At 38.1% G+C, this 288,358-nt stretch overlaps 11 protein-coding genes and 1 long non-coding RNA gene across 17 annotated transcripts; 5 read left to right on the forward strand and 7 right to left on the reverse strand.

Moving 5' to 3' along the window:
• Window positions 1–485: 485 nt before the first annotated feature.
• On the reverse strand, window positions 486–22,477 carry LOC115629287. The gene is made up of 5 exons (XM_030525728.1): window positions 22,379–22,477; window positions 18,907–19,299; window positions 2,228–2,376; window positions 2,082–2,162; window positions 486–2,016 (listed from the first exon to the last, which is right to left on the reverse strand). Exons 2-5 carry the CDS (start codon window positions 19,208–19,210, stop codon window positions 1,891–1,893), a joined length of 660 nt encoding a protein of 219 aa, XP_030381588.1. The 5' UTR covers window positions 19,211–19,299; window positions 22,379–22,477; the 3' UTR covers window positions 486–1,890.
• Window positions 22,478–36,687: 14,210 nt separating this feature from the next.
• On the reverse strand, window positions 36,688–108,367 carry LOC115629308 (high affinity cGMP-specific 3',5'-cyclic phosphodiesterase 9A). Its single transcript, XM_030525754.1, has 9 exons — window positions 108,340–108,367; window positions 105,943–108,171; window positions 64,208–64,533; window positions 56,564–56,715; window positions 55,925–56,032; window positions 39,876–40,002; window positions 39,526–39,821; window positions 39,074–39,467; window positions 36,688–38,510 (listed from the first exon to the last, which is right to left on the reverse strand). The coding sequence occupies exons 1-9, from the start codon at window positions 108,365–108,367 to the stop codon at window positions 37,251–37,253; spliced, it is 4,920 nt and encodes a 1,639-aa protein (XP_030381614.1). The 3' UTR covers window positions 36,688–37,250.
• On the forward strand, window positions 48,814–50,918 carry LOC115629266 (neprilysin-4). The gene has a single exon (XM_030525690.1). It carries the CDS (start codon window positions 48,823–48,825, stop codon window positions 50,878–50,880), a length of 2,058 nt encoding a protein of 685 aa, XP_030381550.1. The 5' UTR covers window positions 48,814–48,822; the 3' UTR covers window positions 50,881–50,918.
• A 462-nt stretch (window positions 108,368–108,829) lies between the features above and the next one.
• Window positions 108,830–221,360, reverse strand: LOC115629228. The gene is made up of 5 exons (XR_003995871.1): window positions 221,235–221,360; window positions 215,604–215,647; window positions 200,615–200,669; window positions 134,127–134,161; window positions 108,830–109,140 (listed from the first exon to the last, which is right to left on the reverse strand). It is a non-coding gene; the product is annotated as an uncharacterized LOC115629228 (long non-coding RNA).
• Window positions 134,582–138,508, forward strand: LOC115629225. 2 transcript variants are annotated; one of them, XM_030525636.1, is made up of 5 exons: window positions 134,582–135,035; window positions 135,090–135,260; window positions 137,107–137,232; window positions 137,297–138,004; window positions 138,076–138,508. In XM_030525636.1, exons 1-5 carry the CDS (start codon window positions 134,676–134,678, stop codon window positions 138,229–138,231), a joined length of 1,521 nt encoding a protein of 506 aa, XP_030381496.1. In that variant the 5' UTR covers window positions 134,582–134,675; the 3' UTR covers window positions 138,232–138,508. The 2 variants fall into 2 exon arrangements, with proteins under 2 accessions (XP_030381496.1, XP_030381497.1); XM_030525637.1 differs by having other exon boundaries at window positions 135,099–135,260.
• On the forward strand, window positions 177,351–179,140 carry LOC115629226 (protein krasavietz-like). Its single transcript, XM_030525638.1, has 2 exons — window positions 177,351–178,847; window positions 178,930–179,140. Exon 1 carries the CDS (start codon window positions 177,490–177,492, stop codon window positions 178,795–178,797), a length of 1,308 nt encoding a protein of 435 aa, XP_030381498.1. The 5' UTR covers window positions 177,351–177,489; the 3' UTR covers window positions 178,798–178,847; window positions 178,930–179,140.
• A 9,856-nt stretch (window positions 221,361–231,216) lies between the features above and the next one.
• On the reverse strand, window positions 231,217–233,985 carry LOC115629220 (atypical kinase COQ8B, mitochondrial). The gene is made up of 3 exons (XM_030525629.1): window positions 232,221–233,985; window positions 231,966–232,158; window positions 231,217–231,901 (listed from the first exon to the last, which is right to left on the reverse strand). The coding sequence occupies exons 1-3, from the start codon at window positions 233,738–233,740 to the stop codon at window positions 231,542–231,544; spliced, it is 2,073 nt and encodes a 690-aa protein (XP_030381489.1). The 5' UTR covers window positions 233,741–233,985; the 3' UTR covers window positions 231,217–231,541.
• Window positions 233,986–234,271: 286 nt separating this feature from the next.
• Window positions 234,272–235,749, reverse strand: LOC115629280 (FAD synthase). Of its 3 annotated transcripts, none has more exons than XM_030525712.1 (3): window positions 235,608–235,749; window positions 234,688–235,310; window positions 234,272–234,629 (listed from the first exon to the last, which is right to left on the reverse strand). In XM_030525712.1, the coding sequence occupies exons 2-3, from the start codon at window positions 235,306–235,308 to the stop codon at window positions 234,342–234,344; spliced, it is 909 nt and encodes a 302-aa protein (XP_030381572.1). In that variant the 5' UTR covers window positions 235,309–235,310; window positions 235,608–235,749; the 3' UTR covers window positions 234,272–234,341. The 3 variants fall into 3 exon arrangements, with proteins under 3 accessions (XP_030381572.1, XP_030381573.1, XP_030381574.1); XM_030525713.1 differs by having other exon boundaries at window positions 235,631–235,740; XM_030525714.1 differs by having other exon boundaries at window positions 234,688–235,291; window positions 235,608–235,737.
• A 2,316-nt stretch (window positions 235,750–238,065) lies between these two features.
• On the reverse strand, window positions 238,066–242,945 carry LOC115629259. Of its 2 annotated transcripts, none has more exons than XM_030525680.1 (2): window positions 242,582–242,945; window positions 238,066–240,737 (listed from the first exon to the last, which is right to left on the reverse strand). In XM_030525680.1, exons 1-2 carry the CDS (start codon window positions 242,733–242,735, stop codon window positions 239,731–239,733), a joined length of 1,161 nt encoding a protein of 386 aa, XP_030381540.1. In that variant the 5' UTR covers window positions 242,736–242,945; the 3' UTR covers window positions 238,066–239,730. The 2 variants fall into 2 exon arrangements, with proteins under 2 accessions (XP_030381540.1, XP_030381541.1); XM_030525681.1 differs by lacking the exon at window positions 242,582–242,945 and adding an exon at window positions 240,793–240,810.
• A 685-nt stretch (window positions 242,946–243,630) lies between these two features.
• On the forward strand, window positions 243,631–244,379 carry LOC115629262 (probable 39S ribosomal protein L49, mitochondrial). 2 transcript variants are annotated; one of them, XM_030525685.1, is made up of 2 exons: window positions 243,631–243,757; window positions 243,821–244,379. In XM_030525685.1, the coding sequence occupies exons 1-2, from the start codon at window positions 243,713–243,715 to the stop codon at window positions 244,301–244,303; spliced, it is 528 nt and encodes a 175-aa protein (XP_030381545.1). In that variant the 5' UTR covers window positions 243,631–243,712; the 3' UTR covers window positions 244,304–244,379. The 2 variants fall into 2 exon arrangements, with proteins under 2 accessions (XP_030381545.1, XP_030381544.1); XM_030525684.1 differs by having other exon boundaries at window positions 243,632–243,757; window positions 243,818–244,379.
• Window positions 244,380–244,793: 414 nt separating this feature from the next.
• On the reverse strand, window positions 244,794–245,853 carry LOC115629309 (breast cancer metastasis-suppressor 1-like protein-A). Its single transcript, XM_030525755.1, has 3 exons — window positions 245,512–245,853; window positions 245,209–245,453; window positions 244,794–245,150 (listed from the first exon to the last, which is right to left on the reverse strand). The coding sequence occupies exons 1-3, from the start codon at window positions 245,699–245,701 to the stop codon at window positions 244,794–244,796; spliced, it is 792 nt and encodes a 263-aa protein (XP_030381615.1). The 5' UTR covers window positions 245,702–245,853.
• A 459-nt stretch (window positions 245,854–246,312) lies between these two features.
• On the forward strand, window positions 246,313–247,782 carry LOC115629265 (protein YIPF1). The gene is made up of 4 exons (XM_030525689.1): window positions 246,313–246,879; window positions 246,940–247,146; window positions 247,238–247,330; window positions 247,399–247,782. The coding sequence occupies exons 1-4, from the start codon at window positions 246,412–246,414 to the stop codon at window positions 247,669–247,671; spliced, it is 1,041 nt and encodes a 346-aa protein (XP_030381549.1). The 5' UTR covers window positions 246,313–246,411; the 3' UTR covers window positions 247,672–247,782.
• Window positions 247,783–288,358: the final 40,576 nt, after the last annotated feature.

Genomic DNA, 288,358 nt, shown 5'->3' on the forward strand with positions numbered 1-288,358 from the left:
TTCATTTTTTTAATAAACCATGCTGTACAAGTGTTTTTATGATCTTGCTTGAGAAAATTAAATATGCAGGTACTGTGAAAAAACTGTAGACTTCCAATTAAGTATTTTTTAAGCTTTTACTTGTATGTACGAGTATTCGAAAGTTCGGTGAAATCATTCGAAGAATGCCGGTGATAACTCAGGGCAATATATATGAAATATTTTCTTGGATTTGGCAAATGATTTTCTGCAGTTTCTATTACAAAAATGTGGAATATGCAGTACCTTTTAGATTTTATTTTTTATGAGAATACCCTAATGTTAACACATTTGATACATGTGTATTGATTTGAATTCTTGTCTCATATGTATCGTATAAAATGTTCAACTACAAGTATATTTGATGTTCATAGCTGATGAGCAGAGATGTACATACATATATGATTCACATGTATATTTCCTCTGATTAATTTAGCACCAATGCCAACATAAATTATTCATCGATCTTTATCATTATTCGGATGCCAGGTATGCACGTTTATTTATATAATATGTATGATTGCCAATACATATGAAAATATTAAAATACATATATATTATAAGCTATAAGTAACAATATTAAAATGTTGTCAAGATATGTATGTATGTATAATTTTCTACAGTTTATGATATCAAAATTATGTCGAACGCAGATTCTAATCATAATCATACTTGTTGATAATAACAAAGACAATGTACATAGGCCAATTTAAAAACATATTGATTCGAAAGACAATCGGTTCTGCATGAGATGGCAAGCTTCGAATGCGGCGTGGTTTCGAAAATCAATATTGAAATGGCAAGGGGGGCTGCTGCTAAGTCCTACAATCGTTCGCTATCACATTTACGCATTTAAGCAGGATTTCCAAATAAAAACAATTGATCAAGCTCTCTGTGTTTTGTTTTTTTAGATCGCTTTCCAAATTAACAGAACCTAATATACTATATGCTGTTCAAGTGTGGGCATTCAAAATCAACCTCACCTAAGACTAGCAACATGTTTACACAAAGAAATAATCTTATATAGTCATGCCTGACTGTAAACCCATGGACTAATGTGGACTTGGTGCACATTCGCGAATGTTCAATCCGTTTATTTACGAGTAACTAATCACTAATCAACAAGTTTTTGATTTTATATGTATGGTATATATATAGTATATATTTATATATATACTATATACCATATATACATGTACATATACATACATATATACATACTCGTTTATGTTTCTAATTGGACTTAAATGTAAGAGACTGTCCCTTGCGTTCGCTTCATAATTTTGGTTTACTTATGTGGTAAGTGTATACACAGTATTATGTATGTATGTACAAGTATGTACTTACATATAAGTACTTAGTATATGCCTTTTCTGATTTCGATCACATTAAAATGTTAAAAAATTTTGCAGTTTGATTTGTTATTCTAAATAACTGAACGGGATAGTGTAAGTAAAAGGTTTACAATTGCTGCTTTTTGAATTATTTTTTAATTATACCTACACAAGTCTAGGGGTAAAATTTGAAAACCTACGTATTGTTCAGTAGTACGCATTTTTATGTAGCTTTTTATGCTCTTACCTAAATATATGTATTTGTTAATTATAATTATTACATTGTAATAAGTTAAGACAGATTTCGGTTAGAAAGAAACACAAACAAAACGGGGCAAGAAAATATGTAATTGATTGGTTTAGTTTTTGTTTTTTTTCTTTAAATTTTCTTTGAAAATTTTTAACTTCCATATAGGAATTCTCTATTGGCATGCTGAAAAAGTTTTCAAAGTGCGCTCTTAGAGTAAGACTATGTATTATGAATTGTTCTTCTTGCTGCTGCAGCTTCTCGTCCTCTTCGCTACTATGTGTCTTTAAGTTATAAAGTGAAAATGCTGTTACCAAGAAAAGTAAGCATTATTGTGGACATGGCCAGCGGGGTCAGTTTCACATAAGAGGCCGTGCTATTTCCAGCCAAAATTTCAGCGCGTTTCCGCATACGCTCCTGAAAGCAATGAGAAGAGTTATTTTTACAATCACAATCCCATAAACTACAAGTATGCAACGCACTTGATAAAGTTTATCCTCGCCAGGTGGATCGAGACACTCAAACTCGCAGCAGCGTTCGCCAACCCTGAAATTTTTGCAGAACTAAAGGACAAAAGAAGTGGGATTGTTAGTACTATGCCGTTCTTTATCAAACTGCCTTCACTTACATATGGCGGATCACAGTATATTGCCTTGCACCAGAGTGGCTCGGAATGATAGCAAACGCATAAGCTACAAACGCCTGGTCCGGGCACATAGAGCATTCCATGGTTCACTTTATTTCCCTGAAAGTCAACGCAGTCCTCTTCCAAGGCAGCTATAAGCGTATCCAAAAAAAGGTAACGAGATCACGAGAAGAAGAGAGAGGGGAAAAATAAATTAGTATGGCATGGTTGGCAGCTGTTGTCGTATTTTATTATAACAATATTGCAAAATATCACAAAAAGGTGATTTGATTTGCTTTGATTTTTTACAGAATCTGAATTAATATTATTTCTACCCACGCCTCAAATAGTTTAATGAATTATTTATACCTCCTCAGACATATGTATGTATGTGTTACTACGTAAGAGTAGTATATTTGTTGCTTAATAGCATAACGGTAATTTTTTTATTCTTACAAATCAGCTGCGTGCGACATTTTATTATTCCGTTCTTTTTTATTCTAGTGAAGTTAGGTAAAACAAGTAGAGAAGCTAAAGTCCGGTGTCCCGACTTTGAAATACTCTGTATAGGCGATTATACGAAAATCGGGAAAACCCCATAGGGGGGAAGTGGGGGAAATTCAAAAAAATAAAACAAACTTGTACAGCGTACACACAAAAGCCATCTTTGTGCAAAATTTGGTGTCTCTAGCTCTTACAGTCTCTGAGATCCAGGTGTTCATACGGCCGGACAGAGAGACAGACGGACAGACAGGCAGACAGGGCTAGATCGACTCGTTCCGTCACGCTGATTCAGAATATATACACTTTGTGGGGTCTGTGACGCCTCCTTCTGCCTGTTACATTTTTCAGGTCGCGCAAATCCAATATACTCTTGTACTTTTCATGTACAGAGTATAAAAATGTGTACGATAGTCTTAAGCAATATCCATATCACTTAAATAGTTTATAAACGAATAATTAATATATAATATTATTTTGTTATTATTGTAAGTCGGTTTATAATGCTGATTTGAAGATTTTTAGATCGGTTTTAGACGAAAAAGAGTCATATTCTAGATATGCGCTCATTATATATTCTCTTTTATATATTCTCTACCAATTTTTGTAATTTGGTTTGTTATGTTTCTATGATTTACATTTGTTCAGCAAAGTAACGCGAATGTATATATTTTTTTGTTGTTGTGAAGGTAGTATACTTAATTTAAGTATAGGGAATAAAAATAAGTCACTAGGGGCTAGGTCTGGAGAGTAGGAAGAATAAAATCCTTCGTTCTCTTTACTTTTGCGCCATCCTGAAAATATTCTTAAGCTTTACTTTAGAACTTGAACTTCACAAATTATAATCTTAGCTTATCGTTTTTATTATCTTGGAGAATAAAATGCGTTTGTACTATATGAGCACATTTACATTATTTAGAATTTCAGCTTTCCCTATTTTCCATATTTATACCCTGTACCCGTAAGGTAAAAAGGGTATATTAGGTTTGTGCAAAGTATGTAACATGCAGAAGGAAGCATCTCCGACCCCATAAAGTATATATATTCTGAATCAGCATGACAAGAGAAATCGATCTAGATATGTCCGTCCGTCTGTCCGCCTGGATGAACGCAAGGACCTCAGAAACTATAAGAGCTGAAACAACTAAAGTTGGTATCCAGATTCTCCTAGGTCCGAGAAAGGACGATTTTTTTTTATTTTTTTTAATTTTCCCCCCTTCCCCCGCTGCAGAATTTCGTCAATATCGTCGACATTTCAAATGCTACCTAAAGCAAACTTTCACCCATAATTAATATATATGATTATCTACTGTTGTTTACTTTTTATCCAATTCGGTCAATTCTAAGAAAAGTTATTAGCGAAAAAAATTCTCTCCAGTACAACCCCCACAAACTGCAGCAACAAGTTCGCTCTTCTTTTTCCTCTTTTTGCTTCTGATATGGGCGCATATACCTCAGTGTCGGAAGTTTACCTGGGTACAGGGTATTTCAGTGTCGGGCTTGCTCGACTGTAGCGTTCTCTTAAGTTTTAATGTCATCTTACTCTATTGCAAATAAATTGATAACAAAAAACTTTCTCATGTCCAACTTGTAGTTCAAAATATGGCAAACGCGATCTTTAGACATCTTGGTAATCTGAGCTATCTACCTTACTTTGAACGGGCGGTCACCCAGAGCTCTTTGGTAAATTTTGGTGGTGTTTTCGTCAGTGGTTACAATTTTACAGCGACCCGGACGTTTTCTATCTTCTAAGCTCGTACGTCCACGTTCATATTTCTGCATTTACAAAATGATTTCAACACAATGTTGAACGATATCTATAATAACGATATGGCTGAAAGTTTGGCGGAAATACATAAAAAGATTCCTAATCCCAATACCATAGTTGGGTTAATGTGGGAGATTGTCTTTATGGCCTGGCTAGAAACATGATAGTCTGCCTTCGTAGGTTGCGCTGTAAATTCTCACGATCCAAGGAGGTAATCTGAATAAGTATCATGGTATCAGGTATCATTAAAATTTGTACACTGAAAAGTTACCCATTCATTGACCACCCAGATTCATCAAAACAATTTCCGTTTGAGTGGAGCTAATCGCAGAACTGATTAAATGCTTGACACTAATGTCGATCCCTATTAAACGTTATTTATGATGTGCTGACATGCCTAATCGCTGGGGTCGTACGCTGAGCCAGATTATACATGTTTTGCGCAGTTTGTATGTCCCAAGGGCGTCTCAAGCAAACCGCGATTGGATGAGCCGCGTTTCTAAAGTGTAATCATAACAAGGTTGGGAAATCAGTCTTACGCTTTTTGCTTTACTGCGAGCGCATTGGGTTCCAAATCATATACACCCCTGGACAGAATAATAGGTGTGAGCATATTTTGTTTTTCAAAAACGCTTGGCTTTCATATATAAGTATTTAAATTTTTATTAAAGAAATAGTTAGTGTTCAATATAAACATACATACAAAACAAATTATCAATGGCTTTACCGACTATAAAAAATAACGCGTTTAGTTGGTTCACAAAATATAAATGATTTCGGTTTTTTATAGCCTGTACCCAAAGGGTAAAAGGCTATACTAGTTTTGTGCGAATGTATGTAACAGGCAAAAAGAGGCGTGGCATATATATATTCTTGATCAGGGTGACAAGCCGAGTCGATATAGCCATGTCCGTCTGTTCGTCCGCGTGGACGAGCGCAATGATCTCAGAAGGTACAAGAGCTAGAATTACCAAACTTGGTATCCAGGTTCCCCTGAGCCCTAGGCAGGTCAATTTTGTTTTTATACTCTGTACATGAAATGTACAGAAGTAAGTATATTAGGTTTGCGGGAGCTGAAAAATGTAACAGACAGAAGGAGGCGTGGCAGACCCCACAAAGTATATATGTATATTCTTGATCAGCATGACGAGACGAGTCGATCTAGCCCTGTCTGTCTGTCTGTCCGTCTGTCCGACTGTCCGTCTGTCCGTCCGTATGAACACCTGGATCTCAGAGACTATAAGAGATAGAGACACCAACCCCCCTATGGGGGTTTTCCCGATTTTCCATTCGTATAACCGCCTATATCTCGGAGACTATAAGACCTAGGAACACCAAATTGTAGTCCCAGATGTCTTATGTGAATACGCAGAAAATGTATATTTTGGAATTTCCCTCCCTCCCTCCTCTACCCAGAAAATCGTAACTCCCGTAATTCTTAGAATTTCGAACTAAATTTTTGGAAATACCCCCAGTTGGTTATTATGTGTCCGTATGCCAAGTTTCATTATGATAGACCGACTTTAGCTTTTTTACTTGTTTTTTTTAATTTTCCTAATTTTTTTATTTTCTATAATTATTGTAAACATATGTACAGAGTATTTCAAAGTCGGGACACCCGACTTTAGCTTTTTTACTTGTTTTATTCTGATTCACCCCCCACTCCCTGTAATTCTTGGAATTTTGGACTCAAATTTGACATTACACATGTGTGCCAAGTTTCATCATGGTAGGTCAATTCTGAAGAAAGTTATAGCCATAAATAAAATCGCTGCCCATGCTCTGCTTGTAGCTCTGTCCGCAGCTGTTGTTGTTGTTGCTGTTTTGGTTCAACTTTGTGCTGCTTACATACATGCACATAAACACGCAGAGACACGATTCTGTTGTAAATGTATGCTGTTGAAACTGTACATGAACATGTCTCCACTTTTGTATATACATATGTATTGAATAATTTGTATTTAATTTAATTAAATAATTTAATTAATATAATTTTTAAAAATTAATTTTAAATTTTTTGTTTGCATTTTTTCCTTTTTTGTGGGAGGGTATTTAAGAGTTGAGCTCGCTCGACTTAAGCATTCCTTTCTTGTTTTTTTCTTCCTCTATAATTAAGATGTTATTTTTATAACTTTAATTAAACTTACAGCTAAATACAAATACAGCTAAGCTAGCATTCTTATAACATTTGCGTGGGTTTGTAGACGCCTCATGTACTGTGAAGCTTGTTCGTTGAGGACGTCACCTACTTTCTGCACTCCAAGGTCCTTTTCTATGTTTGCCGCTTCCATGTACCAGGGGGCTCCAGTTAGGAGGCGAAAGGTTTTGGCTTGAAGAATTCGGATTTTCTCAATGTGGAATTTGACAGCGATTCCGTATACCTGAAAGCCATATCGTCAAGAAGGGGCGATGCAGGATTTTTATACGGTGACCTTGTTTGTGAGTGACAGTGTTTTGCTGGTTAGGAGCCAGCTCATCTTATCGACTCTGTCACTTAGTATCTTTATGACGCAGGATATATACTCGTAGAAAATATTTCTTAATTGAAAGCGGTGTTTTTTGTTGTTTAAGTATATACTTGTTATGTACCTCTTAGTTTACTGCTAATACTTGTATACTATAAGTAACGCACAGAAGTAGGCTTGGCAGAACCCACAATTTATATATGTGTTGTATATCAGTATAAATATCAGTAGGACAAGGCGAATCGATATAGCCATGTCCGCCTACCCGTATGAACGAAAGGATCTTAGAAAGTATAAGAGCTGGAATAATCAGACTAAGACCGAGAAAGGACAAGAATGTATTTTTTTGTTTTTGCACTTTTTTTTTATATTATATTAATTAAATTACAATTTATACTTCAATTGTTTTAATTTTGTTTTATATTGATTTGGAGCTTTTGGCGTCTGTGACCGTCACTTTTGCGTCAATAAAATCACGTACCCATGCATATGACTCCACATACCCATGCAGTACACACACATGCCCACATACGGGGGCAGACCGAAATGTTTCTAGTTGGGCCTTCATTAACTAAACTTTGGCATTGGGAAATGGCGTCTTTTAATGTGTTTTCGCCGAAAATTTGTGCCATATCCATATTATACTTGTAGTTATCGTTCAACAATCGCCTAACTAAGTCGGCATCAGTGCTTTTATAAAAGTGGAAAAAATTGAATATCTTGCGGTCATATGTAAGAGATGGGCGACTATTTGTTAACGGCAACGGAATTTAAACGTATGAGCTTAGAAGATGAGAAACCTCAAGGACGCCCAAAAATTGTGACAACTGAATTGAAAACATTCCCAAAATTCATTAAATGGTTCGGGACGATCGCCAAATCAAAGTATAGGAGATAGCTGAGATCACCAAGATGTCTAAAGATCGCGTTTGCCATATTTTGAACAACGGATTGAACGTTAACTCAATTTCCATCAAATGCGCCTTCTGATACATCAGCAGTTGCCATTGAAAAATCGACGAATTCGGCTTTTAATTATGTGCTTCAGTACCCGCCTTACTCTGCAGACCTAGCCCCAAGTGACTAATTTGTTTTTCCTAAGCCCAAAGTTGCCCAAAGAATTTTTTGGAATTTTCCTTCGCAAAGAACTATATATATATATTATATTATAGGAGAAGCATATTAAATCGGCTTTTCATTATAAATAATCACTAACTGCAGGTATTTTCTGAATTTCAATGAAAAATTCGGGAGTTATGGAAAATCAGTGATTGTGGGGGAGAGGGGGGAGTTAGGGAAATTCCAAAATACACATTTTCTGCGTATTCACATAAAGCATGTTGGACTAAAATTTGGTGTCCCTAGATATAGGCGATTATAGGAATGGAAAAGTGGAAAATCTCCCATAGGATGAAGTGGGGATGGGGGAGGGGGGTGGGTGTGAAATAAATAAAACACATAAGGCATTTGGTGTCTCTAGCTCTTATAGTCTCTGAGATCAAGGTGTTTATACGGACAGACGAACGGACAGACAGACAGACAGATCGACTCGTCTTGTCATGCTGATTAAGAATATATATTCTTTGTGGGGTCTGCCATGTCTCCTTCTGCTGTTCTGTTACATTCATTCGCACAAAACTAGTATACCCTTTTATGTGCAGGGTATAACTGGACTAGAAACATTTGGAACTACCCTCGCTTGTGTGTGCTTTCAGAGAAAGTGCGCTTGCACAATTGCAGCGGCGTCAGTCGGGCGGTGCCTGTGGCAGGGAAGCTGCTGCAATGGCGTCGATTTTGTTGCTGTTTGCTTTCCACTGTCTGCGCCCGCTGCCCGCTGCCCGCTTCCCATTGCACCAAACTTCTACGTATTTGTCCATTGTGCTTGTTTGCTTTCGCTTTACGCTCACTGGCTGCTCTCTCTGTGTGGCCGTCTTTTGCACATGCGGCCTTTCTCGTCGCAGCCGTCCCCATCGTCGCCGCATGCCCTTTTAGGGCCGTCAAATAATTAAAACAAGCGTTCAACTTTGGCGCCAGATGTCGACGAAGGAATTTAGCTGCAGCCGTGGGCTACTGCCGTCTAAAGTTGGTCGAAGCTTCTGTCTAAATGTCCATATGTACGTACGAGTGTACATATATGTACCCGTATACTTGTAGTAAGTATGTGTGGGAGTACGTTTGTGTGCAAGTATTCCTACAGACGGCCCTACCTTGGCTATTATGCCGACCCCTTCTCGCCAGTATGCGACCTCCCACAAACCAAATATGAGGGTATTTTATCAGCGAATTTTACATCGACATGTTGATGCATTTTGCCAGTGGTCCTTCGATTCAAAAGGGTAAACGCACGTCGAAACTTTGGGCTCGACGTATATCTACAAAATTAAATTCGTGTTATTTTTTTAAATTATATAACATGAAAAGGAGGTGTACATATACACACCTGGACAGAAAAATATATGTGAGCATATTTATACTCTGTACATGAAATGTATGTACATTAGGTTTGCGGGAGCTGAAAAATGTAACAGGCAGAAGGAGGCGTGGCAGACCCCACAAAGTATATATATTCTTGATCAGCATGACGAGACGAGTCGATCTAGCGCTGTCTGTCTGTCTGTCTGTCTGTCCGTCTGTCCGACTGTCCGTATGAACACCTGGATCTCAGAGACTATAAGAGATAGAGACACCAAATTTTGCACAAAGATGCCTTATGTGTGTATTCTATACGAGTTTTTTTTTATTTTTTTGATTTTCCCCCCACTTCCCCCCTATGGGGGTTTTCCCGATTTTCCATTCGTATAATCGCCTATATCTCGGAGACTATAAGACCTAGGAACACCAAATTTTAGTCCAAGCTGCCTTGTGTGAATACGCAGAAAATGTATGTTTTGGAATTTCCCTCCCTCCTCCCTCTCCCTCGCAAATGCGATTTTCTCTAACTCCCGTAATTCTTGGAATTTCGAACTAAATACCCCCAGTTGGTTATTATGTGTCCGTATACCAAGTTTCACTATGATAGACCGACTTAACAAGAAGTTATAGCCATAAATATATTTGCTGCTGCAGCGCTGCTCAAGTGCTGCCCGCGACTGTTGTTGATGCTGTTGCTTTGGTTGACTGCACACATGTTTACACAGACACGAATAGATGCGCATAGGCATACATACACTCACACAGACGCAATTGCTATGTAAATGTGCAATTATACACCCTTTATGTGAGTTCGAATACCGAGAAAGGTAAAATCGATCAAATTTTTTTTTTTAATTTTCTTAAAATTTTTTATTTTCTATAATTATTGTAAACATATGTACAGTCGGGACCCCCGACTTTAGCTTTTTTACTTGTTTTTTTTTTTAAAAAAGCTTGGCTTTCATATATATTTGATTTTTTTCAAAGAAGTGTGCTCAACATAAACATACTTCAGCAACAAAAAAAAAATAATAATAAACGGCTTTACAAACTGTTCAAAATAACTTAACTTTTGGTTAATTCATAGAATACAAATGTTTTCGTCTGGACAGAATAATAGGTGTGCCCAACAAAATTATATAAACCTAATTCTAAGTCGTGTAAAAAAGACATTGATCATATGAAAAATGAATCATACTAAATGGAATAATGTCGTGTAGCCATTTAGAATATTTTTAATTTTCAAACCGGCTTAAATCAAATCCGCCATTATTCTTGATGGTTTTTCGATTCCTGCAGACATAAAGGATACCAACTTCTGATAAACAATTTGAATATTCAATGCGATGGTCTGAAAATTTCGTAACGAATGCTCTCAAACCAGGCAAATCCATCGAAACACATGTACTCATAATTATTATGAGAGGATGAGTCGTAATTCTTGGAATTTTGTCAATTCATCCCGTTAGTGCGTTTACGCTTTATCATGCCACATTTTTAGAATTTTTGTACACTTAGCTCCTACAATTGGCAAACAGATTTCTTCGTTCTAGCGCTAAATATATATTTAATGAGATCTGATCTGCCCTTTCAACAGAAGGAGTTTTCTTTTTTTTCGAAAGTTGTCGCTTGTCTAACAAATCGCAATCTATATTGGGTGGACTCCTTTCAGTACTATCGTGTATTGCAACAATATATAAGTATACAACTATGTAATTCGGTTTAAAATCATTTGACTATACCAGAAGCTAAGACAATTTGAATGAATTGTTGACTTGCGGTTGCTTTTTTGATCACAAAGAGGATCCTGTAGATTAGAGACTGTAGCTGTCAAGGCCACTGGTGAAATAACACTGACAAAGAGTTCAGTAAATTAGAGTTGACATTTATTTTGCTTTTCTCCACGATACGGGTCTGAACTCATGAAATACTGGTCGGTAGGTTTATTTGAAAACTTTAAAGAGATTAGTACTAAGTAGTTAAGACGGGGCGTATGGGTAATAAAAAAGGTAAATTTTGTTTTGCAGGAACGAGTATGTCCATTGGGAGTGTACTCGTATGTAGGTCAAGACTCTACATCTCACCACCGGGTATTTCTAACATTTCGCATATACGAAGCAAGAAAATCCACCCGTGTGCTCGCACATGCACATCGAATGCTTTGGAGGTGTAGGGACTGGTGGTGGCAACGACGCCGGGGGCATGCAACCATCATGTTCTTCCACTTCTACTTTCTCTTGTGTAAGTGTGTGTTTGTAATTATTGGCTGTCACTAATGAGATTCCAAAAGGGGTAAGGGTAGAGACAAAGAGTAGCTGTAAGCTGTCACCTCCGTGTCACAGCTGACGAAATGTAACAGGAAGCAAAGATTATGAAACCATTTTATGTGTTTAGCTCAGTGTAATTAGTAGAACATGGGCATACGCCACATGATGAAGCCACGCACGTGGGCCAAGGCCCATGACTAGGCATTGTTCACAGGAGAAGGCGATGCGGCACTTGGAACTGTCACTGTCAACGCGACGCTTGTGCAATTCCCAAAGAAGAGTGCTTGCACAGATGGGTATGGTCGCCTTGCAATGTTTTATCTGGCACGTTGCATTTTTTCCGTAACTCGTCACAGCACAGTACGTATTGGATTGTTGGTCATACAGTTTACAAATTAAGGAATAAAAAACTATATACACATAGCTCTTGCTTAACACGGGGGTTGCGTTGCTAGAAAACATCGTGTTAAACGAGACATGGACTCCAAACAAATTATGGGGTTACGTTCCTAGATTTCGACAAATACAAAAGAAAAAGTTTTGCTGTTTAAATTTTCAAAACAAACAAAATGTTACTCCAAGTATTGAATATTTCTCATTACCAGATTAATCTTATTAAAAAGGAAACTATTGTCAAGCGTGAAAAATGCTAAAGCTGCTTTATATTAAATTGAAGAAGCATATAGGCCGTTTTCTAGACAACATTATTTTTTTTGCTTGTAGTGGTCCTCCTGCTTGCAAAGGCAAGGATTTTGCGATTGTTCATTGCTTTTAACGGATATTTGCAGTACGCCTTATAAGGTAAAAGTATTTTTTCCAACTCTCTTTCCAAGCATATGCGAATCCTTCTTGAAGTTTTTCTATGGCAAAACGTTTTAAAGGTTCAGTTTCTTCAGAGCTGACACCAGCTCTGGTGTCTTCAATTTCAAACAATAATTCGTTATCCATGCCTTTCTCTTCAAACAACTCTTGCACATCATCGATATTCATGTGCTCGAATCCTGCACCTTCATTTAAATGAACAAATGCAAATATTGCACGGAGCTCACATTCTGACAATTGTAAGTTTGTGGCTTTAAAGACAACCGTTTAACGTTGCCTCCTTAAGCTCTTTTATAGATAAAATAAATAATTCATCGATGGAATCAGTTTCAGTTGTACCCGAAATCCTGAGTATAGAGCGCATGATATACTCGTAGTACTATATTTTAAAATTCAGATTCAGTTAGTAATAATTGCATGACCTTGGGCATATTCCAAAATCAACGCTTCTTATTATAAATATTTTTCAGGTAGGTAGCAAATTTTAAAGCGTGTTGGACCGTGTTCGCATTAAAAGAAGTCGTGATAAGCGAGAAAGAATCGAATTTTTTTAATGAAACTAGCGATGTCATAATGCTTTGAAAAGAAATTTCTAAGTAAAATCGGTCTTTCGATTGGTGTAATGCAAACGTCTGTAGTTCCGATGAAATCTTAATCATATCAGAAGCTTAAAATAACTTTCTTATATCGTTGGCATAAATTGACGAAACCGCCTTTTTATAAAAAAATATAAGAGTAAGAGTTTGCTTGTGTTGTTAGCGCACCGCTCCGAAGGTAGTGTATGCACATATTTTTTTTAAATCTATTATAGATTGCAAAGTTCATATAATGGGGCAGTAACAACAACAACTGTTGGTAGAGCAAGGACATTAATGGCTATAAATTTGTTTAAAGTTCGCATAAGGACACAAGATGTAATTATCGAGGCGTTGGGCGTTGCGCCAGGGGAAATAACGCAGGCTTGTACTTTTTCATTCGAAAGAGAACTAGGGTATTAATTTGGCGATTCAAGTTACAACTTATACTTTCCGAGATGCTTGTTTATTCTACAAATATCGATTGTTTTGATATTGTATTTGTACTAATGAAATAGGTATATTCGTTGTGTTGCCTACATCCGCACTACCCTAGACACACCGATTTAAGCCTCAACAATAATAATCATAGGATACTAAATATAATAAAAGTGCAACTAGAACAAATAGTTCTAAGAGGTTCATGAATTGTTTAGATAGTAAAATACCTCTCTAAGTTATGAATAGAAATTTCGTGTGGTCACATCAGGTACATCACAGACTTGCGACATAATTAGAAACAAGTCCATTGAAATGATCATCGCACATATTTAGAATTCGAAAAGCATAACCTCATATCGCCTTGAGGATCCAAACTCCCAAAAAGGACGTGGAAAGAAAAGATAAGCAGGCTATGATGGCTTAGAGGGGCTCCGTACTTTTTCTTTTTTGTGTCATTCAGGCAGTGATCCATAACAGAATTTGACAGGTTCGGGAGAAAAGCAGATTTAAGACTTAAAATAACATATGAATATATTTACACTGGAGGTATAATAGATGTATGTGATTTTATTAATAACTATCACGCCTGTGGATGCAGGACACCGATAGGTAAATATCAGAAGAATAGACAACGTCCTCATCAGCAAAGAATCAAGCGGACAGGCTGACAATAATAAATAGTGAGATTAAAACGAGAAGAGTTGTGAAGGAAATCAGATAACGGTTGCTAAAATGCAACTAACAAATCATTAGTCTTTTAATTGAGGGCTGGAATAAATGGTTGGACGAAATATTAACTGTTTCATACTTCATAATGTTTCAAAGAATATTATTTTTTAGTCAAAAAGCTAAAATTTATTTAAAAGACGAGAAAATCCTAAAAATCTTTATATTTAAAAAAATGTTAATTTTTAAGATTAATTTTGTTTTTTTTTAATATTTTACTTAAAACTTGAATAAACTTTTAATTGATTAAATCATTAATTTATGGATAATTGATTCGTTATATAGTAATTTTTTTTGGAGAGTTCATATCGATAAAAAAAAGATTGCGACCTTGATGTTGGATTAAGATATAATTATGGGTGTAGCCGTTCAAATTTTAAGTCTGTTCGACTCTTAAATTCTTACATGATCTGAGTTTAAGCATGCTTGTCTTGGTCTTGCCTTTTCAGGATGGAAATATATTCTGGAATCCTACTTTTCCATCTTGCGTTGAATTAGTTACCAGAATTTGTTTGCTTTTCTCTTTTTATTTTGTTTTTATAAAGTGAAGCATCAAAGCCTGAAAATGTATAAGAGCGTTCAGACAAAAAATTGTATCAAGTGGTACTGAAAACGCCTACTGATAACGAAGGATTGTTTTAATTGTGTGGGACGCAACGGTTTAAATTAATTGAACAAATTGAGCATCGTTAGTCGTATTGAAGAGTTTGTTACAACAGCATTCCCCTTCCACCAGCTGGCCATTCACCATTGACGTTCTTTTGTTGTTCACTGTCGCGCACAATGTTGGCCAACTGTCGGCCTGCAATTATCTCAGCCAACTATCGATCCACGATGAATGGCTCATTTGAGGCCTCAACAGCGTATATTCCTATAAAGGGATGGAAAGAGGGGCGGTATAATGCCAACCAACAACAAGGGAGAAGCTGAGAAGCAAATCAGATAACGTTTGCTAAAATGCAACTAATTAGTTGGTATTAAGTGTTCATATACTTATAAGCATGCTTATGCATCCTCTTAACACGTAAGACAGCGGAATGGCAGACAGCGTTGTTAATAATTCAATTGAGGATATCAAAGCAATAAATATTGATAGCCATGAAGCGCATGACCTGGGCATATTAATATGGTTATCAGCATACTAGGTTTAAGGTGTCAGGCATTAGTTTATGTGGGACTGCAAATTTTAAAGAGCTTTAAATTTTAATTAGGTCAAGGGTAAAAGGGCAAAGGTAAAGTAAGATCTACAGCTCTTATGTATTTTGAAATGTCGAAATTTAACTTAAAATTAAATTAGGTGTCGATTCATCAATTCCTTACACAAAGTAATGTTATCTAATACTTCACAGAATAGGGGAGGGATATCGGCATTTAATACGAGTATATATGAACTGAGTAAAATTATTTTGTAGTCTTTGTAGGGCATATGTTTTGTACGGCATATGCTTAACACCAAATGTGTATACTCTTGAAAAAATAACTTGCCGCATCTATTTAGATTGCTGCAGAAGAGCGGCTTTCTTTAGTTTTTATAGCATATTGTATTTAATACTATTTAAGTTTTACGAAATACCTTGTAAGCTTACACTCCGAAAAAAGCAATTACTTTTGAATTTTAGTTTCATAACGATGTTGGACGTTAGGAGACAGACAAAACTTTTGATTTCCTTACACTACGTGTATCGATGTTGTGGAATGCAGGGTAAACAATATTATAGAAAAATATTGCACTTTTTAACAATTGTGATAAAAATGTTCAAATTTTATTTAGGAAGTTAGAGCAAACGAAAAGTCCAATATCATACCAAAAAGCCAGTGGCTTTCGCCGTGGCCTTAAAATAATAATATAAGAAGGTTTTCGAGGTAAAAATGTAAGAGGCGAAAATTTCTGATATACATTTGCGCCGAAAAATATTTATACATATTGTGTCAAAGGAACTAAGTCTATTTACTTTCCTTACTATAAATATAGTAGTCAGATAGGAAAATATTAATTAGGAATCTCATTTTCAATCTTGACATTATTTTAAACAGGAATGGGATACTATCGTAGAGTAACGTGCGCCCAATTTTAAAAGTCCTCCACCCACTACATTCCATAATGAAATGTACAAGAGGATATTACGTTTACGGGAGGTGAAAAATGTAACAGGCAGAAGGAGGCGTTGCAGACCCAACAAGGTATATAGTATATTCTTGATCAGCATAACAAGACGAGTCGATCTTAACCTGTCTATTCATCTGTCCGTATGAACACCTGGATCTCAGAGACTATAGTATTAGAGATAGAGACACAAATGTGCATTATGTGCAAGTTTGTTTTAGTTTTTGTTACATTTCCCCCATTGGGGATTTTGTGAAACGCTTGTAACGTTCGTATACTCATCTATATCTCTGAGACTATAAGAACTAAAGACACCAAAGTGCCTTATGTGAATATGCTTCTCCACTTGTTTGAAAAAATGAAACACAAACGGGACCTGTTTAGAGCTTGGTAGATATTGATTTTATATATACTTTTCGATTTCCTCGTGTTCATACAGACGAATAGACACTCAGTTGGAAGGACATGGCTATATCGATCGAATACATACATTTACTGTGTGGGATCCTTCTGTGTGCTACAGACATTCGCATTAAACTTCTATACCCTTTAACCCTTGGACACAGGGTATAAATTTTGCCTGCGATATCTGTATATTTATTATTATATAGTGCTATAGGGGCATTATTCAAAGGAGACTTCGTGGACTAGGAACGGCTTTTTAATAAAATTTGGTCGTTTTAATTTAAATAGATCCATGTGTATGAATTACCCGCCATTTGCGATTTGTCCAAAACTGAGAGTATCGCCGTCTCCAATTGTCTGTGATGGGCATTTGTTGGGTGTAACGTTGGCTTTGTGGACCGATGTCGCACTTTTTGGGTCACAAGCTATGTTTTATGACGCTGTGCATATGGAAGTTGCTGTTGTAGCTCTTCTATTCATTGTGTGTACACGTGTTAAAATTTAATTGTGACCCTTTCCAACTTCTCCGTTCCGGTATTGCGTGTCGCTTGTGGTTGGCAGAAGCCTTGCGCCATTAGGTGGTGCATGGTGAGGTACAGTCGAAGAGCCGAGCAGCTCGTTTGCATGTGCAAAGTCAAGGCTGTGCTTTGTTCCTATCCCCTGTCGGTACCCCCAACGTGTCTAACAATTTCTATACTTTTCGCCGAATTGTTGTGCATTATTTGGCTTTGTGGTCTTGTCGTTGAAATCGGCATCGGCGTCAAGTCCACACATACATACAAATGTAAGAGCATACATATAGTATAGACGAATATGTTTAAATACAAGGCATTTGAGTGCTGGGTAGTACCCTAGACAAGATGACGAGTTGGCGATAAAAGCGTCACACACATACGAGTACATACACGCACATATGCAAAGGACATTTGTGTTTTGTCGGCCCTTGCCAAATTATCGCTCATTCATCGCCTATTCAATACACGATGGAATGAAAAGCGGTACCCTAGTGTTGAAAGTAAAGTTAAGTAAATGAGCCACAATTGCTTGGCGGAAAACTCTTGGACTCCCACCACTTGTACTTGTATTGTACTTTTTGAGGTCGCAGGTTTTCTTTTTGCTAAGCCTTGGCAATCATTTAAAGCAATATAACTTTTTGTGACACTTTTCATCGAATATCGATTTCAGCATAAAGGTGTCTTACTAAATGGCTAGAGTTTAATGGACTACAAAATGGAATTGTGAAATTCTGGCTAATGATGTGAACGAAGGAATGTTCTCTATTATAAATATGTATCTTGCATATGTAGTATATGCCTTTTTCTAAAAAACACAAAGCTATGAATTTCGTGCTTAAAACAAACTAAATACGACGAGGGCTGATCAATAAGCATTAAAGTTTGAAATAAAGACGTAGTTTTTTCAATATTTTTTTTTTTAAGTTAGTCTCCTCCTACGATTGTAAATCTCTCAAAAATCGTTTCGCTCTAGACGATAATCTCTCGACTTTTTTGGAGCAGATTCATTCGAGATTGTTGTTCACTATCTCTTGGTCTCTGTCGTGTAATGCGATTCCAGATTCCATCCCACAATAAACATCGAAATACAAGCCCTAAATTCTGTTTTTTTCGAGTCTTCTCTTCCACATAACAAAGCCAAACAGTAAATAATAGTTGGTTTATCTCCAAGTGCCCAAAAATTACCGACTACCGACAGAAAGGATTTTATATTACCGAATTAAAAAGATACGAGTGTATATTAATGTTTGCCAGAAGTTCTAAGGACCTTGCCAAATTTTGAGAATTAATTAATTTTAATTAATTTAATTCACATTCAATAATTGTCACTGCAGACCGTGTGACCTGGCGCACATGGTTAGGTATTTGATTAAATACAACATTCTTATTCTTCTAAATATATACAATTGCGTGAGACGTATCAATATTAAGCGAGCGTACGTGGCGTATACGCAATAATCGCAGGCTATCATGTAATCGGGTAACATAACGGCCAGGTTTGTTTTATTAGTATTTTTTCACCCTAGTGCGCAAGGTAGATGAGTGCCCGATAACGAGCAGCGATTATAGCATTGATTGGCGCGCATGTATTAAAAAGATTTCGAGCTAAATGGATGTTAATCAAAAATCGACAGACTAAGGAGGGTATTGGGTACGAATATGTGTAAGCAATGGCACTTACCTGTAAAACAGCAAAAGCAACTGAGCAGACAAAATGCGAGGAGCAGCCATGTCGTCGCACTCGTCATAGCCAACGGCGGAAGCAACAATGGCCCCGAAACCGACGTCGGCGCAGACGTTGATGCTAATGTTGAGCGGCGATATCGCCGCTGCCATACTGTGCAGTGCTCATTGATTGTTGTAGCTGTAGTTGTTGCAGTTGCTGGCAGGCCTGTTGTTGTTAATGTTGTTGACGTTGTTGTTTTTGTGCCTTTTGCTGATGTTACCAGTAGGCGCCCAACTATGGCTGTGCATGTGCTTCTCATTGTCAGGCGCTGATTTTGAACTTGATGTCTCTCGTTGCCGCAGCCGCCGTCGATGTCGTTGTCGTCTCTGACGTGGTCGTTGTAGCACACTATGTGATAAATGCAATTGTTAAGTGCGACCCAAAAGTGTTTGTTAGTCACTCGTATTGCTTATGCGATTGTTGTTATTGTTTTTATTTATTTTTATTGCTACTATTGGTCTATAGTAAACGCAGCTGCGTGGTTCTGGGGGTGGCACACAGCCGTCCCCTTCGTTTCGTTCGATTTTTGCGAGCTTTTGAAAGAAATCTATAAATAATAAATTTGCTGGCCGCTTCGCTGCACACATACAAGGACCTCCGCGAAACCAGCTATGGAAGGAGTGCCAATGTGGCCGCCTATCGATTTTCGTGGTTGTGCCCTACGATACAACTTCTAATCCTTTTTGAGCCCTTTCCCAATTATGGACAGTGTAATGCAACCTCAACTCATTAACATCTTCGAAGTCTAATTTGGTTTTGTATCAATTTATTTATGTATGCCGAACTCCATACCAATGAATAGTTTCGAAAATTGACTTAAGGTAGATTAAATTTGCTTTTCTAACGGTCGTTGTACCTGTACCCTTAAGGTTAAAAGGGTATATTACGTTTTTGCAAAGTTTCTAACAGATATCTCCGACTCCATATTGTGTATATATTCTATATTCTATTCTATATTCCGCATGACGAGAGAATTCGATCTAGACATGTCCGTCCGTCTGGATGAACGCTCCTAGTCCGTAGGCAACACGAGTTTATTTTATTTTTCTGATTTCCAGGTTTCATAGTTTCATTACCAAAGTGCAAGTGTTTTCGGAGTTGAAGTTTTTAAACATAAATTGCTTCTCTTGAAGAAATATGTTTCTTTATCTTGTTACACCTTTTGTTTTATTCTTGACCCCTTATTTTCGATGCACATAGTATATGATCAAAAGTCGAACATGTCCATATAGTTCAATAAACTAAGGTCATTAGGTTTGAGCATATCAGAATAAAGTTCTGAATCTTTGTGTTTTCGCATCCTAGGAACTATCAGTAATTTTCTTATGATGGTATTATTCTACTGGCGAGTGAGAGAGAGTCAGCGATAGCAGGAAATAGACTAGCCACTAGCAATTAAATGTAGAACTAAGAGAATTAAAAATATTATTCGGAACGGAAGCAGATACTCTAATACAAGTATACATACGTACTTACAAGTATATCTTGAGCTGACAAGCATTACAATGAAGAACTGTTTATACTTGTAGGCATTTTTGAACTTAATTCGATTGATCTAATTTTGTTCTTGGTTTAGGGCTAAATATATTCCGAATAGCAATCAAATGAAAGTGTTGCCAGGAGAAACTAATTTAAGTTCATATTTAACAATTGATTGTTCTGTTAAGGATTCTACATTGATTTAGATTAAACTAAATAATTGAATACCAACTCAAATGTGCACGGCACCTTAATGAAAGCATTCAAGCTACCTCAAATGCCTTATTTGCGTTACAATCGCCGCTTGGACCAAAGTCGGTAGCAGCGGCAGAACAAAATTTGGCAAATTCTGCCTTGAGTCGTGGTGGCAACACGACACGTCTGAGCTTTTGCCTTCCTGTATTTCAACTACTACTAGGTCAACTTAATGGTATTCGGCTTACACTAGCTGCCACTCACATGCGCCCTTTTGATTGCAGTCGTTTACAGTGACAATGAAATGTTCTGCAATGTGTGTGTTGTTGGTTTTTGAAACGTACTATATAACGGCACTTTTGCTGCCCATCATCCGCGTCGCTCCCTACCTGTGTTCTAACCACTATTACCATCTCGCTCTTCGTGTAGAGCTGTCTGTGGCGTGCCAATGAGCAAATCAGCTGTTCCGCACTGAAGATGAGTGTCATGGTGAGTTGGAGAGGGGTTGAGTCAGCAGCCTGCTGCTTTGCTCGGATGTTTACAACAGTTTCGCTGCACTGCGCTGTTAGTAGAAAGTGCAGCGACGGCCGCATGACTCGTGCTTCTTCTTCCCTTTACTTTCTGCGCTTCTGACTTTGTTTTCAGTTAAGTATTGAGACTGCTGCCACACATAAGAACACAAGAATTCTACGAGTATGCTGTGCTTTTTATGGTTGCACTGCCTGCCAATTCTGTTGTGTATCAGGCCGCGTATATTTCCAGAATGTGTTACAATTCAAAATGTGTAGCTAAAGGGCACAAGATCAATGTGACCAGGTGACACTTTTACAATAATACTTAACAAGGTATCGAATACCTAACATGCCTCTCCTTAGCTTTGTCATAACACTCAATAAAATATATACATTTGCATTGATACATGGGCTGGGCACATACACGTGCGCGCACACACACACACACGCACACACCACTTTCGCATACAAATGCACAGCTAGTGAAGAAGGGAAATCGCATGTGCTTTTTTTCAATCTTATAAAATATTTGTACGTCAGAATTGCGACGTTTTCGAGGACTTTTTTATTCAGACGCCACTGCCACTGCCACCACCTCTGCCACCGCCGTTACCTCCTCCACGGCACGTTGTGCAAATAGCTTTATGGATTTTCTTTGCCTTTCACACACACACACACACACACACACAAATATACGCACAATTACATGCACACCCCGCAATACACGCAGTGTTTCCATTTACGCGCATTGATTTTCCTATTTTGTGTGTTTTGTTTTTGTTTCTTCTAGGCTTACTCTAGTTTGGGACGTTTCAAGGCATTTTTTTTACTTACACGTACATACATCTGAAGAAAATGTTTAACTTTGACACTTAATTTTGCACGCGAGCACTAAAAATACTTGCTCAGAGTGGAAAAAAAAAACAAAAAACAAAACACAAAATTTTCCCACACACATGCATGCAGAGCGATGGCGTTAGCGATGGTGAGGCGTCTGGGGAAGCGGGGCGGTGGCAAAGACGGAGGTCCGAGCGGACGCTCGCACGCTTCCGACAAAATGGCGTGCAACTTTTACGCGGCGACAGCGGCTACAATAAAAACAATAACAACAATTAAGGTGCAGCGATACCGCTGACAAAAACGAAAAGACAATACGGTGTCCTTTGTACGGAGATTTCTGTTGTCATTCAAATTTTATATTATTGCGAGTCAATTTTGCGCGCCTGAGACCCAAAACACACCGAGCACAGTTCCAAGCACTGACGACTGAAGCGCCACGTTTACAAAAATGGACTGACACTCGCAAATGTTGCGGGTCGGGTGTCTTGATACATCGAGCAACGAACGTCGAGAAACGAGTGCCTTGAGGGTGCGACAGCATCGAACATTCGCCGAAGTTGGAACGCAACATGTGCGCACCCGCATGTTGTAATGATAAATGGTAGGCGATTCAAGAGCGCAACTTTTTGCTTCTTCAGCACTCATACGTCACATGATCAATAGATGAGCCCGTATTCTTGATTTTGAGGAAAAATCTGTAATTTCGAACCGGAAATTTGCATTTGTATATACTGTAACCGTAGGGTAAAAACGGGTATATTGGGCTTATGTAGGCAACAGCGAGTAGGAAGGATATCCGACTCGAAAAAGGATATACATATGTTCTTAGCCAGTAAGACGAAACGAATCGATCTAGACATATCCGTACATCAAGATGGCTTCTTGGGTTTCAAAAACGTATGAGTCAACATTAACCAAACTTGGTAGTTGGGCTCTCCTAGTCCCTATGCAATAGAATTTCGTCAATATTGTTCTAAATTCTAAAGCTACATAAATTTGTTTAGTATTGACAAAATATGTGACATAGTGCCAGTACTTTTCTTAAACATGTGACAATTTATTGAAGCGCTTTCTTATTGCTGCCAAAAAATGTACTAGCGTAATGTGCCTCCTTTTTATTACTGCTTCATGCGCATTCGCACATCGGAGCTTTTCCTAAAAGGTTCTAAAACAAGAACAAATCAATTGAAAAGTTTAGTTCGGACATATGCTAGCTTAATGGAGCTTCCCAAAAGTTTTTCAAGATTTTCAACCCAAGTAATCACGAAAGGGTGGCGCAAAGGTGCATGTTCGTTGTGGGACTTTTTTAAAAGAGCTTTTAAGCCCCTTTGCTGATTTTAATATGAGATGTAAGCCAATTCCCAACTACAAGTAATTTGATTAAAATTAGTAAACGGAAATATATGACGTGAAAAAAGGGAACGAATTCAACGATTTTATCCGTAAGGTAAAAAGGGAATATTAATATTTGTGCAAAATAGTATGTAACAGGCGGAAGGAAGCATCTCCGACCCCAGAAAGTACATACTATACATATATTCTGATTTCCCTGTTTCTCTCGCTAAAGAATAGTCAATACTGTCCATGATTCCATAGCTACATACATAAACTAAGCTTTGCATATGTATTATAGTACATAGTATGTGCCTCCTATTTGGAGACGATGGAATGCACATATTCATAATATGATTCAAAAATGTGATTTGTCTACTTTCTGTCGTTCATAAGTATATTATAATGGCGCATTAGATTAACTATACCGTGCATACCGCCCATTTGCCGATTATATTCCTTTATGATGCGATCGAGTCACTTTCTGTAGTTGCTCATCCGTAGTCCGGAAAATATTGTTTGAACTTCAACTGTTTGGGGCCAGGCGGCAGCGACTTTTTAGAGCAAGCGAAACACGTAATCAGCTTTCTTTTCACTTCATCGTTAATTCCAGGAACAATTGTATAATTCTATAGAATATTTCTTATCTCACAGCTTTTGTGCGCTTAAAAATAGTATTCGTTCCCGCTCGAACCCAATTAAAACTAGATCTCACATGTTTCATGGAAAATATAGTTAGCCCTAGGAGGCAACACCAAGATACTTAGATCAAATTAAAATATATTAATAGAATTTCGCGGTGTCGAAAATAGATAATCAATCATGCGATGTAAAAAAGTTTTCAAAGTAGATGATGTGATTATTGTTGTCTGGGACCCATTGGGAAGTCTAACGACGACATTAGTTAGCTTTAAGGTCTGGAGCATACTTGAGAACGAGAATAGCACCAGCGCGTGATTTAATTTCGAAAGGTAGATTTAGAATAACTGTCTGACAAATTGTTATTGGAATGCAGTCGTTTGCGAAGCTTTTTAAATTCATTGCGATTCATTGTGTTGATCGCAGTTTGATTCGAATATTTAACCTAGAAAACACTAGTAATGAAATCAAAGGGTGTTTCAATATTTGAATTAATCTGGCATTCTCTTTTGTCCTTGGAAAGCCGTAAACGTCGTTTCTTCCTAGTCATCAATTTAGATATTTGTGAATTGTTTTCCAATTCAGTTGCATAGCCGATAAAAACTCCACGCATATGACCAGAGGGCCCACCAAGCTCAGTTTGGATGTCATTTTAGGGCTCACGGCGACTACAATATCCATAATGCAAACACATTTTTTATACCCTGTACCCGTAGGGTAAAAAGGGTATATAAGGTTTGTGCAAAGTATGTAACATGCAGAAGGAAGCATCTCCGACCCCAAAAAGTATATATATTCTGAATCAGCATGACGAGAGAAATCGATCTAGACATGTCCGTCCGTCCGTCCGTCTGTCCGTCTGGATGAACGCGAGGATCTCAGAAACTATAAAAGCTAGAATAACCAAAGTTGGCATCCAGATTCTCCTAGGTCCGAGAAAGGACGAGTTTATTATTTTTTTAATTTTCCTCCCTTCCCCCGCTACAGAATTTCGTCAATTTCAAATGCTACCTAAACCAAACTTTGCACACATAATTTATATATAATTATCTACTGTTTAAAATTTTATTCAATTTGGTCAATTCTAAGAAAAGTTATTAGCGAAACAAATTCTCTACAGTACAACCCCCACAAACTGCAGCAACAAGCTCGCTCTTCTTCTTCCTCTTTTTGCTTCTGCTAGGGGCGCATATACCTCAGTGTCGGAAGAGTTCCTGGGTACAGGGTATTTCACTGTCGGGCTTGTTCGACTGTAGCGTTCTCTCTTGTTTTTACCATACTTTCGTGTTTCTTCTTATATAATAAAATGTTCTGCTCACCAGTATTTTTCCCATAATAATTTAAATTTGTTTAGCTCTGCACACAAGCGTTTTCTCAAATCCGAAACCAGCATAAGTTGACTCTGAACTGAGTGGTGTAGCATGAAGGAGCCTAAAAGTCGTTTTTAAACTCGGTTCAATTTTATTTATTCTGGATTTCGAGGGGGACTTTTTTAATTAAATAAATTGATTTTGCCAAAATTATTGTTTATTTTTCTTATTTTGAAAAGTCCTGTTTACTTTAGAACGCGCCTTGTACCACGCCTCCTTCTGCGTTTTACACACATTCGCAATAAACAGGCACAACTTTTAGGTATAGGGTATTCAGATATTGGAACCATATTACATATTGAAGAGGGATAGAGTTTTTGTTGGAAGAAACAATGGAGTGTACGATTATGTACAGTGGGCAAACAAGTTGTTGTGTACTTACACCTAATAAAAATGCATTATTTGTTTATAAAAGTATCGAATTTAACATATACTTATATATCCTTGTTTTCTGTTTACCTAATATTTAAGGGGACTATTTTATTTTAGTCTACCCAAAAATTTTTACGAATAATAATAATAATAATATTAATATTCATTTTTATGACGCACTATTTCGCCTTTAAATGGATCTGAGTTGGATTTGTTGAAGTTTTTTCATTGATCATATGCATAAGTTATTTTTTAAATGCATCGTGCATTATTTAATCAAAATATTAATTTTTTGGCTTCCCCCTTTGGTGAAAGCTGCCTACGCCCTTGCCAATCATAATCTGAAGACTTTGGATATATTTTTGTCCGAAAATTCACTAATTTAATCGAATATTCTTTAAAAATCAAAGTGTACTTAAACTTTTTTTGTCCACTCTATATAGTGTCAAGGGAGACGAAGATTACTGCTGAGGTAAGTTTTATTGTAAAACTTGTAGTAGTACGTTTTGATTGAATCCGTCAGAGTTTTAGTGGGGATGGTATAGATAGTGGTTGTTTTTATAAATTCATAAAAAAGAACAAAAAAAATTTTGTTTTAATATTATTGGTTTATCTCATTTATTTATGGAACAAGTGCATCCTGATAGCCCAGTTTTACGAATGGCGTCAAATCGCATGTGTTGAAACCATTGATCGTCCGAGTCCTCCTAAAATAATAACATATGTTTCAAAAACGCTATATGGATCACCCTTTACATTTTAGATTTTATATTTTTTTCTTCCCTGGCCGCCCTCGAAATGTAAAAAGTGGGGGAGTACATGATTTAAATATATTTTATTCTTTATTATTCATTGGGTTTTGTGTGTGTGTGTGTGTGTGTGTGTGTGTGTGTGTGGGTATGTGTATATATAATCTGCATTTCGGTACACCCACATTTATGTATGCATGCTTGAATAAATGTGTGAGATATAACTTAAATGTTAAATATAAGTTGATAATCAATTTTATTTTTTCCATTTAAATGCATTTCAGAAAATTTGTTTGTTTCATTGTTTGTTTTGCTGCTTTGCCTGTTTCTTTTCTTTCTTTTTTGTATTTTTGTTTTGTGGCTAACTGTGAAATTTGTAATTATTTTTGTTTTTGTGTGTGTCTGTGTGGAGATTCTTTTGTATTTATTTCCCTACTTGCCCTTGCCTGGCAGGTACATGCCCCTAAATACACATACAAGTAGTACTCACTCGTATACTATACCGTGTAAGCTTGTTTGCATGCATATACTCGTACAAGTATATAAGCAGTATACATATGTATGTGCATGTATCGGTAGTGCTTCTACTTCCATGGAAAGAGTTGTAGTTCGACTCAAGTTTTATGCTCCCTAATCCTGGGACCGTTTGCTCATCATATGTATGCTTGTAGGTGTGGCGTTTGCAGTATTTGTGTTTTTCTTGCAATATTGCATCTGTTCGATTGGATTTTAGTTCTAGTCACTTAGTATTAATGCCATTTTGTTTTTGTGCAGCACAATTAGTAGTTAATTACACACATATAGTACGTATGTACATATGTACTTGTACATCAAACTGATTATGATTAAAGGTTGTGTGGGCTGGTAGGGGCTGTTTGTTTGTAAATAGTTTCAACTTGCTGCTCTTTTCCGAATATTCATACATTGCCGTAGTTGTTCAGTATTTGTAGCATTTCATTGAACTAAAAAAACAACAAAAATATTAACCCTTTTTGTGTTTAACAATAACCTTCATGTGTTGCTGCTAATCATCATTATAATTATATTTATTTTTTGCCACTTATTCAACACAATGGGACTTGTTAAGTTGCAGCATATCTTTTATTTCCCTTAACTCCTTTTGTCAGCTTTCGCTACAGTTCCTGCGTCTTTTGATTCCACATAATGCCACTATTTAATATAATATTCTTTTTAACAGTTTCTTAAGTTCTTAAAATATTTTCATTTTCATTTGCATTTCATTTAACTTTTACTTTTCGTTACTTGTAGTAGAGTTAGTAAATTTTGCTTAAAAATTAAACCTAATTTCCATTTATATATATGTATATGCATGTATATATGTATATAAATTTGTTTTTCAATATAAGTGTATGTATATATAGATTTGTTTCATTGACATAAAAGATGAAAATATAGCGTTTTTGTTGTAATAAATACATAGAATTTTTTGCTACTCATCTGACGCTTTAGTAAATACTTATAATCCTTTAAAATTGTAATAAAGTTCTTGTTTTAGAGATTTTTCCATCTTGCTCTTGCGCATTGTATAATAAAATGTAGTCTTCCTTTATTTGTTTTTTGTTTTTTAGTAAATTAAAGGCTCTTAGTTTGAGTTCAGGAGGGTCTCTAGTACATATACCTACATACATATACTTAGGTATGTATAGTATCTATGTGTGTTTGTGTGTGTGTGTGTATGTGTGTAATACGTATGTACATTGCATTTGTGGAACTGGGGTACAAAAAGTTGCGCAAAGCTTGCGTGAATAGGCAATCCGTAAAGGTGTGATGTACTCGTATGGATGTATGGATGTATGGATGTAACCTGGCAAATGGGTATGCTTTGAACGAGTGTAATCGTAGTACTGTTTCCAAAGTGAGGATAATGTTGAGGCTGTTCAATTACTAAAGTGAATTTACAATTCAACGAGCACGAGACCAACATTTGCCTCTGAGGCCCCAAATCCAGTTTGAACAATCAGCAACATAAAATCTGCAGTGATATATTTGAACTTTATTGAGCTTGCAACTTGAAAATTTGGAAATATTGACATATATAGTATGTCTATATATTGTAAGCCGTTAGGCGCATATCAAGTAATAGTCAGTGACTGAGCGTGATCCTCAAAATTACAAGTCCAGGTGACGAAAAGCGTTCGATATCACCCAAAAGCGTCCACCAGAGTTTTTTAACTACAGATCAGTAGAGGAAAAATATGTTCATCTTCCTGGAATATGTAAATTCTACTTTTTCTGATATCTGGTTGGAAAGCTTAAGTCATCGTATTCAAACAAAAGTTATCACACTATTTAACTGATCTTTGTTCACCGATTACTCTTCAAAGCGGTCTACCAAATGAGCGAAATGAGGAACAATTGCTTGCGATTGATCAGATATAGAGAGAGTGAGTGGTGTACAAAATACAAGTATTGGACCACTGATCATTAGTTCCATGTTCCATGAATTGTAGGATTTCTGCCTAGTTGGTTAAGCCATGTTAACATAATTACATACATATGCGATGGCGAGGCAACGATGATGATGATGTTCGTGTTGCAAGAAGAATTATTGATCTGGGAAATGAGATCTGGTAAGTACTTATGAACATAGAGGTGGTATACAATAAATATTCTGCTGAAAGCTGCATATATACGCAAAGTTTCTCTCTTCGGCCCACTTGCTCACAATCGACCCAAATAGTTAGTACGTACACGTATCTCAAAGACTTGAAGCACTTTAATGCGGCGTAGTGGAACGTATGGACTACATGTTGTGGGTTGGAAACCGTTTGGAAGCTTCTAGATACACACATAGAAAAGTAAGTGTATAGTTAGTAAAATACCGTAGATACTAGATGCTGTAAGTTGCAGTTGCAGACCCATGCATGTACATATGTATATATATATTCCTACTCATACATACATACGTACATACACGTGTATGCATATTCTTGTAAATATATACATTGCTGTTAATCAGGTTGTAGACACTTATTCGCTCTAATCGAGAGTGGGAGTTTGCAATTGTAGCTAGACACATACTCGCGTACACACATTTAAGTATGTATGTAGTTGTATGTCTGTAGGTAGTTTCTGACGCGTCATCTTTATCGGCTGATTTCAAGATATTTTTGCATTTATATTTATATTTGTATCTGTATTTGTATTTGTTTTAGTGTTTGCTTTGTTTTCATTCATATTGGGAATCTTGAGTGTTAAGTGAGTTCAGTAAGTTGGTCCAAATTGCACAGGTTTAAAGGTATTGTTGCTTACCTATGTACACACTATATGTACACACTGGTGCTGAACAAAAGATCTTCTACGAGCATTCTCGTATCTTTGCTAGCAATACTCTAACTATGCGCCTCTCTAGGGAGTCAGTTTGTTAATAAATATATATATGCATGCACATACCCATAGTTTTATATTTTCTTAAGTTTTGCACTCAACGTACTTAGTATCTTTCTCATTTTGTGTTTGTTGCAAACAGGATAAGATGTGACTGTGGTGCGGTTAAGCTTGCTAAGCTTTCTCAACACCTTTCTTCTTTTCTTTGGTATCTGTTTACGCTGAATCATCGTTATTGTTATTGTTATTGTTATCATTATCATTATACATATTGTTAAAAGAACATACATCGATATACGTACTTGTATAGTACTAGTAGTAGGTGTCTCTAGAGAGTTTTGCAATACGCGTTTTTGGGGGAGGGGGAAGCATGATAATTGACTGCCACGAATTAGACTAATACAAGTACTTGTATTCCTATTAGTTACATGCATATGCTGCACATACTCGTACTTTGAAAAGCATCTTTGGTTTCTCTAATGGGGGCTTCGTTAGTTTTCTAAACTAGTTTAATTACATATTTAAATTTGAAATTTGTTATTAAGCATTTGTAAAACACCTAGGGTCATTTCTTTTTAGTTCAATTTAAGTATTTATTTTTTAGTTTACTTATGACAGATTTTTTTATTTTAGTTTTTTGTTTTTGTTTTTGGTATGATTTAAATTCAAGTTTTAGTCTTTATGGTTTTCCATTAACAAATAATAATTCTAGACAATGGAATTTGTAGAGGGGTGGATGTTGGATTGGGAGTGGGAGTGGGAGAGGATTGTTGTATCGTGTGGACCAAAGTTCAAGATTATTCTAGTATTGAGAGGCAATGCGATCACTTTATAGTGGGTCATTTTTTAGTTTCATATATACGTCCATACTCGTATGTATATATATATATGATTATGAGAGAGTAGAACCATTTTAAATGTGGGAGTTTTGAAAAGAGTGTGCCAATTTAGTATTGTAGGCGAGTGTACGCATAATTGAAATTAATAATTAATATCATATGCTCTTTATGTACTAGTTTGCTTTTCAAATCTATCTTGAAAAACATAGACATATGTATGTAGACCACTATCCAAAGTTATGTGTGTGTGTGTGTGTGTGTGCTTTGTCCTTTTAACCTTTTAGTGCAACCGCAAGTATAATACCTTGGAATTACGGAACAGCGCGTCAGCGCAATGTGCTGGCTGGGTACGACTAAAGTGCGTGTGTAATATGTAATGCTTTTTACATTTAACTATTTAAATATGCATTTAGGCTGTGTGACCTGCTAGACATTCAAATGTACATACAAGTGTATATATAGAGGTGTTCCTCTGGCTTCTGGCATCCTTGCACGCACAGACACATACGTGTATAGTACATAGTTATGAATACATACGACATTTTAGTAATTTAGTTAATAGTTTAAGTCTAATATGGTTTTTCTAATTATTTTTCATTATTTGTTAAAAAAAATACTCACACAGTACATTTACAGATACAGATACTACATGGGTGGCCAAGTACCAGCTTGGTTATCGATATTTGCATTCAAGTTATTCTTTCCTTTGTGGCATTCTTCGTTCTCATTTAGTGACCATTGCGCTGCAAAGTATGCAACATTTTTCACATTTACTTACATACATATCAAATATTACATTTTCTCGTACTTTTATACATACATATATAATTAAATACATATAGAAATTAACAATTATAATATATATTTTTTTGTGATTTAAAAAAAAAAAACATTTCTTCTGGTTGGATTGTTTTGTTTGTTGTAAGTAGCTTTGTTGGTTTGTTATTTCCACTTTAAATACACATTGCAGGATATGTTTCTTATACTCGTATATTTGTTTTTGTTTGAGAGTGTACACTTACAATTTTGTTTCTTGGATTGAATCGAGTTGAAATGTGGTGAGTTGAATTGAATTTAATTGAGTAACATTGATAAATTTTATTTACTATTAGTAGTTTTTCTCATTCCTATTTGTAGCGGTTGTGATTCTTGATCATACGTATATTATGCTTTACCTTTTTAAATTCAACTTTTTTGTGCTTTATATTTATTTGTTACCTGTTGTTTAGTCACGTTGTCACCGGAAGTGCAGGTCTCAGTTCCGAAAACTATGTATTCTTACGAAGGCGAGTGAATGAAACAAAATATTGTAAAACAGTGAATGAGTTGTTGAAAAGAATTTTAACGAAACTTTTAAACTTAAAAAAAAAGAGTCGTCTTTCCTCCAACTACCGACAAGAGTAAAATAAGATATTCAAGTATGTTGTATATATTTCCCCATTCCACATTGAGCTAATTTCCAGAAAAGATTCTACCCTTAGCTAGGTACCGGAAGCTAATGCATACTCGTATGTAGTATATACATAAATATGCACATAAGTAGATGTATTTATTTGTCAGTGAATGTAAAAAAAAAACATTGATGCATAACTTCTTTTCTGTATGTGTGTACTACTTATATCTTTATATGTATAAGATGTTTTTGAATACTATTGTGAGCGGAGAATTCTTAGTGGTAACCAAAACAGCAATCTGGAAATTTCTTGCAGTTCTCGATATCTGCGAAAATGCGTAAGCAAAATCATGCCAGGGTTCGGTGGTCTCTTTGAGTGACTTCTTTCGAGATTGGAGCAGTCCCTAGTGCGCTATTTCAATTTGCATTCCCAATAATTAAAATACACACTTATGTCATCGGCTGTATTTTGTGAGCCCAGACTGCGTTTGTGTAAAAAATCGCCGTCACGATCTCGCACATTCATGAATTGTGTTTCTTTCTTTTTAATACAATTTAAGAAATTACATATATATATATTTTCACCTTTGTTTAAGGTGTGGACTTCTGGATTGTTTTTAAGAATTACATCTAGCGATATTACATCGTTTCCTTTTTATATTTATCTATTTCTATTTATAAATTGATCCAAAACTCCCATAACTTTTACAATTGATAAATATCAATACGTATTTTCTGGCGGAGTGTGTGCATCTACATTTAAATGCAAATAATAATAATAATATTTGTAAGAGTACAACACATTTTTAGTTTCCCAAAATCTTAGTTTTGAATGTGCATAAACAATTCCCTTTTTACAAAAACGGGCAACTGTGTCTCAACGTCACCAAGATTTTGTTTCAATTGCGATGTATTCTCTATATTAAGGTTTTTCCATTCACATAACGAAATTTGGTTGATTCTAATCAAAAGACAGACATTCCTGTGATTATGGTGATTTTTGTGGCATAATCATTTTCGAACAGAGATTTGTTGTTTTCGTAAAATGCTTTGTTTTCGTGAGTTTGTTGTACTTATGTCGTGAATTTTCGTGAAATTGTGAATGAAGATTTTTCAGGACTATTCACACTCGCGAGCAATATTTTTGATGGGTATGCTTTAGATGGAATATGCGAAAAAAGAGCAGTATTAATATAATATATGTAGAATACTTTCTGAGCTACTTATTACGTTTTTTCTTGGTCGACTGTACACACATGCGTGTTTTTAAATTTTGTCTAGTCTTGTTTCAATTGTACGTGTGACCGTTGTTTATTTTTATGCATATGGGAAATGAAGAAATTAGTTCTTTGCTTTTCGAATTTTTTAATGCAGGTTACGGTTTGAAGTCCAACCGACCAGATTGTTGTGCACAAACTTTGAAAGAACTAACAAACAGCTACAGCCCCAAGAAATCAAAAGCGTCAGTCCTGACAAATATATACTTATTTAATTGAAAAATTTGCATCTCGAATCAATGTCAATAATAATATGAGTTGGAAAAAATTCGAATTCTTACAGGAAACTAAAAATATGTTATGTTTGGGTGTGCCAGGCTGTACCATTTATCAAGGATATGACAATAGCCAATGAGCATGAATATACTATCGATCTCATAACCGACTAGATCATTCCATAATATCGAATATCTGGCACACAAACAAGGTGACCTGTAAAGTCTTTGTATTGAAAACTATTTAGTTCAAAAAAATATTGGACTCACATTTGAAATTGAGAGAATATGACTTAAATTATGGCATTATGGGTCCCGGATGGTGACTATGAATGACCGTATTTGGAATAAGGGCAATATGATTGTTATTGAAACGAAAGGATGTTTTGATTCCCCTTTTCAACGTAATTTTTCTAGTCTATTTTCGTTTAAATTATTTTATTAAATTTAAATCACAGAACACCACAAATGCTAGAAAAAAGCAAAATAAAACAAATGTAAACAGCAATTGACGTTTTTATGCCTCTTTCAGAGTATTTTCTCATTCCCATCGTGGGTTTTCACCATTATTCAAAAAGTAATGTTTAAAATTGACAATGTTTTGTTTTGGGTACAAAATCATTTCATTAAACAACGTTGCATTTGCTTTGGTTGTATTAAAAGGTCGATTTTAAATTTAAATGGATTGGTAGTCTTTTGCAATTCTTTGTTTTTAAGCCTTCGTTAATTGTTGAGTTTTATTCAATAAATAATGGAAAGAATTTTAAGGAGGCATATGGCTGACACGGATGCATCTTAGGGACTGCTTCTTGGGATGCCAATTTTCCGTTCCTTTTTTCTTTTAAATTAATTAGTCGAAGCCGTATCAAAATAGATGCTGGCTTGGCCGCCTAGATTAACGCACATAATAATTTAATTAATATCTAAATTTGTATTATGATTCTCCTATCCTTTATGTACGAGTATGTAAATCATGAAAGTCAACTCAGTATATTTTTTCTTATATTCTACCATCATATCGCATTTTGTACAAGAGTATCTTTAATGAACTAAAAAATAAATAATTATGTTAAATATAAGTCATTTGTTAATCGTAATACTGATATTAAAAGCAGATGTATCCATTTCATGGATCACAGCTGACTTCGAGTATCAGTATTTTATTTGGCACTAAAAATGAAATGAATTCCCAATCGGCATACAGTTTCACATCTGCCTTTCCGGACGTTTCCTCCTCCGTTAATTCCTACCTCAATTGAAAGGCCTCGGTGGACAGTAAATCAGTGTGTGACACTTGCCCTCAGCCCAATACAAATGGTTGCACATGATTTGATTTAGGAACTTTTGTCTAGAAGTCTAGATATGACTTGTAATCTTAAAAGTTGCAGAAGTCGGAAAAAAAGTATTTCGTTGTTGTCTTTGCAAGAAACGTGGATTTTTAAAAAGGCAATATGCTCCTCGGTGGCGTAGTGGATAGCACATGCGCACACCAGACAAGAGGTCGTGGGTTCTTGAGCCCCACTCATGGCGAGAGCATGACCCGAATTTTAATTGTTATTTTTTTAGTTCTGCTTTCGAAAAACTCTCCTAAATACATGCTATTCATAAATACATGCCTTGAACGTCGTGGTCATTTAACCAGCAAAAACACATCCATCCACGCTATCTGGACAACACAATAGTATAACTCTCCCAAGTCGCCTCTCCCCGGCCCCACCACTGGGATTAGTCGCATCTGGCCAATCGTCAGGTCGACTGAAAACTACATGATTATTAAAACTAATACAAGACAAATGAATCCAAAACGGCTCCACTTCGATGATAATGTAAGGATGGTGATAGACTGGAGGAGAACGCCCAAGGAAGCAGACGGGTCGGCAGACCTAAGACGACAACTTGGCGGCGGACCACCCTTCAGGAATACAAAATAATAAATTCCCTAGATCTAAGCTAGCTTATGGCCTCAATCGGGATTCATACGACACTGTCAGCTGAGTGAGAACAAACAAAATGTAAATACAAACTGATCAAATGCACTAATATTCAAAATTACCCTTTGAGTGTACTTATGGTTCGGCTAACCAGTATATACTTCTGACTATGTGTAACGGTTCGTTAAATCAAAATAGCTGCAACGTTGGACATCAGCGCTAAATAAAAAAAATGTAGTTAGCTTTCCACCTGGTGAAATATCTCATTTTTATCAGGTACTCTCTTTTGTTTTTAGAGAGTTTAAGGAAAAATGGAAAAGGAGCAATATCGGTCGATCCCGCAGCGAAATCAAAGCTTGGATGTTGTGTAGCAACTTCATGATAAAGCTGGGTATTACACCAAACATCCAAACATCCCTCGAATCAAATTTTTTTTTTTTTTGTATTTTTTTTATTTTATTTTTATTCAGGGCCTCAAAATTACAATAAACTACATTTTTATCCTCACATATTCAATCCAATCACTTCCTTTGCAAGCGACGCATTTGAGACTCCAGAGAAATGACCTACAAGGCCAGTACCTGATCTAAAGGCAGTTTAAATAGCGTGCTCCTAAAACCCGGAAAAGTCCATAAGCATTTGCTATAGGATTTGAGAACTTCTTGAGAGTGTCACAAAGAAGAGATGTAACACAAATAATATAACATTATTGAAAAACAAAATTACTTGAAAAATTTTTGCTTGAGTTATAAAAACATAGTCAAGTCGGTCAGTTGGTCTTTTTGTGACATAGCCTTGACCCGCGAACATAGCTATATCCATTTGTATTGTCGTGTGGAACATTTATTTACCTGCGACATGGGGTCATTTAGGGCGTTACAAACATTGGATCAACCGGAATAGTCCCCACGCAAAGATGGCATACAAAAATACGTTTTCATAAATTAAAATAAATCAAAAGAATATTCTTTAAATCACGGTTGTATATTTAAGCATATGGATGCATTTTATGTAGCAAACCGCAGATGCGTATAAATAAAAACTATGCGAATGCTTAGTAGTAAATAAAAGAAAGATGATGCATGTATGTATTTATGTAAAAATGATGTGGTTATAGTATATTAGCGCACATATGTTTATGTATACGTGTTTGTACGTATAAGTGTATTCCATATATTGTAAGTATTTCTAAATCATGTTATGTTAGATTTAATTTAAATATAATAAAAAAAACTAGTTTGAGTGTATGGTTATGTAAAAGTTTCTGTTTCTCAATATATGTACGATGTAATAAACATAAAACGGGTTACAAGTAAATATCCTTTAAATAATTTGTAATACATATAAAACTTAATTGCTGCCAATTACAACACATACTACATATGAATAAATTAGAAAGGAAGCGATGGCGGTGGGGCACGGACACTGACTCCGAGAAATAAGTAGGGATAGAGATTAGAGAGACTGAGGCATTCAATCTGCACCTTTGCAGCTTACACGTTTTCCGGCTCCGGTTCCGGCAGTTTCCGCTCACAACAATGACAGATAAGCGCATTTAATCGCTGACCAATGGCCGACCAAACCGTCATTGACATGGACGATACCTCGCAGCTGGAGCCATGGTGGAGATGACGGTTTAGCCGCTGCTGTTCGTCATCGCCGTTTCCATCTCCGTCTGCATCACCGTCCTCGCCTTCACCACCTCCGATGACCTCCTGGACGTCCCGCTGCTCGTGCTGCAGCAGCGAAACGAAAGCGCCATGGTTCGACAGCGAGTTGTTGGTGGTGGTGTCGGAGCTCCCCTGTTGTCAAATTTTTGGCGCCGCCTCCGAAGATGATGCCGACGCACTGGCCAGTCCTAGTTCGATGCTCAGACTGGGCTTCACGGGAGGCAACACAATAGCCTCGCTGGTCTCGGCGCTGCCAATGCGTATGCCGGGCAGATCGCTGCCAGCACCGCTGCTGCTGTGGAGTGTGTTGTTGCTGTTATCCTCGTCCCCACCGCTGCCTTCGTGTCGCGACGATTTGTGGCTGCTGTCGCCGCCACCGCCACTGCTTGACGAGTAGCGAGCCACGCTCCGGCTGCAGGGTACATCTAAGCTGTAGGCACGATGACGACCGACTTGGGCGAGCAACTCGTTTGGCTTGCCAGCCCCAGCTATTGTGCTGGAGGCCCCTCCTGCCGATTGCATGCTGTTGGAAATGGTGCAGCAGGTAGCCTGCAGCTTAGTTTCTAGTCCGTCGGACGGTCGGTCGGTCATATTGCCGGCTCCGCTGGCGCCTCCTCCGTTCGCATTGTTGTTTCTGCTGCTGCGCACGGTGCAAGGACTGCTCCGGGTGCTGCCAAATCGTTTGTTGCCCTTATCGAAACTAAAGCTGAAGTAGTCTGAGAACTGACGCAGACGTGACTTCCATGAAGTAGAGGAGGCGCTACCGGCTCGGCTGCTACTGGCCGCTGTCAAGGATGCTTCTTGCAGAGCTTCTAGCGCCTGTGTAGGAGAGATATTGCCGTTGGAAGCGCTGCGATCGCCTTCAGGAATCGGCGCTGGCACGCTAACCGCGGGCGGCAAAGTTACGCAGATGTTGCTGTCGCCTCCCACACCCTCCCTTCTGTCTTCCAAATGGGAGAGCACCTGCATTAGAGGTTGGTGCATATGTTGTACCGGGCTCTGCTGCTGCTGCATTGCATTCATATTTAGATCCTCCTGATGACGGGCGCCAGCCGTGGTAGTGTCCGCCTTCTCTAGACTGCTGCGGTTGTGGCGGCCGTAGAAGACGTTGCTGTCGGATATGACCTGAGGAAGGCCATCCGATAGCCGTCGGTTATTGGTACTGTACTGATCTAGACTGACGGCACGGTTTGAGCCGAAGTGGCAGCGGTTAGAGTGGTATCCGTGGATGTTGCCGTAGGAGTTGCGGATGCGTTGTCCTCCGCCGCTGCTGCACATCTCGCCTATCATCGAAGGGCGCTTCTCACGCGATGATTTACGCGAGGTGGAGTGTGAGGATTTGGAACGGTTGCTACTGCCTTCAGTATCGACCTTAAACTTTGAAGTTTTCTCAGCGACCTGTGGATGAAAACCGAAGAGGATTAATGGTCAAATTTATAAGTTTATCAACAAAAATAAAGTTTCAAAATGTATTTAATTGTAACAAAATAGGAATTTTGGTCGAGTCGGTTCCTTAAAAACGGCGCTTATGCAAACAGATCAACGAAAAGTCGGACTATGACCTACCCACATGGTTCATCATTTTTCCAAAATATATATATGTATGTATGGGTATAGGTTTAAAACGTTTCATTGAACACTCTCTAAGAAAATGTTTTCGTTCAAAGTGATTACGTTAAAAAGAATAATCTATTATCTTTGTATATGTTGTTTGAATAATTTTGTCTGGACTTTTTAATTTGAAACATACTAGATACATGTGACACCAGCAAGAAGCTACACAACTTCTCGGGCTTTGATGACTTGTCCCTAAGCTTCGGAGACCAAACCTGAAACCAAGTTCGGGGACTCTTCATACACACGAACAAACTCGCATAGTAAGATCATTTGCATGCTGAGGTATACTTATTGCGACAAGTTTCCAAACTTAAAATCAGAACAAAAAACGAATATCAACTTACATCGACTTCGGTGGCTGTTTCGGAGTCGCCGCTCTCGCTTCCCTCTGGAAGGTCATGGAGCTCCGCCGGCATGCCACCAGGCTCGTCAACCGAGGTTCGCGAGGCCGATTTCTGCGAGGGTATACTGCGGCGTGACTTTACACTGATGCCTGAGCCGGATCGCGGCATCTGAGGTGACAGACTACCCGTCGAGGCACCGCCACCAGCAACGCTGCCGTCAGTTCCACCTGCACCGGTGCCGCTTGTCCTGTCTGAAACAATCTTTTCACCGCCAGTGCCGGTGTTCATCGTCGCCGCATTAGAGTCTATAGTGCCACTGTTACTGTCCGACGTGGCCGACGTATTGCTATCCGCTACTGACTTGCGTGTCTTGGTCTGTGCATCGTTCAGGCGCCTGAAAGTAGGAGGAACTGTTTAGGTGCGGAGCTATCAAGCGACCAGCACCAACTCACCTGTAATACTCGAGTGCAATGCGTACGGGGATGATGATCAGTTCGGTCAACTCCGGAACTAGTTCACCAAGAGCCTCAAACAGGGGCAACAACACCAGTCCGATGAAGCGTACCTGCGAACCTGGTTTGCTTACCTTGTCCGGATCCATGAATGGTGTAACTGGTAGTCCCTCTGATTTCTCTGCAGCGCTTTGTGCAAAGAACTCTTGCAAGAGGCGATCTAACCAGGGCTCTGCCACGTCCATGGGACGAGCCTCGTTCGAGATGTCCGCTACCTTTATCAGTATCATGCAGAGCTGCAAAAACAGTTACAAACATTTGACCAAAAACCATCTATGGGCAAAGCCTACCAGATTGATGTGCGCACGGTTGCTGTAATCGAAGATGGGGGTCACCTCTTTGAATTGGGTGAGTATCTCATTGTGGCGCGCCATGTCTGTGGCCAGAATGCAGCGTATGATGCCCTCTCGAATGGTGCTATGGAGCGAGACAGAGAAGGAAGAGAGAGATGATATAAATAACATATGTACGAGTATGCTATACAAGTATGTTCATATATACATCAGTGCAATTTCGATAGATCGGACACTTGATAGCTCGGACCATGCGCTCGTCCGGACATCCATAATCTATTTATATATGCCTGTGTCAATAGTTATTTTATCATTCATTACCCGTTGACTTAATATTTGGAAAATGCACAATAGGGGGATGGATGATTTTTAATATGCCAGTCTACCAATTGTGTTTTATTTCAATTTGTAGCTATATCTATTAAACAGATAATGCCGAATACCAATTGCTGATAATGGAAGACAACATAGTGGTGCAATATTTTGTGAAACCGGACAAATATACTGCGTACTACTGTACCTTATATGTATAAGGCATCTGTGTTCGAGATGTGGTGTCTCTAGCTCTTAGGGCTCTGAGATCTAGGTGTTCGTACGGACAAACACACATACACGCAGGGGTAAATCGACTCGTCTTGTCATGCTGATCAAGAATATATAGTATATAGAATCGATTGGACGAACTGAAGTAAGTGAAGACACAAATATAGATGAGGATGAAGATCAAAATGCAAAAGTTTGGCATTCTGACGCTATACGTATATTTGCTTTAAGCTATCGTATTCAATATGTTGGGTACCTACCTATGGACAAATTCTAATTAAAAACAAGAAAGGAATGCTAAAGTCGAGCAGGCTCAACTCTTAAATACCCTGTACCACCCCACAAAAAAGTAATTAAATTAATTAATTAATTTAATTTAATTAATTAACTAAATTAATTTAATTAATTAACTAAATTAAATATAAAATATTCCATGCATGCATACATACATTTACATTTACATCAGAATCGTGCCTTATGCGTGTTTGTGTACTTGTACATATGTATGTATGTGTGCATTGGGCCTGGTTATATGGCTATAACTTTTTTTTTCCAATCATTCTATCACAATGAAACTTGGTATACGGATATATAATCACTAACCTAATGTGAATACCAAATTTTTGTTCAAAATTTCAAGAATTACGGGAGTTATAGAAAATCGTTAATAGGGGGGAGTGGGGGGGTGGATCAGAAAAAATGAACAAACTCGTCCTTTCTCGGTCTTAGGAGAATCTGTATACCAAGTTTGGTTATTCTAGCTCTTATACTTTCGGAGATCCTTGCGTTCATACAGACAGACAGACGGACAGACGGACAGACAGACGGATAGACGGACATGGCTATATCGACTCGGCTTGTCATGCTGATCAAGAATATATATACTTTGTGGGGTCTACCAAGCCTCCTTCTGTGTGTTCCATGTGCACTCGCACAAAACTAATATACCCTTGTACCCTTTGGGTACAGGGTATAATAAAATGTTAAAATCGCGAAGTTCTGCTTAAAATTCAAAATTAGTTAATGATTTACATAATCAGTTAAAAAATGTTTGTCCTCAAAAATGTGTTTTCTTCTAGTTGTTCTTGGTAATATTTATGTGGGAAATGCCTAAAAGCGGAGAATTCGTATTTGCCGATGAATGTACTATAGTATATGTATGTACGGATATATCGTTCATTTATCGGTTTTACAATTAATGAGACCATGTATGGTTTATAATTGCGTATGGATTAATACAATCTACAGGCCACGTTTGCTGTCCTTATGTTCCTATGGCTCAGAAGATATCCGTTCTCATACAAACAGATAAACGGAAGTAAAGACGAATGTAACATATTTTGGGCGCTGAAGCTCCTAACCTTTCTAACCTTTCAGCCATCGGATATAGGGTGTACAAATTAAATGAGAAACATCATATGCAAACCCTCAAAGGCGACTGTTGGTGCTTTTCTTCCTTTTCTCCCTCCCTCTCCGCCAAAGCATTTGGCTCTGCTTATGTTTCCTGCAATGGCAGTGACACAGAACACGAAGGATTCAACTTGGCACTAGTAGTATTTTGCATTTTTTTCCTTTGATTCGCCATTAAACAGCACAAGACAAAATGCAATCGAATATTTACTCGCTGGGAGGTCTTGTGCGGATTGTTCGTTGCAGTGCTCCCTTCCCCTCTATGAAAAGAAATACGCTTTGAAATCCAGGAAGCTTCGGTTTAAGAACCACAACAGGTGAAATGTTGGATAGGTTTTGTATTGCTTTTTAGAACTAGCAGTTAGCTTGATGAGACTAGGTCTTTTACTTCCAGATATTCTTGCGTTCATACAGTCTTGTCTAAATCAACATAATGAAGAACATAATTATTTTTTTGGGGTTTGCTATATTGCAAAAAATGAACGATTTTATAAGATCTTGTCCCACTTGTACAAGCTGCTTAGTGGAGCGATTGAGTTGTGGACGCGGGGCTTTGCTTAACCAACAACAAAATCTATTTTGGGGAGCGCAAGTCACGCATTTTTATAAGTAATAAAAAACAATAATAAAACAAAATAGTTGGACATGATACTACAAGTATTTAACCATGTTTCTGAGAGTGCTATCATACCAGATTTAAACGAAACTGTGTCCCTAAATCAAATAGAAGGTTAGATAAAATATCTCTAATATTTTGCCATTCCAAAAAAAAGCAAACAAAATTATATACAAGTACATATTTAATTTAAGTCCATCTTTTTATTCGTCGATACGTCGTTTGTATATACACAAGGACCCCGGAAAGTAAGAGAGTCAATAAAATTGTCCTACTTCTTATACTTATATTCAGGAAGGGCCAAGCTTTTGGTAATTTTTGGAAGCAACACCACCCGCCAAAAAATCGTAATCTTTGAGTCGGTTGAATAGTTTTTTATGTATCGCCTGTGCGCGATTCTAGCATCTGGTTTTTGATGGTGCTTTATCGCCATACAAAGAACTGAGACTTTCAAACTGAATTTTAACCCAATTTTGGGACCAAAACACTACCAGAAGATTGGTAAGTGGTAAAAGCGGTGCAAAGTTTGCAACAAGGCATAGGTAAGAGCCTACATCGAAGGGGCTACCATTCTAGTCGAGAATTTAGAAGGATCCTTTAATAATGACACAATACTCATTGCAAGAACCAGCTGCGGAAAGCGAAGTTTAGGACTCATACTTATTGTCTGAGGGTGTCTTTTTATACATTCCAATCAACGGTGTCTAAACGAAAACTGTAATAATATCAAGTACTTATGGGCAGTATTAATTGCATAATCATGTACATGAAACCGTTAATTTCTCCAAGATGATAAAAGGCAGAAAGGAAATGTCAGGGATGCAATGCCTATCATGAAAAACGACTGACACACATAGGTATACAAATAGTTACGCATGTCGTAATTCGCCTACAAGGCTTTATTTATAGCAATGGAGCTGCAAGTTTCCATTGCAATAGCGGCCCTATGCTGTCTCAATTAATTAACACCTTATTGCAGCATTATCAAATACGAAGCTGCCACCTGAAAGGCGCTCAACTGTAGAGCCCCACATTCGTCCCACGTCCTGTTCGCCATCTTGGCCCTTCTCGGCCACACCGTGTGTAATGCGGCATGTCAGTTAAATTGAGTTTTAATTAATACTACGAACACACATACAATTACACACATACATGGCGCCTCAACGCAGGGGTTGTGTGGAGGCTGGCAGGTGTGTGTGGGGGTGGCGTAAACAGACAGGGGCATTTAAGCATTTGAAGCCGCAATAATGACAATGAGCTCAGAGTACAATGGCAGCGGAAACATTTAAAGTTGCGTTTGTGGGCCTAAGATGCATAGAAGGCCGTTATTGTCTATCATAATGGAATGACATCGATTAGTTCATTAAACTCAACCAGGACATTCCCATATGCGAATCGGTTCGGGTCAAGAGGAGGGGTTCGCTTCAGATTTTACGTTATACGTTATGTTCGCGAAGAGTAGAAATGTTTCTATCATGCGTGTTGGTTCGTCAATGGATGGCATTGATTGATCGCGAACAATTCAAAAATATTTTTCACCCGATTAAAAACTATTAATGATGGTCTGCTTTCGATGCCAGTTATGTCGAGGAGTGTCGGATAGGGATGCAAGCCGGTGCGAAAACATGAATGTCAATCGGTGGTTCTTTTATACCCTGTACCCGTAGGGTAAAAAGGGTATGATAGGTTTGTGCAAAGGAAGCATCTCCGACCCCATAAAGTACATATATTCCCACGCTACAGAATTTCGTCAATACCGTCCATATTTCAAGCTACCCTAACCACACATAATTTCTATGTAATTATCTACTTTTGTTTCAAATTTCATCTAAATCGGTTGGTTCTAAGAAAAGTTATTAGTGAAACAATTTTACTTTGGTACTACGCCCACAAGCTGCAGCATCGAGTTCGTTCTTCTCTTCCTTTTGCTTCTGCTAGAAGGAAGTTTACCTGGGTACAGGGTATATCACTGTCGGGCTTGCTCGAAATTGAAATTGTTGTAATGAAGTACTTAGGTAGTTATAATATGTAGTAAGAATTGCACATGCATGCATAACTATATACAAGTACAAGTACGTCCTCAATTGGCCTCAGTGGAATGATGGATGAATTGAAAGTGCCTAAAGTTTCTTGTCCAAAAATTGGGCACTATTATGCGATAATTATGGGTAAATAATACTTATCAAAAGCCGAGAGCTCGAAACGCGAAACTAATTTGTTTTCATAATAATTCAAATAATTGTACACATTATGGGGAAGCAGCAAGCACCATCCACATCCCCATCCCCATCCCCATCGATTCCCCTATCGTCATCACTCGAAGTCGTTCGAGTCGCCTGATGGAGATGGATCAGTGTGGCAAGTGGTAGCTTTAAGTTTTGTCGTCTCGCTAAATTTATGCCCGCCGAACACCTCACGCCTGGCTCCGGTCGTTGTGCTCTTCTCATTTTCCATTAGTTTCATGTTGAATTTTGATTGAATTTCCCCTCTGTTTCTTGTAATCTCAGCAGACCCTTCAGTGTGCTCTTGTTGTCTTGACGTTGCCTGCGTGGCATTTTCCCGTCAAGTTTTTGCTTTCGTTGTCGTGTGTGTGTTGCCGTTGCCGTTCCCGTTGCCTGGCATTTCGCCGCTTGATTATAATTAAGCGCTTACATTTTTCATGTTAATTATCCGGCCAGATATCATTTTCAACGCATTATGCTTAAAACTTAGTTTCTGACTTTAAAAAGCCACAAATTTCGAGTTGAACATCTGAACGCTGGAAGAGGAACTTTTCGCCATTTACATACATGCCGAGTAATTGTGTCTGTTGTTAGTTTCGTTCCGGATAAACATAATGTAATGGCTTGCATTGCCACTGGCAGATCAAAACATTGTTCTAGTTTTAAATGCGTCTAATGCGACTTTCTAATGCTTTTGCCATGTAACCCTGCCTGATTCAATGGGACTCGTTTATTGTCCAGAGTAGAGGAATGAAGCTCCACACGATTTAGTATTTAAAGCCTGCACCCATAGTTTTGTGCGAATGTATGTAACACACAGAAGGAGTCGTGGCAGACCCCACAAAGTATACATATCCTTGATCAGGATGGAAGACGAGTCGATATAGCCATCCGTCTGTCCGTCCGTCTGTCTATCCGTTTGTATGAACTCAAGGATCTCAGAAAGTATAAGAGCTAGAATAACCAAACTCGGTATCCAGATTCTCCCAAGTCCGAGAAAGGACGAGTTTGAGTTTTTTTTCTGATGCATGTTTCATTATGGTAGATCAATTAGAATGAAACTCTCATTAAATAAATATAAGATATATATTATTATTATTATAAATATTAGATCTGCAGCTGTTGTTGTTGTTGATGATGTTGGTTGACATAATTCTGTACTTCACACATATGTTTCCACTTATGAATAATTTTTATTTAATTAATTAATTCATTTAAAATCGAAAATGTTGTCTTATTTTTGAGGGTGTGTACAGGAGAGCCCGCTCGACTCTAGCATTCCTTTCCTATTGCCCTTCTTTCCGTGTTTACTTTTCTGACAGCATTTTTATGTAGTTCTTCATTGTACATATAATTATTTTATACCGTTGCACCGTCATTTATTTATTATTTTATGCTTTATTTTTGTATATACTAATATTGCAGCATAACATCACTGATATCCTATGTGTTGCAGGAGTGGGTACGAAATCGATGTAAACATCGACGTTCATTTCGGACTTACATAACTACTAACAGGTACAGAGTGCACTTCTCCACTTCTTTTGCCGTAGTTTTTCTTTCTTTTTATATAAGGCGTTTATGTAGGTGTCTACTTTGTGTTGATTTAATTTAAAACCTCTCTTCTACTTAATGCTGCTGCTACTGTAATTGCTGGTAGCCTCCCTGCCCACCCACCTGCTAACACCCCACTAAAGCTAATTACGTAAATGTATTTACGATAAATTAAACACGTTAACGCAAGATTTTCACACTATTACGATGTGGAGGGAGTTAATTTCCAGCCAATTGTTTGCTTTAAAAAATATTTGCTCACTCATACTAATTTATTAGTGTCGACAAAAGACACTCGCCACTCGACTAACCAGAACTAACAAGGATTATAACCATAATTATTACGTGAAGCATGTTCTTCACTTGGTTTGCATTTTAAATTGTCAATGCAAAATTTTGCTTTTAATAAAATCACATCAATTTATTGAAAACACTGCCCTAAATACGATCATACAAGTAGTTAAAGAATGCAATCCTAGCGAAAACGCTTGGGGCAAAAGCCCCAAGAAATATTTGAAATATGCAGTTTCTTTCTGAGAGGAGCCAAACTAAGTTTGAAGTTAGTCGGATGAAAATGCATATTATTGATACAAACGTTGGAGCCCGATTTTCCGCCATTGAAGCTCGAATTTTCCAAAACCACTCATATATTTCCGCCACTGCCGTGAGTCGGCACATAGCCTGATGGTCTGTTTTCTAAGCCTTCCCCCCATGGCTGTGAATACTGCCTAAAAGGTACAAGTAAAACGGTGGATAAACATTTTTAGCCTTCAGGTACAGGGTACAAGAAATATATGCGTATACTTCCATTTTTTGTTATTTAAGAAGTTTAATTTGCTTTTAAGTACTTGTTTTAATTTCATTTTCTCGTTGCTTTTTCATTTTTTAATTTGAATTTCTTCTTCTCTATTTATTTTCCGTTCCTCTACTATCTATGAATCGAGACATAGCTGGCCAAATGCCAAATAAACCTCCTCCAACGTGTCAGAGGCATTAATAGACATTATTGTGTAGTTATTTTTGAGGCTTACTTATTTTTTAAGCACAAATTATTACATAATATTAGTAAACTGTAAGCACAGAGTTATTTGTTGATATGCATGCAAATCGTCTTAAATGTTTTTCTATGAAAATTGTTTGTTTTTGAGACTAGTGCAGTAATTTATAAGAATTTTTCTTGTCGCACTAGGAAATAATAATAATAAATAATAACAAATAAATAATTATTTTAAATAAAAGATTGCCTCGATTCAATTACGTCTCTGGCTATTCCGTCCTATGCGGGGCTGGTCGTTCAGCAAGTAAAATTCCCCAATCAAGTCGGACTCGTTATTTTATGCTCGTAGTATATTATTGTAGGATTTTTATACCCTGTACCCGTAGGGTAAAAAGGGTATATTAGGTTTGTGCAAAGTATGTAACATGCAGAAGGAAGCATCTCCGACCCCATAAAGGATATATATTCTGAATCAGCATGACGAGAGAAATTGATCTAGACATGTCCGTCCGTCTGTCCGTCTGTCCGTCTGGATGAACGCAAGGATCTCAGAAACTATAAAAGCTACAATAACCAAAGTTGGCATCCAGATTCTCCTAGGTCCGAGTAAGGACGAGTTTATTTTTTTTTTTAATTTTCCCCCCCTTCCCCCGCTACAGAATTTCGTCAATAGCGTCCACATTTCAAATGCTACCTCAACCAAACTTTGCACACATAATTTATATATAATTGTCTACTGTTGTTTATCCAATTCGGTAAATTCTGAGAAAAGTTATTAGCGAAACAAATTCTCTACAGTACAACCCCCACAAACTGCAGCAACGAGTTCGCTCTTCTTCTTCCTGTTTTTGCTGCTGCTATGGGCGCATATAACTCAGTGACGGAAGTTTACCTGGGTACAGGGTATTACACTGTCGGGCTTGCTCGACTGTAGCGTTCTCTCTTGTTTTTATTTGATTTAATAAGTTCTGTATTGCATTGTTTTGCTTTTTATTGTGGGATTGGTTTTTATTTTATTTAATTAGTTCTGTATTGCATTGTTTTTCTTTACCGACAGCCGTGTCTGTCGACGAATAAATGAACAAATGCATATTTTCTGATCTATTGGGTTCTTTCAAATTAAATAATGAAAATTTCATGTCCGTTTAGTTCATTACATAAAACGTACTTTGAAGAATTGGCAAGAACTGGCAAGGGGGTTACAAATGGCTTAACTTTTTTTTGACTAGACCTGTTGAAAGAAGAACTACTTGCTTCTCAGAAATTGCGAGCAAACTCATTAGTAAACAATATAGTATGTAGAAGTAATCAAGACTCTGTAAGGCTAGGAAATATGAAATTTCGTGTGCGATTGCTGATCGTTATCAACCCAAAGACTTACAGCTCAGCAACTGAGTCAGCTGCCGAATCGCTCTTAATACGAATACTCACCAATGCTGCTCTATTAAAATGTGCGACGTATTTAAACGTTCGACCTTCGTTGCTCGAGCAAACTTGAAACCAAAATGAATGCCAAAGCTTATCATGTGGCATACTAGCAAAAGGCAAGGGGCCGGCATCAGCTTATCAGAGTTGGCAGTCAGTAGTTGAATACGCCGTGCCATGTACACATCGCGAATCTATGCTGGGCTGATGCCTTTGCTGTTACTGCTGTCGTCGACAGGGAGACACTTATCCCGGATATCAGTTTCGGGCACCCCGTCCTCTCCCACACCAGGTGACTGCTCTGCGGAAAAACGCTACATCGAGGACCAGATGGATGAGAGCAGTGCTGCCTGCGATGACTTCTATGAGCACGCGTGTGGTAATTGGCGAGCTCCCTACCCGTTGCGCGTTTTGGGAGCCCACGACACTCGCACCCTTATGCGTGCCCTGAACAAACAGCTGCTCATACAGCACTTCGATCGGGAGCGCGAGAGCCAGAATGTGCGGCAATCTAACAGCAGCAGTGCCGCCTCCTTCTACAACTCCTGTCTTTCCGGACGCCAGGTCTTGCGTCCATATACGGAAGCGCTGCGCTCATACGCCGAATGGCCTTTGCTCAATGGCTCCACTTCCAGCGATAGTTCCTCGACCTTTGATTGGCTACGCATCAGCGCTGAGCTGCGACGCTACGGTGTTCAGGGATTGTGGCAGCTGCTTGTCCAGCCCAACTGGCAGGCATCGGAGCAGCGGGTTTTCTACCTTATGCCCCCTAGCTTCGACCTCCTGCGTTCTCGTGGCGGTCGGGGCCCAGTCAACGAGGAGAGCGTCTTTCTCTATGAGCGCTACATTAAGCTTCTTCTTCTAGATATGGGTGTACGGGTGCGTCGTGCCAACTTAATAGTATCCGATCTGGTGTCTTTCGAACGACAGCTGTTGTCACTGATCCAGCCAGATAGTTCTCAACTGGTGTTGCGTGCACCGCACACGCTGCAGCAGCTGGCGGCTCTGTTTCCTGGCCTCCATCTGCTGGACTACTTTAAAACTTTGCTGGCTGGAATGGAATCACTACCGGCAGACTATGAGCAACGCCTGCTCATTGTGGCGGATACGGCTTACCTGCTCAAGCTGGAGCAGTTGCTCTCTGATGGTCAAGCTGTGAGCCCGCAGCGGCTAGCCAAGTGGCTGCTCATACAGTTTCTAGCACATTTTGAGCTGCATTTGCACGACGACAAACTATTGGCGGCGCAGCAGGAGCACTGCTTGCTGCAGCTGAACACCTTTATGCCACGCGAGTTCAGCCAGCTCTACGTCCAACTGCGGCACGGGGTCGCAACCGGTGAGAATTTCCTGGCCAAAGCGCACACGCGGCTGCCACAAGACTTCCAGGCGCTCAAGGAGCAGTTTGAGCGAATGATAAACGCCACACCCATCTTTGAAAACGACGCGCCAACGCACAAGCTGGCTCTGGATAAGCTGCGTGCAATGCGACTGCTTCTACCGCAGGTCGCAACGGACACAGGAACACCTGCCGGACTACATCTTGGCGACGACTATGATGAGAATCTGCTGCAGTTGTCCCGCGCTCAGGCACTGCTCGAATTCAATGATGTGCTGCAGTGTCTTAGAAGAGGAGCATGTGGAGCTCGCGAGAGCCACACCTACGGCCCCTTAGATGTCAACGGCTATTACAAGCTTAAGCGGAATGTCATCGAGCTGCCGATAGGTGTGCTGCGCCCACCAATGTATAGTGAGTGCAACGGCGAAGCACGCGCCTTTGGCAGCTTAGGTTACGTGATGGCACATGAGCTGCTGCACGGATTCGACTACGACGGCATCAATTACGACGAGGCAGGTAACGCGGCCAGCCAATGGACCGCGCACTCCATTATTAAGTTTGGGGTTCGTGCTGCCTGTTACTTGACCCCTCGGTACAGCAACGCAACTCTCACCATCGACGAGAACATTGCGGACAGCGAGGGGCTGCGCCTGGCCTTCGAAACGTTCCGGGCACAGCGACCGTCGATGACAGTGGAACCAAGTGAGCATAAGGAGTTCTTCCTGGCCTTCGCCCAGACCTGGTGCGGCCATGCGGCACAATCGTCCGGCATAACGCAGCACGCTTCTCATAGGGAGCGCGTGAACAATGTGCTCAGCAACTTTCCAGAGTTTGCAGAGACCTTTCAGTGCAAGACTGGGAGTCTTATGCATCCAGCGGACAAGTGTCACATCTGGTAGCTGTCTTAAATACGTGTTAATAAAGATTGTAAATATGATTGTCTTGTAAGACTACTTTAAGTCTCAAATCTAGGACGATATCCAACCAACTGGATATCGATCCCCGCCCTTGGTCACAGTCCGAAACGGCTAGTGGTCGCACTTAAAAGGATTGCATCTGCCACAACTTTTCCACACTACACAAGCAAATTCGGTCACATTGTGGGAATGCAACAGTTAGGCTGCAATTAAGCCAATTGAAAGGGTAGCAGGATGGTCGGTGGCAGGCATACTCGTAAATAAAACCAATGCCAAGCAAAAGAGTCGTCGTCCATCTGCTGCTGCTGACTGACAGCATGTTTGCGCCTCGGGCGGTAAATGCGGTAAATAAAAATGCATGTGTCCTTGCTCGAATGTTGCGGATTATACAAATTTGGGACTATCAGACAGACCATTCGCCATATGTGGAGCCCACAAATTGTTAACTTTGTTGCTTAACTATTCAGCTTTACAAAAACATTTTCAATTTATTTCCACTCTCAAATTAATTACTTTCTCCAGTGCCAATCATTGTTAATCATTAGTTAGTTAGTTAATGTTTTTTTTATCGCTAAACACTCCTTAGTCATGTCAGTATTTAAAAGGGCTTGTGTGGTGAGCGAGTAGCAGGATGTAGCCTGTAGCCTGTTTCGCTGACGTAGATAGATAGCTTCTTTCAGGGACTTAATCGATATAAGTGTTATTATAAAAATTAATGATTATTTTTTAATCATATTCATTCGCTCAGAATATAATGGCTAATTTCGAGTTTTACTTTTCAACTCAACTAATAATTTACTCTTTTGAGCAAAAAAAAAAAAAATTATTAATTCTTTAAGTTTTATTTTTTTAATCAAAAATAAACCTTAAGTTGTACTTGTTCCTGCCTTTTTACTTTTCAACTTAACTAATAATCGTTATTTTAGGAGCAAAGAAAGAAAACTTATCAAATAATGATTATTCTTTAAGTTTTATTTTTGTAATAAAAAATAAACTTCAAGTTGTAATTGTTTCTGCCTATAAGGAAAAAGGACATCATCGTGAATATGCATAAATAATCATACAAAACGGATATTTTTAAATTCCTCCCTTTCTCGAGGTAACTATAAGTGCATGATTTTTCGTTTAAAAAAAATCATTATTTGCGGTCCCTGGTTTATTTGTCCCTCCTCGTCAGCATGAAGCCGAAATTAGAAACAGTCGAGCCAGTAACATACACTTGACATGAACTCGACATACTTGTATTTGTGGGGATCAGAGAAGAGTTATTGGTTTTTCCATTATGTTCGGCCGTTGCATTCATCTGGAATCAAGTTGGCATATAACACGTACCCTCTGAAATATGAATTCTCCCTTCTATTCAGTTTGTTCATTTTATTTACTGTCACATGTATATTCCCGCAGCTTTGAGCCATTGGATCAGATGAGCTTTATAAAACTAGCGGAAGGTGATCGCGAAGGGCAATCGTATATTAAGTGTACTATAATCATAGCTCGTTATAGTTAGAAGGCTTTGATACGCCAGCTGGCCATCCATTAAATTCCTCCACACGGGGTCAGCAAGAGTTCTTTATCTATAATTGGCTTGGGGTTCATTATAGGAATGGATTTCTTTCAAAAATCGCATTACTTTGTACTTTAAATGAATTAGCTGAGTCTGATAGCCGATAATCATTTGTGGTGTGATTAAATCGTGCTCTGTAGTCTTTCCGTTGTATTTAGTCTACTATGGTTTTCAAATCATGCAGGTGGACTGTATGGGGATTAGTATGAAGAGTAGTCAAGAAATCACAAATCAGTCATAACTAGTAACTACATGGTTATCCCTCTGCAACACGATTTTATTTTATTTTTCCTCTTTTTCATCTTTCAATGTCTTGGGCTTGCTCGACTGTAGCATTTTCTTTTCTTTTGATGCCCCAGTGGGATTCATTCACTTAGTTGGAGAAGTCCAAAATGAATTTTTAATACTTCTAAGGGAGTAGGACAATGATATATCGCCTCTCATTCGTTGAACGCATATTGATGTTTCAGGCAGATAATTTTCAGCAAGATCTGTTAGATGATAATGCTTAGTACGATTTTATGGGTGATTTCTGCAATAAAAAGCACAGTGTAAGGTGTGTCTCTGTATTGGTGAGTAATACAGACGGTTCCATTTGTAGGCGAGGAAAGTCATTAGCTTCTAGAGGGCTGCGTTTAGTGAAGCCGTTTTTTTTGAGTGCAGTTCTAAGCTTTTGGTTCATTGTGTTTTGGTTACGCATTAGTTCTTGCATTATATTTTGCATTCACTAAGACCAGGAGCTTGCCCTCCTTGCAGTTAGCGGCCCGATGAAATATCTGGGAGTACATCTGGACGGCTCACTTGGCAACATATTAAAGAATGTACTGGCTCTTATGACCACGCTCACAACTAAGCCTTGAGAACGAAATACGACTTTACAAGGAAGTTCTAAAGCCAGTATGGACTTATGCGCTGCGGCTGTGGGGAACAGCTAGCAATTCAGTTACTTTTATTTATTTTATTTATCTGCGACATCAGTCTTTAACTCTTCGAACCATAACAGGTGAATTTTAAAAAATTATACTCTGCATAGAGGTCATGAAATTCGTCATACTTTGCTGCATCGATGCTATCATAGTCTCAATTTTTGGAAGTTGAAGTACTTTGTTGTGAACAGCTTTGTTGGTAAGGTTCGAAAAAGCACGTAGTAGGGCTACGGTTTGTTCACGATGTGGGGCCCTGTCTTAAGTCATTTATTTCCGCATTTCGATGCATTTGCAAAGGAGATCCCAGGGATCAAGCGACAGATCTTGGTTTCGACCGTATGCTTTAGTCTGGTAGCTGGGCCATTTCTTATGTGTGGTTCATTCACTAGGGATATTATTAAAAGGTATTGCTACTCCGGCTCTCTATATTGGTACCAGGTCAACCTTTTGTCATAAAAAAGATTGAGTACATGCCGAGTATTTGACCTTTTAAAATGTGTTTTGCAATGAGCCGGCACTTATTTCCTGAGCGTTTTGAAGCTGGGTCGAAACGGGGGAAGTTTCGAACTTCAAGATCCAAAAATGTCTTATGTAGCAGCTACAAGGTGCTTAAAAAGTCTCATAGAAATAGGTGAGGCGTTTTAAAGAGACAGCAAACGTCGATGATCTACTAAGCCGTGGGAAAACTAAACAGAGCCGCTAATTTGGCCATATTTTCAAGCACCACTTCCATATCGCTGCGTCAAAACAAACAAATAAGGGACTAAATATTTAGCGCGACTATTGGGCAAAAATTCGCCGGCAAACTTCTTGCATGAGGAACCTCGTTTTGCATTAACTGGAAGATGCAAATCGTCAATTCAGATTGGCTTTAACGGGCGCCAATCCAAGTGAAAACATTTGGACATTATAAATCATAAGATTTATTAACTTATTAACTTTCAAAGAATTTGGAAGGCGTTTCCAATCGAATAGGCGAAAGTCTCTCAGATGGCAAGTGATTATTGACTCTGGGGGTGACTGGATTTAATGCGATTGTCTATTGTTCACGAGAATAGTTTTAAAGATTAAGTGTAAATTGCTTTTAAATTGCGATGAACTCGCTATACTGGACTTCGTGTATGTATTACTGGCTTTTTAGAATTTTCAATCCGGTCCCTCGCTCTCTTTAAAGCAAAACGAAACTTTATTCAAAACTGTATTTAGAGACTTGTGTATGTTTGTGAGCCGTTCTTCTTCTTCTTCTTCTTCTTCTTCTTCGACAGCTGCTTGCATTCAAATGTCTCAAAAGTACGCAAAAGCCCACGAGTTTGTACATGTATATGTAAGCGTGTGCGGATTGGGACGAGTGTTGAAATCTGAAGTAAATTAAAATGGATTGGAGTCCATCTAGAGGCGAGCACCAGCAAATGGTGTGATGCAAGGATCTTTTTAAAGCCAATATTGAAAAGGCATTAAAATACGCTTGCAGATGTTTACGATTTAAAGTCTGCCTTCACAAGAGGCTTTTATATGCATCGATACATAAATACAAGTATGTATACAGTTGTAGTTGTGTGTGTACTATATACACATTAATGTCCGAGTAAGCATGTGTATGCCTGTGGTGTTTGCCTCAGTAGTGGCGCTCAAAGCAGGCAGGTATTGTCCAAATATTTCATAGAGCTGCAGTTACTTGTAGATCTGGTAGATTTACATACAAGTATATGTATGTATATTACTTAGAAATGATTGCACAAATTCAAGTCATTCAATCTACTTGTATTTATAGATGGGGAATGATTCCACTGCAATTGCGCTTTGTATTGCCCCAATCCGCGGGCTGTTTTTGTCAACCGGCCCGCAATCACTTGGCACTTGGTCAAGCACAGCTGACAAAGAACGCAGCAATCAATGCAGTTCACGAGCACAGGAAGCACGTGCCTAGAAAATTGAAACTTCAGCGTCGGCAACACCCTGTGGCACCTACACCCGCTCTCTTGTTTTTTACTTTTCTCTCCTACTCCGCTTCATTGTTGTGCTCCGCACATTTTTGCATAGTTGGGAACGGGTGCGCACTCACCGATTGGCCGGCCAGGCGCACATTGTTGGGGCGTCGCGGCTTCGCGCTCATTTTAAAGTTGGTAAATGCCAAATCGATATACCGAACAGCCAGCTGAGTCTGGCTAAGGACGTGGAGTGGGGCCTAAAGCATTGGGAGGTCAGCAGGTGGTAGCTGTTAATTACCCCGCCAAATGGCTGACGTTTAATGCAACGCCATTTTGTACGTGTCGCGCATAAAGTAGCCAGCAATGTTAGCAATTAAATGGGTTGGGCTGTCAGGCTTGCCATTTGACCTAAATAAGATTTAAGTGCAGTGGCCAGTGGTGCCATTATTGTTGCAACAGTTGTAGGACCGTTTAAGGGAGGGAACCCCAAGCAGCTCGTATACTATACTACATACTATACATACATGTACATATGTACATATGTACTATATGCATATACTCGTATTTTAAAATGGAATTGCGGCAATGCGGCAAATCTGATTACTTACTTGAAAGTGTCTCGGCTAAAGTTCTTGAATATATTACACTCTGGATGCTCCAGCAAACGGAATGCTATTGAACAGTGATGGTTTTCTAGAGGCGAGATGTCATTGTATCTGTGAAAAATGCGACAATAAGTTAGTTGACAAGAGTATATAATAGTTTGGAGTGTGTTTGGAGTACTAACTAGTAAACAGCTTATTTATACGCTTCATTTGGCAAATTTTATTAAAGACCTATTACAAATCAGTTCTAATTCTTCCGGCGCTGCGCGGTATTCATGTACTAGTCATCCCGAAATTGGTTAGTAAACAGAGCGTATGCAGACATTACAGACTTGGCCTAGAACAATAACAACTATATTCCTTAGTGGTCATGGGCAGTGACTACAGTAGTAGTAGGAATACTTTGTCCGTAGAAATCATTTCTTTAGAAATCAGTGTGAAACAGAGAGACGGATCTTGCGTTTTGATGCTGATCATATACATACTATATGTACCTATAACTGCTGTCTACCATTCTTTCTTCTGGGTGTTACAAGAATATACTCTTACACTTTTCAGTGAAGGGTATATAAATATTGCCACATACAAGTATTATGATCAAATACACTCGGCAGGACTATGGCTGCAGCAAAATCGACTTACCTGAGCGCCAATTCAGTACGTGCATTTATTTGATAGATGTTATTGTAGCCTGGGTGGTCAAGGTCGTGACATATGCAGGATACCAGCAGTATGAGACATTCCAAGTCGCCAAGCCGACTTAACAGATTCGCTTGACGTGTGATGGCATACATCTGTTGAAGAAAAAGGGGAATACTTTTTACCAACCTAATATATAGGGCATACAAATAATGTATATTCAGTTTTAAAAAAGTATAGAAGATTTGAAAATGCGGCTTAAATATGTTATAATTTTCAAGAATACCTTTTTTTTCTTAAAATAAATTGTTTCAAAGTAATCTCTTAAAACTTATAGTACTTGCAGCACTGGTTTGAAACGTATGCTTATTATTAGGTGTGGAATTTTCTTAATTAGAATACTCAAAAAGAAACAACATAGCATCCCGTGGACTTCTCCTAGACAACTAGCCACCCCATCTTTAAACCGTTCCCAGCCGTTGGCAAAGACATCATTGTAAATTAAAATGACTTTGCCTTGCCCGATCCCCTTAAGAAATTTCAGCAGAGTTCAATTTAAGCTTTTTGAAATACAAAAGCAGCGTAAAGTTTGCTTTGCGCTTTGCTGCGCAGCAAAGTTTTATTGACGTGCCGATGTGAGAGGGGAAAGTCGAAGTTGCTACACCACGAGGGTCGAGACGAAGGGTTGAGTGCGAAAACGAAATCTTAGGGGCAGGCGATAAATTTATGCAAATGCCGTTTGCATTTCGAATTTCGCAAGTTTATCTAAATTCATTGTCAACAAACAGACAGGCGGACAAGTTCCATCCTTTGCCGCTGCATCGAGCGGCAAAAGTTTCAACCCACTGCTCGAGGCAGCACCCCCAAGGAAATCAGCAACAACTGCACTTTGGTAATGACAGAAAATGCAATGAATTGTGGCCATCCCGCTCAAGATTAGTCAAAGGGTAGTTAACAAGAGGTGGCTTTAATGAGGACGATATCATTTGTAAGAGGCGTGAGTATCTTAAATAGTTCAAATGTTAAGTCCACTTATTTATTTGATAGATCTTATGCTCAAATGACTACCCCATTTTCTAATACCGAAACGCTCAATAATTTCTACGCAAGGTAATTAGATAAGTGTACTTAAAAAATATACATAAAACAAGAGAGAACGCTACAGTCGAGCAAGCCCGACAGTAAAATAGCCTGTACTCTCCACAAAAAAAAAATTAAAAAAAAAAAAATTAAAAAAAAAAATTAAAAAAAATTAAATTATTAAAAAAATGAATAAATTAATTAATTAAAATAATTAATTAAATTGAATTAGAATACATGTTTATGTTCAGTTTAAACAGCATACATTTACATCACGTACCTATGCGTGTTTATATGCGTGTATGTATGCAGCAAAAAGTTGAACAAAAGCAGCAACAACAACAACAGCTGCGGGCAGCGCTGTCGACAGAGCTGCAGGCAGCGCATGAGCTATAACTTTCTTCAGAATTGACCTATCATGAAATTTGGCACACGGACACATTAGTACTAACTGGATGTACCTACCAAAATTGATTTTAAAATTCCGAGAATTACGGAAGTTATAAGAAAAAATACGAATTGCGGGGGAGTGGGGGGGTGTATCAGAAAAAATAAACAAACTCGTTCTGCCTAGGGCTTATAGGAACCTTGATACCAATTTTGGTTATCCTAGCTCTTGTACTTACTGAGATCCTTGCGCTCATACAGACAGACGGTCAGACGGACAGACGGACATGGCTATATCGACTCGTCTTCTCATCCTGATCAAGAATATATATACTTTGTGGGGTCTGCCACGCCTCCTTCTGTGTGTTACATACATGCGCACAAAACTAGTATACCCTTTCACCCTTTGGGTACAGGCTATAAAAAACTATTCCCTTAACTTAGTAAAAGACCAAGACCGAACGTTTCCATACATCTAGTATTTCATATAATTGTATACGTAAGCGCAAGGACCAGGTGTGGAAAAACCATTCATACTTGTAATGAATGTATACACTATAATTTATGATTGCTGACAGTAAAGAGTACAATAGCACATTAATTTTATAACGTGTGTGGCAGCAGATTATAATTAAACCGAAGACTTTGGGCATTCGAGACATTTATACTCTGTATCAAAAGGGTGAAAAGGGTATACTAGCTTACGTGGAGTATTTAAACTCATCAACCTATTACTTTTCAGTTATTTTTATACCTTGTACCCGTAGGGTAAAAAGGGTACATTAGGTTTGTGTAAAGTACTATATGTAACAGGCAGAAGGAAGCATCTCCGACTCCATAAAGTATATATATTCTTTATCAGCATGATGAGACGAATCGGATGAACGCAAGGAACGCAACCAAACTTGGTATTCAGATTCTCCGAGGTCTGAGAAAGTTTATTATTTAGCTTCTTTACTTGTTATACACTGTACCCGAAGGGTAATAAGGGTATATTAGCTTTGTGCAAATTATGTAACAGACAGACGGAAGGTTGTAATGAGAGATAAGTTCGCCCTAGAAAATCTATAAGACGAACTACTGCTCCTCCACACACAAGGACAATTGTCTTAAGTACCCTTTCCGAGATAGTTCTAAGGATAACTTGAACTCAATATGTTTTTTCTGGTAATACATCTGAAGGCGTAACTGTGTATCCGGAAATCGGAAGACAGTGTAAATCAAAACCAGAATAGATTTAAATTATTTGAGAAAGCAAACAAAATACATTATGGAACATATAATACTTGTAGGGATATGTGTATGAAAATATACAAAGCAGATTATTGTTATGATTAAGTCAGATCAGAATGCTATTTCATATATGTACGTGCATATACCTAAGTGAGGCGGGTATAGTTTGCTTTCAAACAGGAAATTATATTTGCTAAGAGATATAATCTGCGGCGCCATGGCTGTTATTTTAAGAATAAATGGTTAGGGCACGCGTGTGTGTGATTATGTGTATAGTGTTTTGTTTCGCGTAAATTGTGGTCTTAGGTTAATATCTGTATGTATTTATCGTTAGCAACAAAGCAATGCCATGGCGAATGGATAGAGGACTGGAGGGGGCAGGACTTACTGCTTACATATATGCAAGGCTTGTGTTGTCAAGCACAATAATTATAAAAGTATACTTCTTTGCAATGTCTACGACCATCGTGTTCTATGAGTTGCTCATTTTAGTCAGTCTCTTAGTCATTTGCATAGGTAAGCCAAGCTAAATATTTCATAAAAGTGGGATGGGGGTGGTCCGAAGTTGGTCAGAAGGCGGTTATGGGCGGCAGCCGGCGGTTGCCAGCAACTTTCATTTGCCCTAAATGTAAATGTATGTTAAAAATCTATGTAAGCTGGACAAATGTTTCGTTGCCACTTGAGCCAAGTCCAAGTTAAGCAAGTCACTTAAGAGATGGAAGGAGAGCGAAAGAGAAGGACATTGGAAGAGTTGAGATGTTCCTATCTACGCTTCATCCGTGGAACACTTTCTGTTGATGATGCTCCTTGCTCCTCAGCACTATCTTGTTTTTGTTTCAGCTGCTGCTGCGGCTGTTGCTGTTGTTTCTGATTTTCATTACCTTTAGGCAAGATTTTGCACTGTCTTCTTGCCCTTTGCCTCTGCATTTCTGAGTGTTTCTGTTGCTATTTTTAAAAGGCTCAGTTTTTAATATACACTCATACATTCCTATGTATGTGTGTATATTTGTGTATTCTTGCAGCGCTTTCTTTTCTTTTGTCTTGCGTCTTGGCAACAAAAAATAGGCCCTTGACGGTGCATACACACAAGTACGTTCGTACACCCAGAAAAAAAGCGGCAAACAAAGCTCCTGTGGACTTATTTGCACACCATTTTGTTCTCACATTTTCGTTTTGAAAACAAGAACGACGTTCTTGAACACATACCACAGGTTATCAACAGTTGGCGCTCTAAGTTATACATGCTGGACTATATCGAGGTAGTATTTAATGAAAATCATGAGGAAATTCAATAAAAAAAGGTCAACTAAATATTTACATATAGGAATAGCAAAAACAATTTGAAAATTAGCTTTAAAAAGGTTGATTTCAAAAAGATTATTGTGGCGTTAATCAATCACATACCACAGGTTATCAACAGTTGGCGCTCTAAGTTATACATGCTGGACTATATCGACGTAGTATTTAATGAAAATCATGAGGAAATTCAATAAAAAAAGGTAAACTAAATATTTACATATAGGAATAGCAAAAACAATTAGAAAATTAGCTTTAAAAAAGTTGATTTCAAAAAGATTATTGTGGCGTTAATCAATCCAATTGCCGTCGTTTTATTCTTGTCTATTAATGTTGTTGGTGTTCAGAAAAAGCGGATTTTGTAGTCTATTCAATCTTTTTGAATCGACTTTATTGCTCAGTGTATATATGTATGTAGCATATATATATTGCTATGTTTGTATGTATCTTTGGCAGTTAGTTGGGCTTTGGCGTGGTATTCAAGCAAAGTTTATTTTTATGTTGCATACAACTAGGCGCACGTATTCGCCGCCATTGTTTTCAGCTCTTATGCACACATACTCGTACACATTTGCCTTCATTATCATATGATGTTTATGTATATGCATAAATCATGACATATAGTACATACATATACTTGTATGTTAATATCGATTTCCCTCTGCCAGTCAAGCTGTCTGAGGCAATCTGAATTATCACCATGGACGGCTGTCCATGTAGTGGCACATTGTGGCAGCACACTCCACTATTACTACAGCTTATTTTCAGATTTTGATTCGCTGCACTGAAAACACTTGCAGAATTTGGATACAGATTTTAAAAATGTTGACCATAATGTAATCGCGGGTTATTGCGTTCAATTTTTTACTTTGGGAAGGGTCCTTTGTAGTCAATTTAATATCAAAAATTTTATCAGTTGCAGTCTGGCAGAATCTTTGCATCACAATGTTTTTCAACTCTTTTATGTTCAGAATCCTATAATATTAAAAAGCCCATAACAAAGTCTATGCATAATTAAATATTTTAATATCAATTCTGGTAGATTTACATTTATCTCATTATTTGTTGTATATCTCGTTACTAACCTAATCTAAGCAATGGTTCTACCGGAGGTCCAAAGGCGGGCATTCTCACTTTGCCACTAAGCCAGAACATGCCAGGCGTTTTTCCGGGAAATTGTTTCTTACATACTCGTATAAAGCTCTCGCGTGGACAGCCAGAAAAAAAGGTTTTCGAATAACTTAAATACAATTTAAATATTTATTCCAAAGCTCTTAGGTAAACATTTTTGGATTCAATAATCTTTGAAAACAGGGAATTGAATGGTGCAAATAGTTTTCGGCCTCCGGAGCATGTGAGAAAACTGGATTTTTCAAACTCATCTAAATAGTGTCTTTGCACCTTATTGCTGGTAATGGTGAGTGCGCGCCAACCTGGGAATATGGGATGTATTCATAGGGATGCGTGGAATCAAAAACAAAACTTCTTCGCCATTAAATTATCTATTCAAAATTGTTTTTTCTATCATATTTTCCAATATTTTTGGTCTGGTACCATTACAAAGTTTTGGTTGGTAAATATTGCGGACCATATAAATCGGATCTCCAATTTTTAGCAGTAATACGTAGTATTCCAGGCAAATAGAGTGCATATAAAACTTCTGTGGGATAAGTAACCAGCTCATTGTGATTCATAATTGTATCCATTGCCTGGAATGTGAATAATCGACTTGGTACTTCTTTTGAAATAGCCTCGTTAAAATCAATAACATCTTTCTTCTTTTTGACCGGTATTGCTCACTGATTAAGTGAAATGGATAAAATCGTTTGATAGTATTATCTTTTGGTTTGAAAATTCAACTTTAGTGGATCGTTTTGGAACTGAATGCGTACGTTTATTTTTAGTGTGAGAGTTGACGAATTATATTATTATTAATTATAAATTCATCAAGATCTTCATACTCATTTGGTTAGCTATTTGACATTCATTTGAAACGATTATTGCATATTGTTGCAGGATTTTTAAGTTATTTGTAGGATTGTCATTTGCCTGCATATTCAAGGGCATTTCCTTAAAAAATTGCACTTTATATTGTAAATTGTATTTACCAGTTGTCGGATTTATCTCAATTTGGTATCATAACCTTTCCAAAACAGTTTATACGTGCGCGATTATCAGGAACGTGACCGCACACTGCACATACATACATACAACACAATAAAAAAATGCACCCCCTTCGAATTAACTTTAAACAATTTTAAACCTAGCCAAAAGATGTGTTCAAAGCATTATAAAAACACAAAAGGACACAAAGAGCGGGGACATTATTTCATTTAACTTACACACATTATATGAACTATATGTATGAATGCATGGACTCTGTATTGTTCTATAGCGATTGCAAGATATTTGTAAAGTTTTTGTAAAGTTATTACCTCTGTACCATAATTATCTAGAACTAAAAAGTCCAACTAGATTGTTTGAAAATTACGGACAGACCTAGCCCCAATGGAGTTCTTTTTATTGCCTAAACTCAAAGTTGCTCTTGTGGGACGGACATTTTTATCAAATGAGGAGGCTGTGTAAGAAACCATTTTGAGGAGCAACCATTTGGAAGGGGTGAAGAGGCGGCAGCATCGCTGGGGAACGTGTTGACTTAGAAAGAGACTATGTTGAAAACAAAAATAGTCAGGCAAGAAACATTGCGGACTGCCCTCGTGTATGGAATATTTATTTAGACGAGCGTTCTTGGCATTTTGTCAATTTTTTGTTAGCCTATAATAGTGTTCATAATTTAAAATGTGACACTGATCCCGAATAATGGCGCCGGCTGTGATTCATTGTGTCATCTCTTTCTGCACATAAACATCAGTCGTAATCGATATTTGTTAGTTGCAACAATGGCCTTTTCATCAGATTAGCAGTAGTATTTGCAATTTATGCTCTATTTGTCATTGTGATTTTGAGATTACTGGTTATCCTGTGCGTAATGGCATTGGCTACTGGGCTTGTGTATATACTTGGAAAATAGGAAAACCAAACTTTTTAAGTAGTCCTTTTTTTTAAGTAAATTTGTTAAACAACATATTTTCTATACAGTTCTATTTACAGTAGGTAGTACGGGCTCAGTTATCAATTCAATTTAAGATAAGGCAATTCTGCTAAATATCACTTAAACTTTCAAATTTAAATTAGAAAAAAAAATGAAAAGTGTGTTTCAATTGATATGTCGACCATTTCGAAATAGACTTAAGCAGGTGTGGGGGCTTAGTTCGGGTGCTGGCGCTTTCCCCACTACATGGATTGCCCTGCTGGTTGTATACTCGTACTCCTATCTTATTCCTCTGCAAGTGGAAAGTTCATGTAAATAAGCTCAATCAAAACTAAATTAAAACGTCCTCAATTTAATTATAAAATGTAATTTTCATATATTTAAGATGAATCATCACATTAATAGGTTTGAAAAATGCCTGTAGCCCTAAATCTAGTAAATGGGTGAATAGGTAAGTTATTTGTAAGGTGATATGGTACTATCTGTATTTGCTTAGCAATTAAAATATCTAACGAGTAGACGAAGTACGATTAAGTATAATTGTAAGTGTCCCCATTGAACCGAGGAAAGATGAGGTGCAATTTAAGTGATAGACTTACCATTTGTGCCACGCAAAAGCAATGTCGGAAATTATGAAACGGAACCTCATTGTAGTGCTTGTAAACCTCGTAGAGCCACTCGCGCAACGTATCTACCGGTATGTTAAACTTCTCAATGAAACCCAATTCGATGAACATCGTTTGCATTAGGTGTATAACGTCGGCATCGCTCCACTCGTAGGAATCGAACGCGGGCAAACGCAGCGCCGCTTTCACCTCGTCGGAAAAGGTGGTATCACAAATTTCCAGGAAGCGTCGCTTCACCTCCTGATGCTTTGGTAGACTGCTTTTACGATGCGGCGGACCTAGAGGCCGCTTAGAGAGACCTGCAAACAGACAGATAGCCAGAGAGGAACATCAGAAGAAGTTATGTAAGCACGCGCACACTCCTCCAAACACATATCCTTATAAAAAACGCAATTTATGGAAATATGGATTATTTGGGCGGACAGCCAAAATGATGAAGCAACAGCCAACAGCAGTCGACCGGAAATCGGCCGAGCGTTGAGTTTGTCATGTTTTGTCCTGCCTTTCCCTCAGTTCTTGTTGTTGTTGTGCGGGCTGTCGTTGATGGTGGCTGTTATTGTTGTCACTAGCGCTCAGAGTAGCCGCTATTACAGACGGTGTGGCAATAAATAAATCAGAAAATTGAAACAGGAAATATAGCTTGAAGTCAGTCCTCAGAGAGGAGGGCCATCTGGCCTGCAGGTGACCGAGAAGTCGAGCACTCGGATACCCAGAGAGTCAGCTTAGGTAGTCATGGTGATTTGGATTATTGCAAATTAAAAGTAATAAAGAAGGTGAAAAACGAAAGCGCATAGAGCACACATACAAATAGGCGGATAGACAGAAAGACAGAGGGACAGATAGATAGACAGACAAACATACAGACTGGCATCTAGTCACACAGAGCCAGAAAACAAATCAAAGCGCCGGCTGAGCACTGAAGTGTAGTGCAAAATGAATCGGAACCGAAAACGGTGTGGCGGAATGGCGGAAATACTTTGACCAAGCCAGTCGACCGAGCTGAGCTGGCCAGAACTTTACTGTACTTTGCCAAACCAAACAAAACGAGACTAACCTGGACCTGGATGTGGACCTGGACGTGGGCCTGTGCAACACCATGGGCGGGAAATTAAATTTTCAATCGGTCGTACGCTTCACCGATGAAATGAAATAAAACAAAAAGGAACAACAACAACAAGAAAACAAGAGAGAACGCTAAAGTCGAGCAAGCCCGACAGTGAAATACCCTGTACCCAGACAAACTTCCATCACTGAGTTATATGAGAAGAAGAAGAGCGAACATGATGCTGCAGCTTGTGGCCGTAGTACTGGAGTGAAACTGTTCCGCTAATAACTTTTCTTAGAATTGACCATTTGGATAACATTTAAAACAAAAGTAGATCAATTATGTGTGCAAAGTTTGGTTTATGTAGGTTTCAAAATGTGAACAGTATTGGCTAAATTCTGTAGTGGGGAAATGAGATGGAAAATCAAATAAATAAATTAACTCGTATAGATTAGGGACTAGGAGCATTTGCATACCAAGTTTGGTTAATATACGGTCAGCCGAAACCAGGCGTTCATCCAGACGGACAGACGGGCGGACAGATGGACGGACAGACGGACGGATGGACATGTATGGACCGATTTCTTTCGTCATGCTGATTCAGAATACATACATTTTATGGGGTGGGAGATGCTTCTTTCTGCCTGTTACATACTTTGCACAGACCTAATATACACTTTTTACCCTACGGGTGCAGGGTATAACAAAAACAAGTGGGAAAGCTAAAGTCGGGTGTCTCGACTATGAAATACTCCCTAAATATGCGTCAAATATTTATAGAAATGAAAAAATTACAAGAATTTAAAAAATAAAACAAACTGGCAAAGTGTACACACATAACGTATCTTAGTGCAGAATTCAATGTCTCTATCTCTTATAGTTTCTGAGATCCAGGTGTTCAGACGGACAGACGGACGGACTGACAGACAGCGCTATTACATTTCATGTACAGAGTAAAAACAAGTAGAGAAGCTAAAGTGCGGTGTCCCGATTTTGAAATACGCAGTCCGTATGAACACTTGGATCTCAGAGACTATAAGTGATGGAGACACGAATTCTGCAATAAGATGCCTTATAAGTATGTGTACGGCTAGCGCGAGCCTAATATACTCTTGTATATTTCATGTTCAGAGTATAAACATCACGTCACAGACGTGGCTCCCTGGAAGCCCTAGAGGTCATTGTGCAGGTGGAAAACGCAAAAAACGTAGCATTTACGTTTGCGGTTGGGCATCGATTGGTTTATTTGAATCACAGTAGTATTTGCATAGTCAGACATCGAAATTGTGTGCGAAATTAAATTTCTATGACAAGGCAATGCACAATGCGAATGCGATATAATTACTCAAGGATACGGGTACGGGAACGGGAACGAACATAACGCATCGTTGCATGGGAATTAGACACATGTACACGCGTTGCACGACTCGAGGGGTCATTAGAGCTCGGCCATATGTAAGAGCTCTGTGCAATTATGGCATCAGTTTCGGGCCAAAAAATTGCAACTCATTCCAGTTGTAATTTACGACTACATTAATAGTTTATAAGCTTACACTCAGATAAAAAAATGTTCAATTTTAATACAAAATCGTTTTAAGCAAAAGTCGAATTTTATTTTTATTTCTGTTTTAAAACTCCCTGCTGCGCCTTTATCTTGGGCAAGAAAGTGGAAATATCCCAGCCAAGTGCGCAAACGTATGTTTTCCGCTGAGAATAGGTGAGGTGCCTGCAAGTGGCTAAACGACCAAACTCTGTATATACACAGCTGACGAGGCTATATTTCTAGGTGTGGTCCTAGCTCACCTCTGAGCCGCTCATCCTTGCCACTCTAACTAAATGCAGGACGAAAGTGGCCAGGCTCAATTGCAGGTTGGGCAAGAGGCATGTTTACTATATAATATGGTAATACCCCCACTTGGAGATACGGGATCCAGATTTAGATCATGACCTAAATCTCGAGACAGTTGAGCTCCAGATAAGCCGGCACACCAATCGGCCTGAACGCACCAAATCAGACTGGCCAGGCCCCAGACAACTGGTTTACCTTTTAACGTAATAAGTATATGTTCAGATAATACTTTAGTATTTTTTTTTTAAATTTGTTATCAAATAATATGTAATCCGAAACCAATTCATAGTTAAAAAAAAGTTTTAAAATAAAACTTAAAAATTCAGGCAAATGGATCTCTGTCTATCCTTCGGAGGATTCAGTAAAATTCAGTGCTAATGTTTTCATTCAGCTTAACATATTATAAATATTTAGAAAAAAACAATAAAGTTAATATTTGGATTGCACCATGCGTGGTGATTTCATTCATTCTTATAAGGGTATTACGGGTATATCGGCAAATATAGTATAAATAGTTCGAGTATATGGTATTTTTAATTACAATAATGGATACTGATACAGATTCATACATACTATGAACTGTAGTTTCCGAACGTGCCTGCTTTATAGTTCCAATTGCATCAAGTTATAAAAAAGATTAAAATAGACAAATAGCCGTTCGTTTCTATAGAGATGTACCAAGGAATCTGATTAGTCTCGTTAGTAAAAGAAACATCCAATTATCGTGGAAACTTTTGACTATTTGATCACAGAACAAAATATATAAATAACATGATATTTATAATAACAATGTATAGGTATTCTAGTCTAAAAAAAGAGAGAACGCTTAAGTCGAGCAAGCCCGACATTGAAGTACCCTGTACCCAGACAAACTTCCGACACTGAGTTATATACGCCCCTAGCAGAAGCAAAAAGAGGAAGAAGAAGAGCGAACTTGTTGCTGCAGTTTGGTGTGGTTGTACTGGAGAGAATTTGTTTCGCTAATCACATTTCTTAGAATTGACCAGTTTCAATGACATTTTTAACAAATTCTGTAGCGTGGACAGGGGAGGGAAAATCAAAAAAATTAAATAAACTTGTATGGACTAGGGACTAGGAGCGTCTGCATACCAAGTTTGGTTAATATACGGTCAGCCGTTTCCGAAATCCAGGCGTTCATTCAGACAGACGGACGGATAGATGGACGATTTGAAACAATAGTAGATAAGTACTATGTATAGAAATTATGTGTGCAAAGTTTGGTTAGGGTAGCTTTTGAAATGTGGACGGTATTGACGAAATTCTGTAGCGAGGGAAAAAAATAAAATAAACTCGTCCTTTCTCGGACCTAGGAGAAACTGGATACCAACTTTGGTTATTCTAGTTTTTATAGTTTCTGAGATCCTTGCGTTCATCCAGACGGACGGACAGACAGATGGACGAACAGACGGACGGACAGACAGATGGACGGACAGACGGACGGACAGATGGACGGATGGACATGTCCAGATCGATTTCTCTCGTCATGCTGATTCAGAATATATGTACAGTGACGAACAAAATTATTGGCACAGTTGGCACGTCTGACTTTCGCACAGTGTTTCTCCATGAAATATGGTGATATTTAAATAAAACAAATTTTATTCATATACATTGATCAATTTCCTACTAAAATTACTTTATTTCATTCATTTATATTTTTCCATTAATTTAAGAAAATTAAAAATATAAAAAAACAGCCGTTTTCGCCTGAACAAAATTATTGGCACACTTGGGTAATAGTGAACTATATTTTCAAAATTTCAACAATATGGCAAAAATTTTTTTCAAAACCCCGTTATGTTTATATTTGGAATGACATAGTTGTAAATGTTTGAGTTAAAAACCACGCAGTACCTTTTTTTATAAGCAAAATCTCTAAGATTTTAACAAAATGAGCGGCAAACAAAAGGAAACCAATGAATCTCAGCGGAAAATAATTTTGTATTTGCATAATCAAGGCAAATCATATGCTGAGATTGGAGAAATTATGCATAGAACCCGGTTTACCATTCGGAGCATTGTCCAGCGTTTTAAAGGAGCCTTAACATTGGAGAGTGCTAAGCGCACTGGTCGACCCAGGGCTTTGACCGACCGGGAACGCACCGAGATCATCAGGAAGGTGAAGGTGAACCCAAAAATCTCTTCAACACAGATTGCAGCTCAGGTTAAAAATGAATTTGGAAAAGATATTCACCCGATTACGGTTCGGAGGACACTGCACAAAGCTAAATACAAGTGCCGCGTTGCTAGAAGAAAACCACTTATTTCAAAAGTCAACCAGAAAAAGCGCTTAGCCTATGCAAACGAATATTTGAGTAAGCCGATGGACTTTTGGAACAATGTCATCTTTTCCGATGAAAGTAAATTCAACATTTTTCAATCTGATGGCCGCCAAACTGTTTGGAGAAAGCCTAATACGGAACTGGAAAAAAAAAAACATCGCTATGTCTGTAAAGCATGGTGGTGGCGAACTTGAATTTATAGAAGGAACTATGGACAAAAAGTATTATTTAGATATCCTTAAGAGAAATCTAAAAAAAAAGTGCCGAAAAGTTGAACATACCAGCCACATTCACGTTTCAACACGACAATGACCCAAAGCATACGGCTTATGATGTGCGCATGTGGCTTGCACATCATGTAAAACATACTTTGCCGCATCCGCCCCAATCTCCAGGTCTAAACCCCATCGAACATTTGTGGGAAGAATTAGATAGACGTGTAAAAAAACGCGCTATATCTACAAAGGCCGAGCTGAAGGTGGCACTGGTGGAGGAGTGGCGCAATATTGGATCAGAAACCACTCAAAGTTTGGTTTCTTCGATGCCCAGACGCTTGGAAGCAGTCATTAAACATAAGGGCTTAGCCACAAAATATTAATTTATGTTTAAAAACGGTTATTTATGTTAATTTTAAGTATTTTTGGTTAAGTGTGCCAATAATTTTGTTCAGGCGAAAACGGCTGTTTTTTTATATTTTTAATTTTCTTAAATTAATGGAAAAATATAAATGAATGAAATAAAGTAATTTTAGTAGGAAATTGATCAATGTATATGAATAAAATTTGTTTTATTTAAATATCACCATATTTCATGGAGAAACACTGTGCGAAAGTCAGACATGCCAACTGTGCCAATAATTTTGTTCGTCACTGTATATACTTTATGGGGTCGGAGATGCTTCCTTCTGCCTGTTACATACTTTGCACAAACTTAATGTACTCTTTTTACCCTCCGCATACAGGGTATAAAAAGGCAAGAGCAGAACCTTTTGATTTTTTATACGTAGTTTAAAAGTTTGGTTCGTGTTGTGTTTCTATTGTTTTTTAATAATATACATCCATACATATAGTAGTGCGAGTGTATACCCCATATACTAGTACTTGGTATCTTCATCACAAATTTTCATTACATCCCCATCCAATTCAGGTGTTTGACTATATACGTATGTATACAAGTGTATGTATTTCCCACACATTTTGTATACATGTGTACAATATGTTTATATAGTATTTATGTATGTATATATGTATAATGCGCCTACGCACTTGTAACTTCTCTTTACACATCATTAGGCCTCGTAAACTGATGTATGAGTAGTGTGCGCGTTAGAAGGGCCTGAAAAAAAAAATCTGATACGCTACTTGCCATCTAATACACTATCTGCCAATAACTCGACAACCTGACAACTGGTGCTAGTCGGCGGGCTCGGCGCGTGTGGCATGTGGAAAGCCAAACACTTTGTGCGCCGTGGTTATAATTAATTTACTGCCACTTACAGTTTTTAATTAAGCGCCGTTACTTCTGTTGCGACGTTTAATGTATACGCACTCAGCGAATAGCACTCACTCATTTACCGTTATGTGTGGCTTATGTGTATACACACTGGTATACTTGTATAGATACATATGTATATAGTATTTGAAGTATGCACATAAGTGTTTGCTCTCGTAACTTTGCCAGAGATGCCTCGTGCCAACGCAGACTGATCAGAATCGCACAGTTTCTGGCAGAAGCTTCAGGAATGAGGGTGAGTCCGTGAGTCCGATATGCTACCATCCGGACCACAGTACACGAGTTTTCAAAATATTTTTATTCTTCAACATAGTCTCCTTTTAAGTCAATACACCCCTAAAAAAACACTTCTGCCTCCCAAGCGCAACTTTGAGTTTAGGGAATAAAAAGATGTCACATTAGAAGGTAGAAGTATTTCGGACTGCCTTCGTATAATTTTGATAAGAGTTAACATGTATGTATGTACTATATCTATTTACATAAAGCCAGTAAAAATGATTTAAAATGCATATTTGGCTGTCACTCTTTGCTTTTGATGTGTCATCGAAATCGATGTTCATAATTTGGGCAGAGGTTAATACAAGTCTTCCAATTCCTCCCTAGGAAGTTACATGATCATGGACGTCTGACTAGGGAGAATAGATAATACTATCTTTACCCAGTAGATGTGGGGAGAACAAAATAGTAACTGACTTTTCTAACTCACCTACTTACAGCTAGGTTCATATGCATGTTCGTTCTAGGATTGAATCAGTCAAGAATAGTAATCTTCGTCTATGTCTTTTATTTAAAATTCTAGTCACAACCGAGTGTACAAAATAACAAAACTAGGAACTGCTTTGGTAACAAATTATAGTGTACATACTATATACTCGTATATGTTTCTATACCAATGTAAATTTGTCATTGCTGAGTTCGGGGCAAGTAGCAGAATAGAGAAAAATGAAATCTGACCTTTTTATGCGTTCATTTATGTGTGCATTAAATTATTTGAAAGCTGTTTGATTTCACAATAATTTTTGGGTGACTCGTATAATTTAATTTCATTTTGCAATTCGAGGTGCTTGGTATTCTATACAAGTATTTAAAGGATGAATGTGGTGATATTGATAGGAGAATGAGTCAGGTGTTATTCCGTCTTATGATATCCCAAGAATTTTCACGCCAAATGCACAGAACATACGAAATTCTTGCGTGGCTGAATGTTTCGGGTTGAGAAGACAAAATCAAATTGATTTGATATACATACAAGTATGTCATTCAATGTTCCCAAAGAAATAATCTGTTTTCTGCAATAGTAACAAATCTGTGAATGTTAAAGCTCTTGTTCTCTTAGCGTAATCATGAACACATCTTAAAACCAACATTCAATCCCAATCTAAAATGCCTAAAAAACGTTTAAAAATTTGTGTAATCTTATTCAGAATACACAAATAATGTTTAAAATCGATCGGATAAAAGACAGCACAAAAGAACTTGGTTCTTTGGTTTCTGGATCATTTTATACACAATTTGTGCTGGTCGTTGATTACCAATCAGCCAGTTATTATGTAGAGATATGGGAGATCCTCTAAGGACAGTAAGAATAATAAAAGCGGTCGCGCATGGCCAAGAGCTCGGTGTGATCAATTCGTGATGTCACTGGGTAGCAATTTGTTCTTCACAAAATTTGAAATAGTTTCTTGAGTTGTCAATTGAATTTTCAATTTTGAAAATCGTTGAATAGCCAGATTGTATGTTTAGTTTTAAAACCGAAATTTATTTGGAAATAACAGTTGGTGAAGCCTATTTTAGATCGTTGGATACATATACTAAATATCAATATCATGTATGCAGGTTAGCCCGAAAAGCATGTCGAATACAGCGTCACTGTAGGTGTGATAGTCGATTTTATGTTCACTTTGTCTATACATGTATTGTTAGTCTTACAACACAAACAATGAAATAAACTAGTAGCATAATATATCCGAAATACCTGGCGCCTCTACCTTCCATTCTTCCCGGGATCCTGTGAGTATAAGCAAACGGACAGACAAATAGATATAACTTTGTGGGTGTTACAAAAACAAAACGATTGTCATAATGGATTAACAAATCAGCTATTTTGCTTTATTTTAGTTTAGTTGTTACAGCGCTGTTGTTGCAGTGCTTTAAACCATGTCAACAAATAAAAACAAAGCTCTGTTTGCAAAAACAGATTAGAGCTGTTCACGAGAAACGACAAATGACATTGCTAGAAATAAATAAAAAAAAAAGGCAGTTTTGAACTGAATGACTACCTTCTAAATGTATTTACATATATGGATTGTAAAACAGAACAAAAATATATATAAATTTATTTATTTATTTCATGTAAGCTTTACAATTTGCTAATATCCATTTTAAATTTCGCTTGAGAATAATTGGCAGACAGTGAAAAGCTCAGCAGCTAATCGGAATTACCAACAAAGTAAAGTATATAAGTAAGTGGAAAACTCGGTATTTTTATACCCTGTACCCAAAGGGTACAAGGGTATATTAGTTTTGTGCGAGTGTACATGTAACACACAGAAGGAGGCGTGGCAGACTCCACAAAGTATATATATTCTTGATCAGCATGACAAGCCGAGTCGATATAGCCATGTCCGTCTGTCTGTCTGCCCGTCTGTCTGTCTGTATGAACGCAAGGATCTCAGAAAGTATAAGAGCTAGAATAACCAAACTTGGTATACAGATTCTCCTGAGCCCGAGAAAGGTCGAGTTTGTTCATTTTTCCCGATGCACCCCCCACTCCCTCCCTATTAACGATTTTCTATAACTCCCGTAATTCTTGGAATTTTGAACTAATTTGGGTGACACATCCAGTTAGTGATTATATATTAAATTAATTTAATTTAAAATTATTTTAATTAAATTAATTAAATTAAATTAAATTAATTTATTTTTTGTGGGGTGGTACAAGGTATTTAAGAGTTGAACCTGCTCGACTTTAGCATTCCTTTCTTGTTCACACTAAATTCATTCACTTTCCACATGAGTGGGAGACGAGACAGTGTAGCAGAATATATAACGTATAGTATATTATTATTGTAGTAGTATATGCAAACAAATGCAGTTCCGACCAGTGCTCCCAGTAGAAAAAATCCGTTGGATCCGAGTTTATATATCTTTATAAGCATGGGCTGCTCTTAGAAGACAGAGAAAGATAGAAACCGAAAGTAGTTCAAACATTCAACAATGGACGGAGGAAGAGAAAGTCTCTCACTTTGAACAATTTTAAGCTAAATTAAAGTCTGCTGAAAGAACCATAGATTGAACTGTTGAGCGGTTGCGACTTTATTTTTTCTCGCTAGAAGCAAAAATGGCAAAAATAACATTAAGGTGTGGAGAAAATGAGAGCGTGAGCTTAAACTGCTATGCGAACGTATCTGAAATTGAATTACATCCAGTGCCCAGTGCAATATTCTGATCGATGGATTTATGTCCATCCCACCGTCTGTCCCCCAATTGCTGTCTCTTCACTACTAGCTGTCTGGCCTGTCGGCGTTTCAGTGGAACTCGATGTACTCGTACACATAGCTGTCAATGTTTTTTCGCTTTATTTTTTTTTATGGCGGCAGCTGCAGAATATTAACTGTCAATTATGATTCGGTTGCCTTACAATTGTATGGAAACCACCGCACCGCTTTCCTCGCTTGCACCTCGTGCCACTGGCACTGTTCTCCACCCTTCCATGCGCAGAATTCGGTTAAGCTTAAACGCATGAGCGATCTGTCAGAACTGCACATGGGGCGGTGACGCGGACAGGAGACCTGGATATGCGATTGGCTGGGCCAATAAGTGCAGTTGGTGGTGCGCCGCTGGCATTTATTTGTCGGAACAATATTGATGTGTGCATGCGTGTGTGTGCGACATGAAAAATTGCATATAAAATATAAATTGACAGTTGCAGACAGAAAGATGCCGAAAGCTTCAGCGCCACCTCCAGCTCTAGCTTTAGCTGCAGGGGTAAATTTGAAGGCAGTGTGTGTGTGTGTGTGTGTGTGGGTGTGTGTGGGTGTGACAAGAAAAGTGGCTTAAAGGCAATACTAGAGGACTCTCATGCAGCCACGCAAAAGATACACGGAGAAACAAAAATGCCAAGGCAATTACTCAAAAATCAAAGAATTTTGTACAGAATATTAGAAACTGTACACAAAAATGCAATGCATGGAAAGCACAAGCACATACACATTCCCAAAGCAGACCACAGCATGAAAGAGAAGAGAAGAAAAGGAAAGGAACGGAAAGAAATCGAATGGAATGGAATGGAATGGAATGGAATGGAATGGAAAAAGGGGACGGTTGATTAGCAATCAAACTAATTGTGGTATGTGAAAAGCAAATAGAAAACCAATAACAGATGGCACGGAACAACCGGGCAGCAGTCGAAGTTCGAGTGGGTGATTGAATGGTGAGGTGGGGAGGCGAAAGGGTACGCAGGTACCATGTGCATTCAGGTAGTTTCATTCCGAAATTTGCTGCAACTTCACTTCCATGTCACTTTGTGGCCAGTTGTTGACAAATGAACTCCATTTTTTGCACGCCACGCTCGACAGGGAGGGCAGGCCAATCGAGAAGTGGACAATAAGAGTGCTGCCAAATATGGCACTAGCCCCGTATTGGGAGCAGAAACATAGAGGGTGGTGGCACACAACAAGTCGACAGCAGCACGACTGAACAGAACAAAACAGAACGGCCTAGCGGCTAGTTGAAACGCCGCCTGCGTTCACGTTGCGTATACGCCCCGTGTGAATGCTTGCAATATTGCAGTCGGAGCACGGTTTGAGGTGTGCCGGAATGGTGTGAAATATGTTGACCGAGAAGCAATTGGTGTTGTATGCTGCTATGTGCCATCATTTGTTTGCCTGCCGCCCACTGTGGGCCATTTATCAGCCGGTCGTAGCGTGGCTGTGCAAAAGTTTTGGAGTTCCGATAAGTGGCGTTTATTTTCATAGCTAAAATGTCATTGTGAAACATTGGGCAGAGTTTTTAGCTGGCTGAATTCCCTCTCCTTGCCAGTTTCACAAGCTCTCTGCATAAGTTATTGGCCCAGATTTGTTGTTGGTCAGTTGCTGCACTTTGTTCCACAACTTTGATTTTTCTTTTTGCATATTAATATGAAACAGCTGATTTCAGAGCTTTCCACTCATAAATCAATCAGGGATTTCTTCTTTGTCAGCACAGCAGCCTAACCATGATTACTATATTTGTTATTTTCATTTCACTTGCCAAGATACGCTTCCTATAAAGTATCAGAAGCCTAACTCTTATATTTTAGTTTTTTAGTTTTCCATTCTCCCTACACTGTAGATGACTCTAGCGTTCCATTACTGTTTTACTTTTTGTAGCATATAAGTTAACAATGATAAGTAAACATCCCTAAATTAGTTTGAAATTTAAAAGTTTTTCAACATATTCATTTGTGGGAAAGCGTTCAATTAAAAATGTTAATACAAGTATTAAATTCAAAATATTAAAAATGAAATTTCTGTTTACAATATCTTTCATTAACGATCCGTTTTAATAGGGCCCTCACTACGGTTTTTTCTTCAGACAAGCCTTTATAATTTAAAGTCATTTAGAAGATGAATTGCGGGCTGTCTTGGATTTTATATCTTATATACGAGTATATACATATATGTCTCATTCAATCAAGGAATGATAATGCTATACAAATAGTCAAATACAAATGCTTATATCATTACGGGCGAGTGGGAATTAATTCTACCAGTAAGCATTTGAATAAAATTGGGGATATCGTTTGTGGTTCCACACGAGCTCGTATTGATTTGCTCAAAAATATGAGAATCCCCCTGCTAAAAATTTTTTTAGAAAAATGTGACCAAAAAATGGTTATATCTAATGAAAGAAAGTATTGGCGAAAATTTTGTTTGCCCATACCACCAGCTTGCCAAGCTTATGGTGGTGCACTATTGATGTAAATATGCTGGAGTATATTTTTGGATGTTGGTCGAATTTCTTCATATATCGATTACACCTAATTCTTTTTTTTACACGGTTTTGATTTTATATATGGCTACACGACTTTATTCCATTTAGCACGATTCAAAATGACACAAAATAATTAAATAAAAACACACACAGCTGACAAACAGTTAGAAACCATTCCTGTATGGGTTGTTATGTTTATAATATATGCGATTGAATAAAATAAAAAATAAAGTATTGTTTTTGCACTGATTTGAATAGGTTTTAAAAATAAGGAACCAATCACCTATTTTTGTACTTGATCAATGTCTTCTTTTACACGTATTTTACAGGTACCCGTCTAAAATATAAAATATATATATGCTGCCTAATAGTTAGGTTAAGTCTAAAAAGGATTAAAACATCATTGAAATTGAATGCATGATGAGCTGAGTCCAAAATGCAGTAATTGCTACTCTTTGCAAGATTACAAACAAATTTATTTTATCAGCTGTCGCGTGCAGAACCGGCTTGGCCCAAAACTTGTTCGACCACAATGGCCCCAGTCAAAAGGCCGGATAAAGCGACAGAAACACATGCAGAAAAAAATGTGGGAAGAAAAAATCAGTTGCAAAAAGCAGGCACGAAAATGAAAAGGCCCGCTGCGTCCCGACCGTTATGGGAAAGGTGGGGCTTAGTGGCCACTTCGCCTTCATTTTGGTTGTCGACCGACTTTTGTGCTAAATGCCATTAATTATGCAAGTGTACAGGAATAATTTCACGCCTAACAATATGCAATAAAATATGAGTTTTGTGGCTTTTTTATGCGGGCGCCAGCGCCATGGATCAGACAAAAAAGGGGAGCACGAGCACATATACCGACAGACAAACATAGGTAGGGGCGTTGAGGTTGATTATAGGGGTATTATGTTCAAGCTGTTCTACCAGTTGTTGCTGTTGTTTTTTGCTTTGCTGTGTTGTGTTGTTCTTGCTCTTGCCTTTCGTTATATGGTTGTGTTGTTTGCTGTTTAGCCTAATGACCCCCGTTGCTTTGTCTAATTAATTAATGGATTGTAATTAATTATTTAACTCAATGATTTTGTTGTTGTTATTGCTGCTGGTGGTTCTGCCTCTGTTTTAAGCAACAAAAATAAATTCAGTTGTTATTATAGTTCCTGCTGCTCCTGCTCCTGCTCCTGATGCTGATATCCTATAAGCCTTCCACATGGTCTTCCACAGAAGTCAGAAGTCAATGGTAGAAGTCAAGCTACAATGACATTTAATATGGATGTTAAGTGCACAACAATTACAAATACTAGCAGCTGCAGTATAGACAGTGCAATAATCAGCAACAGTATTGACAAATATCTGTATCGATATACACGTACTACTGCAAGCAAAGCTAAATGTGGATGTGGATGCTGGACAAAATGTCTTCGAAGAGATACATTTCTGGCTATAACTGAAACAACAACTAGAAACAACAAAAACCAAATTATCGGGAATACAAAGTGAATATTACTTTCTTAGTGTCTTCTCAAGCTACACATTATTACAATTTAAGCAACAATTACCACAACATTTTTTTTATGCAAACCGATAACATTTTTAAATCGATGTAGCATCTACCTTGACTCAGTTAGAAGCCTGTCTAGAGAACTTTCCAGCGAATTACAAAGATATTGACTCTGTTACTTGGCTGCTCCAAGCGGGGCTTTCACATAATTGCTTATAACTTTTAACCGGATGGTCCGATTTCATTTTCGTTAGATGCGGAAAAGTCAAATTCAAATTCAATAAAAGAATCCTTCCGATAATCACATTGTGATGGCCAATGAATTTGAAATCTGATTTGGTTTCTGAATGTGTTTTGATACCTTTTGGTTGACATATCGACCATATCCGAAATAGCGAAACAAAACCACTTCCGTTGCTGTGTTGTGTGCGTTGAATTCACAGTACATACTATATATAAGCGCATATCAGAACCAATAAGATGAAGAATAAGGTCGTAGTACTGGTGTAAAATTGTTTGTTTAATAACTTTTCGTAGGAGTAACTAATTTGCATCAAATTTCACTGAAGGTATAATTACATATCAATAGCTTATACTAAATTTAGTTTATATTGTTTTGCAATTGTATTCAGTATTGAAGACAAGTGGGAGGAAAATCAATAAAATAAAATGAACTCGTGTTGCCTTGGGATTAGGAGAGTGTAGGTCGCAGCTCCCAGGGTTTCATCCACACCGACCGACGGACAGACATATATAAGTACTAAACATTGATTTGTTTCGTCATCGTAATTAAGAATAGATGGTCCGAGTATATACTTTATATAAGGATGCTCGCAGCAGCTTCCTTTTCCCTGCTACATACTTGTACATTTGCACAAGCTTGCGAGTGCGGGGTATATACAAGTATATATATGCATATAACGTTTTTTTCAGTACATGTTGAAAAGAGATCCGTCTCCCCGTACCTTACTAAGTGAAAATTGTTGTCACTCTCGTACTTGATTCGAAATTGTAAAACCCATTTTATTTCCATTCGAGTAATACTTCAAATGTTCAGCTGTTGTTTGGGCTTTCAAAGTCGAAGTTATTACAATACTTTTATGGAATCCTTTTTTCCTCTTTCTTTTTGTCATGCTTGTCCTTGTAGGAGTTTCCGTTTGTTTCCTCTATTAACTGAAAAGTTAACCGTACAACTGTTGACTAAGAGGCTACATTAGGAAAGCCGCCCCCTACTGCCTTTGGTGACTAGCATAAATTTTTAATTGACAGCCGTTGACTTCTAATTAATATTTATTGTTGTTCTTTACTCCAACGCTGTTTGCTGCGACTTAAGTTTGTCAGCTAGTCAGTTAGACAGTATTTCATTTGTTCCGTTTCGTCCTCATCTTATACCATTTAATGATGGCGCTGTCATGGGTATTGCTCTCTCGCCTATTAATAAACCGTATACATACATATATTTATATCGCGTGCTTCTGCTGATGTTCTTGTTCTTGTTGTTGTTGTTGTTTGTTCTCATGATTGGCTGCCTTTTTTGTTTTTGTTTGTGTCTGTTTGCTCATTTGATTGTTTATTGTGCACTAATTCAAATAATTGCCAGAGCTTCTGCTTTCAATTGTTGACTGTGGGCGGCTCTAGTGAAGTACAGAAATACAAGTATAGGCACCTCGTTATGTGCTTGAAGTACGCATATGAGATGGAACTGACGAGCTTTTTAAATTCATGTTCACTTTCAAAAAAACATACATATGTAAACTTTTTTCCGATTTCAGTCAAATACTAAAACTTTAAATACCTGCAAGTGCTTTTTTTCCCAGACCTTTTTGTCCGCAAAATCTTAACATGATTTAATTAATAATAACATTAAAAGGGTGCAACGCCTACAGGTGGCATTCCACTCCCGGTATTAGCTTTATATTATCAGGCCTCAACGTGAAGTTTTCACCGTTTCTATCAAGCGGATAGAGATTAATTTAAATGTGGGGTGCTCTCGGTAATTAGGTCGAGGGCTTGACTATCCCGCCTTGTGTGGACTGTACAAGACACGAACTGATGTCTATGCTGCTTTCCGACCTCTGCCTTGTGCTTTCTGAACAGACAGGGCTTCTGTTCGAGAACCATTGCTTGACCGATGTCATAGCCACGCCACATCTCGGGCCTCGTAAGGATGCATTCCCATTACCACCAGCCATGTCGACGTGTCAACGATACTCGCAGCTTGCAGAAGTGGCATTTCTAAGACGTCGTCCCACATGGCAGTCCGAAGCAGTTTACCAAGAACTGTACGATACATGCTATGCCGTAAGGCTTGCGGTCGTTATCTGCTTCAAGCCTCAGAGCTCGGGGCCGGAATTAGTCTTTCAGGACAAGTATAAGGTAAGTCGGCAACTGAAGCGCCTGAGAGCTTTTCTTATGCACACCGAGTTTGAGGCGTTTTAAGAGTCTAGTCTCTGTGTGTGTGTGTGTGTGTGGGTGTGTGTGTGCGTGTGTGTGTGTGTGTGGGATGAAGCAACAATTTAATTATTCCATTATGCTATTTCATTTCAGTGTTCATTCCACTATTCCCACTATTGCAACCATTCAACGTCGCTGTTGCTATCGCAACTTTTATTCCCGTAGCTGCTTTTTCAAGTTTGGAGTTTCGCTATCCTACGAGTATTTTGTGGCTGCTGTTCCTATAGATACTGCCATTGCCACTGTAAGGCTGATTCTGCTGCAGCTCCTGCTCGTGGTATTATTTCGCTTGGGGTTGCAACTCATTTCTGCTGCGGTTGGGGGCACAAAACGCTTGCGGTTAACAAATGAAAGCAAAAGCAAAAAATTTGCCAATTGCTGGCAGGCACCAAGCAAAGCAACAAATAGTCGCACACACACAGACACACACACATGCACACACGCATGTATACACGCACACGCACAAGCACAAATAGTCGAATTGCGTGAAAGGTGAACAATTTGCAAATTTATGGCCAGGAGCCAAGCAAATGGAAAATGGTAAATGGTAAATGGAGAGAACACGAATCAACATCCAACAATTCGGAACGACCTGTCTACATACTATATGCATCCATATGTACTATAGTACATAGTATGTATAGTACTATGTAAACAAATGTATGTACATATGTTCATCGGTATCTGTGTGCGTGCATGTGCATGTGTATGTGTGTGTGCTTGTGTTTCTAAGTGAGTCTAAGTGTGCTCGATTTTGCGGCTTAGTTGAAAATTAGCGCCTGTGCATATTATATTTAGTAAAGTATATATACATATGTATATATATTATAATATTTTGTTGTTTCTTGACAATTACATTTAAAAATGCACGTTCAATATTTTAGGGAATATAATGGTACATACATACATATGTACCGTGAAAACTCCCTCAACGGACACCTCTTTTAACCGGAAACCCCTCTTAGACGGACACTTTTTCTACAACATTCGTTGTGGTCTACTTTTTAGAGCAAGTTCGACTCGCTTTCTTTCTGATCAACCTATCATAATGAAACTTGGTATACAGATATATAATCACTAACTGTATGTGTTACCCAAATTTTATTTCAAAATTCCAAAATACGGAAGTTATAGAAAATCTTGAAAAGGGGGGGGTGGGGGGTTGTATCGGGAAAAATGAACAAATTCGTCCTTTCTCGGGCTCAGGAGAATCTAGATACCAAGTTTAGTTATTCTAGCTCCTATACTTTCTGAGATCCTTGCGTTCATACAGACAGACGGACAGACAGACGGACATGGCTATATCGACTCGGCTTGTCATGCTGATCAAGAATATATATACTTTGTGGGGTCTGCCACGCCTCCTTCTGTGTGTTACACGTATACTCGCACAAAACTAATATACCCTTGTACCCTTTGGGTACAGACAGACGGACGGACGGACGGACATGTCTAGATCGATTTCTCTCGTCATGCTGATTCAGAATATATATACTTTATGGGGTCGGAGATGCTTCCTTCTGCATGTTACATACTTTGCACAAACCTAATATACCCTTTTTAACCTACGGGTACAGGGTATAAAAATATGTAAGACAATTTGCAAAGAAATTGCACAGATTAAACATACAGGAAAAGTACAGCAAAAGTATACACATTCCTTCAATTATCTGATTGGTATACTTGTATGTATACTCTTTAAAGCTAAATTGCAAATTGCAAAATACAAATTCTATTACACACCGTTCAGTCCATCTTCGTATGTGTTCCACCTTAGTCACTCACTTTTCTACGAAATTGATTATTTTATAATAATTTTATAATCAATTTACTTATGTTTACGGGAGTGTTGTTATCCCTGCAATATCCAACACTCATTCCGGATTCCGGCCACTCAGCTTTCTTTCAATTGTCGACCCTGGCTCCCTCAGTCCAGTTGCACTCACAAGCTTCGTCGCCAGGTTCATGATGGAGTGCATTATAACTGATTAAGGTCCCATCCTCGTACACGCACACAAACACACACCCACACACACACACATGCACACACGTTCTCTCTCTGATTGATATGCACATAATCACGTTCGATGAATGCGCGTACGTGTGTGTTTGTCCGTGTTTGTTAGCAGAGCACCCATCTGGTCGGTGCTTCTGTGAGCAACACATTTTTGAGATTAAACGCTTTGTGTTGGTAAAATGAGTTTAGAGAACTTGCAGCGGAGAAATTAATATACGCACAAGCACACACACGCACACACACGCACACACACACACACACACACACAGTTGTCAGATATGTCGCTTGTGTGTTTATTGGTGACTGTTGAAAATTAATAGCTTTACAGAAATTAAGTTTTCATGCGCATCGGCCCCCATCCGCAATGTTTTCCCTCTCCGTACAGGTATCAACACGTATACCTTGCATCCGGTTCATCCACTTGTCCGACCATCCTTTTGTTTTTGTGCTCGTTTTTGGAAGCCATGTGCTCGGGTTTGTCAGGCAACTTAAGCGCACATTTAAATTTTCAATTTCATTATAAGTACATGCAAAAAGTTATGGCAGTGCTGGTAGGTGGGGAGAGTGGCCGGCGATCAGTCACATCCACGAACTGCGTCGAGTTAGTTGGTGGAGCAGTCAGTACTAAGGATGTTCATGTGAGAAAAAATCAATGTATTGCGATATATCTCTTGTAAACATCGATATTTTCGATACATCGCATTTAATTCGAAATACTATACACGCCTACGATTTGCCAGAAATCACATGACCTGGGACAAACAATGGCAGATAGTAGTTTTTTGGGATGAATAAAGTTCAACCTGGATGGACCGAATGGCTACAACTTCCATTATCTTGACCTACGAAAGGAAGAGTGTGTTTTGAGTCGAAATCACAGTTGCGTAGAAGATATTGCAAACAAATGTGGAAGTACTAAATACTAATTTACTCGTAATTAGTATATTTTTATGATTAAAATTACCAAAAAGACGTGTCTATTATTTGATATTTAGTTTTTAAATTACTGAACCTATTCAAATGAGCCAAAATAAATAAGCATTTTGTGATATGATTTTTAAAAAATTAAAAAACAAAATTTTTTTATTGTGGTTGAAAAGATATAACTATTTAAACTTTTGAGAATCGTTAAACCTATTCAGTTGAGCGGCAGTGTATATACTCCAAGAAAAACGACGGTTTTTATAGCCTGTACCCAAAGGGTAAAAGGCTATACTGATCAGGGTGACAAGCCGAGTCGATATAGCCATGTCCGTCTGTCCGTCCGTCCGTCTGTATGATCACAGGGATCTCAGAACTTACTTACTATAGATTGTTGTCTTTTTTTAATTTTCGAAAAACAGATATATACACAAATAGTTGAAAGATAATAACTTTTACTTGCACTTAAACTTAACGTTTCAAAGTCAGATACGAAAGAAAAATCGATTTTCAATGCAGATTAAAGACGAATTCGTGAATTAAATATTTAATGAAAACCTGTGAAAAACAGTCTTTAAATTGTTGCAGGAAAAAAGCCTCAAATCTTAATTTAAAAGGGGCTATTACCATAGATACTCTGATGCTATGTATATACTTTTTTTTTTAGATTTGTTCATTATATATATTTGTATATTTTTTTAAAGTATATTTCAAATCGTCCGTCAACCTCAACGCCAGCAGAGGCTTGGTGATAATGGATCTGCATCATGGGTGTTTTTTTCACCTGGACCCTTATGCCATAGAGGTCGTACTACAACCTATTTGTAAAGCCCTTTGCACTTTGTAAGTATTTCTGGTGAGACAAAAAGACATCTCTAGTCACTGCGGATGAGCTACCTGCTCTTCAATTCGAGAATGCAGAGGAGTGGAGATCAGTATGTGAAAAAGCGACGTGGAACGAGAATTGACGAGCACAGTGTAAGTATAACCCATGTCAATCGTGTTAAGAAATACTTCATACAGCTCCGAAGAGTCGGCCAAAAGTAGCATGCAACACTTGCAAATTGTGTTTCGTTACGGTGCCTGTAAGTATTTCTGCTTACTAATAAAAAAATACACGAACACACACACCTACACACACACCCACACACACACACACACATCGTGCGGATTTATTCGCCCGCTCGCAGCGTTTAAGCCAATTTCCTCAATGATTCTTGCTTATTTGCGCTTCTAAATGGATTTTTATCGCACTGATTTTCAATGCGCCGTCAGCAGCTAAAATACAGAACATATGTATGCATGTGTGGGGTACAACCACATACCACATACTGTAGGTGTGTGTGTGCGAGTGGGCGGTACATGTGCGAATTTTTGGGTCCAAATTTTCGTCAGCAGTGGCGAGTTAAAGTCGTAGTCGTCCAATTCCAAGTCGGAGCTTGAGATGCAGTTGTCAGCCTTGTAATTCATTGGCTTCTGCTGTTGGGGCTCTGGTATGCCCAAAGATTTGGGGTGGGGGGACTAAGTTGTGGCTTTACTGGGGGCCCCTAGTGATGCGAGCGTTGGCATAATGGACTCAATGTGCCAAGTGACGGCGAATCAGACGTTTGTGTTTGCTGCTGGGCGATAGCGATGACAAGACTGTATGAACAACACACACTGGAGCTCGTACGGAAACATATTTTAGCTTGATTGATTGACTGCTTGACAGATTGCCGGCCTGACGAATTTATTAATGTGTGATTGAATTGATCCATTGATTATAAGATATGAACTGATAAATCGATTGGCAGCATCTTGATTGAGCCGCATGATGGGCCACTTGGTTAGGGCAACGAGGCGCCAGTCACACCAAGTCGTCCCCACAACGTGTTACAAATCAATTGGAATTTTTCCAAAAGTAGAGACTAAGCGGCGATATCGAAAATGTTACCCAAGGTAATCCAATGATGTTTCCCCTTTAAGAGTCCTCAGGAGTAGATTATTATTTATTTTACTGGCTGATGAAAACTCAACAAGAAGAAAGGTGTCAGCTTGTGAGATGGCTGCACCCATAGAGACATCCCGAATTGTTAGTATGTATAATACAAGTATTTAAGAAACGGTTTGCGAAACTAAGTACCACAAGCATATTCAGATGTCAAAACTTATCGAAGGAACTCAAATGTATTGCAAAGACTCCCTTACCCTTCAGAGCGTAAAAATATAAATATTTATCAATTTTTCTTAATTGAATTCTTACACAGCTGCCAAACACTTATTATTCCTCTCATATGTAGGTGACGCAGTGCTTCAGTGACATTTTAAGCATTTATTTATCGATCGATCGATCGATGAAGGGGACAGGACTTGGTTAGGAGCCTGGCCGGAGGCTAGCTAACACAGGCACCTAAGCAGTATGCTATGCCGTCGTGCCTATTAACAACTTTCGTTGTTGGTGTGGCGGTCTCCAAAGAAGCAGCAAAGCCGCCAGCTGCCTGGCACGTTAAGCTGAGGACTAAGCCAGGAGCATGAAATGCTAATTGAATCAAGTCAGCGCCAACTCTTGGACCTTCAGCCTTAAAGGAAAAACAAGAGCCGAAGACGCGGAAAAAGACTATGCCCAAGAGCTATGCTTTGGAAATTGTATTCCAGGTGCGGAAAGGCAGCAAAAAGGCAAGGCCGCGCAGCCAGGATCAGCGCCAATGTAATTAGAGTTTCAAGATGGTGGGGGGTCGCGGGTTCCGGTTGGTTCCTGCTGCAGTGCATTACGATAAGCTTCTGGCTGCAGCTAAGCTTGCAGAAACTTTCGTTGTGTGTATTTAAATTGAAAACGCCAAGGGCGAACAACGCTAGTTCAACTCCACCAACACACCCAACAACCCAACAGCCCAACAACAACATTCGAATTTAAGAACAAATTTAAAAATACAACGATTGCATATTTTCAGGAGCGGTGAGCTTTTAACAGTGCTAGTATGTATTTACATACGTGTGGATAACTTTCTCTGTGGCGCTTGTGTGTGAGTGTGTACGACTGTATGTGTGGGTGCATATGCAAATTATTGGCAGCGTATTGAGCTGTCACAATGATTCACACATGAGCAGACGACGCCGTTTAACAGTTTGGCAGTGGCGGTAAATTAAACAACTATGTATGTACATTGTACATTGTCTTTGGAGCGGTGCACCGTATTTCAGATACCCTTGCAACATTTGTTCGTTCACCAAACATTACCATTTGTATACCCTGTGCCCAAAGGGTCTATTAGTATTATGGGAGTGTATATATAACACACAGAAAATTAAAATTTTGATTAAATAATGCACGATGCATTTAAAAAAAAATTTATGCATATGATCAATGAAAAAACTTCAACAAATCCAACTCAGATCCATTTTAAGGCGAAATAATGCGTCATAATAATGAACGTGTGGTCGACTCTATATGGCAAAATTTTTTCAACGGAAACCCACTGCCCATCCCCTCCCCCCCCTGCCTACGCCCTTGACTGCACACATGCACGCTCAAAAGCTTACTTAGAGACGACTCTAATGTAAATGTATGTATTGCATATTTTCTTATTTTTTATCTTCATTAATTTTGTTTTAAAATATTTTTAAAAATATTTTGTTTTAATTTTTCCTATTTTGTAGGAGTAGATACAGGGTGTTTAAGAATTGAACCCGCTCGACTCTAGCATTTCTTTCTTGTTATTTTTGTAAAACCGATATAAGCAACCACAAAAATTCACATTTGGTTGACATAGTCTTATAGACAAAACCGGTGAATTGGTTCCACAACAGTATAGAGGAGCTTGAATCCACTGGTTTTGATAAATGATCTTCTTATAGAAGGAAGAAGCCTGTCTGAAAATCTGTTTAACTTCACACAAATTTCTTTTTTTGTACTTAAATCGATAGCCAAACAGTGACAAATTACAGTCAACAGATAATTCTTAGATCAAGACCAGTCAAAATTTTGAATTTTGACTGCTTGAATCTCGTTTCGGCTTGATTTTTTATTAACATTTTTGTAAAAATCAAAGATTCCTATTTATTTATTATTTCTTTCAATAATCTCAGGTAATTTTTTGCTACCGCTTATTGGTAATTAGACCCATTAGACCCACAAACACTATTTATCTTACTTACAAACATATAGTATGTGTGTAGTGGCTTGGTCAGCGCGCAGGTATATATTTACAAATGTTGAAAACATTGTGAATATTTAATTTCTTAAGCACATATGTTATATGTTTTCCCATCTGATTGTTAAATTAATAGAAAGAGAGAGAGAGCGAGAGACAGAGAGGGGGAGAGGGAGGGAGAGAGAGCTAAGAGACCTAGTTCTATGGACACACCATTTTTTAGTTGCAGTGTTAGTTACTCCACCAAGTTTCTTGCCTCGTCCAATTAACAATACTTTAACTCCAAATAAATACTCGCAATCTCTTTTCTCTCTAAAGGCATTACATTCTAGTGCTTAAAGTGCGTATGTACAGTACTCATGGGAATTATAAATGAAGTCGTAAATTCGCAAGCAAACCTTTTCAACATCGAATTGGCTACTTTAGTTCAATTTAGTTTCATTTGTAATAGGTTGGGTAATAAATTAACCATTTAGCTTAATTATATGTGGATGTACATACATAGAAACACAAACTGTTTTGTGATTAAATGTAGAGCATAGATATTAAACAGAACGAGAAATGACGTCAGCAGTTAACCATTTATATCCCCATGTTACATATTTGTAACACATAGTACCACAAAAGTCCCCACAATTTTGAATTACTTGTAAATCATAAATATTCTTAAATATGCAAACTGGCATCATTTATACATGAGAACGAATGCATCTGTAATTCATCTTTTACACAACATATGGCAATATCTTCCATAAGCTGCTAAGCTGCTAAGCTTGCTAAGAAGCTTTCGTATAAAATTTGAAATTTGTATAAAACTTATATAAAATCACTCAGCAAATAAGTATATGTTACAAATAGTATGTGAATATTATGTTTTCAACCTATTCTCAGCGCAACTCGATATATTGAGTTGTGTTGGAAATATGTACATCATAGAGAAAAGTTCGATTCCAAATTGGCTTCGAATAGTGAAACACCTGCTTCTGCTCTCTATTTGGTCATATTCCGCTTTCTCGCCATCCCATGAGACACAGAGGTGGCAGCGAATGGTTCATTTCCCAACCTCCAGTGTCTGATAAACAGGTATGACGCACAACTTTTTGTAATTATTAAGCCTTTTCCTTGATAATTTGAAGCCAACATCCTGTTGCTGCCCAGCCGTTAGCAAACCTCATTCTCATTCTCATTATCATCATCAGGCCCGCTCCTATATTTATCTTCATCTTCATTTGACCCACCAACAACAACAACTCCTCAATCTGCTTTGGCCTTCGTTTCTTCGGTTTCTGCCTGCGACAGCTGCCGTTGTCACCTGTTCGGCTGTAAAGGGGCGGTGGCTGCAGGAGGAGGAAGCGCAGGCGACGCTTTTCACGCGGATACTTTGGGACCACTTGGCGAATTCGGTTTTGGGTGCTCACCCAGCGTTTTAATTAATATACTAAGGAGATTTTATTGGCTGCCCGCGACAGCAACAGCAACAACAACAGCAGCAACAGCATCCATCCACAGGAGCAGCAACAGCAGCAAAAGGAGAACAAGAAAATGCTTGGGTACAATATCGTCATACTATGTGTGTGTGTGTGTGTGTGTGTGTGGGGATGTGTATGTACACATACAAGCTCGTATATACACTTGTACATACACATACATGTATAGGTATGTGTTCGAGGAGTATGTAGGTATGGCGATGTTGGGATGTTTGGCACCTACACAAGTAGGTTCGCACCGCTTGACACCTCGTGCGGCCAATTTAAATTCAAGACCAAACCGCATCCGTGTGTCTAAAACGAAAACGAAACCGCAAACAATTCAGTACTGGGAACTCGAGGTTCTGGATGATGCTGCTGCTGCTGCTGTTCTGCTGCTGCTGATGCTGGTGATGGTGACATATTGAAAGTGTCTAACACAGTGTTGTTGTTGTTGTTGTTGTTGTTGGTTCTTATACAAGTAGAAGCGTGAGAAGGAGCAAGAGGAGATAAGCAGCGTCGCGGCAATTGGCAGCTGTCCATGTGGCAGGGACGACAAAGTAGTACATTTTTGAAGCTACCCGCTGGTTGGCACTTGGACCTGATGTGTTGCTGTCCGTTCAACTGCACAACATTTATTTAAATTTTAGCTCGACTCTTGTACATAGTTGGGAGCTGCCAAGATGGCGTTTGCGCAATAATGGCGTTTCCTTTAATTCTGCATTTTTTTAACATAAAATTTACAATTGTATCGCACATTATATATTTTTTACATTTAATTATACGTTCACCTTTTACGCATAAATAAATGAAGAGAAAACTTTTGTTTGTGGCGCTTCCATATTTTTTCCTTAGCATTTGCATACTTTTTGTTCGTATTTGTTCGTATATAAATTGTATTGCTTTTTTAACTGAAGCTCTTTTATTCGATGGCATTGCCGGTCGAAACTACCGAACTCGGTACAAGTGCTGTCAAAAAATTCAACTTAGAGCAACGTTTTTTGGGCATTTCCTCCTATAACCAAATATCAAATAATCCTCTTCAGATAGATGCCTATACTTGACAAATGTTGAAGCTCAATAAGCATAGAACCCATAAAAAGCCAGAATTTCTGCTTCTTAAGCATAATCGAGGCAGTCAATATAAAAATAGTCATGCATTCCTGTTTGGTCGTTATTTTTGTCGATATCTCGAGTGTGTATTTGACTGTATTTGACATCTCCTCAGTAGTTTAATGCTGTTTTAATAACAATATATTTAGTTATACTTCTCTATATGCTTATACTGGACTTGGGACAGGGGTTTATAGATCGATGAGAACTGTGGTGTGTGTGAATTATACTATCCACATATTATAGGAGAAACAAGTGAGAACGTTACAGTCGAGCAAGCCCGACAGTGAAATACCCTGTACCCAGGTAAACTTCCGACACTGAGGTATATGCGCCCATAGCAGAAGCAAAAAGAGGAAGAAGAAGAGCGAACTTGTTGGTGCAGTTTGGTGGGGGGGGAGGGGGGGGGGTTGCACTGGAGAGAATTTGTTTCGCGAATAACTTTTTTTAGAATTGACCGATTTGGATAAAACAACAGTAGATAATTATATATAAATGATATGTGCAAAGTTTGGTTTAGGTAGCATTTGAAATGTGGACGCTATTGACGAAATTCTATAGCGGGGGAAGGGGGGCGAAATTCCAAAAATAAAAATAAACTCGTCCTTTCTCGGACATAGGAGAATCTGGATACCAACTTTGGTTATTCTACTTGTAGCTTTTTATAGTTTCAGAGATCCTTGCGTTCATCTAGACGGACGGACATGTCTAGATCGATTTCTCTCGTCATGCTGATTCAGAATATATATACTTTATGGGGTCGGAGATGCTTCCTTCTGCATGTTACATACTTTGCACAAACCTAATATACCCTTTTTAACCTACGGGTACAGGGTATAAAAACTAGGAAAAAACTAGGAGAATCTACTTGTGCAGTTTGCTCAATGCGGGCTCAGCCGTTTCCTAAATCCAGCGGTTCATTCAGACGGACAGGCGGAAGGACATGTCCATATCGATGCTGATTAAGAATGTATATACTGTATGGGTTCGAAAATGCTTTTCTGCCAGTCTCATATAGTATTTAGCACAAACTTTGGGTGCATTAAGTTAGCTTTGCTTTTGGATGCACGGCCTTAAATTAAATGGATTTTGGGGCACCTGGGTGGAGCTCGATTTCGTCTACCTCTTCTTTTAGCCTTGGCTTAAATTAAACGCTCATTAATCGTTCGGGTCATCACTGTGCGACAACGCCCGTGTTACGAAACCGCACCTGTATGTCCCCGTTGTCACTGACTCTTGAGACTTGTTGTCACTTTGGTGTGACAGCCTTGTCGGATTGCTCAGTTAGCTAATGCTGGAGGAGTGGGGCCGCAAAAGATTCAGTACTAAAAGTAAGAGCGAATGGTGTTTTGGTTTCGCCGCTGTGTTATAAGCGTACTTATATGGGCGCGTGGCAGGAGCAAAAGGATGGAGGAGGACGGGGCCAGTCCTGCAGTTGGTGGGCGTAGTACTGGACTGAAGTTGTTGTTGACATTTCAAATAGAAATAGAGAACTATAAATAAATTACGAATAGAAAGTGAAGCTTAAACAGCTGTGGTCTTGTGGAAAGCATTATGTAGAAGGGCTAGAAGGGGAACATAAGAACAAACGATAAGAGGGCGTAGCTGTTTCCAAAATCTTGCTGTTCATAATAAAGTCTACAGTATCTACAAGCCTAGATATCCTTCTTACCCTTCATATGTAGGATATTCAAATGCAACACGATCAAATTAATCAAAATAAGGAGCTTGGTATGAGGGTGCAAATGATTATGCCCCATCCCTCTAGAACCAAGGCGTAAGGATTTTAGAGAATAAAAAAAATGTTTAGAGAGAAGCTGTAATTTAAAGAAGAATGCTGGCGTTGTTTACTTTCATAAAATACTCAATATTGGTCGATTAAAAATGATTACCGTTAAGTATTGGCATGAATGATTTGGCTAAAATATTAAAAATGCCTTTCATAAAATGTATTCAAAATTGTTACCAACAAAAAACTGCTAATTTTTGTATGAAATGTTTTAAATTTAACATTAAAGCCACAATCAGAAACATCAGGAGACGCCGTTATGTTAAAACAGTGAATAAAAACATAGTTCTAGGTGTTTACTGTGTTAGGTAAAATATAATAATGTAATATATAGTAATAAAGTCCGTCCAAATGTATATAAATACACTTTTAGAATTTGGTTACCGCTTAAAAATAAATTGACAATAACACTAATCATGACTTTAATGTCTTGTTGCTGTACGACCATTGTTTTAATTCATAAAAAATATTTCGTGGGCTTCTGATTGTTTTACATATTAATATTTATATAGATACTCGTACAAGTAATGAACGTATAATTTGATTCAAATCTTTACTGTAAAATAATGCAAATGATTGCACAAATATTTATAAAATGTTCAATGCCATTTTTTTGTATAATATATCCAAGAGAATCAAGTTTTGAGCATGAGTCCGAACACTAGAAGCTCTTTATAATATGAGCTTCTTCAAAAAAAATATTTGGAATGAGCATTTTTTTAATTAATGTAAGTTGTTACAGGCGTGCCCATAAATATATATTCGACGCACATACAAGTATACCATTTTCTGAACTATTTTTCAGCATCCCATTATTGAAATCAGTATCAGAATGAGTATCATCTACATAGGTAGTTATTACCATAAAACCCTTTGAAAATGATTTCATTTTCCATATACTAAGCATACCTACGCTCCTATACTATGTGTAGATATGTATGTGTGAATAAGCAGAGCATGTAATTCAATATTTTGGCAACTAATTTAAGCATATTATAAAACTAATTGGGGAAATGAATAGAAATGGGTCTGTGACTGGCTATTGCAACAAGACGAACTAGAACCTTCTATAGTTTTTGCGTTTATACAATTTACAAATGAAGCATACGCCACCGTGTGCGCTTGGCCTTACACATACACACGCACACACACACGCACGCATTTACACGCACACATTCATTGATAATAGGACGCTTAAAAATGAAAAACATGTTCCACACAAAATGTTGTACAAATGTGCATAGAAACATACGACTAAAAGAAAGTGGAAATAGAAATCTAAGCGCCCTCTTACTCACTCCAAAGCATACAAGTATGAGTGTGTGTGTGTGTGTGTGTGGTTGTTTCTGCATACATTAAAATTATAGCAAAGGACACCGATAGACAGGCATGCAGACAGAGGGACAGCCAGCCGTTAGTTTTGCATGCTTGTGCAGGTGTAGACTTTCGCCGCCTTTAGGAGCGCAGCAATGTCCACACATACACTCACACGCACACACATACATATATATATATATATATATATATATATTTATATATGCACACACATTTATTCTGGGGAGTACCTTAATTGAGTTGAGTGTGGGCGTTTTTGCTTTGGTCTATTTTGTGTGCTTGAGAATTATAATTATTATTTTTATACCCTGTACCCAATGGGTATACTAGCTTAGTGGGAACGTATGCAACGCACAGAGGGAGGCGTCGCATACCACACAAGATATATACATACATATATTCTTCGTCCGCCTGAATGAATGCCAAGAACTCAGAAAGTATTAGTGCTAGAATAACTAAATTTTTTTTCTGTTTTTTTTTTCTAAAAAAATTCTGTCAACAATTCCAAGAATTACGGGAGCTATGGAAAATATTTAATAGCTGGGGAGTATTGAGTGGGCATCTGTGTGCAATAATAACCAAAGCTATATTGTCTGAGATCTAGGTGTTCATACGGACAGACTGACAGATAGTGGTAAATTGACTCGTCTTGTCATGCTGATCAAGAATATATACACTTTATGGGGTCTGCCACACCTCCTTCTGGAAGTTAAATTTTCCACTTTGCACAAACCTAATATACTGTTGTACCTTTTATTTAAAGAGTATAGAAATTACACTACTACTTTAGCATTCCATTTTTGTTTTCAGAAGCCCTGTCGTCGGTGCCTGGAGTTTTTGTCTTTGTTTTTGCTGTTTTTCTGTGTGTGACAATGCGCTTGGGGTTGGGGTTGGGTTTGCGGGGTCTGTATTCGCTTTGTTCTGATTTATTTCAAAGCATTTCTCTTTCCCAGAAAAATGTTGCAGTCAGGTATTTACGGATAAACTTCTATATCTCCTCCGCATTGTAGCTTAAAATTAAAATTAAAATTCAGACATAAGCTTTATTTCTCAAAGTGTTACGAAATCAAAATGGGCAACATAGTCGTCACTAAGAAAAATGAGACAACAGATAAATTGTTTCAATGCATTTTGATTTAATGATTAACGTGTATAACATTTAATTTATTTTATTTACTTGGTTCGGCAAAAAAAACCATATAAATTCGTTTAACAATGCAAAATGTTATTAAGTCTTAAGTGTTAATTCATTCTCCAAGAGACTCCGCGTTCTATTTGACTTATCAACTGTGTAAAACGTGTCGTTATAGAACATATCTTTATGCAAACGGCAGCAAATTTCTTTTTATACGTAAATGCCATTATTCCTAAACATTATTGTCTTATCGACACTCGGTGTTAGCAAACAAATTTTCAATCAAATACGATGCATGCCCCAATTGCCACAAGCGGCTCTAAGCACATTAAAGTTGTCAACTTTTGTGTTGATAGCATAAAATTTATGCCAACCGTTTGTCACAGACCTTCGCCTTTTTCGCATAAGACTTGCTTTTTCGCATGTGGCCCCACACATACACTTCAATGCTTATTTCTCTACCTATTCAAAAAAAAAAAAAAAGATTCACACAGAAATACATACGAGTATATTGGCATTCAGCAGTCAAACCCTTCAACACAGCCCCCTCTGCCAAGTCAAGGCGCTCAATCGCGAAGTTTGCACAAAAAGTTTGTTCATTTTTCAAAATAATTCAAGTTAAATGCCTGTTTAGCAACAGCCATAGAAATAAATTGTCAAGGTAGTCTGACGGTCCTCTTCATCATCGGTGGAAGGGTAACGCACAACCTCACGCGCACCCGCACAATGAGACATCCACATACACATATACATATATAGTACAAACACACTCTCATCTCCACAAAGCAGCTTTGTTAGCAGGCTGCTTTGTTATTCGCCATTTTGCTGGCAATGCAACTTTGGGGAGCCAGAAAATAAGAAAGAAGACAGGAAAAACATATCTGTGGTGGGAAAGTCCAGAAACGATGGCATCCAGAAACGATGGCTCAGCACGAAAAACTGATTTTGAAGTTCATCCAGCTTTTAATATCCCGTACCAAAAAGGTTTAGCGCCCGCGATGTACCAAATATTATATAATCTGCATGACAAGACGAATTGAAGTTTTAAAGCAATCCGACAGCGACAAAGGCTTATTTTGAAGGACACAGATAAAATGTTTGAACAATTCACTATCACATTTAGCTGCTAAATGAACTATCGCAATAAAAATCCTTTTGATCTGTTCTGAATCTCTTTTTATACCCTGTACCCAAAGGGTACAAGGGTATATTAGTTTTGTGCGAGTGCACATGGAACACACAGAAGGAGGCTTGGTAGACCCCACAAAGTATATATATTCTTGATCAGCATGACAAGCCGAGTCGATATAGCCATGTCCGTCTGTCCGTCTGTCCGTCTGACCGTCTGTCCGTCTGTCTGTCCGTCTGTCTGTCCGTCTGTCTGTCTGTATGAACGCAAGGATCTCCGAAAGTATAAGAGCTAGAATAACCAAACTTGGTAAACAGATTCTCCTGAGACCGAGAAAGGACGAGTTTGTTCATTTTTTCTGATCCACCCCCCCACTCCCCCCCTATTACCGATTTTCTATATCTCCCGTAATTCTTGGAATTTTGAACTAAAATTTGGTAGTCACATTAGGTTAGTAATTATATATCCGTATACCAAGTTTCATTATGATAGAATGATCGGAAAGAAGGTTATAGCCATATAACCAGGCCCAATGCACACATACATACATATGTACAAGTACACAAACACGCATAAGGCACGATTCTGATGTAAATGTAAATGTATGTATGCATGCATGGAATATTTTATATTTAATTAGTTAATATTTAGTTAATTAATTTAATTAATTTAGTTAATTAATTTAATTAATTTAGTTAATTAATTTAATTTAATTAATTAATTAATTTAATTACTTTTTTGTGGGGTGGTACAGGGTATTTAAGAGTTGAGCCTGCTCGACTTTAGCATTCCTTTCTTGTTTAAAATTTTATTCGTGCAAAATACCTCATAAGCAGAGATGACACAATAGAAAAGAATATCACTCTTTTTATTTTTAGTTTTGACCAGACCTGCCTTCTTTTTTATCCTAATATGAAACCTCTAAAGGAAGTCACTATTTTAGATGTACAAGTATTCTGTGCCTATGCCGTGCCAGCAGGTATTGCTTTGTTGTTGTTTAGCTTCAAGAGCGTACTGCACACTAACACATGCGTGCCACGTATGTGTGGAATACGAAAAATTGATTTCAATTACTTAAAAAAATTTTAATATTGAGTAGGTTCAGTGTATTTGTATAACAAGCGACCGTACCAAAGGACTTGTTTCAATTTGATCGTGGGAGCACGTACGCCTTTATTATGGTTTGCGCAAATAATTTTTGGGCTCTGACGCTTCGTAAACTTGTGGTCTTACCTTCGATATTAACGTTTTTTTTCAGCCACAGCAGCCTCGGTCAAATGCCGTTTTTCCCACACAGCCAGCGTGAAGTAAAGCTTAAAAGTATGCAACACTTTATGGCTCATTAAAATAATTGCTCATACGTATAGTATACACATACTCGTATGTATATGTATATAGAGCACGAGCAAGCACATGCAATGTAGCATGTGTATATGGAGTAGTACATAAATATGTTGACGAAACTTTGCCACCAACTGGAGAAACTAGCGATTGGTCATTATTTGCGAAACTTTACTGCCTCAAAATTAAACAAAAAATACAATTGATGCCTGGCACCGGACACGCGGCACTAGGCTGGACTTTCTATATTCGTGGTTGTTCCAAATACTATAAATGCACTGTTCGGTCCACTTATTTGCGTATATATACCTGTTGAGTTTCATTTATACGATCAGTTTTTCTGTTTTAACAGAACAATGTTATCTGAAAAATTTAACACGCGAAATTCTCGGAATTTTTGCAATTTTGAAGGAAATTATAGATATAAATGTAATCTCTGCCCAAGCGCTGCGAAATAGGTGTCACATAAAGAAGTGGGTGGAAAAAATGCAATTGAAGTGTGAACATTTTCGTTTTTTTTGTTTTTTTTTTTTTGCAACTTTCGGCGTCCCTCATCTCAACCAACAGGAACTAACTTTTCCCGTTGGCGATGGAGCAGCACACTCAGCTACTGGAGAACGTTAGTAAAGTGAATTCAACCGTGGAATTTCTTTGCTGCAGGACGAATCTCGTGAAGGTCGTCGAAAACGGTTGTTGTGCCGGAAATAATCGGTGATGTGCATAAGTTGATTATGCAAGATTGGCATGTGACTTACCACTAGCACCAGGACTGGCAAACATTCAGTATTAGATGAATGTTTGGCCGTCAAGAAGATTTGCTCGCGCTCGATATTGTGTAATATCGTTATAAATCGTCTTCAAACAAACATTGACTTTTCGCACGTACAAGTGATTGTATGTAGAAGTGGTTCACTAAAGTTTCAATGGCATTTGTTGCAAACTTCTTTTTAAAAATAGGTCCACAGCATAATGTTACAACACGGAGTCGTTAAAAGATAGGGCTTCAACATTTTCTGAGCCCATTCTACATAGAAACATACATAAATAATAGTTTCGAGGTAGTTTTGTTTGCCCATAAATTTAATTTTAAAGAAAACAACGTTCATCCACATGATTAGAATACTTGAACCTTTGATGTGCTTTCTTGACATCACAATGTCAGAGAACGTCAATACATTGTTCATAAAGAGCTCGTAACTCTGAATATCTTCATTACGATTTTGCCTTTGTGCCAATTAACCTGTCAAGTATTTTACCTTTCCCCTTTGGGCGTTCCATGCAAATCTGAGCTACGTACTGACTGCTGAAATGTCAGAAAAATGTATAAGCATTCGTTGGCAACAACACAGTTCTAACTAAGTGTTGCAGAATAACAAAAATAATGCTCGAGTCGAGCAGACCCAAGCCTCGACTACACTGTTCCTTCGAGATAGTACCGTTTCTATGAAAATATTACTTGTATTTACAACCTGCTTTAGAACGTTTTGATTTTGCAGTAGAATATTTGTCGTACATATTTCCCATTTTCCCATACGACCTTTTACCGTCATTTAGCAAATATTACATAACAAACAGTTTTAATAATTTAATAGAAATAAAGACTTTGTGGAGTCTGTCGGTTATTGTGATACACAGTATATACAAGTATGTATGTGTGTACATTGTGCAATGCATAAGCCTGTGGCATGCCAAGCTCTTAGACGCTTTCTTGGAATGCAGGTACCCAGTACGTCGAAAAAATTGCTTGAACGTGTACTTGGCCCATTATTGCTGACTCTCGGAATGCGCAATTGCTTCAAAGATATTAACTAAGCCAATTTGTCGCGTCGATGGTCTGAAGCACGAGTACGCCCCAATTATTTCCTATGAGTATATTCCTTGCAATAATAAAATGAATATAATAAATGCATTCGACAAAGAACACACGCCTTCCAGAAGGTAAAGAAAAAATGAAGGATAAAAATGCGGAGACGCTCAAATGTTCAGTGCCAGTAATTGGAATGCTGCTCCTGCCTTTTCTCTGTGTACCACTTTTATTGCAGCGTTTATGTAATTTAACTATCTTGTTATATAATCTGCAATTTTACTACAAATTATAATTTGTACATTAACTAGGCAGACACAGGCAGTGTTACAATACAAGTACAGAGATTAAATAAGTGGAAAAAGGTGTACTTTTGTGAGTTGTGGCATTTGATTTTTCACTTTGAAACACGAGAGTATGGACGTCGTATAAACCCATTAATAAAGTTTTAATCCTGTGCTTTTTTAATCATTATTCGAATGTTGCATTTACACAATCATTACAATTGCATCTGCATTTTGAGCATTTTTTTTTTCAATAAAAGCTTGGTTTTCTTATATATTTTAATTTTAATCAAATATGTACTTCACGACCCATCTAATATTATTGTAATATTAGAATTAAGCTTTCATTTAGTTAACTTTCCTTAAAATCTTACCTTCTGCAACTAAAGATAAATATTTACTAGATTTTTCCTAAATTAGTACCAAAACACACCTACTTTTTGTGTCCAATTCAATTTAAACATAAAACAAATAAAAAGCCGCAAAGTTTGTGAAGATGAGATGTATTTGCGGGAATTCCCCCATTTCATTTCAAAATAGTACTACCACACTTTAAAATTGGTTTTAAGATTGTACAACATCGCCACATAATTTTATCACTACGTTTTAAAAATATTCGGGTTCTGTACCGTGTAGAAGCAAGCATCTCCAACACTATGAAGATATATTTTCGTGATCAGTATGACGAGACAAATCGAACTGACATGCCCGCGAGTCTGTATGTCCGTCCGTCTGTGTGGGTGAACCATGGATCTCACTTACATAACTTTGTATATATAATTGTAGTACTTGTATGTAAACCCTCCTTGGGCTAGCTAATCAACATGAGCTTATTATATTTTTGTGTTTTTGGGTACAGGGTATTTCCTGGTTGAGCTTGCTGGAAAGTACACATCTCAAGAGCTACTTCTATTTGCTTAACCTAAAAGCAACTAACCTACTATAGTCTAATTTTCTATTATTCCATTGCACAGCTTTAGAAGAATGTGATATGACTTTTTACAGTTTCACTACTCACAAATCGAACGCATCGAACTGAAATGAAAAAAATATATTAAAATAAATTGTAAGAAGAACGAAAACTACCTGCTGCGGAAATTTAAAAGCAATACATTCGTATAAGCCCCAAAAGAAGCAATCCATCTTTTTTCTAGTAATCTCCCAAAGAATCTTCCAAGAGGAACCTGAGATTTTACCTAGAATACTCACGAAGAAGTCTTTCAAGTGACGTTCACATTGAAGTGCAGAGAAGGCGCAGAGGAGATGGCGTGGTGTTTCATTCTCATGTTGAAGCCACAAACGAGCAATTCTACGCGTCTAGTTATAACTCGTATGGGAAGTGAGAACTACTATTGGAGATGCAGCAGCCGAAAATGTGTAGCAATTGTTAGCCATCCTTTGTCTGCCCGATGTCTATCAAATATCTCTTGTGGTTAATTCCCTGACAACTCTCCATCTCGCTACAAATTGAAAAATACCGCCCTAATACTTATTTATGAGTATACTCACAAGTGCTTAAATATTTGTTAAGTTACGCAAATATTGAACCCTTCTGCCAATGCTGCTTAACTTCTGCTTTAACAGTTGGCTGTGGCACTGGGCTCTCATCCTTGAAGTCTGATTTCTATCCGATTTCTATAGGCAGCACGGAAACGAGAAGCAAATCGATGAGCAAATCGGAAGGCAAGCGATTTCTCTTGTTGTCTGTTGGTGGCATGTTCTCCGCATTCATGCTTGTCGAATAAGGCGGTTGGCCATGTCAGGTGCGGGAGTGCCCTTCAGCACCTGTTTGGCTATCGCCCTAAGGCTTGTACTACTCGTATACGAGTATGTTTAAGATTTCGGCGCATCCCCATTCGTGTACTCGTAGTATTTCCATCTTTATCGCCGAATAAAAAAATCATGGCCTGCCTGTAGACATTACAGTCATTCGTTTTGATTTCAAAAACACTTTATCACTTAATATTGTTTTATGGCATTTCATTTGCGCGTATTTCGCGCCCCACCCATTCCACTTCACGGTCGCGTCTGCCCCATTCTGCTGATTCTGTTGTTCTTCATCGCTCGCTCCCTGTGGCCCAATTCTTGTTAAGTGAAACAATTGAATTGTTAACTGAACAATAAAGTATTTTATTTTTATTAGATTTTTGCTTGCCACTCAACTTTTGCCGATGACGATGACAATGCTATTGCCTTTGCCTCTACCATTGCCAGTGTCATTGTCCTCGTTCTCGTTCCCGTTCCCTTTCCCGTACCCAGCCCTCCCAACGACGCGTCGGCCATTGCTTAACTGCCTTTCATTCCCAAATTCATGTGGCAAATGCGGTGGTTGACGGTGGTTGGCGGCTGGCGGCTGGAGGCTGGCGTTTGGTGGTACGCAGCTGGCGACTGCCGCAAGTAGATTTCTGACATATTTGTTTCCTCTTGTTATTTGTCATTTGTTGTCATGCGTTTTTCTCCTTAGCCTGGGAGCTTCCTTTTATTGTTGGCGGTTTTTGATTTTCTCTGTTGAATTTTTTTTTGTGTGCTATTTTCATCTTTTTTTTGCTTTGGTGTAAAGATGTTCTTGCTGTTGTTGCTTCTGATATTGGCAGACTATTTAGGTTTTTAAATTTATAGTCTTTTTAAGTTTTACGCGCCTTTCTTAAATTGCCGGTCAACTTAGGTTATGTGGCCTTTGACGCATACTCAGTCCTAGTGTAAAATATATTAACGTAAATGTATACCCAAATGTAGGATGCAATTCCAATTTCCCTAAACTTAATAAACATTTTAAGGGTACTTGTGTACCTACCGGAATAGCTGGTTTTAAATAACATTTCAAATAACACCCGAACTCAAGCCGTTATCACACCGGTTGGCGAAATAGAAAAGTTTTTTGCGAACGAATTTCGCTCCAGTACTACGCCCATAAACTGCAGCACCAAGTTCGCTCTTCTTCCTCTTAGATTATGTTTTTTTATGAATGCAGGACAGCTACTACTGCCAGAATATAAGCAGGGATCTTCACTGTTAGGATTAAACTTTGTGCATAAGCACTTACAGAGTGTAATTAGCAGAAACAGAATCAATTACGAGAGTTATGGGAAAACACATAAATCGAGGAAATGGTCCACAAAAAATATGGTGCTTATAATTTCGAGACCTTTGAGTTAATACAAATGTACCAATAGAAAAAGCTCTATCCACATATCTCAAATTAAAACGTTTTTCAATATTTGCAATTATATACTTTCTTTACTAATCGAATGTTATTTTGAAAATTTGATTTGCCCTTTATATTATTTCCCCTCCTGCACCCTCAGATATACTTCTCCTTTGTTTCCCTTTTATATAATTTAAACAATAGCGCTTACCAGATTTATGATGACGCAGTTGATAACAATCCGGATTAGCATAGAATGAAGTGTCAATATTGCTTAATACTTGTATATGCATTTGCCCATTTAATCCAATGCAGGCACTCATATGGATATGTACTATGAGTTAAAGCTTCAGTTCAGAAATCTAATTCGGTAACAGGCCCTGCTCTACTGCACTAGTAGTACTATTAAATGCTACTCACGCAGGACATGTTGTGCGTCAAGTGTGCATCTCTACTTGCCCTTGGTGGCTCTAGTCAGGAGACCTTGGAAAGCATTAAATAATGGGCAGTGTTCACAAAACTCGGAAGGGTAAAAAAAAACCTAAGTAATAGAATTAGTCATTTTGTAAATCCGTGCGTATATCCTGATAGTCTGATCGAAAGTGTATATACTTACTTTTCGGGTACAGAGGACGAACAGGATTTGGTGAGGCACAACTTTTTAGGCATAGTTAGCCACTTTCTGCCCATTGTTCTCAAAATGACAACTTCATTCAAGCGTTAATTTTAAGCGCGTTAAATTTCTTTTGCAATGGCAATGATTAAATCAAAGGCTGTGATTTTCTGCGGCACACCAACAAGGACCAGGGCGTGCACAAGGAGGACGTGGGGGTGGAGGAGGAGCAGGAGGAGGAAGAGCATGCTTGAGTGCGTAATCAACTTACAAGATTAAAAACTACAAAGTGCGTGAGAGTGGAGCTAGTGTTTGATAGCGAAAGCCTCGTAAATGCGAATGGGCATTGGTACAAAATTGAGTAAAGCTCAAAAAGCAATTAAATTGAAGGCAATCAGCAGCCAGACAGATAGATCTTTACGCGCTCCGGTGCAGGCGCCTTAAAATAGACAACACATTGTTGGGATTCTGAAAAGTTTGGCGTGTGAAGCGACGGCGTCTGCGAGAAATTTTATTGAAATTTTAAAAATGTGCACAGGCGGAGGCTGGCACCCAAACTTTACAGTATGTATAGTATAGTATAGTATACCAACATGTAGCATTCACACAGGAGAGGTTCAGGGCAGAAGCTGCGAAAGCCACACGAGCATCTTGCGTTCGTATCTTTGCGTCAATACAGCAACAGCAATTTTTAATGTCATTTAACAAAGTTTTCGTTGTCCTTCAGTGGGTTCTCAGACACACCTCCCCCATTCCCGTGCCCGTGCCCGTCCCCGTTCCCGTTCACAACACAGCCAGTATAGTGTACACATAAAAGGCGTAAGCCGTAAAAGGGGAAAGCGCCAACGAAACCGAAGAGTAAACGTAAAGTTGTGCAACTTTTGATGAGCCCAAGAAGTTACATGGTTGATTGTCATTCTCGATGACGATGACGATGGCAATGACGACGTTGTTGTTGTTGTTGTTGCTCTGCTTGTTGCTGCGCATTTTGTTGTTGTCATCCGTGTGCCTTGAGTGCCTTTCCAAGGGCTACTCTACAAGGTATGTACAAGGCACATAGTTGCAGTAAGTTTAATGCTTGTTGTTTTTTCTTATGCCACAGACAAACATCTTCCTTATATCTTCCCCATCATATCACACGTTGCCACATATCAGGCATTTATCTATTGCTATCTGTTGGTGCCATTCCAAAGCGACAATACAACTCAATAATTTCTGCATTTTTGTCTATTTCAATTCGTACTAAATTGATCAATAGACTTTTGCTAACATCAAAGTCTTTAACTTAACTAAACCCACTTTTTTTTGTTCAAATTCGCAGTGGAAGTCGTCTCAAATTAGGAAACTACACCGATAAGGAGGATAACAAAGCACCGTAGAGATAGTGACATAAATTCGCATACGCGTACATTGAGAGATGGCAGTCTACCTATGTATATCATATTTTATACAAATTTCACGAGGCAACATCTGCAACTAAAACTGTCGTAAACAAGTCGTGTGTCCCGACTTTAAAATACTCTGTACATATTTGTAAAAATTAAGTAAATTAAAAAAAAAAAAGAAAGGAATGCTAAAGTCGAGCAGGCTCAACTCTCAAATACCCTGTACCACCCCACAAAAAAGAAATTAAATTAATTAATTAATTAATTAATTAATTAATTAATTAATTAATTTAATTAAATTAATTAACTAAATTAATTTAATTAATTAAAAATGAACAAACTCGTCCTTTCTCGGGCTCAGAAGAATCTGTATACCAAGTTTGGTTATTCTAGCTCTTATACTTTCGGAGATCCTTGCGTTCATACAGACAGACAGACGGACAGACAGACGGACATGGCTATATCGATTCGGCTTGTCATGCTGATCAAGAATATATATACTTTGTGGGGTCTACCAAGCCTCCTTCTGTGTGTTCCATGTGCACTCGCACAAAACTAATATACCCTTGTACCCTTTGGGTACAGGGTAAAAAAATTATCACCGATTTTACCTCCCTGTGTTACACATTTACATAGAAATTGTGTCTATGTGAGTATATTATTACATTATGTATATTACATTTATTCCCTAAAAATCGGTCCACAATACCCACAATCCCTGTACATCATACATCATACACCAATGTCCAAGAAAACTCATCGGTGCATAATAGATATGTATAATTTTAGGATCTGATTGATCCAATTTGTACAATGCAGTTGATATTAATATGTCCAGCAAGTTTTTCTAAGACAATATTAATTCTACAAGTACTTATTTTCGTTGTTTGTATTCTGAATAGTGCTATAGGATATTAGGATATTGCCCTTTCTTGGGCTAAGAAGAATCTATATATCAAGTTTGATCTCTCTAGCTTTTGTATAGTACTTTTCGAGAATTGGGCTTCAGAAATACATTCACTATATTTTTAAAGGACGTTCCATCTATATTGAGATTTCGTATGATTCCAAATTGAACATCAGTCTTTATTTCTTAGCTATTTTGAGCATGGCTGCGGATGAACTTGGATAATGCTATATGTGTATATGTATATGAACTACTACTACCCAAATAAAGGAGCATTTCACTTTCACATCAATCTACTTGTAATATATGGACATTTCCAATTGAATGCATTGGGTGATCTTCCCCGAAGTTGAAGAGACAGAGACCCTTGACTTCATACTCCCACACAAACATGTTATTATCGTATTTAAATATTATCAATCGCTAATTATCTTCAGTGCAGGGTTATAAGACAGGGACGAGATGATCCAATTTCCATTGATCGGACCTTCGAGTATATACTTGTAGACATGCATCTAGGTGGACTAGAAACTAGCCTATGTATAGCTTTTGATGAAAGTACTTACATAGCCAATTCATGCGTTCCGTGTACTCAACTTTTCGCTTGAGATCTCTAACTAGAGCGCGGAAGTCGTCGTCGTTGAAGTGACACTGTATGATTGTGTTATTTAGCTGCAGAATGCTGTACTCATTGTTGCCGTTGTTGGAAGCGGCGGCCGCAGCTGCGACTGCCACCGCGTCCCTTGCGTCAGCCAACGCATTCGACTTAATGTCGGTGGCGCTGGCACGTAGCTGGCCACCGACAGAAGCCAGGCCGATTCCCGTGGGCGAGGCAGTACCGCCGTCGACGTTGCTGCAGGATTTGCTTAGGATAATAGTGGCGCGATTTGCGATCGAGTTGGCAGCCAACAGATGCTCACCGGCGGCACCACAGCTTCCGCGATGAAAGGGGAACTTGGCCGCCGTCGTAGTGGCACAGTTGTTGTTCTTCAGGGTCATTTGCAGCTGGTTGGATAGAGCGGCGGCGGCATGTACTGCCGCGTGACCACCCACGTGCAGAGGTGAGCAATCACTGGCACGCCGACGGCGTGGGTTGTCTGCGTCCGGTTGCAGGAATGCGGACAGGCTGCGCTGCTGACTAGATGTGGCGGCGGCCTGTGGCGACTGTGCCGCGATCGCCGATGTAGGGGCGGCTGAGGTGGTGTTTGCATTGTAGTTGTTGTAGTTAATGGTTTTGTCGGTGGTGCCAGGCTCGGAGGCACCGCCCTCCACTGCACGATCTATGTTGTTGTCGTTATTGCTGCTGCTGCTGTCGCTGTTGCCGCCGCTGCACGACGCTGACGGGGGCGGCGGCTGAGACAGACGCTCTACGCTCGATGACGACATCAGAAAATTAAGCGGTGTGATTGGTGATTCGCCGTTGCTATTACTCTCCTTTCCGTTCTTGTTTCCGCTTTCGGTTGCACGTCCGTGTCCGTGTCCGTTCTTGTTATTGTCGTTGTTGTTGTTGCTAGTGCCGTTCCTGCAGATATCGTGAGCGTAACCAAGCCCAAGACCAATGCCGTTGCTGCGTCGTCGTCTAATCACAGTCAGCTGGCTGCTACGCTGATCTTCGTAGAACTGAATGAGCAACTCCTCGAGCAGTCTGATCGGTGATCGTTGGGTCGACGTGGATGTCGTTGCTGAAACCACGGATGCTGTGGTCGAAGAGCCCAACGATTTGCGGCGAACCGTCGTCGTTGCCGTAGCTGTGGTTGTTGTGTTTGTAGCCGCAACCAGCACGTTTGTGACAGCGTCGTCGTCGCCTATTTCAACGTCTTCCTCGACGCTGGTGTCCAACTTTGCCGTGCTGCTGGCGTTCGAGCTTCCACGGCTGACGTCCCCACTGCCGCTGCAACTGCTGCTTTGACTCCGGCTGCGACTGCGACTGTGGCTGTGGCTGTTACTGCGACTCCGACTGGGACTCTCGCCCTCTATTGTGGACGCGGCTGCCGCTGCACCAACAGCTACAGCTGCGGCAGCAAGCAGCAGCGCACGTTCACGCTCCCGTCCCGGGTCAAAGATGGAGTGCTTCAGGAGTATCTCCTGTAGCTGTCGACGCTGGCGATGTGCGCTGTAGGGATTGACGAGTCGAAAGTCCCCGTAATACCTGGCGAGGCCGCGTACTCGCGACGCTATGTAGCCGATTTTTCGGAGAAGACGCACATCAGCGCTTAGCGCAGCAGCTGCCGCCGCTGCAGCAGCCGCGGCACCGGCGTGCGGGGACTGTAACTGATGCTGATGCTTGTGTTTGTGACGTCGCCCGCCGCCCACCAGTGCTGCATGTCCAGTTCCACTTACGTGGCTATGGGTGGGTATGAGACCTTGGTTATGAGCTGCCTCCAAAGCATTCGCGGCGGCGCTGACCACAACGAAGGAGGTGGCGCTGGTGGTACTGGCTGAAGATGGAAATCGCAATGGATGTGCTGCCCCTCCCTCGCCGGCTTCCTCGTTAGTGCTGCTGATCCTACTCCTGCTGCTGGAAATGCTGCTATCAATGCTGCTAGCGTCAGCGTCGACCTCGGCTTCTTCTTCAGCCTTAGCGTTGGGATCGTTGTGGTGTCCCCCTACGATTCCTTTGCAGTCGTCGTCGCTGTTGCTGTCGTCTACGTCGTCTTTGTCGTCGACAGCAGAGCTCGTTGTTGCTGTTGTCGCTGTTAGAACTGTTTCTCTTGTCGTTGTTAGGCCCGCGCCAACATCCTCAGACTCCTCAGACTCAGCACTGTCGCGGTCGACAAGTCCTGTTGTGGTTGCGGCTGTACTCGTCGTTGTTGTTGTGGTTGTAATTGAGCTGATAATTGTCAGGGCCTCGAGCTTGCCGGCGTCGTCGTTGTTACAAGTCTTTGCTGTTGAAGTTGTTGCTGCAGTTGTCGCAGCTGCTGATGCTGATGCTGTTGCTTGTTGCGCGCTTCCACGTCGACTACTGCTGCTGCAGCTATTGTCCTTGTACATTTATAACGGCCGATCGCACCTGTCGATAAAGTGTAGCTCGCGTTCTGCTCACTGTTCCAGTTGCGCTTCTGTAATCCCGGCGCGTTTTAAATGCTCGGAGTTTGGTTTTTGTAATTGTTATTAGTATTTGATTTGATTTGATTAGATTTTTTTTATGTTTTTGCTGTTTCAGCTGCTGTTGCTGCTGCTGCTGCTGCTGTTGGTGCTGTTGCTGTTGCTTTTGCTGTTGCTACTGCAACTGTAGCCGCCCGCATCTCTTGCATAAATTAATTTACATGCCGCATAGCGCCCACGACCGTCGCTCGCGCCTGCTGCTCACATCGTTTATGGCTCGTTTTTATGGTTGTTTCCCTTCACTTGCAATTTGTTATTGCCTTTAATGCTCTGCTAGCAAAGTTATGCAAATACTCTGCCCGACGTCGTCGCCAGAGCCAGGGCGTGCTCAAATCAATTCAGTGGAAAAGTTGATGCTACGAGCCTTTTTGGCATGTTCAACAGCTTGTTTCTGTTGTTCTTGTTGATGTAGTTGTTGTTGTTGTTGCTCCTCTTGTTGTTATCGTGCTTTACATTTTATTGTATATTAATTTTTATTATTTAACTGTACGTTTGTTGTTTGTTGGCGCACACAAAAAAGCGCGTGCTTTTCGGCTGCCACTGCCTTATACAGCGTCACTTCCGTTTCCGCTTTGCGTGTTCCACACTGTTAATGTGCCAGCCCCGAGGTCAAAGCTAACAGAGCTGCATCCTGTTCACAGCTGACAATGATGAATAATCTGCAAATTGAACGAAATATGTCGGTTATTAGAGATAAACTTGTACATATGTGTCTATAATCGATCTGAGCGCTTTCTCAAAATAAAGTTCTTATACTACAAGTATACCCCTCATTGCCATTTACTTTAACAACAGCTTCACACTTCCATGATAATGAAGGGCCAATACAAATGCAATGAAAAATTTGACAACGTACTGCCCATCATACAAAATGTGCACACACTTAATTCTGTTTTTACACGGTATTGAGTTAACACGGTTTGTTTTATATACGGTTGCACCACTTTATTCCGATTTATTACGATTCGAAAAGTTCCTGGAGAGCAAGAGGGAATCTCGTAAGCTGCGCACACATCAGTTCATACCTAACTTGATTAAATTAGTCATTAAAGTACTTTAAGTGCTTTTTAGCCCTCATACACAAAACAAACAGGGAAGATTGTTAACTACATCTAATAAAACAAAGGTAATTAAGAACCTATTGAAATGATAATACAACAACTACAAGTAGTCGTCTCAGTTTATTCAATTACTACGAAATACTGAACACATATGGTACACTCAACAAAAAACAGATACAAGTACTATATTTAAATAAATCAACTGCTGAACTGCTGAACTGGAACCTCTAGTCAATACTTTTCTCTATCGGCGCTCTTAGTATTTGATTTAAATAGAAATGTGCAAATATTTATTTGTATGTATGTTTTATGCGATTTTTTTTAGTGTATGTATGTAATAAGACTAACCTACTTTGTAAATAAAATAGCTAGCGTAGCTTGAACACACATGTATAGATTAACAACGATTTTTGATCAACATATATGTGTACAAGGAGGCGATTGCAGCTTATTTGGTGCAACAGATTAAATGCCATTTTACAATTTACGTTTATTTAAGGCTCGAAGCTTAAATTACATACTATACAAGTAGACATAGTATTTATGTATTTGCACAACTCAAATTTCTCACAATTCTTGCGATTGGCGCAACTATATTCCATCGAATGGACATGAGATTACATTTAAGTTTACAATTTACCTTTATTTATTGCTCGAAGCTTAAATAACACACACATAGTTTTAATGTATTTGCACTTTTCAAGTTTCTCACAACTCCTGGGATTGAAGTAAACAACGTTAATAATTGTAATTTTTATACCCTGTACCCATAGGGTAAATTTTCAAACATTAAATATATTAAAAATGTTTATAGGAATAAATTAAGTGACATAAATTTATCAGATTTATTACGAATTGGTTTAAGTGAAGAGGAAATAGACTTAGAAAAATTAATAAATGAATGTTCATAAATGTGATCAAAATTTGATCCGGTGTACTTTTTTTTCCTATTTTTTTGCTCGCAGTTTATGATGTTCTCATAACCCAAACGGTAGTTTTGTTGTAGATGTTGTTGTAGGACTCCCAAACTAAAATTTCGTGCCCACCGCTGATCTAGACATGTCAGTCCGTCTGGATGAACGCAAGGATCTCAGAAACTATAAAAGCTATAATAACCAAAGTTGGCATCCAGATTCTCCTAGGTCCCAAGTACAACCCCCACAAACTGCAGCAACAAGTTCGCTCTTCTTCTTCCTCTTTTTGCTGCTGCTTTGGGCGCATATAACTCAGTGACGGAAGTTTACTTGGGTACAGGGTATTACACTGTCGGGCTTGCTCGACTGTAGCGTTCTCTCTTGTTTTTCTTTAATTTCTGAATGCTAAGTTTGGTTATCCTAGCTATTGTACTTGCTGAGACTTGTCTGTACTTGTCTTGTCATCCTGATCAATAATATATATACTTTGTGATGTCTGCCACGCCTCCTTCTGTGTGCTACTTACATATATTCGCACAAAACTAATATAGTCTTTTACCCTTTGGGTACAGGCTATAATAAGTAAAATATAATGGTATTGCTCACTGTTAGTTCCTGCTAATTTCGTTTAAAATAAAGCTACCTAAATTTACTTATTGTCTTAAGACAGAGTATAAATAAATAAAATTTTAAAAAAATTTACAGAGTACACAAACACATACATTTTTTTCATAGGAGTTGGTATATGTTAGGGAGCTTCATTAAAATAAATCAAGCTTACCTTTTGGGTATCGGCTATAAAAATACCATTTCAAAACCATGATACTATCTTATTTTCGAAAACTCTGATTTTTTGCAGACCCAAAAACTAAGTCCTACACGAAGCCAAATGCATTTAGAGCCTAACAGTCAATATCTATTAAATCGACCCTATTTTATATTCAGATCAGAATTTTTTTTTAAATATAAATGTATGTATATTTTCATTCACAACACTTTTAATGCTTTGTGGCATATAAGTAATATTCCTTATGTATAAGTTGGAAGGTCCTGATAGTTTAAAATTTGTATTTCCCATTTACCAATTAATGTGCGAACTTCAATCAAGACAATCAAGCAAGACAATACGTAGTATAAATGTACGAAAAGGGAAGGATACTAAGCTGTTTTAATGTCTCGTTGGCAAAAGGTCGTACTGTCCCTTAATTGCGGCTGGCCTTTTGTAAATTTTATAATTACCTAGAGGGACGAGTCTCAATTGTGGCCAGCGCTTAAAACAAACTTGCACAATCAACGAATGAGCAGGTAGATAGCACACTCGCAATATAAATATTTTATAAAATATCGGTGGTACCTTTTTCGTGTCGTTGTGACAATCGATTGAAAAGTGCACTGAAAGATGAAGTGATGGATGGGTGGAGTGGTGGTGCGGCCAGGTTGATGACGACAGTATCAAAAGCAGACGTGCACGAGCCTGGCCTGGCCTGTCCTGTCCTCTCCTGTCCCGGCCTGGACTGGCCTGGCATCGCAAAAGCTTCAGCGGCGAAGCAAAAGCAATGTGTAAACTACGGCAATTGCACAAAGCGACGCAGGCGGTCAAAACGACAACGACACAACAACAACAACGGCACAACAAAACGGAACAGCAACAACAACAACAAGAGCAGAGCTAACAATGACAGCAAATGTCAAACAGTGACTTGCTCGGACCATCCGCCGTGGCTGTAGAAAAAGGCAACATCACCACATGATGTTGAGTGTACTTTTCTCTCTCTCTCTCTCTCCCACTTTATTTCATTCTGTAAACGAGCACACATCCATAAGCACACATACATATGTACATATGTAACAGTATTTTTATATGCGTAGGTATGTACATTTATATATGTATGTATGTATGTAGAGCCGTTTGTCTCCCACGCATTGCAGCCATCATCATCATCATCATCATCCTTATAGTTATTTACCATCAGCTCGTCTGCGGCTTTCTTCTAGCACACTTGACAATGCGACAAAACGAAGCGATATGTGAAAGCACATAACAAATGGGAAATGGCAGGGAGAGAGTATTACAGCACGGAGTAAGCAATGAGGAGTACGAATAAAGTGGCATGAGTATCGAAAAAACGCCTCATAGCGAACTAATTCGAGGGAGATGATACTCAAGAGCGGCCCAGCATCATTCTGCCACTATTTACTAACACTCTCATAGGCTATTTTTACCGAATACCAAGATATTCATTAATACTTACAACAAGAAAGAAACTTATTGCTTTATGATAAACAAGAAAGGAATGCTAAAGTCGAGCAGGCTCAACTCTTAAATATCCTGTACCACCCCACAAAAAATAAATTAAATTAATTTAATGTATTAATTAATTTAATTCAATTAATTAACTAAATTAAATATAAAATATTCCATGTATGCATAGATACATTTACATTTACATCAGAATCGTGCCTTATGCGTGTTTGTGTACTTGTACATATGTATGTATGTGTGCATTGGGCCTGGTTATATGGCTATAACTTTCTTTCTGATCAACCTATCACAATGAAACTTAGTATACGGATATATAATCACTAAGTTAATGTTACTACCAAATTTAATTCAAAATTTTAACAATTACGGGAGTTATAGAAAATCGTTAATAGGGGGAGAGTGGGGGGGGGGGGGTGGATCGGAAAAAATGAAGAAATACGTCCTTTCTCGGGGTCAGGAGAACCTGTATACCAAGTTTGGCTATTCTAGCTCTTATACCTTCTGTGTTCCGTGTACAGTCGCACAAAACTAATATACCCTTTTACCCTTATCAGCCGAGTCGATATAGCCATGTCCGTCTGTCCATCTGTCCGTGTGTATGAGCGCAAGGATCTCAGAAGGTACAAGAGCTAGAATGCCCAAACTTGGTATCCACGTTCCCCTGAACCCTAGGCAGGTCGAGTTTGTTTTTTTTTTATTCTGATTCACCCCCCAAACTTCCACACTATAGGGGTTTTCCCGATTTTCTATCCGTATAATCGCCTATATATCGGAGACTGCCCGCAGCTGTTGTTGATCTTGCTGTTTGGTTGACTGCAAACATGTTTACACATACACGAATAGACGCGCATAGCCATTCATTGCTTTGTATATGTGCAATTATACACCCTTTACGTGAGTTCGAATACCGAGAGAGATAAAATGCCGGCAGCGCTGCCCGCAGCTGTTGTTGTTGTTGCTGCTTTGGTTCAACTTTGTGCTGCATACATAAACACGCAGAGACACGACGATGTAAATGTACGCTGTTAAAACTGAACATAAACATGTCTTCTATGTATGCATTAAATAAATTTTCTTTATTAATTTAATTAATTAACTCAATTTTTTTAATAATTTAAGTTTTATTTAATTTTGTTTTTAATTTTCCTTTTTTGTGGAGAGTACAGGCTATTTTACTGTCGGGCTGGCTCGACTGTAGCGTTCTCCCTTGTTTTCTTTTATATCGACTCTGTATTTTAAAATCTGACACCTTATAATTCTCAACTAGTTCAAGTCAGTCTATAATGACCCGCCACTAAAATCTTCCGATTTCATTTATAAAAATTAGTAGCAATTCATATAATTTTATTTTCACTTATTTTGAATTTTATTTTCGAACCGGCAATGGCATTATATTTTATTTTTAATTTAAACAAGAGAGAATTCTACAGTCGAGCAATCCCGACCGTGAAATACCCTGTACCCAGATAAACTTCCGACACTGAGGTATATGCGCCTATAGCAGAAGCAAAAGGAAGAAGAAGAGCGAACTTGATGCTGCAGCTTGTGGGCGTAGTACCGGAGTGAAATTGTTTCGCTAATAAATAAAAAAAATTATGAAAGTTTGGTTTAGATAGCTTTTGAAATGTGGGCGCTATTGACGAAATTCTGTAGCGGGGGAAGGAGTGGAAAATTCAAAAAAATAAAATCGTCCTTTCTCGGACCTAGGAAAATCTGGATAACAACTTTGGTTATTCCAGCTTTTATAATTTCTGAGATCCTTGCGTTCATCCAGACAGACGGACGGACGGACATGTCTAGATCGATTTCTCTCGTCATGCTGATTCAGAATATATATACTTGTACTTTATGGGGTCGGAGATGCTTCCTTCTGCATGTTACATACTTTGCACAAAGCTAATATACCCTTTTTACCCTACGGGTACAGGGTATAACAACTTGAATTTCATACACACATAGGGCATCTTTTTGTAAAATCTGGTGTCTCTAGCTCATATATTCTCTGAGATCCAGGCAGTCAGACAGATAGGGCTAGATAGATTTTTCTTGTCATGATGATCAAGAATATACGAGTATATACTTTGTGGAGCTGCCACGCCTCCTCCTCCTGCCTGTCACATTTTTCACCAGCCGCAAACCTAATATACTCTTGTACATTTCATGTGCAGAGCATAAAATCCGAAGCGGTTTCCGACTACCCCCCGTCCCCTACACCTTTTTGGGGCCAACAAACAAACGTACCTAACTGTTGAATGTTGAGGACATTTTGGCAGTCTTCTCTGCTGCTGCTTTCGTAATTTTCGTTTTATTTATTTACCACGGCTGCGAAAAAACAAAACAAAGTGTTTTTTAATAAGCCAAGGCACAAGTATTTATACCTTGGTTAGGGAGCCAGGCCCGTTCTTTTAAAATGCTTTTAATGGCAAGGCGGGGGAGTAGGGAAAGGTGTCTCGAATGACACCTCTCGGCAAGAATGATGAAGGCGAAATGTCTGTGTCGGCAGTTGGATAAATGCGGTCCGTCGATTTCAATCATATTTAGTGGAGCCTTTTTATAAACTGATATTTGTGAACAATTTTGAAGAAAAATGCCCTGGTAACTTATAAATTTTGCCCAAAAAAGGTCAAAGCTATTCTAAAATATTTGTATTTATACGAGTATATACGGATATTAATCTGTATCAAAGCACGATAGTACTTTGAAGTTTCCTTAAATTGACTTTTAAACAAGGGTCTCTTAGGTGCTACGAGCATGTAAGAATATATTTATTTATGTCGAATACATAGTCCTTCTTGAAAAACAGGAAATAGGCTGTTTGATTTAGTCGGCTCAAATCGTTCAAGATTTTAAATTCAAACTCGACAGCATGCTTTGTTATCGTGGGCTTATACTAAGCTTCGCGGCATTCATATATGTATATCTCAAAATGGAATTTCCACTTCTGAAAATGTAATCATAGTCAAAAGAGAGACAAAGTAATTCAAATTACCTTAAGAGCTCATAACTTGGCCTAGATTCAATGCCCATAACCTGAAGGGTGTAGGTGTATACTGAATAACTGATATAGCCTTCTGTCCGTCCGTATGAACGTAGAGAACTTATTAACAATAATAGTTGGGGAAAACAAACACATAATTCGGTTTGTCTTATTTCAATTTGTAAAGCTGTCTTCTATAGGAACGATCTTCACAAAAACACATACATTTGAATAATTAATGGATATTTTATGAATATGTATTGGTTGCTGGTCGGTATAGAGAAAGTCGTAAATGGAATTTCAAGTGTCTAATAATTTAAATTCTATTTTTCCATATATTTCCCCCATTTTCTCAACAAAACTGCCTATATTTTCTCGCAACGAAATAAATTATCATTAATGTATTCATCCGTATTTCTACATATCTTTTCGTACACATTAGTATTGGAGTGCATCGGAAACATGGAATATTTGAAATCAGTACGAGAATCGCCTAATTATATTGAATAATGCACATACATTTGTATGCTTGTACATATGTATAAGTGTACGTATATACATATGTATACAAGTATGTAGTATATGAAAATGTCTGCGAGGGCGTGAATCTATTTTTAATGCTTAATGTGTCTGCTTATTGACACGCGCGCATATATATGCACACAGATGATACATGAGTGAGGGGAAAGTTGCGGTGCGGACGTGTCCTTCGACGGATCCCTATTTTCCTTTTCGGGGTATATGAAAACGGCAGAAGTTGGAGACCGTTACTTACGGTTTTTAGCTTTTGTTTCATAATGCAAGTCGCCGTGCTAAACTTGTTTCCTAGAGTTTGTTTTTGTGGATTGTAACTAAAACGTAGTAAACCGCACGCCATTTCCATGTTGCATCCTGCCAACTGCCAACTGCCACCTGCCTGCTGGCTCCTGCCAGCCTGCCTCCTCCTCGCCCCTAAAACTTACACAAGCACACATTAGCACACAACAACAACAATAACAACAGTGAGAGTAGCACGAATACCGGTCTGCCAGTGCTCGTTTATTCAACAATATAAACATTGTTGTGCATATAAATTTATACAAAGTTCTAGTTTCCACACAAACACACGAATACACATCTACATACAAAACTCGCATACACACCCATACACTCTTACAGTTGGCGTCGGTGTCTGTGCCCGTGTCCGTGTCCATGTCTGGGCCCGTTTTGCGCCCGCTGCCAGTCCCAATCGATGCTCATATCAACCGCAAAATGTGTGTCGCAGTCTACGGTGCTGCCTCAGTCAACGCCAGCGCCGGAGTCGGCGTCAGCGTCAGCGACTAAAACGATGTTGAAACTGACGACGGCATTGCCCAACGTGCGTTTTTCCAGCCATTTGGCAATTTTATTGTTGCACGTACAAAGTTGGCAACGACCCCGTTTTATAGCCATGGCGGCGATGCGGGCGTCGTGACGCCTACGCCGACGCTGATGCCGACGCTGACAACAATAACACTTCAAGAATGCCAACCAAGTGCATTCCTAGCACCTCCACCTATGTAGCTACACAATAAAATGAAGATGCAACACATCGGTACACAAAGCCGAACTTGACATCATCCTGACGTTTACAATGTAGTCCGAACCAACTAATACATCGTTGGTCGAAAGTACATACATACTTGTATGTATGTACGTGCATACAAGTATATCCCTGGGTGAGTAATCCAACATTGGCAAATCAACGTCTTCTTCTGCTCATCACTTGTCTGGTTTGAATAATAGACTATCAAAATATTTCGAAGTTTCGTCCCAATCGGTTTCGGTTTCGGTTACACCTAGCCGGAGTCCCCCTAAGACCAATAATTGTAAATAATTCTATGCATATTTCGATCAAAATCAGTAGGTTGCACGCACGAATAGGAGCTGAAAGGAGCCACTCTTAGGTGTAAGAAAAGGCAAGTTTGTGGTGTACCTAAATGTATATCATAATTTCTATTTACTTTTACCCGAAAGTCAATGAAAGCATCTCCGACCACATCAAGTACATATGTATATACTATATAGTATGTACACTTAAATACAAACGTACATACTCTTAATCGATCTGGAGCCCGATCTGCCCATCTCGATGAACGCCTGCATTTCAGAAACGGTCATTCCCATATTAACTAAAAGATACGTAGAATCTCCTAAGCCCCAGTCAACTAATGTTTCCCCTTCACTCACTAAAGCATTTCGTCAATAGTTCCTATAGATTTCAAAGACTATAACAGCTAGAGATACCAATATATTGAGTGGAGATGACTTATTTGTGTACGGAGTACGACTTTATTTTTCTTTTTCCAACACACACCCCAACCCACCGCTATAAGTGATTATTCATAACAGTGTTCGTAAAAACACCTCTGTATGTAGATCTCAGAGACTTCAAGAGCACGCATTACTCCCGTAGTTCTGGAAATTTTGTAATCAAATTTCGCAATTGCATCCGGTTAGTGCTTATGTGTCGTCCTTCTGTTGCATCCTGACGGGTCATAAATGTAAGCTCTGTCCAGCTGTTGTCCCAACTCTGTACTGCACACACATTTCCACTTGCTTCATTTTCTCTTTTTCCAAATAAACACCGCAGTTATGATTTGGAATGCGTACGTCACATTTGTTTTAATGGAGACGGGTTGATCCTTTTTGACTTTAACGTTCCATCCTTGTGTGCAGTTTAGGTTCATTCCAAACTTGATTGTTGATTTGATGATTGGCTAGTGGTGTGTTCACATATGTATGTATGTATGTATGTGTGTACAAAGCCGCACATGCAAAATCCTACGCACACGGCCATTCAATCAAGCAGAGCGCCATAACGATGATTCGCGGAATAGGAGGAGCGGGGCAGGGGCAGCAGCAGCAGCAGGAGCAGGAGCAGGAAAAACCAAACGAACCGCAGAAAAACAAACATAAGCAACACGAAGTCGGACGATGCCAACTTACTTAGGCGACTGATTTTGAGATTTTCCGCTTGTCTTAGTGACTTTGTGTGTATTTTGTGTGTGCTTTTAATTTCTATTTCATGACAAGAATGTATGTATGTTTTTCTGGTGACACCGCACGTGTGTGTGTGTGTGTGTGTGTGCTTGCTCGCTGTTCGTCTGTTTGTTTACTGTTGTTCTTCGTCTTGATGTTGCCTTTGGCTTTACCTCGATGATGATATGGCCAGTGGGGTCGACATCGTCGTCGTCGTCGTCGCCGTCGCCGTAGCATTCGCATCATTCATCATCACACACTACCTACGTGTATGTATGTGGTTGTAAATAATGGTACCCACAGGATTCCTTACGCTATTTAGGTGATAAATCAAAAGTGTTCCTTGCTGCTCCTCCTAGTTCTTCTGAATCTGCGCTCCATATACTATACTCGTATGCAAGCGTTCGTTCATTTTTCCGTTTGTTTGTTTGTTTGTTTGCGCTTCCGCTAAGTACTTTGCTTGCTTCCGCAACTCTGTACGGTGCGCTGCGCATCCGTTACGGAGCCATTCACACATACTTGTATACATGCATACATACACAGATACATATACAGCTACAAATGTTGGTACACTTTACTGTCTGCAGAGCGTTTATATGCACCATGCTCCCCTAGCTTGTTTGTTTGTTCCACCAACCGGCCACCAAAAGGTACGACAGGTATGACAGTTTTCGGTAGAAAATGTCCAACTAAGAACTATGTGTAGTTTTCCCCTTTTATTATGTATTTCAAATGAAAGTTTTACCTGCTTCTGCTTATATCAAAAAAAAATATGTACACATGTATACCTTTCTGCTTGTCATTTGCAGCGTTGTGTTTAAATATGAAACCGCTTGATCTTGCTCAGACCGTCCCTTCCGTCCGCCACTCATCACGCTTAATTTTCTAGCCAGGAGCCTTCAGATGGGAACCTAAGGCCGAATTAAATGCTTTACAAGCTGCTTTGCGAAATACTTGTCTATGCGTATTAACTATGAGATTTTAAATTCCATCACCATACAGAAAATATATGCCTTCATTGGCCAGTATGTAGACTTTCCTTATCCATAGGCAATGTAACATAAGGGTATGTACTTTTTATATCCTGTACTAGTTTAGTGCGAATGTATGTGGATCCGTATTATATATTTTTAATTAGTATGACAAGGCGAGTCGATATAGCCATGTCCATCCATCCTCCAATTCAAATTTCGAAATATTTTATTGTTGGTTGGATTACCTGTAAAATGATGAGTTTTTTGTGGGACAATATGGGTGGCTTAAATGGTTAGTGGCTGTTATTCGAGATTGGCTGATTTGTGAATTAATTCTCTCACACCATTTGTATCGTTGACCCAACCCAAAGCCAATGGTCATAAAAACTATTAATTAAGTCGACAAGCCCAACATGGAAATGATTCGATTTAGTTGGTTTGATTGGCACCTGTCCGGCTGTGAATATGGCGCTGTTTTACAATTTAACAAAATAATACAATGTCTATTTTTCGTGTTTTCCAATTTATTTCCATATAGTTGTTGTTTTCAAATGTTGTAACAGGGATTTCCGTAAGTGCTGAGTAGTGTTTATCAATTAGTTGCCTATTTAAATAGATACTCGTAATTGTACATTATATCCTTGTCCACTTGGAAAAACTGAGCTAACCTTTTATACCATTTACAAGTATATCATATCAATCATATCTATCACAAAAAGCAACAGTCTGTTGTAAAACTCTATTCATTTGTCTTTATTAAAATTGTACGCATTGCAGCTAATGCTAATGCAGTGGCTGCTTATTCATTATTTGAACATGAGTCCATGGTTTTTAATAAAAATAGTTTTTAATTACAAATCGGAAGGCTCGCATGACAGTTATGATTTTATATGATTTTCTCCTCTTTTGTCGACATTTTTCTAATTAATTATTTTTCGGGTATAGGAGCTTTCGCATCCCAAATTTTGCGATTATGGCTTCTATGTATATCTTGTATGGATATGTCGGCACATTTCGTTGTACTGGTTAAGAATACATATAGGTAGTTCCTCACAAGTTATGATAAAGATTAATTTGAGCCGAATAGTGAAGAGTAGCAAGATATCAATATATGATTAGTGTGTCTTTATACGACCTTGTTTGCGAATACACTTTTAATATATTTAACCTTAACGCTGCGTCATTAAATCTATCAGATAATTGTTGATTCGCGGATTGGAGTTCAGGGAGGTCCATTAAAGAACCAATACTGCGTATGCCCTGTACCCTGTGCGGTAAAAAGGATGCATTCGGTTTATTAAGTTAAGTATTGTATATAACAGGTAGAAGAAGGCACCTTCGACCCCATAAATTACATATGCTGGACTCTTCACTGAAACTGGTTATGATACGTTTTTTTCTTGCTGTGTGTGTTTGTAATACCCGTAACGGTAAATGGTCTATGATCAGCACAGGTGCAGACGAACCCAAATCGCGATGTCCGCCTGTCTGACTGTTTCAATCACTACTCCCCACAGCGTAAGAGCTATTGGTTTCAAACTTCACACCATGTTCAGACCGAGCATATCTACTATAACTGTATCATATAGCTTTGATAGAAGTGTATAGGAAACTCATTCGTTTAGAAATTTTTAATGGAACTCATCACAATATTCAGTATGTTGTTGTCCTACCTAATGGTGTTGCGTACCTTGTGGGTCACCATTGGCGATAACAAGTGAAAATTGACTTTTAATGCAATAGTGCTGATAGTGGGACACAGCAGGATATATATTTATCTGGCCATGACCATGGTGGAATAAAGTTGTTTGGAAAGCCAACAAAAACAGAATTGGTAAGCTAGAGGCGTTCCCGGTCGACTTCCTTATCCCCCAACCCAGAACTGGCATGATTTGAATATTGCTTTTGGTATGTACTTGTACGTTTGTAGCATCACTAGTCCTGTCACCTGTCCATCCGTTTAGTCTCAGTTTTACAGCTATTTACAGATCCACATGCTTTTTTCGGTTCGTCTTGTCATCCAAATACTATATGTGCCTATAAGATTAGTACGCTCTTTCTTTCTTTCTTGTATCTAACAAGATTTGTGTGTGCTTCAGAAAGTATGAAACATGCAACTAAACTAGTAGTCCTGTTAACCCTTTTCGGCAAGTCGACTTTCCCGGCAATGGCCGCGACGAAAGTGCTTCAGACTGTAGGACTGCACTACAATTGGAATACTCTAGCGTATTGTTTACTTCTCTCTAAGCCGAGCTTACTAGTGTACCTATGACAAAAGCCCAATAAGCAGTCGCAAGCTATTTTCCAGGCATTATCCGCGAGAGAAACTTGCCGCAACAATAGAAAATAACTTGTTAGCAGCCTTTCAAGCGTCCACCCGACAAAAATGACAAGGACGATGACAGAGGCAATACACACAAGGACTTTTGAAAGGTGTGTGCATGTGGCACTGCGGTAGTAACGGCCCAGAATAGAATGAGACAGCAGCAGACACAATTCGGTTGCGGTTGAAGTAAGGACACCAATTGTCCGCCTCATTCGGCTCGGTTTCGAGCAACAGAATCTTTGTAGGCCCCTGCTAGTGACTTGTGATTAGAGTATTTGCCTGCCAGTCGGTGTGCCGGTCTTTCCATAAGCTTGTCCTGGCCTATTCTTGGCAAATATTATATAATGTTTTGAACTGTTGTGTAGTATGCGGATGGGTTTGTCTGTTTGCTTGCTGCAATAACAACGGCACCACCACAAAAACAAAAACAAAAACAACAACAGCACAGCCCCACAGTGCGGTTAACTTGACGCGGCCCCCCGTTGGGCGCTTCCAATCTTTGACTTACAGCCTTGTGTGACGCTCAGTCAGGCCACAAGCAACTGTCACTGGCAACTGTTGGCCCGTTTGTTCGTTCGTTTGCTTAGTGGTCAGTTGTTTATGGGCGACCCAACCAGGGCTTGTGTGGTCGCCTTGGCATTTCCGGCATACGTTTTGGGTCGGGCATTGTCATGAGCATGAGCATCGACATCGACATCGACATCGGTACCAGGAGTGCCGTCGGCGTCGGCGGCGGCATCGTGCTCGCCCTCATCTCCATTTTGTATGCATGCGCTTTACAAATATTGTCTTTTAGTAGCCTCTGCTGTCTTATTTGCGGCTTCTGAGACTCATCGTATCTAGCCGTGTGTGTTTGTGTTTATGAGTGTACGACACTTATGGCAGCTCAATTTCTTTCCTGCCTCGCAAATTTGTCCAGCGTTATTTTTATTTTTCTATTTCACGTTTTCTTGCGATCATATTATTTGACTGTGAGTTATTATCTTTTGTTTTGACCGACGACATTTCCCTCAATGCCGAACACATTCATTGTTATTTGATATTTGCGCACGTGTGTGTTCCTCCAATCACTCTACTTTCTTTTGAATTATTTTGCTTTTAATTAATTGAAAAAGTACCCGTGTTTTATCAAAACGAACAAATCATTTATCTTTATTTGTAAGCCGGGATTGGGGGGCAGGCCGCTTATACTAATATACTATAAATGTAGGAGTGGTAGAATCTAGTACAGTAGCCCTGTTTAAGAAGTGACAGTTGGCATATGTAAAGGAGAAGAGCAGGCAATGAAAGAAAACGAAGGAACTGTTGTAGCGTCAACTCAGTTAGTCGGGCCTGAGTTGTTGAGATAGAGAGAAGTATTAAATGTACTCTTGCTAAAAACGAATAAAAATTAAACGAATATTATATAATCCCACCTACCTACCTGATGTTAATTACACAATAAAATATTTCAAAACACTAAGGTGCGTGTGCAATTTAATCGGAGCAGGGCCCTCGACAACCTTGTGCCCTAAATAAGTATAAGGCCTTGGGATAGGAAGACTTTAGATATTAGGAATTGCTCAAGGAAGTTTGATATTAATACTACAATAAAACCTTCTTGACGAACTTTTAAATTTAATGGAGAAAGTAAGAATGCAATTCACAAAGCGTCTTTGAACTTCCAGTCCTTTGAGTCTAGCCATCAGATAAAAGAACATATTTTCGAGAATTGTATATATTTTAATGTACATAATTAAAGAAATTCCTCACGATGCGAAACTGTTCCTTGTATTTATTAGTGTATTATTCAACATAACAATTTAGTTCCTTTACGTACGAATTGTGCATGCCTCGTTATACTCTGTACGCAAAGGGAAACAAGTAAGGAATGCTAAAGTCAAGCGAGCTCAACTCTTAAATACCCTGTACTATAGACGCGTACCCAAAAGGTAAAAGAGTATATTAGTTTTAATAATTAATTAATTAAATTAATTAAATTTGTATAATACAATTTTTTTCTTGTGGGGTGGTACAGGGTATTTAAGAGTTGAGCCTGCTCAACTTTAGCATTCCTTTCTTGTTTTATTTTTCCTTCCTCCAAATTCAAAGCTACATAAACAAAGCTTTGCGTATGTAATTAACAAATAATTCTCTACTTTCGTTCAAAATTTTTTCACAATTCATTCAAATCGGTTGATTCTAAAAAAGTGTTTTGCGAAACATATTCACTCCAGGTACTTATTGAGATATTGGAACGAAATTCCTTGGTCGCAGGGGCTTTGCAAAGATTTTCGCTTGTGAATACCTGTGACATTAAGGATTGGCTTCGGGCATGAAAAAAGTACGTTATATGATTAATTTGCTTGGATTCTAAGAGGCATATGGGATATTCATATGCGTATGCACATTCACATACATAAGCACATACACATGTAAGACAAGCGCAATTTATGCAGCTGGCAGATTAAGTCCTAATGAAATGTTGTTGACTATTCGCAACACCTCAGAAACTTGCCCTCAGACTTGGCTTCGTATATCCGTCTTTGTCACACAAATTGCGCATTAAATTAATGTGAGTGCACTTAAGGACGCCTATGCGGTGCATGTGTGTGTGTGTGTGTGCCTGTGCGTGCATGCGTATGGGTAAGCTTGTGCATGATAGCCACTAAAGTCAACTGTATGTCATGTACGTGGCCGGTTGTCGACTTGACAGAAGTCACATACAGTCTCCCGCACATTTCCCACCAACAGCCACATTTACGCTCACAAGCAAATACACACACACACACACACACACTCCAGTCGGGATGTGCCATAGTTTTGCCAGCCATTGTCCAATTTCGGGCTGCACATTTCATAACATAATCATATTGCACCTTTGCGGTTTTCAGAAATGAAGCTTGAATAAACTTGATTTACATTTCCAGCGCACAAGGCAGTTTACAAATAAAACGAAAAAAATTAATTCCTGAGGCACTTTCGAGGGCTCGCAATTTTCCATTTGCGCTCGCCCTGCTAAAATAAATAGTTCATACATATAATTGTTATGTGCGAGTATGTACATATACTATATGTATATGCTGAAATGGGCAACCAATACACATCCGCCATTTTCAGGCTAGCATATGTACTATATATAGTATGTATGTATATACATATATAATAGATACGGGTATGGTTCGCGTATGTATAAGAACATTCAAAAGTTGGCAAGTGCGTGAAATATTTACACAATCCATAAAATAAAAGTCAATTAAACATTTCGCTTGCAGGCAAACAGTTAACAAAGCAACAACAACAGTAACAGCAGCAATAAAACGCCTTTGACAAAAACTCTTTCACCACTCGAAGTATAAAAACAAATTTACATAACTGATTAAAAAGTTTTTGCTTTTATTGCCTCAATTTGCTATTTTAAGCTGAGTATGACAGCGGACGATGGATACGAAGAGGAAGATACGAGTATGCCAACAAAAGTTGCCCAAGGTACGAGTAAAGGTAAACTTAGAGCAGCAACATCTACAGCAAAAAAGTCAAAATGTCAATAGAAACCCCAACTTTTGTCCAACTACTTTACGAGGAGTCGAACATACGAACATCAAGATGGTAGGTAAGGAGCATTGTTATGAAGAGCAGACAGGCAGCGAACACCAGTCTGCTTGTTAATGCCAACAAATTCAAATTGAATTACACAATTCGGCTCTCACCGATGGCAAAAAATAATCTTTTACGATTTTCAATAATCAACAGCGTGCAAAGACAAGAGATTTTGCTACAGTCGAGCAAACCCGACAGTGAAATACCCTGCACCAAAACGGCATTAAGTTAGAAAAAAGAAGAGCGAAACCCCTGCTGCGTCTTGCTAATAACTTTTCGTAGAATTAGTCGATTGGGATGGATGTTTAGTTTATGTACCTTTGGTGAATGTGGGCCGTGTTCTAAATTCAGGGGTTCATCCAGATAGACGGATGGACAGAGGGACATGCCTATATTGATTCGTCCTCTCATGCAGATTAAGAATATATATATTCTTTACTTTATTCGGTCACAAATACTTCCTTCTGTTACATACTTTTAAGAAACCTAATATACTCTACTTACCCTACGGATACAGGGTATACAAATATATAGCACGTATATAGAATCGTAGAGTTTCAATATTGTGTCTATGTGTGCAGTAAAGATTTAAGCCAAAGGAGCAACAAAAACAACAGCTGCTGCCACGCTCATTACACTTATGGCTATAACTTCCTTTACATTTGACCTATCATGATGAAACTTAAGATGAGGACACATAAGGACACATTAAAATGTCGACACAGGAGGGAGGACGAATCCATTCTCTTAGGCAAAAGAAGTCATCGTATACTGAGAATATGTTTGCCCCGAGATATTAAACGGTACGTCAAAAGGAACTACAAGGTATCATAGACAAAATAACCTACGAGACTTGGACATACAACTCATTCTAATGTCAGTTCAAGAGACTAGGCAGCATCCAACTTGAGATGCAAAAAAAAGAGTGGACCGACGAGCTGGTGTGAAATGAGCAGACCATGGCATTAGCAATAGCTGTAATGCATATAGTCTTTACCGACAGATTTGAATGTCAGCTTAGGAAATAAATATTAGCCGAGCTACACCCGCTACCACAGCCGGCCTTTTCCACTGGCAATAACTTTCTTCCTATTCCTCTTCCGCTTTATTCCTAAGCCATGCACCGAAGAGACGGAAGCATCCAGAGGACATATTTTGGGTAGCTTTGTTTAGTAGGGACGAAAAGAGAAGCCTGAATGGCAGAGGGGTTATAAGCACCTTCACAAAGAAGTGCGTAATATGCTTTCTCGCTCTCTCATTCTTGTTATCTAGTATTATCTCATAAAAAGAGTAAATGTGATCCAGTGTGCCAGTGTTGTTGCAGCAAACAAGCGTAACCATGTCGAGCTCTAATAGGTGTCTGTAGTTAAAAAGTTCAGCAAATTGCAGAAACTTGTCTGAAGGTATATTCTTTTTCGACTACAGCGATTGAGACTTTCTTTAAACTGACTTCCCTGCTAACACGATTACAAGATGTAGCCATTATGGGTCTTCTTAGAATTCATTTGACCAATGGAGAGTGTACAACCGACATGGATTGGTAGTTAAATCACTCAACATATAACGGCGTAGCTTTTGAAATGGCAGACCAGAACTGTGTTAGGCGAATTAGCGTAATGCTTTGGAAAGCAGGAAGACCAGGATAAAGTTGCATTTCTTGGTGGCATACCTTACAGACAACGATATGGTAACGAATTGCCTTTACAAAGTGAGCCCGCTCATGAAATATCTATACGACTGTCTACAGTAGGAAGTCGGCAAGACATTAAACTCTACGTAAATAGTGCATTCATCAACGACAAACCTGTTTTTTTTAGCTACACTTATCCCTGTAGGGAGCACATAAGTTGGGGAACAACACACCATATGAGTTTTCCTTCTATAACGTGTGACTCCCCAATAATAAAAATAGTATTAGCCATGATCAAAATTTGTTATTTTACATAATATTTCTTAGAACTTATAGATACAAAAGCTTTTTGGGGACATTGCTGTAAAAGGAGAATGGGAGAGGATGTTCACCGCACATCTGACTCTTTTCACCCCACGCCCGACTTTTGCCTCAGCCATAAATCTCAATCTATGATGGCATTCTGCTAATGCCGCAGCGATTGTTTGAAAAAAAAGTAGTTACAAACTCTGACCGAAGGGGAAGATAGTAATTAACAGAACCAGTGCCTCTTCTATATCTGCTGGAAATGGGATGACGGCTAAGGCATTGACGACAAGGAGACCAAATAAAAGGAGGAACATAAATTGTAATTGAATTTCTGTTGACAGCTTTAAATGAACAATATCCCACAGCGACGTTGTTGCTATTAAATCACGTAGGATGGCAAATATAACAATTACTATACAAATAGGATTAGAAGAGAACATTTTAGAACTCACAATGCTAATCTATTTGCAAAAAGTTGCTAAAGTCTGTTACGCTCGCTCAGTCATTGCCTCGACTTGAAAATGTTGGCAACGTTTAATGAGCAATTTAGGAGCATTTGAAACATTTTACTTAGAGGTGCTGCGCTTTCGACACATAAAACTTTCTCGGCTCATTTCTATTTAATTAGATAAGTCTCTAAGCATATAAAAATTAGCTATTGATTCAGACATCAGGATAGTCCCTATCATTCCATATTGTTTGGTCCACAGGGTCCACTGAAAATGTCCCGCCATGTTTAAAAATTTCATAAGATCTTGATCTTGTACTAAGGCTGTGTTACGCCTTATTACATAATCCAAGTATTTGCCAATTGGCCAAAGATAACTTTGTAATTGTAAGCCATATTTTGAGAAATATTGATTTCTTCAAAAATCAATCCCATCCCCCGTTGAGAAGAGAGAAGCGTACTCGCAGTGTAGTAAGAGCAGCAGATGTCGAAATCGAAGTTCCAAATTGTGAAATGCAATTAATACGCTTACACGAAAAATCAATCCGCCCCAAGGAAGTACAGAGAGGAGAGCCAAAAGCAAAGCTAATACATAATAAAGTAAACGAAACCGTTACCGTAAAGTCAACAAGCATAAAGCACTGCCGGGGACCTTGGTCACCATCACCAGCATGCAAGGAGAAAGCTGAAGCGAAACGAGTTGATGCCAGCAATTCCCAGTCAAGCAAGCACATAGATGAAGTTCTAAAACCAAAACTTATCATGGAACGAGGGTCTATAAGTACACGTATCGGTATATCGGTGTGTGTGTGTGTCCGTGTGTGTGTGTGTGGATGTAGAGCAATTTCCCGCTTAAGTCTGGCGGAAGTGCTACGTCAATTGCTCAGCAGCGGCAAGAGCATAAAAGGCGCGGCGCTGCGGTTGCCTGCTGCGTCCCCATGGCCAGGCGAGTAGGACTTCTCCACTCTCCTGCACCCACGCACACACACTGACGGGCGTGCATATAAAATAGACGGAGAGACACACTTAAGCCTTAAATGAACCGCAAAATGATGTGCAACGCGCTAACAGCGGGCATTCGCTCCTGCTGTGCACCCCAAGTATTTCAGTAAAAAGGTAGCCTACATCCTTGCATACACTCTAGCAGTTTCCACGCTGGACTTCCAATCCAATTGAGCACTATGTTCTCTTTCGCCTCCAGTCGATTCTCCCAGCAAGGCAGTCGCAATCAAAAATGGAATTATTTTCGATATATATGTATAGCTATTCCCCAACGAACCGCTTGTGTCTATGGAATACAGTCATTCGTTTCTTGTGAGAACTTCTGAGCTACGTGGCGTAACAAATTCACAAATTACATTTTTTTTTCTAGCAATTTACGTGTTTTAGCAATGTTGCTATCATCAACGAACCTATGATTAAGTTATTACCATGGGATATTGTAAAATATGTGAAGGAACAGGAAAACTGCACTACCTTAAACGGTCTAGAGACTCTGCACTTTTAATATCAACTGATAAGTATTCTATACTTTAATTAATAACTAAGACGAATCCAACAATCCAGTCTAAAAAAATCACAATATTATCTCTAGGAATACCAGCAAATTTATTCGAATCTGAAACTGTGCCGGGAATGGTGATTTAAATCATGCTCAGTAAGTTTTTCAGATTTCACGGATTTCTATTCAGTTGTAAGCCTTGTAATGAATTGCAATTGATTCCTTTACTAATTCACTCTTTAATAATGCCGATAAGCAACTCTTTTTATTTTTGTACATAACCAGAAGTAAGCGCTCTTACAGGCAATCATTATAATCTGGATTCTGTTTGTTTTGAATAACGTGCATATATCTGCCTCTTACGATAAACATTGAAACATTCCTTTTAGCATATTCTTTTATGTGCCTCACCAAGTAGTCTACGTCATAGCGAAAATACCAATTTAGCAAGAACATAACAAGATGCCTAGCTTGGGCTTTATTTGGCACAGCTTTTGCTCTGTCCTTGTCCTCCATGGGGGAGTCTGCATACGGACATACTATATGTATGTATGTGTGTATGTATTTATGTGCCAGGCGCTGTATGGTACTTGAGCTAGGTCAGTTTTGGCGCCATGGGAAATTGTTATCCTTATTACGCACTTAAATGCATGGTCGTGTGTGTCCTGCGGTCAGCAAATTATACACCATGGTATTTTATTTTTATTACGATATTTCTTCCTAAGCCTCAACCTCAGCGCTGTGTGCCTGTGTGTGCGTGTGTGTGTGTGTGTGTGTGTGTGTGTATCACAAATACTTCTACATATGAACATGCCATTTACACATACTTGGAGACAGCAGACGCTGGTGTTGGAAGTACGCCGTTGACGGCAACATCTTTAAATATTTAACGGAGCAGGCGGCATGTATGTACTTGTATGTATAAGTGCATCTTTGAATACTATATGGTATACAACTTTATATCCATGCACATATGCATCCAAATGTAAGTACAGCATATGGTAGAAGGAATCGGGTAGATAGGACTTAACGCACCACCTATTTCTGAATTTTGACATCTAAACTGAGTATAGTTGGTAGCATTACATGAAAGAGGAGGAAATGCTTGTAATTTTTTTATTCAAGAGCAAAAAAAGAAAAAACAATGAAGATTATTTCCCAACCGGGTTGTAAATCAAATTGAAATGGATTGAATTGAAATGGACCAAGTAATCCATCTCAGAAATATGATTCTCCCTCTATGTATTTTTTAAGGCAAACACAATATGTACATATCGCAAAAAAAAAAGGCCTACATATGTACGTAAAATATTCGTATGCGCTTTAATGTCACTTTGTCGGTTGTTACGTTTTTGCCAAATAATTTCAATATCAAATCCTAGGAATTTTATTTCTGCAGAATTGCTGCGTCTTAATTATTTGCTTGCGATGCTCGCGCATGCACACTCAGCACACACACACACACACTCAGCACACACACACACACATGCACGTCAAAATTTATCAGAAAATGTTGAGCGTTTGTCTTTCTGTTCACGTGCGGAGCAGGTATGTACGAGTACATGTGTCTGTGTGCCTTTGACATATTATTAGAAGATTTTATAATATAATATAGTATTATGTATACGCCATGTTTACAAGACAACCTTGACGGGCTGGCTGCCTGGTTGCTTAAGTGTGCGTGTGCGTGTGTGTCTGTGTGTGTGTGTGTGTGTGTACGCGTTGGTGTGACGGACGAATGGGAGCAACCCGCAATCAAAGGCGGCAGCAACTGGCAGCGGCTTACATAAGCCACAAGCAAAAGGAAAGATAATAAAACTCTAAGAGCGACCCGAGTTGAAAGAAATTATGAAATATAAACAGACATACATACATACATACATGCCTACATATATACATACATACATACTTATGTATGTATATGTATATATGCATTAGTGTATGGGTGTGTGCCTTTTTGACTTTTGTACATGTCCGTTTGAGTTAATATTACAATGCCCTTATGGTTTATTTTGCTTCATATTTTCTTTTCATGTTTTCTGCCTTATTTTATTTCGCTAGTCTTTTGTTGGTGCGCTACAATCGCTTTGCCTTTGCCTTTCTCTTCCTTTTGCTTTTCTGCTCTCTCCTGTTCTGATTGCGATATTTATTGTATGCCTCCTTGCATTGTTCATGTTGACATTGCTGCGAGTGTTTTGCTCTTGCTTTTGTCGCTCTTGCTCGCTTCTTGCTGTTAATGTTGTTGCTGCCTTTTGTTCTTTTCTCATTTCAATACCCTTTGCTGAACAGTGTGAGGGTTTTTGTTTTTGTTGTGCAGGTTTGTAACACCCCGAAGGAGGGCTGTAGATCACATCTTATAGATGCATTCACGATCAACATTACGAGACGAACCCAAATCCTATCTATGTTTGTTTCAATCACTAATCCTCCCACAACGGCGATGAAGCTTTGTGCGGATGTTTATTTTTGAAGAAAACAGATAGTATGTGAAGACCTACTAGTGGTTAATAAATCCTAGCGTGGCTATAACGATGCCAGGGCTTTTAAATAAGTACAAATCAGTGAAGGGTATATAGATTCGGCAAAGTCGAAATTCACATTTTTGGTTGTTTTTTTTTGTTTTTGTGTTCTACATTAAACATTTATACAAATGTAAAACGAAAATCCTCAAGACAATCATAAAAAGGGGCACATAAAGCCGACCGTGACAGCAACCAACGAAACCCTAACAAAAAGGACGCCCCCTATGCTCGTATTCCGGTTCTTTCCCAACGGTCATAGCAAAGAGCTTAGCACACATATGTACATATGCTCGTATATACATATAGATACATTTATGTATATAAGTAAATAAATATAGCTCAAGCACGACGAGTTGTAAGCTGCTTGCAAATAAAAAAAAAAAAAACATAAAAGTATGTAATTTCATATTGAATCCAATGGTGCGGGTCTTTTTCTTTCGTATTACTCTTCAAATGCTACCACTAAGAGTATTGTGATTTCGACAATTTTAAATTTATTTTCATGTTTGGCTTATATTCACAATTTTGAACGTAAATTGTCAAATGTTGGCACTGGTGGGCGTCACTTGTACGCTGAAACGTATTCTTTCTCTGCGCTGAAGCTGTATACCCTTCTTTACCTCCACTTACAACACAGGGTCCTTGCATAGCTTAACGAGTTATCAGGAATCCCACAATGTGAGTTCGGTCCTTGAGTAGGCACCCGGTTTGAATCACGCCCCAACCACATTGATAATTGTTCAACCAAGGACAGAGTTTAAATAAAGATGAACGATTAACAAAAAAAAAACCAAACTTTCAAAACAAACTATATTCCTCCCATTGGGTTATGTTTCCCTAATGTGTTGAATCTCTTAAATGAAAGTACTATATTTAAGGTCTGTGTCAGGGGCACCTACTCAGCCCCCTGTCAGAGGAGGGCTGGTGTTCCGCAAGGCAGCGTGCTTGGCCCACTGCTCTACTCGCTATATACTGCTGATTTACCTAGACCCAATGAGGAACATATGGAGGACCCCTCGAAGGCTTTAATTGCAACATATGCGGACGACACTACGGTTCTTTATAACTCGAAAAATCACCAAGAAGCAGCAGATGGACTACAGAGCTATCTCAATACACTGCCAGCTTGGTGCACTAGGTGGAATTTAAAGGTCAATCCCATAAAAACCTCTAACCCCTGCTTCACGCTGAAAATGCTAGTTCCCTGCACGCCTCCTATTCAGCTTGAGGGAGTAACCCTATAACAGCCAGCGCAAGCTAAACACCTTGGCATTACCCTAGACAAGCGTCTCACTTTTCGGCCACATCTGAAAGCTACGGTAAAAAAATGTGGCCAAAAGAATGCAACAGTTGCGATGGCTACTAAATAGAAGGAGCACTATGCCACTGTCTATGCCCACTGCATAGCTCCGATATGGCTGTACGGTATTCAAATTTGGGGGATCGCCGCAAAATCTAATTATAAGCGCATCCAGGTCCTGCAAAACCGTGCATTGCGGCAAATTACCAACTGCCCCTGGTACGTGCGCGGCTCGACCCTTCACCGAGACCTAAACCTGTTCACCGTGGAGGAGCAGATTGGAAGGCATTCAAGTAGATACAGTGAGTAGATACAGTGACAGGCTTCTGAGTCACCGCAGTTTGCTTGCAAGAGGACTCCTTCCTGCTAGACCTTTGCCAAGACTGAAACGATTAGGTTTTTTCAAAACATTTAGATAAGCATAAGCCACCACTAACTTATTAATCCTCGCGCGGAAGTGCGGTTGGGCTATTTTATATTTGTAAAAATGTATTGTTAAGGTGCTAATCTGAATGCACGGCTTCAATGGTTTGATTAAACAAAAAAAAAAATAAATAAATAAAAAAAATAAAAAAAAAATAAAAAAAAATATATATTCCTCCCATTGGGTTATGTTTGTCGAATGTGTTGAATCTCTAAAATGAAAGTACTATATTTGATATACTTATTTCGTATATTTTTTTATCCATGGTCCCCATTTGTAACCCTCAAATGCATATGACAGCAACGTTCGCAACAAATGGCTCCAATGTCTGTATAAACAATAAGGTTGTTTATGCAAAGGTTCCATTTAAATTATATCCTTTCAAGAAAACTTCTATAGTGTTTCTTTTTCACTTACCGTTTTATTTATACGCGTAAAATATATCTGAAGACCTGTGAGAAAAAGAAAAAAAAGGAAACATGTTATATAAAATCGTATATAGCATAAGTATGTACACAAGTTTAATGATGACACTTTAAATTTGTTACATAGTGTTCTTTTTATTTTATTAGGAGATAGCTTTGACTTTTTACGATTATGCCTATCTTTGCTATTTCTCACAATGCATTTTGGCTAATTTATAGAAATAGTGTGTGTTGGACTATTGTATAAAGAAAAATGTAACCTATAGGAACCGTTGTGTTATTAATAATATTCTAGAAATCAATGAACGCCTAAGAAATGATAAAGGTTCAACAAATGTTCAGTTTTCTGAACAACTTGTTTGCCTTACTAGATCGTTGTAGATCGTGCTAAGCCATGCTTTTTAATTAGTTCACACTTCATAATGATGACGCTTAACTAACTTAAATTGAAATCTAGTTTATGTTCTCAAATTTCTAAATTTTCCAATTTGTGTACAATCCCATCAGCACGAAAACGCGGGAAAAGCAACCATAGAAACAAATGGGTAACAAGGGCTCGAAAATTGGGGCATATGCGCGAAATGATCGTTGGCTACAGATCAACACTCTGGACATGCTTCGCGCTTCCAATGAGATGCAACAAATGACCAAGAAACTTCACAGTGTGAGTAAAGACTATGGTGAGCTCTGCATGTGTTGGCGACAAGCGCTTTCCCGAGCAATGGAGCACTTGAAGCATGGACGCTTGAGCTCGGTAAAAATGGTAAAGGCAACGACGGGCGTGCCGTCGGATACACATATGGCAACCACTGACCAATGCCTCAACGAGGTTGGGACTAACATTGGTCTCAATCTGAAGCAACCATTGAAGCTAAGATGCTGTAAATGCTGGTTTCCTCTTGTAAGTAAACATCGACATATGACTGCGTTGGAATGAGCTCAAAAACATTCATAGGTGTCACAGTTAGAAGAAATCCCTTGTACAGCGGAGAGTAGTACGAAACACCCTAATAATGCTCCTCTTGGGGCATGCAAGAACGGTAAACATGAGGGCGCGCTGGAGAGGGATGTATCTATAACGTGGGAACCAAGCTGGACCTTTCAATCATCTATAACAAATACTGAGGTAAATGTGAATGCGATTGTCCTTCATACGTACACACTCGTATGTAGGTTCTAGGGTTTCAGATAAAATCGGACACTTGCATCGCAAAGTTTAATATATTTTAGCATTCTCAAAGGTCGATTGAAAAGTTTATCCGAGCCAAAAAATGAAATGACCATTTTCTTGTGCTTATTTTTAACAACTTGACCTTTATTTAATACAAAGTACAAAGGTAGCTCGTGAAATAAATCATGGACGTCCAAAAATGGTTGCTATGTCAGAAATGATCTCTGGGCATTTCAGAGAGTAGCACACTTCTCATATAAAATGAACATTTGGGCATAAAAATAAATTGTGTAGTTGATACCCATTGATGCTATAAAATAATATTGAAAACATTACCAGAAAGCCATACAGCTTACAGGTCCTCTAATACGAGCTAAAGGCAAAAAAAAAATAAAAAATAAAACAAGTAAAAAAGCTAAAGTCGGGTGTCCCGACTTTGAAATACTCTGTACATATGTTTACAATAATTATAGAGTATAAAAAAATTAAGAAAATTAAAAAAAAAATTTTGATCGATTTTACCTTTCTCGGTGTGAGTGTGAGTGTATGTATGTTTATGCTCGTATATTCGTGTCTGTGTAAACATGTTCGCAGTCAACCAAACAGCAACATCAACAACAGCCGCAAGCAGCGCTGCAGCAGCAAATATATTTATGGCTATAACTTCTTGTTAAATCGGTCTATCATAGTGAAACTTGGCATACGGACACATAATAACTAACTGGGGGCATTTGCAAAATTTTAGTTCGAAATTCCAAGAAATTTGCGGAGGAGAGGGGGGAGGGAGGGAAATTCCAAAATATACATTTTCTGCGTATTCACACAAGGCATCTTGGTGTTCCCAGGTCTTATAGTCTCCGAGATATAGGCGATTATACGAATGGAAAATCGGGAAAACCCCCATAGGGGGGAAGTGGGGGGGAAAATCAAAAAAATAAAACAAACTCGTATAGAATACACACATAACGCATCTTTGTGCAAAATTTGGTGTCTCTATCTCTTATAGTCTCTGAGATCCAGGTGTTCATACGGACGGACAGACGGACAGACAGACAGACAGGGCTAGATCGACTCGTCTCGTCATGCTGATCAAGAATATATATACTTTGTGGGGTCTGCCACGCCGCCTTCTGCCTGTTACATTTTTCAGCTCCCGAAAACCTAATACACTTCTGTACATTTCATGTACAAAATATAAAAATTGATTGAGGTCATGCCGCGATTGTACCTTTTAAATAAAAGAAAAAAAACATGTTGGCACTTGTTTGTCAGAAGTTTTTGAAGATCCGACCAATTCCAAATTGCGCCAAAGACGAAACACAATAATATCTCAATTTCTTTGTTATCTGTTTCTGAACAGAGGCTGACAGCCTGTAAATAAGATATTAGGTGATTTCTCTATTGTCCGAATTTTAAGCGGTTTTGTTGTAGACCCAGTACCCAATAGGTAATAGGCATATGGAGCTCTAGCAGGTACATCAGTATGATACGCGAATCGATATAAACATTCATTATAAAAAATCGTACTTAGTAGAATACATTTTGTGTTTTTTAGGATATCGTAAGAAAATCTTGTATTAAATGATTGTCTTGCGAGCGATTGGTGAAGAGATTACTCTCAGTATCGAAAAGTGATTTGTTTATTAAGATTTCGTACCGAAATTTGGTATTCATACGTGTTTTCTGGTGCCATCGGAGCATTCGGCATATCTTTTAATTGGTTCCACTCATTTTTGTTTTCTTATGAGTTATTTTCTTTAAGTTTTTTGTTCATTTTATGTTCTACTGTTCAATACTGCAGTGCCAGAAGTCTCTTTCGAGTATAGGAAAGCAGTTGGTCGATTGTGTCGCTAGAATGCAAACGACAGTGGATGATGACAACCCGACGTATACTTCGAAAGAGACACGTCGACCCAGTTCCTTTGATGTAAGTTAGGCCGTTTGGACAACCTGGTCTTAATTCTTTGCCATCATCGAAGTTTTACCCACAGAAAGCTTTAAGTTATCGATGCTTTCTTAAATCCCTAAGACAATATGAAGAAATGCTTTCATTTATGTACCGACGTACGCATTTGGTGGAACAGGCGTGTGATATATCCTACCTGATGTTTATTGTACATGATCTTATTGAGGAATGCGAAAAGACTTTCTCTGAGGACGCTCTTACTCAGAGGAGTGAGAAGTATGTGGTCTCGGAACTGTTCGGAGCCTCCGCTAGGCAGGATGGATGGGACGACATATTTTCGTCAGCAGTCAATGAGACTAACATGCACAAAATATCTAGTGAAAACTTCATTGACGACTCAGTTCCGGGAAGTTGTACGGCCGATGAAAAGCCAGACATTGCCGACAATGAAGAAGAACCTGACTTCGAGAAAACCACAGACCTACCATCTGAAGCAGGTGTTAAGGGCGTGCCATTCGTAAATGTGGATATTGAACCGAACGCAGCTGATACAGCAAGGTGGACGACGAGCTTAAAAGGCTTTGCAAAGTTTGCCGCCAGTGCTGTCAAAAAAAATACCAACATATTGCGGAAATTTCAATACTTCAGTCTTTACTCAGGGCAAGAGAAGTCCAACCAAGAGCCTTTAAATTCGGTTGAAGGTGCGGAAGAGAGTGATGACCAGCCCGATGCAAATATCAACTCCGCGAGGGACTGTTGTTCGTTAAGACCCATAATGACTGAACCAACCGTGGTAAGTGGGACTCCAAAAAATATGTAGTATAAATGTTTCATAACTTCATCTTTGCAATAATAATATTGTAGATGCGTTGGCCACGAAGCTCGCGCCTTGAAACAGCGTTGGAGACTGCCCGTCATGTAACCGCCATATTGTTCCTCTTTTGTCTATTGCTCGTCAACATATTTTTTGAAGAAGAACGCTGTGTGGATATGCGCAATTGCATGCGCAATAGACGATGATTTTTTTATGTTAAGAGTCGGGTCAACAGATTTCAATATGAAAAATTTATCACTATTTTGCACTATGCCAGTCCATGATTGTGCCTACACGCGTACGCGCACGAATATCAAATTTAAGTTCATTCAAATTGTCACATCTTTAGACGGACATTTAACCATAACATCTCGAACATAAGGAAAGTATCAATTGTAAAGTAACACATGTACTCTATACGTGTATGTATTTATAAGTCACAAGAAAATAAAAAATTTCTATCGCATAAAATATTAAGAGTGTTTTCTCCCATCACTTGCATTATTCAATATCCTATATTCTCTTTTTCAAATCCAAAGCGAAAATTCAGGTATAAGCTCGTTACGAATACTTTGTTTCACAACTTCAAACCAAAATACTCCAACATCTTTTATGGACTCCAATTGCCATGCTGAAATAGAACGGTGACGCTATTGACTATTATGCTTTTACTGCACTTGTACGTCACAAGCTCAAATTATTAAAGAGTCTTTATGTTAAGACATAAACTATATATTTTGAATTTAAACGTAATGAAATTAATTTTAATTCTAACTTTTAACGGCCTTGTGTAATTCGCATCATTATTATTTTTTCGTGAACGTAAGTAATAACATTCTCAGCGTTCTCAGCTCTTATTTATGTTTGTAGTTTTGTGTACATAACTAACATAAAGAAATATTTGGATCATAGCAAAAATAAAAAAACAGTAGAAAGTATGTCTCCTATGTACATGCATGAGTATTTTGTGTGTTTATTTTTAGATATTAATGCTGTGAAATGGAGCTGAGAATCCGAAACTCTCTCAGCTTTTGTCAATTTTTGTTTATCATTGTTGAACGTGTTGAATTTTTGTACCTTTTTCATGATTATGTTTATTTAACATTTACACAATTTGCACCAAAAAATACATTATAATGTTAGTTCAGAGCATTTTCATCTTTGTATGCATTTGCATAACTTTTGTTATTTGTTATTTGAGTTTTGTAGACATGAAAAATCATGTTTGCTTAAATGTAAATATAATATTATATTCGGCATAAATGTATCCAGTTTGTGTTTTTCTTGCAATATTTTTTAGTAAGAGCTTATTAAAATTCTGTGCCAATGATATAGAGTTAGAAACTCCAATTACATTTTCCCCAAAGTTTAAGAGTGAAGTAATGAATAAGTCTACTGAAATGCACAACTCCAGTGCCAATTGTGGCAAATAGGGAGCGGAAACGGTAGCAGCAACGCGTCAGCCACCGCAGAGGCGGTAATAATAACAACAATAGCAACAACAACAATGACGACAATAAGACGTGCAGACATAAATTCATTTATATGCGCAATTACGGCAATTATTGGTCGCTCATGGTGTGCCCTTCAGCAGGGTTACATCTCGGGTTGGCGATTGCACGTCAGAAAACCGCTGCGCAAATAAAATAGAAATATATCAATTAAGCGAAATAAAATCCATTTATTTATTTAGTAGTGGTCTCTGCTTGACGCCGCGACACGAGAGGGCGAGCAGGGCGAGCAGGGGAAGCGACAAATGCACTGTTCAGACACGCCATGCCACTATAGTATGTGCATGTATTTACATAGGTGTGCATGTATTTATTTATGCGCCGTTGTGTTGGCTTAATAAATATGATTATATAATGTTTTTCTATTTTGTTTTTTGCGTTCAATTGTTTACATTGTTCGTGCACATAATGCGGTGATTAGTTTTGTTTTTTAATAGCTTCAAGCGCTGCATACTTTTAGGGTGCCATATAATAAGCCTAAATTAGTACTTACATACACATGTATGTACACATGTATGTACATCTGTGGTATAGACGCTTTAATTTGTAGATCGTGGGCGACCAACGCGAAGACGAAACGCTTATTTAATTTACGCCCAGCTTAACCAATTAAATGTTAATGCCGAACATTAAAAATAAAGCCAGCTCCAGCAGCAGCAACGGAACAAGAACAACACTAAAATAAAAGAAACAACAAAAACAACTCTGCATTCAAATGGTAGTGGAGAAACAAAGCAAATAACCCAACAACATATGAATATTGTGAATAAATGCAGCGTCTGTGTTTTCTGCATTTGCCCCTCATAATTGAAATGATGAGCGCTAATAACAATGAATGCAATGCAGACAATGGATCTGCTGGACTCTGAGCGCACACAGATGATGGCTCGGATGATGGTTCGGATTATGGTTCGGATGATGGTTCGGATGATGGTTCGGATGATGGTTCGGATGATGGTTCGACGTACAGCAGAGCGTAAGCAGCAAACTGACGACTGACGACTGACTACTGATGGCTGAGGAGTCACCGCGTCGACAAAAAGTTTCCCGGGCCGCCGAAACTGTGCCAATCAAACAGTCAGCGGTTGTCAATTAAACTTAATTATCTTGTACATACAAGCACAAGAAGTTGTCTGCCGGCTGGGTGTCGTCTGGCTTGCAGCAGAAACTCGGCAAGGGCCGTGCACCATCAATAACGAGCAATACGAACCACAACATCGCATTTAAAATTATGTTCATGTATCATGTTTGTGTGCGAGTATATTTAATATTCGGATGTGTGTGTGCAACAAACACAAAAAAATTGAACAAAAATGCAAAGTAGGGGTGCTGAAAAGTCGAGTCCTTGTATGTGTTTCTTTGTATCACGCTCTTTATTCTCCATTCTTTTATAGATATTAGTTTGAACATCTATGTGTTTGATTTGTTCTTATATGCAGAGAGTCTCAGCCTTTATCAATGATGTCCTGATGTCCTGATCAGCGTGACGTGGGAAATACATTTAGACATGTCCGTCCAATTGTATGAATGACTGAACTTTGGAAAGGATGCGCCCACATTATGGCACGCATAGAAAGAGCACAAAGGCATTCGTCTCCTCCTCTTTAATATAAAAATAATTGTTTTGGTCCCGCTCTACTGTTGAAAGTCAATACAAACATACTATGTACCAATGCATGCATAATAATATAAGCAGATAATAATCTTATATTATCTACAAGACATCTGTCACTGTTGCATGCCAATGTAAGCATAAAGAATATGTAATACTAGCAGTCCCAAATAAAACTCTAAAGCGAACAGACGCACGGCGAATATTTAATCTATTCAATATCTACTTCACATTCCATTCTTCTTGTTATATATATACAGTGTTTTATATATAACCAAAGGTATTTATTTAAAAACTAATGCTGTAGTTTCGCAGCTTATTTATTCTTATGGAAGAAAACGAATAATTATTAAATTAAGATGTATCTTTGCAAAGATATAAACGAAACACCAAATTCCTTCCATGACAAAAATGTACGTACGATTTCACTTGACACTTTTTTCTTCGAGCATTGCATCGCCAATAAAACGATACGCTCTCGGTTGTTCAGGCTCTTGATTTTGTTTGGTTCTAGAAATGATTCGCATCTTTCAGAAGCTTTTTGAGAACTTGCAACAGAATTTCGGGCACAGCAATGGCTTGCCAAAAAGAAATCTCCACCGATTATATATATATATATATATATATATATATATATATATATATATATATATATATATATATATATATATATATATATATATATATATATATATATATATATATATATATATATATATAGATTTTTATACTCTGTACATGAAATGTACAGAAGTATATTAGGTTTGCGGGAGCTGAAAAATGTAACAGGCAGAAGGAGGCGTGGCAGACCCCACAAAGTATATATATTCTTGATCAGCATGACGAGACGAGTCGATCTAGCCCTGTCTGTCTGTCCGTCTGTCCGTCTGTCCGTCCGTATGAACACCTGGATCTCAGAGACTATAAGAGATAGAGACACCAAATTTTGCACAAAGATGCGTTATGTGTGTATTCTATACGATTTTGTTTTATTTTTTTGATTTTCCCCCCACTTCCCCCCTATGGGGGTTTTCCCGATTTTCCATTCGTATAATCGCCTATATCTCGAAGACTATAAGACCTAGGAACACCAAATTTTAGTCCCAGATGCCTTGTGAGAATACGCAGAAAATGTATATTTTGGAATTTCCCTCCCTTCTCCCTCTACCCCACAAATCGTAACTCCCGTAATTCTTGGAAATACCCCCAGTTGGTTATTATATGTCCGTATACCAAGTTTCACTATGATAGACCGATTTACCAAGAAGTTATAGCCATAAATATATTTGCTGCTGCAGCGCTGCTCAAGCGCTGCCCGCGGCTGTTGATGTTGCTGTTTGGTTGACTGCACACATGTTTACACAGACACGAATAGATGCGCATAGGCATACATACACTCACACAGACGCAACTGCTATGTAAATGTGCAATTATAAACCCTTTACGTGAGTTCGAATACCGAGAGAGGTAAAATCGATCAAATTTTTTTTTTTATTTTCTTAATTTTTTTTATTTTCTATAATTATTGTAAACATATGTACAGAGTATTTCAAAGTCGGGACACCCGACTTTAGCTTTTTTACTTGTTCTTTGTTGTGTTTGTGGGTATGGGAACAGGATTTTTAAGAATTGGGGCTCTATCATTTCATTCAAGTTTTTGCATACAACTATCATTTCTGAAATGTATGCGGAACATTTGTTTGCATTTCATGGTAAGTTGGATATAAGAGCTATTTACCAAGGTATTGAATAATAATTAATAACAATAAAAAGCAACGATGCATTACCGATGATAGCAAATTAGACGATTTTGCGATAGATGATAGTAACAAAAGCTAACGAATATGTTGTCTGCAAGTATGTTGATTGGCGTGGACTTTTTGTTAAAATGTAAAAAATTAAAAATTGACACTAAGAACCGATCCTTGGAGTCCTTCGGTCAGGTCTAGATAGGATTTTTATACCCTGTACCAAATAGGTGAAAGGGTATACTGGTTTTGTGTGAATGTATTTAACACACAGAAGAAGGCATGATCAGCATGACAAGGCGAGTCGATGTGGGCATGTCCGCCTGTCTGCCTGTCCGTCTGTCTGTCCGCCTGTCCGTATGCACGTAGAACAACCAAATCTATTTATTAATTTTTTCTTTTATTGCAGTGTGTTTAAGAGTTGAGCTCGCTCGAATCTAGCATTCCTTTCTTGTTTTTATTGCGTGATCAAAATTAGTTAATCTTTAAGATGCTCATCCGCCACACTCGTTTCACAAATTCGTTGCGCGCACTAGTCAGGGTCCGGTCGTTGGGAGAACGGGGCGTATGCGTGTTACAGAAATATACTTATGTATAAATGGTTACTCATCAATTCACGAGCGCTATGAGAAATGCTTCTTTCTTGTGTGCACTATTAGGATATCGTCAGTTTTATTATCTACTATATAGTACATAACATGAAGGTAGAAAGGGTATATTAGGAATACTGGTAAAGCGTCTGTTTTTCGGAAACGGTTGAGCCCACATTAGCAACAAATTTAAAATCTACGTACACTCTAGTCCCTAGGCTACACGAGATTGTGCCTATGCGTGTGTATGTATGTGCAGCCCAGAGTTCAGCCAGAGTAGCAACAACATGCTCCATTGTTTTGTATTTGGAGTCGTGGGTGCCAATAGGAACTTGAACTTTGGCAGACACTACGTGAATCGGTCAATCAGAGGAGTGCAGAACACATCCGTTTGTACTTTATTGTTCATGTTTCCAATAACAACAGGTAAATAACCTGGTAAGAAAGAAGTGTGTAGGAAATTCTTTCTATTCTCTTACGAGTATACTCTCTCTTTCTCTTCTTACTCTTATTCACTGCTTAGTGTGGTAACTACTTTAATTAACGCTATTATATTAGCATTAATAATATCTGTCAAGTCTATCAATGGAACATATTTTATTAAGCTTTATGTAGATGGCGGAGCCAACATCTTCTGCATCCATATCCTCTCCCTTATCCTCTTCGTCGGCAAACACTAAGCTTCAAACAAAGGCCGACGAAAAACTTGTGCCTGAAACAAATTGTTGCTCAACCTGGGCGCCGAGCAGGACTAACAACAATTTTGATTACTTTGCGTAAAACTACGTACAATGTATAGTATATGTACATCATAATGGTGGGTGGTGGGTTTTGTTTTGTTTTGTTGTATGTGTGCGTAGTATGTGTGCGTGAAAGTGTATTGCTTACTGCTTAATTTCAGCCAAGTTTATTGTGCCTACATACAATGTGGGCAATTAAGCGATAAAATATGCAACACGCCAATTATGCCCGTATTAAGATTTTGACTGGCGCCTACAACCCGCCATCCGCGCAGATCAATGACGCCACCACTAGTGCAGCAATTAGCGCTTTGTGCGGCAAACTTTTCGACAAGCTGTTTAATTTGCCAAAAAGTCGTCCCCAGCGACCTGTACGAGTATGTGGACTCCTATCGAGTTTGCTATTGGAATGGGGAATAAAGAGGTAGTACTGTACAAGTATGTATCTTTATGGAGTTTTTCTCTCTCTAGTGTCTATTTGCGAGGAATAATAGCCCTTCTCCCCAACACTTCATCCAAGTTGTGTGATACAGGGTCGTATATCAAAAACTTTGGATGACGAACTTCAGGAAAACACAATTTTCTCTCAAATTAACATTGGAAACTTTCTTACTGAAATAGTGTAAGATATACATAGCAATGGGTATCTTGGAGGCTTTTGAGGCTAGATTGATCAGAACCTTGTATCGTAAATATTTTAAAAACACTCGATAATACTTTTAGTGCCAACGTCTTGGCGGTGGATTGGCTCTGGGTGCCGGGACAACGGGCGGAATGTGTCTGGCACGTCTGGACATCACACTCAATTGGCCGAGCAGACGTTGATGTGAAACCATCGACGAACGAACCTCGTTCAGGTTCGCGCGTATTCCGTTCATCGCATCCTGCTCGTCGGTAGTACGCTGCGACATTATTTCCGAGAAATTCTCGCCAGCGTGCAGCTTCAACTGTTCCACCTCCAAAAAGTTTGCGGCTAGAATTAACTCGAGCAGCTGGGATAGATCCCTCGACAAAAATTGCTTATCCCAAACTTCATATATGGTCCCGAGATCGTCGCCAATTTCACGATGCTGCTCCATCCACATGATTACAAGCAACAGCGTATCCGAGTTGATGCTCCGCAAAAAAATAGGACAACTATAACGAAACTGTGGATCGCTTTGCCTATCACGCATCCACTTCGAATAGCAGGTCATCAAGTCTGGTGCAACATAGACCATCTTATGGTCACAGCAGTGGAAACGTAGCAACTGTCCTCCAGCTTGATCCGGTTCACTGTTTGGCGAAGTTTCTTTGCGCCGTGGCGATACAACACACAGTGGCGGACCCCGTTTCTTCGCAACTGCGAGCTCAGCGTCCCCTTCTGCCCGCTTCTTTTTCTGGGAGGATTCAAGCAACTTGCTCGCCTTGCGCCACAAGTTAGTCTTTGTTCTCTTGATCGTTTTATCCTGCATCCGTAGAGCGACAATGGTACCATTTTGTTGGCCTTCCCCGTTGCTTGGATTATGTCCGCCATTGAAGCGGATGTTCTGAGCAATTTCAATCCTTTTGCGAACCGTTAGGGTTGTGCGAACTTTCGGTGCGCTTGTCTTCTGTCGTCGTGCCCGAGGCCGTGGAGCTTCCTGTCTATCCGTCGGTTGTTCCTTGGCTGTCTGTGCTAGGCGTGGGTGATACGGCACAAGCCTAGGAATGCGTGATTTTAAAATTCGTTGCCGTTGCGGCTGAGCGACAACTGGTCGCGGCACAACCGAAGGTGCCAAGGTTCCTCGCGGTGTAACCACTCGCCAAACAGGCCGTGAACTACCTGCTGGTGTTAACAACACTATCCGCGGTATTCTTGACCTATTTCCAATCTCTGCTTCTTCAGACGCCATTGTCCACTTTGGGAATAATTTTACAAAAAAAAAAAATTTCAGCTTTTATGCCAATTTGTACGAAACGATTTGTTGTGTGGACGGAAATAAACTAACTTTGGGGCTTATTCGACTTAAAAATGTATGAGTGAGTTGACAAGTTAAAAATAAAAGGTTGCTTTATTTCTATTTGAAATACAAACAGAAAAGCATCAAGGGTATGAGATTTACGTAAATTCTATATTATTTTTTTTTTAATTCATGTTATTTTATATTTTAAATAAATCAAGTGGAGAAGCTAAAGTCCCGACAAGTAAATACTCTGTACATATGTGTAGAATAACTAGAGAACTTAAAAAATATATTAAAAAAAGTGTAAAAAAGTTGATCGATTTTCCTTTTTTTTTGCATTCGAACTCACGTAAAAGGTGTTTAACTGCACACTGGAGATACGGAAGTTATGGAAATCGGTAATTGCGGGGGAGATGGAGGAAGAAGCGAAATTTTGAAATACACATTTTCTGCGTATTCACATAAAGCATCTTAGGCTAAAATTTGGTGTCCGTAGGTCATATAGTCTCTCTCTCACTGATAAAAAAGTTGCATAGTACCGATGAATATTTTCATATTCAATTTAATGTTCTACTATTTCATATTCAAATCAAATATAAACATCGTAAATTTTACTAAAAACATATTCAATTAGTGATTTTAATATGAATAATATTCAAACCAAATTGTAAAACTTCTTTATTAAAGTGTGTCATATTCAAATTAATGTTGAACCTTATTAAATATTAATATGCACACACTTCAAAAAACAAATAGTTAAAATGACTATATTCCTTAGTGAATTATAATATTATATTAATTATACTATTTTTTATTTAATTATAAAAGTACTTTCTGCTACAAGTGGTCTCCTATACAAAAAAATATATAAATAAAATATGCAATATGGAAATGTTGGTTTTGAAAAGAGTTAAAAAACCAAGGCATCTTTGCGCAAAATTTGGTGCCTCGATACCTTGTGGGGTCTGCCACGCTTTTCCATTTAGAATATTGGTATACGACAGATCCGATCCTATTTTCCCACTCACCTATCAGACCTTGATAAACTATCTTAAGTTTCCTAAGTGTCTAAATAAAGGGGTGGGTATAGATCACATTACTTTTAAATTGCTTGAATTAATCGACTTCTGCATCATAACAGGCCACAGACGAGGGTAAATGCGTGCAGCATCCGACCATTAGACGCCATTATAGCATAAACACACTTTTCTCAGCATTAGAAAGCATATTTTGTGGGAGTGGGTAAATGGCATTAAAAAGTTGGGCCCACTCTTGTTATATTCTACGGGCTTATACTTGTATTTGTTAAGGTTATGTTAGATACTCGTATTCATCTCGTATTCGTTAAGGCTTAGGTAAGTTTCTTCTATCCTTATTGTTTATTTTTAAATACTTGTATCTACCTGTTGGATATTAGCTTGAGGTATAGTTCCGTTGCTTTTGCTATTGGTCAATAATCGTCGGGTTAAGCGTACATACATATATTTAGTAAAAGGGAAATACCCGACGATTTGCACCTAACCCTAAAAGTATGCACCAATAAGTAAATAAATAAATAAATACACTAGGGTATTTGTGGACAGGTTGATCAGGTTAAATACAATAAATGACATATTCATATTATGTATATAATTAAAAATGTAATTAATAATAATTTGGTTAGTATTCAAGAAAACTGATCTTCAAAACGCATCTGAAGTTAAAATACACTCCTAACTTTAATGCTATGCCAATGGTGCTTAAAGCGTACACCTGGATAGGGTTAATGGGAACAAAATGGATAAGCTGAATAAAAAAAAAATATTCACTCAAACTCAAAATCGATAATATTACTGTTTTTGTTGGAGTCTCCTAGAATACGCGATTTGTTAGTATGTATTTTTAGGTATACACGTAAACAATAGCCATCCACGTACACGCTGTAATTAGACTAAAAGAACATTCAATCTTAATAAAAACATCACCGAGTTTCTGGCTAGCTGAGCTATGCCTGTTTCTTTTAGACTTTTAGGCGCCTGAAGTGCAACTGATGGCTGCTGCGATGGCAGCACATAAATCTTGAACTGAAGCCATATTCGAGGAGGGACTGGTCGGTGGCTGCTTCTAGATATACAAGTAGACCGGGCCGGCCAAGATAAACGATACGAATGGAACAGAAGCAGAAGCGCTTGTCGCCAATTGTGGAGCGTGAAGAGCGGCTCTGGGGGCGTATGCGTGTGATGTGTGGTGTTTGGTGGTGCTGGTGGTGTTGGTGGTGCTGGTGGTGCTGGTGGTGGTGGGGGGGGGCCTGCCGCGCCATAAGTAAACAAAGAGCTCACGCAGCGGCAATGTAGGTACAGGAATTAGCTCAAAATTGCAAACTTCTTCCAAATGGCGCATAGAGGAGGCCAGAACACAACAATAACAAATAAAACATGCGAAACAAAAGCAAAAGCAACACTAACAACAGAAGCAGCAACAGCAGCAACCAACAAAAACAGCAACGCTAAAGGAAATGGCCGGGTGCGAAAACGAAACGAGAAAATCGAAAACATTTCAAACGGCCAGCAGCGGGCGAAAGGCATGCAGATGAAAACTAAGCGGTCGGCTCGTTTTTTACACTCAACATAGTACCTACTACACACTCGTACATACATACATACATACATACATACATACATACATACATACATACATACATAATACATAGAGCGAAGGCAAAAACGGAAACAAGTCAATTTGCATTGCGGCTTAGACGAAGGCACAAGTGGCTGTTGCCGACTGTTGGACTAGCTGCCCACCTTAGTGGTAGAGCGAGACAGAGACAGAGAGAGAGAGAGAGTAAAAGTGAGAGAATAAGGGAGCGAGGAAGGAAGTGGGCCAGAAGGAGAGAAGAAAAGCGGGCAAACGTGAGCGACCTCTAACTAACGTTAGGTGGAGGAAGAAGGTGAACAAAGCCCTCAATGTACTTGTACGAGTACACGTACGACTACATACATACATATATAACCAAAACAAACACCAACAGCAACAAATTGCATTTGCATTTTAGTTTCGATTGGGCCTCTTGTGCCCTCGCCGTGGTTGTGCATGTCTGCTTGCAATGTTTTTTTTCTTATTTCCTACTTGTGCCCTACGCTCATAAAAGACATCACTAACTATTTAATGCACCGAAGATGTGCATATGCTTTAAGACTAGATACCTTTAGAAGCACTCAAAACACTATTAGGTAATTAACTTACTCAAATATAGAAAATACTTACGCTTGAAGCTCCTATTAGTAGTTTAATGGCCATCTCAAGTAAAATAAAGAAATTGTCCTTCCTGGACTATTACGTAATGTCACTCCGTACAATATATACGCTAAATGGAATCAAAAAGTGCCTTTCTGCTTTCTACATATGTATATATTCTTCTATGCTTCTATGCTTTCTACATATGTATATATTCTTTCACAATCCTACTATACCCTTTTACCCTTCAGTGGCAGAAAATAATGACAGCACGTTATTCGGCCAAAACTAGTTGTAATATTATTTTTCAAATAACTCAACTCTTATGCGTTAAGCATATTTTAAAGTGGTTGAAAACACGCTGTCTGTTGTAGCAGAGATTATTTTGTATGGCTTCGATAGAACATCAGCTATAGTACTGTACGTCACTATTATTGGAGAATGGTCTGAGCTTAGATGAAAGCCTTCCGCAATGTGCATATGTGATTGTGGTACTCGAGAGTACACTCCAACGCCAATCAGGTCAGATATTTTCCGGCTAGGCATGTGTAGGCTTACCAGTTGAAAGAGTTGCAATGTTATTGCTTCTTATACATTTGTGTTGCTCGCTTCCCTTAGGATTCGTCTGAAACCCCACCATGAATGTTTGGCATGGAAGTCGCCAGCCAACAATATACCTTGTTCCGAGGTTTCGAAAAAAGTTGGAGAAATCTGTTTCCTAGACTGCGAACTTTGGGTGAACGTAAATTGCTGTTACTTTTATGTCTACATGTATACATTTGATCTCAATGGTGTCAGCTTGCATAGCGTTTTCCCTGTCCATAATTTTAAACCTTAAACAACTTAATGAGAATCGCAAAACCTCCGTGAGCTCTACCGGCCGGATAGTCAGCTCTGACTATTTCATATCTATTCACATTCTAGGGAATAATCTACTGGTGAAATGTGTTTCAAATATTAACTTGATGTGGATATCATTAATTTTTCAATTAAAACCATAAATGTACTTGTAATCTCTCTTTTTATCCTATATGACTTTTGCAAAAGTATTTTTATACCCTGTACCCGTAGGGTAAAAAGGGTATGTTAGGTTTGTGCAAAGTATGTAACATGCAGACCCCATAAAGTATATATATTCTGAATCAGCATGACGAGCGAAATCGATCTAGACATGTCCGTCCGTCTGTCTGGATGAACGTAAGGATCTCAGAAGCTATAAAAGCTGGAATAACCAAAGTTGGCATCCAGATTCTCCTAGGTCCGAGAAAGGACGAGTTTATTTTATTTTTCCCCCGCTACAGAATTTCGTCAATAGCGTCCACATTTCAAATGCTACCTAAACCAAACTTTGCACACATAATATATATAATTGTCTACTATTGTTCAAAATTTTATTCAATTCGGTTAATTCTAAGAAAAGTTATTAGCAAAACAAATTCTCTCCAGTACAACCCCCACAAACTGCAGCAACAAGTTCGCTCTTCTTCTTCTTCTTTTTGCTGCTGCTTTGGGCGCATATAACTCAGTGACGGAAGTTTACCTGGGTACAGGGTATTACACTGTCGGGCTTGCTCGACTGTAGCGTTCTCTCTTGTTATACGACAAATTAGTATTTATTAGCTTAGAAATTTCAGTATTGCTCTTCAAGCTTTGATTACTTGCGGTGTGATTCGAACCGAACTTTTCAGTAAACTGTACACAATTACAGAGCACGGTCACTGATAATATGTTCTGCTGGGATATTAATATTGCCTACCTGAAAAGATAAAATTAAAATTAAAGAGCATTAGTGCGGTCGGTCAAACGAACGTAAAGCATTATAGGACGAAATTCAAGCTATGATGCCCAATGCACACATATATACATATGTACAAGTTCAGAAACACGCATAGACACGATTCTGATGTAAATGTATGTATGCATGTATGGAATATTTTATATTTAATTTAGTTAATTAATTAAATTAATTAAATTTAATTAAATTAAATTAAGTTACATTAATTAATTAAATTAAATTAAATTAATTAATTTTTTGTGGGGTTGTACAGGGTATTTAAGAGTTCAGCCTGCTCGACTTTAGCATTCCTTTCTTGTTAATTTTCAAACCGTGTTATATCAAAATCGTGTAAAAAAAAGAACGTGTAAAAACAGAATTGTTTGGATTTTTCAATAGAAATATTGAGTTTATAACACTACATTCAATACTAGACTTGCTTGTTAATTTTGCTTGGTTGTTGAAGAGACAATAAAAAAGCGTAAAAAATATTAAATATAAATCAATGGTAAGAGATGTTTCAGCGCAACTATTTTCAGCTGGACTGTTTGAGTCTCGTGTGATAAAGCCGTAAGAGCCACGTTTGTCTATAAATGTTTCTTAGCTTACGGCTTTCAAGTTGGCTCTTACTTGAGCTTACTTTGCTATTGTTCATAATTTACAACGTTGCCAATAGGCTTTCTGTCAGCCTTTTAGCCTGTAAAAGTGTCAGTGTGTGTTAGTGTGGGTGTGAGTGGCATCTATGGGAATTTAATGTATAGTACTTCTTGTGCAGTTGTGCATAAGAAATCAGATGCAGCGAGTGCAAGACCAAGAACAGAACTGACTTAGGGTCTCATATCTGCTTGGAGCTGCCATGGAGCTGACATCGGTTCATGGCTCATATTGTGATTGAGCTTGTGGTTGTACCTGTGCCTGCGCCTGTGACTGTGACTGTGTATATGCCTCTGCTTCAGCCTATGAGCGAGAGCTCTATATCACATAGTATATACTCGTAGCACATGCTATATACGCGGATTACCATTCATACATATAGTACGAGCATAGACTATATTTGATATTCTCGTATATAGATGTGTTTGTAGACGTGTGCAGAGGTGTATTCAGACTTTTTTCTTGGGTTCTTGGGTTATAGTGAGGGGGTGGTGTTTAAAAATAAATGACTTTTATGTACCATCGAACTTTTAGATTTTTACAGACGAGGACAAGATAAAAACCACCATAACGCTTCCCCCCCTACACCTCTTACACCACTCTATGCTTCGCAATAGCTCTCTCGCATCGTTCTTGGGATTTGGCTTATTGAGGCGAACGGCACCCACAAGGATAAACAATGCAAACTAATGGCACCGCCCCGAGCTCAGCGCGTATCTTGCCATCTTTGGGCCACCTTCCTTCCAAAGCTCCCTGTCAAAGTCATCGTTGTCGTTTTTTTTTTTGCTGATGTGGCTGGTTTGAGTGTTGTTGCTGCTGCTGCTGTTGCTGCTGCAGCTGATGATGACTGAGACTCTGACTACGGCGTGCAACGCGCTGCAAATGTAAATGCGGTTTAAACGATTGCATATACTATATGTTCGTACGTTATTTACAAAATGGCTAAAATGCAACATGGCTGCCATTCACAGCTAATGACATTTTAAATAAAAAGCTTTGATACCAACACACTCGCAGAGTCCCTGCGCCATCCCACCCCACCCCACCCCATATCCTATACGCATACATACTCGTATACGAGTAGTACATACACAGCAGAAATGGACCAGCATTTGTATTTTCTTTCTTGGCACTTCCCCTTCCCATCCCATCTTTTGCCATCTTTTTTTCCTTCCTTTGTTTTTCAACAAATGCTTTCAGCTTATAATATGAAAATGTTATTAGTGCTGGCATCTATAAAATATAAAATACTTATATGCACTCATACCTATACACATGCCATGTATACGAATAGCAGAGACTAGTTTAAACCAACTGAAAGTTAAGTGTTAAATACAAGAACGGAATTAAAATGTTCGCTTATATACCATGTACCCGGAGGGGCAAAACGTTTATGGAGCGAGTGCGGTGTATGTAAGAGGCAAAAGGAAGCATCCTCGATTTAAATGGAGACTCCTTTCCCCAATTGTGGCAAGATACCCTAAATCAGTTTCGAACTACTTCTGAGCCCAACTTTGAGGTGTCGGTTGTTGTGTCATGTATTATGAAGACATTTTGCAAAATTCGCAAATTTCTTTAATTACATTCTGTTAACCTTCAAGGTAGTGGGCTTAGCAGAATATCTTTTGTTTTGCCCGGGCTTCTCCTGAGAATATTAAACGGAATGAGTTAGAGCAACAAGTTGTAGGAGGTCATTCGGGAGAGCCAAAAATTGTGCCTGCAAGTGGCACCTTAAAGGAACCTTTAGCTAAGAAAGACATAAACCGATTTGATTAGTTAAAAGAAACGGTGAACAATAACATCCAGATTGGGAGTGAATTACTTTTTAAGCCATGGAAATTGTAGACTACATCTATATGTAGACTAGCCTCTTTTGACTATTGCTCTTACTTAATTATAGAAGGGAGTCCTTGCCTTTCTTTGAAGACACCAATTTATGTTGTTTGATATTTGTAGCAGCTCATTGGAAATATTAAGATGTTAAAAATAATAAAAATGGTGAAGCTTACAATATAATGTGCTTTTATTTACGTTGGTTGTATTCTTAAATAGAATACGGAAAGATACACCATGTTGAGTTTATCGCAACGAATTGTTTTTTGTTTTTCATTTAGCCCTTAGTTGGATCAAAAGACAAACCATTCTCTAATACGACGTCATTGTCCTTGCACATGGACGATAGCTGAGAATCAGCAACCGCATCCAAAGACAGGTGTGCTCCATGCATACAACGGTGAGAGCCCGCTCACCTTCCGGACCGACAACCAAATCACCCCTCAATAACCCCTCACAGCCACCACAACAGCAACTACCCACTCATCGCGCAGCATGTGCTGTTTTCTCATTATTTATGCGCGACCTTGTTTTGCGCCATTTTTATTATTTTGCTAATTTCGCGCGCATTATAAAAAAAGAAGAAAAATTCCAACACCAACACTCACATTAAGCGTCGTCAGCACACAGCAGCAGACACACACACGCAGACACAACCGTCAGCATAGGTGTGTGTGTGTGTGTGTGTGTGTGTGTGTGTGTGTGTGTGTGTGTGTGTGTGTGTGTGTGTGTGTGTGTGTGGGTGTGGGTGTGCCCGTATGCTAAATTTTCTAACCTCAAACGCAACCGTTGTGAAAATAATTCCCCGCACTTAACACCGGTCTCGAGGGCTGTTTATTCACATCGGACAATTCTGCAAACCATCTACGATCTGAAGAGTTCGCCACATAACGTAAATAAAGCTATAAATACGATCGATCGTCGTTCTTATTATGCTATATTTTGGATTTTCGATTTCAAAGATTTGTTTTTGTACGAGGGTATACTAGTCTACTTCGAATGTATGTACCACAAAGAAGGAGGCGTGGCAGTATACCACAAAGTATACAAGTCTTGATCATGATGAGAAGACGATTCGATATATGTCCCTCTATCTGTATGAACACAAGGTTCTCAAAAGGAATAAGAGCTTGAATAACCAAACTAGGTATCCATATTCCGTTCCATTCCAACTTCCGAACTCATCGAGATAGGTCTTATATCTAATCTCTGCCCAAGCTCTGCACGCAGCTGTTGTTGTTGTTGAGACTTTGACGTAACTCTGTGCTGTGTAGACACAAACCAGATGTAAATATATGATATTATAATATATTATATTATTATCAATTAATTATTTTACTCTTAAAAACAATCAAAAGCTTTAAGATTACAAATTTGAAGTTGAAGACAAAAACTGAAGTTCTCAACCCGATGGGATATGAGGGAATATCATATCATATCTTTCATTGAAATGCATGTATATACTTGTATAACCACATCACAAAGCTCTATCTTATGAATTGGAAATGCATCAAGCATATTTGCATTTACACCGATAAAAAAACAAAATATTGATAACATTAAGAATTTATAATCAGGAAACATTGCTATTGCACAGAACGAAGACTTCTCTATTTTATATATTAATTAAATTTAAATTAGATTTAAATTAAAATATACATACATATACATAGATGTGATTTTAGCTATACTTTATTCAATTGGAATCAACAGGAATATTTGCTACCAACGTTCATCTGGCATTGATCGCTTTGTTAATAGCAGATGTTTAGACTGTTTCCTGAATAAATAGACCAGTAGCCGCTTGAAATAATAAAGTTCTTAGAGTAGTCTGTTCTGTAAATTCCAGGTTATCGACCAGAAACTTTTCGTACCTTCTCGGTGCTAGTCTCCAGATAACATACATTGTTAATAGCAATAGGTTTGTGTAATAACGACAGAAAAGTATACGTGAAATGTTATCTGTATCTGTTATCAGGGTTGTCTCAAAACTATGTATGTAGGAGAAACTAACGTACAAGTATGTATGGAGGAGATGTTTAAGTTGCAGGAGCTGGTTTTGTTTTTGGCTAACTTAGTGCACAGCCCTCGCATAGTTTAAATGTTTCTTCGCTTTTCATTTTTGGCCAAAAACAAATGTGTGTAAGTGTGCGGACCTGTTCGTGTTTGTTTTCTACTTTCATATCCGAAAAGAAAAATAAACCATGCTAACTTATTTTGCACTCTTCTCTTTTTGCCACACCAAGTGCTTTTAACCTATTTTCCTATTTTCGCACAATATATCAACAAATTGATATACGCGCTGTTTTAAGCTTTTCGTTCTACTAACCAATAAAAAAAGCACACTTTTATTCATGAACATATCATCAGCAGCCCTCACCAACACGCCTGCCTGTTTTATGTCGCTCCGTTAATTTTCCCTTTTTGGGCCACCAAAGACGACTCGACGTGGTAATTTGCATGTGAACGCAGCGCCTTCGCTTTCAATTTTTCGTGCATGTAATTAACTTGAAGCGGGCCCGAGCTCAGGCCCAGACCCAGGCCTCCACGTACATTCACACGTATAGTACATGTACACGTGGAATTGTAAGTTAAAGAATGGGCCCAGTTATCTGTCCGCCATATGACAATGTGCTCATTTCGTCAGCTGTTTTTAATTTGGCGGCAAAAACAGAAGCGGGAATCGGTTTGCGTCGCCGGCAACTAGCATCGAGCATAATTTAAAGAAATTTAAATTTAAATAAATGAAACCATTTTAAATTGAATCTTTTTAGTACTCAAGCAAACGTACATAGTTAGTCCATTACTCGTTCTAAGCAATCTGCTTATCCAATTACTTGAATGTAATATTAAGGGACAAAAGGGAAAATTGTATACAGCATTTTATTGGGTTTGTGAAAAATACATACATACATACATACATATGTATAAGCGAGCATGAATGTGACAAACAGACTTTAATCACATTAGGTGCATAGTATATTCCAGATCAGCAGGAGGAGACAAGTCGATAGAAATACAGAAATACAGTCAAAAGTATTTACACAACAAACATTTTTATACATATTCCACTAAAGAGGCCTTTTTTGTTGATTTTGGAAGTAAGTGTCCAAACGATAAGGTTTGTTGTCGCATAGCTTGATATATGCAAAAGCAAATGAAAGAAGAAGTAAAAAATACGACAAAAAATATAAGTAAATGCCACTATCAAATTAACATACATATGACTACAAAAAAACACTACATGTATAGTATATAGGTGTTGGTCTAAACTTGTTTCGACCGGCGACGCAATGTACTATCTTACTATCTTGTTTGCCAATTAATTTTTCCGATGCCTCTGCAATTTTGACAGGACTTACTCTTGAATAATCTCTGCATTCCCTGTGGTTCATGGTTCATGGCAGGTTTCCTCCCAGTTCTCTTACAATTTTGTTTGCTACTTACTTCCAACAGCAACATCAAAAAGGTCCTTTAATGGAATACTCATACATGTATTTACAAAAATGTCCAAAGTGTAAATGCTTTTGACTACCTGTGTAGGAATGTGGAAACTTCGGAAACTCCTCAACTACAGAATATCGTACTATACAGTTCTTTATGTTTTCTCTTTTGTTAGGCTGTCAGCGCGATAGAAGCAGAACATTTTTTATTAGCAACGGATGGGTGGTTACCTCGCCTGTTCTTGATTAAAAATTAAGTCGCAAAATGCAAAATATTGTAAATTGGTATTTTTTGTACTATTTGTGTATAGAATCCCGACACAATATACATACATATACATATATACTTGTATGTATGTACATGCTCGTATGCGAACAATACTTTGCTCGCTACTTAAAACTATTTATGGAGTTGTCGAATAAATTCATTGTGTTGGCCATTACATCGTACATATGATCGGAAAATTTCTTAGACACAACTAACAAAGTGCAAAAAAAGGAAATTCAAATAAATGGATTATCTGCGCAATTTTACATACATTGTGTAAAAAAAAATATTACATTTTCATCATTCGACGTTTTTTGGTTAGCCCAAGCACACCTGCGTGTCAAAAAATGCAAAAGATTAGCATTCAGTGCACTGCACAGGTTTTTCCGCGGCAGAACAAAGAGGAAATAAAATAAATTAATTACTTAGTATTGCAGAAATAAAAGCCCTAAAGCGGCAGCATGCATCTGTATTTAACTTTTGTTATTGTTTAATGACTTTGTACTGTTAAATATGTTTTTTAATATGTTGTGTGTTGCGGTCAAAATTCATTTTTTTCCATAAACCTATATTGGAAGCGATGGTCTAAAAAAAGGAAAAATTATATTACATACCAGTGATAGTTTTTATATCGGGAAGTTGCAATAACCATGAATATTTTTGTTGGGTTCGGATTCGAGGGAGGGGCAGCTACCAGCTCTTCCCCCTCCCGCTCCACCCTTCGCAACACCCATGGCTGTTTTTTCATTGAGTATAGATTAAAGTACACAAATGGCTTGCAGTATTATACGTTACACGTATTTGTATTTGCAGCAAATCTCATTTCTAAATGAAAACGTATGTTCAAATATTTGCGTTGAATTTTTTTCATTACATTTCTGATTTATTTACTAACGTTCATATATGCTTTTTAAGGCACTTTGAATAATGCTTAGAATTTCGTTTGAATTTTTCAAATCAAACAATATATATTAATAAAATAAGAGAGCCGTTTTACTGAGATAAAACAAGGTTATTGCAAATATTAAGTTATTGAGCATTTGGAAGTTGTTCAAACAACTAAACAATTTCTGCCGCATTTTAAATACAAATATGAAAAAATTACTCATTGAAAAAAGAAATTTAATTAAGTCTTAACTTTTGTTGAAACTTTTTCCATTCATGCACGCGCTCTGTTTGATTGATGGAATTTATTATTGAAGCGAAGCTTTCTGTTTATTTATAGGAGCACTATTCAAAAGAAATTTCTTACCTTGTCAACAGCATTTTATATTGATATCAGACTTTTTAAGAGAGCGGATTATTAATATTCCCTGTACCTGAAAGGTATATTAGGTTTGCGCAAAGTGAAAAGTGTAACAGAAGTAGATGCGGCAGACCCCACAAAGTATATATATTCTTGATCAGCGTGACAAGAAGAGTCGATCTAGCCCATCTCAGAGTCTATAAGAGCTACAGACACCAAGTGTTGTACACAGACGCCTACTTACTTTCTTGCTTATGTGTCCGTATGTCAAGTTTTATTGTGATATGCCAATTTAAAAGAAAGTTCTGGTCATAAATGTAATCTCTACCCAAGCTCTGCCAGGACTGCTCTGACTCAACTCTGCCTCAACGCAACTATGACTCAGGCACAGGCTCTCACAGGAACGCATAGACACAATTCCGATGTAAATATGCACCCATTACGTCAGTTCGACAACCGAAGAAAGTGCAATCGATTCAAATATATTTTTCTAAGCTCTCTCTCCATTTATTGTTTTTTTTACAATTTGAATTTTTTTTAAAATTTATATATAAAATAAATTTATAAAAATCATCCAACTCGAAGCAATTTCAATGCTCATACTAAGTCGCTCGATAACTACAGAAATTCACGCTCGCCTACCCTTGCACAAGTGTAGGCATATAGTATATAGTCCCCTATAGTCCCCCAACTGCATCATTCCCTCCGCCTGCTGTCACCAACTACTTGGCGTTCTGATGAAGTTACCAACTAAATACATACGAGTATGTACATACCCGTGCATACTCGTAGATATGAATTGAAAAATTCTCGCCCAACTCAGGGATAGGCGGCAGACCGACAGATAGCGAGACAGGGGGACAGACGAAAAATCAGCTGCAAACTTTTGATTGGCAGTTGCTTTTGTTTGTGGAACTGTAGCAAATAACGGAAATGAAGAGAGACGAGGAACGCACATTGTCTTTGAAAACCTCAATAGAGACAGTGACAGGTGCAAATAGGTCGCCGGCGCCTGTGGCACGTCCCAAACATGTCCAGCAGCACATTAGTGTCAGTCACTCCGCCCCATGGCTTATATTGGTTCACCTTTTTTCGCTATTATTTTTCTATTACGCATAAATTGTATGGAAATTGTGCTTCAAGGAATGACTACGAAACACACCCACCCTGCCCGATCCCTCTCAACAAACATAATATATATGTACATATGTACATACGAGTACGTCGGCACTGTGACACTTTCTATCAAGCAGCGGGCCGGCCACAGGGCGGCCAGTCGGATACTGACACCTCAAAAAGAGCGATACACTTTTTTTCACTCGCCTTAAACGATAATGGCCGGAAAAGGGCAAGAAATTTCCATAATTTTACGAGCATGACAAGAAGCGGCAGTAGTAAAGAGGAATTTTCAAGCATACTTGAAATCCCAACCAGTCCTCAGTCCCCAGTCCCTCAGCCTCAGCCTCAGCCACCTATATGCAATCCCAATCTCTCAACCGCCCCCTGATTCTTTGTATTAAGTCCAACCAAACTCGCCAAAAAGCTGCTCCATTTTAATATGTATGCATAAAAATTTATAGGTGCTAAAGTACGCATCAGTACACGTATATGCATATATTTAGGACCCACTTAAACATGGTGTGTGTGTGTGTGTGTGTGTGTGTGTGTGTGTGTGTGTGTGTGTGTCTGTGAGAGTTTGTCACGATGTTAGGAAACTAGGGAACTATAGTAAGTTGAAATTTTAAAAGGCAAGAACTGTGAGGAGTTGTTTGTGTGTGTTCGTCTGAGTTCTTTAATAATTCAAAGAGTTTAAAGGCTAAAGATGCAAGCAAAGTCAAAGACTGCCTCCACCAATCATTAATTGAATTTTGTAGTATTAGAATAAAAATGAACAAGTAGAAGCTGCTAAAATACAAATTTAACAAATAAAATTCCCAATATACTTGTATTTTTATTAAATAACAATAAATATCCATTTTTATTAAGACATGGAAAGGAACAAAATATTGTTATTTTGACACCCATTGTTCAAGCAGGCATTTGATTTAGTGGACCAATTTTTCTCATCACAATACAAAATTCAATAACGATGTTCAAATCAATGATATAGTTATGTACTATGAGAGACAGAACAAAAGAAAATAAGCTCGTGTTGCCTAGAAACTAGAATAGTCCAAGGGTGGTCAATGTAGGCTTAGTCGGTTCCGAAATCCAGATGCACATCTAGACGGTCAGATGGACAAGCATTCTCCCACTCCTGATTAAGAACACATATCTGAATGGTGGCGAAGATGCTTCGTTCTTCCTTTAACACTTCTTCCAAAAAGCAAACCATTTTACACATTTTACTCTTCCGGTACACCGCTGGTTTTTAATAGCCTGCACCCACCATTTTATACCCTTGAGCCAAAGCGTGAAACGCGAATCAAACTTGACCTGCCTTGGGATCAGGAGAAATTAAATACCAAGCTTGATTATTATTATTTTATTTTTTGTCATATTATTATTATTATATTGTCAACTCAAAGATTTTGGTTCCTCCGGAAAATATAATTTGTGATTGGATAAATAAAATGGATTCGTCTATAGACCTAAGTGACTGCCATTTCAACATGATATAGTTTGGCTGGTCCACCGTAGCGGTCGGCCAAGCAATACGTCGGCCAAGTACTCGTATGTATTTGACAATGAATTAATCTTTCCGGTGGATTACATACGCACACACACACGGCTTGAACACTCAAATGCGTGCAAACAAACATTTAGGCCACTAGAGTGGCGAAACAAAGCCACAGCTTAAATAGAGCATGAGCTCCAGCTCCATCTCCGTCTCCGTCTCGAGACAGAACGAGACCGAGTCCGAGTCCGAGTCTGAGGTTGAGGCTGAGCACCCGCACACGCACCAGCACGACATAAGCGCCTGTGCATATGCATTTTCATGCACACACGTACTTAAGTATAAGGTGGGGTGGGGCACGTGGTAGTAAAAATAATCAGGTCGGGTCGGGTTGGGCTGTCGGTGACACGACTAATCACAAGCGAAATCATACTTTAAATGCGTTAAAATGCATATAAAATATGTATACCCCACATTGCGTCGCACTCAAAATGACATGCCTGTCAAAGGCTTGTCGTTGCAGCTTGAATGGGAGCTGTTGGTTGGTCGGTTCGCCATTTCGCTGCTACGCTGCTACGCTGTTCAAGCTGTCAGGCTGTCAAGACGACAGACTGGTAGACGTGAGACCGTCCCGGCATACGGATTGCTGGGTCATTAAGTGCTAGCAACATATCAGCGCAAAACAAATATGTGTCGTTCGCTGAGCTCGTTTTCGTCGTGCCTCGGCTGTACGTTTGATTGGTCACATCAGGACAAGCCTTTCCTTATTTGCGGCCCCAAAATATGTAAAAGTATAAAACCAAGTTTTATTTTAATGCACAATTTGGCGCGCTTTAACACAATATCAATTTCATTACAGAGGCAACAAAAAATGCTGCATACATTACAGCGCAATGATTGTCTGTGTGCCCGTGTGTGCTCGTGTGTGCCCGTCAATGCCCATGCTGCGTGTGTATGCGTGTATGTCGTGTGTCTGTGTTTCTAGGTTCTTGCGTGTGAGTATGCCAAAACAAAAGCAGCTTGTTCGCCTTTGTTGCAAAATAAGGTAAAGTAGTGGGCGTTAGTGGGCTAAAAAAACGTAATTACAGCATTTTACATTTTGCATACTTTGGAGTGCTGTGTGCCACACATAGCGAAATACTCGCATTGCATAAATATATACATTATTCATTGTAATACATTTTCAGCCCCAACAGTTAGCTTGCCTCAAATGCAATATATAGTATGCATCTATTATTTTTTTATGCACTCTCCTTGCTAAGAAAAATAACCTCTGACTCGTTTACAGCTCTCCATACCCTATTCCCAAATGGTAAAAGGGTATTATGAAATCGGTCAATTTTTATGACACCTACAAAAGGGCGTATTCTTGATACCCATAGCAAGCCCAATCGTTCTAGGCATTTCCATCTGCTCATCTTTCTGCCTGTATGAGCCAACAATCTGCAAGCTAGAGACTTGTCCGTCTGAGACAAATCAATCATTAAAGCAATCTCTTAACCAACAACTTTCTTATTTATATAGTAAGATACCATAATTTTTATTTCGGAGTTGCCATAGTGTCTCATCATAATCTGAACATTCATTAAGATCGGGCTACTAAGTAGATCACGTAGCCAGTAATGATCAGTACAAGGGAGGGTTTTTGTTCAATTATTGCAGAGCTGAAAAGAAGTTAGGGCGGCATGATTGCAAAATTCTATTCGTTATTTATCGTGAAGAGTATAAATGCTTATAGTTGATTGTTGTACTCAACTGCGGTTGAGAAACTTATGGAAATCGAAAAAACGTCATGCATAGCTAAAATAAAGTCATGCAGACCACATTGAGTATGAGAGATGGATTGATTTAACGGAATTGTCGGTGAAAATGTATCAAGAATAATATGAATACAATAATTAAGTGATAAGACTAAAAATAAACTTATTTGTTGCCGTTGTCATGCGAATTGTAATTCCTACCCGTAGAATTAGATTTTTTTTTTAATCTTTAACCTTTATTTAAGATCTGTCCTAGGACAAGTAATAAATTTTATGACTTTTATAACTTTGGAACTGTGGAATTCCCGCTAGTTCTTTGAGCTATGCCAGGCCCCGCTTCAAGTTACTTTGGATTTTGAATAAGCAATTGCATTAATTCATTGTCCTCGCATGCATTAAAGGTTTTTTTCAGAAGCATTTGAAAATAATTAAATGCATGCTGTTTGAAAATGCTCCCATTTCAGCTCTCATTTCTCATATTAAAATTGTAAAAAATAATTCAAATAGAAAAGGAAAAAATAAACAAACGTAATTATAAAGCATTTCAACTCTCATTTCTCATATTAAAATTGTAAAAAATTGTAAATTAAACAAATGTAATTATAAAGCAGAACAGGCCTCACATTGCGCTTTGCAAAAATCTGAACCTGAAGCCTGTCGTATTTCCGTTTAGCCGTCAATGGGAGGGCAAGAAGATAGAATAAAGGAGACTGGGATACACACATATTATCCGAATCAATCATCAGCAAAAATAAATGAATGCTACACTCGAGTGGGCCCAACTCTCAAATACGCACAAAAAACAAATATGTACATAAAAATATGCATATTAACATTAATTAAATTTAATTAAACTGAAGTACAGGTATTTATGCACCGTCTCGTTAACCAAAATTCACATACATCGAGGTTTCGTTCACGAGTATGTGCATTTGTATCTGTACGTGTTTCCTCGTAAATGTAGCTTTGTTTGTGTATATGCGTGCAGTGGAAATTAGCCACAACAGCTGCTTGCAGAGATTACAGTTATAGCCATAAAGCTTCAAACTTAACTTATAATTTGATCTTATAGTTTCTTGGGTCCTTGCATTGGTACAGGCCGACGGAGGGACAAACAGACATGGAATCGCCTTGTCACACTGATCAGGAATGTATACATATTTGTTGAGTCATCTCCTTCGGTTTGTTAAACCGACATACATTCGTACTAACCTAGTATGCCCTTTTAGACTAGCTCGTCTGTCCGTCTGTATAAAAAATAAACTAAACTTGGCGTCAAGACCAAGTTTATTGCACACCATGTGCTGCCGAGTTCTTGTAATGCTTCGTAATCTCAATCCTAATCGGTGCGTTATACGCTATAGTAAAAAGTTTATTTTGCAATGGTCGGGACGTTGCCTTTACCGACCAACTCGTTTTATTGACAATATATTTTTCCGTTCACCTTTCTAGCAACTAATTTTTATCTAATAGCTACTTACGCTTTCACGCCTTCAGAAACGTAACAGTATCTTTCTAATTTTTACACATATATTCAGTAGAATGGTAGCTAAGATTTATTTAATGTGTATTTTATTTTCACATGTGCAACTTAAAATAATTCCTATATACAAGTATATACTATATATTTAGCCAGAGGAACGAAGGCCTTTAAGTTGACAATTAAAATGTATAAAAAGGTCTTGGGAAAAAGTGTACATTTGGTGTATGAATCTTATATCTCCAGCTTTTGTGTCTTAAAACGTTGTATATGTATATGGTTTCTGTCTAGATGAATTTTGGAGGCCTTAAAATGTATTGTACATGCACAGGTGTATGCTTAAGGTTAGTGGCCATAGTACATATAAACATTAGCGTCTCATTTTTGCCTTATTTCCGATGGTACGGACTTTAAAAACGGTAATTTGATCATGTACAGTGTAACTTGCAATATAGGAGACACCAGCACAACCAGCACACTCACACTGAAATAGAAAATAAAAAGCAAAGAAACAATTGACTTAAATTTCTCATTGTATGTTTTGCTTCTGATAATTCTTGTTGTTTGCTTTTTAACCCCAACAGCAACGAACACATAAAGAGACGAACGGCCAGACAAACGCTCGCACACAAACAAAGCAGAGAAACAACAAAGCAATGAAGCAACAAAGCAAGACCTGAGGAAACGGGTAAGGCAAAGGAAAATTACTCATACGCAGCTCGGCTAAAAGGGACGCCAAAGCCACGCCGTTGGCGCCCGTCACTTGCCTGCATTTGTTTTGCTCCTTCTTGGCTTCTAAGTACGGTTACTGTTGAAATTTGTTAAGACGCTTTGCATATGGCGGCATCACTTTCACATAATTTGTGGGTAATTTTTCAAATATTACACATACGCACTGTGATCGCACAAAAAACAAATTGTAAAAAAAATCAGGCGATTTCTTGATATTTTCGGTTCCGTTGCTCGAACTTTTAAAATACATTGAATCAGTTTTCTCAGTTCACACAGCAAAGTGCGCACAATACAGCAATACACGTATATTAAGGATATATCGAGCACAATTTATATACACGTATGTACATTTTTCCCGCTTTTCACGCTTTCACTGCTGATGATTTTCATATGATTTGGCCAACGGTGGCGGCTCTTTGTTTTGCTTAAAACTTCAGCTTGTCCAGCTCTTGTGACTAGGGGTGTCTGTTTTTTAGTTGGCGTTTTTGTGTGTTACTATGTGAGTGTGTGTGTGTGTGTGTGTGCGTGTTCTCGCGTGTGTGCGTAAGCTGTGGCCCCTCTATCACGGTCGGTCGCAGTGTGTGAATAGTATTGTAATCCGCACAAATCCGCTGGTAAATTTGAACTGAGTGAGTTCAAAAGCTAAAATGAGTTTGCATACCCCAGCGCTTGGCTTCATTGGCGACCCGCTCGAGCTTGACGCGCACGAAAACCACACAACGGCAATGCAACGAAGACCCGACGACTACAACAATGCCAACACGGCACACGACACACGACATACACGAAGAGCTCGCTCGCGTGCCAGGCGGGAAATTCGAGAGAGTGTCGCTTAGCGAACGATTGTGCGAAAAGCTTTTGTGGCGTTTGCGTTTTCAAACGTGATTTTATGTTTTAATAACTAAGCTAAATGCTTCTCCTAAAAGAACAAGTATTGTCAATTTTCATTTAATTTTGAAATGTCATTTTGAAAACGGAAAACAAAACATGCATAAACTGCATTCATTCTGCATTGCCTTATTTTGTAAGAGAGCTAAGAGATGATCTCTGGTCTGGCTTAATAACTTGTGAAGTTATTTGAAGAACTCAAACTTCAATATTATAGACATCTTGGACAAATACTTGTAGAAACTACTGCGATTTATAAAATCATTTTACACCCAATACTAATATACAATAGCAAAATCGACATGACGGTCTGAAAATTGACTATGTACTTGATGTAGGCAAAATGTTTTACCTATCGATCATATACTTATCGATCATATATCATCACTCGTATTTGATATATACGTATATCAAATAAACTAGATTGGATTTTTGATACTCAACCGATAGCCGACTGCACACACGCGCAGGCATAAACTTATGTATAATTCTGTTTCTGAGTAAAAACCTCATACGCACTCCAACTTCATTTGTAAACGTTCCGTTTGAATTCAGTTCCGACGCGTTTTTGTTTCCGTTGTTGCTGAGCTTAAAAGAAACTAACGGAGCTTAACTGAACCGTCCTGAAGTGAAGTGAAGCAACAACTGACTGACTACCGACTAGAAACGCAGCGGGATCTGGTACAAAGAAAAAACACGACGACCATCTGCCGACAGCGACGCAGTGTTGCTTCAAATAACTGCAACTTGCCAGCTATACGGGTGCGCGACAATGACACATAGAGAACGAGCGAGCGTTAGAGCGTGCGAGCGAGCGAGCGAGCAAGAGAGGAAGGTAGCCGGAGAGAGATGTGACAGCCAAAAGCACTAAAAGTCCTACGTATCCAAGGCTAAGCATATATAAAAGCTCGAACATTTGAATTTGCTCCAGCCCCGTAGAATAAGTGCTTAAAAAACTAAACTAAAATAAAATGTAGTACAACATTAAATTGTGGTTCTCTGCATTTCTAGATTTATTAATTTTACTTCCACAACATATCTCTTCGGCTTGACAGCTCGCGAATGAGCTTTTTGAGTTTTGAACGCACTCACGGCGCCTGCGTCCTACGCTGCACTGCTTATGGCTCAGAGAGAACTTATGCTTCATGCTACGTGTATGTTGCCTTGTATTTTGCCATAGAGCACACCTGTGATTAAACGTTTACCTTTATATTCAGGGTAACAATGGGAGCCGCGAGGACAATGTGGACTATGAGGACGGTGGAGACGAAAATGAGGTTCTTGCAGCTGCTTTTGTGTTTGTCGTCGTTGCCGCTTTTCTCGTCGTCGTCGTCGTCGGCGTCGTCGTGTCAGCTGATATTTACCCTATTCCCAACAGTCAGCTAAAAAACGAAACACTAAGCCCAAAAACAACAGCAGCAGCAACAACAATAATAACTAGGCTGACGAACGCTTTATTCACCAAAATACTTGTATCTAATAGCCCAGCTTTATGCTTAAGTTGCCATTTCTTTAAGCACTGAGGCATCAGTCAGGCCCAATGAGCGGGGAAGTTTCGATTTCGAGATCTCGTAACGGTGATTTAGCTAAAAGAGCTTTCATTTGATGGTCTGTACTGAAGCACAGGAGGGTGTGAATGCCCCTCAGCGAAACCGGTCGTAAAGTGTCTTTTTGGACTTTCCAAACACATACATATGTAAGTGTGAGTTGGAGGTTCCTCAAAAATAAGCTTAAGCGATAGGTCGGAATTCCGTATACCACATATAGATACTCGCATTTTTTATTGCAACCTAAAATTATTTCTCATTTGCTCAGAAATCATTCAAATCCCACATTACATTTTGTTCAAATCTCTGATTGAAAATGAAGTTTGAAATTATATATTATTTTGTGAATGCTTTTCATACTTCTTCATAAAATTAATTAAATAGTAAATAAATTAACTAAGTATCACTTTTAATGGTTATTGAGAAATATTAATATAATATAATATAATAATATAATATTAATTAGGACTATTTCTACCAAAAACCGCTCGAATTGTTTGTAAAGTGTAAAAGGGTTCTAGATTAAGAAGGTCGAAGATGAAAGTCGCAGCAATACAAATTTTTTTACAGGCATTTTTAAGATGTCGTGCAGTGCATTCTCGAGTATATAGTACAAACCCATTGCGAATGCGCGTAATACCCTTTACAATGCGTGGCAGACCCCAAAATACATATATATATATATATTCTTATCCTTAATGTGACGCGATGAATTGATGTAGCTATGCCCGTTTGTATATCTATGTGGAATTAATTAACTTTTTATTCATATTCACCAAAGCGGACAAGCGTGTTTTTTAGGGATCTCTTTTTTTGCTAGTCATAAATGTAATCTCTGCCCAAGGTCTAGCGGCAACTGTTGCTATTGTTGTTGTGATTCAGGTGCGTACTGCAATTCAGACACACACACACATTCTCGCTTCGAGTGCATGCAAATGAAATACATATGTATAAGCGTAGAGTTATATTTTATTGCATTATTTATACCTGGCATTTTAGCTGAAGTTTTAATATCATTTAAATCAAAATTGTATGAACAATTTTAATTAAAACTAGAGTTGAGAATGCCCGATAATGCATAAAAAAATATAATCCGTGTTAGAGTCGGGCTGGCCTAACTTTCACATACCCTAGACCTACATCCACAAAAAAAAAATGTTTAATTTTAATTTAATCTTTATAACTCATTTTGTAGATTACATAAATTATTTAAATCAAATTCAATCAATACGGCATATGTTTATGTACTTTTTTAATGCAATTCATTTTCAGAATTGCGTCCATCTGCATCTATGCGTGTTTATACGTGACTATATGCTCGTGTATGTGTGCAATACATGGTTGAGGCAAAGCAGCAACAACAACAACAATAGCTTCGGGAATTTATATACAACTTCCTTTACACTTAACTTAACGCAAAGAAACATGAGGACACTCTAACCGGATCTAGTTGTCGAGTAAAAAATTTATAATATTAGAAAGCAGGGGTGCATCAAGAAAAATCATCAGCTTTATCTGCCTAGGGCTTAGGAGAACCTGGGTACCAAATTTGGTTTTCCTAGCTCTTATGCATAATCTTATACTTGAGGAGATCCATGCGTTCATCCAGACGGACAGAAAAACAGATACACATGGCTATATCGAACTATAAGAAGAAGAGGTTGGTGGCGTAACTTTTCTGAGAAATGACCGATTTTGATCAAATTTGAAGGAAGGATGATAAAACCAAAAAAGTAATTTATATACTATATATAAAAATTAGAAGTACGTCTGTTTATATGCATGGATATTCTCTATAGACTCTGAAACCGCTCAACAGATTTTGATCAAATTTTGTGGCAATATTCAAAATAGTGGTTGATCCTGTGAAGTTCCGTGGCGATTGGATAAACAGAATTTTTTATTGGTTTTTCAATTATACATATGTATTTTTATACCCTGTACCCAAAGGGTACAAGGGTATATTAGTTTAGTGCGAGTGCACATGGAACACACAGAAGGAGGCTTGGTAGACCCCACAAAGTATATATATTCTTGATCAGCATGACAAGCCGAGTCGATATAGCCATGTCCGTCTGTCTGTCCGTCTGTCCGTCTGTCTGTCTGTATGAACGCAAGGATCTCCGAAAGTATAAGAGCTAGAATAACCAAACTTGGTATACAGATTCTCCTGAGACCCAGAAAGGACGAGTTTGTTTATTTTTTCTGATCCACCCCCCCACTCCCCCCCTATTAACGATTTTCTATAACTCCCGTAATTCTTGGAATTTTGAACTAAAATTTGGTAGTCACATTAGGTTAGTAATTATATAACCGTATACCAAGTCTCATTATGATAGAATGATCGGAAAGAAAGTTATAGCCATATAACCAGGCTCAATGCACACATACATACATATGTACAAGTACACAAACACGCATAGACACGATTCCGATGTAATTGTAAATGTATGTATGCATGCATGGAATATTTTATATTTAATTAGTTAATATTTAGTTAATTAATTAAATTAATTTAGTTAATTAATTTAATTAAATTAATTAATTAATTTAATTACTTTTTTGTGGGGTGGTACAGGGTATTTAAGAGTTGAGCCTGCTCGACTTTAGCATTCCTTTCTTGTTGTATATACGTAAATACAACCATATTTAATGTAATATATGCCCTAGCGCTCAGAACATATCAATGTAATCTGCTATTTGGTAGTTCCTTTAAACACTTTAGAGAGTGTCGAAGGAGAAATAGCATATATTAAATAATCTTATTATTTTTAGCAAATTTTTAACAAATATAAGCAACAAGTATTCATGTTTATTTTATTAAATCACATACTCGTATATAATGTATATTTACACAAGCATAGTTATTAAAGTAAAGTAAAGTAAAGTAAAGTAAAGTAAAGTAAAGTAAAGTAAAGTATGTAATGTCAATTTTTCAGGAACTAAAAACTATTATGTATGTATTTAAAATAGCCATGTTGTTAACATGGAGAATAGGAATTTTCAAAGTAAAAAAAGTTAAAAAAAAAATTACAATGACAATCATAAATACAGGAACACTGATTAAATTGCTGCTATCATAAGTTACTCGAATTCGCTTGATTCGAATGCGTATAAAAACACTAAAATTGCTGAAATAATTTTGAACTGGACTTTCTCTTGCTCGTTCGGCATCTACATTTTTAACGGTGAACACGTTGTTGGCCAATTGTTGCTACCTCTTTGTATCATTCTTTGTAAAGACCCATATAAGAATGGTTTCATTTATCGTGTTAAATCAAACCCGTGTAAAAACAGAATTAGGTGTACTATATATATGGGGTCGGAGTTGTTTCCTGTTACATACTTTGCAGGGTATATTTGGTTATAAATGAAACATCTTTTTACTCTCCCGATTTGGTTCAAATTTAGGTAAAAAAAATTATATCATCGCATATCAAATATTGTTTGAATCGGTTAAGAAACAAATGAATTCTTTTTTTTAGAAATCGGTCGATAGTTCATATGACTGCAATACTATTCCAGTCGGACTAGTTCTGACAAATTATTCGCTTGGGGATACCTTAAAACTAGGAGACTACCTCGCAAAAAAAAAAAGAGAAGGGCAAAGACATGTATCCTTCTGGCCACTACAAAAATTCGACAAAATTCAATAAAATGATCATTTAATATCCAGTCATCATTGTAAAGAATTATGTAAATAAAACTTGTCATGTCCTTAACCTAGATTGATCCAAAATATGACCTTTTGATCCTTGCTACTAGCATACTAGCATACAAAAGAAAACACAACACATAAACTGAAGCAAGGGTCGGACGGGCAGACTATGGATATGACGACATTATGTAAGTATCTCACTTGTCATACTGATTTTGAATTTTTTTGTTATCAGATTTTGTTTCTTGCAGATTATCAGCAAACTTTATTTGGAATGGGTTGGAACTATAAACGCAAAAAGCACTCGTAATGCATATATAATAATCTACTTCTGTTTTAAATTGCATCCAAATCGGTCAATTCTAAGAAAACAAACACTCCAAACAATATCAGTCCATCATCAAGTGTTCAGTGTTCTTCTTCTTCTTCTTCTCAGGATACTTCACTTTCGGGCTTGCTCGAGTTGCTAGCTTTCTCTCTAACATCGGCTATTAATGGACTTTTTAAAAATGAAAACGCGACTTAACCTCCGCCTCAAGCCCCCCCTTCCCATACCCATTGAAATGTAAGTCTGTCTCCATTTATTCAAGTGATATTAATTGCTAAAATTCTTGCTGTTGCCCCGGAGGCGCCCAAAGTGTCATAAGCGCCGTTATTCTGACAGTGACCAAATAATTATGGTTGTGGGCAGGGTCGGGTGGATGTTAAGTCGCGATGCTGTCGTCGCTTAAAACATACATACATACACACATACATACATAATTGACATCTACTATATTGACAGGCTGAGACGCAAAATGCAAATCAAATTATTTTTGGCATATAAAATGCCTATTAAGGGCTTACGAGTATATGCTATATACTTAGTAGACGTACACCATCCCGAATGTTCTATGTTCCGGGACTGACTCGCTCCGCCGCTCTCAGACTCAGTCGTCAAGCTGGTGAGCGTCATTTGCACTTGGGCTTTGTTGGACGTTAACAACCTTCGATATGTATGAGCATATGTACAAACATACATACATATATGTATAGTATATATGTATTGTATATATTATTGTGTGTGAGCCGCCATAAGTACTCCACACATTCGCTTTTACAAGTGAGTATTCATAGCCTGATAAGCAGACAAGCGGCGGCAGTCGTTTGCTGTTGTTGTAAGGCAAAACCATATGATAAAATTGTGGCTATAGATTCAAGTGTTTGTTGATGCCTTTGTCTACCCAAAAACAACAACAATACCAACAACGGTTTCCTTTATTTGTCAACATTTTTGATTGACTTTTGTATGATGAGTCGTATGATATTGCGCAACTAATTGGCCCGACTGAACAGGCGCTAAGATATACAAGTAGAAAGTAATAACCGTTGAAACAGGAAATAGTTACATATATACTAATAAGAATTTAATTTCGTTTGCATTTATACTGACACGAAATTTATCAATAAAGTAGAAAATAAATTATTCACAGTTTGAAGTAAAAACTACACACCAAGACTTTAGAGTAAAACAAAAATGTCTTCCCGAAAACTCCCGAAAATCCTAGGTTTATAAAATCTTACCTTCTTACCCATGAAAAGCATTAAAGTCGAATAATTATAGCCTGTGATAAAAGGGTAACAGTTTCATCATGATAAGTCAGTTACGAACACCGATCAATTTTGATCATAATCTAGAAATAGTAATACAATGCAGAATGTAAAAAATGTTTACTTACTTAAAGTTAATCAAAGTTTTGCAACGATGGCACGTGGTAAGCCAATACAGAAATACGAAGTTTAGTCATCGAGTTTTACAAATCTGGGAATGCTTTTGGGGAAATAGCCAACAAATTTTAAGAAAAACGGAAATATTCAAAATAAAATCGCAAGTAGATGCCGAACTCGTATGCCTGTCAAAGGGGTAGGAAACTGCATTTTATTGAGGGGATTGTCAACGCAGACAAATATGTTAAAATATTAGTAGAAAGTTTGCTGCCATCAATACGCATTTCAGCAGGATGGAGCGTCACCTCACACTGCCACACAGACGCAGAAATGGCTGCAGTAGAGGAAATTGAGGTCCTTGATTAGCCATCAAATAGTCCAGATCTGAGCCCAATCGAAAATATATGGGAAATAATGAAAAGAAATCTAAGAAATAAGCCTCAAAGAACCATATGATAAAATGCATTCAGATATAAAAACGAAACTGCAAAATATGTCGGACTTAATTTCAAGAGAACAATGCCAATATTTTCTTAAATCTATGCCAAAACGTTATAAATGTGTTGTAAAGGACAAAGGCCATAATACTCTATAGTAATATTCAAGAATATTTGTAATTTTAATCAAATAATAAATGTGTTACGCAGCGTACGTATCAGTTACACAAAGCATTTAACTAAATTAATGTTATTGTTGTAAGTTAAGAGAATAAAAGGGTCTTTTAGAAAAAAATATAATTGCATATGTTATCTACATTAGCATTGAAAATATCGTCTGTTAAACATTGCATACGGGTCAAAAAGCATGCCTTACGAATTAATAGAGGTGTGGGCTCGTATAAAAAATTAATAACCATAAATGTAATCTCTCTGCTCAAGCTCTGCCCGCAGCTGCTGTTGTTGCTGCGTCGACTTAATTCCGTACTGCACACATACACGCACATAAACACGCATATAAACACGCATTGGCACGATTCTGATGTAAATGTATGCTGTTTAAATTGTACATACACATATGTCTCTACTTATTTGAATTCATTTAATTTTTTTAAACTAATTTATAAACATTATTTTAATTTTTTATTTGGGAGCCCACTCGAATCTAGCATTCCTTTCTTGTTTTTCATCTCCATATTTGCATCGATAGGATAGCTCTATCATATAGCTGCCTTGGAAATGATTGGTAAAAAGACTTATTTTTGTTGAATGGGTGTGGCGTGCAAAAAGAATGGGTGCAAGGTACATATGTACATAAATCGAAGTCTAGGGTTCGACTAGTTCAATTTCCGTATTCGGCTGAGATTCCAAAGTTGAGAGGGCTGTGTGTCTATTTATCGTTCTTTCGATGCTTGAATGGTGGACGGCTGCTGTATTTAAAAACTCAATTGCGGTGCAAATAAGGTGTTTTGAGCCCCCTTATTAGAAGATAATGCACAAAGGTACGCACAAAAATATGTTTAGAAGACACAGTGGCAAGGCAAACTTTGAGGCGCCTCCAAATGCTTAAGCCAAAGCGTTCCAGATTTTTGCGGCACTCTCCAAACACAAATACGAAAGCGTAAAATTCGAATGTTGCAAATGCACAAAAGGAGCAAACACAGTATAAAACACAACAACATCAGCAACAACAACAATGGGAAGCAGAGAACACAAACGTTTATTGTTCAGTTGACATAATGAACACTTTTATATTCAAATAAACGGCAGGCGGGCGCGCCCGAAAGTATGCAAAGCGAGGAGGTGGGTAAGAGGGAAAGGCACAGTAAGCGTGTGAAAGTGTTAAGGACATTTAAAATTCTTATGTGTATGTATGTGTTTATATTTAAATAATAAATGACCTACTTAGGTTAGGCATTGTTATTAGTGCCATCATCAGAGTTGGTACCATCGGCTTTGCCTGCATGTCGGCAACGCCATTGTCCCATATCCTATTTCCTTTGTGCAAACTCGCGACCTGACACGCAACAAGCCATAATGAGCGCGTCATTTAGGTAATTTGCTTTGATTGTTATGGAATTATTTTGATGGACCTGTGCGGAAGCTGTACAGCACGCTCTTTTCTTGCTTACGGGGTGGTTAAATAAGTCTTCAAAATATTTTTCCGAACATTGCCTTCTTCTGAGCCGGATCTACTGTAAGGGTCCACAATGTTGATTGCTCTTTAATCCCAAAATGCAGTTGAGTAGCCAGGTTTCATCAACGGTAATGGATCGATTTGGAATACAAAAAGATGTTTCCAAATAAAAATATAATGTTGTTTGCTTTGTAAACACTTATCGATCCACCCTCGCATATTTTCGCATGCTGCGTGCATGCTCAACTAGCACTCAGTACCAAATGGCACTGTCGTTTATACGCAAACCTACCCACATACTGTATAAAAAGCAAATAAATGAGCACTCCTTGACCGATTTGGAAAAAATTATAAACATACTCGAAGGTAGAGATTCAATTACAGTTTTCTGATTAAAAGCCTAGTTAATGCAGCTTCAGAATTGTGTAGAGTTTTCTGTACATTTTGTAACAGACATCAAGCTGAAAAAAAATTGTTAAATATAATAAATTACGAATTTTTAGGCAATCTTCGTATCGATATCTCAATGAACAGAACGAGTTATTCTAATAAGATTTATGCCTCGATTTTTCCCATGGGCGCTATAAAATAATGATGCAAAGTATCTCATCTCTTTCTTTCTGTTCCCTATACCTAACATAGAATCTTTTTGTGCCGGCAACTACGGAACATAATTTTTTTAGATTAAGTCAAATTGTTATACTCTGTACATAAAATGTACAAGAGTATATTAGGTTTGCGGAAGCTGAAAAATGTAACAGGCAGAAGGAGGCGTGGCAGACCCCACACAGTATATATATTCTTGATCAGCATGACAAGACGAGTCGATCTAGCCCTGTCTGTCTGTCTGTCCGTCCGTATGAACACCTGGGTCTCAGAGACTATAAGAGATAGAGACCAAATTTTGCAGAATTTTGTTTTATTTTTTTGATTTTCCCCCCACTTCCCCCTTATGGGGGTTTTACCGATTTTCCATTCGTATAATCGCCTATATCTCGGAGACTATAAGGAACACCAAATTTTACTCCAAGATGCCTTATGTGAATACGCAGAAAATGTCTATTTTGCGAACGCAAGGATCTCAGAAACTATAAAAGCTAGAATAACCAAAGTTGGTATCCAGATACTCCTATGTCCGAGAAAGGACGAGTTTATTTTAGTGTTTTGAATTTTCCCCCCTTCCTCCGCTACAGAATTTCAATACCGTCCACATTTCAAGAGCTAGAGAAACAAATTAAACACACTTGCTTGATACCGAGTTTTCAGTTTCTGCCAACTATATTCTACATACAAGAAAATTCGACTAAATACTAACAAATACAAATATCAAAACGGCCTGCCATTAACCCATATCGTTAGGCAATTTGCGTTCTGGCTTTTCCTGTTATCTATGTTACCCTTGAGAATCGAGTTGCAACAAAAATACAGACATCTACATATATACACGTATGTAATACATATGTACATTCAAGTAGAAATGGAAAATATGCCTATGCATATATTCGGGTAAAAACACAAAACGATTAAACGCATGTTGGAAAAAGCACATGAAAAATGTGAAAATAAAATAAGTCTGTACGTGTGTCCTTAAGCTACCTTTATTCGCATTTCTAGACAATGCCCCACAATGTGCCTTATGTCTAACAAAAGATGGGAGCACGCCAGCCACAAATACATACTCGTATGAATTACTGACTACTTCGATAACCACTAAATGAACAGAGAACAAAACAAAATACAACGCTACAGTCGAGCAAGCCCGACAGTAAAATACCCTGTACTCTCCACAAAAAAGGAAAATTTAAAATAAAATTATTGAAAAAATTTAATTAATTGATTAAATTAAATATTCGTGCATCGAAAAAAAACTCAAACTCGTACATTCTCGGTCTTAGGAGAATATGGATACTAACTTTGCTTGTTCTAGCTCTTATACTTCCTGAGATCCTTGCGCTCGTCCAGACGGACGGACAGACGGACATGGCTATATCGACTCGACTCGTCTTGTCATCCTGATCAATAATATATGTGCTTTTGGGGATCTGCTACGCCTCCTTCTGTTTGTTACATACATGCGCACAAAACTAGTATACCCGTTCACCCTTTGGTTACAGGGTATAAATATGCAAGATTCGATTATTAGTTAAAGGATGAGTCAGACATCCTCTTTTGAGGCAGCGCCCAATGCGCCGCCTGCAACTTTTTGTTTAGTGTTCAGCATTTCAAGTCAAATTTCCCAGGCACAGCTTGTTTGCTCTGTTTGCTTTGAAAATTCAATTTACAAATGAAAGATTAAAATAAACCAATACATACACAACTTATTCGATTGGTTCGGATAGTTAAACGCCCCTTCTAGCCCTTTGCTTCACCTTCAACCCGATCATAGCCAAATTCCGTATCAACGCGAAATTGTTCGAGTTAAATAAATTTAAGGTGCACAGCAAGATGAACACAAGCGTGGCTCCCAAACAAGCGCCACTCGGCTTCCACCTCAAGGCCAGGAGCGGCGAAAAGGCAAGAAAAATATCGCTAACCTTCCGCGATGAGCTGGTGCCGGCCCTCGAAAAAGCCAAGGGGAAATTGGAGGCAACGTGGAAGGTGTTGGACATCATTGTTGCTAAGCCGGAGTATCGGCGGCTGGCGGAGCCGCTGCTGGATGTGCTTTACACGGGCGGTCTGCTGGCAGGTGAAGACCGGAAGACGAAGATTGACTGTCCGAGTTCAGGTGCCACCTACTGTGTGCTGAAAGCGCGCGAGAGTCTGAACGCGTTGCGCGTCTATGAGCAGCTGTTTTTGAGGCTGATGAGGCGCCACAAGCAGGTGGAATCGGCATTTACGTCACACGCCGCTCGACTTCTCGCCGAACTCAAGACCTTTGATCCGCAGGCGCGAAGGCAACTGGCTCGCATTTTCACACTGTTCATCATTAATGGCACACTTAATGCACGCGTGCTCCTCGCACTGGGCCAGCAGCACTACATCGACGAGGGACTTACGCTCGAATTCCTTCTGGAGGTGTTCGCCACACTCAAACGAGAAAAAGGTGCGGCCTTTCTCGTGCAGACGGTGAAGCGTGCTGGCCTTGAGAACAGAATACTGAGTTTTATGCCTCCACCTATGCGCAGCGACCTACACTTCCATCAGGTGTACCAAGAAAGAGACCTTTCCGAGATCATTAAGCTGCACCAAGTGCGTACGGGCCAGGAACTGGGTCGCCAGCTGCGCCTGCGGCTGCTCGATGATTTCAACGAACAGGTTCCCCACTTTGATGTGGTGAGGGGAGTTCGAAAGTTCCAGGCCGAGAACAACATGTCCGACTCGGAGATCATCGGCATTGTGTTAAGCACGATCTTCTCGCAGGGGGAGTTGCCCGTGCGCGACCATCCGCTCACAGAGCAGGACATCCGCCACGTGCAACCATACAATGCGCTACTTAATGCGCTATGCAACACGGAAAGGACACAGATAGTTTTGCTGCTGCGTCTGCAGGAGTACTGCTACGAGAACCCGAGCTTTCTTAAGTCTTTCGAGAAGCTGGTCCAGCAATTTTTCAAGTCTGGCGTGTTGAACAGAGATGCTATTATGCGTTGGTACCAGACTGACCATTTGGATAAGGGCAAGGTGACGTTTCTCGGTCAGATGCATCGCTTTATTCAAACTCTTAAGGCCGATGCGAATGACAGCAATAAACTTAGAAGGGGCTTGATGCGGCCGAAAGTATACAGCGATGTGGCGCCGAATAACAGAAAGTAATACGATACATAGCGATCGAAATTAACAGCGCAGACATTAACCTTCTGGATGTGGGTAGCATTTGCAATAACTTATAACCTTGCTTGATCTCCTTTCCACCTACTCCTCGACAAATGCTTCCACATCCGCAAGCATACTGAATTGTGTACTAATAAATACATTGATTGTCCAAGCTAGTGACGTGAAGAAGTTGATCCGAAACATGAAGGATAATGGCGCCAAGCAACAACACAAAACAGACGCAACGGAAATCAACAAAATCATGCAGATAGCAAGTATTAACTAAACGATTGTGCGATGGCTTAATACACACCAAATATATTTGAATGCTTTCACTCCGAGAGAGACGCTTCCTATTTCTTCCAGATTTGCGTTGTCAATATTGTTGCAGAGGAGTGGCCTCTTTTTCATTATTTGTGAGTTCCTTTTGGGACACCCTATCTCTCCCTCCACAATATTCTAGAAAAGCCCGAAGAAAAGGGGGCATCATCAAAAAACAAATTGAATTAACTCATGTTGCCTAGGGACTAGGAGATTCCACACATCGCGAATTTGGTCATAATGCGCTCAGCCGTTTTCGAAATCCAGGCGTTCATTCAAACGAACGAACATGGCTAGATCTATTTATCTTGTCATGCTGATTAAGAGCATAACATAATTCGCCTATTATACCATTTGTACCATTTGGGTGCAGGGCATAATAATTAAACAAAAATACCCAAAAGGTAGAAGAACATGCTAGTTTGGTACAATTGTGTGTAGTGCGCAGAAGAAAGCATGGCAGAGTTTGAACTTTTCCGATAATCTCATACCTTTTTTGTAATTCCTGAAATTTTATATCACAATTAGAATATTTCATTCCGATAATCTCATACCTTTTTTGTAATTCCTGAAATTTTATATCACAATTAGAATATTTCATTCTGTAATACGCACGAGGGTACAAACACACATACGAGGTCTATTTAAAAGAAAAGGTGAAGGTTTTGCTCACTGTTTTCTTCGATTACAATCCGTGGTGCATCACAAGTTCTTGCCAACAGGTTGCACTAATTTTAATTAATAAGGAATACTACAAGGAAGATATGAATCGTTCGCGTATATATATTTACATACAAAGTCTGTTTAAAAGAAAAGGTGAATTTGGAATTCCTTTGGAAATCATTTATTTATTCATCAATATCCATCTTGTCCCCTTCAAAGAAATCCCTCTCAGGTATAATGCACTTATGCCACGGAACTTATGGCTCACTGCGAGTTTTTCCTATTCCCAAATCTGAATTGGTCTCGGACAGCTTTTTGCCACAATTCATGAGATAAAATCAAAAATGAAAAACGAGCTGATGGCCATACCGAAAGCCGCATTTCAGAAGTACTTTAAAGGGGACAAAATTGATATTGATGAATAAATAAATACTTTTTTAAAAAAGGCAAAGTTCATCTTTTTTTTGAACATAACATATATGTTACAAATAAACATTGTTGTAGCAATAAAAAGCAACTGCTGACTACATTTGGTGACACATTAGAATAGTGAAAAGATTCCAAGAAGTTTTATGAAAACTCTTTACATACAGTTAGGCTTTCTCGGATTTGGTGTTTCTAGTGCTCGTATACGAGGCACTCTCTGGCATTCATACAAACATGACTATGTCGGGTCATCTCTGGAACTCCTCCTTCTACTTGTATGTGTTGCATACGTATATTGACGCTAAACTAGTACAGGACGTTGTATGTAGATAAGCACATCCACAACACTGTGCTGTCGAAAAACTAAGTGTGCAAACATAATTTCACAGAAATGCATTATAAAGTTTTCCATTTCGACGAGAAGATAGAAAGGTAGGAGACAGTTTTAAATGCAGAATTACTTGTATTTGGCCGTGTATGCTGTCAGTATTATTTAGTATATTCCAATCAAATTGACCCGCACACTTTTCTGACCTTTCGCTTGGCCCGTTTGACGGAATTTGCTTTTACAGCAGTTTAATTAAGTTAGTGGGCGGATATGATTAAATTTGACATGAGTGCTCTTTCGATTCAATTAAATTGTGGCGTCGGATACTAAAATAAAAATAGTTTTAATGCATACTATACGCCCCGACGATGCAAGAGCATATGTGTGTGTGTGTGTGTGTGTATCTGTGTGTGTGGCACTTACTGTGTGCACTTTAATTAGGCTGCGTGACAGCGATATGGACATTCAAAGTGTTTATCAGTTCGGGCGGTTGCAGTAACTGTGTCTTGCATGCCGCACGTGCCTAAGCCGCAGCGAGCCCCAAGCTCCCAGCCAATGAGCAACCGGTTGGACAACAAGAGAAACAGGTCACAGTTAAATCATATTTAATCACATTACGTGCCCCAGCAACGCAAGCCGAAAAAAATATATGTATAAATAAAACTGAAGCTGGGAAAAATCATTCTTTCCCACTTCTTGCCATTCGAAAGCTCAAGCTGGGCCTTGGCATTGGCCTTGCCAAGAGCGGCCTGCAAGGACTCAAAGTCCCACAGACGCACTATTCGCAAAGATAACAGCAAATAATTGTGCAGCAAAGCTCACCCATACATACACAATTATCAAATACATAGCCAGATATACAAGTATACTCGTACATGGGTACGGGCATGGGCGTAGCCAAGATTCAATCTATTTAATCCAGGGGGCACAATTTGTTGGCCGAATTTTTACACTCAAAGTATTTACACTAGACTAAAAACACATTAGAAATTTGGAAAAATAAAATTACAAATAATGAAAATGGGTTCACAGATTTTGAATGCAATAGAAATAAAAAAAACACTTGCCAAAAAATAAGAAGATTTGTGATGATGGAACTAATATAAAGTTGGTCCTGTGAGAGATCGTGAGTGTGAAATTGTAAAAGTTGTTTTAAAAAAAAACATACTCAATACCAATGTACAATTGTTAAGGGAAATATAAAATGTAAGATCTGCAGGCCATAACCTTAGCCGGCCCTTTGCAGAATGTTTAAATATAAACATGCACAATACCAAGGTATTGTTTTTATGTGAAAATGTAAAATGTAATTGTTAGGTGAATGCTGTTCCCTTGTTATAATCAGAAACAAATAGATAAAACGTCACCTGCTCAAAAGTTCATATTTTAAATAATAAATAAATGATCAATTTTTGTATATATACATACTATACAACTATTGAAATCTAGATGACCAAAAACGGCGGTGAAAACAATAAAGGGGCGTGGCAAACGCTGGAGAAAAACTTAATGTTTTTCAAAAATATGTAACTTTTCTCTTGGGAGCTGCTCTCAGTTTGAAAACCAATTTATATTATCAAGCCTAGTTGATTTTGTAAAAGAATTCACATGTCCCTCAGTTGAATAGAAAATTGTTGCAAGCTCACATGAAAAGGAAGCCGTAGCGACGCATATTCTGAATTCGTATTTAGTTTTACTAATAATTTTATTAGTATTACTAAAATGATTAGTTACCTAAAATTTAATTGCAAAAAATGTATAAGTAATTTTTGGGTAAAATCGAAATCACCTTTAAGAGACACAACATTCAATACACAACATTCTAAATATAGTTATATTGATTAATTGCCTCAGGTTTCGATTAAATCAGGGTTTGAACTTCAGAGTTTGGAAAGTGGGAATGCCTTGGTTATTTGCAATTATATTGGAACCGAGAAGTTGCCCAAAATCAACCTTAGCACCAATTAAAGAGCTAGTTAGGTGTTATACTTGTAAGTTAAGTTAACTTGTGTTGATAACACAATAGAAGTTTGTGTTCATGCCCATATACTTGTATATGAATGTGTATATACACTCTCAACTTTATATCTTCACAGCGACCTAGTCGATCAATTAAACGTTCCCCCTCGCTACGGCCATGCTTACGGGTATATACAAGTATAGTATATGGCGGTATATTAAATTCCCGCAACAACTTGTAGCTCACTCCTGCAGTGGAAGGAGCAACACCAACAAAATCAAGTACATTAGTGCTCCTACCATTGAGTGAACAAATAAATGACGCACCTGCCCGTGACATTAGTCGCCCCTCCCCCTCCCCCCCGCTCCCCCCACACAACGGCGGGCGACAGCAAGCTGCGGGCAATGGACATCAAGTTGCGCTCAATGTGCTTGATGGACTGGCAGACTGCAGGAAGGCAGATTGCAGGTCGGTCCCACCTATCTCCTCTGACAAACTGCACTTATGTACAAGTACATTAATTTAATGCATCATATGTTTGCCATGTTCGTCTCTTCATTTAAGAGCACTACTGATGCTCCCATTGCCGATATCGGACCATGCTGCTCTCAACCTTTGTAGATTCGCAAAAGTACAGAGTACAGCATACGTAGAGAAATACATAAATTTTTATTATTTCTATCCCCTTAAGTGTGAATTGAAGAAGAATATTGATTTTGGTGTGCAAGTGTGTAACACCCATAAGGAACAAGAATGGAACGCTAGAGTCAGGCGGCCCTAAGTCACAAAAAAAAAAAAAAACACGAACATGCAAAATATTTTAAATTTAATGTTCCAAATCTAATTTATTAATTAATTGATTAACTTCATTATGCCAGACATGTTCATGTAATGGATGCTTTCCATCAACTGACATCGGGATTGCGCCATATCTGTCCATTTGTGTATGTGTGTGTGTATGTGTGCGTGTATGTGTGTGTGCGTATGCACGCGTGTGAGCAGAGTAGAGCAAAAGCAGCAACAACAACTGCGGTCAGAGCTTGGACAGAGATTACATGTACATATGGCTTAAACACGAAATGCTGACACATAAACACTAATTGGAAGTGATTGCTCATTGAATTTGGGTAACAAATGCAAGAATTACGCGATTTATGGAAAATCACTAAAAGCGGGAGAAAAAAGAACAGAAACGTGATCTGCCTTGGGCTTAGGGGAACCTGAATACCAAGTTTGGTTATTCTAGCTCTTGTACTTTCTTAGATCTTTTCTTTCATACAGACGGACAGGCACACGGACAGACAGTAGGACATCGCTGAATCGACTCATCTTGTCATCCTTTACAAGAATATATATGTATGTGTATATACTTTGAAGGGTCTCCGACAAATTTGGGTAAAAAATTGCAGGCATTACGAGAGTTATGGAAAATCACTACAAGAGGGAGAAAAAAGACAGGACAGACAGTAGGACATCGCTGAATCGACTCATCTTGTCATCCTTTACAAGAATATATACATACGTCTCCGACGTCGTTTCTGTGTGTCACATACATCCGCACTAAACTAGCTTACCCTTTGGGTATAGGGAATACAAATTTGAACACATGTCTTACACATAGTAGTATTTAATCGCAATGTCCGTATGTTCGTCTGTCTGTATGCTTCCATCACTTCTCCTCCGTTCCAAGGCTATTTCGTTTAAACTTTGCACCGAGGCTTCTTTTTGATGGACACATATAACATGTCGGAACGATGGGACATCAGTATATCAAATAGCTGTCATAGAAAAAAAATCATTTAACAAGAGAGCATGTTGCAGTCAAGCAAGCACAGTGAAGAAGCTAAAGTCGGGTATCCCGACTTTGAAATACTCTGCACATTATGCGTGTCTTTGCGTGTTTGTGTGTGTCTGTGTATGTCTCGTATGCCAGTGCAAAGCAGCAACAACAGTTGCAGGCAGTGCTTGGGCAAAGGTGACATATATGGCTATAATTTCCTGATGACTTGGCATACGGACTCATAATCACTAACTGAAGGTATTTTCGGAATTTGAGTTTGATTGCGTAGGAGAGGGGGGAGGGAGGGAAATTCTAATATACACAAAAGGCATCTTGGAAATGTTCAGAATGTCCTTCTGCCTGTTGCATACTTTGCACACACAGCGGCCTTATTATTTGAATGATTAGGCGAGACAATGTAGCCATGTCCGTCTGCCTTTCCGTCCGTCTGTATGAACGTAAAGATCTAGGAAAGTATAAGAGCTAGATCAATTAAACTTGGTATGCAGTTGCTCCCAAGTAAATTGAATGAGAAGTGTGTATTTTTTTCCTGATGCACGGTCTAAAAGCATGCAGACCGAAGGACTAGACCCAAGTTTCGACTGACACGCAATAAGATATTTTATTCCATTTCGATTAAAATCGACGAAAATTTAGGCGACGCACACACTTTTTTGACTGCATCCTTGATTATTATGAATTAAGGATGACCAATATATTCGTCAAAATCCAAGTCAGCACGACTATTCTTAAGCAATTATCACCATATGTCTTTTTTGCCTTTTTTTCGATGCTCGTTTTTATATCGATGGGTCCAACATACTGTCAGCTTAGACTAAATAGCTCCACTTCCAGTGCACTGCAGTGAAGCAAATGTCATGAAATGTTGACCGGAAGTCGCTCAGGGATGCCCTTTTCTAACCAACAATACAGAAAATGCAATATTCCGAAAGTCTTCTTTACTTTGCAAATACCTTGTATATAGTGCGAACATTTTTTTTAGTCAACCTTATTTGAAGTTGATTTATTATTTCATAATCTTTCGCAGTCGTAATTTCAAGTATGAACTAAGATTATGGTGGAGATACTATAGACATGTGAAGCTATAATCAGCATTGTATTTTTCTAAAACAAGAGAACAGTCGAGCAAGTCCGACACAAAATAAAGAGAAATGGAAAAAAAATGTATTTAAAAAAAATTAAATTAATTGATTAAATTAAATAAAAAATATTCAATACATACATACAAAAGTGAAGACACGTTTATGTACAATTTCAACAGCATCCGTGTATGTATGCAGTACAGGAATAAATCAAAGCAGCAACTATAACAACAGCAGCGGGCAGAGCTTCGTCAGAGATTTATTATACGGCTATAACTTTGTTCATAATTAACGTATCGTCATGGAACTTGGCATACGGAATTATAATCAGATATATTTCAAAAATTACGGGAGTTACATACATTCGCACTAAAGTCGTATACCCTTTTACCCTTTGGGTTCAGAGAATAATGATTATAGTATCGCCTAACTATTAAAACATAAACCCTGTTGAATTAGTTAAAAATGTCGAAGACAACGGCGACAACCTCCAAACTTTCCAAGAAACATGGGACTTTTAACAACCAATGGGTGAGTGCGTATGTGTGTGTGTAAGGGTGTATAATGAATAACAAAGGTTTATGCTATGAAGTCGGCAACCCAACTCACACAAGTAACAAGAGCTCCCCCTTTCTATTTTACTCAGCTCTCATATTTGCAGGAAAACACCCACACATGGCGCATTTTTTCGTTCACTTGCTCGCTCAACCTTTGCGCGCAATGACGTTGCTTTTGACCTAGTAAATGCAATACCGTTAAAGTCAAAGTGCAAAAGTGCTGCTACTCATTATATGATAGTCATAGCCAGTGCAGCGCAGCCACAGCAACAACAACAACAACAGCCATTTCTGCCACAACTCGGGAGCTCAGGGCAAAGATGCTTTCTATTTATACAACTATTAGCTGGTACGGGCTGTCAGAATCATAGAAACTGAGTTAATTCAATTTGTACACCCTTCACTGAAATGTGTAAGGATACTAAGTATATTGCTGTTGGTGTGTACGTTTGTAAGCCCCAGAAGGAATAATGATTGATGTACACGTTATATGTATAAGTTAATATATAGTATGTATGTATAGTATGTATAAAACAATACAAGTTTAACTGCATACCCTCTTGTCATACCCTGCTCCAGAAGAATATGTCCATGCGAGTGTGTATGTGTGTAGTACAGAGTTGTGTCAAAGCAACAGAGGCAACAACAGCAAATTTGACATGATGACAGATAAGTAATAACTGTATGTAATTGTCGAATCTAGGAGAATCTAGATACCAAGTTTGGTTATACTTTTTGAGATCCTTGCGTTCAAAGAGACAGACAGACGGACAGTCGAACGGACAGACGGACGGACAGTCGAACCATGTAGCCTCGTCATGTCATCACTATCAAGAACATACTAACATACATATGTATATACTTTGTAGGGTCTGCTCATCCCCATTTGTATGTTACATACATTCGCACTAAGCCAGTATACCCTTTTACCCTTTTGGTGCAGAGTATAAAAAAAATGAAATACCGAAATCTAAGAAATATGAAAAAAGTTACGTTTAACGTGTATTTGTTGCACCCAAACTACGATTTATTTACAATTATCTGCTTTTTTTGAATGAAAGGAATGAAAACATTTCGATTTAATGCATACAAGTTGTGGATTCAAAGGGCAAGAACAAATTTTTAATAGATACAGAAACCACTGAGTTGTGTACAATATATACATACTATATGTATCTACGTATATACAAGTGAACATATTTTTACATAACAATAAGTGAATGAACAAGTAAAAAAGCTAAAGTCGGGTGTCCCGACTTTGAAATACTCTGTACATATGTTTACAATAATTATAGAAAACAAAAAAAAAATAAGAAAATTAAAAAAAAAAAAATGGCAAATCGGGAAAACCCCCATAGGGGGGAAGTGGGGGGAAAATCAAAAAAAATAAAACAAACTCGTATAGAATACACACATAAGGCATCTTTGTGCAAAATTTGGTGTGTCTATCTCTTATAGTCTCTGAGATCCAGGTGCTCATACGCTCGTCTCGTCATGCTGATCAAGAATATATATACTTTGTGGGGTCTGCCACGCCTCCTTCTGCCTGTTACATTTTCCAGCTCCCGCAAACCTAATATACTTCTGTACATTTCATGTACAGAGTATAAAAATTCCGATCAAATCGTAACCGAGTGAGAAACTTTCAATATATTTTTATTAAAATGAATCTGTGCGTATGTGGACCGTGGCTGGTCCGTGTGTGTATTTAGGTTCATTTGTATACATAAGCTTTTAAATTAGCTCTGAACAACGCCAGCTCTTCCATAATGCAATGAGTTTTGAACTCGCAAAATGTATCTGCTAAATGCTTACCCATTCCACAACAAAACAAGAAAGGAATGCTAAAGTCGAGCGCGCTCAACTCATAAATACCCTGTACTCACTGCCACAAAGAAATTTTAAAAAATATTTTAAAAATAAAGCTTAAAAATTTAATTAATGTAATTATAGTAAATAAAAAATATTCAATACATCATTCATAAATGCACATGTCTGTATGTATGTTTATACAGATTCAACATCATCCATTTGCATCAGAATCGTGGCTATGCGTATTTATATGTATGCAGTACAACAACAGCTGCGGGCAGAGCTTGGGCAGTGATTATATATATGACTATAACTATAACTTCTAATAAGTGATCTATCACGATGAAACTGGCATACAAACACAAATTCACCAACGGGATGTAGCTACAAAATTTGAATTCGAAATTCTAAGAACTACGGGAGCTATTGAAAATCGTGAATAGCGGGGGAATGGAGGAGTGAATCAGAAAATATTAACAAACTTGACCTGCATAGGTCTTAGGGGAATCTGGATACCTAGTTTGGTAATTCTAGCTCTAGTATCTTCTGAGATCTGTTCTTTCATACAGACGGACATAGCGATATCGACTCGTCTTGTCACACTGGTGACACAGCGCATGGTGCCAGCACATTACACTTATTTTACAACTAATTTTGAGCTTTTGATTATTGCGATGGTCAATCTCTATGTAAAGGCATTGAAACACTATCAAAAATTATATTCCGATTTCAGTTTATTTCATTATAAAGACGTTTATCGTGGTTCCCCTTGTAGTTGGAACTTACATGCTCTTTGATTTTCCCGCTTGGAAACGAGTCCAACGACAAGCCAATGGTATTTTTAATATGGTGAGACAAAAATTGGAAATACCGCTGCAATTTCTAATACAAATGCGTATACATGAACGTCCGGTATAGTAAATTTAGGTAGTTTGGTGTCTAGGTGTATGTCTTGAAATCGCCCGATATTAACACCAACTGGGGTTTTGCTGATGTTTCCTTTTGGAGTACCACCGTTGAGTGACATACTATACTTAGTAAAATAAATCACTTTAGCTCCCACTACCCATATCTATATTCCTTTCAGACCCTGATGCATCGATTGTGTGGGCACGTTATATCCACAATATTTCCATTTATATTTAACGAATTTGAATAAGACCTAAACGCATAGATGGCGCATGTTATTATTTACGTTTGTTTCTCACATCTTTCCGCGGTTCGCTCTACTGTTATTTAAACGCGAGTGAATTTCTCGAGAAACTTCTCAGTTTTTACAAAATAAGCTGCAGAAGAAGACATTTCAATTATAAATTAAATTTACAGCGAAAAACTAGCAAAAAGATCGCGTTTTAAATTAAAAAAAAAAATTAAATGTTTAAAATGAGTTTCAGTAATTCATTGCAAAAAATGCTTTTCAGTTCAACTTAAAACGGGTGTTCTGGATATAGTGGATATAGTAGTAAGTTCAGTGAACAGGAAATGGGAAGCAAATGCCTATCTTCTATAAACTAATTATTGTAACAATTACAACACCTTATTACAATTGAAATACGGGAGATCTGTGATCATCATCTACAACCTTTACTTTATACTTTTGATGGTACTTTATAAGTACGTTGGTGTCAAATGTGTTTTCGTACTGTCCCCCATCTTGAAAAATCAAATATCAAGATAAAAAAAAACCTCTTAACAAACGAATATAATTCGCATATTGAAATGGGATTCTTGGATAATTATTTTTCCACCTGAGCACTAGATTAATTGTAATGTAACTAAAGAGACTTAACACTATCGCCACATTGTGCTATCAGAAGTGTACTGCTTTTTTATATTAACATTAAACACGTACGAGTATACGAAGCAGAAAATTGTGTACGGTATTGTGTGGTGTGCTCGTATGTTTATTTTCTAGAAAATAGAATTTTCGCAGAAAATTTCATGTCAAAACCGCAACAAAGCAAATCTTTGATAACACAAACTTAATTAACAAACAAGGCCAAGTTGCATACGCACACATACATATACTGGTGTAGCACTCGTATACAGTAGGACAATGTATATACTCGTACGCCAACAAGGAGAAGCATACGAGTACATACTTACATAAAATGAAATACCGTTGTCTGTCCTGTAGTAGCGATAAATAAAATGTTAGTTCGATGCCGGTAAAAATCAAACATACTGTACAGATGCATGAGTGGGTGTCCGTGTGCGAGGCGCACACTCCTGCTACAATGAAAACTCCAATTTGTACACCCTATACTCAAAGAGTATGCTAGTTTAGGACGAATGTATGTAACACAAAGGAGGAGGCTTGGCAGACTTCACAAATTAGACATATTCTCGATCATTATGAACAGGCGAGTCGATACAGCCATAACTGTATTGATAAAACCGAACAATAATCAAATAAAACTAGGCCAAAAAGTATAATCTCTATACTATATACTTGTATATAAAATAGTTTGTCCTGACTGATTGGCGATCAACTCACAGCCCAAACGGTAAGAGCTAGGATGCTGAAATTGGGACACAAGTTTCCTTTCACAGTGAACATGAAAAATTCGAGCTCCAAAGGGGGAGAAAAGTCATCTGATTATTTTCAAACTTAGTTTCTATACTCTCAGAAAGAATACAAGAAAAGCTTGAAATACTTGGTTTTGTGCTATTTTTCCTCGGGACTTTCTCGCTTGCATATAAGTTATTGGATAATCATTTTACTCTCATCCGATTTATCGCGTCATGCTGATTAAGAATAAATATATTTATATTTATCAGAGACTTTTCAAAAATGTACGCTACAGGCAAAAGGAAGCATCTTCGACCCCAAAAGGTACATACCCGCACTTTATTAATCAGCTATCGTCCGGCTGTTTGATGTCAAAAAGGCTAGCCCACATCAACCAAACTTTGTACTATATAGACTATCCTAATCCACACGCTGCACGACATTTTTATTAAGTTAGTTCTTTCCCTTTTTGCGCCACTACAGAATTTTGTAAATACTATCACCATTCGAAAGCTAAATAAACTAATTTTCGCACACGTAATTAAATTACATGCAACATTTTTTGGCTTTGAAATATTCTGTAAATATTCTGCAGCTGTGTGTGAGCATGTGTGCAGTATTGAGTTGAGCCAAAGTGGCAACTTGTTGTTGTTGCTTCGCACAAACCTAATAAACTCTTTTACCTTTCACATAATTGTAGCACAATTTTCCTTGCATACAAGGTATATCTTTGTAGAGCTTGCTCTACTGATATACTATATTCTCTCTTTTCCTACATGCTTGTACAAGTATACATAATACGATAAACGACAGACTGTTTTTTCTGGCCGTTACAAATGTGGGAATACATATCTTCATTGAATTCTAAATATTTGCAAGATACTTAAAGCAAAAATATGAATATTAGCAATCACTTTGATAGTGTATGAAGTCTACTTAAATATTCCTCACATTGCCCAGGGCTTTTTGATTCGGTGATTGGAAATTAAGTGGAAGCAAAATTACTAAATCCTCCTCGGATTGAACCCTCACAATAAGCACATTTTTTCTTGTGTGTATTATAACCAATAATTACAGGGATAACTGGTATTTGTATACATAATCCTATCTGGCATCTCAATGGGAACATTTTTTAATGTCTCATGAGGTACGGCGGGGTTTCTTAAGGTTTTTAACCAAAGCTAAAGGACAAATTTTTATTTTCATTCTTGGCAGTATTTGTGTTTTTAAATGTACTGCATACTTGTATAAAGCCCAATTGCGGGTTAAGTTTATGTATTGAGCATACATACTGGTATGTACAAATGTACATAATTTAAAACAATTAAATGTTTTAAGGGTTGTTATTAATTTATATTTCATTTGATACCTATCTCATATTTTAAATACTTGGACAGAAAAATTTGAAATAAGAGCTGCTCTCAAAGGAAGTAATTATCTCAAAGCTTTAATGTGATATTCTTTTGATTTACATAACTTTATACTTTAGCCAAATAAAATCGGCCAGCAATCGTATCTTGAAAGTCAGTTCTTATTTGCTTGCATCCTGTGCTCATAAGAAAAGAAATACTCAAAAGGGCGTAGGCAGCTTTTACCAAAAGGGCCAAAAAATTTAAATTTTTATTAAATAATGCACGATGCATTTAAAAAATAACTTATGCATATGATAAATGAAAAAACTTCAACAAATCCAACTCAGATCCATTTTAAGGCGAAATATTGCGTCTTAATAATGAACGTGTGGTCGACTTTATATGGCAAAATTTTGTTGACCCCCCTGCCTACGCCCTTGAATACTCACATGCCAAAAAGCTAAGCCTTTCGCATACGTACCCATGCCTGGACCTCGGTTAACTTCGACCGTTGCCATTACATTTTTGGCAGTTTCAAGTTGAACTGGAGCCTGGAATCAGATGTGTTTATCTGGTGCTATTCAAGCAAAAATGCTTTGATTTAAGTAATTCAATTGTGCAGCAGGAGAAATATATCAACTTGATCCGCTAAGGGCTTAGGGGAACCTGGATACCAAGTTTGGTTATTGCTTGTGCTTTCTGAGTGCTTTCTGAGATCGTTTCGCTCACACAGACAGATAGACAGATGGGAAAACAGACAGAAATACAAACAGACATGGTTGTATTCATCTTGTCATACCAGTAATAATATATATACCGTGTGTGAGGGGGGTCTGCCGTGCCTCCTTCTGTGCGTTGCACACATTCCCACTTCATTTGTATACCTTGGTTTTGGAACTATACTCTCCTAATCCACAAGCAACACTAGTTTAATTACTTCTCTGAATTTTTTCCCATGGGACAATATGGTGTATTTACACAGACCTGTACACCCAATAGGGACGCTGTTGCTCTACATCTCGAGTTTTCTTGTGCATCCCAGTCTGCAAATTCAAGGGAATGCATATTTCTTTATTGCATTGACATCAATTTGATTCCCCAGTACAAAGGTTGTGTGGCGCTATGGTGACACTGCCCTGCAAATTACGCATACGCCGCATTGTCATACGACTCGTGAACAATTGCATCGAAAATACAAGAAAACGGCGTATGCCAAGATTATAATCCATTCAGCTCGCTCTCTTTTCAGCATTCGGCACAGAGTACTCCTCAAAGAAAAATACCAATTCTATGAAAAAAGTGTTTTGCAGCACAAAAGCCAAGCAGTTGGCTTGCAAAAGCGCGCAGGCAGCACAGCAACAACAAAAAAAGGGTGTAAATTTCACTTGAACTCAAATAACAAAATATTTTAAATGCCATCCTCCTCACCCCACCCCACGCCCCAAAGGCTGAAAAGTAAGTGTAAAGCTAAACAAAAACAAAATGTAAAACGTGACTCTGGCCGCGCTTGTCAACTAACTCGGTCCTGGCTACAAGGCGCCTGGTTAGCGGACTGTGGAGTTATTGAAATCATTGCACAGTGGTCGATAAACCTTGTTTACGAATTAGTTCACTTTTTTATGTGAAATTACTCTTCTGGTTGACACCCAAAGTGCGGGTAAGGCCTGATGCCGAGTAAGACAATAATCGAAAGCTGCATCAGAGAAGCGTTTGTTCGGATATCACATGTAGTTATAGTTCCTGTTAAGAAATATTTAATTATAGAGGCGCGCAACGATTTCCCCCTCATTATATGCCATAATTTGACATCCCAAGCTTTGAAAGAGTTGCCTATACAAATATGTATAGACAATTTTTTTATATTTAAGTCATTGTTTAATATATCGTGTTTATATTCAATATAAACAAAGTAAATGTTATTTTGAAAATACTTCAAATGATCTATACTATACTATAGATTCTATAGCCTCCCCTGGCACTTCTCGACTTCAGATTTACAGCAACGAGCAAAAGGTAGATTAGTTGTAGAAAGGATTACTCTCCTAAAAATTTGATTCAATAATAAATGTATGTACTCTACATACACATATTATCTAATTTATTAATAATAAAATACTTGTAAAAAGTTAGTTTAATAATTAACATAGATTTTTACACTGTCAATTGTTGTTTATCTTTCTCCATTAAGCTCAAATAAGTAGGAAAGGCTAAGCTACCTGCACTCTTAACATTAAGATATTTACATCACTTGAAAATTTATATTGTTTTAAGAAAAGTGAATAAATAAATATAATAGAAATATAGAAATATTTTTTTTTACGCCAATCAAGTCCTAATTTAGCCAAAATATTAATTAATCCGCTGTGGTTGTTCTATGAAACATTTTTTGCACGCCAATCAGTTAATTGAACACTTTAAAGGGTATACGATCTGGTTTAATGCTACACACATTATGTACATATGTATATATATATATATACAATTTATTGAGTATGGGATATTTCATGGTCGAGCATTCTTTGCAACCTCGTAATTAGTTTTTCAACAGGTCATACCATAAATTCTCTTTAGGACAAGAATAAAATGCTAGAGTTGTGCGCAAACTTTTCAAAATGCCAAGAATTCCAGAAAATATGGAAAATCTCTAGTATTGCGAGTGGGGTGGGGTATGGTGGGGGTGTTAGGGTAATGAAAATACAAAGTGTTGTGATTCTTACTGTTTCCATGCCTCCTGCTTACTTTTACAATAAAATGTACTCAGCTAGTATGGGCCTTTAGAAAAAATTATGAAAGGAAAGCAGAAGCTTCGTGGAACCATCGATTGTAATGACATTTGAAATACTTTTCAGCTGGCAGTGTTAACGAAATTTTGAAGCGAGGAACGGAAGGGAAAAATAGGAAACTAAAATATACTTGTGTTGCGTAGGAAGTAGAAGAGCATACAATCAAGTTAATGAAGTTAATCAGAGTCGTATATATAGTACTACAACAACACCAGGATATACTATGTGTGCATGGATACAATTTTTTTGGGTCAGAAATGATTTTTCTTGCTGTTACATACAATTATAAAAGCCCATACCAAACTATTGTTGGAGGCTAGTTGTGGAAATATACAAGTATACATTTAGTTCAAGTTGCTATTTTTAGTTTCGGCCGAGTGTGGGTCAACTCTAATTTAAGTTGTTTTCTTTTTGTAAAAGAGGTTTGCGTTAAAATGTGTGACTTTACTACGAAACATATTTATTTTTTTACATGGAATATGTATATGTACCTCTGATGGCTAAAAACTTAAGGTATTTGCAAACAAAAACCGCCAATTTGCAGAGATAGTTCATGACCAACAATTTTTAGCCAGCGCTTTTGCATGATAAATGAAAGTGTGCTGCGGCTTTAGAAGGCAAGAAGCTTTTGTATGCCCCGTACCTGTCGCCTCGCCCGCAGTCCTGCACCAACAATAATCTGTAGCCCCCATTTTAATTAAATTTGTTCATAAGTGAGATGTTATTGAGAAATTAGAAATTTCAGGTTCTGTTACGCTATCATAATAGACAAAAGTGTCTATTAGGTCTATGGGGTTTGCTACGCCTACTTTTCATTTCACCTTTCTTGTCCACAATTGTTGTATACTGGATTTAAGCAGTTTCTTTTGATACAAATGCGTTTATTGATGTAACAGTGATCCTGTAAAAAAATATTATTCGAAACAAGTTATTTGAACATGCCTTATTTACGACAACCAAATGGCTTAGTAAACAGAGTTTTAGATAATATTTAATTTGCCTCGAAAGAGTGGTGTTTTCTTTCCTATGCCGACTACCACGAACCCGCATACATAGGAAATGCTCCGAGAAATCCTTAAAGCCAAAAACAATTCTCAGCAGTGTATTCTCTTAACTCAATTAACTTTAGTTAAACATGCTTTTTAAGCTGTTAGTCCGAGTTGGAGACGCAAAAATAAATTATTGTCGTTTAGGCAGTTTAGGAGTGTCTACATACCATGTTTTTGACACGATGGGACAATTAGTTTCTGAAATCTGGGGTTAACACTCAGCCTTCTCTTTGTTATCTACAGTTGCACAAAGCTAACAGATCCTTTTACCCTTCGGTCTATGTTTCTGATGACAAAAATTAGTTTGCCATGTAGCAGCATTACTTCATAACTATGCCCCTCTGAATACCCAGAACACTTTCGCATCAACAAAGAACAAGTAGTGTACGTTTTTTACCAACGCCTCAAATTAAACAACTACTCATATTAACAACAAGGGTGTCGATTCGGTTTCGGTTCGGTTTTCAGTATATGTATACGCCTAGGATTGTGTTGCATTTAATTGGAAAGACTTATAGCACAGGCTTGCGTCGCATTTTAATATCAATTACCAATGTAGATATTACAACTATATTGCATATTAGAAATGGTAGTAAACGACACGATTTCGGCCTAAATCCTAATGACTTTTCTTAGAATTCACCGAACCAAACTTGGGTCTATGTTGCTTTCGAAATGTGGACAGTACTGACAAAATTCTGGAGCAGGTAGAGGGGTGGGGGATTCAAAAAAATAAAATAAACTCGTGTTGCCTATAAACTAGGAGCGTCTACATACCAAATTTATTTAATGTGCGCTTAGTCGTTTCCGAAATCCAGGCGTTCATCCAGACGAACGGACGGGCAGACGGCCGCACATGACTACACTGATAAAAAAAAAGCACGGAAATTTCAATATTTACACGTAGATTTAAATATTTTTACCATCGTGTGTTTTAGTAGACTTAAAGTGTCCACACTTAAATTTCAAGTTGAATATTAAAATATTAAATTTAAAGTGTGACGATATTAAATAATAAATGATGATGTGGACGTGGGTTTGATTCACGCCAAAGGTTTATTTTTTATAATTATAAAATAATTCTCCAATTTTTGTTGTCTACTTTACTGTATGTAACTTTTTTCAACTATGTTTAATATACACATATGTTTTGTATAGAATCATTTTTAGTGGAAAGCAATTTTCAAATTCTTTTGATTATTAAATTCTTACCAATTAATTATCTTAAATGTCTAGTATATTTAAATCGACTACAAAAAACATGAAATTAATGTTATTATACAAGTATATTAAAATATACATAGTATGGAATATAGTTCATTTAACTATTTGTTATTTGAAGTGTGTGCTTATTAATATTTAATATGGTTTAACATTAAATTGAATATGACATACTTTAATAACAAAGTTTTACACTTTGTTTTGAATATTATTCATATTAAAATCACTAATTGAATATGTTTTTAGTAAAATTTACGATGTTTTTATTTGATTTGAATATGAAGTAGTAGAACATTAAATTAAATATATGAAAATATTCATCTGTACTATGCAACATTTTTATCAGTGTAGATCGATTCATCTAGTTATGCTGACTAAGAATATATTTCATATATGGGGTCTTCTTCCTGTTACATACTTTGCACAAACCTGGCATATCCTTTTTACTCTAGGCAGTTCCATAGTAAAATATACTCGTAAAATGTTGAATTATATTTTACCCGAGCATTAAATACAAGTATATCGACCACTGTGCATCGGAATGTCATAAAGGCAATATATAGTACAAACAAGAGAGGCAGACAAAGCTGAATGACAGGAAGAAAGACGTTCAGCGACGATCCAAGCAATGACAAATTGACACGGCTTGTAGATTTTTCAGTAGAGAGTCAGAATCTGGGCGGCGTAAGTATTTTTACCTGTGTTTGAAAGGACCAAAAAGACAATAAATGTCAATAAGCAATGGAATTTAATACAACGGACCTGTGCGAAATTGAATCATCCCTTTCACACAAATTTCCAAATGTTGTGCATAATTTAAATTGATTTTCAAAAAAAAAAACATTGCCTAATATAGAACTTGTTGCCATTATGTTTGTGAGAAATGTGCAATGGGGAAGTCCCTACAATTTCTCATCTGTCCAGAGATATGAGAGCGACTATCTCGCCCATCACTGTACTGCATTGTGTCATGGCTCCGGTCATGACTTTGGATGACAGCGCAGAATGGCAGTTACTCTCATAAAAATCAATTTGAAAAGAAACTAACGATATACTTGTATGTAGTAATCGTACTTGTACACATCGTGCCAAGGACCAGGCTGAGCAGCAGGCCAAGACTCAATCCAAAACACAATCTCGAACCCAAACCTAAAGCCAAGGCCATCGAACGACCGAGTCGATTTGAAAGCACCGCCAGTCTGAGGAAACCACAAGAACCGCCCGCTTTTGCTTGGAACACTTAGCAGTGCTATTGCTGACCTGCTTACCTGAGAACGGCGCCAGCGGAGCGGGAGGTGGTCGGAGGGAGGTACGGGGAGCAGTTTTCTGTTCGCGTGCACAATGTTCCATGCACGCATGGACACCACAACAACCTAGCAAGCAACCGCCAAGGTGGTGTGTGAGTGACGTCAATGAACACGATGCGCCACGTTGACCACAATGCAGCTGACAAGCGACAAAGCGACAAAGTGACAAACGCATGGGCCCCCGCCCATCATCTTGCCGAATGGACAGACAAAAAAGCTTCAGTACTGTGCAATGATAAATGATTAATCACTCCAACGATAACAAAACGAACAAATCAGCACCCGCCCACCAGCTAATGCCGTTCGAGAAATACTCAAGGAATGTAACTCAGACACCCATTTGGCAAACCCATAAGTGTTCCCAGTCCGATGCACTGGCACTGTCCATCTGGGCACTTGCAGAGCCACTTTTGAGCGCTGGCAAACAAAGTAATTAATTAAGTTCAGCTAGTGGATATAGCAGCTGACTTCCAGTTAGTGACTTACAGTTAAACACACTTGCTAGACGACAGCAGCGCCATCGTAGCTATCGCAGCTGCTTACCCTGCCCTTACCTTACCCCTTACCCTACCTTCACAGGCTTGCTCTGCTATTGCACTCTAATACCATGATACCCTAATGCCCATTGATCAAGTTTTAGCGCGACCTCTACCTTCCCATTTTGAATATGTAAGTATATCAAGCGCTCCTAAGTCGCTGCGATGACAGTAAGAGATAAGCATGTACAAGTATGTATATAGGTACGTACATATGTACATATGTATGTACAAGTATGAGGCACGCGCACTTAGAAAAAATACCAGTATTTTGTTCTAAAATCTGCTCCAAGTCCGCCTTTTGGACCGAAGGGGTAAACAAGTAGAGGTATGTAGTTTAATTAGAATATACGATTATATAGTATAGTTCCCAGTCAGAGGTGCGCTAGAGTCTTCTTTATCTAAATGACACGATAAGTTGGTCCATTCGCCTGTCCGTCAATCTTTTAAACGCAAGAATCCTGGACTATAAATATTATTTTAAAAATCATTATATCATATAGCTGTCATAGATGTATTATATTGTCAGAAGCTTGTGTAATTTTATGAATATTGGAACTCAGTTGCATATTGAAATTGTTGATATAATATCTAATCCCTAATCATCGCAAATTGTGACCTCTGATAATCAAAAATGGAACAAAGACAACCAATGCTTAAAATTAGGAATTAGGAATATAGGAGTAAAATAATTATGTACAAGTATATGTGACAAACTGTTTTTGCTCTATTCTGCGTATTAGGTGATGACACTTTATTTTGGAGAATGCAGTCTGTTTTGGTTATCTCTTCTTATGTATACACAACTATCATTTCCTTATACTCTTAATATTGGGTTAACCGTCAGCTGAAAAAGTATTCACGCCTTTGGCATTTGGGTATAAATAATTATACCTGTATGTTTCTTTTACAATTCGCTCGCTGCTCCGCTGCTCGATAATTGGTTTTAAAAGATTTAATTGCAAGAATTTTATTCTAAATTTAAACGTATGTATGTATGTATATAGCAATGCTAATTTCTAAGCCCGCTTACATTGAAATGTTTATACCATCTGCTCGAAGGGAGGAAGGGTATACTAGTTCGGTATGAATGTCATCATATAAATAAAATATGTAACACACAGAAGGTCCGTCTATATGAACGGAAAGTATAGGTGCTAGAATAACCAAACTTGAAATCCGGATTCCAGTTTTTGATTTCTTTCCGGGTGTACTCTTCCATAGATCCCGCAATTCTTGGAAATATTTACTCAAATTAAAATTGAAATATAGCCCTAAATGTAATCTCTGACCACGCTATGCCCGTTACTGTTGTTATTGCTCCTTTGGTTAAACTCTGTATTACAAGCATACACACAATTCCCATATATAAATATGTTGGCTATTGAAGCTATATAAGCCCAATAATTTTTTTATTTTCTTAAATTACTTTAAAACGAAAATTCTTTTCATATATTTTTGTGGGAATGGGAATGTGGTAGTTAAGAGTTGAGTTCACTCGACTTAAGCATTTCATTCTTCTTTGAGTTAGGTATGAATAAATCCTACAATTAAAATTGAGTCAAAAGTTGACGAGATTTCCCATCAGGGCTTTTAGTGGCAATGTGCCATAAAATGAAAAGAAGCGAGCAAGCCTGACAGCGAAATACCCTATACCCAAGAAAAACTTCCGCCGCTCTGCCCTATTTTATAGCAGAAGCAGAAAAAGTATAATGAATCCGCTGCTGCTTAAGTAAAATTAGTTTCGTCAAGTTTTGGGCACTTTTGGTTAATTGTGATGTTTAGATCGATTTGTTTTTCCAAGAATATATGTACTTTATCGCATCAGATATATTTCCTGCTACCTGCTACATTTTTCGCACAAACCTAATATACCAATATTTTTACTTTTAGGGTACAGGAAACAACAAGATACTTTTCCAAAATTCTTGTTCGAATTCGAGTCGAGCGACGATCTACTCGGTTATAACCGAAAAACGGAACTGACGCGGAACAGGATAGCTTGCATTTCTAAGCAAGGCTTATAGAATATAGCATGAATTATTAATTAAGATGAATATTTTATAATTTTTTTAGTGGAAGATAATGATGATAATGGCTCACTTACCTCTGGTAATAATAATACGGGCATTAGCATCCTAAAAGACGCCACATCTGGTGCACTGCAATGAGAGAGTAATATGCATTGATAAATGAATATTGAAATCAAGCCATACACTGATGTTTGTATCGCGTGGCATACATACATAAGTAAGAAATGTACTCAAAGTTTCAAATTGAAAACTGCCTTCAAGTCATCGCTCAATAAACAACCGTGTTATCAGTCTATCAACAAATTTGCTACTTGAATAATGATAAAAAGCGACACCAGGTCCCCAGCTTACCAGCCTACTGGCCCAATCGTCGTCTCATTCACTAATTACAATGAATGCTCTAACAATTGTGCAAACAGAACCCATGTTATTTGATTAATTGTTACAACAAAGCGAATATGTAAACATCTTGTGCCCACAATATGTTAACAGCTCTATTATCGAGCACTGATAGGGACGGTAACTGTGTGAGTGCCTTTGCCATACTCGTATTTGCCTTTCGAAATCTAGACCAGTTTTCAATGTTAACCGAACTGAAAGATATACTCGTAAAAATTAAAATCATAAAGCACTTGAAGTTTTTTGCGTTCAAAGCGTCACAAAGAGTGACAGCGGTGCGTTTGAAAGTTGTTATCATTAAAACAATAATTTTTGCCGTTTTATTTCAAAACAATCACAAAATTTCCCAATGCCTTGACAGACCTTACACTACCACAATAGCCACTAAATAAATTGCTCATATGGCCAAGCGAATCAGCTGACAGCTAACATGAAAACCTTCTTTAAAGAAACACCGTCAAATTGTTTCGCTAGTAACTTTCCCTACATTTACCCGAATTGCGCTGACATTATAAATTAAGATAGAAAACTACATACACATAAACAACGTTTGAAAAGTTTAGTTTATTTTAGGTAGCTTTGGAATAGTGCTAGTGGAGGAAGGGAGGAACATAACATGAACTCGTAATGCCTACGAAAGTACTAGTAAGTTTTTATACCCTGTACCCGTAGGGTAAAAAGGGTATATTAGGTTTGTGCAAAGTATGTAACATACAGAAGGAAGCATCTCCGACCCCATAAAGTATATATATTCTTGATCAGCATGACGAGAGAAATCGATCTAGACATGTCCGTCCGTCTGTCCGTCTGTCCGTCCGTCTGGATGAACGCGAGGATCTCAGAAACTATAAAAGCTAGAATAACCAAAGTTGGCATCCAGATTCTCCTAGGTCCGAGTAAGGACGAGTTTATTTTTTTTTTTTTTAATTTTCCCCCCCTTTCCCCGCTCCAGAGTTTCGTCAATAGCGTCCACATTTCAAATGCTACCTAAACCAAACTTTGCACACATAATTTATATATAATTGTCTACTGTTCAAAATTTTATTCAATTCGGTCAATTCTAAGAAAAGTTATTAGCGAAACAAATTCTCGCCAGTACAACCGCCCCAAACTGCAGCAACAAGTTCGCTCTTCTTCTTCCTCTTTTTGCTGCTGCTATGGGCGCATATAACTCAGTGACGGAAGTTTACCTGGGTACAGGGTATTACACTGTCGGGCTTGCTCGACTGTAGCGTTCTCTCTTGTTTTTTTTTTAAGTTTTACTATTTACTATAAGCCGAGTAAATTGTAATTGTAGCTCACAGTGTGTGTTAAACATCTTCAAATAATTTATTAGTATTTAATATACAAAGGATGATTGTAAGAATGGATAAATTGGAAGCGAAAATGTAGCGCCATGCGATTGTAGCTGCTCAGGCTCGGATGTAAGTACCATAAGGAGAAAATATATGCAAATGAAAAACGACTTTCCAAAGTTGGAAAATATTTCGACAGAATGCCAATCAGCAACAGATTTAAGTCCATCGAGCTGATCAAGCATGCATTCCATTTGCTCCTTCTAAAATAGCGCCATCCAATACGAAAGCAATTCAAGGCGGAAAAACGAATTTATGTTGAAAATTAACTTTTCATACCACATTATCAAATGTTGCATCAAAAAAAAAAGACGTTGATCGTATGCAAAAATGGGTACATATTATCTCTAAAACCTATTAAAATTTGTGAAAAAACTAGGATTTTTTGGGAACAAGTTTTTGTGTATTTACACAAGCATAGTTATTAAAGAAAAAAAGTTATGCACTCTAAGCGTAAAAGTATATGTAAATTAAATGTATGATAAGTTCAGGAACTAAAAACAATGCAAAACCAATTGTATATGTATGTATGTAAAGCAGTTAACAAAAAATATAGGTTATTCATTTTTAAGGTACAAAAATTTAAATTTTAAACAGTGAACTCTGTAATTAGCTGTTGTTGGCCAATTGTTACTACCTCTTTCTATAATTGCTTATAGCGACCCATAAAAGAATTGTATCTAGCTGTTTGTGAGCTGTGCGTGTTTTTATTTATTTGAGTTGTGATTTTTTCAATCGTGGTAAATGGAACAAAATGTAATAAAATTAAAAATTGTTTATTTTCAAACCGAGTAAAAAAATACCGTGTAAAAACAGAATGTAAACATGTATGGTACATTTAAGGAAGTATTTTTTATGAGTTCGGAGATTCTTCCTTCAACCTATGTTACATAGTGTGTGAAAGAAACTCCTGCTATATCCTGTTATTGCTGTTGCTGTAAACAACCCTCAGAATTTGAAACGAACATATTTTTGATAATGCCCTTATATTTTTACCACATCAAAATAATTTCCTCGAACAAGTCAATATCTTGTTGATAACACATTCTGCAGAAAATGAAATTGTTCATTTCTAGGGACTCAACACTATCAGTAACTATACTAAGTACTTATTTGAAGTGTTACGGCAACCTCTGGTATTGTACATTATTTTGCAAAAAAAGAACTCGAAGCAATAATTAAGCTACTTTATGTATTTAATTATGGATTTTCCAGCTTTTGACCATTTGAGCATTAGAAGAGTTCAACGAGGCGAACGAAGCGGCGGAAGGACATCTAACATTGTTACATATACAGGGAATGAAACCGGAAACAGTTTATTTAAATTATATTAAATTGGGTTTATAGATGCCTTTTATTTTTGCTTTTGTATGGTCGCATATTTTATTGATTTAAAGTAGCTTAAAAAAATTGCATTATTTTGTTCCGAAAATCTTTGGGAAAAACAATTTTTAATTGTTTGCATAATTCTTTGCATAATTATTTCAAGTGATACGTTATTTGCCAATTTGGAGAAATTTTTCAAAAAAACGTCATAACTTTTCGATTGAATTATGTTTACAACAGGTTGAAGACTGCCGTTGTGCTTTGATATGTTGAATAGGCCGATTGCAAACACGCTTTTACATACACCACTATATGATAAAAAGCTTGATTTCTTGAAGATCCATTTTCTACCTTAATCACTTATTCTATTCCAACAACAATTGCATTGAAAAACTTTGTTAACTCGAGTTTTGCATATAATTAATAGTATTCTTATTAATTGCTTAAAGTAGTTTACGTTGCGCCATGAAAAATTAACAGCACATACCCATCGTTACAACCAATAGTCAGGTAATGTCAAAGCCACTCATGGTGTATTAAAATTTTAATTAAATAAATATTTAATAATTTATGCATATGCTATATAGCTGTTTGTGAGCTGTGCACTATATAGTGCGCCGTAATAATAAATGTATGGTCCACTGCAGATTGCGGAAAAATTCTAAAGAGTTAGGGGCAATGGCCTCCCCCTTTTTCACCATACACCTCCCCCCACCTGTGTACGGATATTCTGAGTTCCCCCTGCGTTTTTCGCATTGAACATAAGTAATACATACATATGCACGTGTTTTTCATAAAATATTTCTAAATGAAAATATAATCTACATTTTTTTAGCCCAGGGTATATCATTTTTGTACTTATCTTTATTTACCAGAAAAAGGTGTAATTAATGGCGATGCACTAGTTCTGTGACGTACTTACAATATGTACTTATATATACGTACGAGTATGTATGTATGTATAAACTTCTCAATAATTATGTACTTTATGACAAGAGAGGACGCCAGCACAAGCAAAAAGAGGAAGAATGCTTCAGTTTTGGGGCGAAGTACTGGAGTGAGATTGTTCCGCTAATAACTTTGTTTTAATTTACCGATTTGAATGAAACTTGATAGAAGAATATAGATAGATATGTATAGATGTCGTACATACCAAGTTTATTTAATGTGCATTCAAACTTTTCCGAAATCCAAGCGTCCACCCGGATTGACAAACGAACGGTCGGACATGTCTAGATCGATACACTTTACGGGGTCGGATTTGCCTCCTTCTGCCTGTTACAAACTTTGCACAAGCCTAATGTACCCTACGGGTACAGGGTATACGAACGCTGTTATAGAAATACTCATAAGTATTTTTTCGTCGGATGATCCATTTCTGTGACGAGTTCTGTGACGCCCTATGACGCCAACCTCAAATACGTTGCTTGCATTACACAATTATTTTTTTATTGTATCTTGTTTAAGGTCCCTCCATAATCAACACAGATATAGACAGAACATTAAATATTAACTCGTATCCCCTGCCCGAGGTAAGTATATATTTGTTTAATGTTAGGGCGTGTAAAAATTTAGATAAATGTTTGTTTTTGTCATGCTAGTTGAAAAGTACCGCCTCTAGAGCAATCACGTAGAAGCAAGTACATGTGAGGTTGGTGACAAGATAATAAGAGTGCTTATCGTTTTGTAAAAAATAAGATACATACATATCTACTATAAGCTACCAATACTTACTAAAGGTACCCGCTCTGATAAATTTTACAAATTGTAAAAAGCGAGTGCACTTTTCGAGCACGTTGCAGTACCAGCGTCGGGGAGAACTGTCTTTCACTCATAATGCGAATAAGATATTGTTCAAGTTATGAGTTGTTATTGTAATGTTGTTAGATTCTTTTTTAGGCTTAGTAGTCCACTTACTTTTTTAATAAAACAAATAAATATTCACAACATTTTCTTTGTGCGTTTGCAGTATTCCTTTAAATTTGCTTCACAAATTTACAACCTCGCTTAACCCGGGGGTTGCGTTCAGCGAAATCGTGTTAATCGAGACATGAACTCCTAGATTTCGACATACTTATGCACAAAAAAAGTTTTGCTGCTTACATTTCCGCTGTTCTTAATGTCCAAACATTTTCAAAATTAACTAAGTTATTCCAAGTGATGAATATTTATCATTAATAGCTTAATATAAAATTTAGCATCATTTAGACATATCTATATATCACATATAAAAATTCAAGGCGAATTTCGAGCTTTCAGTCCGAAATCCTGACTATAGTGCGCCTGCTATACTCGTAGTAGTATGTTTTGAAAGTGCGAACTTTTATTTTAACATTCAGATTTAGCGAGTATTAATTGCATGACTTGGGGCATATTCCAACAACGAAAGTGAAATATTTTTTACTTCTATCGTGTAGAACGAGGTTTTCAGCGTGTTAAAAGAGCAAAAGCTTGCAAATTCTTATTCGTGTTAAACCGAGTTCGTACTAAAAGAGGTCGTTTTAAGCGAGGGCTAGATGTATTTAAATCAATAGTAAACGTTCATGAGTTGTACCATTATGAATTGATATTACACCGAAAGCAATACGCTCCACAAATGTTAATGAATCACTGTGATTATACCAATCGACGAAGTCCTTCCAACGCGATAGTAACTTTGGCACATTTAGTATTGCCTTTTTGGGCACCGATTTAAAAAATACAACTATTTCCGAGAAGAAACTTATGCACTCTAATGGACTCTGAATTTAATTTTTACGTAACCTTAGGTTTTATCTAAATATAAAATTCGTTCATCACGTTCAAACTGCATTATTCCAAAGTAACGTCAGTTTTCTGTGTTTTATTTTTCACAATAGGCTGCTTAGTAGCCGACCATGCCAAGAAACTGGGCCTCGCAACAGACGGCACATATATGGAATGCAAGGAACCGGAAGAGATCGAAACACCTCCACTTACAAGCAGAAGAAGGCTTGAAGGAGGCAGCGCAATAAGTAATAAAATAAATAATAATATAAATAAATATAATAAATAATAAAAATAAATCTACACTTCATGCTCTTCAAATAAAACCAAATAAAACAAAAACTTTTATTATCAAGCTACTTAATTTTTATGAATTTAATACACATCAACACTTTAGTTTACCGTCAAAAACGCAATTTACCGGCCTATGACCATAGAGGAATAAAGTTTTTATTGTAAGGCCAGTGAGGGCTATATATGCATAAATAGCTTCTTCGTTGATAAAGATAATTTTGAAACTCATTTAATTAGGCACTGTCTTCGGAGTGTAGAAATGTATGTAATAGAAGAGCTAATTTCCGACACTACAAAGTATATTTATATATTCTTGATCAGCATGACGAAATTGATCTAGACATATTCGTTCGTCCGCTATCTGTCCGACCACTTGTTCGAATGAGTTCATATTATTTTTGTGATTTCTCCATTCCCACAGAAGTAATATGCCCACGTTATACTTGTATGTGTTTCATTCTTTCAGTCGATATCAAATTATATTAAATCTTGATCATAGAAATAGTTTTTAATGAAACACTAGTGCTACGCCGCTCAAACAAAACCGATCTAACTACACAGTATAGTATTAGCGTAGCACTCGTCGCATACAGGGTCATCTTAATCTTAAATTCGTAAATCTTAAATTCTGTGTGGACTCTTTTAATAAATGCCAAGTTGCTGCGTTTTAGCCAAAGCTGCAGGTCGCAACACAATATTTAAAAACAAGAGAGAACGCTACAGTCGAGCAAGCCCGACAGTGTAATACCCTGTACCCAGGTAAACTTCCGACACTGAGGTATATGCGCCCATAGCAGAAGCAAAAAGAGGAAGAAGAAGAGCGAACTTGTTGCTGCAGTTTGGGGGGTTGTACTGGAGAGAATTTGTTTCGCTAATAACTTTTCTTAGAATTGACCGAATTGAATAAAATTTTAAACAACAGTAGATAAATTTATAAATTATGTGTGCAAAGTTTGGTTTAGGTAGCATTTGAAATGTGGACGATATTGACGAAATTCTGTAGCGGGGAAGGGGGGCAAAATTAAAATAAATAAAATAAACTCGTCCTTTCTCGGACCTAGGAGAATCTGGATGCCAACTTTGGTTATTATAGCTTTTATAGTTTCTGAGATCCTTGCGTTCATCCAGACGGACAGATGGACGGACGGACATGTCTAGATCGATTTCTCTCGTCATGCTGATTCAGAATATATATACTTTATACTTTCGGAGATGCTTCCTTCTGCATGTTACATACTTTGCACAAACCTAAAATACCCTTTTTACCCTATGGGTACATGGTATAATCAGCAGTTTCAAAAAAAAAAAAATATCGACGCACACCATCTTTTTGCCGATAATACCATAGAGATCGCGTATACACCACATATCCCGGACAAAATGACGCTGGGAAGCACCCAGAGCTCTGTCAAAATATAATCAAACGAGGGCTTCAAAAAAAGCTAATATCGTGAACTTTTCAACAGTATTGTGGAACGAGTTCTTTTTTATTTTACAAATATATATTATATACAAGTATGTACAACATTAAGAAAAAACGGTATGTGATAATGGACTTGGCGATAAATGAGGAAGTTTTGGAAGGAAGGACAGAGATAAGCGCTGCCCAATTTTTTCCTGGCAATTCACATACATTCAAGGTTGTCAAGGACTTCATCTATCTTGGCACTGGCATCAACAACAACAATAATGTCGTCCTAAAAATTCAAAAAATAGCAATTACCGATTGGTGTTACTATGGGCTCAATGAGAAAGAGAGAGCCCTCCGAGATTGTTAGGGCCAAGTAAGAAGAAGAAGAAGAAGGGAAGTGGCGGATTTGTTCACATTTTATTTATATTTTTTTGACTACACGGTACTTATCTATTGGGCTTGCTCGCCTGTAACATTATTTCTTGTTTAATTTCTAAGCTCATACCTGCATGGCTAATGAAAACCCGCTCGTACGAATACTACTTACTTGTAAATGAATGCTCGACTATACGAAAGAAAAGCACAAATAATTAGTGCAAGTCAACCTATATCTTACTATAATGTCGGCCAACAAACGTACAATTTATAGAATTTGCGTGCAAAATGCGAGGTAGCGTCTCTTCCTAGAGTTTTGCCGCGCTCTTGGCAAAAACAACACTCACATTGTCTCATACTCTCGGGCCGGCATTGTGAGTCTCTTAGCCGGCACAACAACAACCAATCTCATTTATGGGTATTGCAAGACTTGTTTCTCGCAGCTCTCTACACACACAGGCACTACGAGTAGCACAGCAAATTATTTTGAGCAAAGTCCACGGCAGCTGCAACCACTATTCAATGAAATTCCCCATAAAACTGAAAGTTAAAATACTCAATAATGGTTCGCTCCGTCACAACATTCCAAACTAAAACACACTTGGTCCCGATTTGTAATACCCTGTACCGGAAGGGTACCCTCCTAATTCCTCTGCTCGCTCGTAAGAGACGTTTTATAAAAACATAGGTAATTATACTCTGTACATGAAATGTACAAGAGTATATTAGGTTTGCGGGAGCTGAAAAATGTAACAGGCAGAAGGAGGCGTGGCAGACCCCACAAAGTATATATATTCTTGATCAGCATGACGAGACGAGTCGATCTAGCCCTGTCTGTCTGTCTGTCCGTCTGTCCGTCTGTCCGTCCGTATGAACACCTAGATCTCAGAGACTATAAGAGATAGAGACACCAAATTTTGCACGAAGATGCGTTATGTGTGTATTCTATACGAGTTTGTTTTATTTTTTTGATTTTCCCCCCCACTTCCCCCCTATGGGGGTTTTCCCGATTTTCCATTCGTATAATCGCCTATATCTCGGAGACTATAAGACCTAGGAACACCAAATTTTAGTCCCAGATGCCTTATGTGAATACGCAGAAAATGTATATTTTGGAATTCCCCTCCCTCCCCCATCTACCCCGCAAATCGTAACTCCCGTAATTCTTAGAATTTCGAACTAAAATTTTGGAAATACCCCCAGTTAGTTATTATGTGTCCGTATGCCAAATTTCATTATGATAGACCGATTTAACATAGCCCGTAACCAAAGGGTAAAAGGCTATATCAGTTTTATGCAAATGTATGTAACACACAGAAGGGGGCGTGGCAGACCCCACAATGTGTATATATTATTGATCAGGATGACAAGTCGACTCGATATAGCCATGTCCGTCTGTCTGTCCTTCCGTCCGTCTGTCCGCCCGTCCGTCTGTATGAACGCAAGGATCTCAGAAAGTATAAGAGCTAGAATAACCAAACTTGGTATCCAGATTCTCCTAACTCCGGCAAAGGACGAGTTTGTGTTTTTTTCTGATATCCCACACTCCCCCCAATTCTTTTTTTTTCGATAACTCCCGTAATTTTTGAAATTTTGTACTCAGATTTGGCAAATACCTCCAGTTAGTGATTATAGTATTATAGTTACCAAGTTTCATTACGATAGGTCAATTATAAAGGAAGTTGTAGTCCTAAATATATTCTCTGCCCAAGCTCTGCCCGCATCTGTTGTTGTTGTTGCTGCTTTGACATAATTATGTTTTGCATACATAAACTCATCTGAACACGCATAGACACGATGATGTAAATGTATGCTGTTGAAACCGTACATAAACATGTCTTCACTTTTGTGCGTATGAATGTATTAAAAATATTTCATTTTATTTAATTAATTAATTGTTTTTTTAAATAAACTAATTTTTTTTAAATACATTTTTTTTAATTTTCCTTTTTTGTGGAGAGTACACAGCCTATTTTACTGTCGGGCTTGCTCGACTGTAGCGTTCTCTCTCTTGTTTTCAAATTGTTTTGTTTTTATCCCCCCATATCTAGACTTTTTTGTACCTTTTATAACTTAGATCAGATCAATATTGATATTAAAAAGTGAGTAATAATTATCTGATAGATGTACATACATATGTACCAAATAGAAGATATAGATATATTCTTTATTATCCCTTGATGTGTGATGTCATTAGTATGACAAGACTAGTCGACAGCCACTTGTTGTTGTTGTTGTTCTGCACAATTGAGGCAGTTTTTTGGAGGAATAGAGTATTTCACTGTCGAGCTTGCTCGACTCTAACATTCTCCTTTATTTTTTTCCAAAACAGTGAATATTAAATTCCCAAAAATTATTTTATTAGATTATTGTATCTGGGAATGAATCCTTAGTTGCAATGTTCATTTATAGCCAGAGCAAGCAAAGACTTCAGGCTGAATTGTGTATACTTTTGAGCTCATATTTAATTTTGAGATAAGTTTAACAAATGCTTTGGTTGGGATTGGAATTTTGCGGGAAATGCAATAAATATTTCTGAGTAAGTTTAAATCTTGTGTAGATACAATTGCATGCTTCCTCTTTATTGTCATTGGAATATTTATTGTTATGTGTAGTAGTAACTGTACTCGTTCCAGATGGTTTTTGTAAAACTGTTTTAGTTCCTGAGTTGACGATTTTGTTAATGTCTTTCTGGTTGTTGGTGTTGGGCAAAAATAATGGGGATAGAGGGGCAACTTTTGATGTTAAATGAGTATGTGGACATGGGTTTGATTCACGCCAAAGGTTTGTTTTTATAGCCTGTACCCAAAGGGTACCCAAAAGGCTATACTAGTTTATAATTATAAAATATTTCTCCAATTTTTTTGTCTACTCTACTGTATTTAACTCTTTTGAACTTCGACATTTCCATAATGCATATTTTATATACACAAATATTTTGAATAGAACCGTTTTTAGTGGAAAGCAATTTTCAAATTCTTTTAATTATTAATTCTTATAAATTAATTAACTTGACGTTGCTTATGCCTTTTATATAGTTTAGATTAATATTAATATTAAATTACTTGACTTGAGAATTCAAGTCAATTAAAGTTAAATAAATTTCTAGTATATTTAAATCGACTACAAAAAACGGCAAATTAAAGTTGAGAAAAATATTATAATTTACTATGGAATATAGTAAGTTTAACTATATATTATATAATAATATTTAATATGGTTCAACATTAAATTAAATATGGCACACTTTAATAACGAAGTTTAACAATTTGTTTTGAATATTATTCATATTAAAATCACTAATTTAATATGTTTTTGGTAAAATTTACGATGTTTTATTTGATTTTTATCAGTGTAGTAATAAGGAGAACTAAACAGACCTAATTCTTTTTTTTACAACATTGGTATTTAAAATATTGTTGGCAATAGTGTTGCTTATCTATGAGTTTTTGTTTGTTGTTAATGTTTTCGAATAAAAAAAGTGTCAAGAAAGAATTGTAAGTCACATGTTATATGCAGATGTATGACACAAATCCAAATCGCCATGTCAGTTGCCTATATAATACTTGTATACTTGTATAGTTTTCACAGAAACTTTATGATTGGAAATTAGTATTTGCATCAAAATCTTGTTTATTTCTAAAGTTATGGGCACCAAATTGCTCATTGAGAATGTTGTAGTCATATCTGACTCAGTCGTGGTTCGCGAATGGTGAACATGGATGACGAAATGCAAAATAAGTAAAGAATGGTTGCTAATGAAAGATAAGATAAGCACGGAAACAGAAGGGCATACGTACGTGTATGTCCGCTGCCCATGACCATTGAAAAGTTAGTTTTGTTTTGAGCATTGGGTAGGGTATATAGCTTCGCCGTAGACGAAGTTCACATTTTAGGTCGTTTTAGTTGTCCCACCAGTGTGTTTGCGCCTAATATGTAACATATGTAGCCATATAGTGGCTAACCCTGCTAGCACCGCTATTTCGACTGATCTGTGTATCAAGAAGAAACCACTAAAGCGTCCAAGTACTGAGTATTTACAGCGGAATGAAGGACACTTTGGGATAGGAAATGATCTTTTATGAAACTTAATTACATGGTACATATCCATAATCGGTCACTTGATTATCGTTCGGGGGGGAAACTTTCGTATTCGACTGCAGGAGTAAAAGCAGAAAGAGATAAAAGAGAGTGACTGAACTGCGCCCGAGCAAAGCCAAAAACAGAAGCAGGCACAAAAATAGCAACAAATTCGAACCGGTTGTAAGACCTGTGGGCAAGGAAAAAGCAACTATAAGTGCAACCACAACAACTGCGGTGGTTGCATTCGCCGCCACCGCGGCCACAGCCACTGCAAATTTACATTGTGGCGCTTTTTGGCTGAAGTTAAAGGAAAAAAAGCGGTTTGGTCCAGTCCCAACTTCAGGGGTACCCGTTCTTCCCCGTTTAAGGTCGTCTGTAGAACGGAACCCGTAGACACCGACACCAACGACAACAATAACAACAACAACGCTATTGAAGGCTGCAGTGGCAATAATTGGCGAAACTACTACTTCTACGTTGCACTAAAACTTGAAATATTGATCGCAGCAATAACAACAAGTAGCAGCCGCGTGGACTGTCTATGCACTGGGCTATGGAACGTCATCATCATTGATGACGCCCATCAAGAATTTGCCAGCCCAGTTCCAGTCCCGACCTCGGCTTCGGACAACCAGCCAGTCAGCCAGCCGTTAGGCCAAACAAGTTTTGCCGCGTTCGATGCGCGCCGTGTACTAGCAATGTCTCTCAAAAATACACAGCGCCGAATGCAAATGCCGAATGCGTGGCTAACAGCAAGGCGAAGTAAAGCCTATTGGGTGGAACATGACAGATCCCCACTATACGTGAAGTGCAGGAAAAAGCACAATTATTTGAGATCATACACAGAAATCAAGGTAACAATATAGTACCAATGTCGGCCAGTGGGATATATCATATTTCGCAGTTTATCAGTGACTGAAAAAGTGAGATAGCTAGGTAAAGGGAATTGACTAGCTACTAATACGATTTGATTTTATTTGTATACCCTGCATCCAAAGTGTAGAAGAGAATTCCATATCCGTCTGTCTGTATGAACGCAAGAATATCGGAAACTAAAAGAGCTAAAATAACCAAACTTTACATTCATATTCCCCTAAGCCCTGGGCTGAGCAAGTTTGTCGAATTTTTTCAGATTTTTATACCTTGTACCCAAAGGGTAAAAGGTTATACTAGCTTAATGCTTGATTCTTGATGAGGATGACAAAGCGAGTCGATATAGCCATGTCCGTCCGTTTGTATGTACCAGATTCTCCAAGTCCAAGAAAGGACGAGTTTGTGGTTTTTCCCACTCCTCCGTTAATAGTGATTATCCGTAACTCCCGTAATTCTTGGAATTTTCAACTTAAATTTGGAAATGATGTACATCCCGTTAGCCTTATGTGTCCTCAGGTTACGTTTCTATGTACATTCGTGTTATATATTTCAATTTTATTTTTAAATATTTAAAATATTTTTTGAAATCTTTTTTGTTTTTGTCTACTCTTGTTTATAACTATAACATTGTTAACATCGGGAATAAACAAAAACATATCAGTAAAATCAGCACAAAATCTCGTACTTCCGTAAAGGTAAACGAACACTTTGAACTCACATGCCCTAAAAACGAGTTACCACTCATACCATTAGAGAAAACTATTTTATACAAGTATACTTATATATATAAACAATATTTTGTCTGGCAGGGAGGGGCTTTTCATAGCTAAGGGGCAATACAAGTGGACTATTGGTAATACATTGCCTCAAATCACAATTGTGACAATTGTATGGTCGAAGAAAAGTAATTTTAGCAATTCGGGCTTACCTCATAATGAAGTCATGTATATAACTCATGTATATACATATATTATACAAATGTTTAAAAGTGGCGAGAGCCGAATTGTGGCTTTTATTCCATAATTCAAATTTCTAGCGAATAAATCACATGAATGTGTCAATTGCACTGAAATATTTATACTCTGTACATGAAATGTACTACACAAGAGTACTATATATCAGGGTTTTGTTTTATTTTTTTTGATTTCCCCTCCCCTACTTCGAAAACGCCGTTCGTATAATCATATATATCTCGAAGAACTAGGGACACCAAATTTTAGTCCAAGATGCCCTTTGTAAATACGCAGAAAATGTGCAATTTGGAATTTCCCTCGCTCCCCCTCTCTAGCGCAATGAACGAATTTCCATAACTCTCGTAATTTTTTGAAATTCTTATTCAAATTTGGCAATTCCGCTAGTGATTATGTGTCCGTATGCCAAGTTTCATCATGAAAGGTCAATTGTAAAGAAAGTTATAGCCTTAAATATAAACTCTGCCCGCAGCTGTTTTTGTTGCTTCTTTGACTTAATTATGTACTGCATAGATACATACACGCATATAAATACGCATAGAAACGATTCTGATGCAAATGTATGCTGTTGAAACTGTACATAAACATTTCCATATATGTATGATTGTATTATATATTTTTGATTTAATTCAATTGATTAATATCTTTTTTTTTTATTAATTTTAACAAATTTTTTTGTTTTTAATGTTTTCTTTTTGTGGGAGTGAGTACAGAGTATTTAAGAGTTCAGCCTGCCCGACTTTAGCGTTCCTTTCTTGTTTTATAATTTTTTTTGAATTTTCTTAATTTTTTTCATTTCTATAATTATTCTACACATACATATCTACAGAGTATTTCAAAGTCGGGACATCCGACTTTAGCTTCTCCCCTTGTTTTACCATGTCAACAAATGAAAAGCCAAGAAAAATAAAAAATAAAGAAAATATATAATAATAATAAACCAAAAACAAACTGCATTGAAAAATACGTTGACGACGACAATGATCATTAAACTAAACATAACTTTGAATGAACAATTTTTGCGAGAGCTCAAAAGTCCAAAAATGCAGGTTTGAAACATAACAGAATTATTTAACACTATAGTTTTGACCTTTAGGAAAAATTTGCTTTAGCGAAACATCGACAAGAAACTTCAAATATTTCTGCCTTAACTCTCGAAAAATTGATAAAGAAATGACTAAAGGTGTTGGGGACTTTCGACATTGCTTGCACTAACATAAGTTCTACTTACCTCTAAATAGACATTCCAGGGATGAAGATTTTCTATGATGCAACCTTAAAATAGAAAGAAAAAGTATTGCAATATAAATTTATAAGTATTTTCAAAGACACAATTGTTGCTGCTGTTGTCACTGCTGGATAAGAGAAATCTTACTCTTAGACAAAGAGGAAAAGAGACACCCCGGCGAGAGAGAACGCAAACGCTTTTGAGCGAGCAGTTGACAAAGCGCTGTTAATCACGCGTCGATCTCAGCAGCAGCAGCAGCAGCAGCGGTAGCGGCAACAGCGAAGCCAACAACAATGGCAATAGAAGAAACAACTACATATGACTACAGAAAATACAATAGGAATTATCAGCGGACTGCGTGATATGATTATCAAAAGTTTCTTTCATGTTGTTGGTGCTGTCGCCGCCGCTGCCGCTGCCGCCGCTACTGCGATAGCAACAACAACCGCAGCGGTAGCGGCAGTGGCTGCTGCGTTGTCAACACTAGCGGCAAATGACAACGACATTAGTTGCTACACAAGCGAATTACATACATATATGTTGTACATACATATGTATGTATGTAGATGTGTGCATATGTAACTTATGTATAGTAGTTGTGAATGTATTTATGTACGTACATATGTGCGAATGAATTTTTGTGTTTCTAGGTACATTCATACACACATACATATGTATATGAGAATGTTTTCGTGTATAAGTCTAATCATATGTACAAAAAACCTTCATATATGTGCATACATATGTATGTACATATGTACATACAAATGCAGTCGCAAATTTATGTCTACTTGTATGTACAAGTATGTATGTTTATACCTGCATACAGTGCCCATATAAAGTCATTATTTGCAACAGGGCTGTGCGCGTGACGCAAATTTCCATCGCGATCACACGCAAATTAAATTCACAATTTGTATGTCATGTACCCAAAGGGTTAAAGGCTAGTTTAGTGCGAATTTATGTAACACCCAGGCGGCATTGCAGACCCCACAAAGTTCGAGCATATTCTTGATCAAGACTAGCCGATAAAGCCATGCCTGTCTTACAGCCCGACTCTCCGTCTGAAGTATAGGTCGTGTAGGTGTCCATATACTCCTTAGACCTAATTAAGAAGAGTTCCTAATGTTTTTTTGTTTGAAATTTTATGTAATTGTAAACCTGCATCGATAGATGTAGTAATGTACGTTCATACATACATATACTATATATGTATAGTAGATTATTGTATATATATTTTTTATTTATTTTTTTGTTCATTTGTTTATTTCATTAGTTCCATTAGTTCCATTAAAAAATATTATAATTAAATAACTACTTTTTTATAGAAGGTGTATTTAACAGTTCGCTCGCCTCTTGCATTCCATTCCTATTCATAGACATTATAAGCAAAAGATATCCAAATTTATGATCAAAGCGCGAATGACATGGCGGAAAAAAGCATAGCATTCTTTAAATTCCATTTGAAATATTGTTTAAAAATAGTAATTTGTAGCATTTTCCTCTTTGGGGTACAGATTGTGAACGAAAAACTATTTGAGTTATCCACAATTGTTGGTTCGAAAAGAAAACAACCTCATTCAAATCATATCGATACGTGAATTTCAATTTGATTTTTCTTGAAACCCTGTAAGTTTTTTTACTTCATTTAAAGTACCCCGGTCCCCGAACGGTAAAAATATAATATTAATTCCTATAGTTTTTATAGCACCCGAAGCAGCCGTGGCAGACCCCAGAAAGTTTATACATATATTATATAAATATAAATTTGTAAATGCCCCTATGACTGTATGAACTCAACGATGTACGAAAGTATAAAAGGGAAAGGACACTTTATTAGTTTTCTTTATACACCTCCTCACGTATATCATATCGTATGTATTAAAGCTACATTTTCCAAATTTGGTACCCAAATTGATCACAATTCAAGGCAGAGCACGTTGAAGTTTTATATCGATTCACCATCCCACTCCCATACTAAAGACGTTATTTGCAACTTCTTCTAATTGACGGCTCGATCAAAAATTTTGCAATTCTGTTCTTTAGTCTTGAGTCCATTTCCCCATGTCATTGTAAATTTGTTATTGCTTTAATCGGGCTAAATCGCCGTCACAAATTATTTAATCTTTTACAAACTTGTACTTGCATTAGTTTGCTGATATGTTATAATTACTGTACTTATATAAAGCTCTTTCAATCAATCCGATTGTGAAGGAGATAATTACAAGTACATACAAGTATATTGCATTCTAAATCACGAATAGGGAGCTCATACCAATAAAGGAAGAGTACAAGTAGTCTCTAGTAGAGCAACTAGTTCGTTCAGAGACACAACAACTTATGTGCCGACCTATGTACATATGTACATGGGTATTTGTCAGATGATCGTTAAATAACATATGTACTTTTGAAAACAAAATATGAAACGAATAACAAAGTAGAAGCACCCAAAAGCCTTGCAAAATTAAGTTGTCAATCATTTTTAAGCACGGACAAACAATTAATTATCCGATTTTTTTTAATCATATTAAATAGTACTGAAACAATATTGATCGACATTGGCGGCAAGAGCCGGAGCCCATCACTATCTGTACTTCAGGGGTAAGGGAGTGCTCAGCCGTGCTGCCAGTCTATCCTATAGACCTATGTCCGCATGTGATAATTTATATATCATTCAAAAGGTATTTTGATGGTGACTGCTCAATTAAATGAAAATTGGAAAAAACCATTCGAAATTAATAATATATAAATAGTACGAGCAGAACGTTAAAACCAGACTATGATGAACAATTATAAAGAGTTTATAAGCATACAAATTGGTAGACATGACTTTATAATAGAAAAAAGTATTATATTTTCAACTAGTATCTAAAATAAATTGGCTATAGTCTACGCGCCAATTCTGGTCTCCCGCCTTATAACATGGAGTCTGACACGCCTCCTTCTGCCGCGCATTTTAAGCTTTTCAACATCATTGGCTATGCAAACTTTCCGAATCCCCTTTTTGGTCTTTACAAACAACAACTTGTTAATTAAATAATCGTGCCTCCGCTAACTGAATAATGAAGTCGTTGGACTTAGTTCAAATTCAAATATTGGCGCTTAGCGTTTTATATTAGCCAATGGTTATCAAACTTGGTTAAGAAGCTATTGCAAAACCGATCGGCCGTATGACAGATATATGATCAATATTCCGATGTGATTTAAGTATATGTAAGTATATATGTACACTCTTCATACTCTGTACTCCTAAAAGAGAGAGAGAGACTCAAGAGTATATTAGGTTTGTGCCGGTTGGAAGGAGGCGTAGACGACCCCACAAAGTATATAAATTCTTGACCAGCATGGCTAGTCGATCTAGCCTTGTCTGTCTGTATGAACTCCTGGATCTGAGACACAATAAGAGCTAGAGACATCAAGTTTTGTGCACAGATGCCTTATGTGTACGCTGGGCAGGCTTATTTTATTATTTGCAAGGCACTGTCCCATCCCCTCCCTTTCCCATAATCACCTAGATCCGACATAAATTTCATCATTATAGATTATAAATTAATTATAAAGGAAGTTAAAGGCATAAATTTAATCTCCGACCCAGCTTTACCCCAACTCTGTACTATACTCATACACCCGCGCAAAGATACGCATAGACACAATCCAGATGTAAATGTGCAGTCGTTAACATACGACCGATCAGCTTTAGGATATAGTATGAAGTTGTTCCAACCGCTCAGTTTTGAAAACGTTATGCGTACAGATCAATCAGGTATTCTGACACGTTACCTACGCACGCAGTATTACTGAGTAACTTTTATCTCATTAATTAATCAAGGTATAAAAGTATTAAAATACATGTACATATACTAAATCAAATTTATGTTAATACAAAGCTGCCCTCCTCTGCTCCTGAACAACGCACGTATTCCAAAAGCACTTCATCGGCTCACCTTCTTGGACATTCATTTAGACAGACGGCCCAACTGCCCTTAGCATATATTTAGAAGCAAGGACGACGCAGCTGAAGCTTAAGGCAAGGAACCTCCACTGGCTTATAAACGCTCGCTCCCCGCTATGCCTGGACTATAATGGCTATGAGTTTTGGGCCAATGCAAGCAGGAGCAACGCCAACATCATTCAGCGAGCGCAGTCCAAAATCCTGAGAACCATCACTGGGGCACCAAAGTACCACCATAACGAGAGAATTCACAGAGTCCCATACATCAAGCTCGTAAGAGAAGAAATTTTAGAACATCAAATAAGACTCGTTTCACATCCAAATCCTCTTGTAAGATCTCTTATCCTAGGTTGCAGCCACAAAAATGCAAAAATAAGGTTCCCAAATTTAGAAAAAAGAAAATTCGTTAAATTACGGAAGCTTTCAAAACAATAATATTCATAGAGCCAGGAGGCCTTTTGTATAAAGTAGGGTGATTTTAGATATAAGATATACGAGTACTTTCTTAGACTTTTGCGGTAATACAGGCAGGCGGGCTAACAAATAGATATAGCTATATCGACTTTATAGATCCTGGCACCCCTCCTTTTAGGTATTACATACGTTGGAACTTAATTACTATCTCCTTGTACTCTTTGGATACTGGAAATAAAATCTAATACAGTACTCAAAAATTGCAATTTCTACCTATCTATGTACATACATATGTATGCCAAAGTTTTAATAGTAAACAGACAGATTACTTCGACAGCTTTCAGCTAAAAATAAATTTGATTGCCATTTTTCTTTCCATATCTCAATATTATCGAAAACGTGTGGGAATGATTGAAACAATAACTCCATTTCACTCAATTATATTAAACCACTTTCATTGCAAGATTATGTTTCAAACAGAATTTGTGATAAAGTTACGTTTACTTAGATAATTGCTTAAAATGTTTGCAAAATATATTTTTAAAATCGTATAAAGAACATTATATAAAGATTTTTTTTTTCGTAGTATGTATCTATGTAATAATTTTTGTAATGAGCATGGTTTCCCGATCCCTAAAAATATATATAAATATAACATATAAATACATACATACGTAAAGTTCGTTATTGTCTAAAAATGTTCAAAGAGATCGTTTAAGGCACGATAAATCCCGTTATAGTCAACTTATTTTAAATTTGAATACAAATTTGGAAAGTGCATTGAACCTTTTGGCTGGCATATCGATCAGATCACACTCACAATGTGCTGGTGGTTTCGCCACTACATGGACTGGCGTCAATGGTGATAAAAATTGTACCACAGTGTAAACACTGCTGTTCACTGCTGCAACCACTCATTGATAAATGAAATCAGTACCAACAACAATAACAATAGCATCAGCAGGCTGCTGCTACAGTCCCAATACTTGTAGTCGGCAAGATTACCGACCAGAAGTAGCTGCAGTAGCAGCAGCAGCAGCAGCAGCACTGTCCCAGTGGTGGAGGAGCTTTAGATGCTGCTGATGATGATGATGATGCTGCTGCTGCAGTTTGTCTGCGTCGTGGTTGGCTTTTGTTTTAAACACACATGTATGCACGCAAGCTCAGCGATAGGCACACAGTAACAACAGCAACAATAACAACAACAAGAGTAATAACCGACATCAATCAGCAACAACAGTGGGTCGCGGATGACAATTGAAACTAACCAACATTAAACTACAACTTCCTCACACGCACACGCACACACACACATACACATTCTTTATGTTGTGTGCTTGTTGTACATGTGTGTGTATTTGCACTGCAATGGTACAGTAGTTGTAGGCTTCTTTTACACGAACTGGACACTACAACGAACACTCACACACACTCAGCATAACAAAAAGAACTAAAAAAAATAAACATAATTGATTTTATTAAATGCAGGCAGCCCGCGCATTAAAACGAAGCGCGCGCGCAGCTTTAAGAAGCGAAGACGACGATGGATGTGAGTGGTGGTGGTGGTGGCGGTGGCGGCGATGTTGACAACAACGCGTTGACCGCACAACCAACTCGATACATACGTACATACGTACATACATATTTACATACATGCATACATACGTACATATTTATTTTAAATAAAACAACAACAGTGGCAGTGGCAACGGCAACGGGCAGCAAGCCAAACAATATCAACAAACTACAAAGCATCGCAAATTGAATAAATAAAAAAAAAACAACGATGGAATTAAAGTAAATAAAATAAAAGCACGGGCATTTGTTGTTGTTGATTACGACTACGTCGTCAGCCGCACACCCCAAACACCTTTGTACACATGTATGTATGCTTGTTTGTTTGTATGTATGTATGTATGTATGTATATATGCATATATGTACATGCATACGTATGTACATATTCGCGTGTAATACATGCACAACAACATAAGCGAACGCACGAAATGCACGACGAACGATCTGGCACGCACGAAATGCAAAAACGCACTGAAAACGAATAAGCGACGACGCAATGCCGTCTCCGGCTCCGTCGCCATCGCTCTCACTGTCGCTGCGAGCGCCAATAGTAAAAATTGAGCATAAGTGGGCTGAGCGGGCGTACGCATTTCTCAGCCCCAACCGTGAACGACGCAACAACAACACCATATCGCGGTCGGTAGGAAAGAGCGCAATGCGCAAGAGCAACGCTTATCGTAAGAGCAAACGGATGCTCTGGATAATCGGGCCATACTATCTTGTCTGGTGTCCATTAATACATACACGTACGAGTATGTTCATATGTATGTATGTACAATCATACATACATATGTACGTGTATATTTGAATATTTAAATCGAATCAATTATAATCTACATACAAGTATGTACATATGTATGCAAATGAACTTGAATGAGCCGTTGTACCATATTTTAAACTGAATATTTTCAATCACATTGGATGACATGCATTGGCGAAAGCAGCAGGTGAATTGTTTACCCTGTACCCGAAGCGTATCATCAGAACGTTTAGTTTTAGCAAGACAAGACAAGTCGTTCTCGATAAGTCCGCATATCTCTACAATCGCGACTGTCTTCGAGAATATAATACAAGAAGGTAGGGTCTCCAAACTCCCCACCTTTCCACTAAAACACTTTGTTAATCTTTTTGTTAAATTTTTGTACCCTATGCCCAAAGCGTAAAACACACAAATGAAGGCGTATCAGAACCCACAAAGTAGGTATATATGTATGTATTTATATTTTTGATCAGGGTGACAAGACGAGTCGATATAGCCATGTCCGTCTGTCCGTCCGCCTGTCTGTCTGTCTGTACGAACGCATGGATCTCAGAAAGTATAAGAGCTAGAATAACTAAACTTGGTATCCAGATTCCGAAAAACAAGTAGAGAAGCTAAGTTCGGGTGTCCCGACATTGAAATCCTCTGTACATATGTATGTGTGGAATAATAATGCGTGTATGTCTATGTCTTGTGTGGCTGTGCAAAGCAGGCACAACAACAACAGCTGCGGGCACTGCTAGGTCATATATACATATATGGCTATAACTTCCTGTTAAATCGGCTTATCTTTATGAATCTTGGCATACGGACTAACTGGAGGTATTTTCCGAATTTCAATTAACATGTTATGGAAAAGCAGTGTTTTCCGGGGAGAGGGGGGAGGGAGTCAAATTCTAAAATCCATAGTTTTTGCGTATTCACATAAGGCATCTGTGTGCAAAATTTTGTGTCGCCAGCTCTTATGGTCTCTGAGATCCAGGTGTACAGACGAACAGACAAACTGACAGATAAACTGACAGGCAGACATGGGTATGTACAAGTATATCTACTCGTCTTGTCATGCTGATCAAGAATATATATACTTCGTGGGGTCTGCCACGCCTCTTTCTGCCTGTTACATACATTCGCATTTGTGATTTTCAAAACAAATATTAAATAAATGAATTAATTAGTTAATTAAAAATTAATTAATTAAAAATGCTCGCCTTGACTCACTGATTAAGGATATACATATATTAATTTTGTCATTAATCCTTATGAAAAAGACACAATTTCAGCTTGAGTTTAATTTTTGATCATGTGGCATTTGTGGCATATCCCACAATGTAGATGTATTTTTGATCAGGGTGACAAAACGAGTCGATATAGCCATGTCCGTCTGTCCGTCCGTCTGTTTGTCTGTATGAACGCAAGTATCTCAGGAAGTATAAGGGATAGAATAACCAAACTTGTTACCCAGATTCTCCTAAGTCCGAGAAAGTACGAATTTCATTATGAATATTTTATGTACAATTTTATAATTAACTAAATTAATTAAATATTTTATAATTAATTGTTTTTAATTTGATTTTTTTGGGGTGGGTTTTATATTGTCATTGATTCTTGAAAAAATTTCCGAGATGAGTTCCCATCATTCGATTCGACTCTCAGTCCAAGTTCCTTAAAAAATTCATCTTGAATACTTTTTCCTGATGATTTGTTTTTCCTTAGCGTGTGTGTTGTCCTCCTGCGGAAGGGTATATGCAAGTTTTAGAATGAAGTCCAATTTAAGGGCACTTACTCGTAAGAATGCTTGGGCATCATTTCATCGCAATATATTTTTATACCCTGTACCCGTAGGTTAAAAAGGGTATATTAGGTTTGTGCAAAGTATGTAACATACAGAAGGAAGCATCTCCGACCCCATAAAGTATATATATTCTTGATCAGCATGACGAGAGAAATCGATCTAGACATGTCCGTCCGTCTGTCCGTCCGTCTGTCCGTCCGTCTGTCCGTCTGGATGAACGCGAGGATCTCAGAAACTATAAAAGCTAGAATAACCAAAGTTGGCATCCAGATTCTCCTAGGTCCGAGTAAGGACGAGTTTATTTTATTTTTTTTAATTTTCCCCCCCTTCCCCCGCTGCAGAATTTTGTCAATAGCGTCCACATTTCAAATGCTACCTAAACTTTGCACATTTAATTTATATATAATTGTCTACTGTTGTTCAAAATTTTATTCAATTCGGTCAATTCTAAGAAAAGTTATTAGCGAAACAAATTCTCGCCAGTACAACCAAAAACCCACAAACTGCAGCAACAAGTTCGCTCTTCTTCTTCCTCTTTTTGCTGCTGCTATGGGCGCATATAACTCAGTGACGGAAGTTTACCTGGGTACAGGGTATTACACTGTCGGGCTTGCTCGACTGTGGCGTTCTCTCTTGTTCATTTTAATTTTTGTAGCAGAAAATTAAACGTTATTGCAATCTTGTGCCGCATTTACCTGCCCAGTAGAGCGATTGGAAGCCAAAAAGTCCAAGCATAGTGTGTTTACCGAATTAAAAAAAAAAAAATTATGTGTGCAAAGTTTGGTTTAGGTAGCATTTGAAATGTGGACGGTATTGACGAAATTCTGCAGCGGGGGAAGGGGGGGAAAATTAAAAAAAAAAATAAACTCGTCCTTACTCGGATCTAGGAGAATCTGGATGCCAACTTTGGTTATTCTAGCTTTTATAGTTTCTGAGATCCTCGCGTTCATCCAGACGGACAGACGGACGGACAGACGGACGGACAGACGGACGGACATGTCTAGATCGATTTCTCTCGTCATGCTGATCAAGAATATATATACTTTATGGGGTCGGAGATGCTTCCTTCTGTATGTTACATACTTTGCACAAACCTAATATACCCTTTTTACCCTACGGGTACAGGGTATAAAAATGCCGTATGCATCTGGACATTAGTTCGCCAAATTTTGAAGACTTTCTCATAAGCACAGTATTCCCTGCACCCAATGGGTAAAAGTGTAATAGTAAAAGGGTGTTAGTTTTGTGCGAGTGGACATGTAACACACAGAAGACGTGGCAGTCCCCATAAAGTATATATTCTTGATCAGAGTGACAAGCCGAGTCGATATAGCCATGTCTGTCTGTCTGTCCGTCTGTCTGTCTGTATGAACGCAAGGATCTCAGAAAGTATAAGATTTAGAATAACCAGGTTTGGCATTCAGATTCTCCGAAGTCGGAGAAAGGACAGTATTGTTCATTTTTTCCGATGCCCCCCCACTTCCCCGCTAGTCACGCTAGTCTTGGAATGTTGAATTAAAATTTGGCATTTTTATCCAGTTAGCGATTGTAGTATGTCCGCATGCGAGTTTCATTATCATAGGTTGATTAAAAATAAATGTAATCTCTGCCCAAGCTCTGCCCGCATTTGTTGTTGCTGTTTGTTGACTTAATTCTGTACTGCACACATATGTATCAACTGGGAGCTGCTCTCAGTTTGAAAAACAGTTTATATTATTAAGCCTACTTAATTTTCTAAAAAGAATTCGGGTGTTTCTCAGTTGAATAGGATTTTTTGCAAGCTCACATGGAAGGGGAGCCATATCTTAGGTCAGAGCAGTTAACAAATGAAAATACTTGTATGGCAAATAAAGAAATCTAAAATCATTTTGTTTCGACGGTTCAGAACTGAAATTAGTTAGGACTGCATTTTCTGAAAACCCCGTATTAAAATTTACTAATATTATTCGCATTTAAATGTATTTTTGTTTTTTACATTATAGTATATAAAGATTGTTCCTTTGATATACAGTTAGTCTGATATTATTATTTGTAAGAGACATCAATGCACAACCTTTTAAAACTAGTCACATGTATCGTGCTGTTTTACGTAAAGTCAGCAGCAATATTGTCCGGCATTTCATTAAAAGTCTCTCATTTTGTTGCGCTCTGCTATGTTAGGCATTGGCATCTAAAGCAATGACCTGCGATGGTGACTCCGAATTCCCTTCTACAGGTTGCAGGAGGCTATGAGGGATTTTTTCTGAACATGGCTTATCATCTAAAAAATGTTTTTCCACTGCATAGTATCCTTCGTCCAGGTGTTGTACTTCCAGTTACTGTATAGCCCTATAAGAGAGATAAGTATGTATTCCGTGCTTGCTTTGGCTAGCTCAGCTGTCGGATGTCCCGAGATTGAAATACTTTGAAAATATGTTAAGAATAATTAAAGAAATGAAAAAAAATTAAACCAATTTAATAAACAAGTGGAGAAGCTAAGCGTTGGTGTCCCGAGTTCGAAATACATTGTACATACAGTGGCGTGCAAAAATGAGTGTTGGTCCGCCTAAAAAAGTTATTAGCAAAGCAAATGAATCCAATTTGTTTCTGTTTATACTCTTAATATATCTTAACAGATCCATGCACAAAACAAAACATAATCATGTAATTCTTAACGTAGTAAAATTGAAAACAACAAAAACAGCTAGTACTCAATTTTGCTCATTTTGAAACTTTTGAACAGAATCCATGAAAAATTTGTGTTTAGTACTTTGTCCAATGACCCTTAATTTTAATTATGTTTTCAATTCTATTTGACATACTTTTGACTAAATTTTCTATAATTTCCTTTGCTGGATTCGCTGCCACAAATCCTCCTGATATGCTGGAATCGATTGGTGGGGTCCCAATCGTCTTTTCACAATCGACCACAAGTTTTCGATTGGATTGAGATCAGGACCTGCTAGTGAGTTAAATATCAGCCAATCACCAGTCATACGTATGCAAAAACGACGAAAAGTTTTATTTGATGCAAATGCAAGGCTTATTAGGCAAAGGATAAAAAAGGAGAAGAATTTGAGACCCAAGGATGCTGCCGCAACCATAGACAAGCCCGTTAGCCAATGGACTGCATGTCGAGCACTTAAGCGCATTGGGTACATCTCAGAATTGAAGAAGAAGAAACCAGCCTTATCACCGATGAACATCAAAGCTTGATTAAAATTTGCCAAGGGTCACAAAAACTAGACTGTGGAGGACTGGAAAAAAGTTATATGATCGAATGAATCGAAATTTACTCGATACCAGTCGGACGGGAAACAATATTGTTGTAGAAGGCCCTGAGAGTTGATGCAAAAAGCCAAAGACACAACCCATTACCCACAGGAGCTTTAAACTCACTAAGCCCTTATGGACTGACGCCACATGAATTGAAGTTAAAGTTATTAAGGAATTGCAGCATAATTTAGGCAACCATAATCAACGGTCCAGCAGCTTATCAACGAGCTCATATTCCGAGAATACCGATGATCCCAACTGATATGCCAATCCCATTTAAACGGCTTTAATTTCTGAGCAAAACATCTTTCGCGTTAACTATCAACAAGTCCCAAGGCCAAACCTTCGAATTAGTAGGGATCGACCTACGAAAAGAATGTTTTACTCATAACCAACTGAGAAGCTCTGACGCAGTAAAGAATAACGATTTATGAAATTTATGTAAAATACAATAATTAAATAAATATAAAAAAAAAAAAAATAACGAAATTGTAATATAAACATTTTTTATCGATTATACCTCTTTGGACGAAAATTCTGTAATACACTAAATACATATTTGGTGCACGATATGAGCGGCGTTTCTAAAAATCCCCCATAGAGGCGAAGATGGGGGAAAATCAAAAAATAGAACAATCTTGCAGAGCGTACCCACATAAGGCATCTTTGTGTAAGATTTGGTGTCTCCATCTCCTCCTTCTACCTGTTACATTTTTCAGCAGACACACCTAGTACCTTTCAGGTACAGAGCACAAAAATGAACATTTTGTTTTAATATTCATTATTTCCTACCCTGTATACATTATTTACTGCTGATATGCCTGCACCGCAAGAGATCCTTGGAATAGACGAGGATGACGCACTAATAGCTACTTACGCAGACGACACTGCCGTGCTTACCAGATGCAGAGATATCGATGTAGCTTCGGAAGCCTTACAGCAGTATGTAAGTAGTTTCGAGAAGTGGGCTCTGAATTGGAACATTGGTATCAACGCCAGCAAGTGTGCGAATGTCACATTTACAACAAGGCCGTCGTCATGCAGAGATATCACAATGTTGGGGTCCACGCTCAGTCAAAAAATACAAGACTCAACTTCAGCAAGCATACAACAATGGTCAAGCGATCGGTCATGGCAAAAGCCGGAAAGATGGCATGGCTGCTTGCACCCTGCAACAAGCTGTCTCTGCACAGTAAGGTGACAGTATACAAGTCCATATTAAGTCCAATATGGAAGTATGCGCTACCAATTTATGGCATTGCCGCTGCATCGAACCTAAACAAAATAAGAGTTGCGCAAGCTAAAATACTCAGAAAAATATGCAACGCTCCCTGGTATATGCGCACTAGGGACATCGAAAGAGACTTATGTGTCCCCAAGGTTGGCGATGTCATTCAAATGCACGCAAGCAATTACGAGAAGCGACTCGGCAGTCACCCCAACGCACTAGCGAGGCGGCTCCTGTCCAAACCTAAGAGAAGATTGAAGAAGTGCCATCCAAAGGATCTCCCCACAAGATCCCTTGTATAAAATATATAATATATATCATAAAATATAATTTCATTTCTAATGTAAAACATTGTAAATATTGTATATATGTACATAGATATAAGTGCGTCCTATAGATGCTTACTATAGACAACTTTTGTATTCCCTAACTTTCAACTAGCTTAAGCTGCCATATTGGTAGTAGAAAACTAGTTTAATAAATTGTATATATGTAAAAAAAAAAAAATATTCATTATTTTTATTAAAATTAGGAAGATTTTTAGGTTTAGATTTTTATTGTTTGACTAGTTTTCTACTCAGTTATTCACATTCGATTATTCACCTTCAGCTTCATCTTCATTGCGGCCGATTTCTGGTTCAACAATATGGCGAACGATATGCACAAATGTATCCCAAAAGTATGCTACATTAAATATACATGATTATCTACGATGACCTGCCATTTTAGTTTCTATGTTTCTAAATATATAGTATACTATATATGTATATAATATAAGTAGTTGTTTAATTAGGGTTTTTAATATGCGTCTTTTGTTGTGTAAAACATAATGCTGACGTTTTTCCACTTTTTGGTTGCTTGGAAGAGTGGGTTGTTCAGGGCCTACAATATATATGGATGTTACTTTCGTTTTATGCTTAGATGTAAGCATCTTGTTGATTTACATCGATACATATGTACATAGTTAGAAATCGATTCTATCTATGATGGTCAGATTCCGCTGGATTGGACAAATTATCTGTTTGTATAAATAAAAAAGCCCATGTGAGCGATGGCTTTAAAAATATAAAAAATATAAGGAGGAATAATTTTGGCTTCCACTATCAATCAATTTTATTTACATTCACCAAATTGTTCATTTGTGCAAAAGGCGACGATAACAGATTTCCTTTCAGCGCGAATTTGCCTTAGCGTACCGCCTTAAAGAAGCGCCCACATTTTTTTATTAATATATACAGATAGCTAAACGTACAACGTACAAATTAATAAGCAAATATTTCTCACAGCGCTTTGATTTCTATTGCGAATGAAATGATTGAAAATGTAGTTAATAGTTTATCCTTTATATTTTGTGGTAAACGTTTTTTTTTTAAGTGTTGTATAATAGTTGGTGTTTCAATTTAAATTGAACCTTCCTCCTGAGCTGGAATGATTTTATTCAAAACAGTCTTTCGCAGTAGGTTGGATTTTACATACACGTGTATGTATATTGACGCCTTATATATGTAGTCTCCATTTATTTATTACGATTTTCTTATTGTTTTACTTTCCTTTAATTTTAATAATTTTTATTGTTTGTTAAAAACTCGTGTGAATGTGAAAAAAAAAACTTGAAAGGCTATTGTGAGCGTTGCAACCAAAAGATAATCATATATTGTTCGCTTTCAGAACTAAATTAACACACCTCGCAAGGCTTCGGTGTTCCACAGCAAACAAAACTAATTGAACACCTTCTAACTACAAGTACTTATCTATACAATCGTATGTATAGAGTGCGACAATTAATTGCCATTATTTTGAAGTCTGCCAGCAGATTTGTTTATTTACTAAATAAAAGCCGACACTACTTTCTTGAAGCAATTAATGATCGGTTTGTAGGGACTCTCTCTTTCCGCCTCTGATCGGCCACCTTTTGGCGGGAGGGCGTTGTACAGCGAGGTGCTGGCTGGTGCCACATCGGTCGCTCATCGCCAAATAAGTTAAGTCGCTGTTCAGCTTCCTTGGCCCGCTGTACAATCCGCTGCATAGCTTTCATGTAGGCTGAGCAGGCTAGGTCTGCTTCCTGCATTAAGCTCAACTTCTCTCGCCTATACTTCTTCGTGGACACCAAGCGCTCCAGGGAGCCTTCAAACAATTTTTGCATTTTTGAATTAAACTGGTCTTGAAGCTTCCATTCGCAGAAAGTTTTTCGCATTTGTTTGTAGCGTTGAGTGCACAGACCAAATTCACGGTCTCTTTGCAACTTAAGGGATAACAAATTGTTGTACTCTTTGCGTACTTCGCATAGCGCTGCGTTCTGTCTAACTAGCATGGTGTCCAGCGTTGTCAGACTGATCTGACTTGCATTTTCACTCCTCATTAAATCCTTGAACTGCACTTGCAGTTTTTGAGAGTCGAGCTGCATTTTGAATATTTCCGGATATTTGGACCCTTCTAGCCCAATATCTTCGCCGCAAGGGCCAGGCTTTGGACAAGGTTCTATTTTAAGATTGAGTTTTATTTCGAGTTGGTCTACGTAGCGAGTTATCTGCCGAAGCTCCTTGGCGACATCATCGAGGTCCAATTCCTTGTCAACATTTAAGTCAGAGTATTCCTCCAAATCCTCAGATATACAGCGATTAGATAAAAAGAAATCCGTGCATGGCTTGAGAATGGACTCTTTAGTTTTCCCAAAAGAGTCCATACTGTGTAATATATGTTTCTTGTTCAAAACTTACATGAACTTACATGAAGATCAGAGCATACTTTCTTATGATGCTAAGACAAAACTATTTTTGTGAGAAGTCGTTTTCATTACAGGTATTTAAGGCTTTGTCGAGCGTATTTTTGTACTATACTATAAGCTGATTCTCTTAATATGTTGGAACATTGAATTGAACTTTTAAGCGAAAGTATAACATTCTTGCAGATATTTGAAAATTTAAATATTAAAATTAGGTTCTACAAGACCTTGGGTTTCATTTGTTAGTCTTTGAATTTGCGAATAATAATTTCCTCGTAGAAGGGCCGACAATTCATGCGCACATTTAATCGCGCACACAGTAGAAATATTCCAGACAGCTTGCGATGTATCGAGTAAATCTCCTCGGGTGGCGGGCAAAGGCGATGCGCTACCATAGTGGGCACCAACGCCGCAAGGCGCTCTGTGGTGTTTTGTTTCCCAAAATCGAACTCACCATCATAGCGAAATATCTCGCCCAATATCATAACTGCGTCGACATGCGCCTGCTCCATTTGCTTGGTCTCATACCCTGTAAGGAATCCCATTTCGCGGGACATGTCCAACACGCCTTGGCGGTTGTTTTGGGCGGCGCTGATAATCACCTGAAGTGGAAGGATAGAGGTGAACCGATTATAGATAAAGCGAGCCGTTCAAACCAATGCTTACCTGTCGATAGTTCTTAATGAACTCATGTTTGTAGAACCGCGTCGAACCGAAATCGATAAGCATAAGCCGACGGTTGGGTGCATCGTAAAGAAAATTTGACCAATTGGGATCCGTCTGCATGCACTCGATCTCAAAGAGCTCACGCAAGCAGAGCTTTAGCACGGAGGCGGCAATATGCGCGCGATGATCATAGCTGTTGGACAAAAGGCGCGCATTATTGGTGTGAAGCATTCTCTTTCTTTCTTGCACACTTACCTCAGATCGAAGCATTTGTCTAGCGGCACGCCTGGCACCAGCTCTGTCGTCAGCACGCTCGACGTAGTCAGTTGGCGCACCACCTTAGGCACATAGTACTCGGAGTAGGGCTCAATCATCTCCCTAAACTTTTCTGTATAGTCCGCCTCACGCAAATAGTCCACTTCCCATATGAGCTCGCGTTTTGCCACACGGACAACGTTGTCAATAAAGAAGCCCTGCGGAAATACGTCCCACACCTTGAGCATGCCCACCAGATTGTCAATGTCGCTCTCGATGCTTTGCGCCACTCCCGGATACTGAATTTTGATGGCCACGTCCATGCCATCGAGCATTGTGGCTCGATGCACCTGTCCAATAGAGGCCGCCGCGAATGGCTTGTTGTCGAAGGCACTCAGCTGCGCCCGCCAATCGGGACCCAGTTGTGTGGTCATCACTCGTTCCACCTGCCAATCAGGCATGTAATCGGCAGCCTGGCGAACACGTTCAAAAGCCTTAGCCAACTGAGGCGATACCACGTTCGAGTCCTGAATGCTAAGAATCTGGCCAATCTTGAGTGCAGCACCTCGCACCTTACAAAGCGTGTCCACAATACGTTCTGCGTTCGCCGGGCTTAGCAATGCCTCGCGCATGTTGGTCGCACCACCCAGGCCAAGAGCGCCCTTTGTCAGCTCATTGAGCGTGCCCAGTCCTAGACCAGCGAAAAGACCACCAAAAGACGCCATACGACCCAGCCGCGAGGCAGGTACTCGGCGCTGCTTGGCCACTTTGCTTAGCTCGGGCAGTTCGATGGCCTTGGTGCTTGAGGTGGCAGTTTCCGTATCAGTTCCTAAACCTGCTGTATTTGCAGTCGTTTTTGGCGTAGAGCCGGCGACAAAGTGTAACATATTTTCCACGTACGTGGTGTCTTTAGCGATAACACCGGGCTGGGACGCCCACTCGTTGGGCGCTGCGTCTTCAAATTGCTGCGGTGGAATTGGCACCTGTTTGCTTTTGGTCGCTGGTGTGCGCAAACTTATGCTACGATTCTTGTTGCGTTTCGACAATATTTCCTCGAATTCCTCCAGCGTTATTGACGATATGTCCAAATTCGCTGCGTCCAGATTTTCCCTGGTTCCAGCCACGTTCTTCTGAGCTATACCACCACCAGCAGGGCCAGCTGTTGACGCACCTGCAGCGCCGACCCCAGCCACATTAATACCCGGACTGATTGGTTGCATGATCGCCAAATCAGAGGGAAGCTTCGTTTCCAACAGGTGACACAATCCTTTCGCCACAACGTAGCCCCGCTCGCCTGTCTCCTGCAATAAATGTTGCAGTCGTTTAAGTTCCTCCGTTGGTTGTGTGCCAGCTGTACGTGCTGCGGCTGCTGTCTGATTCACATTTTCGACGAGAAGCTCTCGTATACTTGAGTTGCTCCACAAGTGCTTAGTCAGCGCCAGATGTTCGCGTCCGCACGCCTCCGCAACTATTTGCAGGCCCCGCAGCACACCAAACACGTCGTTCGCCCCACGCGACATCACAAGTTTGGCGAGTTGAGAGATGTATGGTTGGTATGGGGGATTGTAATTTGTAGCCGGTAAGAAAGCTACAAGTTGTTTTTGTTTGCGTGCATTTAGCTTTTGTATTGTGCGTACATGCCTCAACTACTGCGTGCGCTCAGTTGTTTTTGTTGCACGTGCTGTCGAATTGGCCGCCACTGCTACTTCTCTTTCATTTAACTCAGTTACGTAAATAAATATTACTGATTTTCATAGTAGCGACGTAGTTTTTGCGAAATTTAAAACAGCTGTAGTTCTCGAAAGGTGGCAGCCCCCGGTGCAATTATCTAACACTAAACAGCTGTTAAATGGCAGCACCTTTAAACGGAACGAGGAAAACATTTTAAAATTCTACTTGCGTATCGTAAGATTTATTCGTACGTGTACACAGATATTTTTTCTTCAAATTAGCATTTATAAATTTAAATTCAACATACACCTTGCAATAGGAAAAAATGATCTTTGTCCCATATGCAGTTCCCGAAAGATCTGTATCAACTCCGACATACATACATATGTACATATTTACAGCTTTAATTGGATAGTTTACAGAATTTTGCACCAAAGAACTAAATAATCACTACTGCTTCCTGGCTATGCGTCCTGCGCGCTCCTGCGTGGCGTCTTCCAGCTCCCAGGCAGGTCGATAGCAGCAAGTACCATCGTTGGCGCAGTGGGTGTCGCTTTCGCAGCGTAGCAAATGCGGATTAGGCACTGTGTTTGACCTGTAGCCGATCGATGTGTAGCCTTGGTCGTAAAGGCGGCAGTAGGGCACGTTGTACATGTGTATATAGTGCCAGACGTCGTGGTAGGACCATTGCAGCAGGGGGTTCAGCCTCATCATGGCCGGCCAACCATTGTCCGTGGGCTGTGTGATAGAAAGGTAAAACGCTAGACAAAGGTGAGAGAAGCAGAGCGCGACTTACCGACATCGGCTCCAAATGCTCACAGTATGGATCTGTGTTGCGACTGCCTACAAACACTGCTTTGATGCGTGGCATATCCGCCGACATGTGCGTAAGCGCCTCCTTTAGCGACTCTTTGTACTCAATCAGTTGAACATTGTAGTGGCGCACACAGCGCGCCACAAACTCGTCAATTTCAGCAAAAGCATCGTCCGACTTAATGTAAAGCATGGGTATGTCCCGGCTGTTGATGCTATGCAGCCGGCAGTATCGCATCAGCAGGTCCAGAAGCACGGTGCAGTCCTTTCCGCCATTAAAACAGAACATCAACTGATCCACGCTGTACAGCTCCAGTGTCTGCGTAAAAAAATCAAAGGCAGTCTGCATCCGACCTTCGATTTGGACCCGAATGTCAGCTGTTAGTGGCAGCGACGCTTTGGAATCGCTCCTCTCCAGCTTCTCCGACATGTGCTTGTTGCTGCTGTTGCTGCCTAATGCCAGAACACACTTGGAACGCGGCTGCAAAGCTGTGGGCGCCGTAGTAACGTTGGATGTCGCAATTGTTGTTTGGGTATGTGTGCAACATTTATTCATGTTCGGTTCGCCGCTTTCTATCGTTATGTAGCTGTGTATATCACGCATATCTGATAGATACTCTTATTAATGAGACACAACTTTCCCCATAACTACTGATGTATGTATGTATGTATGCACGTGTTCATGCATTTGTATCTATTAATCGACGCACGCTTGTGGCTTATATAATAAATAACTATTATTAATCTGCCTGTAGAGCAACATCGATGGGCTTTATCTCTAATCTCAATTACATCACTTTGAAGTATAATTGCCCAGCAAAAATCATCCACTCACACATACATACATACAAGCAGTCAGCAGGGCCGTTCCTCTTCACACAGAGTCCGGAGCACCCTACTTACATTTACTTGTTACGGAGGTATACCTGGAAACACCGCAGCGTCAAGACAAGGGGCACTTACAGCTTTTATCACAGCAATTAATTTGAAATTTCACAGAAGGTGCTAGCCAAAACAGCTGACGGACGCAATTGCAGCACCGTGGATCGTCGCTCAAATGAGCTAGTTCGGCCACTGAACCAGAGTTGAAAATAAGTATGGCAGCACAGGCCTGTAACGACCGCTAGCTTTAAAATAAGCTCTCACCAACTTCTCATATAATCAAAGGTTGTTCATAATCTTATAGAACATTAATATCGTTAAAAAGAGGGGACTATTAATTGGTTATATGTTATAGGTGCTCGTTTTATTACTTAAACTTAGGTTTTATTGGCAAATGGCCTGCATGCTTAAAAAATGAGAAGCACATACAAATTTGAGGACAGTTTTTGTAACTTTTATTAACGTTGGTATAAATTGGAAACTTCTCAACTTGAATCTATGTGTCACATATACCGGTTTTACACCAATTAATGTTATGTCCATGATGATATGATGACACTCAACGATTATACATAATTAATTAGTATATTTATTAAGAAGTTTATTGTAAACGTACTTTTTAAATCTGTATATAGCCCACATAAAAAAAAAGCACAAACACATTTATATCAGTTCTATTCCTCGTTAAATTCAGTATTCGATCTTACATCATTCATCTCCGATCGAAAAGTCTGTCGATCTGTCCATGGAAAACGATAACTTTTGAAGCATTACCTGTTATGTAGACCAAATTCAACATATTCATTATGTAGCCGCATTATTTTTTCATAAAGTTGCGTTTGGAATGTTTGGTGCAATAAATTACGTATTTCGCTGTATTTCTCGTTTGACGGTTAAATTAGAAAACGTCACGTAAGCAAGGAAAACAGAAACTACTAACTATTCTTATCCACAGTTTTAGTATAATTATATTTCCTGCTGATATACAGACCAGTAACATTAAAAGTTCCGGTCTAAGTTTAGTTATTAGTCTATTGTCAATAGACTATTAGTGTAATCCTCCTTATAATAATGTAACTAGTTGGTTGCACATTGGTCAAATTTACTTAAAGCAGTAACATAACGCAAAATACAGTTATGGTAAGTAGGTCAAATGTTCGAAATTTCCATGGCTTCCCAGTTGAATTCTTTTGGATCAAATTTTTTAAATAGGATATAGATCAGGTACCTGTGAATGTAAATATACATGGGCTGCTATTTTTAAACCTTATTATATATAAAGTGAACTTCATTAAAGTCTATCTGAAAGATCATTGGCAAATACCGCTGGTTGGTAAAAAAAAGTCCAAATCTTGCCACTCGTTTTTGGGAAATGTCACAACCTTGATGGCCTATAGAAATCAAAAGTGTTTTCAAATATTGTACACATTCTCTAATACTCCTTGTTATTTAGTGATTGTCTATACTTTTGCCACAACATTGAATTTGAATTTGCTCAATACAAGTTCACATGCATGTTAGTTTTAATGGTAAAGTGGCGAATGTAGTAGGTACTAACCGATGAATTAAATATGAAGAATCATGGTAAGAATCAATTTTAGCGATAGCGTACATAATATCTTAGAACTCAAGAATCAATTCATTCGATTTTTTAAGCTACTTGTATCTCGATTCAATCCTATTATATTATCAAAATATGCAAAGACCTTGATTGGAACGGATGGGCGTTTTTAATAGGTTTGTGCAAAGGCACCATTAAGTAAATATATTCTGAAGCGTTTGCGACTCTTGCGGTATGAATGGGAGCCTTATTTTGTTGATACAACCATGCCATCGGTTCAAAAATATTTTAAAAATGTGGGAATGCCTTTTGGATCACAGTTTTGTTCACATTAGCATTCATTTTTGTCGACACAACTGAAGCTTATGCCTTAAAAGTAAGAAACGCAAAACACATTCTTCCTTTCATAGGCCATGAAAGTAGGAGTCCATCTAGGTTGAACTCTTTTTCATCTGAAAAAACTACGTTCTGTCATTGTTTGTCCCAGTTCTGGTAATCGTAGGCGTGTTGCCTTACGTGTGTCATTGAGAGGTGGTTTTCCTTTTATTTGTAACCTGTATAAAAGCGTAGCACTCCGAATAACCCGTTCTAAAATATCTTTAACAAATATCAAATATTTCTGTAAGACCTAAAAAAAAAAAAACCAAAATATAGAGCGGGACCGATTCATCATAGGAGAGTTCTCCTTCTAGGATAGAGAATGTAGAATCAACGCTACCTAAACAATAAAAATGTTTGGTAGCATTGTAGAGCCGATTAAAGTTCAAGATTTAGAGTAGTCCTTCCCGCCATTCTATAGTTTCACAAATATTCTGCATTTCCTCCATACTATACATACATATGCTTGTTCATGAAACTAAATTTGATTTGTGCTTGTTTGACAAAGCGTTTTATTTGCATTTAGATGCTTTATGGCTAACAAATGTATTCTGTCGAAATAGACACATACTATATATATGTAATACGCACATTTATCAGATATATAGTCTTAAAATTACTGGTATATGTCAATGGATTCTAATACAATAACAATGTGACTTTCAATGATAAGCAAAAACAAAATATAATGTTAGGGTCGAGTTTCCCGACCATGTAATATACCCTGTACCCTTTACCACACATATATGTATGTTCCTACATATCCATGTACGGATAGTATTTACTACTTAGTGTGAATAATTTAGATGTGAAATATTGGTTGGGTATGTCAAAACTATACAAACAAAAATAAAAATCCAAGAGTTTATTCGGAAACCTAACATGGTTAGATCTACTCCAAAGTAAAGCTGGCTTTTTAAAAATAAGAAAAACATCTTTCAACTCAACACAACTCGGTGCGTCCATCTGAGTAGGATAATACTCGTACAACTTTCCGAAATGGTAATAGTCACACGGGCCAATTCAGGCAGATCTGTGGAGTGATTGACGGTTAAAATTTTTTTTTTTTTTCCATAAAATTAGCATAAAAGTGTTCACCGATAAGAAAAATTTCTTTTTTTCGATTGATTTACGATTAGAGTAGGCCAGCTTCAAAAACTTTTTTGTACAGTTAGCTGGAGCTTTTGTGTTTGGAGCTTTCATGGAACAATTGGATTTAATGTTGAGATTTTGACGTATTGACACGTGTTTTGCAATGGTTTGAGGTTATGTTCATCTTTTATCACCCAAAAGGTCTAAAAATGTCTCATGTAGCAGCTGTAAAGGAAAGGTACTTGTAAAACTGATTTTGGCCAAAGCCAATGTTGCCTAATAACACGTCGAAACGTTCCGCATGAGCAATTGAGAATCACCGCGACTGGAGGATTGAGCATCACAGTCCCCGGCTGTCATTCCAATTGGAAATGTTTGCAAATTTATAAAGCATAAGTTTCAGGGAAAACGACTATTAGCTCTTGAGCAACTTCCGTCACATTCGACGAATTTGGGAGTCACTTCCAATCGAATATGCTGAAGAATTGGTCGAAAGCGATTATTGACTCTGGATGTGATGATTGATAATATTGATAATGCAATTGCGAATGGCTCCTGAGCACAATTGTTAAGATCATGTGCAAAAAGTTGTTTAAAAATAAAGTGTTTTGAAAATACGCGCCACACGCTCTTACTTAACATACTGTATTCGGTATTGTCAAGCATTATCAGAACCTAATATTTGAGATCTCGGTTTCTATTCATCCGATTACATAAAAAATAAATTAAAATTATAAAATTTTTGACGGGATGTTTTTCAAACTAAAGCAAAAGATCATAATTTTGTGAAAGTCATATTTTTAAATGTCCTATTTACTTTGGGTTACACCTTAAATAGCGCATATATACAAGTATACATATGTACATACATATATACATACTTGTACGAATATACATACATATACTTTAAGGGTCGAAGACGCTTCCTTAATTTTAGATGTACTTGTAAACTATGTGGGTACAGGACACATTGGTATACCAATATCTATATATATATATATATATATATATATGTATGTATGTACTATGAATTATGTGTATAACAAATGGGCACAAATGGTAAATTGGTTGATTGCTTGGTTCCGATTTTGATTATAAACTAAAGCAGAAGCTTCAGACATCCGCATTATCGAGCACAGTATCGATGAGGCCAACCACTTTCTGGCGAAAGCGACGATTCTGTTTACCACTCATCTCCTTTAAATACGGATGCAGGCTTATCAGAAAGGAGTAGTCCGCATCGGGTGCTGGCGGCGGGGGCGGTGGCGTGGGCAGCGCTGGTGCGGGTGCAGTCGTGGGCGTCGAAGCAGCTGGCGGGGGCGTGGCCACTCTCCCGTTCATATTGTGGAGATGGGCATAGTGGTTAGGAGGCAATGTAACATTGTTACTGCCACTGCCAGCGCCTCCGGTTCCGCCACCGCTGCCAGCGAGACCGTGGCTGTTGCTCTTCAACCACTCCGCGAGATCCGCCCAGTCCATGTTGCTCCGCAAGGCATGGGCCATGGACACGGGCAGCGTAATCAGCGACTGGGGGTGATGCTGGTGCTGGTGCTGATGCTGTTGTAGCTGCGTGGCAATCAGATTGCCATTGCCGCTGCTAGGCTGCTGCTCGATTTTAATGGCGTGCAGACGCAATGGGATGCATGTCGTGGCCGTAGGTGATGACACCGGGGCGACGGATTCCTCCTCCTGCAACGAGACCTGCACGTCCAGCGGCAGGCCAGCCTCTGCAATTCCTGCGCCGCTGTCCTCACAGTCGCCGCCTTTGCTTGCCTTGCTGTCTTTGGTGTTGTCGTCATCGCCACCGTCCCCTTCTCTGCGGTGCTCCATGAGGTTCACGTGGTTGATTCGCGTCATCGGTTGCGTGGTCAATGCGGCAGCGTTGGCCATAAACGAAGCTGCCGCCGTTGACGTACTGGGCTTGCGCAACACCATACCATTTGGATTATTGTTGCCGACTTGCCTCAGGCATGCACGCGATTTTGTGTAGGGTATTAGGAATTGCAGGTACTTCGACAGGTAATATTTCCGTTTGCCACGCCCCGTTTGAGTGCGAGCCAGTTTAAGGGAGCGTAGGAAGCTGCTGCGTATGGTGCGCCAGCGTTCTCGGCAATTTCGCACTGAAAGAACACGAAAAATAATTATTCTACAATTTAATCTATTACGCTTAAATACATTAAGAAAGTATAGTATGTGGGAAGTACTTAATACCGCACCACTTGTCTCCACCGGTCTAATCATTCGCCCGAACTCAAATCGAGCTCAAATTCCTCCATACTATAGTATACAAGTAGTAATGCCAGCATGACGAAAAACGAGTCCACATTTTTGTTAAAAAATATAAAATTTATGAAGCACCGTTTATGATTGTTTTCATTCGCTTTTTTGCAAATAGGAAACAAAATGATCGGAATAAACTGATCGGGTGTACTTGTTGCTTCTTATTTCACAATTAGTTTGTATTCATGGATAGTTAGTACCGACTATCAATTAGTAAACGGATTCGTCGCTCATTACTGGGATGGTGATGTAAGTTAGAATTTTAAGGTTCATTAACTTCTCATCCCTAATTATTATTCTATACACACATACGAAACTAAATGAAGCAAGAGATTGTTACTTACAAATGCCTATGTTTGCAAATGACTCCAGAATGCGTACATTTAGAAATCTGGGCAACTCATAAAGTTATACTCCCTTACCCTTAACACACAAAAAAACAGACCTCTTTCTTTCTTTGTGTAGTGCTTCGATCAACCTCACAAAGGAAACCCAAATAATTTGGGGAAAATATCGTGTTTTATTCAGCAATGCTCGATAGTTTTAAAATCCGGGAGATCTCGGGAGGTGAAAAACTTGAGCCGACTGGTGATGAAGAATGGGTCACAAGGAAGACTAGCTATTGCCAATAAGTGACCAGACTTTTCCAATAATCGCTCACCAGCAACTCAGGGAAGTGGGCTGGGAGGCTTTATTGCATCCATCGACATTAAAAAATTTTGTGGGTGAAAAAAAAAAAAAAAACATTAGCCAGTGGTGAACTGGGAAAATCGGCCGAGCTTTTTATGTTAGTGGAATTATGAGCCTTCATAAAAATAACAGCCAGTTATTGAAGCAAACAGGACATATTCTGCATAAATCGGACAACACAGTCTTTTAAAATTGTTTTATAATATTCTCTCTCTATACTCTCTCAAATACATAAATACACACATAGGCCAAAAGAATGGTGTTTTCGCCACTAGTTGGACTACTGTCCGCTGTGATGTACATTTTGTACACATATTGATGTACGTATGTATGTATGTATGTTTGTATTAGCCAAACGTAACAAGTGGCTGGGTAGGCTATATCACTGTTGTTGTTGTTGCAGCTGCAGCTACGCTGCAAAAGCTTTGCGCAGCAATTGCTGAACTTAATTACCTTGCCAAAAGCGGCAGCGCCAGTGACGACGACAACAGCAGCAGCAGCAGAAGCAGCGGCAGCAACAACAACTAATTGCATGCAAACACTTAAAAGCGCTGCACTGTCGTTTGACACAGTGACACATCTATACAAACACATACACATGTATGTATGTATGTATTTCGTTGAATGCATGGACGTACATACAAATATATGCACAGACGCGGGCCAACTGCTTGCAAATACAGTGTTAGATAGAGGTGAGTGCGAGCGAGTTGGCACGACTATAAATTGCATTGAAATCACACACACACACACAGGCATGCATGCAGAATACAGAGGCCACATGCAAGCTTGCATCATAGGCGCGCGAAAAAGCTACACACATGCACAACAAATGAGCACGCAATTGCAAAAAATATAGAAAATGAAAATTCACTACATGCATTCAATTGTATGTACACACATGCATACATATGTATGTTTGTACATGCGCTTGATTCGTATGTAGAATAGCATGTGCTGCAAAAACTTTTTTACACAGCACCGCCTCGCTTACCAGTGTCCTTTATCTCGTTGCCCACATGTTGCCAGGCCTTTTGAACCTCCTCCTTCTTGCTATAGCCAGGATGTGTAGTATTCCATAGGCAAGCTTGGCTTTCAACAAGCTGTACAAATTTCACGTTGAACACAGGATCGTCCTTGCGTGCCATGATTGCGCCGCCGCTACCGCCTCCACCGCTTTACAACACTGCCTCAACTGAACCGTTAGCAAAACAATAATCATTACACACATATGTTGCCGTTCCAATTTGATGTTTTGGCGCCCGTGCCACAAACAAGAAGCGCGAAATTCCTGCAGGTTTCGGCAAGATTCTTACTATAACAAAATCTATATGTATGTATGCATCTATTTAGCCTGCGTTTTTTTTGCTATGCATACACCAACAACTGGTCGCAATGAAAGCGCAGCGAAAACTGAGTGTAAAAAGCTGATGGCAAAAAGCTGCAGCGCAAACACTTTATGTTGTGTGTTCACAACACCAAAGCAACAAAAAGAAACGCATGCAAACAAGCACAGAAACACTATGCAAAAGAAATTGTATGACGCGAAACGAACGCACGACATTAAATGCAGCAACGACATTAATGATTAAGCATATACTCATGTACATACATACATATACTCATGTACATACGTGCAAAAAAGTAGTCTGATTGGCATTTGGCAAAAAAGCTCCGGCTATGACGTCACAGGCTGCATTTGTTGCATGGCAAACTCTGACAGTCTAAGTAAAATTATGCAAATTTGATGGGCTATTTGCATATTTACATACATGTATCACGATGAGTGACTGTGGTAGCCTTATTTTTGTTTTTTTTTTTTAATTGCCAGAAGTAATTAAATTTGTATGTATAGACTTTTCATACTCCTCATGCCGTATTTAATGTGTGGAAAGTGTTTAAAATGCGCGCTTTGCGTTCTTACTGCCTACAACCCGCACGTTCGAGCTACCAGAGTGTAAAAGCGGGGTTTATTTTAAATTACAGTGTGGCAACGTCATATGGCCCTGAGCGAACTGGATCCACCCCCATTTAGAACTAACTATACAGCTGCTCTTGCGGCGTGCATATGTAACAAATTTTTGTCTTGTTTGCTAATAAGAATTGTACAAAATCCAGAAAAAGCATGGCAGCCACAACAAAACTGACACTGTGGCCTAAACTGTCGCAGGTGAGAGCTATTTTTGCCCATATTTGGTAGAGCTAGCGCTAACTAAGCATTATCCATTAGCAGCTCATCCGCCTTATAAACACCCAGCCCGCACTTCACTCCAACTTTCGGTCGTCGAAAGTGGTGGAGCCCCTCGACCAGTACCCGGAAGTTGAAATAGTGCACAATGCACCCGAATGGAAGTACGTGGAGCGTCTACTACCACCTCGCATAGTGCCACAGCCAAAACCAAAGGAGAGTTATCCTTCTGGGTGGCAGCCACAAACAGCAAACGCTTCGGAGCGATCTTACTATATTGCACGCACAAAGAATCATATGGTGCCCGTCTATCTACACACACGGTTCAGGGGCCAGCGACGATTGACCGTGGTCCGACGCGTTCAGGGCGATATTTGGGCACTGGAGCGCGACCTTCGTGCGGTTGTTGAAAGCGCACGTAATGGTAAGCTGTGCGCCTCTCGGGTCAACGAGCTGAGTGGACAAATTTACTTCCATGGCGACTACGTAGACGTGTTGCGTGATCACTTGAAGTCACAAGGTTTCTAGCTAGTTACATTTCTTTGTCCATTGCTCATTGTTTTAATTCAATACACATAAAGAATACAGTTACAAAAAAATCATACACGATACTAGCTTTATTTGTGGGCCACTCGGGTTTTCCTATGGCTTTTTCTAAATTACATCCTTAAGGGGCGAGGTGCATGCGCTTTAGAGGACGTCCCTGGCTTACATACAATACGATATGAGTTGGAGGGAGCAGACATTTTTACACAAGCTGCTGGACAACTACGAGACATGAGTGAGGATAGCAATCTATGCCTATGTACATACGTTCCTACATATGTAAATAATGTAGGGGTTCTTAAAATTACTAAAATTAATTGGGTTCAGGCTACAGTGGATGAGTGGTTAAAAAACTTAGCAGTAGTAAGTCATAGCAGGATAGATCATCATCAGTAATAATAACAACAACAATAAGGAGCGCTCCTTGCTGCCATCAGGTACGCGTGTAGGCGTAAGCAGCAACGCCCCACCGTTATCCACTTGCGCCGGCCACAGCTGTCGGCGGCATGCCCAATCCTACCAGACCGGATACGCCTCCAGCTGTGGCCGTTGCGCCGCCTGCCGTCGCCGCAGCCGTTGATGACCGCTTGAGTGCCTTTCGTATGATCGTCCAGTCCTCCATAATGTCCTCTTCACGCAGCATATACACAACATACGGTCCGGTAACGGTGACCGCCTTCTTGCGACCCGGACCCCGTACTTTGCTCTGTCGTTTGTCAGTTCCCCAGTCGGCCCAAGAAATATCCACATTATGGCGATCTTCTTCGAGACGGCGAATACGTTCTATCAGATCCTCGCGTAAATTGTCCATAGCCATTCGCTTTTCGCTCTAGAGAAATATATTAGTATTGTTAGGTGCCGTCAATTGTGTTGGCGCCAAAACTTACCTCAAAGTGCTGTGATGCTGCCTGCTCTTCAGAAAGGTATTTGTGTTCGATGTTCTGCAAGCGAAATTTCCGCAGTACATCTGCGACTTCAATGCGAGTGCGATAGACTTTGTCTACTTCTTTTTGTGGCTGCACAAACTCCTCAGACGCCCCAGAATGCACTTCAGCCAACTGGCGCTCAATGAGATTTATGCGTTCGCAATAATATTGCTCACGCAAATGGCCAAATTGCCGTTCCAAGCATGCTACAAGATGGTATGCATTGCAAAGGATGTTTGATATATTTCCTGGTATATTGCTTACCCAAATCTTCGATGAATTCGGAACGCCGTCGCTCGATTTCGGAGGCGTCCATTTCCGAGGAGTCATCGGAATCGCATTCATTGGCCTCCTCCTCGTCGGAAGTGTCATGTGCCTGGCTGGAATTCGAGTGCTCTGACTCGGCCCCAGAGACGTCGCCCTCTGCATCCGATTCGCCATTTTTTACGGGCATTTTGTGCGGTTGTGAGAGTACAAAGCAAGTGTTGCGGAAACTCAAGTCTGAACAGTTTTGGTTGGAGAGTGTATTATATCGTTGAAGATTTTAACAAACGCCTATTTTTTTAATCACGTAGAACTTTTTAAAAATAAAGCGCTGCGAAAATATTTTTATGCAGCATCTGCAAAAAGTGTGGTATTACATCGCGAAGATAGGTAGTGCTGTAAAACATTTCACGGAATCAGTTCCTCGGAAGAGCTTAAAGGAGCTGGTTCATTATCTTGTAATGGTGTAAATTGTTTAAAATTGGCATTAGCTTAAACAATTATATGGTAGTAAAGTCTCTGATGTTTTTAAATCTTCTTAATTTTGTGGGTTTCTATCCGGTAAAGTTATATCGCTTCTGATAAACATATTTGAATAGATATATATACCATAATCTTTTATATTATTAGTAAAAACCTATATATATGTATAATATATAAAAAATGCATATATATAGAACATAGGAATTATAATTGAGTGTCAATTTTAAATATATAGCTGATAAGAATTTGCTATTTTTTGTTTCCGAAGTTCTTGGCTAACCTTTTGCCGATTCCCTGTGATTGTCAAAAGACAACGTCAACCAAACAGCTGACTTCGTGAAAAACAAATAGTGGGGGCAGAACGCATAAAAATACGTGTTAAATCTAAAAAAAACAAAGCGTAGGTGCATCAGCAAAATGGAAACGCCGATTCCCGATGATTTGTTACAGTTCCGCGACTACAGCAACACTAGCGCGACTAACAGCAGTGCGCCCGCACAAATTAATGTAAACTCGCCAACACATTCAACTGGCAGCGCTACGGGTGGGAGCGCTAGCAGCAACGGACGCCAACGTGGTGATCCCTTGTCCGATCTTATCTACGACATGAGCAACTCAGTGCAAACACTGACTGGTGGCGGTAGCGCGAACGCTGCAGCCCCTGGCGGAGGGGCGGATGGCACTGCCGGCAGCCCAGGCGCTGGCACACGCCTCTCCTTTTTAACTATTGAATACTATCAGCAGTTTTTTAACGTAGACACGTACATGGTGCTTGAGCGCATTGCCAATTCAATGATACCCAAGCGCGCCGCTGGCAACTATCTGCGCATGAACATAGGAGAGAATCCAGATCTCTATGGACCATTTTGGATAACCGTTACACTGGTGAGATGGCCAGGCTTAGATTTCCAGATAACATTTTGCATTAATGACCTTTATTTGCAGATTTTCTCGATTGCCATCACTGGTAACATAGCGAGTTATTTGCACCACGCTACTGACGCCTACCAATGGCACTACAATTTCCATTTGGTCTCTTACGCTGCCACGTGCATCTTTCTCTACGCCAACGTCTTACCGATCATCTTGTGGGCCCTATTTAAGTATAGTCTAAAGCCCATTAATGACACAGATACCATAGAAGCGGACAGCGTGAGTTTCCATTTTTTCCCTCTCTCTCTTTTTCTTTCCTTCTCATGCGCACATGCCTTCTCGCTCACACTTTATGCCCTTCGTGTTACAGGCCAACTACACGCCAACCTTGCTTTCCTTGATGTGTGTCTATGGCTATTCCTTGGCTATTTATATTCCAGTTTCCATACTGTGGGTGATTAATGTAAGTTATCAACCCCATCACAATTTTGCTGTGCCTTTCCCATTTAATTACCCATTTTTCCCACACAGATTTCACTCCTGCAGTGGCTTTTAGTCATCACGGCTGCCATGTTGTCCGGCACCGTATTGATCGCTGTGCTGACGCCCGCTTTGCGCAACTCGCAGTTCTCGCTATTCCTTATAATTGGAATTCTTGGCGCTCACGTGATCCTGGCCGCCGGCTTCATGCTCTACTTCTTTCATAGTCCACAAGATCCGTTGTCGCCTGCTTACGCTGCACTCCAGGCACCAACACCCGATTCCATTGACGGCGTCTTGCCGTCAGTCAACCGCACACGCTGAGACACATTCCCTAAAAATTATATAGACTTAATTCATTTAAACGTTGTTGTATTCATCTATATTGTGCGCTTAATTCAACGATTAATGAGGTTTTTTGGCTGAAACGTTAAATTATTTATATAATATGTATATTATATGTATGTATATGTACGTTCCAAGTATTCGAGCACCAGCCAGTGGTGGGGCTATATAGATACAGCGGGCACACACCAAGTCATATCACTGATGGCTACATAGTACCAAAAATATGGAAACAGTCGAAAACATATTAGGCTCCAATGCTATCCGAAGTCCATACGTTTGCTGGCGATTTTTAGACGTTGTCTTGCCTGTTGCTATCTGTATGCGAGTCGTCTACATTGGGACGATTATAACCCGATACTGTTGTACTGCCACCGATTGGGAATTATACATTTAATTAAACAAATAATTAAGCAATAAGTCCACATTTGTGTCAACTCTAATAACAGCCGAGTGGCGCAATGCATTGTAAAGTCTGCTCCAAATGTCCTTAAGACGTACACGCATATAAACATGGAGACAAGTGTATGTACATATGTACATGCTTACATATGCAAATAAAATGACTGTACATACAGCTTTTAAAATGAAACCTATTTTCATCTGATTTTCGCCATTTCAGTACAATAGCAATCCGAGAAACAACAACAAATAAATCTAAAACGTAAAATATATACGTATATAATATATACGAGTACATACATACTTACGTTCATAGGCTGAATTTTTCGGGGTACGCAATTTTTTCCAAAGAGAGGAGCCAAACAAAATAAAATTTTGATTAAATAATACACGATGCATTAAAATAATAATTCATGCATATGATAAAAAACTTAAACAAATCCATCTCAGTTCCATTTCATGGCAAAATATGCGCCATAATAGAAAATTAAAATAATATCAATTAAATTATTTTAAAAATATCTCATTCTTTTCAATTCAGTATGGTTTTAAAGGACCTCTCACCTCGGTGTAAGGGTTTCTCACAAAAATATCGGATTTCTATGGAGACACAAATGTATAGCATGTAAGTATGTACATATGTATATACATTTATGTATGTATATTAAGCACGTGTTGTCAGATTTCTACGCAATACAATCATCTTAAACTGGTCTTAAGCTTTTTATAGGCTAAGCCTATCGAGATGGTCGATATGCCAATCGAAAGAAATTTGCATACAATTGTATATTTCAAATGCTATATTGACAACAACAGGATTTATCACAGTTTGAATGATAGTTTCCAAAAATAGATGTATTGATTCTGCAGAAATGTTGTCGGAACAAACATTTTCGAGTTCCCAGTTTGATTCCGAAGTTCAAAGATTACTATAACCTATTCCGTTCAAAAGTTATAAGACATTTACGTTATTTATAACATTTCATGGGAATGATTTATGATTTACACTGAAAATATATATATATACATATATACACGGATATGTGGTTATGTATGTACATATGTGCTTCATATATATATATATATATATATATATATATATATATATATATATATATATATATATATATATATATATAAGCCAAAGTTTCCTTATTATAACAGTGAAGTAAAATAATAAGCTCCAAAGATGAGTCCAAACACTCATTGTACTTCGGAGGAGTCGTATCAACAACACTTATGGTTAGTATTATCGATTAATCGTTAACGATGGAAAAATTAAATTTTCTTTTCTTTTTAATGAGATCAATTTCTGTAAGGTGACTTATTATTTATCCATTGGTTTTTGTTCGTAAATAGTAATTCGTCTACTATATGTATATGGCTTCAAGGCGTGTCTGTCTGAAAGGACGTATCCCGTTTTACTCCACACGCGCTCAGATGCAGTCGATCAAAAATATACGTATACTTTTACATACATACATGCATACATGGAAAAATCTTTCTGCTCTCAAGTAGCTCAGCAACATAAAGCGATCTGTTGAATTATGCATCTGTGGAGCACTACGGATAACACCGACTGAAGCATTAGACATTATCCTCCACCTTTTCCCACTGGACATAATCGAGAAGAAGCTTGCGGCCAGCACGGCATTAAGACTGCGAGAAACATTGGCTTGGAGAGATTCACCCAAGGGCCACGCAAGTATACTCCGTCTTCCCCCGGGATACCCTCCCACGCGGACTTTTTCATACCAAGTGTGACCTTTATAAGGATCCTCTCTCGGATGGATTGGGAATGCCTACCTCATGCTAGATGCAACGCCGTTAACATCTACATATATGGCTCTAAAGTTGATGGTCACGCCTCTGGACCTGGGATTGAGGCTATCTTTCCGTCTTCCTGACGACTGCAGTGTGTACCAGGCAAAAGTTGCTGCCTTACTGAAGACCACGCGACACTTATTCCCAACCACACTGGGAAGCAGGCCGCTATTTTTCCTCTCTGACAGTCAAGTGGTACTCAAAGCGCTTGAATTCAATCTGGATAGCTGTAGTATCAGCGTTCAGTTCCGCGACACTGGCAGATCGAGGGAAAATGCATTGCAGATGAGCTGGCAAGGGAGGGAACCACCGATAACATTCTTCCTGAGAAGGAAGGCATGGGAATGCTGCTATCTTGCTTCATGCTCTGGACACACAACCAAGCGACCCAGCAGCGCTGGAAGAGCACATACTTGTGCGTTCGGGCAAGGCTTACCTGGCCACGCCCGAATGATAAAAGAACGTATAAGCTTCTAAGATTAATAAGGGGTGCAGTCTCCACACTGCTTGGCTTGGCATGCCTTTTAATGACTTCTGCAGAAGCTGTACAGATGAGAAGGAGACAGACCTTCTCTGCCACTGGCTTGCGCTGAGCAGCCCTAGCGCGATTTTTCTTAAACGATGTCTCGGGCCTATGATGGACCGAAATTATGAAAGTTATTAAATTTATTCATAGCACCGGGTGTCTGAAGAGTTCGGGTGTGTCAGAATGGGCCTACACCCCACACGGGTGTATACCAGAGCCCCAGCCATTCTAACCTAATCTAACCTATGTACATACTTACCGGACGCTGCTTAACTAAATGAGGCATTTCATCCACGTTAAAATAAAAAATAAAATGTTTAGCAAAAATGTTAAATATCGATTAAATCGATTCTGCAACTCTACTTCGATCCCTAGTCAATCCAGCTGATCACTAGAGGTGGCAAACTATCGATATTAGCGCCACTCGATAGTTCCCCATTGGTACTTGAAAATTTTAGTTATGTTCAATATTTGAACAATAGAAATTTTGTTTGTATTTGAAAAAGCAATAATTACTTTGTCTTTATTAATAGTTGTACGAAAACAATATTAGCAAAAATAAATACATTTTAAAAATATCAAACTAAACAATCTTCAATTATTCAAAACTTATCCAATATTATAGGTACATGTGTTTTCAGTGATTTGAGAAGAAGGAGTTTAGATACAAAAAAGCGAGTACCGTTTGAAAGATCATCAAAATATATAATAAAGAAATAATAAACAACAACACTTTTCTTGGTCGTCGAACCGAACGTTGTAACTCTTTGTATCCAAATTTCAAAGATTTATTACTCTGAGCCAAATCATTAAATTTAATCATATAACGTCTTATAAAAATACGCTCAATAAGTTTATTCATATGGAAATTTAAGTGCCCTGATTCCAATAAAGTTTTTTTGCCTGCCCAGAGTTAGCGTGCCTGGTTCATTCACTATTTTAGAGTCTTTAATAAGTAAGGTTTGATTTCGATATGCTTATTGATGTGTCCCTATTAAGTGAAATTTTGTACTAAATCTTTAAAGTGGATAGAGTTATGTTGCAGTGTCAAAACCAATAAATTGCAAGTATAACTTCGGAGAAGCTACAACGCCCACAAACTGCAGCATCAAGTCTTCTTCTTCTTATTTTTACTTCTGCTATGGGCGCATATAACTCAGTGCCGGAAATTTGAAATTTTAATTATTGCACTTATACTCGAAAGACAAAAAATGGTAAACCCAACCTACACTATACCGGCAGAATGTTTTGGCTTTGATATAGTTTTTTAGTTTTGATGAATTTCGGGTACCGACTACAGGTTCTTAAATAGGTAACCGATTTCGCTTCCGATTTGACTTCCTGGATAGAACATTTTCTGCTCATCTCCTTCAGAAAGTCATCCTATTGTTGGACCAAAACACAAAAGGCCGTGCTGGGCAGGATGAGTGCGTAATCAGAATATAATAGATAGAATCAAATAATAATTATAAAAAAGGTTTACTATTTCCGGATTAACTATCCACCCATACACCCATAGCATAATTACCACGCTATTTTTGTTCTCTTGTGCTCATTTCTATCTTTGTACGTAGGTTTTATTAGTCTTTCATCGTCGCGTTGCCTTTCGGTCGTGTTCTCAATATTTCAATGTGACTTGCTGGTGTAATTGTTGTTCAGCATCTCTAGTTTCTTAAAGGCAACACAGGACTCCAAATGTATGTATGTATGCACATATGCATACATACAAATATCCACCCGCACTCACCACCCCTTGCGGACGTAACAATGATGTCGGGGTGGGTTACGTATTTGGTGGTAGTGTGGACATACTATACATACAAACACACATAGGCACATAGATTTTTCCGAATACATATGTACGTATAGAAAGTACATACATACTTACACACATATACGTAAGTATATGGACACAACTGCACACAAAATCAGCGCAAATTTTGGTTACCCGAGGGTTTTGGGCCTTGTGCCTTAACTCCCAAAGTTCATTGTTGTTGCTGATGCTGCCGCTGTTGTTGGAATGATTTACTGAATTTCATGCGCTTGGCTTATTTATTCAAGCAATGTGGAATTCAGTTGTGTAGGGCAATGACAGTGAATACAGGGTGTTACGTACCTTTTTTTATTTTTTATTTTGCACTCATCTTAACAGGTGCTTTTACATCTAGGAATAAATATGCAAGCGAGTAGGAAGTTAATTCTGGATCCTTAAGTCTAAGCATTTCCATACATCCACTAGATCAGCGATGGACTCCCAGTGCTTTTTCCTATATATTTTGGTTAGTGGTGGCAGCCAGACGCACAAGTAGAGTGCCGATCGAGAGCGAGCTTACAGAATCAAAATACTTGTACATGCAGGAGATTGATGAAAAAACAGAATTCAGGCAGTGCTTCTGCCGTTACTTGATTTGCAGCACTTGGAGAACAGTTTAAAAATAACCATATCCATTTTTAAAATTGTCGATGCTTAAGTTGAGTGACTTGAATAAATACGCATTTTTTTCACTGCATGTTTATTATTTAATTTTTTGCCCACACATATGAGTCAAACAATGCCTTTTGTTGTAGTGCTCCCTTTTTAAAATTTCGTGATCTGCTGTAGATACTTACATACAAGTATATATGTATATGGATTCAAAGCCAAGAACGCTATTTACCTGAAGAGTGAAATTTTGCTAGCTCGAATGGGTTATATTTGTTCCACGCCAGTAATTTATTGGTACACTAAATATGGTTTTGTGATGCCTCTACCTAGGACTTTCGATATACTTGGAGCGCGCTCCTTCGCTTGAAAAGCTACTTGCTGCCGCAGTAAAGTAGATCTTAAGGGAGAATGTTGCCTCAATGTCACACATTTCTGGCATCTGCAAATTCATTCTGCAAAAAGATCCTGGTTATTCTCTAGCTCTACCATCACAGACTCAATCCCTTTTTTTTAAACTCTATCTGACTCCCAGAAATTATATAATTGAACGGCTTATGTGTAATAATCTATTTACAAGTATATGAACTTCGGTAGCTACAAATATTAAAAAACTACAGTAGAATCGAATTAGAATTAGAAATCTTCGCTATTCCCATATTTCCTTCTATATTTCCAAAAGTCCTGTAATCAATTGTTAGTCATTTGTGGCCAAAGCTCTGATCCCCAACATGTTTGATTAACCACAAAGTAATTTCTCTCTTTCAATGTACACTTCTTAGCAAAAGTTTAGGTGAGTAGCTCGGATATCTATGAAGATAATCAAGATTATTAAAGTGATTGCCAAAAATTAGACGGACAGCTTGTTTCCATGATAAAATGAATGATATAGATAGCACTGCCATTTCGATGAAACCCTAGAATATAGATGTTTGGTGCTCGTAGTTATTTAGGTTTGAATTTTGGACAGTGCTTATGTGAAGGATATATGAAATTGCTCGCCTGATCTTTGCTATATGTACCTAAAACATGGGGTCTGCCATCCGCACTTCTGTCTTTAACCGATACTGGGACTTCTAAGTATGTATATCCTCTTCCCTGTCTGGTTTGGAATGAAGTATATGAAGTTTTTAAGCAATATAACATGTTGATTGATTTGCACATCTTAGGACATCCATTCTTGTGCAATCTGGCTCTCGAGCATAGGCACCCTGTGGCTTATATATATAGATGTTTATGTATGCAATGCACACAAACATGTACATATGTATGTATGTAGGTACGTTATGTACCCGGAACACCTACACACATTTATTTATAGAGAAAATTTCTCAATTTCAAATGCAATTTTTTGCCGTAACGCATCGTTAGATTTGCCTGCCATGGCGATGGCGATGGCGATGGCGATGGCGATGAATGCTACTACAGTGTGTGTGTGTGTGTGTGTGTGTTAGTGGTTGGGAACAAGCTAGCTGCAGTGTACATACATCCGCACACACACACACATACACCCACACGCACACACACACACACACACACACACAATCATGAACGAATACAAAAGGGCGTCGTCTATAGCAGCGACCGCATCACTGCCATAGCTTTTGAAAATGTTCTCTCCAGAAGTTTCATTGCAGTTCGTATATACTCGTCTACTTATAGATACATATGTACTTGTATGCCTGTATGCGGGCGAGCACGTCTACTATACATACTATATATGTATACTCTTCAATACTTATGTATGTACACTATATACTAGGTACTGGAATAAGTATTATATGATGCAGCATGCAGCACAGTTTGTATCACATTGCGTATACGTCAAGTATGAGCCAGGGCGCGTATTTTTAGTTGGTTTGATTAGTATAGGAAAATAAATTCTGGGACACAGATCGATGCTACTTTCGATTATGGCTTGCATTTTAATAAGTATAAATAGTCCCGATTATGAAAAACAAATTTAGCAATCTTAATCATTTTTTAAATCTTAACAAAATGTTCGCATAAATTTATCAGCTTTTTATCATAATCAGAGGAAAAAGGAGGGGGTCGATGGTGGGCTGGCCTTCCTCCCCACTCGTCACGGAAACGTAACTCACTTGACGGTTGACAACTGTTCTTTTTTTTTTTTTGGTAATTAGCCTATGGGACCGCATGTATTTTTTGTTGGCACTCAAAGCAATTAGACGGCGGTTCATAAGGGGAAGTGTGTTTGTTCGCGTACCCCTTTGTGCCGCCCTCGTTACGCATTTGAAGCGTTAAAATGCCCCTTGAGTGGGCGTAACGGTCTATGCAAGTGTGCTGGATAAGGTAGGGGTGCACGTTTCCTCATGCATGGATCGTGGAGGAAGAGGAAAGTACAATATGTAGAGGAGTAAATCGATGGGCACCATATTAATATTGATGCTGCAGTAGGAAGTGCAAGAGAGCACACATCCTCAATACTTATTAAATTTATGTTAATTATGTTACATCCAGAAGGAGGCGTAGCTGACTCTGCAACGTTTAAATTAATTTGAGACAAGTGACCGTTTAGTTATAACAATTCTCTGCCCATGCTCTTCCATGCGCTGTTGGCATACTAAGATGGATATTTATCTATACTAATACTTGTATATGTCCTAGCATTCGATTCACAAAACATATATTTTCTTCTGGGTGGTTTCGAAAGACACTTTTCTGTTTTGGTGAAACAGTGGTGGCTAATCAAATTTAAAAACAGATCGCCAAATCCAAATCCGGAAACTTTGACCTACCGCTCCGCTTGTGCCTACCTGGATTGGGGTATAATAATGTTTTTAGAATAATTCGCTAATAATTTAATAATGAAAATCAGTGTTTAACAATAATATCTGGTGACATTATGTCTGCCCTTGCCCACAATATTTGCTGACTTTACGTCTGCACTACAAGTATTACAGTTCCCAACCGATACAAGATCCCTCGATCGTACGATAGTGACTCTTCCACGTTCCAATACCTTTTTAGACGAATTAATTTATTAGTACAGTTTGCGGTTCATGATTACTGCTGAGGCTTGGGCGCATTGAACTTACGAGTATAATTGGGTTATACAAGGTTGTAGGTTACCTTAGAATTAATCGGATTTAGGAATTTCAAATGGAGAATTTTACATATAAATGATGCTGGTAAAGTTAAGGTTGTTTAGTTTTACCCTTTGGGTACAGGGTATAAAATTCATTTCGGCAACTCGGAATTTGAAATGTGGACACAAAATTCAATTTGTGATGCGAGCAATTATATGCTGATTTGTGAATTCAATCTCCGAAGGGATTTAAAGCCTGGACAAATTTAATTTTTCATCACATTAATTTCGAAATAAATGTCCGCCATCTATGCATACATATGTACATATAATTATACATATAAAAGTATATCCTTTTGCATATAGATATCGCTGAGGTATACCAAAGTTTTGCTTATGGGCGTAATACCGCCCACATTTCCACTTCGTTGTTTATTTTTATCGAATTATACATCTCTAAAAATCAGTACAGTTTTACATAAATAGTTTTTGAATAATAACCAATTTGTATATATACTATAGTAAGTACCTATACAAACTATATTAATGAAGGCAGACTTTGACTGTTACACGTACATATATGTGAATTCTTTTTAAATGTATCAGCCGATCGTAATATGTACTTATAAATTAAGGCAGTTTCCAACAACGCTTGGAAAGCATTTAAAAACTTTAATTACGATTTTCCGTGAAAACAAAGAGCCTACAAATATTCAAGTATGTCTTTAAGCTATAAAATGTTACTACATAGCTTCCACTTGCAAAAACATACATAGAAATGGAAACCGAAAGGTTCATCGAGACCAAAAAATTCAAAGTTGAACTCACTTTGTTTTACTATATGTAAGAAAATTATTTATTTTAAGAAAATTGTAAAATTATTTATAACCTCTTACGAGATATTCGAATGGAAAGGTGCGTAAGCGCAAATTTTCTCATTTGATTAACTATATTAATCTTTAGATTATTAATCAGTAATCAATTAATTACTGAATTTCAGTAACAAAATTATTTTTGCCTATTGCATTTAATACTTTCAGATACATTATTCCATTATACAAATAGTAGTTAAGTTTATTATTATCAGAAAGTAAAAGCCTTTAATACTTTAATAATCTTTTTCATATATAAATTTTGTAAAAAAAAGAAACAAATAAAATAATATCATGATGTAAATAATGTCCCGTGCGAGTGTGCTTAAAATGTAATTGTATAAAATGTATCTATACTTGTAGTTTTTGGGTAAAATCAACACTACTTGTACTTATTTTTAAACAAGAAAGGAATGCTAAAGTCGAGCAGGCTCAACTCTCAAATACCCTGTACCACCCCACAAAAAAGAAATTAAATTAATTAAATTAATTAATTAATTTAATTTAATTAATTAACTAAATTAATTTAATTAATTAACTAAATTAATTTAATTAATTAACTAAATTAAATATAAAATATTCCATACATGCATACATACATTTGCATTTACATCAGAATCGTGCCTATGCGTGTTTGTGTACTTGTACATATGTATGTATGTGTGAATTGGGGCTGGTTATATGGCTTTAATTTTTTTTCCGATCATTCTATAGTAATGAAACTTGGTATACGGATATATAATCACTAACCTAATGTGATTACCAAATTTTAAGTTCAAATTTAAGTTCAAAATTCCAAGAATTACGGGAGATATATAAAATCGTTAATAGGGGGGATTGGGGGGGTGGAACAGAAAAAATGAACAAACTCGTCCTTTCTCGGTCTCAGGAGAATCTGTATACCAAGTTTGGTTATTCTAGCTCTTATACTTTCGGAGATCCTTGCGTTCATACAGACGGACGGACGGACATGGGTATATCGACTCGTCTTCTCATCCTGATCAAGAATATATATACTTTGTGGGGTCTGCCACGCCTCCTTCTGCCTGTTACATACATTCGCACAAAACTACAAGTATTATACCCTTTCACCCTTTGGGTACAGGGTATAAAAACATCAATGCACGACCTCCTTAAACTAGGCACATTCATATATTGCCTTAGGTTTTGCTAAAATCTGGGCTTGGAGTGGTGGCCGCGATTACAACTTCTGAATTTGTCCCGTGCGAATACCTTGTTTTTTTTTGCAATTATCTTGGAATTGAAAAATTGACCTAAATCTATCATAGCACCAATTATAGCGCTAGCTAAAAGTTTTAAGTTAGGCCAATTAACAAAAACAAAAAATAGAAACGTTTTCATTTGACTTTTTTACTCTCTACATGAAAATATAACAGAGTAAAGAAGAAAGAATATATATTTTTGATCTGTCTGTCTGTTCGTCTGCCAGTCTGTCCATCTGTCTGTCTGTCTGTATGAACACTTGGTTCTCGGACACTATAAGAGCTAGAGACCCCAAATTTTGCACAAAGATGCCTTATGTGTGTACGCTGTGCAAGTAAAAATCATCTGTAATTTCTTCCCTTTCTCAAAGTTATGATTTTGTCGTCAAAAAAACAAAATAACCATTATTTGCGGTCCCTGCTTATTTTCTTTATGTCGACTCTGTATTTTCAAATCTGACACTTGGTATAAGTTCGGAAAATTTAACTTTTTTCCTTCCCAGTACTTCATTATATTTATATTTATGTCCACTGGCTTCGGACATTAATTATCTATTTCAAGATAAGCTATTTGTTATTTCTTATCAAATACATCTTCTTCTTCTTCGTCCCCTGATTGGTGTTATCAGTTCAGGGGTGCAGCCTCACGCCGGACTCATTGCGACAGCTACTTTTTGTAAAATTAAACAATGGATCAACAAAATAAAACAAACTTTTACAGCGTACACACATAAGGCATCTTTGTGCAAAATTTTGTGTCTCTACCTCTTATTCAAGTAGTCTCTGAGATCCAGGTGTTCAGGACAGACGGACGGACCGACAGACAGGCAGACAGGGCTAGATCGACTCGTCTCATCATGCTGATCAAGAATATATACTTTGTGGGGTCTGCCACGCCTCCTTCTGCTCCTTCGCCTTAAAAAAATATATACACACACAGCATACCATCATACAAATTTCACACATCACACATACATATGTACATATGCCTGCCTACCACGAACGAGCGCTCTGCTACTGCAGACCGGCTCGTACGACACTGCTGCTGTCGGCAGCGACCCGCAGCAGAATTTCTCGCGGGCCCGAACGGGTTTTGCCCGCATTTTACGAACCCTGTTATTCAGTTTTTTACAAGATTGAAAGTGTTGAAGACGCATTACAACTTAAAAATAGTGAAATGGGCAAACTTACCAAATATTTAAATATTTCTTTGTTAGTGGAAAGCAGTAGTAGTAAAACTGTGACGTGCAAGATGTGCCAAAAATCTGTGATAAGTCGTGCCTATAATATAAAACGGCACTTTAAAGTGGTCCACAACACGGATCTGGACACAGTGGAAGAAGGGCGAATTGTTTATTTAAAGTTGACAAAGGGCGAATATTTGAAGCTAATCGCCAAATTAGTATTAGTCAAAGGTCTGCCTTTCAGGTGGTTCGATGACGAAGAGTGCTTCCAGCCTCTTTTGCAGCCGTGGATTGATGGATTTCGACTTACTCACAATTCCAGAAATGTTGTCACACTTGTGGAGGAAACAGCTGCTAAATTGTGCAATCTAATTGGTGAACGTATTAAGGGACGCATGCTGTGCTTAAAAAAGGACATCGCATCTCGCAATGATCGGAGCATAATGGGCATAAATATCCAGTACATTCGCAATTTTTGTATTGAAGTGAATACGATAGGCGTGGTACAACTTGAAGGAAGACACACGGCGCAATATCTGGAATCGGAAGTCATGCGATTATTGCAAAAATTTTCAATTCCCATCGAGCGTGTCTACTCGATGACTACGGACAATGGCGCCAATGTAGTGAAGACCTCCCATTTACTCCAGGAGTATGATGCAACGCTGTTTTTTGACGAAGACATATATGACAACTTCGAACAAATTGATGACCAATTGCGTTCAGTACTTACTTGTAGTGTGGTTCACTGTGCTGCCCACACTCTGCAGCTTGCTTCGTGGGACGTTATAAGGACGATTGAGCACGAGCTGGAAACTTGCCGCAAAGCCGTTAAAAATTGCGGACCGAGCTTCGACGCTTAAATATAACGCTTCCGGTATTGGATAATGCAACGCATTGGAGCTCCACCTACAATATGATGAAAGGCCTTCAGTCATGTAACAACCATGAAAATATTCAGCAGCATAATTTGAATTGGCAGTTTGTGGATGACTTTTGTGAGGCATTTCAACCATTGGCCGACTGCACACTTGTTTTACAAACAAAGCAAATGGTGTTTGGTGATTTTTACCGGGAGTGGTTATATTGTGAAGCGCGTTTAAAACTAATGTCGCGCAATACCTTAGCACAACATTTATATTCAGGAATGACCAGACGGAAGAAAACATTGCTGGAAAATGATGCATTTTTGGCTGCTATTTATATGGATCCGCGATTTAATTACAAAGGCTCGCTTTTTTTAACTGAAGAGCAAATACAAAAGGCCACGGTAAGTAATTACACCTGTTGTTATGATGCGCATCTCACTAAATGTGTTTATATTTGTTTGATTTCAGGAAAAATTGCGTACAATCTATCATATTCAAACAAATACTCAATGCCCTGAGCCGTTAGGAGACATAGGGCCGAGTACTTCGACAGCCAAGGAAAGCAAATATGACATCATTTTTGAGGAATCTTCATTAATTTTAGGACCTAGTCGTACTTCCACAGAACTGAAAATTCACAATCTTCAATTTGGTGAACGACTATGCCTCGAAGATGATGATATTGCTGCACTGGAAGTCTCTTCAATGTAGGGAACCCGAGCTGGCACAAATAGCGGAAATTGCGTTGGCTGTGCCAGCAACTCAGGTGTCAGTGGAGAGGGCTTATAACGCGTTACCCCTTATTTTTACTAAATTAAGAAATAGACTAAGTCCAAATGTATTAAGCGATATTTTAATAGCGAAACTAAATGCGGAATTAATAAACGAAATTTCTTTCGAATAGTAAAAAATATTTTAGTAACAAGTTTATTTGTTTGCAAATGATCTTTTTATTTCCTATACCCAAAAAAATCGAAAGACATTCATTCAGAAATCTAGTATCAGGTATCACTATGCACACGCAGACAAATCTGCTGAGTGAGGCTATAAGGGATGAAATGCATCGCGCACATTTTGCCTTGAAATATATACACACAAGCATACCGTCATACAAATTTAACACATATGTACATATGTACGACCCGATCGTACCCGCGGCCTCTGTCGGCAGCGACCCGAAAAAACCCCCGGCAGCATTTCTTAAGGGTTGCAGCGGGTTGCGAGCACATTTTACGAACCCTGGTTTTGGGTAGCGTGGTTCTTAAATCCTTAAAGACAAGACCGGCTATACAACTCGAGTACCGAGTTTATAGGTACCTAGGGGCCGGCCGGCAGCTAAGCCCTGCAATTCGGCTGGGGCGTTACCTCACAGCTTGACACAATTTCGCGCCCCCATACTTGTGGGTGTGCATGTGTGCCTGTTTTAGCCGAACGCACACGTCCTTCGCCTGCAAGCTCCACGAGCATTCGTGTTCCATTTTCGACTACGTCAAGTCTACACGCGAGCTCGCGGATGGGTGGGCATCCGCATCCCGGCAAGTCTATAAGTCTACAGGAGCAGAGCCAGAGCCAGAGCCAGCGCCCCTACTAGGAGCTTTTGTGTGTGCCGGCGCCTGAGCTTTAGCATCGAGCTTTGCTTCCTTGCATTGATTTTGCTCGCCTGCATTTCGGCGGATATTCGTACGTGCACGGATATATAGAGTAAGCCGATGCCGCGCTTTCTTATAAATACAGACATAAAACAGCGTATACTCGTACATATATATTATGTATATATATATATATAAGTAGCATATACTTACCCTGTGGTGGCGCAAGGGTCAGTAGGCGCCTAGAGGGAGCAAATGTTTCGGTCACTAGGGGTCAGCTTTTCTCCATATTACAAGTAGAGTAGAATGCGATGTGTCAAGAAAGGAGAGGTGGCAGACCCTTCGTTCACAGGACGATGGGATAAACAACAAGAGACTATGCTGCTGTCGAGCAAGTCCGACAGTGAAATATCCTGTACCCAGACAAACTTCCACCGCTGCACCAATAGCAGAAGCAAAAAGAGGAAAACGAAGATGTTCGCCTGCAGTTTGTGTGAAATTGTTTCGCTAATAACTTTATTAGACTTAAAATTTTATATTCATTACGTGTGCAAAGTTTGCTTTTTGTAGCTTTGGAATTATGGGCAGTATTGGCCACATTTGGCAACTAGAGGAGTGGGAAAAAAATACAATAAAACAAAATAAATAAAATTAAAACACAATATAATAAGCTCGTGTTTTCTGGGGATAAGGAGAGTTTGGTCAATGTAGGTTCAGCATTTTTCTAAAAACCCGGCGTTCATCTAGACGCATATGTCGTCATAGATTTCTCTCGTCATAGCATATATGTACTATATGTACATATATACTTAATGGGGTCGGAGATGCCTTCTTCTCCCTGTTATATACTTTATAATATAATAATAAATTCAAAAATACGCAACTCGTACAATTTTAAAATAATACATTTACCTCAATATGGGGTCTATGTGTGTCTATGCGTGACTCTGTGTTCGTGTATGTGTGCAGTACACAGTTGAGCCAAAGCAACAACAACAGCTATGGGCAGAGATTACACTTGTGATCATAACTTTCTTTACATTTTACCTATCGTAATGAAACTTAACATGAGGACACATAAGCACTGTCCATGCGTTCATATGGACAGGCGGACGGACGGACAACAGTACATCGCTTTATCATTCGGCTTTTCATACTGATCGAAAATATATAGAGTTTATTTTGGGGGCCTGCCCCGCCTTCTTCTGTATGTTACATACATTTGCACAATAAACTAGTATACCCTTTAACCCTTTGGGTACAGGATTGAATATTAAAGTTAATGAAAAATAGGTATAGTTACCAGAACCATCTGATTTCGGCTTTCCAGCTCATTAGCTTTGAAATTGAGTTTACAGACCAAACACAACCCAAACACAATACCCTGTACCCAAAGGCTAAAAAGGGTATTTTGGGTTGTGCAAAGAATGTAACAGGGAGAAGGAAGCGTCTTCGACCTTATAAAATGTATATATTCTAAATCAGCATGACGAGAGGAGAATTGATCTAGACATGTCCGCCGGGGCGAAAGCTTGGTTTTTGGGTAAAGGCTGAGCCCACATTGACCAAACTTGGGACGGGGAAGAGCGCCGACTACCATTGGATAAGGTGGCGAAATGAACGAGGGGGTTAGCGCCGCGTACTTTAGGGTATTTATGACATACTCGTATGTCTGCTTATGTACACGTATATGTGGGTACTTACAAGTATATGCATGCGTATGTACAGTAGTCGGGCAGTTAGCTTAACTTTGTGCTTAGATGGGAATTATACCGAGTGCCAACGGGCATTGCCACCAAGCCACAAATCTATCCGATGCACCCTTCGACCTCCTTATAGAAACCAACCTCAGGAAACCACACTTTAAATGTAATTTGCAGCGCTCCATTTATGAGGATGTGGTGGGTGTACATAAGTGCACGGACGTGGGCATGGGTGTGGGTGGGATGTGAATTTCATTATTTATTTCTTAACTTATTGAATGACAGCAACGACTGATGCAAATGCAATCTTTTATCTGGGCCCGAATGTCGATTGCCTAATGGATTGGTTTCACTATGAAGGTTTTTTAACCTAATATTTCAGAATTTAGGTCATACAAGTAATCGGTTGTTCATGTAGTTTATGTATCTGACTTGCTTAAGCTGTTGCCATCAGTGCAGTATTTGGTTTTGGACCTGTGGTCCGATCTATTGGCTCTGTTTGCTGGTGGTTTTCAATATTGTATCAATGATTAAACTCCCACTACTTTTTGATCTTAAGGTTTGAGTTGAAGTCTTAATTTGATTATAATTCAAATTAATTAAAAAAAATTAAAGTAGAATATAATTTTTTAATTGCAGTTAAGTATTTAAGTTTTCGATAATGTTAAAATATTTGCCTCAATTAAAGTCTTTAAACATCTTTGTTCTTCATCGAATAATTGATGGCTACAAAGCGCACACGTCTGGATAATTTACCTTGATCACGAATTTGAGAGTAAGCTTGTTTACCTAGCAAGATCAGGAATATATATACCTTGTGGAGTCTGCCACGCCTCCTTCTGGGTGTTACATGTACACTCTCGCACAAAACTAATATACCCTTTTGCCCTTTGGGTACAGGGCTTAAAAACAAACAATACTGCATATATCACAGCTTTTTATACCCTGTACCCGTAGGGTGAAAAGGGTATATTGGGTTTGTGCAGAGTATGTAACATGCAGAAGGAAGCATCTCAGGCCCCATAAAGTATTTGTATATATTCTTGATCAGCACGACGAGAGAAATCGAAAGAGAAGTTTGTCTGGATACAGGGTATTTCACTGTCGGGAGTGCTCGACTGTAGAGTTTTGAATCAAGCTCAAAACGACCATCAATTTCGACAATCGTTCGTGTGATTTGTTGAATTTCTGCAGAGTTTCATTACAACTTGGCATGTGCTTTTTAATATAATTGGCGAAGGCTTTTAATTTTCATAGTATTATATTTATCTAATTTTTACTTTGATTGATTTTTATTGATTTGATTTTTACTTTACTTTTCTGCACTATATAGTGTACTGCTTAAATGTGCTTTCCAAGTCTTTATTGCTGCTCCAAAGTCAACAACTTCTACGTGCCCAAATAAGTTCGGTTTTTTCGAAACGGGGCAATTGGGTCAAGATGTTTTACAAGTAGTTATTCAATAATTTGCACACTTTGGTTAATTGCTATCCATTTAAAAGCTCTGGCAAAAACACACTACAGTGACAAAAGTGTTATTGCACTGTAATTTTTAATACCTGGACTAACGTTTTGTATTATAACACGTTTTATTTGGCTTTTTATTTGAACAGCACACGCATATAACGTTAGCAAATATTTCCAGCCAATTTTGCGAAAACCATATGACACATGGCTGACTTTAAATGTGTACCAACATACCAGTACTGCCTCAAAGGTTGAAATTTGTTATTTTTTTGTCTAATCTGCGTATATGGAGATTATAAAACAGTTCATATTTTAAATCTAAAATAAACAAAATGTTGAGTTTATGCCAAAGTAGAGAAGCTAAAGTCGGGTGTCCCGACTTTGAAAACTCTGTACACATGCGTAGAGTAATTATGCGTGCATGTGTGTGTTTGGGTGTGTCTGTGTATGCCTCGTGTGCTTATGTAAAGCAGTAACAACAATAACAGCTACGGGCACTATTTGGTCATATTTACTATACATACAAGTATATGGCTATAACTTTCTGTTAAATCGGCCTGTCAATACGGAGTCCGTATTACGGACTCATAATTACTTAGTGGAGAGATTTTTCCAACTTTAATGAAAAATTCCAAGAATTACGGGAGTTATGGAAAATCAGTGATTGCGTTAGAGAGGGGGGAGGGAGGGAAATTCCAAAATACACATTTTCTGCATATTCACATAAGGCACCCTGGAATAAAATTTGGATTATGTGTCTGTATGCCAAGTTTCATTATGATGGACCGATTTAACATTAAGTTATAGACATAATAACTAATTGGGGGTATTTGCAAAATTTTAGTTCGAAATTCCAAGAATTACGGGAGTTAGAGAAAATCGCAATTTGCGGGGGAGAGGGGGGAGGGAGGGAAATTCCAACATATATATTTTCTGCGTATTCACACAAGGCATCTTGGACTAAAATTTGGTGTTCCTACGTCTTATAGTCTCTGAGATCCAGGTGTTCATACGGACAGACAGACAGACAGGGCTAGATCGACTCGTCTCGTCATGCTGACCAAGAATATATATATTATATATTTGTGGGGTCTGCCACGCCTCCTTGTGCCTATTACATTTTTCAGCTCCCGCAAACCTAATATACTTCTGTACATTTCACCTACAGAGTATAAATATGTACAGAGTATTTCAAAGTCGGGACTTTCGACTTTGGCTTCTCTCTCTTCTCTTGTTCTTCACATGAAATGTAGAAATAATGGAAACTCATATAAAATCATAATAATCAACTTCATTACCATTGGCCGGTCCTGTTGTCAAAATAATTTCAATGGTTGCCATACATATTATTTATGTAATAATATATTATATAATAATATTATTTACGAAATAGGTCCTACGTGTCTAATGGAAGTAAAGCTGGTTCTCTAAGCCGGAAAATGGAAGGAAGGAACGCCAGCTTATGTGCATATTGGCTGACAGACGGAACGCGACAAGTTCCGGAAAAATGTTAGCACAAGGGAGCCATTTTGTAAGACAGTATCTGCAATTTGTCAGCGGGGAGGCCCATGTTGTCATGGACGACTTTGTAATTTTGCGTTGAAATAATACCCATAGTTGTAGACCTATCGTGATAGAACTTTGCAGAAAATCTTATGAAATGTACTAGCGCTGTCTGTCTGTCTGTCCGTATGTACACCTGGATCTCAGGCACTATAAGAGCTAGAGACACCAAATTTTGCACATACAAGTAGATGCCCTATGTGTGTTTGTTTTATTTTTTTTGTTTTGTTTTATTTTTTTGATATAATTTGGAATTTGGTGCTGCCGCTTTTGTTCAACTTTATACTGCATACGTGCCCACATAAACACAATTCCTATGTAAATGTGCAGTTATACACCCAGTATGTGACTTTGAATACCAAGCGAGGTAAAATCTATTCAATTTGTTTTGTAATTTTCTTAATTTGTTTAATCATTTTAATTCTTGAATTGTTATTCCTTTTAGAATTGTTAAACATGTTAAGAATAAACTGCATTTCAGTTTCGGCATTCTAGCTAACGGTTTTAAAGTTGGAGTGTTTAAAGGGGAAAAGTGTGCACTGCAAAAAAAAAAAAAGCTATGAGCCACTGTACATACGACTATACCCGTAAAAGGGGCTAAAAAGGCGGGGATAGGCCGATGAGCTACTTACTATAGCTTCGCCTAGGGATTGCATCCCTGGCCTTATATACGGCGGACAACTTTAATCGCAACAGCATTGCACTGATGCTCTGAGCTTTAAAATTATAGTACACAGATTACATGGCGGAAGCGTGGCCTAATCATGATAGGCTGTCAGCAGCGCAAACGCACCAATATATGTACTTAGTAGAAGCTTGCTCTACACATTTGTATCTGGGATGCGATTGCTGCAAATTTAACATGAGTCGGAAGTGGTGCGTGAGCGTGTATGTGCGTGTTCGCCAGAAGCATATCCGTACATACATACAAGCTATGTATGTATGTGTACGAGTGTGTCCACACGAAAAAGAGCATCGGCATAAATGGTGCATTCCTGAATGTGGGCTGAGCTGGCCATGGCATGACTAAGTACGAAAATGCCAGATACACTGCATTTCAAAATAATTGAGCCAAAACTAAGGCAAATGGACCCATTGGAGACTCGGCCCAGTTGCACCATTGCTGCCGTAGCGACATACATACATACATACATATGTACATATGTACCTCTGTAGAGTTCCGTGCTGTGCAGCTGGTCGCTGTTGCTGGGGAGGACGCTGGGGCAGCAGAAGCAGACCGTCCCGAAAGCTGCACGAAAGCTTTTAGGCGGGTGCGCTGCACTCGTAGGTGCCGATTTCGGCTGTTGCTGCCGGATTTCGTCGTCGTCGTCGTCGTCGTCGTCGTGGATTGTCGATGTCGTGGCCGGCTCCGCTGCCTCCGCTGTCTCTGCTCCCTCTGCTGTCTCGGTTGGCCCCCCTCCGTTGCCGCCACTGCTGTTATTGTTTTTGCTGTAACTTTTCGCCATTTTTTTAGTAAAAGTCTCAACACAGGACACGTTGCGGCCACCATCGTCCTCATTGCTTTTGCTGTTCCTGCTGTCGTCGTTGTCGTTGGCGATGGTTTGGTTTGGTTTGGTCGTTGGCTCTATCGACGGTTGGTAGGCACGCGCTGCTCTCTCTCTCAATCAGTACGAGTTAAGCAGTCTTCGGCGTATCCAGCAAACGCGGTTCTTTTTTAAGCGCGTTTTGTATTATTCTACTCATATAATTTATCATTTGCGTCGCTATATGATTTCTCCTTGTTTCGTAATACACAAAACAAATAAAAAAAAAGCCAACATAAATTCGAGCTCTGATCAGTCGTCGATATTTGTGGCAGCGTCGGTCGCCGTCAGTCAGTACGTCAGACAGTCACCTAGTCACCTAGTCAGTTAGTCAGTTAGTTAGTCGGCCAATCAGCCAGTCAATCAGCTAGTTAGCTACCAAAGCAGAGACAGGGCTACCAACTGCCCACTGAAAACTGAAAACGTTACCAACGACGGGCAGCAGACTGAACTTGCATATACACTGTTACTCTACTTTCGTTCTTTTTTTTGAATTTTTTTTTCCTGTGCCTGTGTGGGTGTCACATCTCTATCTACGAAAAATTTTCAACTGGCTCAGTCGTGGGTGTTATTATTGTTGTTATTGCAGTGCGTCGCTCGTTGTTTGTTGCACTGGGAATTTGTGTTTTTGAGATTTCACGACGCAGCCTGTAAGCTACTTATTTAATAAAACTACATCCTATTTTTCAATAACTGCATACATATATACTATCAACCCTGTACATATAAGTCAGTAGTATGTATGTATGTATGTATATTTCCTATATGATTCCTAAATGTATGTTCATGTACATATGTACTTGAATACTCGCATATACATATGTACTATTTATTTTGGGTGTGGCTCGCCTGCATATAGAGTTGCGTTGCATTTGACACTGAGTTGGGCCAGTCTAGCAACTGCTTCTAAAATATGTTAAAATTACAAAATTACCTTCAACTAAGCCTATTAACGTGTTATTATTCATAAGCTGACAATATTTGCGATTTTTGATGAGTTTACAAAGAAAGAACCGCGAATGGTGATTTCTTTATAAGCAACCGTGCAACTCTACCCCAACTATTGTTTTGAAGTATACAAATAAATACTCATTAATACACATATTGACCTCCTTTAGTAGTAACGTTAATTCATTCAATATGTATAAGTAACTCAGACACACTAAACTCAAAGATACAAACAAATACGCTCGTACTTAGGCGTTGTAAATTCACAATTTTGGACCTACGAGACATATTTACATAAACACAAAACTTGAACTTATTTTACATGTATTTGGAAAATATAGACTATAAAAATTAGAAATATATATAAATATGTAGAATAGTATTAACTAGTTACTGGCCATACCTCGAATGCCACTAACCATGCCTTGGTTTCTTTTCAGCTGATTGCGCGCATCTACTTATCATTCAATGTTTGCTGGGGGCAATCGATTAACTGGAATTACACTCTAAACTTAAAATCGACGCATATTTTTTCATAGAAAAAGCCATCAAGTTTCCTACTGTTACTTTGTGTTTCAACTTTAAAACAACAACAACAACAAATACTCGCTCAAAGACAACAACGTATAAAACTTTTTACGTACATGCTCAAAAGTTGGGCAGAATAAGAAAAGCAATTTCTAAACTAAGTAAATGAAGGAGGCATGAGTTTTTTTATTGTTTAATTTATTGAAGTGTGCGTAAATTAACAAGTAGCTAGGCATTTAAGCTACATACTAATATACATATACAACCATACGTACTACGAATAACAAACTCTAAGTGTGTGCTTGTGTTTCTGTGTGTGCGTGTACTCTCTAGAAAATCGGCGAACAGCAAGATCTGCATGGTGTTTTTGTTGCCGCCATGTTTGATGTTTAATTGCTAATACCAAGCATACGAATGTATAAATAATACACCACAAGGTTTTATACTGAATTTACAGGCGTTGAGCGCGGTAAGCTAAACTCTAGGCTCCAGCAACCAAACACCAATAAAAAAATGGAAAATATTAAACCAAATATAAAACATATAAAACAAAATAAATGAAAGCAAGTGTTTTTTTTTTCTAAATTATATGATAACAAATATATTTACATTTTAAAACAAGACTTGAATTTCTAAAAGAAATAAGTATTTATACAGAAAGCAACAACAACAAGCGGACTTCCAACGATTTCAAAATACGACGAAATATTTTTAGAGCGAATAACAAAACATACCGAAATATAGTTGCCATTGTGAATAGGTTACAACAATAAACAGAAACAGAAAAAACGTGAACTCCAAGCCTACTAAACCGTGAGTAGTATTGCCAAATTTAATATAAACTTTGCAACTACTATATTACCGAGCACAGTCAGAAGAGCCGAAAGACACGGTTACAATTTATTTGGCATTCAATTGAAACTAACGAACAAATTCAACTCAAACGACCCAACCAAAAACAGCGAGCTAAAGAATTTATACTAAGAAGTGAATCATCAGCGAAAAAGGAAAAGAATAGGCGTAATACTTGTACGAGGGAGCAAGAGGAAGTCGAAAAGAGAGCGCGCTATGCAGCAGCAGAGTATAAAAGAGAGAAAGAGACCGCAGCAGAAAAGTGATATTTTATAAACAAAATATCAGCTAAGGAAAACAATTAATAAGGTAAGTCGTCCTACACCTAGCAATTGAAGTACATGGTACATTTTTACATATATGTACATACATACATAGCTATAAAAATTATAAGAATATTGGTACAGGCATATGTGTATACAAGGATATCCACAAGGCTCATTGCCTTTTGTGTTAAAAGTATCTCCTACAGCAAATAGTTGTGTTTTGCATCGGCATTAGCAGAAGGTGTATAACAGGCTTGGTTAATATGAGTTCAGTCGTTTGCGAGATCCAGACGTTCGGCCAGTAGGAACTATGGAACATCAGTTGGGATTTATATACGAACATCTTCATAAACAAAGATTTTCGTATAGCTTTTTATTACTATATAAGTAGTAGTATTATTTTATTTAAATTGAAGTATGTGTGTATGCGTAACATCGTATTACATGTTGATGCCAGCCTCTTAAATATTGTTATACATATGTATGTATGTACGTGCGAGGCAAAACGATCAGGAAGCCAATCGGGAGAAATTCAAAGATATTTTTTTACACTGTACCTCAAGATTAACAAGGGAGAACGCTACAGTCGAGCAAGCCCGACAGTGTAATACCCTGTACCCAGGTAAACTTCCGTCACTGAGTTATATGCGCCCAAAAGCAGCAGCAAAAAGAGAAAGAAGAAGAGCGAACTTTTTTCTGCAGTTTGTGGGGGTTGTACTGGCGAGAATTTGTTTCGCTAATAACTTTTCTTAGAATTGACAGAATTGAATAAAATTTTAAACAACAGTAGATAATTATTTATAAATTATGTGTGCAAAGTTTGGTTTAGGTAGTGGACGCTATTGACGAAATTCTGCAGCGGGGGAAGGGAGGGAAAATTAAAAAAAATAAAATAAACTCGTCCTTACTCGGATCTAGGAGAATCTGGGTGCCAACTTTGGTTATTCTGGCTTTTATAGTTTCTGAGATCCTCGCGTTCATCCAGACGGACAGACGGACGGACGGACATGTCTAGATCGATTTCTCTCGTCATGCTGATCAAGAATATATATACTTTATGGGGTCGGAGATGCTTCCTTCTGTATGTTACATACTTTGCACAAACCTAATATACCCTTTTTACCCTACGGGTACAGGGTATAAAAAGGGTATATGAGCTTTGTGCAAAGTAATAGGCAGAAGGAGGCATCTCCGACCCCATAAAGTATATACAAGTACATATATTCATAATAGATAGGTAGATAGAGCCGTCTGTCTGGATGAACGACTGGATTTCGAAGACAGTTGAGCCCACATTTACCAAAATTGGTATGCAGACTCTCCTAATATCCAGGCAACACGAGTTTATTTGATTTTTATACTCTGTACATGAAATGTACAAGAGTATATTAGGTTTGCGGGAGCTGAAAAATGTAACAGGCAGAAGGAGGCGTGGCAGACCCCACAAAGTATATATATTATTGATCAGCGTGACAAGACGAGTCGATCTAGCCCTGTCTGTCTGTCCGTCTGTCCGTCCGTATGAACACCTGGATCTCAGAGACTATAAGAGATAGAGACACCAAATGCACAAAGATGCGTTATGTGTGTATTCTATACGAGTTTGTTTTATTTTTTTGATTTTCCCCCCCACTTCCCCCCTATGGGGGTTTTCCCGATTTTCCATTCGTATAATCGCCTATATCTCGGAGACTATAAGACCTAGGAACACAAAATTTTAGTCCAAGATGCCTTGTGTGAATACGCAGAAAATGTATATTTTGGAATTTCCCTCCCTCCCCCCTCTCCCCCGCAAATTGCGATTTTCTCTAACTCCCGTAATTCTTGGAATTTCGAACTAAAATTTTGCAAATACCCCCAGTTAGTAATTATGTGTCAGTATGCCGTATTCACTATGATAGACCGATTTAACAAGAAGTTATAGCCATAAATATATTTGCTGATGCAGCGCTGCTGCAGCGCTGCTCAAGCGCTGCCCGCGGCTGTTGTTGATGTTGCTGTTTGGTTGACTGCGAAAATGCTTACACAGACACGAATTGATGCGCATAGGCATACATACACTCACACAGACGCAATTGCTATGTAAATGTGCAATTATACACCCTTTACGCGAGTTCGAATACCGAGAGAGGTAAAATCGATCACATTTTTTTTTTATTTTTTATTTTTTTTATTTTCTATAATTATTGTAAACATATGTACAGAGTATTTCAAAGTCGGGACACCCGACTTTAGCTTTTTTACTTGTTTTTTATTGAATGGGACTGGATGATGATGAATGCAACTGTGAAAATAGATCGATATGCGTATATCTGTGTATGTGGGACGTCACTTCATGTTACAATATAATTAAATCTTTACTTTTAGAAGATGATAAATTTTTCACGTTGATATAGCATCTAAACGGAAGAAACTGCGTAAATTTTGATTGTGTTTCCAGTGTGATTCCAATCGTGACAGTAGTTTAGGGAGATTAGGGTACTCTTGAAACATATATTTTCATATAATATAGGCTAAAACAAGAAAGGAATATGCACTCCTGCAAACAAAAAATTTAATTTTTTTCAATAATTTAAAAAATTAAGTTAGTTGGATAAATAAATTTAATTAAATACAAAATATTCAATACACCTAGTTCTGTTTTTACACGGTTTTGATTAAACACGGTTTGAAAGTTAACAAGAGAGAACGCTACAGTCGTGCAAGCCCGACAGTGTAATACCCTGTACCCAGGTAAACTTCCGTCACTGAGTTATATGCACCCATAGCAGCAGCAAAAAGAGGAAGAAGAAGAGCGAACTGTTGCTGCAGTTTGGGGAGGTTGTACTGGCGAGAATTTGTTTCGCTAATAACTTTTCTTAGAATTGACAGAATTGAATAAAATTTTAAACAACAGTAGACAATAGTATATAAATTATGTGTTTGGTTTAGGTAGCTTTTAAAATGTGGACGCTATTGACGAAATTCTGTAGCGGGGGAAGGGGGGGAAAATTCCAAAAAATAAAATAAACTCGTCCTTTCTCGGACCTAGGAGAATCTGGATGCCAACTTTGGTTATTCTAGCTTTTATAGTTTCTGAGATCCTTGCGTTCATCCAGACGGACGGACAGACGGATATGTCTAGATCGATTTCTCTCGTCATGCTGATTCAGAATATATATATTATATGGGGTCGGAGATGCTTCCTTCTGCATGTTACATACTTTGCACAAACCTAATATACCCTTTTTACCCTACGGGTACAGGGTATAAAAATTGTACATATTGTTACACGACTTTATTACATTTAGCACGATCTTAGACGTTTTTTTTAGGTGTACACCTAATTCTATTTTTACACGGTAGATTGATTCCCAAAAAAGTCGTGTGAAAAAAACATTTATCATATGCAAAATGAATCGTGCTAAATGGAATAAAGTCGAGTAACAATATGTACAATTTTTAACCGTGTTAAATCAATACCGTGTAAATAAAGACTGTGTTAAATCAGAATTAGGTGTACATACATATGTACATGAGTGGAGACTTATGATTATGTACAGTTTCAACTGCATAATTGAAATCAGATCCGAGCCTTTGCATGTTTGTTATTCCAGCTCCTCTACTTTCCGAGATCCTTGGGTTGATACGGACAGACAGACGGACATGGCTATATCGATTTGTCTTCTCATGCTGATCAAGAATATATATACTTGTAGGGTTTGCTACGGCTCCTTCTGCCTATTACATTTTTCACCTCCCGCAAACCTAATATGCTCTTGTACATTTGATGTACAGAGTATAAAAACATATACGAGTAAATACATATGTGCAAGTATTTATGGTGTGAATAACAACATAAAAACATATCACTCAAGAGCTTAGAACTTCTGAGTGGATATTTTGTTTTTGACAAACGATTAAACGAATTACACGTGTCAATCAAATGAAATAGCTCCCATTAAGGTCAACGGATTTTAAATCTGAATACACATTCTGAACGCACATATGTTTCAATACTTTTCGTGCACATCGTTCGGTGCATCCTATAAAAAGCTACAAATACATATGTATGTACAAGTATATACAAGTATATAGGTGTAGTGTGCAGACACTATGTACGTGTGGGTGCTTTCGCCATTACATGGACGCCCATGGTGATACATAAATTCCAAGCTAAATCCAATGAAACGTGACAACCCACAAAAGTGCAAGGAAAAGTATGGCGGGGCACAGGACTTGGTCATCAGTTTGTTCCCTTTGTCATGAAGTTAAAATTAAACTAGATTTGGTGTTCCCTATTGAAGTTCCCCAAGCAATGGAAAGCTCTTGTTTACGACTTGTACAATAATAGATAATAATAACAATTTCAGCTTCATAGCTCTGACCGTGTTGGCTGTGGGTTGATTGCCAATCAGTCGGACAGTCAATTAAACTAGTTGTTATTATTTTCAAATGCACATCTACTTCTCTTACCAATACTAAGCAATTTATATACATACATACTGGCAGGTCGGTCCAAGTACTTTAGCTTACAGCTATATTTATTTATTGTATCTATATTTATTTATTCATTGTGATCTTTTCCAGAAAAGTTTCTATAGCAACTCCAAGGGGCACATTAATTTTATACGTACCGAAAGCAATGGCTATATTTACAATGTATTTTCATTCATATAAATACTATGTATGTATGATAGTGATACTCTCGGAAAGAAGTTGTTAGAAACAAAAGCTGTACAATTTGGCAACGATAGTTGGCCAACTTATACAATTGCATAACATTTAAATGAGCGTACCCTCGTTCAACACTTTAAGAACTAACTAACACTTACTCGACGCTCATATTCAGTCTGAAGTTTTTGTTAGTTTTACTTTCAGAAAATATACTAAATTTTTAATATTTGAAAAATGCTAAATCGGGATCCAAACGATAAATAATTGGAATGAAAACTATGCTATTTTTTAAGTTACAGATATGTTCATGTGAAGTTTGATTTGCTGTTGTTGTGCGTACTGCAAAAGATACTTCTACATCATCCTAAATTTGAGATCGATCAGACGAAATATATAACAAATTTTCGTAAAAGAAAAAACCTCGGTATTTTAGAATCAAAGGGAAATTTCAAAAACCTTGAATGTAGTTTATTTTGTACTCCATAGCAAAACCAAGTTCAGTCGATCGGTAAAAAGCAGATTTTTTACTTAATCGTTGGTTTACAAAACAAATTTGAAGTTAATCGGATACAAAATAAGGATTTTTCGAACAATCTACTTTCCGTTTTCCCTTTTTGGGTAGAATTTCCAAAACTATGATCATGTACACTGTGAAAATAAGCTTGTGCTTAAACTTCAGCTTCCTATCTCTTCAAAAATTTAAAATTATTTATGTGATAGACAAGTAGTTATACGACCCTAAAATATAAGAGAGTACCAGAATTCAAAACGTTAAAAAATAGTAAAATAATTGAAATAATATATGCGTGAATGTAAAATGAATTCTAGGAATATGAAAAAAATTTACTATGATTCCGACGACTATTTGTCACGCTCATAGATCCAATTCCCTAGTTCGTTAATGAAGGAAAAATGAGGCGTCCGCTAGATAAAGGCCGAAAAATATAAAGAAAGTGACGCAAACCGTTGTGCACATATTTTTTAAATAAATTATTACCTATGAAATCGTTCCATCAATCCTGTAAATAAAATTCTAACATAGAATTCATAGAGTGTGCAAAGAGCTTCAACATCTGACGTATATTTGCAGTAAAAGCATAACGAATCACAATTAGCTGCACAACCTAATTAATTATGGATACTCGTATGTCCCCTTTTATATTACTCTGCCTCACTGATTCAGTCAATGTCCAAAAACGGTGAACAAGGCAGTGCTATTTGATTTTGCGGTCTCACACGGCAAGGACTGGCTCATTAACAATTAATTAATAAAGAATTAGTTTAATGAATACCGCCGGTAGGCATTCGCATTGCATCGAGCCACAACAATTATCCAGCAATAGACAAAGCAATTGGATTTCAGAATGAACAGAATTCTGTTTACAATATTTTATGTATTATATTCCTTTTGAGTGAGGAGGAATCCGACAGCCAAATGGGTAAATAAATGCTTGTGCATTTTTTGTTTGTTATAGTAACAACTATCTGATGTGCTATTGCCAAAATTTCAGGCCGATTCATTATAATACCCAACAAGCAGTCATATTGAAAACAAATTCTCTGTGCCCAAAACAATTTCGTTTATCACGCGACGATTTTTATTTTAATTTATTTTTTAAAAATCTCTATGTTGGTCATCAACGTGATGCCATTTACAATGATGGCAACCAACCCGGAAATCCTGCTCAGGATGGACACATATGTTCGTAATCCACAATGAGGTGAGATTCGATAATACCCATTGCCAGGCCAACAATTATCAAAATGTGATAATACATTGCAGTAGATAATCGTAAGATCTTGCCGTATTTGCCGTACAAAGCCCACATGGAGGTTGTGTATTGTACTTAGTTTAGTCGAAAGAGTACATCTGTTGTGTTTTGTCAACTTAATTCAATTTCTTTTATATTCCCAACTCATGAGACGCATCCAGATGTAGTTCAATTAGATGTCCATCTTCTTGCTGTTGTTGTTCTTTCTTCTCTGCCTCAGTTCTGCCCTACAAAAAACTCGTTTCTCGGACTTCGAGAAGAGAATTTTGATACCAAGTTTGGTTATCGTAGCTGTTAAACAGAGCGACGGAAAGGCGAACATGGCAATATCGACTCGTCATGGATCTAAGAGATAAATATAGTACACTTTGTGGGGTCTAAATTAGTATACTCTTTTACGCTTTGGGTACAGGGTATGAAACTATCCTTTTGTGGAAGGGGGTTCAGGGTATTTGAAAGGCCCGCCTGAAATTGTGTGCATAGACCTGACAGCATGTTGTTACGTATATGTATTCGGAAGCAGGCAATACTATACTTGAGATACATCGAACGGAGCAAAGGAAACCAATCGATGGCTACACAAATATGTTCCCGACAGAGGCTTGGCGTCAAATGCTTATACAGTGTATACTTGTATTATACACAGTTTACCCCAATGCTGAACGTTCTTATTTGCGTTCATGGTTGGATAACGTTCGTGGTCCAACGTCACTTCAAAGTCTTAAAACAGTTGATAGACTATTGTGTGCAACATGCCGTGAGGCGTATCAACGATTGCATTTACTGGAAGATGACGCAAACTGGGAGACCACCCTAGCAGTTTCATCTGCTCCTACTCAAATGAGAACACTACAAGTATTTGCAATACTTGATGATACACTGTATTTCCACACTGCCTTTAAGCTTTTCAGGCGGGGATGGCAAAAGTCTTTAATTCCTCCGATACTGAACTCCAAAGTTCACTCTTATCTTACCATTGCAGAATGTATGCTATTTTTTTCCACCCATTTCAATTAAAATTCGTAGATTTTCAAAAATAATCAATTTGTCGTATGTACATATTTATATAGTATAGTATGTTATTTGAAAGCGAAGCAATACATTTGCAACTTTCATCTTGTTATTGCCAACACCCGAAGCGTGAAAGGGGGGCGATGTTACTACCCACCCACTTAGGCATTAAAGGCCTATTGTGATGCCAAGTGGTCTCTTTTATTTAAGGGTCCACCACATTGTAGACATCATCGTGATTTCGAATTTTGGTGTTCCAGTGAGATCGCTTAAAAGGGTTGCCCTATACTAATGAATCAATATCTACTAAGTGCAGTTTTGGCAGAAGTTGTTCAACGGGATGCCAAGTCTAGCGGCGTGTGAGTGCCCCCAATACCAAAGAAACTTCCAACCTCTTTAGATTTAGATGCATAGGTGTTCTCTTGGTGTCCAATTACTATTATCCCAGCGCCAGTGGGTCAAAGGCCGTGCATGGTTTCGTGTCAGCGGCATATCAATGCCGGTAGTTTCCTTTCTTTCCGGTGTCCCGGCATCCTTATGAGGCTTATACTAACGTGCTGGGCCATCTCCTTAAGAGATCGGGATGAGTTTGGAGTTGTCCCAGTTCGAGTTTTGTGCCTTAAGTGCCGCTTGAGTATATAAAGATTGGTCTGCCGCCTACTGCATGTAGTGTGTGATAATCCGATTTAGCCGGAATTCCGGGGTGGAAACGGAGTATCTTTGCGTGCTCTTAAGCGGAGTCTCCACGCAAAGGTTTCTCTAAGCTTTAGCCTGAACTGGTGGCTATCTCTCTCCCGATGATATAAAGTGCCAACAGATGAAAGATTATATTAATAGTAGCATTAGCTGGTGTGGTGAGAAGTGCTTCAGCAATGCTTAGTTCCGCTGGCAGTCTACTAGAAGTCATGAAAAGCATTATTATTTAAAGAGTATACAACTATGACACGGAAGTTGATTATGACTTTTAAAATCTTTCGTTTTACATTATATATAATCCATGTTATCGACTTCAACGCCTTTTCCAATCCTCGAAGTAGTCAGAAAAATCCTTTTTGAATGACTCTCACCACCTTTTTCATTCAGCTTATTTCCTCAATCGTTTTAAAACGGTGTCTCCGGAGTGTATAGATGCGTTTTATTAAATGTCTTTGTCACACGAGCGTCTTCTATTATGCGAAATGCGCATAAATAGTGCAGTCTGGCCTCTTGGGACGATAGCTTCACGAAAACGAGACTAAAGACATAATTATACATTATGAGGTGCAAAACGAGATTTAACTTTTACGAGGCACCATAGTTCTCCTACAATTTCATTGACTGATCCATTAGCAGTGCAAAGAGCATCTCTAGTTGTCAATGGACGATTTTGGATCACCAAATACACGCCAAGTATTTGTGCATTAGTTGATGTTTTGGGTCGTATTGGATGTCGTATTGGATGTCGTCTTCAACTCCTGCTCGATCCTCTTTAAACATTTTATGTAAACACTTCGTTGCTATCGAAACAACGTCTCGATTTATAATAAATCATCCGCGTCATAATTGGACCCAGTATTACTATATGTGGCTAATCTCAAGGCGAAGCGTATTTAACGAACTCCGATGCTGCTGCCGTAGTACTCTGTACATTGAAACATCGACGGGAACAACCAACCAACAAACACACTTAGGTGTTTGTGCAATATTTTCTTAGCCACCAACTCAGATCTGTCGAGTCGATCTAGAACTGTCTGTCGGTCCGTCCGCCTGTCCTGAACACCTGGATTTCAGAGACTATAAGACTAGAGACCCCTAATTTTGCACAAAGATTCCTTATGTGTGTACGTTGTAATTTGTTTAATTTTACAAAAAGTAGCTGTCGCAATGAGTCCGGCGTGAGGTTGCACCTCTGAACTGATAACACCAATCAGGGGACGAAGAAGAAAAAAATGTATTTGATAAGAAATATCAAATAGCTTATCTTGAAGTAGATAATTAAAGTCCGAAGCCAGTGGACATAAATATAAATATAATGAAGTACTGGGAAGGAAAAAAGTTAAACATTCCGAACTTATACCAACTAGCTAAAGTTGTGCACTCTGTTCCTACAACTCTAGTGAGGGTCGAAAGATCATATAATATATGTGGCATTTTAATTCCTTTCTAGAAATTGTAGTCATTCTTCAAGCATGAATTTATCCAGAAGTTTTTATTCTCAGAGAGTTTGAGTTCACTGTCCGTGTATTTTCCACACTCTGTGAAAACGTTCAAAAGATTTTACACAAAAACTTCTTAAAAACGCTCCTCAACACTTTTTATGAAATTTTGAATTTCAATACACATTTTAAAGACAAAACGAATAATGGGTTCTCCTCAAAATAAGGAACAGGGAGATTCGTAAACAAGAAAACTCAATCGAACCCGAAGGAGTTTGGAGCACATTTCAATGTAAATCATTACGTTCAGATATTTTTGAAAATTTTAGATATATTTGTAAACAAATATATACATAATTTAGATCCCACCTTCACTTTCTTGGGAGGCTATGTTAAAAAAGTAAATTTAGGGCAAATCAATGATCCTAATATATAAAATTTCTTAAAATTTGCTATTCGAGGTGGATTAACACAATGTAACCAATGGCTAGTAACTGCTGATAATGAATATTTAAAAAATTTTGATCCAGCACAGGTTAAGGTAATTTTTTAGCATATATTGATGCTAATAATTTATATGGTTTGGCTATGTCCTAAGAACTTCCTATTTCCGACTTTCGAAGCCAACGGTTATATACTTGAAGTGGACTTAGAATATCCCAAAACGGTTCATAATAAACATAATAGCTACCCATTCTGTCCAAAAAATAAGATACCCCCCGGTGGGAAACATAACAAATTATGAGCAAACTTAACTAATAAAAAAAAATATATTATTCATATTCAATTCATGGTACAACTGCACCAGAATGGTCTTGTATTAACAAAAAATTCATAGAGTACTCACTTTGAAACAAACTACTTGGCTAAAGCCGTATATTGACCTCAATACAGATTACAAGTATAGGAAAAAGGCGAAAAACGACTTTGAAAAGAATTTTTTTTAATTAATGAACAATGCCGTTTATGGTAAAACTATGGAAAATGTCGTGAAACATTTAATAATTATTTAGCAGCAGTAGAACGTTCTCAACTAGAAATAGTATATGATAAGCCGATTAATATAGGATTCACAGTTTTAGAACTTTCAAAAGGGGTTGATGTATGAATTTTATTACGATTTTCTTACTAACGTATCAGACACAATTAAAATAGTATACATGGATACCGGCTCTTTCATTACATCTTCAACCGTTGACATATATGAGTTAATTAAACAATATCATGAAAGATTCGACAAATCAAACTATAATGAAAGAAATAGATTCGCTATATTACCGGCTAATAACAAGCAACTAGGCTTAATGAAGGATGCAAATGCTGGAAACTTAATGAAATCCTTCACAGGTTTGAAAGCAAAAGCTTATTCATATATCGTTGAAACAACAAAAGAAATTGATAGTGAAATTAAAAAAGTAAAAGGTGTTAAGAGATCTGTTGTAACAAAATTAAATCAAATATTTTTGGGGCAGCAAAGGGTGATAAGAAGCAGGGCACATAGTCTTACTGTAAAGTCTTAATTATAAAGATGATTAGAGGTATATTACTGAAGATAGAAAAGATAGAATCAATACTTTAGCGTGGGGTCGTTATAAAATTGACTTGACTCCAAAATGATGAAAATTGTACATCGTATTTAATATTTAAAACATGGTATTTTATATATTTATAAGCAACAATGAATTGTACATATATGTGTTGTATATGCAAACAAACTTGTATTTAAACAAATAAATAAATTACTGAAAAGCAAATGTCTTTGTTAATACATTTATTTATTAATCCTTTTATTACAATATATTTTTCTTAGCGACCCATGAATTATGGCTTTCATTAAATCCTAACCATTTTACCAATACCTTATTACCTTTAGTTGTCAAAATTTTCTCAACGAGATAAGCATTCTTATATTTAACCTTTTGAAGATCATACTCATAAAATATACGTTACTGGAGAAGTTGACTCAACTTGTCTTATTGTAAATATTTCAGTATTTCAGTTATTTCATAACCTTTTTCGAAATGCCCTTTGTATTTACTTATATGAACAGAGTCTCCTTCTGAATATTTGTGCGACTGAAATACTTTCGGATAATTGTACACAGTATTTAAAATAAATTCTTCATTTTGCTTTCCAACAGAAGTGGGTTTCATTTTAATAGTCCTATGATAAGTATTGTTATACTTTGAAACCAAATCTTGTATTCGATCTACAAGTATTCATCTATTGTTTTCTTGCATACGGTAATGATTAATTCTTTTCTGATTCATTAAAAGCTTAAGCTTCTACTAAAAAATTCTTCAATCAGATCAAGGATTGAATATTTTTAGGAATTACGATGTCCTCATCATTTTTTTTTTTACTGGTTGTACATAAGCAAATTTTGAGAATGTGTGAATGACAGTGAGCAAGTAGCGGTATCCATTATTTCATTTTTGAAATGGAATCATTTCAACTAAATCAATTTGCCAAGAATCATTTAATCCTTTTTGTACGAATTTGCGCCAAGTAAAGTTTTTTCTAGCTTGTTTATGAATTTCAAAAACAACTTGTACTTATTTGAAATTTTTTATTTATATACTTAAATTAATGTCTCTCTCCTAAGTTGCTTTTGTTAAACTGTTTGCTTATACACACTAACATCATGTTTTATTTCCTGACACATCTTTTTAGAAATTTCAAAACATGTGCGAGTTAAATCTATTTGGACATCTTGCGAATATGCAGCTTTCAATTCGCTTAAATGTTTTTCGTATTTATTAAGCTCTACACATTTAGGAATTATGTGATTGTGATAAATAAATGAAATCTGCTTGTGTAATATCGTAATCCAGCACAAAAATGTTGTTATCATTACACCAACTCTTAAAAACGACCTCCATATTTCACTATCAAACTCAACTTTGTTAGCATACTGGTTCAACGTCATAATACACTGTCTATCATTTTTTCGAAATTTAAAAGTACACTTTATTGTTTGCAACAGAGGGTGGTGTATTATAGTATCAGACATTAAAAACTCGTATTGATCAAGTTTTAGTTGAATATAGTCTTAGTCCTTATAGGTCAGTAATTGAATCCACTCCTCTTTTTCTAAGCCAATCCAGTTATTTTTGTTTTGTTGAAACCAAACGATAGGAGTAAATTTTCGGCTTGTAGAAAATTCACATTTTAACTTCAGATTATGTATTATGTTATATGCGAAACCAAAAATAATTTCATGATCTTGTTTCTTTTTGGAGTTCTTATTGCTTTGTCTTGTTAGCTGACGATCCATTTTATTTGAAAATGTCTGACGAACTAACTAGAAAATGTCTTTGCTGCCTCTATATAAACGGTCTTTGATTTAATCAAATGAACTCAGTATTGCAATTGTCATCAAGTCGAAATGTTAAAAAATCGATAGCAATTCAAGCGTAGCAGTGGATTTTCATATATGTGTATGGATATAATAAGCAAATCCTTGTTAAGGAATTGCCATTCATGCAAAGTGGTTCAGTGCTACCAAATTTTTCCCATTTAAAACCTCCCTATTGTACTAAGGAGCTGGATAACGATGTTAGGAAAACGCAGTACATAGCCCTGATGAATATAAATGGACTAGACTGGTCTTCCGGCAATATATCATATTTGAACCTTGGAGACATACTACCGCCGCTAAATAGCTTTTCTACAGTCATTGTACGAGGAGAAATTAAAAAACAGTTTTTACGAAAATATTTGACGACTAATATTGTCGATATTGATATGGGAAAAAGCCTATCTTGTTTCCCAACTTTTCCTACTTAAAGAGCAATCACCAAAAGAAAACAATCGCTCTTAAAGAAAAGCTGAGCCACTATAAAAAGAAAAATACTTTCATTGATCTTGACTATGCTAAGGATAAAGAAATACTGCGTAAATCGAGTCGTAAAACCAAACCAGTTCAAATTGGTAAAAATAAATTAAATTGGATTTCTTATCATTAATTCATATACTTAAATATCTTATTATTCAAAATGTCTAATTTTAATGAGTTCTTTGTCACAGTCCTAAGCAATAATTCTATGAATGTTTTTCCTGATAATGTGAAATGTGCATTTACAAACATAATACATTTTCCTGAAAATATAGGGGAAGATTGGGAGGTTGGCATAACCGATATGTATTTGAGTCAACTGCCCCTACATGATACCACTTTGATTGATCAAATTTAGAACGTGTTATTTATTTAAATAAAAGATAATAGATAAAAGAACACGATGTCTTCGGATATTTTACTATAATGGAATTTCTCAACAAACACAGTTCAAAAATGTGGAATACTACCCGCTTGAAATGTCTTGTATCAAGGATGTTTCATTCTAATTACTGACTCGCGTGGGTACAAAATTGCATTTGAGGCATCTTCTACACAAATTTTTGTTACTCTTCATTTTAAGAGGAAACAGGAAATACTATAAATAATAATGTCCTAAGCAGTATTGTGCTCAGAAACTCGTCAAACAACATGGAGGAACTTTTTCAAGAATATTATCGTAATCAGTGTGGTGGCGGTCTCAGCCATATCGGTACACTTTATTCAAATAAACACCCTATATTGCACTCAATATTTAGACGTTTAAGCGTGTATTTAATTAATACATTAGTATCACAAAGCGACAATAATTATCATTATCGTGCATGTCTTCAAACTATTTTAAATTAGTAGTGATTAGTAGCGATGCTAGCAAAAGTCATTTAGCAACTTAAGGATACTACCCAAGTTATTCAAACTATAATAATACTATTGATGGCACTCCAACTATTAAAAATATTTTTCAAAAGAGCAACAAAGTTGAATTATATGGCAAAGTTAAAGAGACATATTTCATCAACCCAAGCTGTTATTAAATAATGTAGATTTACGCATTATATTTAATATAGAAAAAACGGCATTCTATTTGATGGAAGAAAACACCGAATCCACATTAAAACAAGAGAGAACGCTACAGTCGAGCAAGCCCGACAGTGTAATACCCTGTACCCAGGTAAACTTCCGTCACTGAGTTATATGCGCCCAAAAATAGGAAGAAGAAGAAGATCGAACTTTTTGCTGCAGTTTGGGGGGGTTGTACTGGCGAGAATTTGTTTTGCTAATAACTTTTCTTAGAACTGACCGAATTGGATACAAATTTAAACAACAGTAGATAATTAATTATATTATATAATATAAATTATGAGTGCAAAGTTTGGTTTAGGTAGCATTTGAAATGTGGACGCTATTGACGAAATTCTGTAGCGGGGGAAGGGGGGGAAAATTCCAAAAAATAAAATAAACTCGTCCTTTCTCGGACGTAGGAGAATCTGGATGCCAACTTTGGTTATTCTAGCTCTTATAGTTTCTGAGATCCTTGCGTTCATCCAGACGGACGGACAGACGAATATGTCTAGATCGATTTCTCTCGTCATGCTGATTCAGAATATATATATTATATGGGGTCGGAGATGCTTCCTTCTGCATGTTACATACTTTGCACAAACCTAATATACCCTTTTTACCGTACGGGTACAGGGTATAAAAATATCCATGGTGTCCAACGTCAGCTACTCTGCATAAAATTTTAGTTAACGGTTCACAGATTATTGCATCGTTGGGGAAAATGCGTCAGAGGCGCGTGGATAATTCTATAAGGGTGATCGTTGATCTCATGCCAGGAAAACTTCTGGAAACTATAACCGTGCCGATGTTTTCCATTCAATTCGGTCAATTCTAAGAAAAGTTATAAGCAAAACAAATTCTCGCCAGTACAACCCCCACAAACTGCAGCAACAAGTTCGCTCTTCTTCTTCCTCTTTTTGCTGCTGCTATGGGCGCATATACTTCAGTGACGGAAGTTTACCTGGGTACAGGGTATTACACTGTCGGGCTTGCTCGACTGTAGCGTTCTCTCTTGTTTCTTATTGTTATCTTTTTTGCCACTTATTAATATCTCGTCTTTATGAAATTTTGAGTACCAACTCCCAGGTCCGTTTCCAAGCATGGAGTGGACTGAAACCATATTGTAGCGAGCCGTGTGTTGCTGTGAAAATCACCCAGTTTTTTGTTAGAAGACTTGCCATACAAATTGGACAGGACTGGCTCTATTTCGTATCACAGTTAAAATATTTCATACCTTCCAATCTATCAAAGTCACGTCAAAATGCACAGTGATTTTGCGTTTCTTTTATATTGTGTCAATATTTATATGTAATTGTGTTTTATCAAATCAGTTAATCCTAAGAAAAGTTATTATTATTAATTCAGTACTATGATCACAAAAAGAAGAAGAAGAAGAAAAAAATATGTTACAAAAACAGAAAAGCGGTTTTAAATAATTTGTGTAGTTCAAATTTAAATATTTACGCTCTGTCATCGAAAGAGATTCACTTTGGATAAGGGGTGATGTTAAACACCCATCCCTGTTGTGAATACGAAATTCTTAAATACTCGATTGTTGGAGACAAGCTGATTGCACAATGTGTGCGCTTCTAATTGGGGATTGTCGGTGGTTTTTCTTTTTCGAATATTTTGTATTAAGACCTTTAAAACATGGCGACTTTAATGAGCTAATCATGATTTTAGGAAAGTCGCAAACCGGCCGATAGTCCGATGATTGCCGCCAGCCTGTCCAAACAATTTCTAGAACCAATTTCTGCTATTATCTCCACTCCAGACTTCATATTACACTCGTTGTCAACCACGGCTCGTGTGTGTTGCGGGGAAACAGGCAAGTGGTCAGGACAACGCTAGTTTTTGTATTCGTGTGGGGGGCGATTGGGGTGCTGCCACAATTTACGCTTTTGATGTTAGCAGGAAATGACACAAGGAATGCTGGAAAAATGCTTAATAATATTTATGTCCCCATATATCGCATGCACGAAATGAAGCGGCAAAACCAGAGTAGAACACACTATAATGAAATAGTGGGGCGTGAGGTGGAAAGCTAGCTAGCCATCCAAGTAACGGGCAGTCTCCCTAGCGCTGTGTTGCTTGTGCTTCTCGTCCAAATTGAGGTATTTCTGTGAAAAATCAATATGACGCATGCGCTGCATGGAAAGCGGAACTACCAATATAGTATTTTGTCTGTTTAATACCTTAGTTTTTTATTTGCTTGGGAACGAATTCGAGTCTAGTTGAACTGTGACCGCTGTTAAGTAAACACTTATAGCGGGATATCCGAACATGCTTTAAATATTACTCCCACAAAATCATATCAGAACCCTAATAGACGCCTGCAAAAATAGACGATTTCGTTCACAATTTCAAATGGAGAAGAAGGGGGTATTAAAGCTGTTTCGAAATTTAAAGATACCGGGTTGGTTGTAAAAGACTTCTTTCATCATTATTGTGAGAATGTAATCTTAATACAAGGTTGGTTTCTCTAATTAGTTTATTAGTTATTCGTTTTTTTCCAGGCAAATATAATAAATTTGTGAAGCACGTTCCAAATTATTTACCTGTAAATTAAAAAAACAACAAGCTCAGATTTTTTATTTATATTTTTCAACTGACTTTTAATTTATTTGAACCTAATTATACATGTGTTTTATTCTCAGATTTACTTTTAGTTTCTGTAAACAGTTTTAAATACATATTTATAACATACTTCTTCTTTCTAATTAACACATATTTATGTATATGTTATGTTTGGTAAAAAATAAATGTCTTATGATGATAATCCAGACGTTCATCTAGAAGCTAAGTTTTCGTAAGGGTTGTGACAGGCTCCATGTTATATGTAGCTATTTGATCATCTTTAAGAGAGAGGAGTAGACATGTCCTTCTATATAAAAAGCAAGGAAAATTAAACTTTTTACTTGTGTGCACATAGACATGTACATGTTTTTTACAATTGTTGTTTTCACTCTTTTGACTAAATGAGTGAGCATATGTATAATGCCTCATAATATATTGAAGAGTCATCAAAGTCGGTGCACTCGGTGCCAGAGGAACGATTTGTGCAACAAAGTTTTAGTTTAAGGGCAGTAACGGAGAGATTGGAGGGCAAAGGGTATATATGAGTAAGGCTGGCGCAACTATAACGTTATAGTCGTGTGTACCAAAGCTCTTTATGAAAAGGTTATTTGTGATAGAAAACTAAAGCTTCTCTGAAGACCTACCTATAAATATAAAAAACACTTTCTTCACAGATTGATAAATTTAAAACAACTTAATTAAAATAGTCAAAAGATTAGGTACTTGTATTTTGTTCTAAAATCAAGTACAAAATACTTGTTTAAAGTACAAAACCCTTCATTTA

Source organism: Scaptodrosophila lebanonensis, unplaced genomic scaffold (genome assembly GCF_003285725.1).
Source record: "Scaptodrosophila lebanonensis strain 11010-0011.00,11010-0021.00 unplaced genomic scaffold, SlebRS2 tig00000138-arrow-arrow-pilon, whole genome shotgun sequence".
Classification (NCBI taxonomy): domain Eukaryota; kingdom Metazoa; phylum Arthropoda; class Insecta; order Diptera; family Drosophilidae; genus Scaptodrosophila; species Scaptodrosophila lebanonensis.

What these genes read in the sequence shown, in the direction of transcription:
- LOC115629308 (XM_030525754.1), bottom strand. Translation starts at nt 108,367, where the DNA reads ATGTACAAGGACAATAGCTGCAGCAGCA. An exon ending in GCTTTTGCGTGGCACAAATG is followed by an intron (nt 56,716 to 64,207) that starts GTAAGTCTATCA and finishes TTTCTTCAACAG; the next exon opens with ATGTATGCCATCACACGTCA. An exon ending in ACCGTGCGCACATCAATCTG is followed by an intron (nt 39,822 to 39,875) that starts GTAGGCTTTGCC and finishes CTGTTTTTGCAG; the next exon opens with CTCTGCATGATACTGATAAA.
- LOC115629225 (XM_030525636.1), top strand. Translation starts at nt 134,676, where the DNA reads ATGGGTAACAAGGGCTCGAAAATTGGGGCATATGCGCGAAATGATCGT. An exon ending in GTAAATGCTGGTTTCCTCTT is followed by an intron (nt 135,036 to 135,089) that starts GTAAGTAAACAT and finishes AAACATTCATAG; the next exon opens with GTGTCACAGTTAGAAGAAAT. An exon ending in GTCGACCCAGTTCCTTTGAT is followed by an intron (nt 137,233 to 137,296) that starts GTAAGTTAGGCC and finishes TTTTACCCACAG; the next exon opens with AAAGCTTTAAGTTATCGATG.
- LOC115629309 (XM_030525755.1), bottom strand. Translation starts at nt 245,701, where the DNA reads ATGCCCGTAAAAAATGGCGAATCGGATGCAGAGGGCGACGTCTCTGGG. An exon ending in CGAATTCATCGAAGATTTGG is followed by an intron (nt 245,454 to 245,511) that starts GTAAGCAATATA and finishes ACCATCTTGTAG; the next exon opens with CATGCTTGGAACGGCAATTT. An exon ending in CAGCATCACAGCACTTTGAG is followed by an intron (nt 245,151 to 245,208) that starts GTAAGTTTTGGC and finishes ATATTTCTCTAG; the next exon opens with AGCGAAAAGCGAATGGCTAT.
- LOC115629266 (XM_030525690.1), top strand. Translation starts at nt 48,823, where the DNA reads ATGTACACATCGCGAATCTATGCTGGGCTGATGCCTTTGCTGTTACTG.
- LOC115629259 (XM_030525680.1), bottom strand. Translation starts at nt 242,735, where the DNA reads ATGGCACGCAAGGACGATCCTGTGTTCAACGTGAAATTTGTACAGCTT. An exon ending in CAACGAGATAAAGGACACTG is followed by an intron (nt 240,738 to 242,581) that starts GTAAGCGAGGCG and finishes GTGTTCTTTCAG; the next exon opens with TGCGAAATTGCCGAGAACGC.
- LOC115629287 (XM_030525728.1), bottom strand. Translation starts at nt 19,210, where the DNA reads ATGAGAAGCACATGCACAGCCATAGTTGGGCGCCTACTGGTAACATCA. An exon ending in TTGCTTTTGCTGTTTTACAG is followed by an intron (nt 2,377 to 18,906) that starts GTAAGTGCCATT and finishes ATACGCTTATAG; the next exon opens with CTGCCTTGGAAGAGGACTGC. An exon ending in TATACTGTGATCCGCCATAT is followed by an intron (nt 2,163 to 2,227) that starts GTAAGTGAAGGC and finishes TTTGTCCTTTAG; the next exon opens with TTCTGCAAAAATTTCAGGGT.
- LOC115629220 (XM_030525629.1), bottom strand. Translation starts at nt 233,740, where the DNA reads ATGTCGCGTGGGGCGAACGACGTGTTTGGTGTGCTGCGGGGCCTGCAA. An exon ending in GACAAATGCTTCGATCTGAG is followed by an intron (nt 232,159 to 232,220) that starts GTAAGTGTGCAA and finishes TTTGTCCAACAG; the next exon opens with CTATGATCATCGCGCGCATA. An exon ending in TCATTAAGAACTATCGACAG is followed by an intron (nt 231,902 to 231,965) that starts GTAAGCATTGGT and finishes CTTCCACTTCAG; the next exon opens with GTGATTATCAGCGCCGCCCA.
- LOC115629226 (XM_030525638.1), top strand. Translation starts at nt 177,490, where the DNA reads ATGAACACAAGCGTGGCTCCCAAACAAGCGCCACTCGGCTTCCACCTC.
- LOC115629265 (XM_030525689.1), top strand. Translation starts at nt 246,412, where the DNA reads ATGGAAACGCCGATTCCCGATGATTTGTTACAGTTCCGCGACTACAGC. An exon ending in TTTGGATAACCGTTACACTG is followed by an intron (nt 246,880 to 246,939) that starts GTGAGATGGCCA and finishes CTTTATTTGCAG; the next exon opens with ATTTTCTCGATTGCCATCAC. An exon ending in CCATACTGTGGGTGATTAAT is followed by an intron (nt 247,331 to 247,398) that starts GTAAGTTATCAA and finishes TTTCCCACACAG; the next exon opens with ATTTCACTCCTGCAGTGGCT.
- LOC115629262 (XM_030525684.1), top strand. Translation starts at nt 243,713, where the DNA reads ATGGCAGCCACAACAAAACTGACACTGTGGCCTAAACTGTCGCAG. An exon ending in TGTGGCCTAAACTGTCGCAG is followed by an intron (nt 243,758 to 243,817) that starts GTGAGAGCTATT and finishes ATTATCCATTAG; the next exon opens with CAGCTCATCCGCCTTATAAA.
- LOC115629280 (XM_030525712.1), bottom strand. Translation starts at nt 235,308, where the DNA reads ATGCGTGATATACACAGCTACATAACGATAGAAAGCGGCGAACCGAAC. An exon ending in AGCATTTGGAGCCGATGTCG is followed by an intron (nt 234,630 to 234,687) that starts GTAAGTCGCGCT and finishes TCTATCACACAG; the next exon opens with CCCACGGACAATGGTTGGCC.